This window comes from Phyllostomus hastatus, unplaced genomic scaffold (assembly GCF_019186645.2).
Source record: "Phyllostomus hastatus isolate PE091 unplaced genomic scaffold, TTU_PhHast_1.1 phas_contig_524, whole genome shotgun sequence".
Taxonomy (NCBI): domain Eukaryota; kingdom Metazoa; phylum Chordata; class Mammalia; order Chiroptera; family Phyllostomidae; genus Phyllostomus; species Phyllostomus hastatus.
The window spans coordinates 1106976-1395333 of NW_025333900.1; the positions used below are offsets into that span (position 1 = coordinate 1106976).

At 37.2% G+C, this 288358-nt stretch overlaps 1 protein-coding gene, 1 non-coding gene and 1 pseudogene across 7 annotated transcripts; 1 reads left to right on the top strand and 2 right to left on the bottom strand.

The window, feature by feature from the left end:
* Positions 1–53608: 53608 nt before the first annotated feature.
* HIVEP1 (HIVEP zinc finger 1) lies at positions 53609–199709 on the top strand. Of its 6 annotated transcripts, none has more exons than XM_045847034.1 (9): positions 53609–53738; positions 60763–60905; positions 129923–129976; positions 158902–164837; positions 170759–170892; positions 171596–171771; positions 176187–176288; positions 195772–196283; positions 197979–199709. In XM_045847034.1, the coding sequence occupies exons 2-9, from the start codon at positions 60866–60868 to the stop codon at positions 199152–199154; spliced, it is 8130 nt and encodes a 2709-aa protein (XP_045702990.1). In that variant the 5' UTR covers positions 53609–53738; positions 60763–60865; the 3' UTR covers positions 199155–199709. The 6 variants fall into 6 exon arrangements, with proteins under 6 accessions (XP_045702990.1, XP_045702991.1, XP_045702989.1 ...); XM_045847035.1 differs by lacking the exon at positions 53609–53738 and adding an exon at positions 56829–56847; XM_045847033.1 differs by lacking the exon at positions 53609–53738 and adding an exon at positions 56863–57228.
* LOC123824094 lies at positions 79912–80035 on the bottom strand. The gene has a single exon (XR_006786655.1). It is a non-coding gene; the product is annotated as a small nucleolar RNA SNORA28 (small nucleolar RNA).
* Positions 199710–202443: 2734 nt separating the features above from the next.
* On the bottom strand, positions 202444–203089 carry LOC123823957 (annotated as a pseudogene).
* Between the last annotated feature and the right edge of the window lie 85269 nt (positions 203090–288358).

A 288358-nucleotide genomic window follows, 5' to 3' on the forward strand; every position in this document is an offset into this window, starting at 1 on the left:
TTTTTAAGTCTATGGATCAGTAGTGTTAAGTTTATTCACATTTTTGTGCAAGTGATCTCCAGAGCTTTTTCATCTTACAATCTGAAACTGTTTCCATCGAAGAACACCTCATTTCCCCTTCCCCCAGTCCCCAGCAGCCTCCGTTCTACTTTATGCCTCTATGAAACTGATTGCTTTAGATATCGAATGAGAAAAATCACACAACCTTAGTCTTTTTGTGACTGGCTAGCAATATGTTTTTTAATGATAACACCAGTTCCTAGGACAAGTTTCTCAACTGTGTATTCCTTCAATTGAGAAGCAGCAGAGGACTTTATTTTATCATCATAGTGACAGATAATCTGTACTTCAGTGTTTCGGTTAGTGTACTAGGAGCTTCATAATCGGGATCTCAGTTAATTCTCACAACAGTTCCTAGAGGGAGATGCTATGACTAGCTCTGTGTTTCAGATGGGGAAACAGAATTAGAGAGATTAGGTAACTAGACCAATATTGCACATTGTCAAGGAATACACAGCCTTGACCATGGGGCATTGGACAAATATGACCCTGGGCTAATTCACCAGAGCATGGAAGTGCTGAAATTCAAAAGGAACTGACCAGCCTTGTGGAACAGTGCCTGGTAAACAAAACAGACACTGTGTCATTTTAAAAAACCAACAGCATAAATTAAATTGGAACTGAAGTTTGTGTCACAGTTGGTTCTTTACAAAATAAATGAAATACAAGCTGAGAGAATGTAAAAACCAAATAATTTCCTCTCTTTCTGAGCAGACCACCTGTGGGTCTCTGTTCATTGATACTCAGAGTTTCACAAGTGGGTAACACAATGGGTTTCCATGTGTACTGCTACTGAGCTAACCTAGGCATTCAAGGGAAAATAAAACATAAATACATGTTACAAATTCTATTAAAGAACATTTAACTTCATCAAAAGAGAAATGACCACATTGAACTCATTAGAAATGATGAAAACATAATTTTTTCATAGTCCTAAGCAGTAGGTTCTAATCTAAATGATTAGCTGGACGTTAATTCATCATGAACAAATACTCTGTTGAGTTTACCTTTTGTAAGTAGTCACATGCAGTTTCCCCTACAAGAACACAGCATCAAACCTTTATATGGAAGGAGAGGGGTGATGCTTTCATGTTTCAGGGCTCCTGCATACGAACTATGGCACGCATATGAAGTTTGGCTTAAGAAAGTTCAAGTGAATACCCAGCCACTCAAACTAAACACAATAAAGTGACTCCAGAATGAAATATAATGCTTTTGTCATCACAAAATAAGTTAGTTTCAAGGGGGAAATATGAACAATGAAACAAAGACAAGAAAATTAAAATAATTAAAAAATTAAAAAGAAAATTGTAAGTCTTTCAGTTTATATATGAAAGAAAATTATTAGAGGTTTCCTATACTTGGCAACAATACTAAAAATTTGCATGACATTATTCATATGAGTTGTGAAGATGTAAGAAATTTTTCTAATCTATCAATTTAAAGAAAGTGCTTTGATCAACCATGATAGGAAAGATTAGATTCTCTTTTTATTCTTTAGAAAATAATATTTAAAAAATCATGGGCATATGAAGCGCTAATACAACCCCCCAAAAGGCAGAAGTATTATAGTGTGTGCCAAACAGTTAATAAAAATCTTATATTTTCCTTACATTTTGTGATTTTTATGATATTTATCAGCTTTTTCTCAATCTAAACAGATATTCACTTCATTTCTTATTTTGCACTCATATTTTACACTCATATTTTACATTACTGCGTTTAATGAAAGTTCTGAGTTAATTCAAGTTGACCCCACAAAACTTGAATACAACCTCTGTATCATGCTTAGAGAATTCTTGTTGACCATAAACATGATTTCTTTTCTTCTTTTTATACACAAAGATGCTAGTAGTTTATTTTTTTACAAAGGAGATGCTAGTAACAGTGTGTCTCAATAAAAATGAGTGTATGCCACCTTTAGAGAGTTAAATACAATTTATTTTCTATATTCAAAATCTTTAATTGGTCTAGAATTTATTTTCAATTATGGTATGGATTGGAAAATTTCCCTTTTTTCCTCAAAATAGTTAGTCAATTGTTTCAACACCATTTAAAAATAACATATATATTTCCTATTGCTAACAAAGATCACTTTAGTACATATTAAATTCTTGAGTATGCTTGAAATCCTAGGATTTTTATTCTGTTCACTATTTATGTATTTCAGCTCCACTGTTTTAATTATCACTTTTTGATAATATATTTCAAAGATTATGAGAGGAAAATCTCACTTCTTTCTTAGTTTTCCAAATTTTCTTATTTATTGTAGTTTATTTTTCTACTTGAACTTTGAAATCACTCAATCATGTATTATAAAAAGAAGTCCACTAAAACTTTGATAAATTTGAAATTAATTATGCAAAAACTGATATCTTTACAATATTGAGTCTTTATCAGACAGCTTCCTTCTTATGTAGAATTTTCCTTATGGAACTTATCTGTTTGTAATTAAGTGTATGTCTACTACATATATTCTTGTTGTTGCTGCTGTGAAGGGCTCTCTGCTTGGTTACAGTCAGAATATTGTTGTGAAATTAATATGTCTGTGTGTTTTGTAAATAGCCATTTTACTGAATTTTGTTTAAGAATTTTTCAGCTGCAAACATTGATATCATTGATACTCTTTTCATCTGAATTATAATTTATTTGACGTTTCTCATTATATTTGCTAAGATTTCATCACAAAATAGTAGTTAACAGTTAATATCAGTTATCTATGACTCCTTGCCTCTAAAAGAGAGGGGAGAAGAGAAAGAGAGGACAAAAGAGCACATCTAGGTATCTATGTACCTATCTGTGTATGTATTTGCATATGTGTGAATAAATATATATGAATATATGTAATGCTGAAGAAATATTCTTTCTAATTTCCTTAAATACCTTGTCACACATGGATGCTGAGCTAAACTAGGTACATTTGGAAGAAAACTACTGATATGATCATTTTACTTTTTATCATTTGTATCTTTTAATACATTTATTACATTTCTTGCTAAATCATCTTGATTTCAAGAATAAACCCTACTATGGTTGTAATTTGTTGTTCTTTTTATACATTGGATTTGTGCTATTTCACTTATTTTTTATTGAATTTACTTGAGTGACATTGGTTAATAAAATTATATAGGTTTCAGGGATAAATTCTATAATGCATCATTTGTATATTGTATTTTATGTTCACCACCATGTATCTTTTCATCATCATTTATCCCCCTATCTCCTCTTTTACCTCTCCCAGGGCCCCTTTCCCTTTGGTAATCACCATACTATTGTCTATGTCTATGACTTTGTTCTTTTTTTTTATTTGTTTAATACTTTCACTTTTTCACAAAGCTTTGCAACCCTTCCCCCCTCCTACAGCTGTCTGCCTCTCTGTCTGTGAGTCTGTTTCTATTCTGTTTGTTAGTTTATTTTGTTCGTTAGGTTCCACATATTAATGAAATCATATGGTATTTATCTGTCTCTGACTGGCTTACTCCACTTAGCGTTGTGCTCTCCAGGTCTAGCCATGCTATCACAAATGGTTAGATTTCCTTCTTTTTACGGTTGAGTAATATTCCATTGAGTAAATGTACCACAGCTCTTTTATCCACTCATATACTGATAGACACTTAGGCTACTTCCAAATCTTAGTTATTGTAAATAATGTTTCAATTAATGTAGGCGTGCATATATTCTTTCAAATTAGCATTTTGGGTGTCTTCAGACATATTCCTAGAAATGAAAATGCTGGGTCATAAGGCAGTTCCATTCTTAATTTTTTTAAGGTAATTCCATACTGCTTTCTTCAGTGAATGCACTAATTTGCATTCCCACCAACAGTGCATTAGGATTCCCTTGTCTCCACATCCTCACCAGCATAAGTTGCTTGTTGATTTATTAATGATAGCCATTCTGGCAGGTGTGAGGCAATATCTTGTTGTGGTTTTATTTTGCATTTCTCTGATGATTGGTGACATTGCATATTTTCCTATGTCTATGGGCCATCTGTATATCTTCTTTGGAGAAGTGTCTATTCAGGTCCTTTGCCCATTTTTCAATTGGGTTGTTTGGGTATTTTTGGTGTTGAGTTTTATTTTTTATAAATTTTGGCTATTAACCCCTTATCAAATGTATCATTGGCAAACATGTTTTCCCATTCAGTGTGTTGTTTATTCATTTTGTTGATGGTTTTCTTTGTTGTGAATAACCTTTTTAGTTTGATGTAATCCCCTTTGTTTAATTTTTTCTTTAGTTTCCCTTGCCTGATAAAATATATCAGAAAAAAATATTGCCACAAGAAATGTCCAAGACTTTACTGTCTATGTTTTCTTCTAGGCTTTTTATGGTTTTGAGTCTAACATTTAAGTCTTCAATTCATTTTGAGTTTATTTTTGAGGGTGGTTTAAAGTGGTCTAGTTTCATATTTTGCATGTATCTATTCAATTTTCCCAACACCATTTATTGAAGAGACGGTTTTTACTTCATCATATGTTGTAGCTTCCTTTGTCAAATATTAAGTAATCATAAAGGTGTGGATTTATTTCTGGGCTCTCTATTCTGTTCCACTGATCTATGTGTCTGTTTTTATGCCAATACCAGGCTGCTTTGATCACTGTGGCCTTGTAATACAGTTTGATATCAGGTAGCATGATTTCTTTAACTTTATTCTTTTTCTCAAGACCATTGCGGCCATTTGGGGCCTTGCATGGTTCCATATACATTTTTGGAATATTTTTTCTAGCTCTGTGAAATACACCATTGGTGTTTTGATAGGAATTGCACTGAATCTACATAATGCTTTAGGTAGCATAAATATTTTAATGATGTTAACTCTTCCTATCCAGGAACACAGCATGTGCTTTCACTTATTTGTTTCTTCAATTTCTTTCTTCAATGTCTTATAATTTTCAAGTACATGTCTTTTACATCCTTGCTTAAATTTATCTCTAGGTATTTTTAAAGCAATTGTGAATAGGATTGTTTTCTTAGTTTCCCTTTCTGTTAGTTCATTATTGGTGTATAAAAATGCAACTTATGTCTGGTTATATATTTTGTATCCTGCTACTGTACAGAATTTATCAGTTCTAGTAGTTTTTTGGAGGAATCTCTAGGGTTCTCTATATACAGGAGTATGTCATCTGCCAATTACAGTTTTACTTCTTTGTTTCCCATTTAGTTGCTTTTTATTTCTTCTTTTTCTCTTACAGCTGAAAGTAGGACTTCTAGTACTATGTTGAATAAGAGTGGTGAAAGTAAATATCACTCACTTCTTCCTTATCTTAAGAGAAATGCTTATATTTTTTGTCCATTGAGTTTACATGATGTTGGCTGTATTTTCACATATGATCTTTATTACGTAAGGTATGGTCCCTCTCTTCCCCCTTTGTTAAAAGTTTTTATCATAAATGTGTGCTGGATTTTATCAAGTGCTTGTTCTACATCTATTGATACAATCATTTGGTTTTTATCTTTCATTTTGTTCATATGGTATATCACACCACATTTCTGACTGGTCCTTTTTCATGGTTTCTATGTCATTTTTCATGCTTTTGAGCATTCTTATAACCATTACTTTGAACTCTATATCTGATAAATTGCTTCCCTCCATTTTATTCAACTTTTTTTTCTGGGGTTTCTCCTGTTCTCTCATTTGGAGAATCTTTTTTCTCTTCCCCTTTTGGCCTTCTCTTTATGTTTATTTCTATGTATTGCATAAATCTGATATGACTCTCAGTTTTCATGGGGTGTCCTTGTGTGGTAGGTGTCCTGTGGGTCTAGTGGTGCAGTCCTTTTGATCGCCTGAGCTGGGTTCTCGAGGAATGTTCCATGTGGGTGTTATGTAGGCCCTCCTGTTGTAACCGAGCTTTGATTGCTTTTAGTCTGTTTGTGCATGAGATCAGCCCTCAGGCTGGCTAACTGTGAGGCTCAACGACAGCATGCAAGCTGCTGTGCAGGTGCTGATTCCAGGAGGCTGAATTCACCTCTGCAAAATTTGGTGCCTGCCAAGATCACTCTTTGGATATGTTACTTGTGAAGATTTTTTGGATCCTGTTCTGATGTTGTCTGGGGCTTTCCACTGAGTATGTTAGTTCTGGGTTGTTTTTGGAGAAACTCTGGTGCACACCAATGTCAGGTGCTGCCTGTAACTGGCCCTGGACAATGTGCTTAGAGCTACAAATGATCCACAATTTGTGGCTGCCTCTGCTGGATATGCTTGTACATGGGAAGGACCAAGCTGAACACCAAGGCCATCTTTTATTAGCACCAGGTCCTGGGGAAGGTCAGCAAAAGTCCCAAGGCAATCCTGAGAATCACCTCTGCCTGCCACCATGTGTCAGCTGCATGTTAAGCTCAGTCACTGAAAGAACATCTGGAGGTACTCGACTTATATGTAGTAGGTTCACAGTGAGTCACCAGGTAGGGTAGAGTGATGTTCACCAAGTTGATGCAGGTTCAGACTCAGTTCCAGTGTTAGATATGAGGCCACTCAGCAAATATGTCCCGGTATACCAACACTAGCTGCCTTCTGCTGGGTAGTCCCATACCTTTGTGTTTTGATGGGATCTCAGGGATTCATCATGATGAAGCCAGAAGGGTTTGTGAAGTGAGAGCTCTGTTCCAGTCAGGCATGTGAAGGAAAAGTAGCTCCTACCCTAGAATCACACAATGCTATCTTCCCAGATTCTGCCAAAAGGAAATGAAGCTCAGCAGGACAGGGTTACTGGGAGTCTGGAGGATGGGACTAGTGTATTTCCTGTGAAAGGGAGGTGCCAGTCAGGTTTCAAGGAAGATAGGGAGTGTGGCCCCCCACGCCAGATCCATGCAACTCAGTCTGTCACAGATTTGCCCCTATCTCTGCAAGGCAGAACCACTAGGAGTCAGGTGGGTGGGTTTTCCTGAAACTGAAGGGTGGGTCTGCTGGAAGCACAGAAGGATGTTCTAGTGGATCTCCACTGAGGGGAAAGTACCAGTCAAGTTTATAGGAAATTGGGGAGAATGACCCCTGCCCCAAAGCCACACAACTCAGTCACTAACACTCCCTGTGTCTACCCAGACCTCTACACCCAGGCCTAAGCAGCTGACTTCTCAGGAATGATGTAAGCTTCACAGGTTAGGGCAAGAGGGGGACCCAAGTTTGGGGCTATTTTATTCACCCAAGCTGATACGGGGAGTATCAGATACTGATACTGTAAGAGGGGGAGTGCTCCATCCAAGAAAGATGGCATCTGCAATATGGGAGAATGACTCAGCTCAGGAATCATGGTGGTTGTCCCTTCAGCTGTCTCCCCAGAGGCATAAACCTAATTCTCATCACATAACTTCAGTCTGCTTGCCTGCCCTCCACCAGAGCCCAGGGTGAGTGATGGGGGAAGAAATTTCGTGTGTTGGCCCTTTAAGGGGCCATCTGTGTCTCTAGCAAACTCTTGTTTCTCCCTGATAAACAGAAACTACATTGCTTTTCAAAGCCATATGTTATGTGGATGCTTCTTCACAGCTCTGATGCTCTGTGCTGTGCAGCTGGTTTGGGGTTCAGACCCCATGCTTCTTAGAGGAAATCTCCTGTAGATGAGATATCCTTCCAGAACTTCAGCCACCACTGATGGGAGCAGGGCCAGCCTTTTTTGCAACTCTGACCGCCTTATCAGTTTTGATGTGCCTTAAATACTTGGTTATATGGCTTCTCTTCAGCTGGTCTTCAGTCAATTATTCAGGCTGATTGTTCTATAATTTATTTGTAATTCTACTTTGGACCTGAGAGTTGGTGAGTGTAGCTTCCACTTACTCTGCCACCATCTTGATTTTATCCTGAGAGGTAGTATTTTATTTAAGAGATTTCTTTCTCCTCTATAATTATAAGAAAAATTTAGCTGTAGTATTCTTTCATTGTGATAATTTTATGAGGTTTTGGTATAAGATTAAAATAAACTGGGAAGATTTCCATCTTTCTTTATTCTTTGGCATGTTTTAAATTGCAAAAGAACTCTATAATTTCAGAGACTAAAATAACATCCATAAAATTATCTGAGTTTTGGCAAATGTGTGAGGATAATTATCATCTTTTTCAATTTTATTCTTGGTGGACCTTCTACATATTGAGCTAATGTTTGTTCTTTACATATTCATTCCATGCTGACCATCTATTTCATCATGATATTCTAACTCAGTTGCATAAAACTTTGTAGAGAAGTGGCTTCTATTTTTTTCTTGCATTCTATGAATTAAAAATATTTGAGTAAGCACTCCAATTTATTTATTTAATAATTGTATATATTTATTACTATATTTGTGGATTACATTTATTATAAAATAAACTTGGCAATAGAAAAATATAAAGGATAAGATAAAAATGAAATAACCTATTTTAAAATATTTTTGGTTTTGGTTTTTTAACTCCATAATGAAATAAAAAGCCATTTTGCTCTTCTAAAATTGTCTCTTTCTTATGCAGCTTTATTAATATATAATTGACATGTAATATGTGTAAGTGTGAGGCATATAATGAGGCATATAATGTGATTTGACACACATATGTGCAAAATGATTAGCTAACACCTCCATCACTATAGTCACCATTTCTTTTTTGTGGTGAGAACTTTTCTCACTGCATAGACTAACAATTTCCCCATTTCCCTATGTCCAAACTGCTAGTATAAACAGTCAATATTTTAGTGAGCACCATGTGATTAAATAGGCTTTATTCTTTTAAAAAATCTTGGTTTAATACTTTGTGATACAGTGATATAAGATGTTTTTAATTAAATTTTTTGATATTTCTTTAAAATGCAATCCTAGCTATAAGGATACCTCATAAATACACAGGGCTATATTAAAAAAAATAAATATAACATTGAAAGTTTTCCTAATTCATTATACTCATTTGTTAAGTCCCATTCATCAATTATATATGCATGGGTTGAAATATTAGAAAATGTTCACCTTTCCTGAGGCAATCAGTTGGTCTTTTAAAATAATCACAAGTTTTTTAATTTTTATATTTTAACAAATAATTTAAAAAATCACTAGGACTGTTTTTCCAGGTTTTTAGAGTATGCAGACATAAAAATTTTATAAGTGCAAATAACATTTCAGCAACAAAATCACATAATGGTGGAAACATTTCCAAATGTTGTTTCTCAAAATTCTGTCTCCATAGCAGAACTTTCTTTTAAAAAGTTACTTTCTGTTTCCTTTTAAAAACTATCTTCACTTCTGAGTGGTGGAATGTGCTAATATTTTTTTCAGTGACTTTTGAGTTGATACAATTCATAGACTTTTACCTGTGCAGAAAGGCAGAAAATTTGAAATACTTCTCGTGATAAAAGAAACTTACATAATTCACCAATAGCTTAAAATTGGTGATACTAAACTTAAATCTCAGATGCCCTTCTTCTAAGAGGAAATAAAATTCCATTTACTTCTTTATTGACTTGTAGATTGACATCTCATAATTTTATAAAAAGTTCATAAATTTGCAAAGATATAATTTAGAAATTGGCAACTATTTACATTTAAGAAATAAAACATAGAAGAATGGTCTGAGATGATGATATAAAAAGAACCTGGACTCACCTTCTCCCATGGACACATCAAATACACACCTACATATAACTCAGTTCCTTTTGAAGAATAAATGGGGGCTGGATGGACAGCTTTGGCACAACAGAAGAGTGATGAGATGCATAGAGAAGAGTAGGAGAGATAAAGGTATGGTAACCATAGGAACCCAGAACCCTACCCTAATGGGGCAACCTGCAGTAGGAAGGGAATTTATATAGTAAATATATAGTAAACAACCAATGAGTCAATAAAGAAGTCAAAGAGGAAATAAAAAATACCTTAAGACAATTGAAAATGAAAGCCCAGCTTTCAAAAATCTATGGGATGCAGCAGATCAATCCTAAGAGAGAAGTTTATAGCAACACAGTTCTACCCTCAGGAAGCAAGAAAATCCACCCCTGCCCTGGGCACAATCGAACTTTATATCTAAAGGAACTAGAAAAATCCCAAAGTTAGTAGAAAGATGGAAATAAAGATCAGAGAGGAAATAAACAAAATAGAGACTAAAAAATTACAGAAAAGATTAATAAAACTAAAAGCTGTCTCTGAGCATATAAAAAAAAGTGATAATCCTTTAACAAAACTCATCAAGAAAAAAGAGACAGGACCCAAATAAATACAATCAGAAATGAAAAAAAGAGAGATTACAACCAACACCACCAAAATACAAAGGATCACAAAAGAATTCTATGAACAAATATACACCAACAATTTAAACAACCTGAAAGAAATTGATAAACTTCTAGAAACATACAACCTTCCAAGAATTAACATGGAAAAACAGAAAATATACACAGACCAATTACAAGTAGCAAAGTTAAATTAGTATTGAAAAAGTTCCTAACAACCAAAAGCCCAAACCCAGGACCATTCGCTTCCATAGGTGAATTCTACCAAACATCTGAAGAACTGATACTCATTCTTCTTAAACTATTTCAAAAAATTGAAAATGAAGGAAAGCTTCCAAAGTCATTTTATGAGGCCAGAATTAATTACCTTGATACCAATACCATAAAAGATAATGGAAGAAAAAAAACTTGAGGTCAATGTCCCTGATGAATATAGATGCAAAAATTCTTTACAAAATATTAGCTATCTGAATTAAACAGTATACTAAAGGGCTCATACATCATGATCAAGTAGGAGTTATTCCAAGGATGCAAGGATGGTTTAATATGTAGAAATCAATCAGCATAATATACCACATTAACAAAACCAAGAATAAAAATTACACCACCATGTTAGTGCATGGAGAAAAAGCATTTGACAATATTCAATATTATTTTGCTATGAAAACTCTCAACAAAGTGAATGTAGAGGGGATATATCTCAATATAATAAAGACTGCTTATGACAAAATGACAGCTACTATTATATTCAATGGTGAAAGCAGAAACTTTTTCTTTTAAGATCAGGAACAAGACAAGGGTGTCCAAACTCCCAGGTTTTACTCAAAATAATATTGGATGTCCCAAGCACAGTAATCAGACTAGAAAAGGAAATAAAAGTCATCCAAATTGGATAGAAAGAAATAAAACTGTTACTATTTGCAGATGATATGATTATATATAGAAAATTCTAAGGATGCCACCAAAAAAATTATTACAATTAATAAATGACTTCAGTAAAGTTGCAGGATACAAAGTTAATATACAGAAACTGGTTGCATCTCTATATACTAATAACAAACTATCAGAAAGAAAAATTAAGAAAATAATTCCAGTTAAAATTGCGTGAAAAAATACCTAGGAGCCCTGGCTGGTGTGGGTCAGAAGACTGAGCAGCAGCCTGAGAACCAAAAGTTCTGGTTAATTCCCACTCAGGTCACATGCCTGGGTTGCAGGCCAGGTCCCCAGGAGTGGGTGCGTGAGAGAAACACACATTGATGTTTCTCCCTCTCTTTCTTTCTCCCCCTCTTTCTAAAAATGGAACAAATAAAGTCTTAAAAAATACCTAGGAATGAATTTAATGAAGATGATAGACCCATACCCTTAAAAACTATAAGAAATTGATGAAAGGTATTGAAGACAACACAAATAAATGGAAGGATATATGTGCTTATGTATTGGAAAGATTCATATTGTTTAAGTGTCCATACTCCCCAAAGCAATTTACAGATTAAATGTAATCTCTTTTTTAGTTTTCTAAGGAAATTCCATACTGTTTTCCACAGTGACTGCACCAGTCTGCATTCGTAACAACAGTGTACTAGGGTTCTCTTTTCTCCACATCCTCACCAGCACTTGTTTGTTGATTTGTTTATGATGGCCATTCTGACCAGTGTGAAGTAGTATCTCATTGTGGTTTTAATTTGCACCTCTCTGATGGTTAGTGATGCTGAGCATCCTTTCACATGTCTCTGGGCACTCCATTTGTCCTCCTTGGAGAAAAGGACACATGGACAAAGCGAAAGGGGGGTAAATTCAAGAGTGGGAGGCAGGGATGGGTGGGGCAGAGGAGGTGGGGTGAAAATGGAGACAACTATACTTGAGCAACAGTAAAACAATGGAAAAAAATTAATAAATGTAATTCCTACCAAAATACCAATGTCATTCTTTATAAAACTAGGGCAAATAATCTTAAAGTTTATATGAACCAACAGAAGATCCCAAATAACCAAAACAGTCTTGAGAAAGAACATAGTTGGAGGTATCATGCTCCCTGATTTCAAAGCATACTCTAATGTGATAGTAATCAAAACAGTATGATACCAGCATGAAAAAAGACAGATCAATGGAATAGAATAGAGATTCCAGAAATAAACCCATATTTATATGGTCAAGTAATCTCCAAAAAAGGAAGACTATAAAATATGGGAATACAGTCTCTTTGATAAATGGTATTGTGAAAGCAGGACAGGTAAATGCCAAAAAGTGAAACTAGACCACTCTTCTACACCATATACAAAAATAAACTCAAAATGAATTAAGGCTTAAATTGAAGACCTGAAACCACAAAACTCCTAGAAGAAAATAGGCATATATCTCAGTTAAGGGTAATAAAAACACACACATACACAAATGGAACTACAATGAACTGAAAAGGTTTTTGTACAGCAAAGGAAGCCATTAACAAAGTAATAAGACAATTTAATGAGTAGAAGATATTTGCAAACAACATATCCAATGAGGGATTAATATCCAAAATATATTGAAAAACTCATACAACTCAACATCAAAAAATCAACCACCCAATTAGAAAATGGGCAGAAGACTTGAATAGACATTTCTCCAAACAGGACAGACAGATGACCAACAGACATATTAAAAGATGTTCCACATCACTAATCATCAGGAAAATGAACATCTAAATCACAATGGGATATCATCTCACACCTGTCAGAATGACTATTATTAAAACTTCAAAATATAACAAATGTTGTTGAGGATATGGAGAAAAGGGAATGCACCGCTGGTGGGACTATAAATTATTAGTCACTATAGAAAACAGTATGGAGTTTCCTTAAAATATAAAAAAAATAGAATTATCATATGATTCAACAATTACACTTATGTTTATTTATCCAAATAAAACAAAAACTAATTCAAAAATATATATTCACCCCAAAGTTCATTGCAGCATTATTCACAATAGCCAAGATATGGAAGCAACCTTGGTGTCCATCAATAAATAAATGGATAAAGAAATTATCTGGAATTATCATCTGGAGAGTGGGCCCCTTGTAGTACAGGTTTCTTCCCCTAGGTGAGTGTCCTAGAAACCCATCTGTATCAGTGTACCAGCTGGCGTTGTTGTGTGAAACTGTGTTCAGCTTCAGTGATTGTTTTGAAAGACTCAACAAACTTGCCCATTTCATGCTGGGTGATTTATGAGCACACCGGCCTACACAGCACTGAGTGTTCAGTGGTTTTTGACCAAAAACAGCATGACTCCCACAACCCACCTTACTATTCACCCAGTCTCTCCCTAAGAGACTTTTTTTTGTTTCCTTGGATGAAAAATTGTCCTCAAATAAAAATGTTTTGCTGATATGGAAGAGGTGAAACAAAAAAACAGCAGAAGCACTAAAAGGCATCAAAATCGACAAAACTGTTTTGAGCAGTAGAAAAATGTCTCAATAGGTGTTTTGCATCAAATGGGGATTATGCTGAAGGTGACTGAAGTTTAAACATGTAAGAGTAAATACATGATTTTTTATAAATAAATTCTGGGGCTTCTTTGCTCCCCATATATATTAGAATATTACTCAACCACAAAAACAAATAAAATTTTATTATTTGTGATAACATGGTTGGACCTAAATAAAGGGTATTATGCTACATGAAATAAGTCAGACAGCAAGAGACAAATACTATATGATTTCATTTATATCTGGAATCTTTAAAAAAAAAACAAATTACCAAAACAAAACAGAAATAGACTCATAGATACAGAGAACAAATTGATGATTGACAAAGGGGAGGAGGGAGGGATGATGGATAAAAAAAGGTGAAGGAGAATAAAAGGTCCAAACTTGCAACTATGAAATAAATCACAGGGCTGTAATGTATAGCACAGGAAATATAGTCAATATCTTTGTACAATGTAATCACTTTTTATATAGCAATAACTTTGTACAATGATAGATGGTTACTAGAATTATCATGGTCATTACAATATAAGGTATATAAAGGGTAAATCACTATTCATACACCTGAAACTAATATAATATACTATGTCAACTATGCTTAAAAAATAGAGCTTTTTTCCTCTTCTCTGGGTGTGCTCTCACCTGCAGTTCATGAAAATACAGGCACCTCAGACTCATGGAGATTAACCTCAACACGCTGTTCAAAGTGTTGGCCCACCTGAGGGTTGCTGGCTGGTGGAGCTTTCCTTCCTGAAGTTGTGCGGCTGGATGAGGAGGCTCTGAGCTCAGTGCCAGCACCTGCCTGTGCTCTGTTGCTGGTGATGTTTCCATTCACTGCCTATTGAGAGAACTTCAGGAAAAACAGATTGAAGAACTGAAGGCACAAGAAGTCAGTCCTAAAGGGTACTTCATGAAGTAGACCATTGGGAACTCCTGTGGTACCATCGGACTTATACATGCAGTGGCCAGTAATCAAGACAAACTGGAATTTAAGGATGGATTTTAAGGATTCAGAAACTGAAACAGTTTCTTTCAGAAACAGGGAAATTGGCCCCTAAAATTAGACCAAGACACTTTGAAAAGAATGAGACAGAGCAGGCAGCACATGCAGCGTGGAGCACAAAGGTCAGTGTCAGGTAGATAACAAAGTGAACTTTCTTTTGTTGTTGTTGTTTTGTTTTGTTTTATTCTATTTTTTAGATTTTTTTATTGATTATGCTGTTACAGTTGTCCCAGTTTTTTTCCCCTTTGCCCTCCTCCACCCAGCACCCTCTACTCCCTCAGGCAATCCCCACACCATTGTTCATGTCCATGGGTCATGCATGTAACTTCTTTGGCTACTCCATTTCCTATACTGTTCTTTACATCCCCATGACTATTCTGTAACTACATATTTGTACTTCTTTATCCCCTCACCTCTTCACCCATTCCCTGGCACCCCCTCCCCATCTGGCAACCATCAAAATGCTCTCTGTATCCATGATTCTGTCTCTGTCCTTTTGCTCAGTTTGTTTTTCAGATTCAGTTGTTCATAGATATGTATTTATTGCCATTTTATTTTCACAGTTTTGATTTTCTTTTTTTTTGCTCAGTTTGTTTTTTCAGTTTGCTCAGTTTGTTTTTCAGATTCAGTTGTTCATAGATATGTATTTATTGCCATTTTATTTTCACAGTTTTGATTTTCTTTTTTTTAAATAAGTCCCTTTAATATTTCATATATAAATGGCTTGGTGGAGATGAGCTCCTTTAGTTTTTTATTGTCTGGCAAGCGCTTTATCTGTCCTTTGATTATAAAAGATAGCTTTGCTGGGTAGAGCAATCTTGGCCATAGGTCCTTGCTTTTCATAACTTTGAATATTTCCTACCAGTCCCTTCTAGCCTGAAAAGTTTCTTTTGAGAAATCAGCTGGAAGTGTTATGGGGATGCTTCTGTAGGTAACTAATTGCTTCTCTTTTGCTGTATTTAAGATTCTGTCTTTATCTTTAACTTTTGGCGTTTTAATTATGATGTGTCTTGGAGTGGTCCTCTTTACATCCATTTTGTTTGGGACTCTGTGTTTTCTAGACCTAATGTCTATTTCCTTCACCAGATTAGGGAAGTTTTATTTCATTATTTTTTCAAGTAGATTTCCAATTTCTTGCTTTTTCTCTTCTCCTTCTGATACCCTGATGAGGCAAAAGTTGGAATGCTTAAAGTTGTCCCAGAGGTTACTTACACTATCCTCATTTTTTGGATTCTTCTTTGCTTCTTGATATTCTGATTGGTTGTTTTTTGCTTCCTTATGTTCCAAATCATTGATTTGATTTTCAATTTCATCTACTCTACTATTGTTTCCCTCTAAATTGTTCTTTATTTCAATTAGCTTGTCCTTCATTTCTGACTGGATCTTTTTTATGCTATTGAGGTCCTCACTAAATTCCTTGAGTATCCTTATAACCAGTGTTTTGAACTCTTCGTCTGATAGATTGCTTATCTCCATTTTGTTTAGTTCTTTTTTTTTAATTTACTTTCTTTTTTTTTTAAAGATTTTTTTATTTATTTATTTCTAGCGGGGGGGGGGGAGAGAGAGAGAGAGAGAGAGAGAAACATCAATGTGCGGTTGCTGGGGGTTATGGCCTGCAACCCAGGAATGTACCCTGGCTGGGAATCGAACCTGGGACACTTTGGTTCCCAGCCCGTGCTCAATCCACTGAGCTACGCCAGCCAGGGCCTGTTTAGTTCTTTTTCTGGAGTTTTGATCTGTTCTTTCATTTGGGCCATGTTTCTTTATCTATTAATTTTGTTTGTTTCTATGTATTAGGTAGAGCTGTTATGACTCCATGTCTTGATAGCATGGCCTAATGTAGTAGGTATCCTGTAAGGTCCAGTGGCACAGCCTCCCTTATCACCAAAGCTGGGTACTTCAGGTGCACCTTCCATGTGGGCTGAGTACACTCTCCTCTTGAATTTGAGCCTTGATTGCTTTTGGCAGGTCAATGGGAGGGATTTACCCAAGCCAGTCAGCTGCAAAGACTGGCTATGACCATTGTCCACCAACCTCCACATTCCTTGCATGACCAGTTGTGTAGGGGCAGAGTGGTGGTGCTCTGACATGGTCTGTAGCTGTCCACTGAGTGTGCTAGCTCTGGGATATCCCAGCTGGTGCAGGCCAAGGTCAGCCCCCACCTGTATTCTGTCTGGGGCTATTCTGCATGAGCTACAAACACAATCTGAAATGGCTGCTACTTGTGCTGGGTTTGGAGATTCCCAGATGAAGCCAAATTGTGAATCTAGGCTGGCTGCTGCTAGTGCTGGGCAAGGGGCCTCTTAGCAAGGGGCACAGGGGCTAGGGGCTCACTGAAGCCATCTGTTGCTTGTTTGTTAGGACTTATGAAGTTGTGAAGCATGAGCCTAGACCAGCCATTCATATGGAAAAGTCACGATTAACAGTTTGGGCGGGCGCATATGTTTGGTGCGATGGAGTCTCTGGGGATCTCCAGGATGGGGCACACGGGTTGATGGAGCCTCAGATATGGCACCAGCCTAGCAACAATGTGGCTTTGTGAAGGAGGGCTCAGAAAGGGGCAATGCTCACCTTGACCTCTGCTTACTTTGATGCCAGACACGTCACATCCTCCCTCTATGCCACTGGTTCCTTTCAAGCTTCTACCCCAGTGCTGGAGCTCAGAGAGAGTGAATCTGAGTAAGTCCATGTGTGGGTTCTTGAAGAACTGCTTGGGACTCCAGGAGTTCTTTCCACTGGCTCAATCCCCATTGGTTTTTGCTGCCAGAAGTTATTGGGACTTATTTTTATGGCTGGGGGACTTCATGTGGGACTTGGGCTCCTCATTCACTGGATACCTCCCCCAAATTTTTATCCACCACACATGAATGTAGGACCAGCCCATTCCATGTATGTGCCCCTCCTACCAGTATGAATGGATATAGTTTCTTTAATTCCTAGTTGTCAGACTTCCATTCAACTCAATTCTGATGGTTCTGAGTTATGGTTGTTCTATATTTTAGTTGTAATTTTGATGTGGTTGTTCAAGGAGGCAAGCCATGTTTACCTATGCTGCCATCATAACTGGAGATCCAAAGTGAACTTTCATGTTATGCTGTTCAACAACATAAATGGCCATCTCTATAAACTGGATGGATGAATGCTTATTCCAGTGAACCATGACACCAGTTCAGAGGCTTAGCAGCAAGTGCTGCCAACGTCTGCAGAAAATTCATGGAGCATGGATGAGGGGAAGTCTGTTTTTCTGCTGTGGTGTCTGCAAGGCCACTTAATGCCCTATGGGAAGGGATTAAGCCTTTTCCCCCTCATCCCTTTACCATCAAAATGTATCTCCACCAATGTAGTCTAAAATGCTTCAGTACTTGTAGAAGACAGCTGTTCTTTTCTTCTGTAGCTCTAGCTGAGCTCAGCTGTCAATTGAGCAGTTTGGTGTAAGCTTCAGAGGGTGAAGGATTTCCCCTATTGCATGTCTTGTACCTCAGTATCTAATCCTTTAAATGGCTACTTTGGTTTCTGTATGTAAGTTAAGGGCTTAGATATGCTTTAAATTGTTTGTCCTTATAAGGAACCAAAAAAATGATAATAATAAAATAAAAATAGAATTAAAAAATAGAAATGTAAACAAATAAAAATAAAGTAAAACTTAAATTACACCTCATTCAATGGTATCCTAATCTCATAATTATTTGTTACCGACTGCTATCCATTTTTTAAAATATGTGAGTCATAGCATACTTAAAAATTGAAAATTGTACTCAATCCTTGTTTTTCTTTGGATTTACAATTCTATCCTGCTTTAATATCCCTTCTCCCAGAACATTTTTTAAATATATGTTTATTTTTGAAACTCTATGTTAATCACCATTGTTTACTGCAATAAAAATATGCATATAATTGAAGGTTTAATTTTGTAATTACCTGTGGATATAAGATTCTAAATGTTAATTGCCTCTTGGATAAAGCTATCATTACAATTGTTAGTAGTACATAATTGGTCAAACAATGTAATTGTATTACACATTTCTATAAATAATCATACATTTTTAATCACTTGGAAAAAACTTTCAATGATATTTAATGAGGTTGGGTTATTTTTGTACATCCATGGATAAATATTGCTTGTGGTTTGAATGAGACAGACATCTATCAATTGTACTTGCCTATTTCATGTTTCCAGGTGTTAAGTCCTAAGAAACCTTGTTCATATAAACAGGTAAGAATTGTTATAAGCAATGCTGTTCAGTTTGTTTAACCACATCTGTATCATATGCCAAAAAAGTCACCCACTGATGAAATTACTTTTAATAATCTATATTTTGACAATTCTAATTCATTCTTCAATTTAGTTGAGAGCAAAGAATAAATATCTCACCTAGTCACTTGAGTTTACTCACTTAGGCTTTATTGAGACCTACTTAATGATTATTATGTGATTCAGCCTTTGCTGCACAACCAAGATCTCAGTGGTATATAATAAAAAGCAGTTATTTCTCTCCTTGGCAAGTATATAGGCCAGCTGAGGCAACCCTGATTCTGGTTGCAGACCAATTCTGGTATGTTCCTTGTATTTCTTTCTGGAGCTCAGAATGAAGGCTCAGTGGGCATTTTTTCTTCAGGTCAGTGGTCAGAAGTACATGTCTCTTCCTAAAGCCTAGGCTCAGAGTTGGCACACTACCCCTGTCCACATTCCATTGGCCAAATAATATCAGATGATTCAAGCCTGACTTGGGTGAGGTGCGATAAATATTCTTATGGATATGTGGGGTGGAAGTGTAAATGTTTGCTGACCAATAATTTAATCTGCCACACCTATTAGCAGTTCTTTTATTGTTGTTTGCTTTTATTTGGGGTTTAGTTTTTACTTAGTGGTAACTTGTTCAAAACAATATATTAAAAAGTTTTGGTAGATTAAGAAAAGCATGAAGGAGGCGTCTGAGATGCTGTTACTATTCTATTTTTTACCCAGATGGTGAATACACAGGTGAGTTTGCTTGGTGATAATTCATTAAAATATATGTTCATGAGCTATGCACTTTTGTGTGTTTGTGTTATACTTCAAATAAAAGCTGTTTTTAAATAAGGAGTTAAAGATAAATTCTTTTTTATTTCAAAATCTTTTTCCAGTGCCACATTTTTGTAAGAGTCCTTTTTAAAACTTATCACAAGCTTTAAATATGTATTTATTAATGTTGTTAGAGTTATAGATTTAGAGTACCTAACTTTTGGACAGTGTCTGCTATGAAACCTTATTAGCAAAGCCATTCCTTATTTTCAAATCTATCAATTAAATCAGATTTACTTTGCATCAAAAAATTCTATTTTTCAATTCAAATAAATGTTAAAATTTATTTCAAGGAATGTAATTTTTAAAAAAGACTACAAAATAAGTTATAGGATGCAGTTTGTAAATAAGTTGACTAAAAGTGATTAGGTTAAAGTTGTGCAGACTCAATATGATGAATTTATTTGTTTTATTTTTAAAAGCAAGAATAAATCTATACACTGTTTTTATCTTAATTTCTAACAATGCAATTGAATGTATAGCTAAAATAATGTTATTATGAAGGGAGGACTATAATAAAAACAAGCTATTTATCAAATATTGTGTACATACATGTATTGGACTTTGACACTTGGCTTTGTGGAATAATTAACTGAAAGTCAAAAATAGTTTCATTAATTTCATTCATATCATGAGCCAACCTTTTGTACATTTCATGAAAGGTTTTATATACTACTAAAAATTTAATTATTTCAATAGCTACCCTAACAATGTAAAATTTGAATGAGGCAGAAAAAAGTAAGTAATTTAGAAGATGTATAACTATTTTTAATATGTGATTTGATAAAACAGGTTTTAACCAACAGTTAAACAATATACACTAAATCTAAAAAGAAAAAATTCAGTATAATTTGAAAAATTTGGACCCCAGTTACTTTTAAAGCAAACAGTACTACTATTCTGTACTTATTCTTTAAATATGCTTTTCTTTCTGCTCAATGACTTACCCTAGGGATGAGTGTTGAGAGTAGCTGAAAAAAATTGCTTACATTTAAATAAATGAAAGAAAAAAGTAACAGCCATTTTTAGCATGAATATGTCTTACCAATGTCTCTTCGCTTTGCCCACATTAAACTCTCCCTAAGGGAGCAAGGTACTTTTGACAGTCCTTTTGAGAAGTAAGAGGGAAGGTGCTAAAGACAATTGTCATCACTCCCTTCTCCCTAAAAAGTCAGATTTTAGAATAATCTACCAGAAGCAAAAGACTACTGGTTCTAATACACTGGCTGTACCTTTAAAAATAAATATGCATGAAAGAGGGAAAGACTAGAAGCACTGTGGGCTTTCGTTTGACCCAGAAGCTAATCATAAAAGGAAGCTTCCCCCAAAAAATAGTATTTCCAGAAATCCATTGGTTTAGTGACCTGGAAACTCCTTTCATTTTGGTGCCATAGAGCACTATGGTAAAATTCAGGAGGGGTGAAGTAATATCTCTCATGATAGCCTTAATGATGTTCACTGAAACTGTCAAGGCTCTCTGTTTTCTGTGATCCTAGTAAGCTCACCTGAATCAACCAATTGGTTCTGGCCACTGTGTTGTAAAGGGGAGTGATATGTGTCCTTTCCAGGCTGGAGCATTAAGCACTATTCCTTCTGCCACCTTCTAGCCAGTGACTACCTGCGTGGCAGAGTAAGGACATGATACAAAGACCCAAACCTTCTCTGGTTGAATGGACAGTATAAATGAGATAGAAACATCTGTGTTTTAAACCCCTGAAATTCTGGATGGCTTTTTTCCCTGAGTATCCTGCCCAATTCAATTTCTTTTGTAAAGTGGGACAAAGCTATTTTGAAAGGAGGAATAAAGAGAGAGAGAGAGAGAGACCACATTATGCTAGAGAAGCATAGAATATCATGCTTTTGTTCTACATATTGAGCCTTTTAAAGTAGCCACATTTTTAAAAGACTGTATTTTAGCCCAGTAGGGAAGTTTTAAAAAATAATTATTTTAAATACTTTGCCAAAAACTAACTGAGTAATCTCTGTGGGAAAAAAAAAGATATTTGTAATCATTCCTCATCTCATTGCAGAGAACTACATTCAGTTATTTTAAATAATCTAGTCTGAATATCATTTACCTAAGTATTTATTAACAGATATATTCCAATACACTGAAAGTGAAGAACCAAAGGCAACAATGTCAACATTCGCATCACGAAATTCTCAACTCTCCCCACCTGCCAAGGAGACACAGGCCTAATATACAGATTGAATAAGGGTCCACTGTAAAATATTAGCTTCAGTATCAGGAAAGTTCATTTTCCATTTTTTTACATAAAAACACAAAAATAGATTTTTCAATATATATTTTTAGACCACTGTGGAGCATTCCTCAAGATGCATCCAAATCACTTATAGAAAACTGAGATTGAGTATTCATTCCTAAGTTTTAATTAAATCTCTTTTTAATTTGTGATTAAATATTCTTTATCATTACTAATTTTAAGTATTTTAGGGTTGTTATTTTCTTAATTGACCTTGTTGATATGCATCAATTTTATTGGACTATTTAAGATATTGTCTCTTGTATTGATCAATTTTCTATTATCCTGATTTATTATTATATTTTATGCTTAATAATTATTTCCTATTTCTTTTAAAAATATATTTTATTGATTATGTTATTGCAATCATCCTAATTTTTCCACCTCTGCCCCCCTTCACCCAGTACCCGCCACTCCCTCCAGCAATCCCCCCTTAGTTCATTCCCATGGTCATGCATATAAGTTCTTTGGCTTTTCCATTTCCTATACTGTTCTTAACACCCCCCTGCCTATTTTGTACCTACCAATTTGTACTTCTTAATCCCTGCACCTTTTCCCCCATTCTCCCCTCTCCCCTCCCCGCTGATAACCCTTCAAGTGATCTCCATATCTATGATTCTGTTCCTGTTCTGGTTGTTTGCTTTGTTTGTTTTTTAGATTCAATTGTTAATAGCTGTGAGTTTGTTGTCCTTTTACTATTCATAGTTTTTGATCTTCTATTTCTAGATAAGTCCCTTTAACATTTCACATAATAATGGCTTGGTGATGGTGAACTCCTTTAGCTTTACCTTGTCTGGGGAGCACTTTATCTGCCCTTCCATTCTAAATGAGAGCTTTGCTGGATAGAGTAATCTAGGTTTAGGTCCTTGCTTTTTATCACTTTGAATACTTCTTGCCAGTCCCTTCTAGCCTTCAGAGTTTCTTTTGAGAAATTAGCTGACAGTCCTATAGAAACTCCTTTGTAGGTAACTCTCTGCTTTTCTCTTGCTGCTCTTAAGAGTCTCTCTTTATCTTTAACTTTTGGCATTTTAGTTATTATGTGCCTTGGTGTGGTCCTCTCTAGCTCCAACTTTTTGGGGACTCTCTGTGCTCCCTGGACTTGTATGACTATTTCCTTCACCAAATTAGGGAATTTTTCTTTCATTATTTTTTCAAATAAGTTTCAATTACTTGCTCTTCCTCCTCATCTTCTGTTATCCCTATGATTCAGATGCTGCTATGTTTGGAGATGTCCCAGAGGCTCCTTATACTATCCTTGTTTTTTGTTAATTCTTTTTTTCTTTCTGTTCTAGTTGAATGAATATTTCTTCCTTATGTTCAAGTTGTTGAATTGAATCTCAGCATCATCCCCTCCATTGTTGGTTCCTTGTATATTTTTCTTTATTTCCCTTAATGTAACCTTCAGTTCTGCCTGGGTTTTTTTTTTAATGCTGTTGCCATACTCAATAAGTTCTTTGAGCATCCTGATAACCAGTGTTTTGAACTCCACATCTTTTATATTGGTTATCTCCATTTAATTTCTTTTTCTGTTTTTTTTTATTTCTGATCTTTTATTTGGGCCATATTTCTTTTTTCTCCTCAATTTGGTAGCCTCCCTGTGTCTGTTTCTGTGTATTAGGTAGAGCTGCTTTGACTCTCTTTCTTAGTACCATGGCCTATTATAGAAAAGTCATAAGTAAATTGTGTGGGGCAGAGTCTTAGGTAATTGCCAGAGCAGGACAACCTACTTCATTGCTTGGTAGCTCTGTATATGTGTGGGTGAGCAGGGTGGCTCAGAGAGGGGATAATGCTGCTGCCACCTTCTTGAGTTTTGCCCAGCACTCACCCTGTTTTTAATCACTTCACTTACTCCTTGTATGTGATTGGTGCTCTTCCAGCAATTTCCCTGGTGCTGAATCCCAAAGGGGGTGGGCCTGTGTAAGTTTTATGTCTGTGCATGCCTTTTTAGTGGGGGTTCATAGAAATCCAGCAGTTTCTTCCACCACCCCAACACCCACTGGTTTTCACAGCCAGAAGTTATGAGGATTTATCTCCCTGGCGCTGGAGCCCTGGGCTGCCATGTGGTCTGGCCTGGGGCTGGAATCCTTTGCTCCTGAGGTATCTCTCCCAATATTTATCCTCCACACATGAATGTGGGACTGCCTGTTCTGCTGCCTCTCCACACCACACTGCCTCTCCTTGCTTCTCTGCCAGTCTCCTCATCTCTATCCCTCCTACCCATCTAGATGAATGTGGCTTCTTCAAATCCTTAGCTGTGTGACTTCTATACAGCTCAATTTTCTGATGTTTTGGGTATTGTTTTGAGGTTTGGCTGTAATTTTTCCTGTAGTTGTGTGAGGAGGTGAAGTGTGTTTATCAATGTCTCCATCGTGACTGGAAGTCAAATATTCCTAATAATCTTTATGTATCCATGTTATGCAAGGCTATTTAGCATATAAAAGTTTGTGACTTTAAAAAAGTTTTATCATATCAGTATAAAATAATCTGTTTGGGTCTGACCTTATGCTTATCATCTTAAATTAATATTTATAAAATAGTTTTATTGAGAAATAATTATACATCATAAAATTAATCCCTTTTAAGTGTACAAAAAATTACTTTTAGTACATTTAAAGAGTGGCATAATCATCACCAAAATCTGATTTTAAAATACTTCAATCATTCTAAAAAGAAAGTTCATGCCATCATTCTTCATCCCTATCACCAGATTTAAGCAACAATTAATGTAGTTTTGTCTCTAGTAACTTGCCTTTTTTTGGACATTTTGTATAAATGGGATCATATAATACACATACTTCTTTCACTGAATAAAATGTATTTGAAGTTTACCCATACTATAGCATTTATCAGTATTTCATGCCTTTTTAAAAATTTCCAAATAGTATTCCTTAAATTGATCTTTGCCTGGCATATATTTACCCATTTCCTTATTTTTACCCTTAATGAATCATTATGTTTTAGTGTCATATAAAGAGTAAAATATTAGATTTTGTCTTTTATCTAATTTGAGAATGAGGTTTTTTAGACTGTAGTTTAATCCATTTACCTTTTTATTTTAATGCTTATAAGTTTCCACTTGTTTCTGTCATCTTGCTTTCTTTTTTAACTTAATCTTTATTGTATTTTTTACACTACCTTTTAGTACCCTTATATTCCCCTACCTCCAGCAATCACCACATTACAGTCTATGTCCATGAGTCCTTTCTCTTTTTTGCTCAATACCTCCACCCCTTAAGCTCCCCAACTCACTAGCTGCCATCTTGTTTTCTGTTTTCTGCTTTATATCTGATATTTACTTTTTAAATTTTTCCAGAATTTTCCTGTCAAACAACCTTTTTTGATATTTTTTCTTGCTATGTATTTGTAAAGTATTTAATCTACTTCAAGTCAATCAGTAGCTTTTTAAAGATGAATTTATATATTTTTATGTGCATTAAGTAAGATTGGCCTGTAAATTAGGCTTATATTTTCCTTCTTTCTTTTTCTTTCTCTCTCTCTCTCTTTCTTTCTTTCATTATTTGAATCAAGGTTGTTTTGACCTCCTAAAATTAGGAAAATTCTTTCTTTCTTTTTCTATTCTCTTTAAGTTCGGTAAAAATTTGAGTTATTTCTTTCTTAAAAGATTGGGAATTTCCTTTATGGGAAGGTTTGTAATTATGGATTAAGTTTCTTTACTAGAAAAAGGACTTCACAGATGTTCTTTATTTTCTTGTGTCTTTCAAATTTTCTGGAGGAATTTATCTATTTCATGTGCATTTTCAAAAGTATTAGGATAATATTTTTCTTAATGTTCTCATGATTATTGTCATTTTTCAGGATTAGATTATTATTTTCTTCTCTGTAACCCTGACATTGTTTATTCTACCTTCTCACTTTTATTTTTTTAATTTTTAGTTTTATTTTTTCCATTACCATTTATCACCTTATACACCCCTTTTCCCTGCAATCACCACTGTTTTCTATGTCCATGAGTCCTTTTTCCTTTTTGCTCTGATCCTTCCACCCCCCATAGCTGTAAACCTGCTCTTCATCTATGAGTATGTCTCTATTTTACTTGTTAGTTCAGTTTGTTTAGATTCCACATATGAGTGAGATTGTATGGTATTTGTCTTTCTCTGACTGGCTTATTTCAATTAGCATAATGTTCTCTAGGCCCATCCATACTGTCACAAAGGGTAAAATTTTCTTCTTTTTTATGACCAAGTAGTGTTCTTTCTTTTATTCTTAATAAAAAAAACCCTTTTAGCTTTATTGGTTTTCTTTATAGTGTGTTTGTTCTATAATTTATATCTGTTCTTTCATTTATTTTACTTCTTTTAATTATTTGTAACAAAAGATTTGATTCAATATTAAAAGCATCTGAAAATAAGGGCCCATGGACATTAGAGAATAAACAATACATTTTTTAAAGCAATTATCCTGGAAACCCTAGGGAGAGGGTCGAGGGATGGGGTAAAAGAATCACACTGAGAAGATAAGGACAGGGAGGAACAGAAACACTTCTGTGGAAACTCCATGGGGCCTATGGAGCCCTAGGATCATGGAGCGAACTGCTTGCTGTGCACTTCCTGCTTCCACCTCCTGGCTCTCCCTAACTCGGGCCAGCTTGTGAGTTCATCTCTTGCAGTGCATCCCCATTTAGGAGGCTCAGAGGACGGCAGGCCTCTATCTAGCAATTTGAGACTCTGGGTTTCTGCAGTGACCTGTGGGATTTAGGCCATTAGTGAATAGTTATGGAATCCTGAAGGTGAGAAATGACAATTGGTCCGGTATCACATTAAACATACTGGGATGCAAAGGCTTTTATTTACCTTTAAGACAAGACTCAACCTCAATCTGTTTTTGGAAGAAAGATTCATGTTCCCTCATTATTCGTTTGCTATTAGATATCCTGGTACATCTTGACAAACTGGGAGATATCAATAATTTGGGGTAGCCTAGCCATGTGGACCTACATCAACAAGAGCAGATTCTTGTTTTTCTACCAAAGGCTAAACAACAAGAGCTTGCTTAAGGAAAGGTTCTTTAAATGATAGATTTTCTAACTCTAGAATCAGTCAACAGAGTGTTGTCTTCACTGGAGAAAGGAAAGATTAGGAATCTGGCCTGTCATTGTGTTTGCAGTTACCAAAAAATGTTCTTCATAACCACTATGACTTTATGATTGCCCTAATCCATCCCCTTTTCTTATTTTTTCAGTTCAACTGAATGTTCCTTTTTCTAACATCTTATGGTGGACATTTAGCTCACTAGTTTCAGCCTTTCCTCACTTGTAGTTAGTGTATTTAAAGCCATAAACATCTTTCTAGCATATAGCATTAACTGTGTCCCACAAGTTTAACACATTGTAATTTTTACTTATAATAATTTTTATTTTTCAATTACAGTTGACATATAATATTGTATTACTTTCAGAAATACAACCCAGTTATTAGACATTTATATAACCCATGAAGTGTTCACCCTGATAAGTCTAGTACCTGACACCACACATAGTTTTTAGAATATTATTGACTATGTTCCCTATGCTGTTCTTTCCATCCCCATGACTATTCTGTAACAACCATTTCATACTTCTTAATTCCTTCACTTTTTCACTCATTCCCCAACACCCCTTCCATCTGGCAACTGTCAAAATGATCTCTGTCTCTCTTGTTCATTTCTTTTGTTTTTCAGATTCCCCATATAAGTGAAATCATATGGTATTGTCTTTCTCTGCCTCATTTCACTCAGTACAATACTCTCTAGGTCTATCCATGATGTTGCAGATGACAATATTTCATTCTTTTCTTAATGGCTGAGTAATATTCCATGTATACACACCATTTCTTTTTTACCATTCATCCATTGATGGACACTTAGGTTGCTTCCATATCTTGGCCTTTGTAAACACTGCTGCAATGAACATATGGGTGCATATGTCTTTTCAATTTAGTGTTTTGGGTTTCTTTGAATAAATCCCAGAAGTAGAATTGCTGGGTCCTTTGTTGTCTCTTGTTATATCCTTTGTTTTAAAGTCTTTTGTCTGGTGTAAGTATGGCTACCCAGCATTTTGTTTCATTGTTTCCATTTTCATGAAATATTTTGGATTACCCCTTTACTTTCAGTCTCTGTGTGTCTTTTGATCTGAAGTGAGTCTCTTGTAGACAACATACGGAAGGTTCTTGTTTTGTTAATCATTAAGTCACTATATGTCTTTCGATGGAAGTATTTAATCCATTTGCATTTAAAGTAATTGCTGATAGATGTGCATTTATTGACATTTTATTATTCATATTCTTGATGTTTTTCCCCCTTCTTCTTAGAGAAGACTCTTTAACATTTTTTGTAATACTGGTTTGATTGAGATAAACTTTTTTTAGCTTTTTCTTGTCTGGGAAGCACTTTACATGTCCTTCAAATCCAAATGATAGCTTTGTTGGGCAGATTAATTTTGGTTGTAGGTCCTTGCTTTTCATCACTTTAAATATTTTGTTCCAACTCCTTCTGGTCTGCAAAGTTTCTGTTGAGGAAAAAGCTGACAGTCTTGTGAGAGTTCCCTTGTAGGTAACTAGCTGCTTTTCTCTTGACGCTTTTAAAATTTTTGCTTTTTCTTTAATCTTTGGCATTTTAATTATGATGTGTCTTGGTGTGGGCCTCTTTGTGTTCACCTTGTTTGGAATTCTCTGTGCTTCTTGGATTTACATGTCTATTTTGTTCACCAGGTTAGGAAATTTTCTGTCATTTTTTTCAAATAAGTTTTTAATTTCTTGCTCTTTCTTTTCTCCTTCCAGCATCCTCATGATGTGAATGCTAATATTTTTGAAGTTGTCCATGAGGTACCTTACACTATTCTCATTTTTTTTGGATTTTTTTAACCTTTTCTGATGGGATGTTTTCTGCTTTCTTATCTTCCAAAATGCTGTTTTAATTCTCTGATTCATCTACTCTGCTATTGATACCTTGTGATGTATTCTGCATTTCAGTTATTGTATTCTTCATTTCTGACTGGTCCTTTTTGTGTTTTTTATTTCCATTTTTACATTTTAATCTCTTTGTTGAAGTTCTCACTAAGTTCATCTGCTAGTCCGCTAAGTTCATCAAGCATGCTTATAACCAGTGTTTTGACTGCATCTATTAGATTGCTTGTCTCAATTTTATTTAGTTCTTTAAATGGAACTTCCTTCTGTTCCTTCCTTTGTAATATATTCCTTTGTCTTCTCATTTTTGCTGCCTCCCTATGTTTGTTTCTTTGTATTAGGTAAATCTACTATGTGTCTCAGTCGTGGTGGAGTAGCCTTATGTAGTAGGTACCCTGTAGGGGCCAGTGGTACAGCCTCCCTAGTCACTTGGGCTGGGGTCTCCAGGGGTCTTCCCACCATTTGGAGGGCTGTGTACACCCTCCTATTGTAGTTGAGACTCTATTGCTATTGGCATATCAATGGGAGTGGCTTACTCCAGGCTGATGGGCTGTCAGGACTGGCCACCACTACAGCAGAGAGCCGCTATTCGGAGGCTGGCCCCACAGAGAAGAACTCGCTTTAGAAAGGTTCTGGTGCCTGATGAGTCTGCTCCTTGAATGTGTTGCTTGTGGAGGTGGTTAGGTGGGGCTCTGTCATGTTCTGAGCCTGACCACCAGGTGCACTGGCTCTCAAGCCTTCAGAGAGGTCCAGGTCAGGATCAGCTACCACCTGTGCGTTTCCTGGTACCAATTGGCAGGAGCTGCAGAACAATCAGCAGTTGGCTGCCACTTGAGCTTGGAGGTGCTCAAGATAGGCCATGCTGTGAATCAAAACCGGCTACCTAGTACCAAGTCTGTGGCCACTGAGCAAGAGGTGCAGGACATGTGGAGGTCAAATACTGCTTGTTTGGAGTTTGTGAACCTTTGAGAGACTTTGAGAAAGACCAGAGCATGAACCAAGACAAACTGTTTGTATGGGAAAGCCAGTAGAAACAGCTTGGCTAGGTCTGCAATTTAGGTGGAGCAGGGCCTCAGGAAATAACCAGGGCTGGCTGAACAGTGTGAGCTAGGTTGATGGAGACTCAGATATGGTTCCCACCTGCTTGCTTTGTGGGGGAAGAGCTCAGCAAAGGAACAATGGCCTCTGGCAGCAGTTCTGCCTGGAAGAAAACTGCCCCTCCAACTCTCACTCCAAAGCCAGACAATTCAGTTCTTCCTGTATATCCTTAGCATGCCTTTCTAGCTAATGCCCCAGCACGGTAGCTAAGATCAAGTGAGTCTGAATGTCTGTGAAGGACCTTCAATAGGAATGCCTGGGACTCCAGAAGCCCTGTCTCACTCAGCTACAATCCCCACTGGTTTGCACAGTCAGACTTCTCCTCCTGACCCTGGAACCCTGGGCTAGTGGCCCTGTGGGAGCTTGGACTCTTTGCTCCTCAGGGGAACCTCTGCAACTGAAATATTCTCCAGATGTTTATCCAAAATATGTGGATGTGGGACCAGCCCATTTGTATTTCTGTCCCTCCTACCAGTCTCAATGTGTCTTCTTTCTTATATCCTTCATTTTAGGACCTCTGTTCAGCTATATTTCAGGCATTTCTGAATGATGCTTGTTCTGTAGTTTAGTTATAATTTTGATGTGGTTGTGAGAGGGTGTGTGTACTCAGTTTACCTATATCTCTATCTTGATCCTCCATATCTAATAGAATGTATTCTATTAACTTTCTAATCTTCATTGTGATACCTTCTTTGATCCATGTAAATTTGTATTTCTTCATTTCTTAGTTTCCAAACACAATTTTTTTCTATTTATCTTATTGGGTTGTGGTACCATTTAATTGCACTGAGTCAGAAAAAATCACTGATTTCATTATGATTTCAAAACTACTATATTTTCAAGTTTTGCTAATGTTCTACATGCATTTGAAATGAATGTGTGTCCTGCAATCCTTTGATTCAGTGTTTCATATGTGTTCACCAAAGCAAATTTTTAAATTATATAGTACAAATTTTCTATATTCATGCTTGTTCTGTCAGATATTGAGAAACATGCCAAAATTTTTCAGTATGATGGAAGATTAAAATTTGCCTTTTTTTTCTTATAGTTTTACTAATTGTGTTTTACTCATTTTGGAACAATATTGTATATATGTAACTTCAATTTTTTTGTATTTTCCTTGTTAATTAAAATTTTATCATTATAGTGTACCATTTTATCTCTGGTAAAGAGATTAGATTTTGTCTTAAAGTCTCATTTGACTGATATAAATCTAGGGACGCTAGCTTTTGAGTTTGGCAGTTTCTGTGGTATTCCTTTTTCCATTATCTTACCTTCAGCCATTATATGCCCTTATGTTTTAGAATTGTTTTATCTAAGCAGCTGAGTGTTACATTTTTATTCAGTCTAACACCTTTATCTTTTAATTGGATCACTTAGTCCTTTTACACTTGATGTAATTACTAATACATTCCTTTAAATCTACCATGCTTATTACTTGTCCCATCTACTTGATGTTTTTACCCTCTATTTTTTAACTGTATTTTGGATTGATTATTTTTATTTTTTGATTTATTCTCTATTAGTTTGGAAGCAACATACTCACTGATTAGTCTTTTAGTGGTAAGCCTAGAAATAAGAACAGGCATTCCTGACATTTCCAAGTCTAGTGCTAATTTGTGATTTTTATTTTATTACAGGAAAATATAAAAACATTAGAACACTTTAATTCTATTTTTCCTAATCTCATTCTCTTCCCTTTTTACTACTACCTGCTCTTATTTTAATAGATGTGATGAACTTTCACACCATATTAAAAATACAGATCAAAGAGGTTTAAATCACCTTTTGTTTCTTGTAGTAAATGAAGAAGTTAGTAAAGAAGAGAAATTTAATATATTGTCTCAAGGTCATCCCCATTTCTGAACCATCAAGTACTTTCATATGTTGGATGATTTGGTGATATTTCTCATTAGCTATTCCTTATGAAGGAATATTTTTATCTGTCCAATATTGGTAGTCTAGGTGGGTTTTGCTTGAAGCTTTGTAGGATGCTTTGGAAGAGTGTATTGAAAAACTGGGAGCAATTATTGCTCTCACTGAATATATATATACCTTCTTGCTCTTTGACTTTGAAACTTTTCCTGTCAAGACTTGGAGTTTATTTGTCTACTCCTAAGTCTGGACTGGACTTACGAATTGCTTTAACAAGCAAAATATGTCAGAGTCATTTTCCAGTTCTAAGCCAAGGCTTCAAGAGGTCTTGTACATTTTGGTTCTTTCTCTTGAATTCAGCAGAGCCACAAAATCAAGATCAGGCTAGCCCTCCAGAGGGTGAGAGACCATGTGAAGAAATGAGGTATTACAGATATGCTCATTCTAGATGAACAGCCCCAGCCAACCCATCAGCTGACCATACATGCAAGTGAATTCAGCTAAGACCAGAAGAAGCAACTAGATGAACTCAACCAAACTATTAACCTGTATAGCCTGTATAGTTTGTGGGCTAAATAAATGTTATTTTAAGCTACTAAATTTGGGGGTGTTTTTTAATGCAACAAAAGCTGACACAAGTCCCTGTTCTATTCAAAACTTTTAAACTCAAAGGAAAAGATAAAAAAAAGTTTGAATTTTCTCCATGCTTTACTTTGGTACTTAGAAGTCTAGCAAGCTGTGGTGTGGAGAAGCAGTCATATGAATGGGGATTTTCACCAGTCTGCTAAGGCTGCCTAGTGCTAGCTGATCAATAACTCTTAGTGGGCTTTATTTTCTTCTAGTAGTAATAGAGTGGTAATTCAGAGAAAGTCAACAGGCTAGAGAGTGGTTTTTATAGCATATGGTTCTGCTCTATCTAGGATTTGAGAAACCCCATGCCCATCCATATAACAATGTTTGTGCTATAAACATTCATAGCACAAAAGTCACTGGAAGGCATGGAGATAAAACTGAATCCAGGATAGCCCATTCCACCGAGGCTATACTTCTACAGTGATTCATAAGATCAAACGAGAGAGAGAGTGTTAAGGTATTAATTCAAGCCAGCAGCAGGAGAGATGGCTTGTGCTGAATCCTGTTTGGGCAGTAGGTGACCTTAGGGCACCTGAAGAGAAGAATGGAATAACTTACTATTGATAAAGACATTACATACAATTTTGTATAATAATTGCCATTACAAGTTTCCTAAAGAAATAATGCATCCATTTGATTTAACCTGTCATGCTAGCAAGTTTAAGAGAATGCAAATACATAAGAACACAAAACAAAAGAACAATAAAAAAAGGGGATGGGAATCTTTCATGTGGTTATCCATTGTACCATAAGCACCTTAATGCTGAGTTATTCCTACAATGCAATCCAGCAGAAAAGTTTGTGAACAGTTTGAAGGCACTTATTCAATAAGTTTTACTGAATGCTCTGATATTTGTAAGTAGTTTTAGGACATGTAAAATTAATCATAATAAATTGGATATAGAGGCTTTCTTCAAGGAAAAAGCAGACTAGTAAGAAATGAGGCAAGTATTTTAGTGATGGTAATACATCCTCAAAAGTGATGGGTACCATCTGAAAGAGTGAATTCCCAAGGAATTTAGTGGAAAGTAGGATCAGTCAATGCTTCATCAAATCTGTTTAAGAATGGACTCTGATGAGGGGTAGAAGAAGATGGAAGCTATTTCACCATTGGAACATCAGCCCAGACACTGAAAAAAGAGAACTTTTAATAAGGGTCAACAGATCTTGCATTTAGGAGGCAACATGAAGATTGATAGAACACCAAGGAGGAAGTGGATGACTAGCTGTGTGACCCAAGAAAGTCACTAAGTCTTGGTCTCCATTTCCTCACATTTGAAATCCAGCTGTTACAGTTGATGATCTTTAAGTTCCCTGCCAGTTCTAAAGTTCTGCAGGGCTTGGAACAACATACTGTATTACTTTAAAACATTAAAGTGAGTTGTAGTTATAATTTCATTTTTACAGTCTATTGGTAGTCATATCCTTGATTTATTTTAACACCAAGTCCTTGTTTGAAAAATTCAATAGCTAATTATAACACTAAAACTATGAGAAATATGATTTGCTTTACAACAATATATTTTGACAGGAACTCTAGGAAGTCCTGTGGCAAACAAACTGAAACATTGTGCATTAGTAATGTGTACAGTAGAAATTTGGAAAATATGCTAGGGGAAACTGAATTGTGTTACATATTATATATATTATGTGTCTATACATATATAAAATATACATACATATGACATAAGGAAGCTGTACTTTTAAACAGAAAAATTAAGGACTTCTTTAAAAACCAAAATACCTTAAATATAAAAGTAAAAGAGATTACAAAAAAAGGAATGAAAAAAATACAATTTTTATTGAAATTTGATCAGGCTAAAAAAGGAAGCTTCAGAGCTTGTTAATCATCTTTAGCTTACCTGAATAAGAATAAAATCAGAAAGAAGTGAAACTTTAAAGTAAGACTGAGTATGAACTAAGGCCCATTTGCATGCATAATGATTTAATAGCCTACTTTGACTGCAGTGGTCTATAAAATCATAAAAATATATTTAGTCATTATGTTTAGTAAACATAATCTTTAAAAATTATTTTCATGTAAATAACACTGCTATGTTATTCTTTCTGATTAGTGTTTTGAGTGTCTTAGGATATATCCCCAAAAGTGGGATCCCTGAGTCAAAGGCAGTTCCTTTTTTAATTTTTGAGGAAATTCCACACTGTTTTCCACAGTGGCTGTACTAGTCTGAATTCCCACCAACCGTGCACTAGGGTTCCCTTTGCTCCACATCCTTTCCAACACTTGTTTGTTGATTTATTGATGGTAGCCATTCTGACAGGCATTCTGACAGGCATCTCGTTGTGGTTTTAATTTGTACCTTTCTGATGATTAGTGACGTATCAGTGTCATTTACGATAGCCAAGGTCCAGACACATCCCAAGTGCCCATCAGTAGATGAGTGGATAAAAAAAGCTGGTACATTTACACAATGGAATACTATGTGACCATAAATAGAAGGAACTTTAACTTTTCCAACAGCATAGATAAACCTGGAGATTATTATAAATAAGCAAAGTAAAATAAACCAGCCACAGAAAGACAAATTCCATATGATCTTGCTTATATGTAGAATCCATAATAATTAACACAATAAATTGACAAACAAAATAGAAACAGAGACATGGAAACATGGAACACTCTAAGATCTCTCAGAGAGGAGAGGGGACTGAAAGAAAGAAGGTGAAGGGATTAGCATAATCCAAGTACACAGAAAACTGATGTGGAGATGGCCAGAGGGAAGGAGAGGGCTGGGAGGAGGGAGGCAAAGGGAGGGAAAATGGGGACATCTGTAGTGATGTGAATAAAAAAATAAATAAAAAATACTTTGATGATAGCTTTGATACCTCTGAAGGCACAATTTAAATCTGCATTTAAATTTAAGTGCAAAACTTTTACAGTTTATCTAAAGTAATGGTCATCACCAAGATTGTCTCTAGAGACTGTCTCTAGGTATATAAAATATTACTAAGTTCACATGTAAAGTAAAATACAGTGTAATAAATTTTACCTTTTCTCTAACTTCCTTCTGAACCCTGGCCTTTCAATAGACTGGGAACTCTGTTTTTAAAGAATCTCAAGGCAAAGTGTTGTCATTTTACATTAAAATGTTTGCTATTGATTTTTTTTTCTTACTCATAACCTGTAAGAGAACAAAAGATCTCTAACAACAGACAGAGGGTAAAGGTAATAGAAAATGTCTAATATTAAAAAATTCTGTGCTGAAAGAAATGAATTGATCAACATGTATTAGGTTAGAGAATAAATTCCTAGGCTAGATAACCTAGCATTTTATTCAGATACAAGTAAAATATTACACAAAGGAGCTGGACTCATTTTTAAAAAATTAGACATGCAGTTTTCCTATCCTAAAGCATATTTGTGTCTGCTGGCAGACAAGTACAGGTAATTGCCTCCAGGTGTTTGCCTGCAGGAAGTCATTGAAATTCAGTGCTAGTAATGGCAGTTTCCTCAATAGCAAAAACTAACCTGCAGGAACCTTGCAGGCACAGATATATATTTTAGAATAGTAATGCCAGCCAGCTGAAAAACCACAGACCCAGAAGGCCCAGCTTAACAACATTACACATTAAGTACAACAAGAATCAGGACATATTTTAAACTATTAGCAAAAATTTAAGATTATAAAAATTATTTGATTTTTTTAAAAGTTTTAAAAGTTGTTCCCTGTTCTTGAATTCTTACTTGTTTATGGTAACTACTTAGCAGATTTCTTCCCTCTTCTCTCAAGAAAAATATGAATTACAAGAATAACTATACATTTCTTTAAGTTCTGTTTTTATGGAAGCTCATGTTAAAAAATATTTATTATTAAAAAATAATCTGGATTGTTTTCTACTATGAATAGATACCCTAGGATATTTTATTAAAGATGGCAGATTACCCCATTAGCATTTAGCCAATTTTCTTCACTCAAATGATAGTAATTTTTTTATTGAAAGATACAAACCTACGAAGACAAAATAAACAAGAGTGGAGACAACAGTAACAAAAATATGGAAGCTGAGAACAGATCTGAGAAAGCTAAATTTTAAGCCAGCTGTGGGAAAAGCTGAGAAATAGCCTGATGTTTTGGGAAATTTTTCAAATAAAGATCCATGAATGGACATCATCAGATATGTCTGGAAGTTCCGCTACAAGTATAGTTGTTTAGAAGGAGCTGCACCTGCAGATTTCCTCCCCTATTGTATGTCACAGGTCAACTGTGCATCACGACAAATGACTGGAGAGAATCATTTACTGGAGACGGACACACCAAGGATACAATACTAAAAACTGGGATTGAGCTCACATACTGAGTGGTAGGATTTCCAGTATCTCTTGCTCTTTTGAGGTCTGGAAAGCCACTGGGGACACACACACATTCAGGCAGGTGATTGGGGGTCTTCTCTTACGCTAGGGAGTTTGACTAGCTAAGAAGAAAGATTTGAAAAGACTGAGACTGAGTACTCCACAAAGAAGAGCAAAGCCAGGTGTCCTCCATACAGTGATGTCCTGGGCTAATAAAAACTAGCCACACACTCATCTGATCAGTTTTCAGTGTGCATTCCTAATGCAAGTAGCCAGACAAAGGATCACCAGGAACTGATTCTAATATAAGAGAGACTGAAACAAATAATCAGGGGAAAGTCAATGAGAGTAAACAAAGACTCTGAAGGAGAATAAAACTTAAAAAATCTATTATTAATATAATATGAAATTACATATACAAAACAAGAAAAGACTACTATTTTTTAAAGGAATGTTTTGGGTAAACGAGTCCTTAGAAATTAAAAATAGAATTATGGTAATGAAAAATTCAATGGAAGAGTTGGCAGATAAATTAGAAGGAATCTTCCCAAAGTGGAGTAAAAATGGAAAATAGAGTATGAAAGATAAGAAAAATAGTGGGCACGTCCATGTGGTCCAACTTCTGTATGGTAGGAGTTCCACAAAGAGAGAGCTGAGAAAATAGAGAAGAGAAAATCACCAACAAAACAACTCAGTACTTTGCCCATAAAGGAACATGAGTTTTTAGATTAAAAAAAAATTAGCACCAGAGATAATAATAAACCTACTCTAAGATACATCATTGTAAAATGTTAGAACTCTGGAGACAAAGAGTATAGAAAGAAGAGATTTCCAAACAAGAATAAAAATTCAGAATGGTATGAAATTTCTCAGTACTAATGCTGGAAGCTAGAAGACAATGAATTAATGCCTTCAAAATTCTGAGGAAATGTTATTTTTATCCTAGAATTTTTATCCAGACAAACTATAAATTAGTGTGAAGACAAATTAAAGATATTTGTGGATGTTCCAAGTCTCAAAAATTTTTGTTTTCCCTGAACTCTTTCTTAGGTAACCCCTGGAGAATGGGCACCACCCAAGTAAGGAAGTAAACTAAGAGGAAAACAGGAGATCCAAGAAATGGTGTCCCACTTCAGGGATGGGAGAGGCAATCCCAGGGATGATGGTAAAAAGGGTCCACGAAAATAGTGATATGTCAGGCCTAGAGGGTGACTCTATAAAATACAAGTCAAAAAGCTCTAGGAGAGAGCTACTCAATAAGACCAAATTAATATTATACTGAGTGAGTTTGAATGGATTAAGATGGTGTTTACCCATCTTAGATTTCATTAGTAAGTACATGGAAAGCCAAGCAAATATACAAATTAGGCAATTATTTTCACCAGGGAAATGAAGGTAAAGAAAACACATTGTAACATGTTATATAGTTTATCTGTGAATGGTGTTTATAATAATACAGGTGGTCACATGCATGGACACCCAAGGGGGTGGGCACTGTAACTGCACTGCAGCAGACAGGGTGTGGTAAAGGAAGAAAGGGAAAGCCTCACATTTCAGAGTGAAAAGTCAAGAGACAATATCTAAATTGAAGAGTAAAAATTTAGCAACATGTTCATGTTATTTATAGTTACAACTGTAAATATTAAAAAATTGGCTAAAAGAATTAAAAATATTTGTGTCTAAGGAGTGGGAAAAGATGATAATGGTGACAATAGGAAGCAGCTTTTTTTTCATAACATGTGTAATAAGTTTCTGACTCTTAAAACTTTAATGCAAAATTGTACATTAATTTAAAAAAGAGAAAAAAGTTCAGGTTAAAAAGCATACTTCTAAAATCCTTGAGCAAATCATTTCAAAAGATGTGGCGAAGGTGAATCACTTATCTAACAAAAATCATAGATCTTTCTGTACTTCATTCATTCATATTATCATATGTTAAGTGAATATTTGTTAAATGACTATTTTTGGCAAGATGCCATGCAAGATACCATGGAAAATGTAAACAGAAAGAAATACAATATGATTTGCTTCCTCATGTTGTTTGCCAACAAGTAGGAAAGATATGTGAAACATGTTTTTACATGTTTATGTGAATCAATGATTAATGTGGAGGTGAAGGAACTACATATGACAATATGAAAGAAACAGGATCAGGATTTTGTGTGTGTGGCAATCTGAGCATCGAAGGAAGAGGTGGACCAGCTAGTACTAATATGAGAAAACCATAAAGCAAATGTTTTAGCAAGTTTGATGGTTGCAAATCCTTCAATATAATGGAGGACAAAGAACGACAATGTTAACTCGAAGAGAACAGAGATTTTTCGTGCTTTATTTATCACTGCATTCTAAACACCTAGAACACTGCCTGACACATAACAGATAATAAACACTTGTTTAATGGATGGCTTGGTAGGACTGGAAAGATAAATCAGGAGTTGGTAACAGAAGGTCTTGATATCATGTTAAGAAATTTAGAGTTTAAACTATAGTAGTAAAACATTTGAGGAGAGGATTGTCATGGTTCTAATTTTCATGGTTAGATTCAAGATAAATTGGAAATAAGAGATATTAGGTTAGGTCGGAAAAGGGAAGAATAAGGTCTGAATTATACCATTAGCCACTAAAACAGAAAGGAAGAAACAAAGAGCAGTTAGAGCAGTGTTTATAGAAGCTAGCCATGATATTATGGAAATGAACTAAGTTTGTGGTCAGAAAATCTGAGTTTAAATCCTGTTCCTTAATGAACCTTAGTTTCCTCATTAGTAAAATTTGGAATTTTAAAAAATCCATTATCTGTTGTCTAAACAGTATCAGGTAAGTTTCAGAGATATATAAATATGTTAAGGGTGTATGAGTAAATTGAGACAGTGACAAAAGAGGAAAACATGAGTGGAGACATAAAATATAGCTATGAATGAAGCTAAAAGTCCACTGTGATACACAAAATTATGTGAAAGCATGTTCTGAATTGCAAAGAGCTATATAATAGGTGTAGTTAACCTGCACTATTTCTGATTTAGTGGAAGCTTGAAAGATATTACCAGAGAATAAGAAGAAAGGGCACTATGTGGATACAGAAGCAACGGGTATAGACTAAACATTTAAGAAGTTTGGAGCTCAAGAGAAAATAAGAAACAGGATACTCATGGTGTTGAGAAAATTAGTCTAAGGAAAGATTTTTTTGAATCTAGGAGGCACCAGACCAGATTTGTAGCAGCGGAAGGGTCTGTGGAGTAGGAGAAGTACAGAACAACGAGAGGGGACACAGATGCGCTTAGACCTGGAAGAGGTCAAAGGAAGCACAGTCCTGGGAAGCAAATTTGCCTGAGGTGAATAGATCCCACTTCCTCTGGAGGAGGAGGAAAGCAGAAGAGCAGAGGAAGGTGGGGTACCAACAGAACTGTGGAATATCAGGGGTTAATGGACTTCTCATTCTCCACAAACTAGTAAAGGGCTTCTGCTGAAAGCAGGGTGAGTGGGTGGGGGGAGGAGCTAGGAGTCTCACAGAAGCAGACAATTTCCCATCATTAGAAGGCAGAAATATGGACCCAACTGCGAGAAGGACCAACAACTGTAAACATAACCAAGCTTGTTGAGACCAAAGAAACATATAGTTGTACAGTTTATATAACATGTTATGCTTTTTGGACTTAAAAAAAATTTTATCTCACTAGTCTTCATATGCTATCATTATATTACAAAATAAAAACATTGAAGCTGGGAAAGAAATAACTTGCCCAAGATGACAGGGCAAGTAAATTCTTGTCTCACATTATAAAAATTTTAATCATGTGTGGTCATTAGTGGGAAGAAATCATTCTATTTATGTTATGAAATAGGTATTCTTTTCTTGGATAGTTCCATGATCAGCAAGAAAAGTTGAAAGCTTTACAAGGCTGAGATAAAGTCAAGATTGCCCTAAATATTACTTTGGTTAGTATCATGCAAAGTGTTTGTAGTGAATGAACAGAATTGTCTAACAATAGTATAGAAAAAAATTTTTTTGTAACAGACCATACTAATACCTATCCAACCTAGGTTAGATTTCATGTTTGCACAGAAATCTTATTTTCATCTTTTCTATTTTGCAATGTTTTCATGGTTAATCATATCTTGAGGACAGAACATGTTGAAAGCAGGGGTGTTTAATGTTAACTTACTCATAATTAAAACATCACAATTTAAACTGAAGTAAAGGGAAGTTGTTTATAGTAAAATGCTTAAGTTTAGAAAGATTTGTGAATAAAATAAGGAATATTTCTCTTAGAGGACAAGAGGCCTTTCAGGGTCACAGCTGAGAGTGAAAAGCGACAGACTGGATAAAGTAACAACATAGAGAAAAGTAACATGCTCCATCTTTAAAGACATTACAGGATAAACTACACCAAGAAGGCAACAAGTTTATAAAGGATATAAAATTGAGCGAATATCAGGGGTTCATTCAATTAATGAATTAATTAGAACCTAATAATGAATTAACTAACTATAAATGAATTAATTAGAACCCATAGCTTTTTAAAAAATGAAGATTTTATTTTTTTAAAACAGTTTTAGGTTTACCAAACAGAGAATTCTTTCTCCTTCCACTGTCATTTCTATTTATTATTAGCATCTTGTATTAGTGTGATATATTTGATACGACACTATTGATAAATTATTATTAATTAAAGTCCATAGTTTACATTGGAGTTTACCCCTTGTGTTGTACAGTTCTATGGAACCCATAGCTTTTTTTTTAATCTTCACTCATGGATATGTTTTTATTAATTTTAGAGAGAGGCAGGTCAGGTGGGAGAGAGAGAGAGAGAGAGAGAGAGAGAGAGAGAGAGAGAGAGAGATCAATGTGAGAGAGAAACATTGGTCAGTTGCTTCCTGTATGGACCCTGACCATGGATCAAACTTGAAATCTAGGTATGTGCCCTGACCAGGATTGAACCTGTAACCTTTCTGGTGCACAAAACAATGTTCCAACCAAATGAGCTACGTGACCAGGACTGAAACCCATAGTTTTTTTAATCTATCATTTTCAGTTGTACCATCTAGAAAATAGTTTTGACTTATTAATATTTAAGTTGAGAAAAACTTTCAAAGGATTAAGTTAACATTTAATTTTGAATTTGTACTACTGTTTCTAGATAGGTGATTTTTAGCCAAGATTTTGAAGTGATCATAAAAAGATTATTTTTTGCATTTTATACTGCCTTTTGAAAAATTTACAACCAGTATTCTCTAATCACATCTCAATATTACCTAAGAAAAGTAACGTATTTTAAAATTTAAAATTTACCAAAATTTAGTAATTTAAACCAAATGCATTAAGATTTGGGAAAATTGTCATATAATTTTTGTAGATATAACAAAATAGTATAGTACAGAAAAAAGGGACAAAATTCATAGATTAACTTTGTTTTCAAATCAACATTTTACAGTAATGCAATTATATCTAGCATATTATCTCAGATTGAAAAGAGCCTAAAATATATAATCTAAGTACTATAACTAAAGATTGTTAAAAGTTTGTTTATGCCAAAATAATATATGATTTTTACAATGCCATCTAAAGTAGATCATTATGAAAAATGAAAGAATAAAGAAGTTCATAGTAAGAGAATGGATTAAAGAAAGTCTAAAAAGACGAGGTCTGTGATTAAAGTTTATATGGTCACAAAGCACTTGCTTAGAAATTCACCATCTTTGAAGTAGTACCAACACAATTACGGAGTCCCCTTACCCCAAAATGGACTTTAGTGAACTAGTTCAACACAGTCACATTGCAGGTAGAAATTAAAACTCAATGAAGTGTCCATATTAGTGGTAAAAGATACCACTTACAGACTTCTGGCCAAGATGGAGGTGTAGGTAGACACACTGTGCCTCCTCAAACAACCAAAATAAGGACAACAAAAATTTAGAAATAGCCCTGGCTGGCATAGCTCAGTGGATTGAGCACAGACTGCGAGCCAAAGTGTCGCAGGTTCAATTCCCAGTCAGGGTACATGCTTGGGTTGCAGGCCATGACCCCCAGCAACTGCACATTGATGTTTCTCTCTTTCTCTCTTTCTCCCTCCATTTCCTCTCTAAAAATAAATAAATAAAATCTTTTAAAAAAAGAAGTTGTTTTAAAAAAATTTAGAAATAAAAAACAACCAGTACTGACAGAAAATTGAACTGTATAGAAGTCTAACAACCAAGGAGTTAAAGTAGACATATTCATCCAGACTGGTAGGAGGGGCAGAGTTGGGCAGTAGGGTGGTCCTGCCTGGGTGGGGGTGGAGAGGGGTCTTGGCAAAGTGGTGGCTGGCAGACCACGAGCACAGAAGCGAGGTGGTGGATTATGGAGGGGCGTGATGCACAAGGCGGCTGGCAGATCCGGCAGTCCCTCATTGGCATACAGATAAACCAGGTGAAACTGGGGAGTGAGACAGACCATGCAACCCAGGATCCCAGCACGGGGAAATAAAACCTCAAAACACTGATTGAAAACACCTGTGGGAGTTGAGGTGCTGGGAGAAACTCCTAGACTCACAGGAGAGTTTGTTGGAGAGGCCCACAGGGTCCCAGAATGCACACAAACCCACCCACATGGGAATCAGCACTAGAAGGGCCCAATTTGCTTGTGGGAAGTGGGGAAATCCAGTAGAGAGCGGAGCAAGTGCCATTGTTCCCTCTTGGACCCTACCCCCACATACAGCATCAAAATCCAGTGACTGGGTTGCCCTGCCCTAGCAAACATCTAACATTCTGCCCCTCATTATGTAACAAGCGTGCTGAGACTCCCCCCAAAAAGGGGGAGCCCAAATAAAAGAACAGATCCAAGCTCCAGAGAAAATACAACTAAGCAACAAAGAGATAGTCAACCTATCGGATGCACAGTTCAAAACACTGGTATTCAGGATGCTCACAGAATTGGTTGAATTTGGTCACAAATTAGATGAAGGCTACACTAAGTGAAATAAAGGAAAATGTATAGGGAACCAATAGTGATGGGAAGGAAACTGGGACTCAGATCAATGGAGTAGACCAGAAGGAAGAAAGAAATATCCAATCAAAATGAATGAAGAAACAAGAATTCAAAAAAATGAGGAGAAGCTTAGGAACCTCCAGGACATCTTTAAACATTCCAACATCCAAATTATAGGGGTACTGGAAGGAGAAGAAAAAGAGCAACAAGTGGAAAAGTTATTTGAACAAATAATAAAGGAGAACTTCCCCAATCTGGCAAAGGAAATAGACTTCCAGAAAGTCCAGGAAGCTCAGAGAATCCCAAAGAAGTTGGGCCCAAGGAGAAACACACCAAGGCACATCATAATTTCATTACTCAAGATGAAAGATAAGGAGAGAATCTTAAAAGCAGCAAAAGAAACAGAGACAGTTACCTACAAAGGATTTCCCATCAGACTGTCAGCTGATTTCTCAAAAGAGACCTTATAGGCAATAAGGGCCTGGAAAGAAGTATTCCAAGTCATGAAAGGCAAGGACCTACACCCCAGATTGCTCTATCCAGCAAAGCTTTCATTTAGAATGGAAGGGCAGATAAAGTGCTTCTCAGATAAGGACAAGTTAAAGGAATTCATCATCACCAAGCCCTTATTATATGAAATGTTAAAGGTATTTACCTAAGAAAAAGAAGATAAAAAACATGTACTATAAAATGATAGCAAACTCACAATTATTAACAATCACAGCTAAAACAAAAACAAAAAACAAACTAAGCAAACAACTAGAACAGGAACAGAACCACAGAAATGGAGATCACACGGAGGGTTAGCGACAGGGCAATTGGAGGAGGAGAGGGGGGAAAAGGTACAGATAATAAATAGCATAGATGGTAGGGAGAAAATAGACTGGGGGAGGGTAAGAATAGTATGGGAAATGTAGAAGCTAAAGAACTTGTAAATAAGACACATGGACATGAACTAAAGGGGGGGAATGTGGGTGGGAGAGGGTGTGCAGGGTGGAGGGGAGTGAAGGGGGGAAATGGGACAACTGTAATAGCATAATCAATAAAATATATTTTTAAAAAGATACCACTTACCTATGTTTCTCACACGAACACCAACAGTATTGGATACAACCAGTCTGTGGATCTCATTTCCCTGAAAGCATGGTTCATGGCTAATATCCAGAGTTGGTCATTAATTACTTAATAACAAAGATTATGGGAGGGCTACGTAGAATAATAAGATAGAGTTATCTGTTCTATAAATCATTTAGACCAAAAGATAGGAACTTAGAAAAAGTAAAAAAACAATAGGACTTAAAAGTTGCTGGCATGATTAACTACCTAATTGAGAGTATGCCAATTTTATATGAGTCTGTTGAACCATTTCAGGAGTGGTCACAGAAAAGGGACAATTCAGTGAGATCTTAGAGAATAGGTAGGGTATGGATGAGCAGAGAGGGGAAAGGTGGGCATCCCGCACAATGACAGCAATTGGAAATATGGAGGAAGGGAAGCACCAAGCTTACTGCAGGAACAGTTAGTGGAACCACTTAGTTGAAATGAAAACTTTACTCAGGGAAGCAGTTGACGATAATGCTGGCAATGTGCACTTGGATCACACTGTGGTTGGAAAGCAGCTAGGGAATATGGACTTCATCTTGTACTTAGAGAGAAGCTACTTGGTCTCTGCAGTAAGGGAGCTACATGATCAAAGCGTTATTTTTAGGAGATAATTAGGGTGGTGTGCCTGATTAAGAGAAGCTAGGAATGTTTGGACTCTAGCCCTATTTTTTTTTAAGTTGATGCCTTGGTGGACAACTGCTTTCTTTTCCCAGACACCCTCTAATGTTAATATTGGCAACATTGGAGTACCACTGGATTAAACCGTTGAGTAGCTTTTTATTAAATGTGATATAGGGCATATTTGCTTTTCATCTGTAGCAAACTTTGAACAGAATGAAGAAAAAAATTTAAAATGCATCCTGTCAGACCTGTACATCTGAGGGTAATAACAGTGAAATCCAAAATCTTCTAAATGTGGGGGAGAAATCAGGGCATTGGTGTTGTGGAAACAGGCATGGAGGTGTTAGTTAAGAGAAAATTGAGGAATTAGAAAAATGTGCTTATTAGGAATGATGTCAAAATCCTGGGCTATGGGTGGTTGTAAAGAGCTAATTCTGATTTTAATTAGAGAATCTGTAGTCAAGAAGCCAGATGTCAGGGCAGTGGAAACTAGAGGAAAAAGAGAGATTGTATAGTATTTTCCATCCAAAGAATTCAGTGCACTTGTACATATTAACAGAAGATGTAATTTGATTGAATTTAAGAAGACAGAGGTCCAATTCATAGACATCATAGAACCTAAAAGTAATATAGTCCTGGGTTTAAGAACAACTTATTCACTTCAAATTCAGATGCAAAGAAGAGAAAGAAAATAGAGCAGAGAATGTCAAACACATTCTCTTACAAGTAGGGAAAGAAATGCTTCCTTAGAAAGGAATCCGATTACTCTATGAAGAAAGAAGGGAGGAGATAATGAAGAGACATGGAAAAATAAAATAAAGAAGACATTCCACATAGTAGAAGGATAAAGATAATGAGCTGTTTAGTTAGATACTTGTTAGAAGTAGATACATTCAAATTACTTAATAAGCATTCACTGCTCTTCCTAAGGCATCCCAGGAAGCAGATTATAATTATCACTCCATTTTACAGACCAGGATACTGTAAAGTGTCCCTTAGTACTTTAGTTTTCAGTTGCTAATCAGCAATGTATCAAAAATATAAGTTGGTCATGATAAGAAACATTACTATCTTTTTTCCAGGATCTGTAGTTTAACCTAAAAGAATGAGTCCCTTGACTTATCTGCTACACAACTGGCCAATATTCAATGATGCCATCTCAATATTATCATATATCTTAGACTAGCAGGAAAACCAAGCAAGCCTCAAGGAAATCTTAGTAGCAAGAAATCCATACCATTCAGTCAGCTGCTAATAGTTCTATAGCACCTCAGAATCACTTATATAAGTACTGGCCACATGTTCTTTTCTGGCTTTCTTTGAATTTGTGAGAAAAGACACAAATGAAATATTTTTTTTGTGACATTGCAGAATGACAACTTGGCCTTCTAAAAATATGAATCACAGACCATTATCCTAAAGTAACTCATGTTTGGAAACTTTTAAAAATAATAACTTGTCTGGGACAAGACTTTTTTCTAAGTAAGAAAAGATTTCTTAAGAAATCTCACTAGAAATTTGAGTGAAAAAAAATTGTGTGCATTTGTCTTAATGGTATCACAATGGATACAAGTTCATCCGTTGCTCAAAATATTTACCAGGAATCTTTATTGAGATGGTAAAAAATGTATATTTTCATAGAAAATCCAGAAGCTAACCACCTACTTTGCCCAAATTAGACTTTAGAATAATAGAAAAGTATGCTTTTAGAATAAGGCAAATAGCAGAAGAGCTACTATTAGAGAAATGTCTGATTTACCTTTCTGGAAATCTTTTTATTTTGTTCTAGAGGGGTGAACTATGGAACTTTCTGAGAGAACATGGTTACGAAACTGTTTTGTGATCAGAGCACAGGAGGGAGGGACTGTTTTGACTCTCTTGTTACTATGTGAGGGATGGAATTTTGCAACCAGAAGGTTCCACAACAGTTGGGGATGACAGTTGTATGAGTAGCAAGCAGAAGACAAATGTGTGTGTCCTGTTACTCCTGCTCTGAGCACTACATACCTCAACTGTGCCAAGATTCCTGCTTGCATTAAAATTTTTTGTAATTATCAAACCTCTTATGCATTATCCACTAACCACAAAAAAATTCTTACAATATTATCTACACTGTCTTTAGGTTAGACAGCCATCTGGCTAGCTGATATTCACTACATACACACAGCCTTATTTAGATGCCTTATTATAACACTTGATCCATTTCCAATCACCTACTATAGATCAAGTTCCCCATCTTCCTGCAGAAATTAAAATAGTTAAAACTTAAAAAGTTTACCATGAGCTATTATTGTCCTATTTTTTTAGTGGCTTACTCTTGTCTTTTATTCACTTGCTTATCTCCTGTGTATTAACATCACTTTCATTTTCCTTAGCCTCTATAAAATCTGTTCTATCTGTTGCTCTTTCTTCAACTTGTCCCCTTTGAACTTTGATTCCACATTCTTATCCTCCTTTTGTAATGACACCCATAGACATTTTGGCATAATAAGAACTACCATGAAAAGAAGATACTGATAAACTCAAAATCATAAATGTAACCATGAGCTTTTAGAAATAAAAAATTAAACCAAAATAGTATAGAATACTACTGCATTGAATTTAGGGAAGGAAAAAATGATGGCTTTATGAACTGTTTACCAGAAGCAATTCAGCTGCAAAATTTCATTCACTAAGCAGGCATCTAGAGAAAACTTTTTAGAGCTCAACTACATATTTAAAAAGCCAGGAGCTGGTGAGTTTGGGACCTGGTAAGGTTGGTAGTAATGGCAACATTAGCGTAGGAGGTAGGCCTTGGGAGTCAAGACGTATTTGGAGAAAGAGGGCACTTGTGAAGCTGGTGGGTGGAGTTGTGGGATTGGCAGTTTATTTACAGGAAGGAAGAGCTGTTTCTCACCAATGCTTTAGAAGGGAAATTGGAAGTGCTTTAATGTTTTGTTGACTCCCGCCTGTCTTGTAACCTGATCCACACACCTATTGTATACCTGTGGTGATGCTAAAATTTCATAATTATAGACATATCCCCATTCAAATGAAAACATGCCAGGGATTTTATACGTAATACTTTAAACCTGATATGAGGTTCTGCTGGATAGCTTGTCAGGTGGAAATTAAATCTCAAAATCTCAAAGAGGCGAAGGAAACTTGAAGAAAACCCCTGTGTGCTTCATAGCAGTATTTAAGCCCCACCTGCTCGCCCAGATCCTAGACTGCTGCCAACGAGAATATAAAGGAAAGTTTGGACTTGCTGGTAGGCAGCGTGGTCTAGAGGCCCAGGACCTGGTCTGCTCTGCAGATGTTGAGGGGCCTCGTGAGGCCTTGTATGGTTGTACCTTGGCCATGTTACTTAATCTCTCTAAGTCTCACTTGTTTTATCAGTAATGTAGATAATAACAGTACCACAGCAGCAGGTTATGGTGTTTGTTTAAAGAAACTTTATTTTAAGATATTTCATATTTACAGAAAGTTTGCAAAGATTGTACAGAGTGCTCACCCAGTTTTTCCCATCGTTAACATCTTACATTAGCATGATACATTTGTCCAAAATAAGAAGCTGCCATTGGTACATTACTATTCAGTAAACTCCAGACTTCATTTGGATGTCACCAAGTGTTTCCATTAACATCCCGCCTCTGTTCCAGGATCCCATCCAGGGCACCACGTTATATTTAGTTAACAGGTTTCCTCAGCCTCCAGAGACTTACATGTATTTCAAAATCGAAAAGATAATAAATGTTAAAGCACACTTAGTAGAGTATGGAAAGGCAATAAGGAATTGGCAAACACACATACACATATATATTTATAACTATGTGACAGGCACTGTTCTAAGTGCTTTAGAAATACCATTACATCTAATTGCCATAATAATTCTATGCAGATTGCAATTACACCCACTTTAAAGGTGGGTAAACTGAGGCACAGGAAGGTCAAGTAAATTGCCTAGTGTTATGCTTTTGACAGAGCTGGGATTCGATCTAGTTTTTCTAGCTGCTAAGTCCATATTGTTTTCTCTGCCATATTTTTTCTTAATTTTGTACACATACACACCTATCTTCCTCTCCCTTTCAACATAAAATGTGTAGGCCACAAAACCTCAATAAAAACTATAGCAGAGAAGAAATTTTTCTTTTTAAATTTAGGAATGCAGATTAAGAGCAAACAAAAAGCAATGGAGTTGCTGCCCGGTTGAGAATCAATGAAGGGTTTAGAAGGAACAGGATTTGGGAGCAGGAAGAAGGTGAAGAGGATGGTCTGGGAGTTCTCCAGTAAAGCTCTGCCAGTAGCCAGCTTGGTGACATTTGTGTATACACATGACCACTGCATATTTTAGTTTCCTAGTCCATAATATAAGCAGTTCCCTTTCAATGATATTAATAACTTTCAGTCCAGAAATTAAACATTCCAAGTTGTTTAAATGAAATTGCAAAAGTAAGAAAACACTGACATTGGCACAAAAGCACCAGTAACTAAGCTGAAGGATGAGCAGGACTCAGTCTCCAACAAAACTATTAGTTTGGGGCCATTTTGAGAGAAGGTCCTGAGCATGAAAAAGCAGAATTTGAAAGTAACTAGCAGGACTGCACTCAGTTTTAAGGAAGTTACGGAGGGTTCAACTAGGGAACACATCAAGCTCCCTTTACTCACAACCTTCATATTTTACTGGAAGACAGAGATAATAGACAAGTAAGACAGAAAGGTAATCCCAGAATGTTAGATGTTACAAAGGAAAGTGATGAGATGAAGAGATGTTATATTGGAGTGATGAGACAGAGAGCATGGGGTGATATGCACACTTTTGAAAGGACACATAGAGGACATTTAATTTACATATGTTCAGATTGTGAATCTACTGGGGAGAACAAGACCCTTAAACCCTCTGGCAATCAATAAAATGGCTTTATTTATAATGAAGTAAAGGTGCAGAAACCAAAACAGCTTTCCACAGTAGGTTTGATAACTGTTTACAAGAAATGTTAAAAAATGAATACATAATAATGTTTTAAGAGTTATTTAGGAATCATTCTTCCTGGAAGTAAGAGAGACTAGAATGGAGTCTTTTTGACCCTCTGGAGCTATGATAAAATCAAATTAAGCATGCCCCAGCAGTGTTTTGCTTGGATAAAGGAGATTGCACTCTACTGTAGAGCTTTCCAATTTTTTATTGTGTGGCAGTATTATTAAAATATTAATGATAGTTATAATAGTAGCTCACATTCGTTGAGCAATCAGTCAATTCCAGGCATTTTCATCTCGTATTTCACTGAGTCCTCTCTTCACTCTTACAAGGATTGTACTGAGGCATAAAGAGAGGTGAGCAACCTTTCCTACAGCCACCCGTGTCCTTTCTGACTGAAACCCAGGTATGCCTGAGCTCAAAGCCCATGTTAACTTATGTCACCTTCAAGCACCTGACAAGCCTGTTTCCTAGGCTGGTATTAGTTCACTCTGCATTTTCTTGTAAAAATACTCTTTTCTGCTATGGAATGAATTGTGTCCCATGCTGCCTCCCATATTCATTTGTTTAAGCCTACTCTCCATGTGACTGTATTTTGGAAATGGGGTCTTTAGGAGGTAATTAAGTTCACTGAAATCATAAAGGTGGGGACCTCTTTCCATAGGATTAGTGTCTAAAGAGAGATACCCAGAGAGCTCACTTGCAGTCTGTGTGGGCACACTGAAGGAAAGACCATGTGATGACATAGTGAGGAGGTAGTTGGCCAGCTACAAGCCAGAAAGAGTGTTCTCATCAGAAACTGAATTAGCGAACTTTGATCTTGGATTTCCAGCTTCCAGATCTGCAACTAATATTATTAGTTGGCACTGAACTAGTGCTTTTAAATAAAGTTAGAAAAAACCAGTTCCTTAGATTGTGTATGCTGTAAGGTTAGTAATATCAACATTGGCATAAATGTGAATTAAACTATCTTTTTTAAACCTCAAGCATCACACCATCCCAACTTTCCTATTTTTATCACACAATCTACCAAGTTCTGAAACTTGAAAGTATGGACCTTTTTTTCATTCCTGTTTTTCTTTGCTCCACAGATGTAGAACATTAGAGAGTTATTGCAATATTTTCATAAAATATATTCTTTAAGTTTTGAACATCTCTGTATTTTTTTGGATTCCAATTATGGATCTACTGTTTACTAGCACTGTAGCTGCAGGCAGATTATTTAGCATTTCTAAGCCTCTCTTTCATCTGTAGTATGGGTTTATAGTTGGGATTATTTGAGTTTACATAGGAAAGTTTGACGAGTCATAAAATTTCAATAGCCATCAATTACTACCACTCCCACTACTGCTATTATTACTACAGCTGGTGAAACCAGTGCTACTATTACTACAAGGATGGGTCCTAAACCCATCAGTGACAATAACTTTCCTTTAAAAGCTCATTCTAAGTCTACAAGTCTCCAAATGACTGCTAACTATAGGCATATTTTAGAGACATTGCAGGTGTGGTTCTAGACCACCTCAATAAAGTGAATATCGCAATAAAGCAAGTTACACCAATTTTTTGGCTACTAGTACATATAAAAGTTATATTTATACTATATTGTAGTCTACTAAGTGTGCAATAGCATTATGTCTAAAACAAGGTACATATCTTAATTAAAAAATACTTTACCACTAAAAAATGCTAACCATAGTCTGAGCCTTCACTGGCTCATGATCTTTTTGCTAGTGGAAGAACTTGTCTCAATGCTGATGAAAATGCAAAATCTGCAAAGTGTAATAAAGGAAAGTATGCTTATGTTTGCAGTAGCACATTTTAATTCCTTCCTCAATTCCATCTTAATTTCTTGCTTTTCTCTGGTTGCCTGTTGCCTGTCCATTCTGTCCTCCTGGCTAGAGAATCTACCCTTCCTGTTTGCCTAGGACAGTCCAGGCGTATGTCTCTCATCTGAAAATAGTTATTAATAGTTTCCCTTTTTCTCTCAAAAGTATCTAGCTTGGATGCTACATTTATATGGTCACCCTACTTTTTTCACATTTGTTTTGACTTCCCACTCTAGCCAGAAGAACCATCAAACATAATTTACTTGCTCTCACAGTCAAGCTATGTCCCTTGTCTGGAATGCTGTATTCATACTATTGCCAAAACATGAACTTTCCTTCAAAATCTTACTCAGAACTCGACCTCAGGATAGAACTTTCTTTCTTAATCCTGCTCTGCACCCAATCCAGAGAAATTTCGGCAATCGTGTAAATAACTCTGTATAACTTTAATTGGCTCTGTTTATAAGCTGCTTCTTGTGTCTTTTTTTTCCCCTCTAGGTACTTTTCCATGTGTTTATACTGTCTCTATTAACTTGTAAACTCCCAGAGGGCAAGGTCTGAGCTCAGGCTGGTGTTGGCCTGAAGTGGATGAACAGTTAGAGCTGAATGGTAGACTGTGCAATCATCTTGATTATTAATCTGTTTTTTAAAAAAAATCCTTTGTTAGTGCTTTGTTTGTAATGGTCCTGAGAGTTGCTAATCCAATGTTAAAAATACATGTAGTTTCTACTAGTGTCCAGTTAGCTAAGACAAAATAAACAGTTACAAGCTTTCCATAATGGGAGGAGGAGGGTGCTGGATAGTCTGACCTATAGGAATGCTATGTGAAAGGCATGTTATGCTGTTTATCTCCTTCAGAGGTATATTCTTGTCTCTTCAAGGCCACAGGTCTAAGGAGGAAAGTAACGTTTACTTTCAAAACTGAGATCTAAAAACCAAACAAAGCCTCAGAAAACAAGCAGTACTACCTGTTCTAAGGTAGTGCTGACAGTGGAGGGAAATGAATCTCCAGCATTACTGCTAGATAGGTGGCTTGTTCATTTCAGTTCAGGTAACAAAGGGAAGGCAAGGCCAAATACTCCTTTTTGCACAGCGGGGCTAAGAAGTGGGGATCCTTTACCGTGACCACCTGCTTCCTTCTCTTCAAACCAGCTAAAATGTGCCAAATATCTGTATATCGCACTCGGCTCAGAGCACGGTATAAACCCACGTAGGCGGTGCACTAGATAACATCAAAGCCCCAGGCAGGGGCCAGAATAGGAGGGGGGAGGGGGGCAAAAGCCGCCGAGGGAACCAAGCGCCTCCCCCTAGCATTTCCTCTCACGCCCACTTCCAATCTAGGAGGCTTTGGTTTCTGCTTTTGTTGTTTTTAAAATTAAAAGTTAAACCCAGGAAGCTTTGGATCAGAGTTTTGCGTTGCAGTTCGGGTAAGTTTTCTCTGGGTTCTTTTGTTTGGCGCCTGGCTTGGGAAGAGCCTGGGCGTCGGGGCGGAGCAGGCAGGGTGTGCAGGGACGGTTTTGTCGCTGGGTCGCCCCGAGGAGGAGGGGATTCAGCCCGTGGACAGGAAAGCCCAACGCGCGCGCGGAGGGCGGTGGGGAGGGACGGGCGGCGGCGTGACTCGGCGACCGCCGGGGAGGAACCTCCGGGATCTCCTCGTGGCGGTGGCGCTACCGGGCCGCGCGTAGGGCGGAGGGCTGAGGTCGCGGGGCCGCGCCAGGGGGGAGCCCGATCGGGCCGCGCCTGGGCGGTCGCGTGGGAACCTGTGCTAGGGACATGCGGGCAGCGCTGGTGGCGCGGAGCCCAGTGGACGCGATGGCACGCTGGAGTCCCGCGACAAAGCCTGGGGGTGCACTTCAGTCCTCTCAAAGTTGCTCAGCAAGAACAATGTGGTAGAACCCTACTGACACTGCCCTCATTTGAACCCCAATCCCGGAGGGGGCTCCAAAAGAGTTCACTTGGCCGGTAGGGATGCAGCCAGAGAGAAGTGGGCCCCTCCCCTTAATTTTGCAGAGTACGATTACCTCCCCCATTTGTTCCAGAATTTTTGACAGTTTTAACTACTGTTTACCACATATTTATCTTCTTCAAAAATTTTTTCGGCATATTCTGTTTATAAGATACAGTTTGAGAAAGTATTAAATATGCCACATAACAAGCCGAAACTACTGTATAGTTTAGCTGGCTTTCCTTACTTATTCTGAAAACTAGGAAGTTAGAATTGTAGGCTGAATTAGGAAAAGTGATTGCATTTAGAAATCAGTTCAAAAATAGAAAATAGGAAATTGTTCGGTATTGTATATATTTCAGACCATTTTAATATTGATTTATTGCCCAATAAAGTGAGTAGTCTGTTTAAGAAAAATTCTTTAACAAACTTAAATAACAAAATTGCATGTTTGTTAGAAACTTCACAGCAATGCCAAATCCTTATAAACACTGTTCACAATATGAATTTGTTATGTTCAACAATTACTGGGTTAAAATTGTATTCAGTTAGCATTTTTGACTTAACAAGTGACACAAAGTAGAATGAATAATTATGGAGCTATCTTAATCTTTATCCTCTGACAGATTAGGTACACTTTCACTTGTAAATGAGTTTATTTTTTAAATCTAAATACCTAGTTAGGAAGTTACATTATATGCTGTTTGTGACAGCATTCCATTAGATGCATTTTCATTTGATGAGATGATTATATCACATGGAAAATAAAAAAATTCATTATTGCAAGGTTGGACGCATATTATGCTAACCATCATTTAAAATTTAGGCAGTTGTTGGATGATCTTCGCTCTTATGACTAAAGTTAGTTTTTAATAGGCATAGTCCCACGTTTACGTGACATTGTTTTGTGGTACAAGCTCACCATTATTGAGTACTTCATTTTTAATCCTATTCTTGTGTTGAACTTTTCTTAGCTTAAAAAAGAGATAGGATTTCCTCAGATAATTTTTACTTTATTTACTTATTATTTTCTACAGCCTAAGAAAAGTCTTATAAAAGTTTATTCGAGCCAAACTGACAATTGCGGGGAAGCGAAATCTCAACAGATTGAGAAAATGCTCTTTAGGATGGCAGTTTTGCAGCTAATTCTATACATTACAATCAAAGGAGGAGATGTAGGGACGGCTACAAGAAATTCATTGGTGTTGGATTTAGGGAGGAGGGAGAAACCAAAATGGGGAAATCTCTAGAACTGGATAAAAAGCAAAATTGAGAGGCACACACTTCTTTTACATTGATGGGTATGGGAAAGTTAATAATTAACATTTACAGCTTATAGAGATATTCCTCAGGGGAATTTCAGGGGTGGACCCTAGCAGGAAAAACCTAGACGTCTTTATAGAAGCCCCAGGGAACAAAACGATTCAGGTTTGCACAGATGGCCAGCATAGTGGGTGTACGGTCTTTAGCATTTTTATTCCTTAAAAGGGGAAAACAGTTTGTTTTAATCTGAGAACTCTTTCTGCATCAGAATTCTTGTTTTACTTTATTACTCTTAAGTTCAGCATGGCTCCTAAACCAATTCCTTTTGCCTGCTTCTTTAGGTGCACATGTGGAATTCCTGAGCCCCAAACTTCTAACGTCCTTTAAGTCTATCTCCAAAAACCTTCGTTCGTTTCCAACGTCCAGCCCTTCCTGATTTTTTCCCCATAGGTTTCCATTCCTTGCTTCCTCTATTGCTTTCTAGCAGCCGGGGTCAAACTTTGGTTTCTGGTAGTTGCTCCGTCTTCCCTCCTTCCCTTTACCCGTGCGTCCCTGGAGCAAGTCGGCTGTCCAGCCCAGCATCCTGCTTTCTTCCCTCAGGCACCCCTCTCCTTCCTGCCCCAGGTTGTCAGGTGGACAGGCAAGGGTTAAGTGCGCTCGCCGCTCAGGCTCTGGGAACCACCAGACGGCTTTGGAGCGGCCTCTGGAATAACCTGGGCTTTCCTCAATCTTTTAATAGAACATCCGCCACCCAAAAAGTGGTTTCAGTTCAGGGTTAATAATAAGTCCCCTTCCACCCTCCAAACCAACAACCCGTCCCCCCCCCCCCACCCGTTGTTTTTTAAAGTTGTTTTTCAAAGTTAATGAGTTTCAAGTTTCACAATGACTTTCTCCTTCCCTCAACGCGTTGCTGAGGAAACCCCCTTGGGGTGCCCCCCTCCCCTATCCCCACCCCCATTCGGCCCGGACGAGGGGCGGGGCTGGGAGACCCCATGACGTCACCGGGCCGGCCCACATCCTGCTTTAGAAAGTGAAGGGAAGGTAAAGGGAAACTAGTGCCCCGCCCGTCCCCGCCCCTCCTCTAGAACCAACCGGCCCCAACTGCGCGACCCGGCTGGGCCTTCCCGGGACCGCGTGACCGGCCTGGCCCGCCCCTCCGCCCCTCCACCTCCGCCAGGCGCCAGCCCCGAAGCGAGCGCGACCCCGGACTCCCGCCCCTGGTGTCCCTAGCCCAGCCCCTCCCCCTCGGGCGCGCTGCTGCCTCCTCCCGCTCCCCCTTCTTGTCCCTGTGGCGGCCCGGTGGGGCGGAGCCGCGGGCCGGCGAAGGGGTGAGACGCGTTCTCGGGCCCTCCCCGCTGGGGAGACCCGGGGTTCCGGGCTCCACGGGAGCCCGAAGCGGGGCAGCCACCCTACCCCTATCCCACCGCTGGGCTGGCGGCCGCGCCTGTCCTGCTGGGCCTCTGCGCCCGGAGTGACCTCCGCCCTTACCCCACGGAGCTACCGACTCAGTCCCCACCAGGGGACGCCCCCTCCTCCGACAGCCTGTCGCAGCCGAAGGCCTCCCCGCTCCCGCCCCCGGGGATCCCCTGCTGCCCCGCCCACCCGCGGGAAAGCCTCGGACCTTCGCCCTCCCTCCCCCGCGCTGCCCGGCCCGCTCCTCCCGTCGCCCCTAAAGACGCTAAACGTGCCCTACTCTGTCCCGGGGAGAGGTAAAACCTGCACCCGCCTTCCTTGCCCCGGGTCCCACGGGGCCGCCCCCCCGTCTCGCCTCGTCGAGGGCGCGCTCCGGGCCTCGCCGCCTGCCCCCCCCCCCTTTCCCGGACGCTTCTCCCCGGCAGTGGTCTTGTCGCGGCCGGGGGCGTCAGCTAGCGCGCCAGTCTTCACGGCCGAGCGCCTGCGGCCCCCGCCCGCGCTCTCCGAGCTTCCCCCCTTGGACCCCCGGTCGGCTCCCCTGTTTAATATTTCAGTGCTGGGTGGTGTGAGTGCCAGTCGCCGGCCTTTAGTGTGGCTGCTGCTGGGGCGGCGGCGGCGGCGGGGAGGGAGGACGGAGTCGGGGGCCAGGAGCTGCCGCAGGAGGAGGTTATGTTTGTGTTTGGGGTTGTCAAGTGAAGGAAGGCTCCCTGGCGCCGCCGCCGCCGCGCGGGGGTCGTGGAGATTCTGAGCTGCGGCGCCGCCATCAACAGCGCAGCTTCTGGGCCGGCTGCAGACGTAGCCGCTCCGCCGGGCGTCCTGGCAGCAGGTTCGGCGCGGGCTCCGTGGCGGAGGCGCTGCAGCGGGGAGGGCGGCGGGGTGCAGTGGGGTGGGCTGGACCACATCCCCCTCCTCGGGCGGGGGGCGTGCGGGAGCGCGTGTGTGTTTGCGTGTGTGTGCAACCGCCGACCTTGCAGAGGGGATGGCTGCGTGCGGGAGACGCTTGCCACTTCTGGGCGCCCTCGCCGCGCGCGAGCGGCCCGAGCTGAGGTTCAGCAGGCTGTGCAGGTACGGAGGGACCTAGCCTTCCCAGCCCCGTTCCAGCCGCAGACGCATTTTGCAAGAGGGTGGGGGGTGAGGGAGACCAGGCCTCGGCTTCCCAACCTCACGGCTTTGTGGCTTTCTTTTCCTTTCGTTCTTTGCTCTAAGTGCCTGTTTACTCCCAACCACCTGGGTAGTTTCTTTCCGGGTTGGGACTACGCTCCTGCAGCAGTTGGGAAGAGGGCTGTGGGTTTAGGCGCCGGTCGGATTAGGCTCCCTTTGGGGTCAGACTGGGGAAGGAGTTGCTGCTGGAGGGGAGGGGGCGCTGGTGGAGCTGGCGGCGAGGAGTCGTCTCAGGGTGGCCGTACTGGCCTCCTCTCGTCGTCCTCCTGCTCTCCTCATCCACTCCAGGCGCCTTCCAGAGCTGCCACTTCCATCCCCCTACCCCTCCTCCTGGCGTTCGAAGTGCTTTGTTCAGTGCAGCGTTGCAGAGGGGTTTTCCCAGGCTCCGCCCTCCACATTCATTCATGTTTTTTCTCCTTGCAACTGCCTTTACGCTTTTTGATGGTGTCATGGTTTTGCTCCATGTGGTATTTATTTCTTTCCTATAGAGGAATGATTTATCACTCGTCCTGGTCGCTACAGTGCTGCTGAGTCTTTGAAAATATCCACTCCGCCCTTCACCAGGTTTTAAAGATAGGATGGACAGCTAGGGACAGTGGGTAGGCAGTGAATGGAGAAGCAAAAAGCGGTTACTGATTGGGAATTTGCATATTTTACATTTTATGCTCCTGATCTTATGGGAATCACGTGACTGTTACAGTCGGAGTTCACGCTTTAAAAACTTCCAAATATCGTGACCACTTAAAAGCTTTAAGTTTAACAAGGAACGTCTTTAAGCGTACAATTTATTTGCTTCTAATGTCTCTAAATTTTCTATTGAATCAGAAGCTTCATGAATTGGATGGTGGATGTCATTACTGCAGGGAGTTGTGGAACCATGTCTTTTATAGATCATTTAGCACAGTGCCAGATGAAATATATACATAGTATTGTATCATCGTATTTCATATTCTTCTCCATGCATAAAAGAACTGCAGATATTTTTTGTCAGTACCCACATTTAGCCATATCAGGGATAAGATACTGAAGTTAATTGTAGCCTTCTATTCTGTTACAGTGAAACCATAAATTTTTAAAACCATATCCTGGGATATTAGAGGTAATCTTTCTCATATAGGCTTTCTTAAGGAAAATTAATATTTGAATGTTTTTGTGTGTCAGTCAGTGGCATATTGTTTAGTCCTTATATCCTATGAGGTGGATACTATTCCCTAGTTTTACAGCTGGGAAATCTTGTCTTTGGGGAGGTCACGTACCTTGAAAAAAACGCAGTAAGGGGTAAAGCCTGGCTTTGAACCTAGTCTGGTTTGACACCAAAATACGTAGTCATGAATTGTGCTACACAGCCTCTTTAATAAAACCCCGAAAATAGATGTTATTTCCACTGAGGGGAAACAGGCACTGAGAGCAACCAAGTCACATGGTGCCACTTTACTTAGTTGCTGATCATGAACACATTAGTTAACCTCTCACTGGCTTAATTTTCTTACCTATAAAAATGGGTAAATGATAGCTACCTTACCAGTTATTAGGATTAAATAATGTGCAGAAAGCATGTAGGCACACAGTAGATGCTCAGTAAGTATTCTCGTTTCTCTTAAAGTACCAGATACAACCGAAGTTTTAAACAAAGCATTCCTACTCCATTTTTTGTGGGGTTTTTTAGAGATTAAACATTTTGTGTTTAACATCATAATACTAAGCTTTGCTTATTAGCCACATTGCAGGAAGTTAAAACTAAAATTTTTAGGACCATGCAAGAAGAGGCCAAGGTAGCTGATTTGGGGAGAGAGATGATTTGTTTTTAGATTATTACTCTCTTGTATGTTGTCATGTTTTTGCTCCACGTGGTATTTATTTCTTTCCTGTAAAGGAAAGATCATTGTTTTTAAAATGTCTAAGTCAGGATAGGCTAGCTTATGCTGTCATAACAAATAACCCCAAACTTCAGTGACTTGAAACAACAAAGGTCCCTCTCTTGTTTATGCCACCTGACCATGTTGGGTTAGTGGGAGTCAGCTCCATGATGTCAGGTGCACTGTCTAGAAGAGGTGACTGTTCCATGGCAGAGGGAAAGGAGCTCTGGAGGACCTTGCTTCTACAACTAAATGCTTCAGTCTGGAAGTGACATGTGTCTCTTCCATTCACAAGTCATTAGCCAAAACTGGTCACACATTTTAGCTAAACACAGGGGGGCAGAACGTACTGTCCTACCATGAGCCTAGAAGGGAGAACTAGAATAATGGGGAGCATCCACTATATTAACTGCATTAACTCAGTAAAATAAGATGAATGAGACATGATCCCTGTCCCCAAAGAATTTATGAATGGGCAGACATGTTCTATATACAGCATGTTCCATTTATAGCCTGATGCTGTACTTCAGTTGTACCTGGTAATTTTACTTTAAAATACAATTCAGTGATTTTATTCACTCTTGATAAAGGTAAAGTGGTTTTTTTTTCTGTTTTCTTAATGAGAAAGCCCAGATATTGGTAAAATTACATGTCCTGTGTTTAGTTAAAAGTTAGTAAATAGTCTTTTGCAGCAGTCTCCAGCTTGGTTACTTCTGTTGTTGTGTTTAGATCGGTGTTGTATTAAGCCATTACCTTTGAAGTGTCTTTTTTCTTTGATGGTAGTCAGATGCAATTTTTCTTTTTCTTTTTCAGCACATGGATTAATTGATGGACATTAAGTTTATGGAGCTACTTTTTTGTGACCTGCTCTTCCTACAGTTTCTAAGAAGAAAAAGGGGTCCCTGAATCAAAGAAGATGCCTCGAACCAAACAGATTCATCCCAGAAATCTAAGAGGTGAGACTGTGTTAAAGAAAAGTCAGGTTGATGGTAAATCTTGTAATAAGGTATCTGTTTGGTGCCAGAAATGTCAGCTTTATTAGATGCTGACTTTGTTCCAAGGTGAGCTCCATGGATGCTGGTTCCATTTTCCTTGTTCACTTCCACTTGCTCTGCATAATTCTTGTCTCTTAGGAGATGCTTAATAAATACCTGTTGAGTGAATTAATTGAATTTAACAAAATTACAATGCCTTCTGAACCAATAGATGTTGGTATTAAAGTCTTAGATTTACTCTCTCTTAACAGGAACCATATTTGGATTGAGGAATTTGAAATTAATGGTTGGATATTCTTTTTCCAGGGGATCCCTGTGGATTTTTTACCCCTCCCCCATACTTATTTTGAGATTTGTTTTTGTACTACCCTACACATTAGAGTAACAAGAAGTGAAGACAGTTGTAGTTGACACTAACTCAGACCACTATTTGCAGAACTCAGAATTAAACTGACCTATTTTTTATGAGGAAGCAATATGAGGTTAAAAATATGTATATAATATACATTTTACACAAAGACACAAAAATGAGTGCTTCTTCTTACCTGTGAAGACATATTTTAATATTAGAAAAGTAAGCATATTTTAGCTTGTTTTTTAAGATTTATATTCAAATGTGTTTTATCAGCTGGGAATAGCAATTATCTGTTATATTTCATTTTAATGGATAAGAGTGTAGCAGTGTTAAGCAATGAACTCTTGAAGTAAATAATTACAAATTGAGTGAAGTATCTTATGAAATATTTACTATTATAGAAAAAAAATTCTCAAGTACATGCAAGGTAAAAAAGTGACAAAATCAAACAGATGAATTGAAAATGTTTCTTGGTATAATAAATTAGCCCAGTCACCATAAAGTGATAGTTGAAAATGTGGTCAGTTCTGTGGTCTGCTTAAATCTGGAAATAGTACTGGGTCCTGGCTAAAAGAGTACTAGAGCTCTGTGGGCTGCCTCATCCTAAATTCACATTGATGGATTATAGTACTAGTGTTTAATGAGGTGAGGATTTATACAGAGAACATTAAGAGTTGTGTGTTGAAGTCTGATTTTTCAGAGTCATATAAAATTGACCAGGTTTTTGCCTATCTCCCTTAGTAGAATCTGAGCTCCGGAAAGTAGGGAATTTTCCTCATTCATGACTGTAGGCAGACCCTCCACACCCACAGATGCCAGCTGAAGGGTTCATTTGGAGACCTGGGGCCAACTTTTGTAATTTACCTGCCCAGAGACGGTGCCATGTTCCAATATATGCAAAAGCACCCTGGGGGCTAGTGTGTGCTCTGGCCCAACACAGTTCCTGGCAGCTAATAGGAGCCCAGATAATTGTTGAAGGAATTTGAAGGAATGAGTATATGATTGATCAGGAGTATTACTTATTAGGTTGTAAGTATTACCATATTTTTCGGACCATAAGACCCACCTAGGTTTTAGAGGAGGAAAATAGGGAAAAAAAATTTGAAACAAGAAATGTGGTAAAATATTTAATAACATAAATAACATAATATTTCACCAGTGTAAATGTAAATAGAACTCAACAACAGCATTAACAGCCATTATTCTCCCAAATTGGGTGGTGTGGGGTGGGTGCATCTTATAGTCCAAAAATATGGGTAAATGTTTTTTCTCTTTAAAATACATATAGTTGACCCTTGAACAACTTGTATTTGAATAATTCAGGTCCACTTATTTGCAGAGGATTTTTTTCAATAAATACAGTAAATTTCCTCAGGATTTTCTTAACTTTTTTTTTCTGTAGCTTGCTTTATTATAAGAATACAGTATGTAGTACATATAACATACAAAATGTGTTAATTGACTGTTCACATTATCAGTAAGGCTTCTATCAACAGTAGGCTATTAGTGGTTAAGTTTTTGAGGACTCAAAAGTTATTTGTGGAGTTTTGACTGGGGGGGTGGGGGTTGCCCCTAACCTCTGCTTTGTTCAGTGGTCAACTGTACTTTATAATTTAAATTACATGACTGTCCTGAGAAATGCATATTTTTAGATTGGAGACTCTTTTCTATATCAAATAAGTGTACAACTCAACAGATATTTGTGGAACACCTTCATGTGCCACTGTTTTAGGTGGTAGGGATAAAATGGTAATCAGACATGGACCCTGAAAGGCCTATGGAAGGATTTAAGGAGGGGAGATAGGAAACCATATAACTGTGCTACTGCAGTGAGTGAACAGAGGTATGGCACAGAGACAGGGAATCACATTTTGTCCTGATTGTGGGTGGCCGATTGTGGGTGGCCAGTTTGGAATGGGGCAGGATGGTGATTTAGTGAAGGAAAAGTATCATCTGAACTGGGTTCTTAAGGCTGAGAAATTATCCAGGAAGGTGACAAGGTAGGTTGAATGCATTTCATCCTAGGGTAGAAGCCATGACATAATTTGGGAAATCCAAGCTACTCTAAGTTACTCTTCGCTACTAGTGCATAAGAAGTTTTATTCAGGGGAGAAAGGAAGGAAGGAGAGAGGTAGGAGATTGGTGTGGAAGAATTAGGAGAAATCAGGTTGGTGAAGGTCCATCAAATTGGAGCCTAAATTTAGTATGTGCAGTTAAAAGTTTTAAGAGTAAAACTTGCTTATTTTCTGAAATTATAATGTTTTTATTAAAGTTTTCTGAGAGAACTTGAAATAAATTGGATCCCAGCCCTTTAGTGAGAGTTTAGAAAGTTACTTGACTAAAGTAGTTATGAATGATCAGCTCACTGAATGTTGGGGGAAAGGATGAAAAGGGGAGAAGAGAATAGCAGAGAGGGGAAAAACTCGAAGAAGTGAAATCTTCTTTGGCAGAAACAACTCCCACATATAGTAAGGAAATAGTGGAAATGGAAAGGGGGAAGGAGAGACTTTCCAGAATGAAGATATTCAAAGAAGAGATCGAAGTAGATTAGCACAAGACAATCTACTAAAACCATGTTGGGGGGACCTGCAGCCTCTCCAGACCCAGGGTGGGGTCACCCTGACTTGGGGGTGGGAGGACTTCATGGAAGAGGTGGTATCTGAGCCAGGTAGTTAGCTTACTCAGCAGAGAAGAATGATGGAAAGCTGTTTCAGTTAGAAAAATGGAGAAAACAAAGACAAGAAGTGCAAAGGTGTGACACTAAAAATTTCTGCTCTCTTCTAACAATGGGTTTGAGGACTCTCTCTCTAGACAGTTCAGTGGTTAAAGCAAGGGAAACATTAGCTACTAAAATGAATTTTTCAGCATTTATTTTATATCTCATTGTGACAGTTGGAATACCATGTTTGTTTTGCTTTACTTGTGACCCACTGCTGTGGCTTGCAGAAGACCTAGCTCACAAAGTTAGCTATGAAACAGGGAGAGAGGGAACCAGAACACCAGAAAGGGAGTCAGTCACAGCCCAGCTTGCTGTGCTGAGTGCATTGCTCACACTGCTTGTGCTGTTGCTCAGGGTGTTCACTTACCACGTGGCCTGTTTTTTAGGCTTCCTTGGAAAATAGTCTGTGATGTATTTGTCATGTGTTTGTTAATTAGGTCAATAATAGAAGATTTATACTTTCAAAAAATATCTCAGGTTATGTATTTATTATGCTTCAGTAGTAGTTTCAATTCTTAAAATATAATTTTTCTTTGACTTATTCTTGGTTCATCAGCTGGGTTTGATAAAATCCTGTTGATATGCAAAGGCATGGATAAACATGTAACTTTCTGGAATATGAATTATACTTCAGGAAGAATATGTATATGTGTGCGTATTCACATATGAAAGCATTATGCAAGTAAAAAGTACAGTATAGTCATCTATCACAGAGGAGCATAGAGAGTGTGCATGGATTTAAAATTCCACATGCCCAGACTATGCTCCCATAGGGAGATGGAGTTTATACTTCTGGTGGTAGAGGTTCTTTAGTGGAAAAGTATGAGAAGGACTGCTATATTAAAGGTGAGCATGAATTTGGGACATAAATGAAACAGAGTTAAACTTGATGGGTAATTTGTTCAGTTTGTAGGAGTGTGGTTTGTGAATTCTAGTGTCTTGATCCTTGGCCATATATAAACCAGACAGAACCTTTGTCTTTGGTGGTGCAGGTGGGTAGAGTTTAACACTTACATATCCTTTGTGAGGTTGAATAAGAATTTCCAAAGAGCATGAGACAAGCACTTGGTGTTCCGAAGTAAGACTTTTCACGTTGTCGTAGATCTCCCAGACACTATGTGGCAAACTCCAGGGGTGGAGAGCACCAGTGTGTGGTTGTGATGAATGTAGCAGCAGGGTCAGCCCTGCCTTCCCTAGCAGTCATTCCTTACTGATTATATCTCCACTGCCTGTGTGTACTCTTTAACAGAATGGAGGAGCTGGGGACTTACAGAGGCTCCATGTCAGCCCCCTGAAGATAAAGGGCTGTTTTTGTGCTGTGCCAGTCATCATTGTGAATGTGTTTCAAAGCTTTGGGAGGAAAGAAAGAAAATAGATGTTAACCTATATTAGTTGAATTTGGGCCTAGGGTTTGAAAGACTCATCGACTTTTTTTTTTAAGATGAAATAGAGTTTTGATTTTTTTTTAAAGATCTTATTTATTTATTTTTAGAGAGGGAAGGGAGGGAGAAAGAGAGAGAGAGAAACATCATTGTGCGGTTGCTGGGGGCTGTGGCCTGCAACCCAGGCATGTGCCCTGACTGGGAATCGAACCTGTGACACTTTGGTTTGCAGCCCATGCTCAATCCACTGAGCTGCGCCAGCCAAGGCGAGACTCATCGACTTTAAGATTGGAAATCAATGTAGAAAACACTAAGTATTAACCTTTTGAAAAACATATTTTGAGAATTTGCTATAGTTTTTCATTTTTATTGGTTGAATGCATTTAGCTCTGAACACACTGCAAAAAAAAAAAAAAAAGAGAGAGCTCATTTCCTTCCACTGAGAGACAGTTTTGTTACAATGTGAGAACTTAGAAGGCCTATCAGAGCATAGCCCAAATCCACACAAGGGGTCTGTGAGAGCCCATTGCCTTACAAGATGAAGTCGGAAGTCCTGATTTTGGCTAAGACATACTTTCCACAGTTTGGCCTTCATGTTCTGCAGTCTGTCTGATGAAAAGTCATTGCCATTTCAGGAGCTCAGCCTGCAAATCCAGCATTTCTGTGCTTTCTTGTCTTTCTGGGAAGTTTCTTCTCCGCCTTTCCATTTCCACTCCATTTTCTTACTCTGTGTAGGAGTTGTCTTTGCCAAAGAGTTCACCACTTCTCTGCGTTTTTTCCCCCTTTGCTATTCTCTTTCCCCTTTCATTCCCTCCACCAATACAGAGTGGGCCTCTATTGCTTGTGTCTGTGGGTGCCTTACTCTTCTTTCGATATTGATTATGTCATAATTATTCTCCTACAGGTCTTTCATCTTATCTGGATATAAATTATATGTCTAAAGAGCCTGTTTTAGTCATCTGCCTATGCTCAACAAAACAATATTTATGTTAGCTCTTTAGCAAATTGGAGGGTTAAAGATGCTTGGTCTTCATGAAATTTGTTTACATTTGGAACCTTGAAGAGCAAATGCTTGTTCCAATAATTGGTAGCCTCTGATTGATAAACCTGTTATAATGCAAACTTTTAATTGAACAGGTAAACTAAATACAGTAAGTCCTCACTCAACACCCTCAGAAGGTTGTGCACCTTGAAGCAAAACTGTGTGTAGTGAAACTGATTTTACAATAGGCTAATTGATATAAACAAGAGTTAGGTTTCTGCAGCATCTTATAAAAGTTGTAATGAAACAACTTTGAACCAAATGAAGCTATTTGAGGATATACTGTAGTTATTATTAACTTTGTTTTATGTGAGATTTTGCCATCAGATTCCTAGAATTTACCTTTTCAGTACGTTAGTTAATATAGTAATGGTCAAGTGTTTGGCTTCTGGCTACTAAGGGACTAGCTGTGTGGTTTTACACAAGCTGGATTGCTGATTTTCTTGTCTATAAATTAGAGATAATACTTGAAGATTAGAAAACAGGGCAAGTGTAAGCATTTGGCACAAAGCCTGACTCTCAGGTAAACACTCAATACAGAGTTGTCACTTTCTATAAAAAACTGGCTTATGTCAAACTCTGGGGTTGCACATGCTTTGCAAACAGAGGACTTGGGGAATACCTATATATTGATAAAATATTTACCTGCATTTTGATGCTGCATAAAGTGCTTAGCATTGATTACTGATATGACTCTTTCTTTTCCTGATTACTCAAGGATTGGGATTTGGAAGAGTGTTCAGTGCAGAAAATAATTTGGGAAGGAAAACTGACCCACTGTGCTGCCTTCTTGATTTGTCTACCTGAACTCATTCAAACCTTGCTTCATTTTTTTTATAACATTAAATGAAGTTAAACATAATATTCTGTCTGTATCTACTTCTGGAAAGTGATTGAGAGGTCTTTTTTATTATCATTGAACTGTTTTTAAAAATGTCAGTGTCACAGTCATATGGGGTTGAAATGAAGTGCTCTAGTCATCACTGTTCTTTTTTTCTTAAGTATATTTTACTGATTATGCTGTTACAGTTGTCCTATTTTTCTCTGCTCTCTATCCCTTCTGTCCTATACCTTCGTTGCCTCCAGCATCCCCTCTCCCCCACTTAGTTCATGTCTATGGGTGGTACATATAATTTCTTTGGCTTCTCCATTTCCTATACTATTCTTAACCTCCCCCTATTTGTACCTACCAGTTGTGTTTCTTATTCCCTGTACCTTGTTCCCCATTCTTGCCCCTGCCCCTCCCCACTGGTAGCCCTCCATATGTTGTTCTTTAGGTTCTGAGATGGTACCTTCTGTCAATCCCCTGCTCCCCTCCTCTGTGAAGACCAGAGAAACTCAACTGGGTTTTCAGAATTAATCTGATTAATAAAAACATATTTTCTTGCTATCAATAGTAGGGCCCACTCCAGTGATTATTTTGTAAAACCATCTACGATGAATGAAATCTTCTGGGTTTTTTTTGTTATGTGGGATTTTCTTATTGAGTTCATGAGTAAAGAAGGTTTAATTTTGTTGATTTTCAGATAGAATTATAGCTGTTTATGCATTATTTTTTTTACATTTAAATGTTAGGTCTGCAGTTTTAAGCTCAGAGCCTTGAGATTGGAGAAATCAGAATGTTGTAGAGAGAAGAACCCTATGGCTTATTTAAAAAATTGTACACAACTGTAGCTAGAAAGGAAATAAGCAATAACTTAAAAATGGTTTTGATGATGTAGGTGAAAAAGCAATTTGAAGTTTTTAGGAGCTATCATGTAAGTAGCTGATATTATTCAGTTTGACTAGGATAAAAATAGAAGGAAAAATTGAATATAGCAAGACTCCTGTTTTTTTTTTCCTGATAATTATTTTTCAGCTCATGTTGAAAGCTTATTTGATACTTTTTGAATGCTTATTAACGAACTGCTTTTTTCTTTCTAATAGCAAACATAAAATGTAATAATACAATTAATTAGAGCAATGATTTTATTTTAGAACATCTTTGCACAAAATATGTTCTGATGAGGTATAATTTTATCTCACCAGAGAGTAGAAAAAAGCATAATGTGTATAAAATCTCTCATCATATACATATAATTTTTATGTAATTTGAACAGTCTGGGTTAAAGTTGATTCTTGTGTTACCTGTTAAAACATTTTATGAATAAAGTAAGTGTCTTAGTTTTTCATGCACATATTTAATCTTTTAAAATATTTTAACAGTATTCTTTTGCATGTCAGTAATCTGCCAATTACAGATGATGCTCAGATGTTCTTATAAAGTACTTGATGTTTATAATACTGTTAGCCATTATTTCATATTCACTATAGCACAGAAACTTAATCAAATAGGCTCCTTTCCTTTTAACATTCAAGTCGGTCATTCAGAAGGACAGTCTTAACCATAATTAGGTTTAAGCTTATATGTGGTGCAGCATTGCATTAATGTTGACATTTTTTCCAGTTTTAAAATGAAAAGTTTTCAGAAGGTTCTTAGAAATTTTCCATGATGGATTTTATTCTAGAAAATATTCTAAAGCTATGCAGCCATGCAAATATATTTAAAAAAGATAAAATAATAACAAAGTAGTTGGCTATAAAGTAATTAGAATAGCAGTCACTAAGTGTGAAACTGCTTTCTTGATGCAAAGCTTGATTTTTATGGTACTTATGTGTCTACATACATAAAATACTCCTGGGTGCCTATATGATTCGAGTATGAATTTACTCAAATATACTTATTTTGCATTTGGAAATGTGCTTATATGTGCTTATCTTCCAACTCTTTCAGATTGGCCCTTGAAGAAAAAGATGAGATCATCATACAACTGCTTAATAGTTATAGTATTCAAATAAACATAGATTAAACATAAAATTGCAGCAGTGTTTGATAGTTTAAATAAAAATGAGCTGAACTGATACACAGGTAGTTAAACAATGCCAGTGTACCAGAGAGTTTTCTCTCATGGTGCTAGTTTCTTACATGCCTTTCCAAGAGAATCATTCAGATTTTCCAGATGGGAAGGACAGACCTTGGAGGTCATTTAGTTCATTTTACAAACGAGAAAGTTAGCCAGAGATGTTCAGGTGAATTGACTTTCAGCAACTTTATTTGTGTCTTGTTTGAGATGGTGTTTATGGAGTGGTCTATAGAATTTTATTTTTAATCATTGCTTTCCATTGTATGGATTCTTGTGGGCTGGTTGCAAGAGGAAGGTTGTGTTGCATTATTTTTATGATTTTTATGGTGATGGAAAGAGCTAAACTGTTCACAGGTGTGTGTTCTAGGCAATATTCAAAGTGTTGTTTTTTTTTTTTGCATGTTTGCTCATTTAATCCTAAAAACCATGTGATGTAGGAACTATTATTGACCTGATTTTACAGACATGGCATGAGGCACGGGAGTTTGCTATCTGTCCAGAGTCTCACAGCTAGGCATCTCTAGTGTCTTTTCTTTTAACTCTCAAGCTTATACTTGTTGATGTTGCTAGTAGAAAGAACTGCCCTAATTCCTATGTGCCTGGAAATGCTTTCCATCCCAGTTATAAAATAAAGCTTGTCAACATAGCACATATGAGCTGAGATTACTCAGGAGGTCAGAATTTGAAGCCCCCCACCTCCCCCCACCCCACTAAGTTCTTAATTGTTGGAAATCCATTTCAGATGTGTATGTATGCATTACTCTAAGTTGGATTTGTGATCGCAGACCATCGAAGGAATTTCCAAGCTCTTCAAAAGAGAAAAGTTAGTTGTTCCACCGTGTTTGCTTATGTGGTTTACTTAGTACTATGCAGTTTAAAGTAGAGATGTTTTGTTTAAAGGGGAAAATGGCAGTATTTAAATGGGAACCTCAGCATAACTGTTGAAACTTTGGACATAAAGACTTAAGAACTATTTCTAGGAAAACTGATACAAAAATATTAAAACTCTAAATAAAAGCAAGGATGGGTGGGGTAGGGGGCTGTGGTGGGGTGAAAATGGAGAATGCTGTATTTGAACAATGATAAAAAATTAAAAAATTCTAAATAAAATATAGAAGGAAACATTTTATAATTTTCCTCATACAGTAAGTACAGAAGAATATAGAAAAAGTACTATTTTAGATATATGTGGACTCTTGCAGATTTCAGATGTAGATAAAGGGCAAATGAACCACTTTTAAGGGATTGGGGTTAGGATATTTTATATCTTCCATTTAATTCTGTGAACAATGAGTGTGCTAGTGTACATGCTTAAAAATAAAACCTCATACCTGCCTTTTAAGAGTTTTTATGTCTCCAAAAACATGAAAAAGATATAAGGGCATTATTAAGCAACAAATATATACTTTCATATTAATATAGTTCATGTAGTATGGATTTCTCAGGGAAAATGAGCAAAAAAATCTGGGTGGGATAAAAGCAATCAGAAAGTACATAGAGGTATTAATGTTTTCTCAGTGAAAACCTGTATGAGGCAAAGTTTTGAGATGGGTATTTTAAAAATATATTTTATTCATTATGCTATTACAGTTGTCCCATTTCCCCCCCTTTATTACCCTCCACCCTGCACACCCTCTCCCACCCACATTCCCTTCCTTTAGTTCATGTCCATGTGTCATAAGTTCTTTAGCTTCTACATTTGCCATACTATTCTTGCCCTCCCCCTGTATATTTTCTACCTACCATCTATGCTACTTGTTCTTTGTACCTTTTCCCCCTCTCTCCTCCTCCCACTCCCCTGTTGCTAACCCTCCATGTGATCTCCATTTCTGTGGTTCTGTTCCTTTTCCAGTTGTTTGCTTAGTTTGCTTTTGCTTTGCTTTTGCTTTTGTTTTAGGTGTGGTTGTTAGTAACTGTGAGTTTGCTGTCATTTTACAGTACATGTTTTTTATTTTCTTTTTCTTAGGTAAGTCCCTTTAACATTTCATGTAATAAGGACTTGGTGATGATGAACTCCTTTAACTTGTCCTTATCTGAGAAGCACTTTGCTGGATAGAGCAATCTTGGATGTAGGTCCTTGCCTTTCATGACTTGGAATACTTCTTTCTAGCATCTTCTTGCCTGCAAGGTCTGTTCTGAGAAATCAGCTGATAGTCTGATGGGAAATCCTTTGTAGGTGACTATCTCCCAATCTCTTGCTGCTTCTAGGATTCTCTCCTTCATTTTAATCTTGGCTAATGTAATTATGATGTGCCTTGGTGTGTTCCTCCTTGGGTCGTACTTCTTTGGGATTCTCTGAGCTTCCTGGACTTCCTGGAAGTCCATTTCCTTTGCCAGATTGGGGAAGTTTTCCTTTATTATTTGTTCAAATAACTTTTCCATTTGTTGCTCTTCCTCTTCCCCTTTGGTATCCCTATAATTTGGATGTTGGAATGTTTAAAGATGTCCTGGAGGTTCCTAAGCCTCTCCTCATTTTTTGAATTCTTGTTTCTTCTTTTTTGTTTGGTTGTTTCTTTCTTCCTTCTGGTCCACTGCATTGATTTGAGTCCCAGTTTCCTTCCCATCACTATTGGTTCCCTATACATTTTCCTTCATTTCACTTAGTGTAGCCTTCAATTTTTCATCTAATTTGTGACCAAATTCAACCAATTCTGTGAGCATCCTGATCACCATTGTTTTGAACTGTGCATCTCATAGGTTGACTGTCTCTTTGTTGCATAGTTGTATTTGTTCTGGAATTTTGATCTGTTCTTTCATTTGGGCCATTATTTTTTTTTGTCTTGTTGCGCCTGTTATGTAGTGAGGGGCAGGGCGTCAGGTGTTCACCAGGTGGGGGCAACCCAGTTGCTGGGTTGTGATGCTGTAGGTGGGGATAGGGTCCAAGAGGGAACATTGGCACTTGCTCAGCGCTCTCTCAGATTTCAGCCCCTTCTGCCGCTTCCCCCAAGCAAACTGGGCCCTTCTGGTGCTGATTCCTGTGTGGGTGGACTTGTGTAAGTTCTAGGAACCTGTGGATCTCTCTAATGAACTCTCCTGTGAGGCTGGGAGTCTCTCCTGCTGCCTCACCCCCCACAGGTGTTTTCAATAGGTGGTTTGAGGCTTTATTTCCCCAAGCCGGGGCCCTGGTGGTTTGAGGCTTTATTTCCCCAAGCCGGGGCCCTGGGTTGAGTGGTCTGTCTCACTCCCCAGTTTCACCTGGTTTATCTGGGCGCGAATGTGTGACCGTTGGTTAGCCTGCTGCTTTGCACGCTTCACTGGGTGTGCTGTCTGCCACCTCGCGCCCAGGGTCTGCCAGCTGCTGCCTGCACGCTCTGGGTTCATTAGCTGCTGCCTTGTGCACCTGGGGTCCGCAAGCCATCACTTTTTATTTTTTTTATTCATTCATTCATTCATTCATTCATTCATTTTGCCTCATCCCTTCTCTGCCCAGCTGCCTGACTCCACCCCTCCTACCAGTCTCAATGAATATTTCTTCTTTAACTCCTTGGTTGTCAGACTTCTGTAAAGTTCAGTTTTCTGTCAGTTCTGGTTGTTTTTTTGTTTCTAAATTTTTGTTGTCCTTATTTTGGTTGTGTGAGGAGGCACAGTGTGTCTACCTACACCTCCATCTTCGCCAGAAGTCCCCTGAGATGGGTTTTTAAGGAAAGGATAGATTGGCAGAGAAAATAAGTTGTTCTGAGACTTTGGCAGAAGAAAGAATGGGGAATTACATAGAAGTGGTTATTGGTCTGCTTTGCTTGATTAAAGTGGATTTCTCAATGACCTTGAGACTAAGGAAGAAGAGGAAAGGAAACAATATTTGATATGTAGACGTTTTGTTTATGACAGTTGTTAAATTACCAGGTTGATTTTTTACTAAGCCGAGTATATCCAGAAGATATGTTAGAGGCTAGGGACTATTTTATAATAATTTGAAATTAAAAAACAACCTTCCTAGGGAGTGAAGGAGTGAAGAGGAGTTTAAAGGAGTGAAACTACTCTGATACTCTAGTGGGGATAGATGCCATTATGCATTTGTCCAAACCCGTAGAATGTACACCACCAGGAGTGAACCATACTGTAAACTGCAGACTTTGGATGATGATGACATTTTGATGTATGTTCATTACTTGTAACCAGTGTATCACTCTGGTGGGAGAAGTTGATAGTGGGGGAGGAAGCCATTCATGTGTAGGGGGAGGAGATATGTAAGAAATCTCTGTACATTCCTCTCAGTTGTGCTGTGAACCTGAAAGCAACCCCCAAAATTAAGTATATTTAAAAAAACAGTAACACCTCCATGTTGAGTTGGTATGTTTTGTTGACATCTAATAAATACGATGGTAGGTTGAAAGAATGAGGCAATCTCTGCTTGTTTTTAAGTTCAGAAAATCATCTGTGCATATGAATAAAGCAGCAAAAGAAGACCGTATGACCTTGAGCACATAACTGGAATTAAGTTTCTTGTTGAGACAAGGCATGGGAGTGGGCAGGGGTTGGGGGCATGGTTATATTGATCTGTGATTTCCTTTTTAACTTTAAGAGCTATTATTCTGGGCAGGGTCAGGAAACCACAGTCTACTGGTTGAATCCAGTCTTCATCGTCTTTGTAAAAACCAGTTTATTAGAATGCAGTCATGCCTATAATTTACACGTTGTCTCTGCCCACTTTTGTGCCACGTGCTATAAAGGCAGAGTTGAGTAGTTGCAAGTGGCTCACAAAACCTAGAATATTAACTTTCTAACTCTTTACTGAAAGTTTGCTGGCCTCTGTCTAGGAATAGAGGGAATGAACTGGAGTATTTATTTAGAAATGCCTTTATGTTTGGGAATAAGGAAGAGTGTTTCATCTTTTCTGTAGAGAATACTGTAGGAATGAATTATAGGGGAACCTAGAACTACTGCTTTTGTATTTGGGGGTCTCCTGCCCACCATGCATGACAAGGGAATTCACATTTGTTTGGGAAGCCAACCTTTTTCTTGTGGTTCTAAGGTGAAGAGAGAGACTTAGATGTTGAGTTGATTTCTCCAGAAAAATGTACTTGTTCTTGATGTTCTGATCCCAGGGTTGTGGGTCCTCACCCAAAGGCCTACATCATCAGGGAGCATGTTGTTTAAGATAGAGGACTGTCCTTTTTCTAATTGTATTGTCTCCTTTAGTCACCTCTACATTGAACTCCAGTAGAAAAATATTATAAGCAATGATTTACAATGCTATACACAAAACATCTTGTGAAGGATTATTCTGCAGAAAAATGGAGCCATCTTTGAGAGGAGTGCCTTCTGAAAAATGCCCCCTTGAGAGGCAGCCCTGCTACTGTGAGTGGAGTGCTGAGAATGGGGCCCCAAGAAGGGGATAGGTCCCCTAAGTGATAACTGCCGTTAACACATTAGGCATTATAGTTTGTACTTAGGTTTTTGAGAATGTGATTAAATTTCTGGTATGTCTGAATTCTCAGTATTCCCCACAATACTTTCTTTAATCTCCAAGTAATTCTTTATTCCTTGTGGTTTTGGGGTTGTGTGATGAAAGTAAGTAGAAAAAAATGGTATTTTTATGTCCTAGTTTTGTTTTACTTTGTTTTTCCTTAAGTTAAATACTCTTATGTCAAGGATAGGCTTGATTGAGTTTTTGGTAACTATTTGAGTATTTCGAGAAATACTTTTGAAAGTAATGTCAGTTCTCTACAGACACAGTGGAACATTAGCCTTCTTATTTTGATATATGCCAGGGTTCAAATGGCTCAAAAGTGGCATGAAAATCCGTAACCGTTAACATGTGTCCTTTGTCAGTGAAAGAAAGCACCTATAGTGGTCATGAAGTGAGGTGAAAATGAAGGGCCACTTTGGCTAAATCTCTTAGATGCCTCTGTTTGGATCTCTGTGTGCCCTACTCTGATGTGTTGGACACGTTGTGGAGTTAACAGCTCTGCCCCTGTCTCCTGGGAAATTTATAATTGAAGGCATAAAAATAATAATGGCTTACACATGGAAGTCCAGACAGTTTTGCTAACATTTGATGAGCAAACATAGAAGTATGGTAATAGTCAGTAGTTAACGTATTTAAAGACGTGTGTGTGTGACTGCATGGGAAAAGGGTTAAATGTATCATTTGACCTATCTGTTGATACGTTATTTTTTTTTTTTATGGAATGAATGCCATGTAAATGATGCATTCATATACTTGCAGCATTCATATGAGCATCTTAGATGAGGTAGAGTTTGCATTAAGTTTGTATTTGATGGTAAGCTCTTTCATGAAGGAGTGGAATGCCTTTTTAAGCCTTCAGACAGTAGTTTATTATCTCAAACCACTGCATAATATTTTTTCCTTACAGCTTTGTTAAGCTATAATTTACATGCAATAAAATTCACCTATCACAAGTGGACAGTTCAATGATATTTATTAAAGTTACAGTGTTGTGCATTCTTTAACACAGTCCAGTTTCAGAATATGCCCATTATCCCCAGAGGGTTCCTGAGCTTGTTAGTAGTCAATCATTAACTCTTACTGCTGGCCCTAGGCAACTGCTGGTCTGCTTTCTGGCTCTTTATATTTGCCTCTTCTGGACACTTGCTGTAATGGGATCATACAATCTGTAGTCTTTTATGTCCGCTTCTTTCATTCAATTAGCATAGTGTTTGAGAGAATGTATCAGGATTTTTGTTACCTTTTATTGCTAAGTAATATTCTATTGTATGAATGTATCACATCTGGTTTATTTATTCACCATATGGATGGTTTTTGTGTTTGGGTTATGAATAATGTTGTTGTAAGTCACCATGTCCAAGGCTGCAGTGAACTGGAGTGTTCCTAAATGTCACTAGGTCAAACTGGGTCTTCATGTTTGTTTTGCCTGATATGAGATTCCGGCTCTCTCAGGGTTGCTGTTTGCATGGCATATCTTTCCCTACTCTTTTACTTTGAAGCTACAGCATGCTACCTGGACAGCATGTTGTTGAAATAGGTCTTTATCCAGTCTGACAGTTTGTCTTTTCAGTGGGGTGTTTATTCCTTTCACATTAATGTAATTATTATTGTTGGATCTGTGTCTGCCATTTTGTTATTTCTATTTTAAATTTTTAAAAAATTTTTATTACATTTATTGGGGTGACATTGGTTAATAAGATCATGTAGGTTTCAAGTGTACATTTCTGTGATGCATGTTCTGCATATTGCTTTGTGTGCCCACCACGCATCTTTAATCCCCATGCATTTGGCCCCCTTTACCTTTTACTGTTCCCCCACCATCTTCATGTGGCTATGAGTTTCAGGGTTGTTTTTTTATTTCCACATATGAGTGAAATCATGGTTTTTAGCTTTTTTTGACTGACTTCACTTAGCATATATTCTCAAGGTCCATCCATGCTGTCACAAATGGCAATATTTCATCTCTTCTCATGTCCGAGTAGTATACCATTATATATATGCACCACATCTTCCTTATCCAGTCCTTTATTGAAGGACTCTTTGGTTGTCTCCATGTCTTGGCCACCGTGAATAACATTGCATTGAACATAGGGGTGCATTATTTTTTATGAATAAATGTTTTTAAATTTTCCAGTAGATACCTAGAAGAGGGATTGCTAGGTCATATGGTAACTTTATTCTTAATTTTTTGAGGAACCGCCATACTGTTTTTCATGGTGGATGTATCGGTTTACACTCCTGTCACCTCTCCAGCACTTACTACCTGTCTTGTTCGTAGTAGCCATTCTCACAGGTGTGAGGTGGGATGTCATGGTAGTTTTGATTTGCATTTCCCTATTAGCTAGTGAAGTCAACCATCTTTTTGATATATCTGTTGGCTATTTGTCTTTGAGTAGTTTGAATACTATGTATTTAGGGGTGGATTTTTTGGTATTACCTTTTTTGAGTTTTGTTGAGCTTCCTGGATATGGAGATTAGTCATTTTGCTTTTTATCAAATTTGGGGAATTGTAGGCCATTATTTTGGAAATGTTTTTGCCACTTCATTCTCTTCTCCCATTACAAATATGTTGCTATGCTTGAGGTTGTTTTATAGCTCTCTGAGGCTCTGTTCATTTTTCTTTGATCTTTATTTCCCCTCTGTTCCTGAGATTGCTTAAATTCCATTGAGCTATCATCAACTGTACTGATTTTTTTCTTATGCTAGCTCACATTTGCTGTTGAACCCCTCTAGTAATTTTTAAGTTTGTTTTATTGTGCTTTTCGACTCCAGAATTTCCATTTGGTTCTCTTTTTATAATTTATATCTCTTTATCGAGATGCTTTATTTGTTGAGTTATCATTGTCATACTGTATTTTAATGCTTTAAACATGGTTTCCTTCAGTCCTTTAAATTTACATATTCACATAATAGCTACTTTGAAGTCTTAACCTGTTACATCCAACATTTGCAGACACTCCAGACAGTTTCTGTTGACTGCTTTTTCCCTGAGTTTGGGTCACACTTTCTTGTTTCTGTTCATGACTCCCAAGTTTTTGTTGGTATTTTACATTAAAGATAATGGAATTTAGCAATTCTGGATTCTGATTCTTGTTGCTCCTGAGTTGTTATTTTGTTATTTTGTTTAAAAACTTGCCTGGAATAAACCTGTGAAGGCCGTCTCTCCCATATTGCGTGGCTGCTGATATCTGTAATAAAGTTTGGTTTTTGTTTGTATGTTTTCTTGCTGCTTTTAAGCTTTACTTCCTAGGGGTTGCCCTTGAGGAAGCATAGTTTTGTGTTCCAGCAAAACTGATCAGAGGTTGACCTCAAGTCACTGAATCTTTCACTTTCTGCTGATGGATCTGTGTGGGTCTGGGGGGCACCTTCACATTTCAGGCACTTTTCATGTCTGCTGTGGCTTTTACCTTCAGTTGGACACCCTTGCATCTTTGTGTGTGCATGTAGGTGTGATTTTTGTTAGCAAGGCATGTGTAGCTGGTATGAGCCCACTCTGGTGTCTATGATGCATGTGCAGAATCTCTGGCCAACCCAGCGTGTCTGTAGAGAGTTTATTAAGAGCACTATGGTTGCCTCATCTCCCACACAGAACTCTCTGTTAAAACTTGATTAGTTATCTGGTATCTTGGCTTTTCCCTAACAAGACTTCAGGTCAGGATAGCAGAGCCTCAAACCTTGGTGTTTTTTTGCTGATGGAATTGCCACTTTAAGCCACAGGGCTCCATTTCTAGTGAGCCTGGTCAGGCAGTGGCCGTGAAGCCATTGGCTTTCTTAGCTCACCTCTCTCAGTTGCACTGATGCTCTGATGGAGTTGGTGGCAAGGGGTTAGAAACAGACTCAAGCAGAAATGTCATAGGCTTGTGCTGTGCTGATCTTACTAGAAGTTCAGTACTTTTCATGGAGAAACACATCTCAGTTTGTATATGGCTTTAGTTGATTTCCAGAGTGCTGAATTGCTGGTTTTTGAGTTTTGTCTATCTTCTTAAGTTGTGTTTTAGAGATTTGTCAACCTCTTCTTTTTGTCATTGCTGCATTTTCTCTGAAGGTGTTCTGAGCATCCTTGGGTGGCAGGCACTGTCTTGAGTCCTGAGAACATCAAGTTGCACCATATATTTTGACAAGCTTCTTACTTAGAACTGCTCATAGAAACCCATGATTTTGGCTGAAAATCTAGTTAGTTACTGTTTAAAAGATACAAAGTGAGATACATGATTGTGCTTTTTTAGGATACATTGCAGCCATTATTGCTATTTTAAATCCATGGTACTCGTAAAACTGTTAGTCCACTGATAACTTTTATATGTAAGCTTCTATCACTGAGAGTATAGTTTAGTTGGGTGGTGGTGGGGGTGTGGAAGCAAGGGCTTTGGAGTTTGGTGGTGTGAAATTGCGATTGAATCTTGATTCTCCCACTGCCTAGATCTGTCATTTACAGAAGGTTATTTAATCCTTCTGAGTCTCTGTTTCCTCACCTTAACTTGTGAATGATACCTACCTAAGAACTTTCTGTGAAGAGTAAATATAACATAGTTACAATATCTGGCATGTAGCAGGCATTCAGTGAATGCTAGAGTACCCACCCAACAGGTTGTGGTCAGGAATATAATTTGGTAACTTTTTCTTTATCAGATTTTCTACTTATTTGTTTATCTAGCTCTACTTTTTAGTTTTATCTTCCTTTTATAGAATAATATTGGCAGTTTATATAGTAATTGATGCATATGCAGTATTTTTGTCAGAGTACCATTTGATTCAATGTTCTTTCCAGATAAATGATCCCAATATTTCTTAGTGATTTCTTTCCTAAAGTCTAAATTTTATGTGCTTATAAGTGACAATGAAACTTTTTATGGCCACTTTATGGTGAATGAGCTCATATTTACAGCAGGTCCTAGAATAAAGTCATTTTGTTGCAACATTGATGAGATGCTGTAGGGACTTAATTCCTATTTACATCACTTAGCCTATGGTAACATTGGCTTTGTTGTTTATTTGAACCTGTTGAAAACTTTAAGGATTTACTGTGTCTGATATTGTCTTATGGGGAGGGCTGTGAGGTGAAAGAAGGTAGTTCATTGTCTCGACAATTCAGGTCATAATTGGGAAGGGTCAAAACAAGGTCTCTAGTAGAGATAGATACTTTTTTTTTAAAAAACACTGTTTAAATCTGTATAATTGCTTGTCTCATAGAGGAGAGAGCTCCGGAGTAGGTTAGATTTTGTTACTATAGCAAGCTCAAATTGTGTCAGATAGTTTTGATCATCTGCCACAATGTTGCTTGCAATAGAGATAAAAGACTTTTATAGCAATTTTTTTTTATCTTGGTGGACCAGAGCTCACTCTTTTCAACCTCAGAAGCTCTGTCTCATGATATTTATTTATTGGCCTCATCCAAGGATATGTTTCCATTGATATTTTTTGTTTGTTTGTTTTAGAGAGAGAGAGAGCGAGAAGGGAGAGGGAAGAGGGAGGGAAACATTGATGTGAGAGATAAACATTGATTGATTTCCTCCTATATGTGCTGCAACCAGGGATTGAACCCACAACCTAGATTTATGCCCAGACTGGGAGTTGAATGCATGGAACGATGCTCCAACTGAGCCATGTGGCCAGGGCTGTCCCCTGATGTTTAAGTTGATGTGGAAGAACTGTTAACGTTGGTTCCACTTCAGGTTTTAATGTCATTTTTGGTTTTAGAGAGGATATGATTGGACTGTGGCACATCCAGATCCTCTTAATAACCATACTTTTATGTGAGTTTTAGAACTGAGAAGTTAACAGTTGCTCTTACCATTTTACTTAACTTTAGCAAGTACCTTAGGCCAGAATATTTTATAATGCTTTTTCTTTAACTTTTAAAAATTAAATTTCTAGACACTGCCTCTTCTTTTTGGAAGCCTTTAATGTATTCTCAAGAATGTTGTGGATACTGTGTCTATCAAGAGTAATTCTTGAAAATAAAGTACTTGATGGCTATAAATTTCACAATATTGAAATTGCAGAATCTAGGCATACAGGGGAAATCAGGATTCAGAGTTCCTTCATTGTGAGGTGAAATTAGGAAGTTGTGGGTTATGTGGGTGACGAGATTATGCAGACATTTTATAGTCACCTGGCACTTGGAGTTGCAGCCCTGTGCTGCCTGGAATGGTATCTGAGTATACAGGTCATACATACCCTAACAAACATGATACAACCAAAGTTCCATAGTGAAATAATGGATTTTGTAAACATTAAATGGCCTTTTAGCACCTGCATTTGTTGTAAGAATGAAGTGTGGGGTTATAGAATGTTATTTCTATGAAAACACTGATACCAGTGTGTCTCTTGAGATGGATCTATGACAGGTTTATAAAAATGATTACCTTTCCCCCCTTAGGCTTGTAAAACCATATTTTTTGTCAATGGTACCTATGATAAATTTTTAAGAAGAGTTTTATTAAATAAAGTCAGAGTTTAGACTTTTTGTTTGGGGTAGATTGGGTATTTTTTCTTGTCCGCTTAGGAAAACCATGCGAGCCCTGGTTTGACTTTTGTGGAGGATGCCAAAGGGACTCTGGCAGAAATGCCAGCCTCCAAAGCCCTGCTGTTCACTGGGAGTGGTAAGACAAGCTCCTGACCATAACAAGTGCAAAGTGAGCAGTGCCATGGGGTGACTAGAGCTGCTGGGCGAGACTGGGAAGGGAAGTAGAGCTTTCTGGTTCAGTGGGAAAGCTACTCCAACCCCCAGGCACTCTCTTTGCTTTTTCTGAGTCCCCATTTTAGTGCATAAAACCTATACAAACACACACACACATAGTATTTCTGATTTTCTTTCATTATGGGAGCCCGAAAGAGAAGAAAGAATTCAGTGGTGAGAGACTTGGCTAAGGAGGGTAGTTTGGACATTTGGTGTGATTTCTCTGCTTGAGGATTGGGCCAGGCTCCATGTGGCATCTGAACTGACCTGTCACTGGAAAAGCCCTGTAACTGTAGGATCTCAGCAAAAATATCTTGGAAAAACTCACTAATAAGCTCAGGGGCTGGACATGTTAGATTTGGGAAAAATACCATTCGTGTGAACCAAGACCTTGCTATCAAATGTATGAAGAACTACTGACACCTCATGGATGTTGGTATTATTATTTTTAGCTATGTGAAATATGTAAGCCTGTATAGCAGTTTGTCTGTGTGCGAGTACATTCAATTCTGTGGTCTTGGCACAGATTGACCTGTGTCTTAACCTATAACAGTGAAAGCTGTTCTTCATATTTCCGTGTTATTTGATGGATAAAGGTGGAGTGTATACAGTTGAACAATTAAATTTTTCCCATACTATTTATATTTGTTCTATAGAATTCTGCCAGTAGGACTCACTGAAGGTGAAGACAAGGTAGCATTTAAATAATTCATTATCCTTTTCAAATTTATATATGTACTGTTTTAGAAAAAAATATGATCATGCTCTTCTTTTTTAATGAAATAATAATAACAGTTCAGAGAGGTGAAGCGTGTGAAGCGTGTGAAGTGGGTGAAGGACCCACTGACAGGTAAATCTAAATAAATCTAACTATAGTGAAAAATTGCATATAGTTTATTTTACTTTTCATGTAGTCTTTGTTTTATGGTCTTGTTTGAATATTAGCAAAGTTGGTTTCCAGAATCTACTTCTAATGTGAATCTTATATTTTAACATTTATAATTTTGGAATTATTCTTATACACACTTAAAACATACACACATAGATAGGGAAGGAACATTTAAAAATGGTGTTGGGTCCTGGCTGATGTGGCTCAGTTGCTTGGACGTTGTCTTGTGAAATGGAAGGTTGAGAGTTTGATTCCTAGTCAGGGCACATGCCTAGGTTGCAGTTTGGTTCCTGGTCAGGGCACATACAAAAGGTAACCTATCAGTGTTCCTTTCTCACATCCATGTTTCTCTCCCTAACCCTAACCCCTCTCTCAAAAAAAAAAAAAAAGAAAGAAAAAGAATGGAAAATAATGGTGGGATTAATTGAGTAGGTGTTTGGGGGTAAAGCACTGAAATTTCACCCTACAAATCAAACTAAATTTTAATGAGTAGGTATATAGAAAAATCAAAATATAGGAAAAAAGTAGAAAATATACAAGACTGTTCAGACCCCTGGAGAGATTACACTCTCAGGTTTAGAGAATTAGAATGCAGATGTAGAAAGGTGTCTCAGAGCTGATAGACACAGTTAATATTAAAAAAATAGCTTATTCTAATACATAAGAAGAAATAATAGATAAAAAATTATAAGTGATCAAATAATAAATTGAAATACTGTCAGTAATAAAATGGGAACAGTGTGGAGATAATTTTTATTTACCAATGCATTTGAAACTTATTTTAATACCCAGTTCTCCTGAGGTTGTATGGAACAGATGTAGTCATTTGTTGTTGATGATGTGGTAGAGCTTTATACCTGAGTATTAAACCACTTTAAATAAACCTCTTTATCCAGATGCTTTATTTCTTGAAACTTATCCCAAAGAAATTATTAAAGGCAAAATAATATTTGCTCAGATATGTTTTAGTGGTATCTTTAGTAGTAAAATAGTGGAAGTGACTTGAATGCTCTTTAAATTAGAATAGTAAATTGATCCTCTATACCAACAAACTTTTAAAATAATAGTTTTTGAGATCCTGTAGAAGCATGAAAAACGATTGCTAAATGTAAAATATGGTGTATAGAATATACTCTTATATGGTCTTTGTAGAAATGTTTTTGTTAGGGTGACAGCAATATGAGAACTTTAAATTATTTCAGACATTGATTGAGCGTTGTTAAGTGACTCTTTAGTGTAATCATCAGTTGTGGGTGCTGCTCAGAGCCCGGGGTGCAGAGCTTCTTAGGTGACTCTGTGATGGTGCCGATGGACACTTAAGCGGCTAACACCATTTTAGAAGAGTGGCACTCCAGAGAAGAGGATGTATGAGCTGGATCTTGGAGAATGATTAGGAGTTGGCTGGATCATCTGGGAAGATCATCTGAGCAGAGTCAACAGTGTGAATAAAAGCCCAGTGTGTGTGTGAGTCATGGGGGATGTATGTAGTTTACAAGCACCTTCTTATTTCCAGGGTTGATTTAATAGTGAGGAGCAGTGTAGGGGCACAGAGTGGGTGGGGTGGGTGTGCTTGTCATTAGAAGGATAGAAAAAGACTGCCTCATTTTCATCTCATGCAGCTTTTCTACTTCAGAGTACGATATATATTACTTGTCTGGTTAGTTGTGCTCCGTTCTCCTAGTTGTTGAACATTTCTGGTTGTTCAACAAGTATGAAGTGTATGGAATCAAAGCATACTTGTCTGTGTAAATTTCTTTGTGTATTTGCTATTGTGGTCATTCATATATTGATTAGTGATGATATTCTTGAGACCATATGTGAATCATTGGCAAAAATGAAATTTTCTGACTCCTGATATGTGAAAGTATAGTCCCTTCTGCATTTTATTGTTGAGCTGTAGGTTGTGGCTGAATATAAACACACAGGGTGGGATGAAAGTAGGTTTACGGTAGTGAGTATATGAAACACAGAGTTTATACTTATATTATTATTTATTAGTTATTGTATTATTTTCCATACAAACAACTGTAAACCTACTTTTGCCCCACCCTGTATTTTTAGATAATACAGTTTTATGTGGTTGGGAAACAAGTTTTATTGGATATTAAAGGAAAGTATTCTGTGTATGTAATAGGTTGTATTAGTGAGTGTTATGGGTTTTTTTTAGTTCTTCAACATTATAAAATGTAAATGATAAATTCTACCATTTACTGCTTCAGTTTAAAGCAATCCTGTACAGGAACAATTAAGGAGCATGGAATATCTCTTAGGACATTAATGCATGCAAAGTTACTATGTTTTAATGTTTTTATCTATCGATGATTTAAGGCAAATAACAGTAGTTAGTAATGCCATATTAGATGCTGTTTAATGTTTTCATAAAGAAGCACAGATACCACAATTTCTCAAAAGTATTTTTTAATGTTTGAGAACTGTATATTGGTATAATTGGTTTTCTTTTTTTATCATATGTGTTTTAGACATTTAAAAGCACTCTTTGAAGAGGTCCATAGGTTGTACTAGATTGCAGAGACATATATAGCATACACAAAAAGTTAAGAACCCCATCCCCCAAACCACAAAGCTGGGAAAGGAACAGACCAGGATGAACTTGAGAAATGCACAAATAAGTTTTGAATTTTACTCTGCTTATGGATGAGGGATTTAACTTCTGAGCTTCATTGTCTGTGTTATAAAATGACTATGATACATCCATCACTGGTTTGTAATGAGGATTTAAACAGTTACACTATTTAATGTACTTAGCAGGGTAACTGGCATATAGAATAAATGTTGTTACCCCTGGGTTGTAACTCTCACCAGAAACCAACTGTGTGTCCTTGGGCAAATTATTTATCATTTCTTGCTCTTTTTCATGTGTTTATCTGAACTAAAAGGATGTAGACTTGTTTATTTCTATTTCAATTAAAAAAAATTCTGAGATTATTTTGAAAATAATCTCAGGGCTGTGCCCTGACCATGTGGCCCAGTTGGTTGAAGTGTTGCCCCGTGCACCAACAGGTTGTGGATTTGATTCCTGGTCAGGGCTTGTACCTCGTTGTCTCAGTTGTGGGTTTGATCCTAGCTTGGGGTGTGTTTGGGGGACAACCGATTGATGTTTCTCTCTACGTTGATGTGTCTGTCTCTCCCTCTTCCCCACCTTCAAATCAATGCAGATATCCTGGGGTGAGGATTAAAAAAAAAGAAAAGAGAAAACTAAGGTTTTCTTTTTCAAATTGTAATGCTCAGTCAGGTGTGCTGAGGGAACATTTAGGAGTGTCCTCATGTGGCCACTCCTAAAGGGAAGGAGGCACAGACCTCTATTTTGTTGATTAAAAACATGCATATACTGACACGCATTGTCCTTTATTTCTATGACATCTAGTTTTTCTTACCACTTTTCTTTCATTAAATGTTTGCCAGTCACCTTTGTTAGAAACTATACCTGTTGCCTCAAATACCAGCTACAGCCATAAGGGAGCTACCCCGGTAAACAAGCCTCTTTGGGTTGGCTTGTAGGAATCCTGCTTCAATTCTAATAACGATATTCTTGAATTTGTCTGCCTCTGTCTTCACTTCTCTTTAAAGTATCTCTTTAAATCTCATTTGATACATTGGCTCTAGGTTGGTAAGAAGGCCACAGGATTGGTTGATTGAGGATGGGAGGCTTATAATAAAGTGGAAATTTGTGATTGCAGAGAACAGAAGTATACTCTGACTCAGAGAAGTAATTCATTGGAAGGATACTGGATAGCTCACATAATGGCCAACACAGGTGTACATCTGTTTTTAAGACAGGTAGGGAGCTGTGTGTGCAGCCAGAACCTGCAAGGTCATGTCAAGGTACACTCCTGGATCTCGGGCAATATATGGTGGGAGCACCAACCCTTCAAGTGCCCTGCTGCAATACAGTGTGCATGAGTGTGCAGTGTTTGCCTGACCACAGCTGTGGTCAGATGACATGGAGGGCCAGCATCTGACCTTGTGGCCCTGGGGAGAGGAAGGAGGGCCTGGCTGCCCACCAGTACTCACCCAGTGGTAGGTTTTCCAACTGTGGAGTAAGGATTCAGATTCTGGGCAGCCAAGAGGAAGTACAAACAAAAAGAAAGATGACTGTTTTCTATTGCTGGTTCCAGGAGTTGCTGAAAGTACTTATTATTTGTTTGTTTGAGTGTGCACCTGCTGTTGAGTATGCATTCATGTGCCTGCTTCTGGAAAGGAGGGGATCCAGGCCTTTCATCAGCATCCTCAAAGGGTTTTTGATCCAAGAAGACCTAAGAAAATGCTCTGTAATAAAGAGATTTAACTATGTTTGAATCTTTGCTTTTCCACCAGGTGGTGCAAATCTTTTATAATGCTCACAGAAGATAATCCTCTTAAAAGATAAGAAACATTTAAAATGAAATCACTTTTTCTCTAAAGAATTTAGTTCTACCACACAGCAAAGGATCATTGATCTTATTCTTGCATTATTTGTCTTTCATAAAGAAATATTTGGATTTATATAACTTGTTAAATGTTGACTGTTGATTTAAATTATCCATGGCTTTTTGAAATTATACCACAGTATTTTGTTTTGTTCTTTCTAGAAGGAAGCTATGGCAATTGGGAAAAAAGTAGTAGTAATATGCTTAATGTACTGATTATCTCATGTTCTTTATGAAGCAAGAGGCATTGAATTTTTATAACCTTTTGCTTGGTACAGAAAACTTGTGTGAACTGAATTTTTGAAGATAAAAGTGCATCGTAGCAGATGTGTCAGACATTTTATAACTGCCTGGTAATGTGGCCCAAATGACAAGTGGGATTGTAATCAGAGAAGATTGCTGAATGGAACAGAGGCTGCCTTGACTAGATTTTCGTGGTTGTGAGGTAGTAAAATATAGCTTTGGGGCCTTGTAAGCAAAGTATAAATATTTCATTGTTAGCATAAAGGCAAAGAAGAGTGAATTTTGAGTTTGAATAAGTTTAGAATTGTCTTAAAAACTTGGAAGTTTTTAAATTTGGACATGTTTTGAATATTTTGGGGAAAAGTATTTGAATACACTTGTTAAATTTAAATACTATATATGCACACACTATTAGCAGTGTTATTCAAAATATATATTGTGAGATTCATTTTTAAAAATTTAGAGGTAGTTTAACATTTGAATTTGATTATTTAATAGTTTGAGTGTTTATACCAGTGGTTAGCTAGTAACCATTTAAATTTATACTAACAACAGTTAAACTAGTCCAAGCAAAATAGCCTCAAGGTCCATGCTGTGTGTCTAGAGTTTAGTTAAGAACTTATTAAATTAGATCTTTTTTATACTACTTGTAACTTGTTAGGTATGAACTAGATTAGTATATTGAAAACTTTTTTCATTATCACCCCATTCAGGAGAAAACTTAAATTAACCATTAATTAATTTAAAATTGAATTTCTACCTGAGAAGAATGACATACTAAGGGATAAGATTTTATTGAGAAGGGCTAAGATTTCAAAGGCCACATGGTAATTGTTATTTTTTGTTCCCTCAAAAACCAGTTTTTTCCTCCTTTGAGACAGTATTGCTGGGTAGAAAAAGCATGATCTAAGCTATATTGAACTTACCACCATTTCTTTATTTGTGGCTGCCCATAATTAAAGTCAGTGTATGTGCTTTGCTTCCAGAGGCATTGCAAGTGAGTCATCTATATTATGCATTTGTTTTAAGGATGAGAAATTAAATGTGCTTTTCAACTCACCTTATTGATTGACCTTGAACCCAGAGGATGGAATTGAGGGTACTAGATTTCCTGCCTCACAACTAATGCTGCCCCTAAGCAGTTAAATTGTTGGAGAAATTTTTTCAGTTTAGATAGAAATGAATGAATTCCTTTGTTTTATAACATTTCCCTTGTACCTTCTTTGAACTTGTTTTTAGAAAGAGAAGGAAAGCAGAATTATGTTTTTACCTATTTTGTGATAAAGTTTATGTTTTACTGGAGAATAAATCATGTAAACAATTGAAAGTTTATAATACTTGCAGTTGTACAAAAAAGAGTAGAATATTGAAATGAATTATATAGTTCAGTTTTCTTAGTTTGTATATAACAAACACAACTCTAGCCAAAGACTTAGAAAATGTACAACTGCTAAATAAAAGCAGATTAGTGTCTCAGCTGTAGATATTTGGACCTGGAAAAGAAAAGAGTATTAGAGTAGGATAACCTTCTTTAGAGGCAGAAAAAGAAATCTAATCTTACTCATTCCGAGAAAAGGTTTGATTGACTGGGCAGTGGATCTGTAGATGGATCTGCCTATCTAGTTTCCCCACTTTGAGCTGTTATAAGCTTACTGTATCTCCTGCATCTTTCTGTTTTTAGAAATAAATGCACAGAGATAGAGGTTTGCTAATTTTTACCAAAATGATGGGATAGTATATACATTACACTCTAGCTTGCTTTTTTCTATTCTATAGTTTGATGTGGATGTCCTTCAGCTCAGCACATATAGATATTAATTCAGTTATTCATATCTAAAATATGAATTTACCTGATTCTATTTTTTGATAGAATGAATACATTGATTTTGTTTTTATTTTTGCCATTACAAACTACTGCAGTAAATATCCTTGTTATATACATTTTATTTACTGAATATTTTTGCAGTTTTATTTTTCTATAGGATGGATTCCCCAAATTGTAATTCCTAAGCCAAAGCACATCCATGGCTTTAGATTTTAGTAGAAACTGCTAGATTTCTGGATGAAAAGTTTGTGGCAGCACCTTTTTTACCCTTTTCTCTTTATCCTCACTGCCACTGGATTTCATTTATAGCTAACCATAAAGTTAAAAAATTGTGACTTGTCAAATGTTTATTAGTTGTTTCCCTTTCATCTTCTGTCTTACCTCTTCACATCCTTTACTTGATTTCTCTTAGATTGGCCCTTTTTTAACTAGTAATGAAAAAACTTTCAGTGACATATCAGATAATGGTTTGTGTTATGATTGATGTCTTGAATTCAGTATACTGTGATGTTTCTTGTATTCAGACCTTTAATCTATTTATACTTCTTTTTGTACATATTGTGAGGTAAAGAATCTATTTTTTCCCTAGAAATAAAGTCAATCTGCCAGGATTGTATATTAAATGAAGAATCTTCTTCCTCACAGAATTGTCATAGAGTAACTTCCCATATATTTTGGACCTCTCACCTGGTTTACTGATTTATTTATTCCTGTGGTAATCCCATACTGTTTTTGTGACAGTAGCGTTTTCATGAGTTTTAAGTTCCAAAAGGGTAAATTAGGCTTCATTATCATTTTTGAAAACAACATTTGTTAATGTTTGCTTTAAAGATCCTAAATTTTGATTCTAAATTCTATTTTTACCTATTTTCTTTCCTTAAAAACCAGTTAATTAGCTAGGCCTTTCCTGTGCTATCTGCTCGCCTATGAGTGCTCAGATGACAGCATTTCCCATTTTACTGCATTGGAGTGTAGCTGGGAGACGTTTGTTTCAGTATCAAGTGCAGATGAGATTCCTATTGAATCAAGCACTAGTATTTTCTTGCTGGATTATTACAGCACTTTTAGAATTTTTAGTTAGAGACTGCCCTGGGCTTTGTGGGATTTCTAACAAATCTGATGTCTTTCCTGTAAATGTCAGTGGCACTTCAGTCAATATGACAAACAAAAATTCCCACAGTTTTGCTTCAGAGTTATCTGAGGGGTGGATTTGGAGGGCAGGTGGAGGAGTATGGAAAATTGCTGAAGATGGGTGAGAACAAAAATACACTTATACTTTTTTGTCAGTTTTTATATATATTTGGAATTTTGCATGATAAAAAGATTGTGTGTGTGTGTTTAATGCCCCACACATGTAAATGATGCATTCTGTGAGGTAGGCCTGTCCCCACTGAGACCACTAATTTAGCACCCTAAATGGTAGCCAGGGAAATGGGTTTCTGACTTTCTGAATAAGAATTCTAAATGAATTTGCCTTCCACAAGGAACATTGTTATAATGAATAATTGGAATCTGTATTAATATTTTGTTAGTTGGAGGACAAATTTATGGACTTTTTAAATGACTCGGTTAATACACTAACCAACATGTATAATTTTTTCTAACGGAAAATATATTCTTGTTTCTAAACCAAAAAAATTCACTTGAACTTTAAAACTGCAGCTTTTTAACTAAGGACTAAGGGCAGGCACCAGAGCATACCTCTGGAAGCTTTAGGGCCCATTCCACCCCACCCCTGCCCTGTCTCCTCACCTCATTAGCTCCCCCTAACCACATGTCTCTGATTACAGCCCTGTGCTTGCCATGCAGGTGTAGTTTATAGTTAAGTGTCTCAGCAGCCTCCCCCTTCCTTCCCAAGCAGACTGGCCCTACATACTTCCTAGACAGTCATTCTGGAGTCTTCACTGTGATGCGTACCTGTAATGGTCTGTAGAGCTAAGTTGAATTTGCTTTGTGAGAGAGTTCATGTTTACTTTCTGGCTATAAGGCTTCTGTGACTATTTAGCTAAGTTGTTGAGAACACTAGACTAATGAAATCACCAGGATCATGAAACATTGTGTGGACCTTGGCTTTCGTTCATTACATTCATCTCTCTTCCTAACCCTGGTCATCTGCTGGGCACTTTTATATGTGCTATTGCTCAGATGTCAGATTGGGTGAACATGTATGTGGATGCAAATAAATCCATCATCTGCTTCAGGCGGGCAGCTCAGCCCCTGGTCTGTGGAGGGTCCCGATAATTGTTTGGTAGATAGAGGAGCCAGGACAGCTTTGCTCTACAGTAGAACTGGCGCCTGAATGTTAGAATAATCTGAAAGAAAGGTGGGTCTGTTTGGCATGTTAAGGGAGATTTATTTGGTTTGTATACTTCCTTTAACATTTCATGAGTTAGGCACATTTTTCAAGGTGCTGTCACAGTGGAAATGTGGCCCAGGGCCTCTGTGCTACCAGCTCCAGAAGAATGTGTAAATGGGTCACTTGGGATTGTGCAGTGGGTACAGCCTTGTTATATCTATCAGTAGATAGATATAACATGGTGAGTTAATGCTTGCTAATCAAGCCTACCCATGTATGTGAAGAGACCAATGTTAGATGTGATTGACCTACCTTGTCTTGGAGTGTTAGCAGTGGTATTCATAGTGTATAAACACCTTTTTATAACAGATCTCAAACTCATTCATTAACAATTAAAAATGCATTATAATTTTAACAATGCATGCCTGTTAAATGCTCTCTATAACATCTGTAGTGGTACATAAATGCCTAATGAGAACTTGTTTATAACATGTACAAATATCAGAAAGCCATGCTTTACAGTGGTTTTTCTAAATTGTGCCAGTTTGAAACCCATCAATTAATTTTTATTTTTAATACTTAGTTTCTTTTTATAAATGAATGTGATTTTCAAAAGAATGTTAAGTGTCTTTTGTGAAACATTGACCAAAGAGATGAAACACATGTAATTTAAATTATCCAGATTTCACCAGGAGGATTTTTAATGATTTAAGTCATATAGAAACTAGAAAAATTTTACCTTGTCTGTCCTGAATCTCTGAACTACCTTTGTAGATTTTTATGGACTTTCAGAATGTGTTCAACAATTTTAATAATGTGTTTGCAAGCACTTTGATATTCTAAACTTGAATAGTAGTTTCAAGATTAGCCATATGGTAATAGTATCCTGTATATGTTATTAAGGATAATGGCCAGCGTTTATTGAGTTCTTACTACATATTTGTGGACCTGTCGTAATCTCACTACTGCATTTAATCTTCAAAAAACCAAACCAAACCAAAAAACAAAAACCTGTACCATGTTGCTACTTGCACTATTCCCATTTCAGGGAAGAGGGAAAGAAACCAAGGCGTATGTGAGCAAGGAGCCATAAGCCCCACAGGCATTGAATGGCAGAGCAGAGACTGGACATAGCATTCCGGTGCATCTTAGCCAAAGTCTTATATCTCATGTTGCTGCTGCCCTGCCTTTAAGTTCATAATATGGTATTCAAATACTTTTCACAGAAGTTTATAAATGACATAAAAATGACATAATTCATAAATAACATAATTCTGAGTGCCTATGAGATAATGTATGTTGAAATTTTTAAGTTTGGAGACATGCTTTTGTAAAGTATAACTCATGTACAGTGATGTACCAGGACACAAAGAAACTGCTGTTTTAAATGACTAGAGGCATTTTGCCAAGATCACTGTCAAAGGAATCAGGAAGTTGAACAGTTGGCCAGCTGGTGAAGTGTGTTTTTAGAGGGAATCCTTGGGAAAGTGAAGGGGGAGGATTGTATTGAGTGCTCACTTTATATCTGGTACTATGCTAGATGCTGTCCCATGTGTTGCCACATCTTAATGCTCACAGTACAGGGAGGCAGGCTTGTCCCAGCCACCTGCAGCTTTAGGTAACTTGTTCCAGATTACTCAGCCATTGGGGCGGAATTGTTACAGATGCAGGTCATCTTCCCACATTCACATCTTTTTTTGCTATCTTGTACTAGATTGCTATTGCACCATCTGGCCTTTCTCTCACTCTGCTTTTGAGGTGGCATTGTCTGAAGATGGTGTTTCCTTTTGTTTTCATCCTTAAGTTTATGAAGCTTTAGGTCATTCCATGCTGGCCACCTTACTCCAATTGATATACCAAGTAAGAAGCATTTTTAAATTCCTACTCTCTTTATTATAAGAAGTGTGACCTTCAATCGTGGAAAATCTTTAAATTTCCTCAGGAAGCCATCCAGGAGAGACTTTCAGACCCCTGTTCTGGGTGCATTGCACTCTTTTATTCAGGACAGCACTTCCTTATTTTTTAAAATCTTAGTACTTGAGCAGTTTGGCATGGTTTTGGGATGTGGCTAGGGAGCCTTTTGAGTTTTAAGTGAACTCAATGTTTGAGTCTTCATGTTCCCCTCAAGGGAACATGATATATCTGGAACCTCTTTTTCTTAACACCTTTTTTGCCCATGAATTTTAAAGGCTTTTAATGTATTTGTTCCCCTGAAAAAGGCAACAAATGCTAGGTACATTGGGGTCCACTGGTGAGAGCAGGTGGGCTGTGCAGAGCATATGCCTGGCTATGAAAAGGCACCCCCATGCTGCCTGAAAACAGCATATTACCAAGGTTTCACGAGTCTAAATTTTTCTACTCCTTTGAATAAGGGAATGAAATTTTGCTTTAATAAAGCATTATGATAATAATTTTCTGAACTCTGTCACCCAGAAGTGAAATGATCATTTAGTATTTAGAAGAGATGGCTTTATTTTTAATAGTCCCATCTCTTTACAAACATCCTTGCCCTTCCATCTGAAAATGTTTGCTATCCTTCCCCAAATTCTTACCATTTTATTGTATTTTATGTTTTTATTGAATTTATTGGGATGACTTTGGTTAATAAAACCATAGAGGTTCCAAGTGTACAACTCAATAAAGCATCTGCACACTGTATCTCCAAGCAGAGTCTCTTTCTGTCCCCACCCACACCCCTTTGCCTCCCCCCACCCCTTCTTTTCTTCCGGCTGTCACCATACTATTGTGTAGGTGTATGTGCCTGTCATATATATATATTTTGCTTAATCCCTTCCACTTTTTCACCCAGCCCCCCAAACTCCTTCCTGCCTGACTGCTGTGAGTCTGTTATGTGTATCTGTATTTCTGTTTCTATTCTGTTAAGTTATTTTGTTCATTATATCCCATATATGTGAGATCATATGGTATTTGTCTTTTTCTGACTGGCATATGTCATTTAAAATAACTTAGAGGTCCATCCATAGTGCTGTTGTAAAAGGTAAGATTTCCTTTTTTATAGCCTAGTAGTATTCCATTGTGTAAATATATCACAGCTTTTTTATCAACTCATCTACTGACAGCACTTGGGCTGTTTTCAGATATTGGCTATTGTAAATAATGCTTCAGTGAACATAGGGGTGCATATATTCTTTCCAATTAGTGTTTTAGGTTTCTTTTGATGAATTCCCAGAAGTGGGATTGCTGGGTCAAAAGGCAGTTTCATTTTTAATTTTTTGAGGAAACTCCATAGAGTTTTCCACAGTGGGTGCACTAGTGTGCATTCCTACCAACAGTGTACTTCGGTTCCCTTTTCTCCATATTGTTGCCAATGTTTGTTTGTTGATTTATTGATGAGAGCCATTCTGACTGACATGGGATGATATCTATTAAAACCTGTATGGTTTAATTTGCAATTTTTTGATGATTAGTGATGTTGAACATCTTTTTTGTTTGAACATTTTTTAAAATTTTAATTGTTGTTCAAGTACAGTTTTCTGCCTTTTACTCCCATCCCAGCTCACTGAACATCTTTTCATATGTCTGTTGGCCATCAGTATCTCCCTTCTGGAGAAGTGTCTATTCAGGGCCTTTGCCCATTTTTTAATTGGAGGATTTGTCTTCTTTCTGTTGAGTTGTATACATTCTTTATATATTTTTGAAATTAACCTCTTATCAGATGTATCATTGCTGAATATGTTCTCTCGGTGCATTGCCTTTTTCATTTTGTTGATAGTTTCCTTTGCTGCACAAAAGCTTTTTATTTGATGTAGTCTCATTTGTTTCTTCTTTCCTTTGTTTCCCTTGCCCAAGGAGATATATCGTCAAAAATATTGCTACAAGAGATATCTGAGATATTACTGCCTCTCTTTTCTTTTAGGATTTTTATGGCTTCTGATTTGCATTTAAGTCTTTTATTCATTTGGAGTTTATTCTTGTGTATGGTGTAAGTTTGTGGTCTAGTTTCTTTTAGACACACACACACACACACACACACCCTAACCCCCCCCCCCCGCCCGTTCAGTTTTTCCAATACCATTTAGTGAAGAGACTGTTTTTACTTGTACATCGTATGTTTTTCACATCCTTTGTCAAATATTGACTATAAATGTGTGGGTTTATTTATGGGGCTCGCTATTCTGTTCCATTGATTTATATGGCCATTTTTTACAGTAGTAACAGGCTGATTTTATCACAATGCCTTGTAGTACAGTTTGATATCAGGTGGTGTGATTCCTTCAAATTTGTTCTTTCTCAAGATTGCCGAGGCTATTTGAGGTCTCTTGTGGTTCCATATAAATTTGTGGAATATTTGTTCTAGGTCTGTGAAATATGCCATTGGGGTTTTAATAGGGATTGCGTTGAATTTATAGGTTGCTTTGGGTAGTGTGGGCATTTTAATGATGTTAATTCTTCCTCTCCATGAATACGATATATGTTTTCACTTACTTATATCTTCCTCAATTTCTTTCTTCAGTATCCTATAATTTTCCAAGTACAGCTCTTTTACCTCTTTAGTTGAATTTATTCCTAGGTACATTATTGTTATTTTTTCTGTAATAGTAAATGGGATTGTTTTCTTAATTTCTTTTTCTGATGGTGACATTTCCACAGATTTCTGAATATTAATATTGTACCCTGATAATTTTGGCAAATTCATTTATCAGTTCTAGTAGATTTTTTGGTGGAGTCTTCAGGGTTTTCTATATACATTATCACGTCGTCTGTGAAAAATGACTGTTTTACTTGCACTTTTCCAACTTGGTTGCCTTTTATGTCTTCTTCTTGCCTGATTGATGGGACTAGAACTTTATTTACTATGTTGAATAAGAGTATTGAAAGCAGACATCCCTATATTGTTCCTGATCTTTGCCTGTTGATTATGATGTTGGCTGTGGATTTATCATCTATGGCCTGCCTTTATTTATTTATTTAATTTAAAAAAAAATATTTTATTTATTTATTTTTAGAGAGGGAAGGGAGAGAGAAAGAGAGAGAGAGAGAAACATCAATGTGCGGTTGCTGGGGGCCATGGCCTGCAACCCAGGCATATGCCCGGACTGGGAATCAAACCTGCGACACTTTGGTTCGCAGTCCTTGCTCAATCCACTGAGCTATGCCAGCCAGGGCAATGGCCTTTATTATGTTGAGGTATGCCTGTATTCCCACTTTGCTGAGAGTTTTCATCAAAACTGGGTGTTGGATTTTATTGAATTTTTTTTGCATCTATTGATATGATCATGTGGTTTTTATCCTTCATTTTGTTTATGTGATATATTATATTTATTGATTTGCAAATATTATACCAGCCTTGCATCCCTGGAATAAATCCTACTTGATCACAGTGTATGATCTTTTTAATATATTGCTAGATTCAGTTTGCTGATATTTTGTTGAGGATTTTTAAGTCTATATTCATGAGGAATAGTGGCCTGTAACTTTTTTTCCTTGTTAGTGTCTTTATCTGATTTTGGAATTAGGATAATGCTGGCCTTATAAAATGAGTTGGGAAGTCTTCCCTCCCCTGGAATTTTGGAAAAGTTTAAGGATAGGTGTTAGTTTTTCTTGTAATGTTTGGTATTATTTGACTATGAACCCATCCAGTCTAGGACTTCTGTTTGCTGGGAGTTTTTTTGATTACTGCTTCAATTTTGTTAGTTGTAATTGATCTATTCAGATTAATTCTGAATCCTTTTTGATTCAGTTTTGGAAGAGTATATGTTTCTAGGAATTTGTCAATTTTACCCAGGTTTTCTAATTTGTTGGCATATTTGCTCATAGTATTTTATTACAATCCTCTGTATTTCTGTGGTGTCAGTTGTTAGTTCTCCTCCTTCATTTCTTTGGGTCCTCTTTTTCCTGGAAGAGTTTAGTTACAGGTTTGTCAGTCTTGTTTATATTTTTAAAGAATAAGCTCTTGGTTTCATTGATCTTTGTATTGTATTTTTAGTCTCTATGTCATTTATTTTCTCTCTAATCTTTATTATTCCTTTCCTTCTACTTACTCTGGGCTTTGTTGTTCTTTTTTAAGTTTTTTGGTACAGGGTTAGATTGTTCAACAGAAATTTTTGTTTCTCCTTGAGGTAGGCCTGTAATGCTGTGACTTTCCCTCTTAGGACCTTTTTGCTGTGTCCCATAGATTTAGGGTTGTTGTGTGTTCATTTTAATTTGTCTCCAGATAGCTTTTGATTTCTTCCTTGATCTTGTTGTTAACCCATTCATTATTTAATAACATGTTATTTAGCCTCCATGTGTTTGTGTGTTTTTTAGTTTTTTTCTTGTGATTGATTTCTACTTTTATCCATCATGGTCAAGAGAAGATGCTTGATATGATTTCAGTCTTCTTAAATTTACTGAGACTTGTTTTGGATCCTAACATGTGGTCTATCCTAGAAAATTCCATGTGCTCTTGAAAAGAATGTATATTCTGCTGCTTTGGGATGAAGTGTTCTGAATATGTCAATTAAATCCATCTGTTCTTGTGTGTCATTTAAAGCTGCTGCTCCGTTGTTGATTTTCTTCCTGGAAGATCTACCCTTTTTTGTCAGTGTAGTGTTAAAGTCCCTTACTATGAGTATATCACTGTCAATCTCTTTATGTCCATTGGGATTTGTTTTATATATTTAGGTGCTTCTATGTTGGGTGTATACATGTTTACAAGGATTATATTGTTGGATTGATTGCTCCCTTTATCATTATGTAGTATCCTTTTTCTCTTTTATAGCCTTTGTTTTAAAGTCTATTTTGTGTGATATAAGTATTGCCACCCCAGCTTTTTGTTTGTTTGTTTGTTTCCATTTGCAAGGGATATTTTTTCTATCCCTTCATTTTCAGGTATATTTTGTGCCAGGTGGGTCTCTTGTAGACAGCATAGGTATGGGTAATGTTTTCTTTTCCATTCAACTACCATATGTCTTTTGATTGGAGCATTAGTCCATTTACATTTGAGGTTAGTATGGGTAGGTACTTACTCATTGCCGTTTTTTTCTTTATACCTATGTTCCTCTCTCTCTTCCTTTTTTTCTTCTTCTTAAAGCAGACCCTTTAATATTTCATGCAATACTATTTTGGTGGTAATGAGCTCCTTTATATAGTTATTTATTTGTCTGGGAAGCTCTTTATTTCACCTTTAATTTTAAATGATAGCCTTGCTGGATAGAGTTAGAGTAGCCTTGGTTGTACGTCTTTGCTTTTCATCACTTTGAATATTTCATGACAGTCCCTTTTGGCTGAAGTGTTTCTGTAAGAAATCAGCAGATAGCCTAATGAGAGCTCCCTTGTAGGTAGCTAACTGCCTTTCTCTTGCTGCATTTAAGATTTCCTCTTTGTCTTTAGCCTCTGCCATTTTAATTATAATAAGAGGGCTTGGTGTGGCCCTTTTTGGGATTGGGACTCTGAGTTTTCTGAACTTGTGTGACTTTTTCCTTCCACAGGTTAGGGAAGAGTTCAGCCATTATTTCTCCAAACAGGTTCTCTATCCCTTGCTCCTTTCTTCTTTTTTCTGGTATTCTTATGATGCCCGTGTTGTTACTCTTGATGTCTCACAGGTCCCTTTGACTCATTTTTTTATTCTCTTTTTGTTGTTATTTTTGGGTGCTTGTAGTTATCTTGTCCTCTAAATAGCTTATCTGATCCTCTGCTTCATCTAACCTTCTGTTGATTCCTTCCAGTGTATTCTTCATTTCAGATAGTTTATTCTTCATTTCTGACTGGTTCTTTTTTATGGTTTCTATGTTATTTTAATGCTTATTATCTCATTGTTAAGTTCTTACTGAGGTCATCCATCCTTTCCCTAAGGTCCTTGAGTATCCTTATAACCGTTGTTTTAAACTGCATCTGGTATCTTGGTTGTTTTGTTCTTTCATTTGGGACATATTTCTTTGTCTCCCATTTTTTCTGCCTTTTTTGTGTTTGTCTCTGTATTAGGTAGATCTGCTCAGACTCACAAGATTGTTATAAGGCCTTTCTGATGTAGGTGCTTTGTGGGTCTTAGTGGTGCAGTCTCCTAGATCATCTGAGATAGGTGCTCCAGAAATGAGTCTTATGTAGGTTATTTGACCCCTCCTGTTGTAGTTGAGTCTTGAATGCTGTTGGTCCATTTGTGGGTAGAGTTAACCCTCAGACTGACTGGCTATAAAATAGACCTCATTGACCATGTATGAGTCACTGTGCAGGGGCTGCCCTCCAATTCGGAGTTGTTTGCAGCAGTGTGTGAATTCTGCCACAGGACCCCTTTGGCTGTGTCATATGTTTGGCTAGTTGGGTCAAGCTCTGGTGTGGTTTGAAGCCTGCTGCTAGTTATGTTGGCTCTGGGCCCACTTGGCTGGGGTTCTGGTGCAAGTTGATGTCAGACGTTTTGTGTAACCAGCCTTGGGCTGTCTGTCTGGAGCTACCACACTAGTCACTGTTTGTGGCTGCATTTCCTGGGCCTGGGTGTGTGGGGGAGGGGGCCAGGCTGTTGTCAGGAATTAGTATCTTGTAGCTCTGAGGGGGTGGGAGCAACCAATAAAAAAGGTTCAAGGCTCCCTGAGGTCAATGTCCATTTATTGGCCACTCTGTCACCTTTTGAGGTTGCCTGGACTTTTTCCAGAGTCTTATGAAGAAAAACCGTATTGTGGGCCTAAGCTGGTCATGCCCCACAGACCTTTCTTTTTTTTTTAAATTTTATTTTAATCATTGTTAAAGTACAGTTTTCTCCCTTTTACCCCCATTCCAGACCTTTCCACATGACAGAAGCTCTATACGGCAGGGCGACCAGATTGGGTGGATGGGGCTAGTGGCATTCCTACTTGGGAGCAGGGTAATCAGGCACTAGATGGGGATAATGTGGCTGCTACTCCAGAGCCATGCCTGTCAGTCTCTGCTAGAGTCTCCAACTCCAGGTTCCCCAAGGAGGAATGCACCACAGGTTCACATTCTGTGCAGCCAGCTGTCCCCATTGCAGGAGCAAGCTCAAAATGGTAGGGCTACCCAGACTTGGGCAAACAGATTGAGAAAGCCTTCTGTTGGGGGTGGCACCAGCTGGGCCATGGGAGGTGGGGAAAGCTGTATTCCTCCCCTTAGCTCTGTAGTAATGCCTGCATAAGCCCATGACTGGAGTCTCTGAGGGAGATTCACTCCCAGTGTCACAACTCTGAGCAGCATTCCCTTCCCTCTATGGAAATTAACTCAGCAGGCTGGGGCCAGTGAGACTTGGATAACAAATCAAAGCAGCCTTCTTTTGGGGGTGGCACTGGCTTACAGAAAGGGAACAGCCTTCATGCCTCCACTTAGCTCCTCAGTTGCATTGTCAGAGGACTAGCGCTTTGAAAGTCCCACATCTGAGAAGCATTGTGTCCCTTACCCCTCTCTAGAACTGAGCTCAGCAGGATGGGGCCACGAGGAGTTGGAAAAAGAGGGTCTTCCATAAGGACTGGTGCTGCTGAATCCATGGGAGGGAGGAAAGATTGGCCTCTGTTCCAAAGCCACACATTTCAATGACTATCTTGAGTGTCTGCCTATAGATTTTCCAGAAAAAGAGCACACCACAGGTCTCTGTTGGGTACAGCCACCAGTCCTTTCTGCTGGACTTGAGCTGGGCAGGGCGGTATCGCCAGTATTTGTAGGACCAGGTTAGTGCACGCCCCAAGCTGGTGCTGTAAGAATAGGAGTGCCCAGTCCTGGGAGATGGCACCTGAGGCTGGTGTGGGATATTGACTCAGGACCAGGACCTCCAGGCTCTCTCTCCAGAGCCACACCAATCAGATATTCTCTTTATGACTCCCATATACCCTGAGTTGCTTTCCCTCTCTACCAGAGCCCTGGGTGAGTGAGTGCCTGAGATCAAGTTGCTGTGCATTGGCCCTTTAGAAGAGCACCTGGGATCTTAGCAGACTCTCTCTTCTTCTTAGTGAACAGAACCCCTGCTGATTTTCATTGCGAGATGTAATGCAGGCTGCTCTTCCTGGACCTGGTGCTCTGTGTTGGGGGTCCTGTTGTGGAGTTGAGACCCCATGATCCTCAGGGGATTTGCAGCAGAGATATCCATATCCCTCCAGCTTTTTAGCCTCTGCCCGTGGGTGCCAGCGCCAGCCCCCTCTGCGTCTTCATCCTTCTTACCAGACTGTAGTTTCTTCTACAAATCTTTGGACATAATAGTCCTGTTCATGTGCCCTTCATTTACTCATCCAGGTTGATTGCTTTATAATTTAGCTGTAAATTGGTTTGGCCCCAGGAGGAGGTGTGTGTAACTTTCCCCTACTCTGCAGCAATCTTGGATTCCCAAATTTTTACCTTTTTAAAAAAGTAATCAAGATTGGCAGGATCCTTTAAAACATGCATTATGAATATTGTTAATAGTACCAGTATACCACTCTGTATTTGAAAATTCAATATAAAGGTCCAAAATAGAATGTTTATTTTTCAAAATATCTATCTAGTTGAGTTGAAGAACTCCAGAGGTCAAAAACCAGAGGTCAGATTTTTTTCTTTTTTATTATTATTTAAGTGGAAATGCTCTCAGTCTTTGTGAAAATGGCATAGAAGCTTGTTTCTCAGGTCCTGGCCTTTGAACAAAGTAGTGAAGCTGTTCTTTCTGCTTGGAAACATTTTTGTTGTTTTCTCATCCCTAGTCTGCTCAGTTCAAACCAAAATCAATCCTTGATGTTGTGTATGTGATGGATCCACTGAGCACATTGGCTATTCATTGCATTTTAGTAAGAATGTCAGTAAGAGAAAATAGTAAAATAGCTGTTCATTGAGTATCCAAAATTTTGTGTTCTAACAGACAGCCATTTCCTGGTTATCCAAAGCAGAAGTGAGCATATGAAAAAAGGTGTGTGTCGGGTGATTCTCCAAAGCCATTTATGACAACATTTGTATCATGGGGTTTAGGTAATCAAGTAATAAGAGTAACATGGTAGCTCTTTGAAACATGCTAACATGTAAGAATATTGGTATATGGAAGTTTGGGGTTGATGGTATTTATTATGGCATTATTCATCCATATTTAAGGTGAAGGTGGTTTTGGCACCTGTTCCTCATCACGAGTAGCCCCCCCACCTGAGGCATTCTCTTTATGCCTTTCTCTATTTCTCAGTCTCTAAGAGTCACCTGATAGGTGGGGCATCACTCTGGGAAAGAGGAGCCCATGGTGTTTGACCTTGGCAGTTAGCTTGTAGGGTGATGGTGCTCCATTCCTGTGTTCAGTGGAGTGTGTAAGGAGGCTTTGCACAGACCTTCATGCTGGTTGCTCTGCCTGAAACAGTTGCTTCTCTTTAAATGACTATATAATATTAAAAATCTAACAAGTGCTTTTTGACAGACAGGGTGGGGCAAAGGTACGGTTGTTTGTATGAGAGTAAACTCTGTTTCATATACTCACAACTGTAAGCCTACTTTTGCCCCACCTTTGTACAGTTGACCAAGTTCTCTGTTCACAAATTAACACAAGTGGTGAAAGAAGATTTTTTTTCCTGCTCCCTCAGATAATAAATACCACTTATGTGTATTACGATTTACAGATGATTTGAGATTATTTTTTTAATTGCACTTATGGATATCCAACTAATAGTGCATATTTTCCTGGTAAGTTTAAGTAGTTTTACTGAGTAAGGTTCCTTTGTTTTTAGCATGCCTTATTTGGGACTTCAACAAATTTTATTATGTAATGAAGGAACATTTCTGTTGTGAAATTTTGCTTTTTTTTTTTTTAGATGTAACTGTTACAATGAGAGAGAACATCTGGAATTTGATAAATTAGCCTGTAGCATTAAAATGAGGATGAACAATCAGGTATTCCTGGGAGGTGCTTCTGACTGGGGTGAGGGGGTGGGAGTCATGGGCTCTCACGAAGTGTCTAGGTCAGTACACAGTCAGTGTCTCTGCCCCTGTTGCTCCTGAGAAAATCGAAGCTTCCTATCTATCTGATCAACTTGGCCTAGGTTTCTCACTTGTAACCCGTCCTTACACTGACACTGCTGTCTGCCTTGAGCACAGGGGCTCCTACTCCACCAGCCCCAGGGGGAGCAGCCCTGTCTTTAGGGAACCACTATCAGGTTTATCGTCTTATTTTTCCCACTTACTGTGCCTGGGTAGAGCCAAGTACTTCATGTGAACAGGCCTTGTGTTTCTTGAACAGACCTGGGTTTCTTTGGTTCTTTTCTAGTCTTATGCTTTTCTGCAATAAGCTGCGCTCTTGCTCTTGGTTGCCACCAGTCAAAAAGCTCCTTTGATGGAGCCCAAATGTACTGGAGATACAGAAGTCTCTGGGAACCACAGTCATTGCTGCTGGGTTGACCATTGTGTTAAGGCCTATCAGTAAACTGTGGGCATGTACTTACATACACTAACACACGTATATTTAGGACAAAAATCAGGACTACAGGCTTTTCACTGAACCTCTTTGATCTTGTATCTTCTTTCTCTCACAATGAGAAACCTTATTCTCAGTGATTCCTGCCATAATAGAGTCACTTATTTGCTGTATCCCACGATAGACAACAGTTTCAGAATAATAATACCAGCACCACCATCAATGTGTATGTATGTTTTCTTTTGTCCTTAGAGTATTTACGATTAGGGATATGCAGTTCAGGCATTGTGTTTTAATGCCACTCATTCCTCTCTGTATGGCTATGCCACCATTCAGTACATACTGACGTTCATTTGTCACATTTTATTTTTAATTTTTAGGGATGGTTTTAGTTAAATTTTTATTTTGTAATTACAGAAAATATTTACATGGTTCCAAAGTATAATCTAGAAAACACAGTATTGTGAAAGAATTCCAGCTTCTGTGTCTGTCACCCCCCCCTTCAGTAAGTAACCTTTTAAAATTGCCATGGACTTTTTTCCAGTTTTATCTTTACTGTGGATGTACATGTGCATATGTGTGTAAACATATATGTTACATGATTTATGGGTAAAATATAAAAATAGTTATATGTAGATGTACACTGACTTATGCTGTATATTTGTAAAGAAAAAGGAACTAGCTTAATTATATTTTACACATTAACATGCAGACTGTAATTTTTTCTCCTCCCTGTTGTGGGAGAAGGAGGTTGTGGGGAGGGCTGTGTATGAGTGGGTATTCTAAATTTGCCCTATTTGAGGGATTGAAGTTTTTTTTGGTTACTGTTATTTTTCATCCTTCATGACTCTTGCTCAGTGTGCTCCTTCTTTGCTTTTGGTTAGCTTCTCTGTTCGTAATTACATTTGCTCATAATTATGCTTCAGCAGTCTTGGGAGAGAACCTTTGTGGCTTTCTGAAAAATTGTTCTTTTATATGAACTTGCCCAGATGAGTTACAGGAGGAACTGTCCTCTCTGGTTTCAAAATGAGTTTGAACTCCATGTAGGGGGACTTTCCAAATGAGTAAAGCATGCTATGGCGTGTGGTTAGCCAGTAAAAATCTGAAAGACTGCAACAGCTGTTGCTAACGTGTGAACCATGCCTTTGGTTTAGAAGCACTACAGTGTTTGGAAGCTTTAACTTCCAGTTGTACAGAGCTCTAAATGAAGACATGAATGTCTTCTGATGGTAAGAAAACCATGGTATATCCATTCAGATTATAAATATATTAATTCTTTACCTTTAGATTATGTTTTATCTAATAAGGAAGCATGTATAAATAATGAAATATAGCTTACCAGAGACACCCAAAGTAGGCAAACGCTTATTTAAAGGCTGCCTATTGATAATAACAGTTGTTTCCATGATGCAAAAAAATGGTTAGGAAAAGTTACCTTTTGAGAACTTGTAACACATGTTTAGTCAGTAATATCTTAGAGTTGAGGGGTGAGGATTTTCATCACCATCGTTTTTAAAAAGTTTGATTTTCATAACTGTAAAAGCTATATAGTTCCTGTGATTGGACTTGGTGTGTATTACACTTTGTAACTATAATTTCCCCCTGCATCAGAAGCCTTTTTGTGCAGGTGTATAGGTGCTTTAGTTCACATAATCATCTTAGAGAAAATCTAAAAGGATATGTGTCAAGACTATATGGTGTTGCAGAATACAGCTTTGCAGGAAATACAATACAAAATTATTATAAATATTTCCTACATGCTAGTTCTCTCATATGTTGAGATGCTCTTTGACATGTCCAGCAAAATTCTACTTTCTTGTCTTTAAATATTGAGATGCCCTGATGGCAATTTATGGTTTGTTTAAAGGGAGAGCGGGGTTTTCTTCTGGTCAAGTTAGAATATATAGTTTACTAAGGATAAAAAAATAAGAGAAACAGTGCAGAAATGTGCCTTAAGCTCTGAAAAAAATTATAGGAAAACATTCTTTATGCTAACTTAACTCAAATGTTTGGATATAACAGAAAACATAAATAGATACCTGCAAGTCTTAGGAGCAAGACCAACAGAAACATCCTAAGGCCCTGGGCAGAGTTCTCAGACTGAGTAGCCCAGTTGACTCCATGTCTTGACTGAAACCAAAATGGTGGTGGTAGGAGATGTTGTGTGTGGATTTATGTACTGCCTCAGCTAGGGTATATTTGGAGGGAAAAGAAAATGCTGGTTTTCCTTTCCCAACCTTATCAAATGCAAACAAAACAGGATGACATAAAAACATAAGAACCCATTAAACATTTAGAACCCAAGCAATGAATAATTTGAGTAATATTTAATCTGAATACCTCATTGTATGAGCCAAAACCATATACTTTAACCATAGGCCTCAGGGGCTTAGATGCTTTTCATGGTGCTTCAGGATCTTGCCTTTCCCTGTTTTATGAAGGGGAACCCCCAAAAGCCAGGAATTTATTTATTAAAAATTTGTGTATTTATTTAATGTTTAAACTTCAGTCACCTGCAAAGTTCTCTCCATTTGATGCAGTACACCTACTGAGACTTTTTTCCCCACTGCTCAGAACAGTTTTTGAATGTGTCAATTTTGATGTGTTTTAAGTGCTTCTGCCATTTCTTTGTTTTGCCTCTTCCACATTGGCAAAATGTTTCCCTTTGGGGACTTTTTTTTATTCGAGGATAGGAAAAAAAGTCACTGGACTGAGATCAGATGAATAGGGAGGTTAGGGCATGGGGGTCATGCCATTTTTGGTCAAAAACTGCTGAACACTCAGTGCTGTGCAGGCAAGTGCGCTTGTAAATCACCCATCATGAAACAGGCAAACCCATTGAAAGAGTCTTCAAAAAAAAAAAAAAATTCATTGAGGCCGAATGCAGCCTCTCACACAATGCCAGCTGGTGCAATGATACAGATGGGTTCTTAGAGCATCCACCTAACAGGGGAAGTACATTAACTACAAGGGCCCAATCTCCTGAAGATAATTCAGTTTTGTCTTTGGGGTGGAGTCCCCCTTCTACTCTTAGGCTTAATAAAGGTTGAATAACTTTGGCCTCCTTTGCTGAGCTGTTTGCAGCCTTTATGCATTAACTGGAATTTCTTAACTCTAGGGTACACCTGCACCTCATCCTGAGCTTTACCTCTGGGAATCTTCCCTACCCTGGGCTGGACTAGTTGAGGGACAGCTCCCATCACCCCCAATTGGTCCTCCATGAAAATGCCTCTTGTCTGTCCCTAAACCTCAGGATGCCTACCACATTTGGTAAATGTTTGCTGAATAATTAAATGAAAGTTTAACCTGCCCTTTTCATGGGACAATAAAAAAAAAATGTGTCCACATGACTGGGAGCATTTAAAATTTTTTACTGACCATTCTGTTGTATTGTTTTCCTTGTAAGCATAACTGTTTTGGATTTTAATTGATTTTTCCTTGAGAATACATCTTTTGAAGGATGTTAAAGCCAGCAAATTTATATTGGTCATCAACCAATGGTGGGAACTTGCTCCATGCTGTTTCAGTTGGGATTCTTAGTATTGATAACAGTTTACAGAATTTGATTTTTCGGTGCAGCTCATGGATTACAACATACATTTTTAAATAGAACACTTTAAAATTTATCAGTTGTTATTAGTCATTTTCCTATGGATGGGGATTACTTCTTCTTACCAATCTCTGTAGCCAAAAGAAGTATAAACTAGCAATTGTTTTTATTTAAAAAATACATTTAGGATATGAAACTGTTCAAATAATTATAATAAAAACTAAGTCTGATAACACTTGAAGATTAATCTGTTCAGTTTTTCCCTCCTGTAGGACTATTAATAGATTAATAGATAATTTACTCTTTGGTTTAAAAAGTAGAAAACAAATAAACAAAAAAAAGACACCCTTGCCTTTTCTAAGTAAATATGAACTTGCTAAGAAACAATGCATATTGAGTACTGAGTGTGTTTCATAATCATAACAGATGGCCTCTCTTTGTCTCTAAGAAAGCTGAATTACAGGACAGTTACTATCTCAAAGGGTTCTTAGCTCAAATACTAGGATACTGAGATACAAAGGGACTTCCTGAAATACTGACTTGGTAATGCAACTCAGCAAATCATTTTTGGATTCTCAGTCACATTATGTAAGTGGTCATACAGATGAATTTTTAACTCTAAATTTCCTAAGTTGCTTACCCACCCATTAAATGGTGGAAGGTGTTCTGAAATGCAAAATGAGTAGAATGCACTACTGTTACTTTAAGAAAGAAATTAAGTAGGGAGGGAAAAGGGGGATGTTGTGACTGCTGACATTTGTGGCCTCTTTTCATTTGCGTAAGAGGTGGACTGCTTTTCTGTAGCTGCGGTTGCCATGGAGAGGTAGTGGGGGAGGACTCCTAGGACCGCAGCCTGTGAGAGCAATTTTGTCTTAGAGCTGTTCCAGAATATGACGAGAAGGGGCAGGGAGCTCAGGTGTGCCACGTCGGCACAGATTATGGGGGCTGGCTGACCTGTCATGGCTGGTAACGTGACTTGTGCAGATACCCCTGGGTGTGACAGACATGTTTGTGGAAGTGCCTGTGGATTCTCTATGTGAAGTGAAAGGATTGTAATGTTGTATGTATTTCCACCCTTCATATGATTTCTTGATTAAAAGAGTCTGAACATATTAAACCAAATGTACACCCTTGTTATCATAAGAAACTAACTTCAGTCGGCATGTTTGCATATTGATAAATGACATAAATAGCAAGCCAAATAAATTATGATGGGAATAATACACTCAGAAAAGCTAATATGGTAGGTTAAACTGTAACCAAACATGAATGTGTTACTAACCTGGCATCATTAATATACGCATGTTATAGAGGGGTGTAGCTAGCTAATACAAGAAAGATGAAATAATGAAATTTGTAAGAATTTTTCTACATAATAGGTAGAGGAAAATCAGTTGTGTGTTTTGTTGATAAATATGCTTGTATCTTAGCTGAATTTTAGGAATTTTGTCATTGCTGTTAAATTTCTATAAGGAATGGTTTTATGTCAAATACAAAATTGTTAGTGAGTTTGTAGTATGATCATTTTATGGCTTTTTTTTGTTTTCTTAACGTACATGGTAAATTGAATATGATGATACTAGTCTTGTTTTCTTGTGGATATCATTATGGATAATGCCTTTGTTTAAAAACAAATGTGATTAATAATTTTAACCTAAACTCTAACCTACTGTTTAAAGTATTTCGAAGTGAATGGAAATTATATGTTTCTCTTGAGGAAATCATGTAATATGTACAGTTTACCAAATATAAAGAAACTTATTTGACCTCTCAGTTTTCTGATAATATCTGAATGAGAGCTTTTTTCTTTAGAATATTGTTTCATAGTATTTGAGTCAGAAGTGGTTTACGTAGAGAATACATTGTAAGGTTGTTACAGTCATTGATTACTTAATGCATATTACAGTCTTTTAAAGAATGATAACTAGTTGCCTGATTTAGTCCATGAAAGAAATGCCAAACCAAGTATTTTCTTGAATGAAGGTAGTGTTATGTGAAATCTAGACATGATGTCATTCATAGTGGTATATAGTACTACTAATAATGGTATATAGCATTACTGAAAAGCTTTGTAAAATGTACAAATTTATTACAAAATTTACTTGAAAGATGTTACTTCAAGTTAAAGTAATTCAGAAATTAGTATTTATTGCAGATTATATGTAAAACTATTCTTTAGATGATAACCTTAGATAGCTTACTGAAACCTTTTATTTCTTTTCTATTTGGAATATTGTATATTAAGATGAGCTTTCTTTACTTTTAAATATATTTAAAGGTATAAAGGTTTATAAATTATTAGGTGTAGATATTGATGAAGTTGATATTTTCATGTTTTTTTGTTTTTAATTAATTATATGCTACACCTGTTCAACAGGAAAACCAAAATTAGTTTTCTGCACTACTCATGCATGTCAGAGGGCATGAGGTATAAATTATTTGTGTATTTTTTAGATAATAATAGGTAATTTTTACTGAGTGTCAATTGCAAGGTAACTACTTTTCTAAACATCTACGCTTGCTACCTTTTCTGAATCTCACATAACTTTGTGAGGTGAGTGGTTTTTTTCACCTATGTTACAGATGAAGAAACTGAGTTTTAGAAGGTTACTTGTCCAATTTCATAAGAGATAAGAAGGGTTGGACCAGGACTTGAAGCTATGAAAGTTTTAACCACTACACTTCACTATTTCTTGCATGTAAAGACTGTAATCTAGCATAGTGGGAAAACCTTGTCTTTCAGGCATCCTGGGATGGAACCCCAGCTTTCCATGTCTTAGCTGAGGGACATAGCAACACTTGCACCTCTCCATGCCTTAGTTTGTTCATAGGTAATTCACAGTAGTAGTTATTGCTAACATGTGTTATTATTCATAATGTTAAAATATAAGATAGTAATCCAATTATGTATTATCGCTCTGTTTGGAAATGATTAATAGAATAAAAAAAGAAGTAAAGGATATGATTAAAGTATCAGTGAACTTCTTTTTAGATATCCACTCAAATATCTATTAATATACAGCAGGGTTTCTCAGTCTTGATAGTAATGAGATTTTTGGACTGGATAATTCCTTGTTGTGGGGGCTGCCCTGTATGTTATAGCAGCATCCCTGGCCTCTACCCACTAGATGCCAGCTGCAGCTTCTGCCCCTTGATTGTGACAATAAAACATGTCTTCAAACTTTGCCAGATGCTTTTCAAAGGGCAAAATCACCTCTGACTAAAAATCACTACCACATATATATATGGAAAGAGAGAGAGAGACAGTAATGAAGTAAGTAAGCATAATATAATTATAGAGTGTATTGAGGATGCTGTTGGAAAAGACCAAGATGCTCTAGGTGAGAATAATGCAAGGCAGCAGCAGGCTGGTTTTGGTGGCTGGTGTGGCTGTGTATGGAGTATGGGTTAGACAGAAGGGAGTAGCATGAAAATACATGGAGACCAGTGTAGAGGCTGTAGCAGAAGTCTCAGTGAGATGTGAGGGCTCAGACCAGGTGGTGGAGGTGGACAGTTTGAAGAGGTTTTTGGAGGGATAATCAGAGGACTCAGAAGTTACTAGAGTGTTACGCTCCTGACAACAAAGAATAAAGAACAATGAAGGTTTGTGAAGTGGATACTGGGTAGTCTATTGGGCTGACTCACCGAGTGAACCCTCTGTGTGCCAGCTTGGCCATGCACAGGATTTATGTGTGTTACTCTGCAGAGTTAGACATTACCAAATGTTCTAGACCTTTGTGAATATGGGAAATCACAAATCTTTAGTCTGAGACTGCCAAGTGACTGCATGCTTATTGTGAAACTTGAATGACTTGCCTCGCTTTAGAGACTAGGAATGATCCTGAGAGATGAGAGATCTCTCATTTTGGCAAGTGGCATTCCTTGGCACATACCACTGCTGCTTCCTGGGTGCCTGTCCTTACTTGTCTCTACCCACATTTCTGTCCTTGGTCGCAGAGCTTTCTCCTCCATTGCCTTCACTGGCAAAGTAAATAATTCTTTGGACATCAAATAATTATCATGCTTTTTGAGGTTTATAGATTTCTTAAAGCAGTGTCTCCTTGTGTTGGGTACAGTATAAGACATACATTTAATAAAGGGTAAGGCCCGAGCATTCCAGACTCTCGCTGGGAAACCAGATCGAGTTTTATTTTGCAGCAAAAAACCTCAACATTCTGTTTTCTGGGGCTACTTTAGTAATTTATCACAGGTATTACTTAATGATCTTTTGTTAATAATGGCAAGTAAAGTCACTGAGAGTTGTAATTGAAATTTAAATGTTATTGTAGATTGCAATGCCATTTACCTCAGCAATAATGATAAAATTATCATTATTATTTACCTCAGCAATAATAAAAACTTTTTCCCCTCAAAGTTATGTTGTTGAAATTGTGTGTATCGTAGTGTGTCAGTGATTTCTGCCATAGTAAAATGGAAATTAATTTCTGATCTGAACGGAGGCTGTGGATGCTTAGGTCCAGCCTATAGGGAGACAAAGAGAGAGGAAAAGAGAGAGAGAGAGAGAGGAGGAAGGGGAGAGAGAGACACACATACCACCTTTCTTGAAAGCTCCATGGGGTTTTCTTTCAGGGTCCTCCCTTGCCTCCACATCTTACTCCAGTTCTATTGATCAGTTATTGGTTGCTTTGTTTTCCTTTAGGAAAAGGACCCTTTCAACTTGATTTTCCATTGTAAGCCATCTTCCCCGTGGGCCTTATTGAAGCAGTGGAGATGTTTTTAGTTTCTTTATTCACTTTGACACATGTGAATTCAACCACATTTGAACATACACTGTGCTTCTAGGTTGGTACCTGTGCTTTGGGGATTGGTTTCTTACCTTCAGGTAGCCTAAACATATCAGAGATGGAAAGAGAGTTACACAGAGAATACATGAAACCACAAATAATAATGGGCATATGGGATACAGTAAAATACCATTAAATAGGTACTTAATTACATGCAATAGTATGGAATAGATAAAGTTCCATGGGATGTATAGGAAGGTGAGAAAAACTTTTGCTTTTCTGAGAGTTGGGATTTAAGCTTAGTAATGAAAAATGGTGAGATACAGATAAATACTAAGGACCAGGGTAATAGAGCGACTGATAGATATTGACCATCGAATTTATAATTATAGCAGGTGATATGAACATGAAAGGAGCAGCCTGACACACACGTACGTACATGCACACAAACTTAATGTAAGAGGAGCTCGGGTACTGTTGATGCACACAGTTGTAACCCTGTTTGGGGATCCGGAAGGGGCTTCGAGAGCATGTGATATTCAAGCTCAAACATGAAAGATGAGGAATTACTAGTTCACACAGGACCTTCTTTTGATGTATATACATAACACAGAGAAGTAATGTAGCACAGTAGTAAAAAGTTCACATTTTGGAGATCTGCCTGGGTTCAAATGTGGCACTTCTTACTAGCTACAATTTTCTCCTTTGTAAAATGGAGTTCGGGTGCAGGGGTGGTCTCCTCCTCTTATGTAGGTTGTTTTTGTGAGGATCAAATGACTTAGTATATATAAAGTCCTTAAAACAGGGCCAGGGCATAATAATTACACTTTAGCTGTTATTGATAGATTTTTTTCCATGAAAGGGTCTGAAGGACGATGCAGGCTTCCCAGGCAAGTGTAAGGGGAGTGCTGGGAGGTGGTTAAGAAGGAAGAACACTTGTTTGAAGTAGTGGTGGGAGAAAATGCAAGTTGTGTGTTGCAGCATCCCTAGAAGGCAGTGTTGTTCATTCTACTGATGGGTTGGATCGGATAATTGTGGTGTCTCCATCAATTTTAAGAAATGTATATGTCTGTGAATTCTGTTTTTCTGGTTTATTTAAAACATATATTTTAGGGAGGCTAAGAAATAGTTAACTTTACTAGCTAGTCAAACTAATTGTGTCATGGTTATCTCTCATGTGCTACAATATAACTGAAAAGAGCTTTAAGTTTTCTTAAGTTCAGTTATATTTTAGTGTGTTTTCCACCAAGATTTACTTGTCTAACTTGGTTTATATGATGCAGTTAGCCTCTAAAGCAAATGATGATAGCTGATAAATGACTAGAAAGCTGTTGTATTTTTGGCTCGAGTTGATCATATCCATACATATGAAGCTACAAGCCTAATAACTGTTATTTTTGGCCAGAGACCTTGCAAATGTGGGAGTTAGCTAAGTACTTCCTGTGTGAAAAAAGCGACACCTGTTTTTAATTGTTATGATTGCTTGAAGCATGGGATTTTTTTTAGGTGATTGGATTATAAAGATTTAATTGGGAATTTCATGCTTTGTAATATTTATCATAAATAAATATTTGTTCAGAACCATTTAAGTGTACAAAGAGCCAAATATTATCATTATCTTCTATGAGCTGTTATTACTAGATAACAGTGAAGACAAATAAATGGAGGACACATGCATATATACATATAAAAAACACTGGTGGGTATATTTCAAACATGATTATACACACACACACACACACACACACTATATTACATATGCACACACATGCATGTACCCACATATACCAAGTTGTATGGGCTGCTATTTGATTATTTAGGCGAATGGCCTCAAACAGTAATGTGAGTGGTTCCCAAATCATTTATTTTTTTATAGTATTCAATGTAATTTAATCAGCAGATTTTATTGTTTGTTTTTAGGGAATTTCTCTCTGAGTTGTTGGCCAGTAATAAATAGTGACTTTTAAGTTCATGATTGATTATTAATATTATGGATTACACAGTTGACCACCTATAAGTGTCTGCATCTCTTTAGCATTTTGTATATGTAATAAACTAAATCATTCCATAGTTAATATTTTTTCATTTAAAATGATAGCCTAGAACATTAGTACTAACTGGAAATAGTAGTTATATGCTATATATTTACATTTATTTCTATTTATCTTTGTGAAATTATACAAAATTTGGGAATTTTTCTGATATGAGTTCTTGAATGGAAAGTTACATTAATATACATATACATTGTTTAAAAGATATAGTTAATTAAACTTTGAATTTTGGATTTTAAGGTATATTTCTTGTAGTTATTAAATTTTCATTTTTCCCCAATTTTGAGTAGCTTTATTCAGTATAGAATAGTTAGGATTTATGGCATTTATCTAATGCCAATGCCAAGATTATGGAAGAGCTTACCTGCTGTGTGTCCAGATTTGTGCTTGGGACTCAGTGGTGACTAGGACCTGCCTGGTCTCTGCCCTCCTGAGCTTGCTGGGCTCCTTTAACCAAACTGTTACTCAACAAACTACAATGTGAGATGACTGCTATGGCAGGGGCAGTGTGAGGTATTCAGTTTGCAGGAGTACATGTCCAGGGTCCTTAACTTAGCCTTGGTGACAGAGTGTTAGGGGGTTTGGTTTATTTTGACTGTAATTCCCCCAGTAAAGATTGTATTGGTAGTTGATGACTAAAACTGTTAGACTTTGTCTGGTTTTACCTTATTTCTTTCCCATCCACCACCTACTTACAATTTTTATATCCTTTTGCCTTTTGTTTCTTTCTGATGAAGGAATTACCCTTTGGAAGGAGGCACATTGGACTATTATGAGGTGAAAAAACAGACTTCTTAACTGATCTCTGAATACTTTGACTAACACGTTGAATTGGATAACTTAAAGGAAAGGATGCATATAGAATGGTGTATTGAATACTTACAATGGTATTGCCAATCAGTAAATGTTAAGGTACCCTCATTTGGAAGAAGGAAATGAGTATCAAATAATTTGAAAGCATAAAATTAATATAGAGTTTAAGTGAGAATACTGAAAATAAGAATTTGAGAGTATACATATATGTTCATAAATGTATATGTATATATACATACATGTATATGTATTTTTTAAGCATGTAAGTAAGCACTTACAAACTTGGGGAATTGAGGCAGTCAACTTTGCTTTTTGATTGTCTACCCATATTTATGTATACATACGTACATATATTTTAATATGTACATATACATTTAAATGAGTAAGACATCTCTTCAATATGAGTAGTCCATACACTTAATTAAAAAAAAAAACTAGTAAAGAAGTAGTTGGAATAAAAAGAAAAATTAGCATTTCACCTTTCCTACTCCTGCTTTTTATCCTTATACTTATAGGTAACCATTCACATTACTTTCTTGTCTGTTTCTGCAGAAATGTTCATGAAGACACGACAAGATTGTTTTTAATGTGCACACATCTACAAAACATTGAATTACACAATAGATACTGATCTGAATTCTGTTTTTTAAATTAAATTTAGGATTCTCATATTCCAGAAAATCATTGCTCAAGTCCTTACAGTTACAAGCTTAAATTGAAAGCAAAAGCCATACAGTAGGAAAACATCTAGTGAACTGGGCACTGATAAAATTGGGCTCCATTCAAATCTCCTGCATGATTTTAGATGATCATTTATTCCTTCCTACCTGTCCATCAGTGTTTTTGTCGGTTTATTGATTGCTGATTTATTATTTTCTCATAAGTATTATTTAGAGAATATGCATCTGAAATGGTAAGAGAGCAAAGTACTTTCACTTTTCTTGAGTGACCAAACATGATAAAACACAAACCAGAATCTATTAAAATAAATAAGACGTTGAGAATCTTAATTCTAAATTTGTATGTTCAGCCTTGACCAGATAATAGTTTTCTGTTTCAGCTTCTGTGTAAGTGTGTGTCCTGGAATAAGCCTCCATTTCCTCAGTTTCATGTTCCAAATTCATTATCGTGTCTGCAAATGGACTTCCTATTCCTGTTAGATCATTCCTTATTAATTTGTTCATTTAGTGATTGATCAGTTGATTTTTTTTTAAAGATTTTATTTACTTTATTTTTAGACAGAGGGGAAGAGAGGGAGAGAGAAACATCAGTGTGTGGTTGCCACTCACATGCCTCTGTACTGGGGACCTAGCTCGCAACACAGGCATGTGCCCTGACTGGGAATCGAAATGGTGATCTTTTGGTTCACAGGCTGGCACTTAATCCACTGAGCCACACCAGCCAGGGTAATCAGTTGATTTCTAAATGTTAATGGAGTGTTTACTCTGTCATGTGTGTAAATTGTACAAGTGTGGATAGACAGTGGTGAAAGCAGTTCATTTGCCTCTGTAATGTATAGACTGTCACCACCATTTATCCAGCCATCAAAACTTGAAGTCTCTGTGTCATTTTAGACTCTCATTACTTTCTAGATATAGTAACTTTTTGTACCACATTCTCCTCTCACCTACATATTTGATTTTGTCATGCCACACCTCTTTCTGCTCCATATATTCTGTGCTTATTCCTACTTTTTATCTTCATACTCTCTATTCACAGGAGTGTTTTCACTTCCCTTGGAATTTATGTAAACTGTCATACTTTGCCAGTATTTAATGGGATGAACTAATTAGTAATTTACTTAAAAAGAACATTAATAAAACCAATTAATAATTATTTAAAAAGCATTTTAAAAAGAGAGGGTATTTTCAGCTTTTCAAAAGATTTTCTTAGCTGATAATGTGCTTGTTATTTGTAATGGTATACTAGAAAATATATTGGGGACAAATTAATTTAGTGTTTTTTAAAATATAACCCGTTCAGTTCATTATTTTGAAACTTATTTGAAGTAATATGAAATAAGTGAAATGTACCAAGATTCAGAGTTGTATGAATTTATTATTTAGGTATGACCTTGAGCTTGGGGCATTTTTAGATGAATAAATGTTTTGTCATATATTTTACTTATACATATGTTATAGACCCTATACTACACTGTTGTTATTTTTGCTTTAAATGGTGAATTGTGTTAAAGAAATGAAGGAAAATACAGATTTTTTTAAATTTGCTCTGCCTCTCTCCCTTTATTCCTTCTTCTGTCACTTTCTTCTTTCTCACAAATCAGGGCTTTGCAATTTTTTTGGTGGGAGAGGGAAGGGCCTGATTGTTAAATACTTTAGCCTCTGTAGCTGAAATACAATTTCTATCACATACTCTTCTTGTTGTTTTCTTTTCCTTTTTAAACATTAAAATAATGCATAGCCCTTACAAAAACTGATTTTAGGTTGGATTTGGGTCATAATATGCTGGCCCTACTGTAGATACAGACTTTCATCTGCTGTCATTTCCCATCAGTCTAACTCAGCACTTTCAGCACTGCTCACATTATTGGTAACAAATTTTCTCAACTTTTATTTATTTGAGTGTTTTTATTTGCTTTCATTTTTGAAGGATAGTTTTGCTAGATAGAGAAATGTAGTTTGGAGTTTTCTTTTTCACACTTTAAAAATCCATTGTCATCCATTCCCCACCCCAATATTGTGCAGTTGTGGCATACCTGTGTGTTGTCATTTATAGTCATCCAACATGGATTTGCTGAGGTTCTTGGATCTGTAGATTGATGGTTTTAGTCAAATTTGGGTAAAAGCCAGCCATTATTTCTTCAGCTATTCTTTCTTGGCAGTTTTCTCTCTCCTCCCCTGTTGGTACTGTAATTACATACATGTTAGATTACTTGACAATGTTGTATAGGTCATTGAAACTGTGTTCTTATTTACTCTTGTCTGTGTTTCAGTTTGTATAACTTGTATTAACTTGTGTTTAAGGTCAATAAGCTTTTCTTCCCCAGTGTTTCATCTGTTGTTAATACCATCCAGATAATTTTGCCTACATGTATTATATTTTTTGTTCTGTTAACTGATTCAAACAGAAAAGACAGGGACAACATACAATGAAATGTACCTCTTACCAGGTCCCCTTTCCCTAGGCAGGACTGTAAACACCGTAGCAGTGACTTATGTATCCTTTCATACCCACACATTCATTTTTATATTTTGATATAAATGGAAGTAAACTATATACATTGTTCTTCTCTTGGAATTTTGATTTTTTAAAAATATTTATTTATTTTTAGAGAGGGAAGGGAGGGAGAGAGAAAGAGAGAGAGAGAGACACACACACACACACATCGATGTGCGGTTGCTGGGGGTTATGGCCTGCAACCCAGGCAGGTACCCTGGCTGGGAATCGAACCTGCAACACTTTGGTTCGCAGCTCGCGCTCAACCCAATGAGCTACGCCAGCCAGGGCAGAATTTTGATTTTTTTTAAAAAACTTGTATCTTAGAAAGTTTTCCAGTCTTCACATTCTTACTCTCCCCCTGCTCAACAAAAGGAATTAAGAACACTGGCTATCAAAACAAAACAAAAGAAAACATAAAACCCACTGGCTGTCATATTTCTAGAAATAATGTTTGCTCTGGTTGTTAATCTTTTCAGCATTGATATGTACAAACCTGACTCCTAGTGGTAGTTCAAAAATTATTTAATTTCCTCTTGGCTATGATTATTTTGGTGGGCAGCAGTGACCTTCATTGAATGACCATTGTATGCTTGGCCATTAGATACTTTGCTTCATTTACTAAAGCACTATTATATATCATTTCTTGCTTAATATTATTATTTTAACTATAACACTCTAATGATACATTCATGATACTTTGGAAGACTTAGTTTTTTAAAAAAAGATTGGGCTCCTTTTGTTTTTGTTTTTTTAAACTTTTCATTGGAGACATTTCAAAATGATTACAAAATAGAATGGTGTAATAAACCTTTATTTGCCTTTCATTCATCTTAGTAATTACTCGCTAAAGCCTGGTTGTTGGTTTGTTGTTGTTGTTGTTGTTGTTGTTGTTGTTGTTGTTGTTGTTTCATTTAGCACCCTGGGCACTTCCCCCTCTCATAATATTTTAAAGGAGACTTCAGATATAGTAATTTCATTACTATATTTTCATTATATAAGCTCCAAAAGATAAGGAATATTTTTTTCACATGATCAACAGTACTTTTATGAAACAAAAAAGGCAGTTTCTTAATATGGTCCAATATCCTATCAGTGTTTAAATTTCCAGTACTCTATAGTGTCATAATATTTAAACCTTTTGTTAAAATCAGGACAAAAAGGCTTATATATTTTATAGGTTCATGTCTTTTATGTTTTGATCTGTAAGTAACCTTTCCAAGTCTTTCTTTCTTTGCAAATTATTTGTCAAAGAACTTTTTTTGTTCTGTAGTGTTTTCTACTATAGTTCTGTTTTTAAATAAACATAAAAATTAGATTTCTTTAAAGATTGTTTTAACTGATTGCTTTCAAGTTTCCAGATATTCTTTTAGATATCATCAGATTATGTTTGAACATGTATTTTTTTTTGTCTAACATAGTTCTATGATGGCTTTGTTTTATGAAAGTTACCAGTTAAATACATGTGTGTAGATTTGAAATATGGCATGCTCTTTGAAATAAAAAAGACAAAATCAGATAAAATTAATAACTAGTAGGGTGCCCATAATATGCACTAGATAATGAGTTTATTGTGTTTGCTGAATTTGTGGTAGTGACTTAAGAAAGAAAAAAATCTTGTTTCTGTTTTTGTTAGAATGTAGTGAACTGTTTAATGCCATACAGAGAGAGGCTTATTCAGAGTCCTTGAGATGTGGCATAGGTGTCTTGAAGTTTAAGTCTTTTCCTAAAAGACATAATCTTGCTGAGCCTTAATCTTGGTAAATCTTGCTGAAGGGATACTGTGTATTAACTAGGGGACTAGGGTTTGATACAAGGTAATTGCAAAGTCCAAGTTTATGAGAGGAAAGAGGGTGGAGCTTGGGTATCCATGGGCAGAATGGGCTAGCACAATGGTGATATATTTAGAGGAAGGTAGCTGGGAACATCACAAGTCACAGCTGTTTGCTGGGTCTGTGTTAGAAAACTGAAATATCAAAATATTATTTACTCCAAACTGGATATTTTAGCCTCTTAGATCTAGAAAAAAATGTAGTTGCATTCTTTCCTTCTAGTCTTCTGTGCCTCTAAATAGTCTTCTTCTTACCCAAAAGGGGTTCGAATAGTTACTTCTAACATTTCCGTTCTCTCACACTTCTAATCTTTGTCGTCTTTTTTTTCCCACTTCTTGAAGTATATATAGATTTGTATCTGCAGTGGTTTTAAGATCACAAAACAGAACCAGTGAAACAAATAGGAAATGTCAAGATATTACTTACCCCAATCCATAGTACAGTTGTCACATTTCCTGGCAAACTGAGTGCTTTGTTTCCTGATGATGAATGAATGGTGAATGAGCTTCCAGGAGATGGGGCTGTGCCAGAAGGAGCCCCTAGGCCACAGAAGGTGGCAGCATGCAGTTGGTCTGCTAGCAAAGTTCATTGTGCTTCATTTCTATATTTTTACCCTGAGTAAATTTTGTATTTAAATCTCTGTGTGTGTATTCATGTGTGTATGCACACATGAGGTGCACACATGTGTATATGTACATGTGGGAATCTGTTACTGGATTAGTGACCTAAGTAAACCTATTGTTTAGCCTTTCAGGATAAGAACACTCTGTTTTCATATTCCTTTCTTTCCCCACCATAGTTACTATGACTACCTCCTTCCATGTACTACATCAGAAATCACGAAATGGGGAGAGGAAACCAGCGTTGTCATGTCTAGTAAAAATATCTAAACCACAATGGGCGAAGTATTTTAATATGATTGTTAGAAAACTATTAATCTGTGCCAATTTTCAGTATCTTTTACAATAGTTTATTATGTTTAAATAGTTGTTTTCACTATTTTCAGACATTGAATTTTCAGGTGGAAATTTATTTTCTAGTTTAGAGCTTACATTAAAAATAAACAATAGATCTGTTTTTACTTTTGCACTTATAACAATATATGTTTTGGCTTTGTTTTTTAGAAATATAATTTAATTGGGCATCCTTAGCCACCAAGTGCACATGGAGCTCTCCTTCCTTATCCTCCTTGGTATCTAGTACTTGGCAGCTCCTTTGATAAGGCAGACAGATAATGTCCCTGCTGCTGCCTCTGTTACTTGATAAAAAGTTACTTTCAACAGATGACTGAAAAGACTTTTTCCACTTTTTGCATTTTATATAATTTTGAATCTTGATCTGATAATATCTGTAATTTGGAGAACATTGATTTTTCAAGTTTGGCTGTATATTGGAATCACCTGGGCAATGTTTTAAAATGCTGATTTAATTAGTGTGGGGTTCAGCCTCATTATCAAAATGTTTAATGACTTTAATATTATGTGACTCTTAATACGCAGCAGAATTTTTTAAAACTGTTTGGGTGATATATACAGGGTCATCAGACTAGGAGCTAGAAGAGTGGCACCGAGGGACTTGAAATTGGGCTAAATTGCTTTGGCAGCTTTCTAAGGAAGGAGCTTTTCAACTTCAAGCTTAACCACTTGGCTGAACTCCTTGTGGGCTCTCAAACAGTGTGAGGGGTTTGCTTTGCTTTTTACTTCTTAGGAAATATGTGCTCAACCATGAAAGTCAGTGGTCTTCTTAGCAAGACCTTCTAGGGATAAAAAAGTATAATTACCCCACTTTTAAAAGCACAGAATTTGAGCAGTGGTCTGGCAAGACACAGTTCTCAGCTGTACTGGTCCAGGCTAAGTGACTCTGTAAAGTGACACCAGATGACATTAAAGGGACAAAAAAATCATTTAAAAGCCTTAGATGGTTTGGTGTGACGCATTCATTTTATTTTTATGTACATTTTATTTTCATGGTCAGTTTTGCTATCAAGGTGATTTCTTAAGGCAGAAACATTGTGCTTAGTTGATTCATAATTTAAAAGCATGTCAGAGCTTAAGTCTACTTTTCTCTTTGTGCTATCTTCCCAGAAACATGCTTTCTGAAATGGATATATGAACAATTTTACAAGATGAGGCACTTTAAATTTTATTATGGCTTATTCTGTTTCTGATCTTCTTTGCTGTTTTTGACTTATTATCACATTAGGTTAGGAGATTTTTTATGTCTTTTATCTCTACCTTCTTACTTTTCCCATAGCCAGTCTGGATCTTTATACAACCCTTTAAACCTTTTATCAAAAATTGATTACAACCTCTAGACAGATTTTTTGGGGAGCCCTCAAACTCTTAGCTCCCCTCCTCTATCCTTGGTACTTTTCCTTTCTCAGTTCCTTCCTAGCTATTGCCCATCTTGTATATTTGATTGATCACATGATGGATCATTCTAGCACCTCATTTCACTGAATTCTTTGTCCTTCCTTCTGGAAATATCCAAATACAGCATCCTTCTCCATTTCTTCATTCTGGGTTGCCAAACTTTGTTAGAAAGGATAACATTGCTCTGCACATTGGAGCCACAAAAATTCATGGGTTTCCACATTCACAGATCCCTGGTTGCTGTTCATCAGTGCTTTTGTTTTTCCTTCAAATTGGTCAGCTCCTCCATTCCCATCCATTACTTTGTCTAATTTCCACCAGTCTCTAAAACCTCTTAAACAAACACTAAACTCCATTTTCTTTGTAGACAACCATGCCTCTTATCTCAATAAAATTTAGGTAATTGGCTAGAACTCCCTCAAACTCATCCTTTCTATTAGCAGACTTCGCATCTGATCTACCACCGTCTTCCTTTTCTTTCTTTAGGCCTCAGAGAATCACCCGCGGATTGCCCTATTCAAAACCGACTCTCCACCTAGACTCTTGATGTTGTCTTCTACTCTCTGCAGAACATTGCCCCTTCATATCTTACACTGTTTCTTGTATATTTTCTCTTTTTATTGATTCCTCTCTTTGAATCTATAAACATCTTTGAAAAACATACCAAACCAAACAACCTTCCCTTGGCTATGTTTCTCTTTGATTCCCCCAGTTCTATCTTGTGGCTAATTTCTTTGGGGGTGCTTATTAGAATAACACCTGATTAATATGATGAAGTATATCTCTTTATATTCATCATTGAAGGTTTTTATTTTGTTTTTTTGCACTAGAGATATGATTTAATCAAGTACATTTTGTACATTATTTAGTTTACCTTTTCTGTCTCTTGTCCTGTTTGCTGTTACAGCTCATAGTATCATGCTTCCTGATATTGAAATACATACTTATTTGACACCCTTCTTAGTCATGGCTTTCTTACCTTTGAATACAGTTCTTGATGAAGATTGTTGCATCCTATTCACATGTGAGACTTGTCTGCAGTATGGATTGTTCTGCCTCTTTGTTCGCATTTTGATATTGGATTTTACCAGCTTTATAAATGGCTCAGAACTCCTTTTGTGTTACCTTGTGCTTTGTAACAGTTTAGGAAATGCTTTGATTAAGAAGTTGGAAAGAATTTGATACTAAAATCGACTGGGCCTGCAACCTTTACAGAAGGTAATTATGTGTTTCTCTCTGGTAACTGTCTCAGCTTCATCCATGGTTGTTATTCTAGTTGAATTTTTTTCTTCCTGGACAAGCTAAATGATCTTATGTTTTTCTAGAATTTTTAGTAATCACAGTTTTTAAATTCATTAGCACAGAGTTGAGTCTCTAATATTTTTCACTTTTTCAAGCAATATTTTTCAATTTTAAATATTACTAGTCTAGACTATCAATTTTGATGTTATTGTACAGTGTCCTCTTAGCAAAGACGTGGGTCTGAAGGGATGCACAGAACGTGTAACTGTAAGGCTAAAATGTGTTACTTATAATGGTAGATTTTTTTAGCTGATTTAGTGGTGAACACTAGGGTAATATTCATTTAGAAGAGCATCTATAAAGGGTTATGGGTATTGGATGCATTTTTAACATTACATCATTGTCGTATATTTAGTCTTATTGAAATAGCTCTGGTAGTTAACAGTAAGAGTAAGGAGCTTGTACTGATGTGTAATGAGGGGACGTAGGAGTTAGGCTTATTCAGCAGTAAAAATAGTACAGTCACATATGGTGATTTTTTTTTCAATCAGATGGTCTCTCAGTAAATAGAGGAGCCTTTTACAGTTCATTAGGATATACTTCATAGAATTTTATGATTAGCATTTTCACTTTGTGCTTCCAGGCCTAAGTGCTGTGGGAAAGTGTTAGAACAGAAAGGTTGGTCTATCAGAACAGCAAGAAGGACGATAGGCTGATAGAATTAAGGTAGAAATTATTATTTATTCATTTCAAAAAAAAATATTTTTCAGTTACAGTTGAAATACAGTATCATATTTGTTTCAGGTGTAGAATATAGTGATTAGACATTTATATACCTTATGAAGTGATCACCCCAGTAAGTTAATACCCTCCTGAAATCATACATAGTAATGACAGTGTTATTGACTGTATTCCTTATGCTGTAATTTACATCCCCTGGACTATTTGATAATGGCAGTTTGTACTTAGTCACTTTCAAGATAGAAATAATTTAAATTGATAGATTGAATGGAGTAATATCTATTCCAGTGCTTTCAGGGTACTTGCACAGTTTCCCAACTGTAGTAATCATTTATAATATTAAAGAGGATTCTTAAGTGAAACCACCCAATGCCAGTTTTCTATATGGTGCACAGGTATTCCTTTTTCTCTTTTTCAGAATAGATGAGTTTTCTTTCTGTCACATGGCTGGTTATTGTCAAGGTTTATATAATCAGTAAATTACTCATGGCCATCGTATGTCATTACTACTGATGTTCATGAGATATTTAGCTACAGACAAATAGGGTTCTACATGCAAGACTTGGTGGTGACAGAGAAGGGAGGGACAGGTTCTGAATGAGGGTGTTAGAGGAGGTGTCCTGAAGGGGGCAACTTGTTGAAAGAGTGTCACATAGCGAAGGGAGGGTGTGGGAGGGGCCTTCTGGGAAGACCTTCCCCTAGACTAGTCTTGGGGATCCGACAGACCCTGCATTAGGTGTAACTAAAGCAGAAAAGAAGATGGGGAAATGGGGACGCAGACAGGTTATGGGATCACAAAGAACATAGATGCCACACAGGGGAATTCAGACTTTATATTTACCATCAAATTGATACTAAAGTGATTGTTTGAGGTATATAATAATCTGTAAGCTCATCCAGGAGAGCTATTCTGTCTTTTTTCATCTCTAGTTTTTTCTGTTGTACCTGACACAGGGTAGACATTCAATGTAATAAAAACACACAGCTTTTGTGTTTTCATCCTAATAGTTCAGTGGGTTGATCCCCAAAGCTGTGATGTCCTGGATCCCAAGTCTCTCAAGGAGTGGTGCTCAGGCATTGGAGACGGTGTAGGAGGCTGCACATTTACCATACAGTGACAATGTGCAGAAAACATTTGCCTACCGACCATTAGAAGATTGATTTATTTTATAACATTATAAAAATCGCCTAGTCTTCTCAGAACCTCAAAAGACAAATTGTTTTCTAAGGGCTCTCGGACAATTTCTTTTTTTCCCTCAGTGGTCAGATTATGTTTCCCAAGTACTTTTTTCCTTTATTTGTAATGATTTATGGATGGTGAAAAAATATTTGGCACTGTTTTGTACACACAGAAGTTTTTATGTATGTAAGGCATTATACAAGATTGTTCATAGTCTTGACCATTAACAAATAATTTGTGTGCTTTATTGGAGGAAAAAAAACTATAAAAAGGTATACATTTCTAATAGTTGCAGAATTAAAATATAACCTATAATATTAGTACCCTCTCTCCTAGCCTGCCACTCTTTCAAATACGGATCCCTCTCTCTCTTAGGCAAAATTATGGATCCATTCCTGTGTTTCTGGGGTCTTTTCTAGGTAATAGTCCCAAGTATATTTAGTAAAAATTGATTATTAGAATATTAACATCTTAATTTAAATACAGTAAGAGCTCATTACAGTAAGAATGCTTTTAGATTTGCCAACATGGTATGAGTGTCCATTTTGAACCTATATTTATTTTTATTTTTAAGCAACAGCAACAGAAGAAATATTTATTTATAAATGTGTAGTTCTCTGTGAAATTGTTGCCTGAGATAACTGACATTGGGGAGGGCATGATGGAAGATGTTTTAGAGTCTGAGACCCCATCCCAAACAACATTCCACCCCTTACCCAGCTCCCTCTCAAGGCTTATAATGAAGTCTGTTGTTGCTGGGAAGTGTTACCTGTGGTTTGGTAATGGAATAGGGTAAAACAATGTAAAAAAAAAAAAAGATTTGTTGAGAACTGTTTGTTATATCAATGAATTTCAGACTGCAGGTTTACAGATCATTAGTGGGTTGTAAAATCAATGTAGCTGGGCAAGGCAGCATTTTTCATGTTGAATAGGAAAGGATAGAAGGTTGAGTGTGGGTAAGTTCATTTCTAATTCTGTATGCACATATGTAAGCATGTGTAATTGGGTAAAGTGTAAAATATTATTTCTTGCTCTGGGTCATAATAAAAAATGGTAAACAATACTTTTGAAAATTAATAAATGCTTGTGTAAACCAGTTAGGGGCATATAGTAAGTGACTACTTAATCTATAATTTTGAAAACCTTATATTTTACCAGAAGAGTCATAAAGCAAAGGTTAAATATAAATAGGACTTTTATTAAAATTGAAGCAAAGCTTATAATAATAGTTGTTTCTAAGCTCTCTACTTGAAGACCATGTTACCTGTTGAACTGGAGCTCCAGGTTTTAAAGCATTGAAGTGGATCAGTGGAGAGACATGAATCAGCTGTCTCTCACAAGCCCCCTGCCTGGGACCTGGCCTGCAGCCCTGGCACGTGCTCTGTCAGAGAAGCTAACCAGTGACCTTTTAGCTTACAGGCCAGTGCTCAGTTCACTGAGCCACACAAGCCAGGGCAAGAAAAAGGCAACTTAATTGAAAAATTTAAAAACAAAGATTAGATTCTTATGATCAAATGAACAATAAATTGAGGTTATTTTTGTAAGAATTTGTTATATTAAAGCACACACAGAAGTGGCCAAAGCTCAATATACTAAGTAAATAACAGCTACTCTTGAATGTGTTTTTGTGAATTTTTGTTGCTTTGAGCCACAATTGATTCAATTAATAAAAACTTTATTACATAATTCCAAACTATGTATATACATAAGCCCTTAAACGCAGTTATTACTACTATGACTATATATAACATATACACATATATTATGGATCTTAAGTTTGGATGAACTGTTGACATACAAATAATAGTGATTTTGTCTTTTATGTTTCTCAAGGACTGTGTGTTTAACTTATGTGATGTGTTTATTTACATATTGAATGTCTACAATGTACTTAGTGTGTTGCATTTTGAAAAAGTAGACCTTGTCCCTTTGTTACTTATTTTAATACAGATTTCACCCATGCATTTGCTATTTTTCTCTTTGAAGTAACATTACTGTTGAACACAGGATCCACTTTCTGCATTTAATATGTATTTTTTAGTACTGTTTTCAGTTTCACTCATTTCATGAGAAAAATAATGTGAAAATAAGAAAAATTATATTATTTCCAAAGATGTTACTATTCATAACTCTTTTTAAAAAAAAAACATTACCTAAGGATATATTTATTGATATTTTTGGAAGGGGGAGAGAGAGAGAGAGATAGAGAGATATAGATAGACAGACATTGATTGCCTGCCTCCTGTCTGCTCCCTGACTGGGGACCAACTCACAATCTAGACATGTGCTGTTACCAGGAATTGAACCTGCAACTATTTATGGGATGATACTCCAACCAAGCCACCTGGCCAGGGCTCTGTTCATAAATCTTTTATTTTAATTATATTTTATTGTTTATGCTATTATAGTTGTCGCTAATGTTCCCCTTTTGTCTGCCTTTACCATTCCTTCTCACCCCCTCAGGCAGTTCCTGACCATTGTCCATGGATCATGTATATATGTTCTTTGGCTACTCTATTCCTTATACTCTACTTAACATCCCCATGACTATTCTGTAACTACCAATTTGTACTTCTGAATTCCTTCACTTTTTTCACCCAACTCCCTGACCACCCCCTCCAATTTGGCAATCATCAAAATGTTCTCTGTGTCTATGATTCTGTCCTGCTTGCTTGTTTATTTTGTGTTTTAGATTCAATTGTTAATAAGATATGTATTTATTGCCATTTTATTGTTTGTATTTTTGATCATCGTCTTCTTAAAGAAGACCCTTTAACATTTCATATAATAGTGGTTTGGTGATGATGAACTCCTTTAGATTTTCCTTTTCTGGGAAACTCTTTATCTGTCCTTTGAGTCTGACTGGTAAGTTTGCTGAATAGAGTAATCTTGGTTGTAGTTTCTTGCTTTTCATCATTTTGAATATTTCCTGCCTACCCATTCTAGCCTGAAAAGTTTCTTTTGAGAAATCAACTGACAGTCTTATGGGGGTTCCATTGTTGGTAACTAGATGCTTTTCTCTTGCTCTTTTTAAGATTCCCTCTTTGTATTTAACCTTTGGCACTTTAATTATGTGTTTGGTGTGGGCCTTTTGGGGTTCATGTTGTTTGGGACTCTTTGTGCTTCTTGGAATTGTATGTCTGTCCTTCAACACATTAGGGGAGTTTTCTTTTATCGTTTTTTCAAATAGGTTTCCAATTTCTTCTTTCTCTTCTCCTTCTAGCACCCCTATGATGTGAATATTGGAATGCTTGAAGTTATTCATAAGGCTGCGTACACTATCATCAATCCCCATTGGTTTTTGCAGACAGAAGTTATAGAGATTTATTTTCCTGGCACTAGAATCCTGGCTGGGGAGCCTGGTGTGTGGTGGGACCCGTCTGTTTTCAGGATATCCCTTTCTGTTTTTGTTTTTGTTTTTCCCATGGGACCAGTCTATTCCATCTCCACCCCTCCTACCAGTCTTGATGTGGTTACTTTAATTCTGTAGTTGCAGTACTTCCATTCAGCTCAATTTCTGATGGCTCTGAATGATGGTGGTTCTATAGTTTTGTTGTAATTTTGACATAGTTGTGTGAGGAGACAAGCCATGTTTACCTGTGCTGCCATCTTAACTGGAAGTCTCTATTTATAAACCTTATTCTGAATCTAATATTTAGCAGGAAGCAAGTAAGCCACTACTATGGGAAATGGATTTGTCAGAATGAAAATTGTAGTTATTTTTGACCATTGCTGATATGTAGTGTCTAATATTTCAAGCTTGCTTGTTTTCTTTATTTGGCTCTGCCCCTCTGACTTGATTTGGCACATGGGGCGGATCAGTATACAATTGAAAGGATTTTGATCAGTAATTCAAAGGTTCTCTGAATTTCTGGCTTTTTCAACAAGAATAATGGGGGAAGAGGCAGGTAAACCAAAGTTTAAAGGGCCTGTGTGGGATCTGTGCTTTTTATTTATTTGGGGAAGGATGTCATTTGAGGGATTAACCTCTTCCTTGGCTGGTAGTGGTATTAGGTTTATCATTAGAGATTGTTTTGGGGGCTGATTATGTATGCCAGAAGGCATACATGACTAAAGTACAAATATTTTGAAAGCGTTTAAACTATACTTCCATGGACTATCTAAAATATCATATAATTATTGATGCTGTATTTCAGTACAAAATAGTATCTTGGGTATTTTATAACTTTTATAATTAGTACATAGACCACTGTATTTAAACTTAGAATTGGTTACTGTCATAATCATCAAATATGTATATCCTCATAAAATTTAAATTAACTGTTACCAAAGTAGAACATGTGCTAATTTACAAAATCCAGTTACACCCAAAGCCTCAGATCAGAAAGCTATAGGCCCTCATTCACAATAAACTCCCTTTCCTGTCCCTTCCTTTCGCAGCCCTCCTCCAAGTCTTTGTTAGTTATTGCTTCTGGGTTACAGCTCATCTTTCAAAACTTCATGCATATATAACAGTTCTGTAGTCATTAGTTATTTTAAAAAATACCAATAAACATTTATTCTCTTAGTTTCTAAAGAACAGGACTTCTAGAGTAGCATAGATGGGAGGTTTGCTTGGAGTTTGGCTTGGAGTTTCTCATGAATATAGTCACTAGTTATATATAGTATCTCTTTAATGTAGTATAATTTTAAAAGGGAACGTGTCATTACGTTAATAGTTCATACATATTTGATAAATAATTCATTCAACAAATATTATTGCTGTGTATCAGAAACTGTTTATAGGAAATATATTTGTTTTACTATATTATTTGTAAAAATGAGCTGACTTATTAATTTTCTTTATTTTTCTTAGATAAAATTGAAGAAGCACAAAAAGAACTTAATGGGGCAGAAGTGTCAAAAAAAGGTAAATTAAAATCAACCCCAATATAAACTTTATTTTTATAGAGATTCCTATATATAATTGCAGCATTTACTAAATCAGTGGAAGCAAATGGCACATTTAAAAATCACTTTAAATTAATTGATACCTAAAAATATATGGACTTTGCTTTATGAAATGTTTTAGCTACATAGCCTACTTTATGATTGTTTCCCACATGTTACTATATTGATATATTGCTGATGGGAGTGTGGTGGTTGTAGGAGTAGAAGCGCAGGCAGGAGTGAAGGCTGTTGCAGCTCTTTTGAAAGCCTGTGTATGAGACTGTCCCACAGCAATAATAAAACCAGAAAACTGGATGCTGATGGCTGTGTGTATGTATGTTCATGTGATGCAGTATATTTTTGAAATGGCAAAAACCTAAGACAACTGAAATAACCTAAATGCTAGTCAGTGGAGGAGTAGTTGAAAAATTATAGTAAATTCATATGTTGGGATGTTACACATTTTTTAAAATGTTATTTCAATTGATAATTTGTTGCTAAATGAGAAGAATGAAATTGCATTACAGCACGTAGAATATACAATTTTTTGTTCACTTGAAAGCACACATGCACACATGCATGCACACACATCCCTTATGTAGGACTTGATAAAGTTCAAAGAGATTTATTTACAGATACCTGAACAATGTTGTGAGAAAAACCTGAGGAAAATGATAAATTTTTATTTAAATGTCTTTGTGTCCTTTTTCTAGTTACAACTGGTATAATTTTGTATGACATAGAAGTTTAAAGGCAAAAATTGGTTTTCATGATAGAAAGCATACTGATTATTCGTCCAGGTGGTAGGAAAAAATACCTTCAGTGTAGAATGGCCTGTGGGAAGGGGAAGACAGTGGGGTACATAGTTTACTCGTTATCTGTTAATGAGTAAAATTGGTTAAGACAATATAAATTTTTTTACGGCATTTATATTTCATGATTTTTTTATTTCTTTGCTTCTGTTATATCTTCTATTATAGTAGAATATTTTGACAGTAAATTAGCCATGTAGGATTTCAGCTGAAAGTCTTTTTCTTAAGTGTCTTTTAAATCTAGTTAGGCTCCTAACTATTGATTTTAGGGGGTATAATTTCTGCCTGTCCAGGTTCTCCTTGGACCAGGTTGTGAAACCTCCAAGATTGTTTGGGGTTGGTATGAATAGTAACGCTGTGATGTACAGTGTACTGTGATGAAGTGTCCTCCTTCTTTGTCCCCTCTTCCTATGCCTTTCTTCCAAAAAATCTATCAAAGGTCCATATCAAATATGACCCTTTAATGACATTGTTGCAGAAAAGCAAGTATAGAAAAAGCAGAGATATCACCAAAGCCATGCTGTGCCTTTGAGAGGTTGGCTAAACATCTATTCCCTGAATGGCTGTAAGTAGCATTTAAGGTACTCAGGCTATGACAGATCTTAAATTTCGGTTTTTCAGTCAGCCTTTTTCACATCTAGTAATGGTTTAGAGCTGCTTCAGGTAGTAAAATAAATGTGTGTTCACCTTCCTTTTCCTTCTTTCTCACCCCCGTGGCAAAGAGTTTTTGAGAACAGTAAACTAAATGCCCAACAGGAAGGAGGAAACGGAACAAAGGTTCTAGAAAAAGAAAATGGATAATGAGGTTTAGAATAATTTGGTGGGCTTCATTTGGCAGGCTACACTTACTTAAGACCTAGGATGGATTCTATTCAATTCACTGCTTAGAATTACTATTTGGCCTTCATTTTTACATACATGTTCTAGGCAAATTGAAAATAAAATAGCTTTTCTCTTCAATATAATTAAGGAGTATTATCAGTTTGTGTTTAACAACACGAGATGAAAACTTTTAGGAATACAGGTGTTGAGATTTCTAAGATTTTTGCTTGCAGAATGATTTTGTTGAAGTTTATTTCTTCCTTTGAATAATATACTTAAAAATTTAGAGTTATTTATTGTTTTTATTGAATCATTAAAATGATTCATCTAGGATTGATCACTTTTTCACTATTTTTTCCACATGCTTTTATTTCCCTCTGCAAGTCTGGCTTTTTTCCTACAGTGCCCACAGACAGCTCTAAGGCTTTGTCTCCGTTGTTACATACTGTGGTCCTTAACTTATTTAAGGCTTTTTCTCCCCTCTTCTTTTTGGTAACCATTAGGACAAATAATTTATCTTCAGAGGCACTTAACATAATGGTAGGCTCATGTGAAACCTTTTTTTTTCGTTATTGATAGATTAAAATAGATGTCTGTCCTGTTTTCTAACATTTTAAGGAAAGATTAATCTGTTTGTAATATGGTGTCAGAATAACTTCTTTTGCCCATTACACACCAACAGTGTATGGAAGTGCACTAAATTATGTTAGTGTACTTTATTTTTCTGCTTATGAATGAAAATCAGATGACGTTGATTTATTTATTTCAATTTTAATCAATTTGGGGGAAAATACAGGATGCAACATCCATATAGTTCTCCAGATTGTCATAATATTCTTCCTCACAGTGCTATTTACTTGTCCTTAACATCCAATGTGCTCAACACTATTTCTGAAATTTTTGTGCAGGCTTTAAATAAGATAGTAAATGTCACAGATATAGTAATGGGAGGATAGGTGTAAGATAAACTGGGAAGAAATAAATAGATTTACTAGAAATTTTTATCTCTTGAATAGACTTTAACACTTAAATTTTGTCATACAATATTGAAACATGAATATATGTAAGATATGAAACTATAAAGCAAAGAATAACATGGTAATAATCTTTGATTCTAGCAATTGACACGCTGCTAATACTGTTGCATAAACCTGTTGCCTGTCGTGATTGCTGGCCACTGTCTGTGCTGTAGAGGTGTTCATTGTTCTCAACTTAGTGGTCATCATTTTAGTGCTTCTTAAAATTACTTACGTATTCTTAAACAATATACTTTTTAGCTTTGGCTGAGTTTGAGCTTGAATAAAATTATGTAATTGTGACAGCTTTTTCACTCAACATTGTTGCTAAGATTCATGCATGTTGTTGGATGTATTGAATAGCCATTTCCTTTCACTGTTGAATAATACTTCACTGAGTGAAATGATTTGTTCCCCTATTCTCTTGTTAATAGATTCGAGTTATTTCTACCTTTTTGTCATCACAAACAATGCAGCTATGAATATTCTCATACCCTGGGAATGTAGATATTCAGCTTCATAAGTTTATGCTAAATTATTTTCCAAAAAGTTTCTTTTTGGAAACATTACATTCCCATCATCAGAATCTAAGAAATCATTTTGTGCTATTCAGTACTTGGTATTGTCTGTCTTTTAAACTTTTTTCTAGTTGAGTGGGTATAAAATACTATTTTGTTGAGCTCTTGATTTATTTTTGCCTGAATGGTAATAATGTGAAACATATCTTCATTTGCACTTCTTGAAATACTTACTGGTATCTTTTGTATGTTTTAAAAATCTTAATATATTTTTGATAATAACCCTTTATCCACTTTATGTTTTAGTTGGGCTTAATTTTTTTTCTTTCTTTAAAGTGCCTGTTAGTAAAGAGAAGTTCTTGGTTATAATATTGTCAATCTATTAATCTTCTTCTTTCATGATTAGTATTTTTGATGGGATTTTTTGTTTGTCTGTCTTAAGAAATTCTTGCTTACCACAAGGTCTTACATAGTTTTTCCTGTTTTCTTCTAAAAATCTTTCATATTCACATTAAAAATTAATCTGGAGTTGATTTTTAAAAATATGATGTGAGTTAAGGTTCCAGTATCTTTTTTTATCAAATGGATAATCATTTGTCCCTAAAACATTTATTGAGTAGCTTCTCCCTTATTGCTGTTTCATATTAATTTTCTCTGAATGTATGAATTTGTTTCTTGCTCTCTGTTCTGTTTGTGCATGGGTTAATATCAAAGCATGTTAATTACTATCACTTTATTGTCTAATATACAGTAAAGCAAATTCTAACCATTCTTTTCAAGAGTATTTTAACTATTTCTAGTTTTTGCTTATCCATTTAAATTTTAGAATCAGCTTTTTAAAAAACTTGTTGGAACTTTGAGATCCCATTGAATTTGAAGCAAACTAACTATAGTCACAATTTTCAGCCTTCTTATTCAGAAAGATAGTATATTTTTGATACTTGTATTTTCTTTATATCACAATTTTTTCATATGTGTCTTACTGGATTTAATTCTTGGGACTTTATTTATTTGCTGACTTTATTGATTGTATGAATGTGTGTATGTGTGTGTGTGAGAAAAAGAGCGTATTTTCTAGCTCTTGTTGAATAGAAGCAAACATATTTTTGTATATTCATCTTATGTCCAGCAACCTGGCTATACTCATCCATTCTGAAAATTTGTCTGTAGATGCTTTAGAGTTTCTTGTAAACAGTCATGTCAACTAGGAGTAATGAAAGCTTTGTTTCTTTCTTTTACAATTATCATTTCTGTTATTTTCCTTGTTTTACTCAGTTCGTTCCAATGGAATGCCAACAAAATGGTAGTGTTGGCATCCTTGACTTGTTCCTGATTTTAAAGGGAATTCTTCTGATATTTTACCATTAAAATATATATTTGATATGTTTTTATGGGAGGGTGGGTTCAAGTGTTTTGGTTTGTTTTAATGGTTTAAAAGGTTACTTTAATTATGAGATTTTAAAATACCTTAATGGTCTCTTTTTAAAATCAAACTCTTTTTCTTCATATATAAAGACAATCTTACGGTCTTTTATTCTAATGTTTAAACCTCACTTGCATTTTTTAATAAAACCAATTTAGTCTTGATGTTTAATCTTTTTAAACATGTTGTTTTATTTGATTTGTTGTTATGCGTTGAATTCTGTATTCCTGTTCAAGAGATACTGGCCTGTAATCTTACTCTCTTGTAATTTTACTTGTCTGATTTATGTTGAGGTTATCTGAGAACTGTATACTCCTGCTTTCCATGCAAGTAAGTGTTTAATATTGAAATGATATAGGCATGTCTATTTTGACTTTTGAGAGGGTTTGAAGGAGATTTTTAAGTACAAAGTCAATGTATTTAATGATATGGAACTATTCAAGCTTCTTTTTCGCTCTTCAGTCAAATAGTAAATTATATTTTTTTAATAATTTATCCATTTTATTAACTATTTGTATTTGTTGGCAAAAAGTCATTCATACTGTTCTCTTACTCTGCCTTCATTGTTGCTGGATCTATAGTTATGGCTTCATCTTTCATCATTAATGTTGTTCATTTGTGTCTTTCCTCTCTTGTGTCTTTCCTCTGTTACTTTTGCAAGAGGTTTGTTTCACTCCCTGTTTACTATACCAACTTCTTACGTTCTTGATACTCTCTTGTATGATCCATTTCAGTTTTATTAAATTTTGTTCTTTATTATCTTTTTTTGGTCTTTTTCTTTGGTTTTATTTTGTTACCAAAGTTTGTAAGTTGGAAACAGAGCTTATTCATTTTCATGCCTTTCTTCTTTCTGTTGGAATCACTTAAAGCTATTAAGTTCTTACTAAGTATTGCTTTAGTTCTGTTACACATCATTTCATACGGGGTACTCACACAATTTCTATGCTGGTTTCTTTGACCATCTTGATAAAATATTATCCCTACATGGTTGGGGCTTTTATTTTTATTTTTGTTAGTGATTATTTTTACTTAATTGCATTGTTATATTGTTTTTAAAGCCATTTTGTATTTCTAAATTAATTTTATCTGTTTCTGAATATGATGTAAAAAATATCTCAGGAAATGTTCTACAAAAAGATTCTTAGTTTTATGTTGGGAATATAGAATCCAGAGTTTTCAGGTAAATTCACTATTTTACAAAGGTTAAAAAGCTGAAGTTCAAAATGTTAAATAATGTTTCCCCAGGGTTGCAATCAGAAAGTGACACAAAGTGCTGTCACAGCCAGGTCTTGGGCTGTGCTGTTACAGTGTCATTCTGCACCGTAGCTGGATGAGAGTCATGGTCTAGTGATAGTTGAATCTGTAATGCAGTTGTGTTAGTCCTCTTCTACAATGCCATTTGAGTGATAAGATCATAACAGTCACCTCCTTTAAAAAGGTTGTGATGATTCAGGAGAAAATGGGATTCAAACAGTGGTTTGGAAAAAGGTGGAGATTTTAGGTCAGGTTGCTGAGATTTTTCACGTTATTCCCTCTCAAACAGCAAAATCCTGAAATCTCTACCATAATACCAGTACTTTCCTTTCAGTAGCTGCGATATTACTCTGACATCATATACTCCAGCTACCAGAAAGTTTTTATTTAAAAGATAATTTCCGTTAATAATTTATTTCACCATGTATTTGAGAGTAATAGATCCTAAATATAAGTAGATTGATTATATGGCTTCAGAAACACAGTAAGGAATCTCTACTGCTGAAATAACTCAGTGATATTCAGAATTGCCACAAAGAGTCAGATGACAAGTAGGATTTTTGTTAACATAAGCGTAATTGGTGCCCTGGAATTATCCTCTTTTAACTGGGGAAGCTTGAGGGAAGTTAGGTTCCTGTGTAGAACTAGACAGTAATTCAGAAGTGAGAGTGACAGACTAATGGGGAGCAGAAAACTAGATCATGAACTCCAGTTAGTGTGTAAATAAGCAAGCTAGACTTTGTTTACCTGTTTTCTTTTAAATTTCATATAGGATATTAAAAACAAATGAAGCTGATTTGGAATAATATTTTATGTTAATGAAGTTATGCTTTAATGCCAGTGACATTCTCTTCCTTAAGAATTCTGCCAAGTATACTTAAGAAAACACAAGAGCATGCTCTTATAATTAGGGGCGATGAAGTCCTTCCTAAGTGGGACCAAAAAGTTAGGTGACATGATAGGAAAGTTGGAGTGATTTTTTTATTAAATTAAAATAAATGATGTTAATATAATGTAAAATAAAATGTTTTAAAACATTCTGGTAGAAAGTATGTGCAAAAGAAAACCTGACTGGCTTATTTAAAATGTGATAAATTTAGAAGGACATTAACAATTTAAAAAATGAAGGCTCACATTGATTCAGCCAAATAAAAATGTTCATAAATTCTTAATATTAAATGTTCTAGAAAAGTCATGTTTTTTTGTAAAGTTGTCACTTCATTCCTTTACTCACTAAATTTTTATCATGCATCAGCCATTCTTTTTGGCCTTGGCAAATAAAAGCCTTAACTCAGTTTTTGTCTAAATTATCATAAAATCTGAATTGGTAGAATCAAAATTCATGAGGTTTTTTTATAGACCAGCAGTAGCCCTAACAAATTTCCCTCGGGAACAGAGCAGCAGTTTCTGTTGTTTATAAAAGAAAGTCATCTCCTTTTAATATTACTTGGAATTTCAATTTTAAATATTCACTCTTGTGAAGTGTTCCATTAGTGTAACAGACAATGCTAGTTGCTTGAATTACAGGGAATTTAGTATTGTTTTAATTATTGTGCCATGTGTATGAGTTAAAGGTATCATATGTCAACCCTGGCAATATTTTGAGATTTAAAAATACCAAATCCCAAGAGACCATTGCCTTTCAGATAGTCTATGACAGCTTTATAGAAGATGATTTACATAGTTATAAATAAACAAAGCATTTTTAGTACATTAATGTCTTTAAATATTCTGTCCTTATGGCATTTAAATGAAAAAAAAAACAGCAAAAATATTGCTTCCTACAAAATGTGAGAGGTTAAAAATCTCAATATTTTCTGACAGTGTTACTGATTACTATCCATTCATTGAGTAATCATTTATTAAATCATAGACTTAAATAACTCTCAAGATTTTATTTTTATGGGATTTGTCCTGTAAAATCTTGAAAGCTTTTTAAAGGATTGCATCCTTTGTACTTTCATAGCATATTCCATTGTCTTCAAAATGCTAGTGACTGGGAGGTGCACACTGATTTCATGCACCATTTACAAAGGGAGAATGTCACTGCCAGTTAATTCATGACACAGTGCTCTTACAATTGATTAGGAGATGCATCCTGATTTTAGGGAGATTAAAATGTTCAAAACACATTTTTTTTGAGATTCTATGAAGTATGTATTCATGTCCAGTGCTTTAATTTTTTTGACAAGGGAGATGAAGTAGTTTTCAGGTAACCATGTGTGGATTTGAGTGGCCTTGAAGACAGTGTCCCTAAGAAGTATGAAAAACGAAGCAGTGGGTCTTATTCTGTGGATTCACAGAAGAATGATCAGAAAAAAAAACAGGTTATCTTCAACTTATTCTCTTCACTTTTGAGATAACTGACCTCATGCATTTGCCTTGGTATTTTCTATATAAATAAGTGACTTAAAAGGATAAAGTGTTTTGCTGTTGATTTACTCTGGCTTTTCTCCAGCTTTGCTGCTATAATCTATGTGTATGACAAAAGGGAAAAAAAAGCAAAAGATAAAAGAAAAAGAGACAAGGTGAGATATGTACTGCCTACGTAGGGACTCTATTTTTTCAATTTTGGTCACATTGGAGATGGCAGTAGACATGTTGTATCAAATTGAGGAATGTAATTCTAGGGAAGAAAGAATAGAAAATAAAAGCCAAGGGGAGGCAGAAATAAATTGAAGACATAAACAACAAGGAGAAATTCTAGAAAATACATTTTAAAAAATATAAAAGCCAACAGTCATGGAAATAACAAAGTACCATTTCACTGAAATATAGTAGTATTTTGTTAAACCGTTTTACTATTCAGAGTGTGTTTTGTGGGGCTAAGCTTTATGTAAGAAGAATATCAAATTTTGAAAGACAATTCAGAGTTTTTCTCTGACCACCAACCCTAGGATATAAATTAACTGTTTTCATTCAAGAGAAGATTTGGAAGCAGCAAATGAGATTCTGTGATGAGTGCAGAAAGGCAGGAAGAGGACTGAAGAACATTTAAATGAGAACAAATGTATGTGATAACATTTATACATACTCTGATGTTTAGTTAGTGGGAAAATAGATTTGACCAGACTGTGTAACAGATTATATTGGGAGTACAGCACATTGCATGGAATTGTGACCAGGTATGTTGTTACTGGTGTGTTTATTTCTGGAGACCTACCACTTAGCATGCACTTAGCCACATAGAAACTGTTCAACAAAATCCTTGAATGGCTTTCTGTGGCCTTTAGCATGAAGACAAAGCTCCACAATAGAGCCTATGAGACCTCATTTCACTAAGCTCCTCTCCTCATCCTCTCACCCCTGCCACACAGGTCTCACAATTCCTCCAATTCAGTTTGTCCACTGTCCTATCCTGGACCCTCTAAGAATTCCTGGTGCAAACAGTAGGCACCTGGAAAATATTTATTGAATTAATAAAGGTGGATAGATGGATGATTATGGGGAAGGGCAAACATTATTTTACATAGCAGGCAGGACTTTTAAATAATATGTACTATTTTATTTTTCAAGTATGTTTAAATAGATATTTTTATTCCTGCTGTCACCTAGATTGCATATCTGAAATTTTTTTCATTATATTCAATTATCTGTATAATTTTTAATTGTATAGATCTGTGGTAATATTTGCAAACATTTATGTAAGTCACTCTAACAAAAGCTTCAGCCCAGGCTGGTATAGCTCAGTGGATTGAGTGCTGGCCTGCACTCAAGGGTCGCTGGTTCATTCCCAGTCAGGGCACATGCCTGGGTTATGGGCCAGGTTCCCAGTAGGGAGGCCTGTGAGAGACAACCACACATTGATGTTTCTCTCCCTCCTTTCTTCTCTCTCTAAAAATAAATAAATAAAATATTTAAAATAAATAGATAAAAGCTTCATTCTTTAACCTTTAATAGAGACTATGAACAGCTACTAAAAAATGAATTTTTCTTTTGATTTTTATCTGAACACTAAGATTAAGATTATTGGTGTAATTTAATAGAATAATATCTTAATTAATCCATTGAAAAATCAACGTTCTGAAGAACCAAGAAACTTTCTTAGAAAAACCACCAAGGTTTTTGGAATCTTTCTTATGAAAGTGAAGCAAAAGGATATAAATTTGAATGGCCATAAGGGCAGAGAAATGTGACTTGTATCCTGTAAACTTGTTGTTTGAATTCAAGTCTGAATCAGCCTTCTACCATGTGATCTTCTGAAACCTGCAAAAATATATCAGAATAATCAGTTTTATTATAAATGTCAGCTTTTGTGTTAGCAATATTCAGATGTTTATCTTTTGTTTCTCCAACAGACTATTTTTTTTTACAAATCATAAGACATTAGGGCAAATTATAAAAATTAAAAATATACTTATTTCGTAATGCCTCATCTCAGTTGTGGCTTTTTTTTTTTTTCTAACCTGGGTAGAACGTAGCCACAGGGGATCTGTCTGGATATACAAGGTTTTTCTTATCACTTATGAGATGCTTTTTAGAAGTCAGGCAAAAGTATTTGTCAGGGAGTAAATGAGAGGGTTAACATAACAAATGCAATCAAGTATATACTTGCTCTTCTTCTCTTAGAGGGCTCTTTAAAAGACGTAAGTTATGTAAAGTAACAATTATAACACTGTATTGTTGTGGTGTGATATTTGTAGATGTAGTGTATATGATACCACAAAAAAAGAAAATGGAGCAATATAGGCCTAATATTTCATGTCTCACTGTCATTAAGTTAGTATAAATCTGATGTAGATAATTTAAAATGTAAATACTAGAGTACTACAGAGGAAATAACTGAAAAATTAGTGAAAAAAATTAAAATGCTATATTAGAAAATAGTGACTTGTAAAGTAAAACAGTAAAGGAGAAGTGTGGGAACAAAAAGAAAATATAATGAAAGCAAAAAGATAAATGGCATAAATTCAGCTCTGTCAATAAGACAGCTGTATTTGAATGGATTAAAAAATTCAGTCAAAAGGCAAAGATTATCAGACTCTATTAAAAAAACAAGATCCAGCTATACACTGGCTACCCTGAGTCACACTTTGTTTATGGCATTTTTTAAAATTGTTTTTCAAGTACAGTTTTCTCCCTACCCCCCCCCACCCTTCCTCACCACCCTAACCCTCCTCGCCTCCCTCCCCCATTTCTACCCCCTTGTTGTTGTCCATGTGTCCTTTATAATTGTTCCTGTAAACCATTCACCCTTTTCCCCCATTATCCCCTCTCCTCTCCCTTCTGATCACTGTCAGCCTGATCTCAATTTCAGTGTCTTTGGCTATACTTTGCTTGCTTGTTCGTTTTGTTATTAGGTTCCTGTTAACGGTGAGATCATATGGTATTTTGATTTCAAAACACTGTCAGATTTAAAGTAAAAAGATGGAAAATGGTATATTGTGCAAACAACAAGCATAAAAGCTGATATAGCTATGCTAATACCAGACAAAAGATACTTTAAAATAAAAAAAATGTTACTAGAGATAAACAGGACATTTTCTAATTAAACAAGAGTCAATTTATGATGAAAATGTAACAATTATGAACATATATCCACCTAACAACAGAGCCCCGAAATACATGAAGCAAAACTGATACAAATGAAGGTATGAAAAGGCAATTCAGCAATACATTTGGAGACTTCAGTACCTTATTTTCAATAGTGGATGGAACAACTAGGCAGAAGATCAACAAAGAAGTAAGACTTCACAAATAAACCAATGAAACCTAACAGGTATCTATGGAACATTTTGCCAACAACAGCAGAAAACACATTCTTCTCCAGTGCACATGAAATAGTCTCCATAATAAGCCATAATGTAGTACATAGAACAATTTCTCAATACATTTAAGAAGACTTAAAAATACAAAATTTTTCTCTGGCCACAGTGTAATGAAATTAGAGATCAATAACAAACATTGTCCTTATCTGAAAAAGTTCTTCTGGTATTGTGTAATCCCACAGAGGAGGAGAAAACTTATGTATAAAACTTTCATGGACAAATGATTCAGACTTGCAAAACAAGCAGACTGTGAACATTGTTATAAAGGAATTCTACCTTAGGTCCTCTATATATGAGGAAACAATGAGAAGGCCCAATGGAAGTGCTTTCTTTGAAACAAAAATAGACCTTGCTATAATAATTTTTAAAACACTATAGTTCCTACAAAAGAACAAAAATTGTTCAAAAACATTTCCTTAAGTAATCAAGAGAGAAAGGGACCATTTGAGGACAGAGAAATATATTTGGAACTGTCTTGTTTCCTTTCTTTTAAAAAAATTACTGAACTTACTGGGCTGATTCTGGTTAATAAAATTATATAGGATTCGAGTGTACAATCTATAATACATCATCAGTATATTGCATTGTGTGTTCCCCACTCAAAGTCAAGTCTCCCTGTATCACCATTTATCCCCTCTTTATTCTCTTCAGTGCCTCTTCCCCCTTTCCCTCTGGTAATCACCATACTGCTGTCTGTGGCTATGAGGTTATTTGGGGTTGTTTTTTCTTAATCCCTCCGCCTTTTTCAACCTTTCTTTTGAATAAGGTAGAGTCAGACCATTTTATTTATTTATTCTTTTTATTTTTAAAACTGTTTTATAGATTATGCCTTTACAGTTGTCCCAGTTTTTCCCCCTTTGCCTTCCTCCTCCCAGTACCTCTATTCCTTCAGGCAGTCCCACACCATTGTTCATGTCCATGGGTCATGCATAGGTTCTTTGGCTACTCCATTTCCTACACTGTACTTTACAGTCCCGTGGCTATTTTGTAACTACCTTTTTGCACTTCTTAATCCCCTCACCTCTTCACCCATTTCTCCATGCTCCTTCCATCTGGCAACTATCTGTATCGAAGATTCTGTCTGTTCTTGTTTACTTAGTCTGTTTTTTAGATTCAATTGTTGATAGATATGTATGTATTGCCATTTTATTGTTCATAGTTCTGATCTTTTACTTAAACAAGTCCCTTTAACTTTTCATATATAAATATCTTAGTGAGGATGAACTCTTTCTGTTTTTTTGCCTGGCAAGCACTTTTTCTGCCCTTTGATTATAAATGATAGTTTTTCTGGGTAGAGCAATCTTGGATGTAGGTTCCTGCTTTTCATGACTTTGAATATTTCTTGCCAATCCCTTCTAGTCTGCAAAGTTTGTTTAGAGAAATCAGCTGATAGTCTTATGGGAATCCCACTATAGGTAACTTACTGCTTTTCTCTTGCTGCTTTTAAGATGCTCTTTTTATCTTTAATCTTTGACATTTTAATTATGTTGTGTCTTCCAGTGGGCCTGTTTGCATCCATCTTGTTTGGGACTCTCTGTGCTTCTTGGACTTACATATATATTTTATTCACCAAATTAAAGAAGGTGTTTTTGTTGTTGTTGTTTTTTTTCCACTATTTTTTCAAGTAGATTTCCAGTTTCTTGCTCTTTCTCTTCTCCTTCATGCACCCCTGTGACGTGAATGCTGGAACACTTGAAGTCATTTTGGAGGCTGCTTACGCTATTCTCATTTGCAGGGGACTCTTTTTTCTTCTGGTTGTTCTGATTGGTTGTTTTTTGCTTTATGTTCTAAATCATTGATTTGACTCTCAGCTTCATCCACTATGCTGTTGTTTCCCTGTAAATTGTTCTTTATTTCAATTAATGTATCCTTCGTTTCTGACTAGATCTTATTTATGCTATTGAGGTCCTCACTAGGTTCCATGAGCATCCTTATAACCAGTGTTTTGAACTCTGCATCTCTACTTTGTTTAGTTCTTTTTCTGGAATCCTTTTAAACAAGAAACAGCCAGGTTCAGTTTGACCCCAGTCCCTATACCTTTTGCTAAGTGGTTCCAAGCCAGGCACTAGCATCAACCAGTCAAGATCCACAGCTTGGCTTTGCCTGGAAATCTCCAAGCCCAGCACAAGAAGCAACTATCTCAGATTGCTTTATAGCTCAGGCAGAGTAGACCCAGGCAAAACATGGGTGGGGGCTGACCTTGGCCTGAGCCACCTGGTAAACCCCAGAGCCTGCACACCCAGTGAATATCTACAGACCATGATGGAGCATTGCCACCCTGTCCCTGCACAGCTGATCCTCCATGGAGGGTGGAGGTTGGTGGTTATTGATCACAGCCAGTCCTTGCAGCTCTGTCTGGCCTTGGTATATCTCTGCCATTGACCTGCCAACAGCAATCAAGGCTCAACTACAAGAGGAGGGTATACTCAGCCCACACAAAGGGCACACCTCGGGTACTCAGCTTGGGTGATAGGGGAGGCTGTGCTATTGGACCTTACAGGACACCTACTACATTAAGCCACACTACCAAGACATGGAGTCATGGCAGCTCTGCCTAATACATAGAAACAAACACAGGGAGGCTGCCAAAATGAGGCAACAAAGAAACATGGCCCAAATGAGTCAGAGCACTTTAGCAGCTTAAACTTTTAGAAGTAAAATTCACTTGTGACTCAGTGTCATTACTTGTCATTTCTTGAGGATATACTTCTGAAAGAGATTAAGTATTATTTTGTTTTTATGTTAACTTAATATTTTATATTGTAATACATAGAATATATCTGAATGATATCTCTTATAAACTTATTACAAAACATCAAATGTTTATGATTTTTTATTAGAAGAGTATTAAAAAATTTAGTTTCACTGAAGCTTAAATACAACTTATTCAGTTTTTAGTATTATAGGAATTAAATGCTGAAAAGCTGGTTTAGCTATTTTGTTCTAGTACTGTTGCAATTTTACATAATTAAAATTTTCAAAGATAAGTGGCTCTTATTTTACTTTAAATATTTTTAATTTGATTTATTTCTTCTTTTATATGTTTCCATTTCTCTCTATTCCTAAATTCTTGTTATTTCTCTGAAATCATATGTTGACTGCTTAACAAATTTTTATATATAAAATGTTCTAGATTTTTTATATATAAAGTATTCTGATTTGCCTTTGAATGATTTATTATACAAATATTTTAGTACTTTGATTATATCTGCTAGAGTTTGATCTGTTATTAAATAAGTAGTTATTTGTTGGTTTCTTAATTTGCTAATTGATTTCAATCTGCGTTTGTATGAAGTACTTCATTACACATTTATTTGTGAGAATAATACCTGTGCATGATGAATTTAGATAGGATATAGTTGGATTTTCTGGTGCTATCTCTGTACTCCAATCCCATAGTGTGTTTAAAAAAAATTTGGACCCTGGCTGGTGTAGCTCAGTGGATTGAGTGCAGGCTGCAAACCAAAGTGTCGCAGGTTTGATTCCCAGCCAGGGTACATGCCTGGGTTGCAGGCCATGGCCCCCAGCAACCGCACATTGATGTTTCTCTCTCTCTCTCTATCTCCTTCCCTTCCCTCTCTAAAAATAAATAAATAAAATCTTTAAAAAATTTTGGAAACTTTATGTATGTAAAAAAGTTTGTTAAATGTAATGTTTGTAAGGTGTAGTATGTCTTTATTCTACTGTGCTTCTTTTTCTGTTCCCTGACTTTAGCTACATGACAGCCTGTTAGTGGTGAATTCTAATTCTCTCCACAACCCCATAGTTATTTTTCTATTTCTTTTGAACAGAATTTTTAAATGTACTTTGTTACCTATTATGTCATAAAAATTTAATGTTGTACCTTGCCTTTTTAAAACTAAATGATTTTTGGTCTTTGGATGAGAGTTGACTGCAAATTCCACTTGTGTTCTGCTTTTCTCTTCAGGCTGAGGTTCTTGTTCAGGACCGCTGCTGAGTTCTGATGGCTTTTTAGTTTATTCTTCCATTAGGAATAGTGATAAAACTGTTGAACTAATTTGATCATACTGGGTCATACTTAACTTATGTTTCACTTAGTATCCCAAGAACAGCTCTGATCTTCTGCATGGTACACCTTTAATGAGACATGGTGATGTTCTCAGAGGTTGCTGTTACACTATGTTCTGGCTCCAGGATCTCAGGGCTCTTCATTATAGCATTTGTTCTTTTCTCTCTTATGGCCTACCCATTTACCCTGTTTTTGACTTTCATGTTTTCATTATCATGTATTTGAATTCTGTACACTTGGTTATTTTTCATACAGTTGCTACTCATTTTGATTTATCCACATATTAAGTACTTCTTTTGCTCATCATTTCATCTTACATCTCTAGTTCCCCATCTGGGATTATTTTATTTTACTTGAAGAATAGTCTTTAGTTTTCCATTAGAGCAGGTCTGTTGCAACAAATAATTTCAAGTGTCATTTATTAAACAGGATATTTCTTTTGCTGAGTATAGAAGTGTAGAATTCTAGTTTGGCAATTTATTTTCTTGAGCACATTGTTGCTGTTGAGATATCGATTTAAGTCTAATTGCTCATTTGAACATAATCTTTTTATTATGAAAATATTTTTCTGATACTTTTATGATTTTTGTCTTCTTTCTGACTGGCAATTTCACAGTGATGTGTGATTTCTCTGGATCTTGTTTATGGTTGACAGTACTCTTGATCTGTAGTATTATTTTGGAAATTTTTAGACTTTATGCCCCCCCCCCTTTTTTACCTCCTTATCTTCTGAGCTAATTCCAACCCTTTGCCATTTATCTTCTTTGTTTTAGAATATTGCTTCTGCAGTTTTGCATCCTGTTGCCTCCTAGTACTTTATTTTGTTTTTTTTAACTTACCACTAAGTTCATTATCATTTTCAACTGTTCTAATTTGAACTTAAATACTTGCAGTGAGTTCTAAATTTTTTGTTTTGTAATTTATTTTTATCTTTTCAAATATGCTATCTCTTTTTTATGCTTTCTAATTCTCTGGGCTTTTCAGTATGCTTGTCTTTGAACAAAATAGCACATTTATTTTAAAGTCTCTATAATAATTTTAATACATTGAACTATTCAATCTGTTTGTATTGTTGGTTCTTTCATATTGAATTTGTTTCTCAGGTGCTTGGTTATCTTTGAATATGAGGTAGATGTTCTAGTTGAAAAATTATCAAAATGGTTTGAAGCCTAAATTGATGATACCTTCCTCCAGAGAATATTTTAATTTGTTCTGCCAGCTCCCAGGAAGACCACCAATCCAGTATCAGCTTCTCCAGTTTGGGAGTTTGTGATTTTTTGGCCACTGGATGTGAGTTGCAGTTCATGAAATTCAGCTACTCCGTCCAGTTCTACATCCATTTCTCTCTCATTCCTGGAATGCAGCCCTTCAAGCACTCAACTGATAACATGTAGGTTTTCATATGGACCCTATGCATGGCATGCTCTTAATTCGATCATTTATAGCCTCAGTTCTCTTAAATTGTCAGAACCACTGCTCAACTTTTTAGCTTCTCCTTCTGGATAGGCAAACTCTCCCTGAGCCAAGGAGCCCCAGAAGCCAGTCTCACAGTTTTAGACTTCTGTCCTCTCTTGTATTTTGGCCATGTCTGTCACTGTCTTCTTAATGTTTCAGTGCTGACAAGGTGGTAATGTTTATATTTTGTTTAGTGTTATCCTCAGAGGAGGACCATTTGAAATACTTGATTCTCCTCTTCTTGAAGAAGTCCTTTATAGAAGTTCTTTAGATACTAAGAATATCAGCCCTTCATCTGCCTTATATAATACTTTAATGTTTGTCATTGCCTCTTTAAATTAAAGGGTTCTATTATATATACCCAGAAAGTTTAATTTTTATACATTCAAATGGTTTTTATTTTGCTTTTTTTTTTTCCTTAGGAAATGTTTCCACTCTCAAGATTAGTTAAATATTTATGTTTTCCTAGTTCTTTCTGTGGTTTTATTACTTACATTGAATCATCAAACTTATTTTTATACTCATGGTATTTGCTGAAGATCTATTGGATTGGCCAAAAAGTTCATTTCGTCTTTTTCCATAAGATGGCTCTAGTAGTGCTTAGTTGTCTTTAACGTCATCTGACACAATTTTGTTATATTTTATTGTGACAGCTGTCATATTGGTGTGCATTTAAAAAAAAACTTATCAAAATTGGTGAATTTTGTGTAGTCATTTAAATACTGAAGATGGAAGAAAATATGCAATATTTTCAGCCTATTTATTTCAAGAAAGGTAAAAACAACTGAAATGCAAAAAAAAATAATAAAAGATTTGTGTAGGGTATAGAGAAGGTGACTGATTGAATGTGTCAAGAGTGGTTTGTAAAGTTTCAAGCTGGAGATTTCTTGCTGGACAATGTTCCACAGTCGGGTAGACCAGCTGAAGGTGATAATGATCAAATTGAGACTTTGAAAACAATCAGTGTTCTACCACACAGGAGATAGCTGACATACTCAAAATATCCAAATCAATGAAGCTATTGGTGAAAATGAGAAATGTGTCTTTTAATTTATAGAAGAAAACCATATGGACTTTTTGGCCAACCCAAAACCTTAATTTTTTACACCACATGTGAAACCAGCATTGCATATTTTAAAACTATATCATCCTTTTACAAGATTTTAAAATATACCACCTTTTCATATACTAAGCACTTATATATAATGGGGTATTCTGTTGATTTTTAGTTTAAACATCTATCTGGTCTTGAGAAACTACTGTTTAATCATTTAATGTGTCTCCATGTCTTTATAATTTTCTTCAGAATTTTATTGTCTAATTTAGAATAGTTATTATCCCAAATGAAGATTGGAGTCATCATATTTAAAAAAAACAAATTTGTTTTGTTGTTTGAACTTATATAAAATTTAGAAATTTGAAAATGAATTGATATCTTCAAAATATTCATTGTTAGGAGCATATGTGTTTCTTCATTTTGTAAGCCTTTTTATCATATCTGAAAACTTTAATTTCCTGTATGTTTTGAGTATTTTGTGTTAAACTTATTTTTAAACATTTTCTATTGTATTTTGCTGCTATTATAAATAAAATGTGTTTCCATTATGTTTCTAACTATTTTGGGTATAAAAGTAGATTTTCAGTTATTTCTCTTGGATTCTGTATATTTATCAACAAATAAATGCTGTTGCCATTTTTTAAATTTAATCTTTATTGTATTTTTTCCATTGTCATTTAGTCCCCTTATACTCCCCTCTTCCCAGCAATCACCACACTGTTGCACATTACCATCAGTTGTATTTCATTTTAAAATTGCATTAGCTAGATCATCTAGAAAAGTGATTAAAAAATAGTGATTATTGCAAGAATCCTTTCATTTTTCCTGTCTTCAGAAGAGCTTTCTCTAATGTTTGATTTTGAGTGTTGCATATCATTGCATGGCAAATATTTTTATCCTGGTTTCCTAGTTTGTTTTGATTTTTCTAATTTCCCTGTGTCTTCCTTTTTGATCCCTATGCTGTTTAGAAATACATGGTTTAATTTCCAAACATTTGGGATTTTTCAGACCTTTTTCTACTATTTTTTTTCTTGTTTAATTTAATTGTATCATAAGTTTTATATGATATTTTAACATTTTTTAAGATTTTATTATTTATTTTTAGAGAGGGGAAGGGAGGGAGAAAGAGAGGAAGAGAAACATCAGTGTATGGTTGCCTTTCATTCGCCCCCTATTGGGGATCTGGCCCGCAACCTAGATATGTGCCCTGACTAGGAACTGAACTGGCGACCCTTTGATTTGCAGGCCAGTGCTCAATCCATTGAGCCATTCCAGCCACGGCTGATATTTTAACATTTTTGAGCAGCAGACTTTGTTTTTAAATTGAAATAGTCATATGTTCCTAGTGGCTGGCTATATTAGTTTTCTATTGCTCTGTAACACTTAGTGTAAACTTAGTTTAAAAATGTTTGTTGTGTAATAGTTCTGTGGGGTCAGAAGCCTGACATGGTCTCACTGGGCTCTCATGGTGTTAGCAGGCTGTGTTCTTTCTGGAGGCATGGGGGGAGAGTCTGTTTCCTTGTTCATGCAGGTTGTAGGCAGAGTTAAATTCCTGTGGTCGCAGGCCCAAGTTCCTGGCTTGCTGTCATTGAAGGCCATTCCAACTTTTAGAGTCTACCTGCATACCTTGGATTATGGACCCCTTTTTCTACCTTCAAAGCCAGCAGTAGCGGGTAAAGTCTCACACTTCAAAATTCTTTATTGCCTCTTTTCTTGTTGATTGGTTAAATTTAAAGGGGTCCTGCGACAATCTAGGATAGTCTCCCCATTTTAATGTCCATAACACTAACACATCTACAAAGTCCCCTTTGCCACAGAGGTGATATTTCCTGGTTCTGGAGAATAGAGTGTGGACATTTTCAAGGCCATTATTTTGCCTTTCATACTGTCATATGGAACAATACAGCCTTATAATGCATTATACTTTAAAGTGGTAAAATTCTTTAAAAATTATTTTAAATTTCCTTTTATTTTTACTGTTTTCAGAGCTCTTAATATTTCAGCACAGGTCAGCTGGAATGAGTTCTCTCAGCTTTTGTTTTTCTGAAAAGTCTTTGATTTGCCTTCATTTTTGGAAGTTATTATTTCTTGATATGAAATTCTGGGTTAGCACTTTATTTTTTCTTTCATTGTAGTATAAAAATGTTGCTCCACAGTTTCTGTTGAGAAGTCTGCTTTAATTTTTATTTTTGATTCTTTGTATGTAACATTGTTTTCGATTCATAGTTCTTTCTTTGTCTTTGGTTTTCAGAGTTTGAATATAATGTAGCTAGGTGTTTTTTTTTTCTTATTATTCTTTTTTATTTTATCCATTTGAGGTTGTCTGAGCATTTTGGATCTATGGTTTATGTGTTTATATTTGGAAAATTCTTAGCCATTATTTTCTTCATGTATTCCTAAATACTCTGTTGTTCTTCTCAATTCCAATTATACATTAAACTATTTGGTATTATCCTGTGGCTTTTGGATGCACTGTTCTTTTCTTTTTATGTTATTTTTCTTCTTTGTGTTTTTGTTTGTTTCATAATTATTGCCTTATTTGTAAGCACTGATTCCTTAATTTTGTTGAATTTACTAATAAACCTATCAAAGACTTTCGTTATCTCAGTTATTTCATCTTTTATTTCTGTAGTTTGCATTTGTCCCTCTCTCTTTTTGAATTCCCTTTTCTGAATGTATGTCAACCCTTTCCTCTGGACTTTTTAACATATTGGTAAACAGTTATTTTAAATTCTCTGGAAGTCTCAAATTCTGGATCATCTTGGAATCTAGTTCTTTTCATTGCATTGTCTCTTGACAGTGGGTTGCTTTTTAATGCATGCACGTGTGTATGTGTCTTAAATTTTTATTGAATTTTGGATGTTGCGTGTAGTATATAGCAGTCAATGCTGAGGTCAGTAGTTTTAATGGCTGCAAATAGGCACTGTTCTTTTGTCAGGCCATGAGGCTGGATGTTGAGGCAGTCTGTTGAGGAGTTGGGCTAGGCTTGAATTTTGTTACTGTTGTGTTTCTCTTCAGTTTATCACACTGGCTTCCGATTCTTAGAGCAATGGACTGCCATATCCTTGTGCTTATAATGGGGCTGGGGACTTGGAGGATTCTCTCAGTGTTAGTGCTACATGCTCAGCTTTTGGCTGCCTGTGTCACCGATGGGGGTGGGCATCTCCATCCTCCTGCCCCTCTCCTGACAACCCACTTGCTTCTTTCTCAGTGCTATGCTGGTTAGTGGGACAGGTGAGGATTGCTTTGTTGTCCTGGTCTGGACTCCATCTCAGGCAGTTCCAGTATTTCCTGCACCTCACTCTTGGTAGCACACTTCTCATTTTATCAGTAGAAATTGTGGCCCAGGACAGTTTCCTACCTCTCCTGGGATAGAGTGTTTACCCTTTCCCGAGCCATAGTGGGTTTTACCCATGCCCTGTGAGTGGCATGTCTGCAACTCTTTTTTTTCCTAGCAGCTGAAAGCTTAAGGCTTTTTGCTCCAGGTGAGAGAATAGTTCATGCAGGCCCTAGGATTTGTGCCTTTTCCACAGTGGCAGCTGACCCCTCCTCCATGCCTGTACATAGAGGGCTGTTTTCTTGGGTCTCCTGCCCTACCTCCTGCTGGAGGCCCACAGAAAAGAGCCCCAGAGTATAAACTTTCTCATGCCTGAGGTCAGGCTAATCCACCCTCCAACAGTTCCACACAATTTTAGGTAATATTTTCTCATTCATTTGCAAGGCGGCCATGCCTTCCTCCACATCTTCAGCCCTGCTGGGCCCCAGTTGAGCCCGTCCACATGTCCCTCTTTGGAGTTCAGGCTCTGTGGTTGCCCTGTGGCCTTGGCTTTCTGATAGGCTCAAGAGAAGTTTGATTTTTGTGATGTTTCTGGCCTTTCTTGTTATTAGGGTGAATCAACACTATTTTTAAGTTTCTATATCCTGAAGCAGACTGAGCTATCTTTATTTTTTAAAAATAAAGAATGGATGCTGAATTATATTAAATATTATTTACCCTTATTATAGGTGGTAGGTACACAATGCAGTATACAGATCTTGTACCATAGTAATATATACTTGAAACCTGTATGACCCTATTAACCAGTCACCACAATAAATTTAATAAATAAGTGCTCGTGTGAATTTCTAGTTAATTTTTCCTGATGTGATGAGTTATATTATTAAGTTGCCTAATATTAAATTCATCCTTTATTTTCTTTTACTTGAAGAATTCTTTCACTAGTACATATTTCTTCAATACTTTTTAAGGGCTGGATATATAGGGATGAATAATAAAGATAAGGTTTTATAGATATGATATCATAATATCAGCAGGTAGACAAGAGTATATAAACAGATAAATAGGGCATTTGAGATTGTTATCAAAATTAAGAATGAAGTGAACAGGGTGAGTGGACAATAGAGAGGCAACTATTTTAGGTAGCATAGATAGGACCAGCCCAGGAGTAACATTAGTATGTTAGATTTAAAGGTCAAAAATGATCCAGTCGTTTAAAGAGTTGAGAGTAGAAAGAGCTTTTTAAAACATGCCAAGTTCTAATTCCCAGGGGCAGGAGAGAGAGCTCTGTTGGAGGATCAGAAAGTTGACCCATGTGGCTAACACTCGGTGAGCAAGGGGGAAGTAGAATGGGGACAGTTTGGGAAGGTAGTCAGAGCCAGATGACCATGCTGCCTTTGGCCAAGTTAGATATTTGAATTACATTATATGAGGGATGGGAAGAACTTGGAGATGAATTGTTTGGTACCTCTCGATTGCTAAGTGAAATTAGTTGTTCCCAAATCTCTGTGGTAGTTTCTTGATTATACCTCTGGTATAATTCTTTATCGCACATTAATTTGTCTTTCATTTCTAATCTCTTTTTTTCTGGTGACTTTTACTTCCTTTATAAGCACACTCCCCAACCCCCACCCCCATCCTAAAGAAACCTTCCTTTAACCTCTTCCCCTGATACTGGCATGCATTTCTCTTTTCACAACCAGATTCTTAGAAAGTGGTCTGTATTGACTGGTTCTTTTGTCACCTTGTACTTCATCACTGTGTGTGTGCTTTTGTAATAAGGATTTTAGCCCCAGGACCCAGCAGGCAACTGCTCTCTGAGATGTCCTCCTAGTCCCAGTGACCATCAAACCCAGCACCCTCTTGTTTAGTCCTGTTTATATGAATGTAGTATTTAACACTATTGGCCACATCTTCCATCTTATAAGTCCATAAACCCTGACTTCCTGGGCACTTTACTATCACATGTTTTGTCTTATCTTTCTTATTACCCTTGATTTCCTTTCATTTTTGGTTTACCCTTAAATATTAAGGGTTGTAAAATAATAAGAGATTACCCAAGCTTCTGATGATGGACTTCTCTCTCTACTGTTTGACTTGTCGTTTTTGTACTTTTACCAAAACAGCTTTCACTGTGCACTCTTGGATTTTTGCCTCTAGCCCAGACTTCTCTCTAGGGAAAGAGAAGAATATGCAATTGTATGTAATATGTCATAATCTTCATATTGCTACATAATCTTTAACTTTTTAAAGGATATATAATGTTATAAATGGCTATGCCATAATTAGCCTGACCATTTCTCTGTTGAAAATTTCTAGTCCTAGATTGCAGCTACAATTTATAATTCTATACATGTATACTAAAGTAGCTGAGATGGGAGAATGGAAAGTGAATTTTTCCCCTGACTACTATTCTCTCCCAATAAAGAGTGGAAATTCTTTGGCAAACCTTTTTCAGGCTTTCTTGCTTTGAATCAACCAAGAGGTCTCCTATTACTACCTGAGTTCAAGGTAGCATTTTAACTCTTGCCTGAGCTACTGAAAGGTCTTCTAAATGACCTCCCTGCCTCTAGTCTCTTGACCCTCTGAACCAGCATACTTTCAATTGTTAGAGAACAGGTAGTCCTTATGTCCCCAACACCCAAAAGAGATTGGAGTCTTTCACATGATGAGTCTGAGTAAAGCTGAAAAAGAGATTCACCTCCAATCAAGGCAGCATTTTAAACACACTAGTAAGTTGTAGTTTACCATGCCTACTACCAACCTTGACAGTATTCTTTGTCACACTTAACTGGTAACTCAGTCTCTCCTGAGCCAGGAAAGTCACTCATTTTTTCATCTGTTATTCTCTAAAAGTAATTCTGGAAACCAGCTGAGGGTGCTATTCTAAAAATTGTTGGTCCTCTTCCCTATAAAATATAGGAGCCCTAATAATGATTAGGCTTGTACCTGGATATATGAAGTGCCAGTGCCTTAGAGAACCTGAGAACATTGTTCATATTTGCCTCACCACTAACCTCCAGTCATGTGGCCTCTCTGACCTTTCCACGCTGTAGTCAACTGCCAACCTGATGGAGAATTCTGGGTTTTTGTGTTAAGTCCAATGCATCTAAAGATTCTGACAGTTGGCAACACTGCCAGTGTTGGTTCCTCTCCTGGGTGTAATTTGTGTGTGTTAAATGAATTCCCATTTGTATTTCTGACATGTTGATGTCTCAGAGTCTCTTCCTGATTGTCAGTCATTTCCAGTCGCACATTGACCAGAATGTAATTTTCAGCAGTTGGTTAATTCCTTTTTTGAGCCTTTCCCACCTGCTTTCCAATCTGACTGTATGTTCTTTTTGCATAAGAAAAAGGGTTGTGTTTCTTCTTTTACACTGAGGTTTATGTGCACCAAGCATGTCCAGCCCTTGTTTTGTTTCGCCACTATGAAATCATAAGATGGTAAATATAAAGCAGTGTCCATTCGGTAAGGCAGAGGGTGGGCCTGTGCACTGGTTGTTGGGGACATACTAAAGAGGCCCCTTCTTGGGCTGTCTTCCACTTCCATTGCTTTTCTTTCTCTCTGCTTCCTCTAACTTATTTTTATGTTAGTCTTCCATAACAACAAAGTGCCTTGGAAATTATCAAAAAGCTCAAGTGCTGATGGTAAATAGCTACTTCCTCCAATTCTCCACCCAACTGTATTTCTGCTTTGATACATTCTGGTCTATGCAGTCTCTAAACTCTACAGCCTATGGTAACTCTGTGCTGGATGTTGTAGATATGGTCACAATGTTTGATGATTGTGCTATTTTCTTTAGATAAGGAAGGGGTAGGAGAAAATAACTCCAGTCACTCTCTAATAGATTTGAAACTAATCAAGATTAGGGTGAGTTTAAAACAGTAATCAAGGTGAATCATTCTCTGAAGACCTAAGGATTTACTACCTCATATCTAGGGCATTGGTTCCCAGGAGGATGCTTCTATCTCTTAATTTCTAGCCATATGGTTTAGCTACCCACTCTGTGTATTTCCTTACCAAATATTGAGATTTTTTTTGAGGAAGAAGACTGATGGGGTCAATAGCTAGGTATGCAAGCTGCTTCAAGTAAGCCTCTAGAATGATAGTTCCATATTCATCTATGTGCCTGGTGTTCTCTCTCTCTCTCTCTCTCTCTCTCTCTCATCTCCTCCATGATCCTTTTATGTCCTAACTACAAACCTGTAAGTCCTTAAATTTACAGGCTGATTCAACATCAACATCCCGGGTCATCCATACCCATGATGGAATGGGCTTTATCCTTTCAATGGGAGAGTGAACCCTCTTAAAAGAGACCAAACAAGATGTTAGAAGAATGAGTAAGTAAAACTTAGAAAAAGACAGTTAGGAACATACTGTCAGTCAAATGCCACCCCCTTGCCATTCCCCATGATTTTGGGCAATTGAAAGCAGAGAAGGTGAAAAGACAAACCAAAAACCCTGCTTAATGGCATAGACTTTAATAAGATCATAAATTTATTAAAACCAAAACTCAGACATAATATAAGATAATAAGATGAGATGAAATGGGAAATATGGAACTAAGGGAACAAAATGAGAACAAAACAACATCAGTCCAAAACAAACAATTTGAAACAATAAAGAACTGAATGGCCAGGAAAGTGAATTATTGACATTAAGGGAAAAGCTTTAAATGATTCTAGAGAAAGCAAAAGCAAAAAAGAAAATGATGAAAGCAATGTAAATCGTAATGGGGATACAGCATAAAAATAATTGGTGCTCATAAAGTAAGGAAGCCCACCCTGAAAAAAAATTGACCAGGAAATATATTTGAAGATATAATAGTTTTCTGAAATATACTAATGTCCTTATAGAAAAGGTTATGATGTTCTAGGGGAAAAATTAAAAGTTGTACATTGATTAACGACGAGCTGACTCCTAGTTATAAAGACTTCAAAAGTAAAAAACTGGCAGACATACAGGCAGAAAAAAGGCAAATCACCTCCAGGAGGGGAAACTATCAGTCAGGCTGGCACAAGGCTTCTCCATATGAGCACCATTGCCAGAAGCACAGGAATGTACAAAGTTTTGAAGGAAAGAATTGGTGAGTTATTACCAGGTGTTAAAATTGAAATAGAGAACTAGGAATAAACAATTATGCAAATAGAGTGTAAATGTCATAAACTTTGACAAAAAAAAAGAATCAATTTTCATCTAAAATCAAAATGTGATTCAAAAATTCAAAAAAATCTGTTTAAAATAGGGTTTTTAAATTCTTTATTTTGATTTTATTTTTTACATTGTTAATTATCACCACTATTGCAGATAGCCCCCTTACCCACCTGCACCCAGCCCCCACCCCCTTCCCTCTGGCCTTCACCACACTGTTGTATGTGTCTCTGGGTCATGCATACATGTTGTTTGGCTCATCCCTTCGCCTTTCATCCATCCCTCCCTCCCCTTAACTCCAGAGAAAATTTTAGGAAATAATATCTCTAAAGAAATATGTATCTTAAAGTTTATTTTTCCTTGAGTTTTATTTGCATTTAAGTACAAAGAAAGATACATTTTACTCTTTTCATAAGAACACAAGAGAACAATTCTTTTAAAACAATGTGTTTCTGGTGTTATGACTGTGGGTTGAAATTTTGTGGTTTTTGGGGTGAGATTTTTTCTTAATATAAAAGATTGTTTAATCTTTTGTAGATAAGTTTATCTAAAAAACCTTATTCCAAAAAATATGTAAAACATAGTAAATAAACATATTTACACCAACCAGGGCTCTGGATGGCGCCTGGCATGGGCAGATGTTTTTTTTTTTTTCTTTTTAATCTGTGGTGCTTTTACTTGGACAGTTGTCCAAGCTGGGAACTGCTGCTCCTGAACAAGTGGTTTCCCTTCTCTGTTTTTATACTTATTTTAACAGCCTAGTGGCTTTCATTTTTATTACAACCCACCTCCAAGCTTTCTGGAAGTGAGGAAAGAACTACTCACCCCAGATGATTATCATTTTTCCTTTTGCCCATTTTCCTAATCTAATTAATGGGAATAATAAAGTACATAATTACTTTGTTACATTCATCTGAAAGACGGAAAACAGAATTTCATAAATGAGTGGATTGAAAAATAAAAGATTTGCTCAACCTCATTTTGTAGAGATAGCAACAAAGCTGATGCATTTTACTGTACTCTTCAGCTTAAAACATTTTAGTTATGAGACCCTACCCCTGCCACTTTTTCCTTTCTAACCTTCTGATTGTGGTGGGTAAATGTGTTTTTTATCATATTACTATGTAGTTTTTTCATTATACAAATATATGACAGCACATCAGCTGTCACGAGATGACTGGAGTATTTTTATTTTGTGTAAATTTTGTCTTCAGTAAATTCAAAGTGGTTATTATGGTAGGGTCTAATATGAATTTCAAATATGTACATTGCAACTGCTATTTGTAAATGATGAGGCATTGGAGTATTTGGCTCTACTACAAATAAGTAATATAAACTTGAATAATTTTTATGTGCCCAAGGATTCAACAAATGAAAACAAACTAAATTATGGCAAGTAGTAATTGCTCAAAAATGTAATAGTTGATAGAGATTGTGGGTTGTTGATACTATTTAAATGATGATTTATTTCCAGTACAGCCAGAAATGGAAGTAGTTTCATCTCTTTAGCAATAAGCTCTATCTTCATCCCTACCTACCTTCCTCCTACCTACCTACCTACCTACCTGTCATTAATGACAAAGAAACATAGCCATTGAATATTTTGTTCAGTTAAATTAGTGAATTTTTTAACTGAGGAACATTACAGCAACATGACTTTTTAATTTGATTGGTGAAGAGCCACAAATAAGTGGCCTATTTTACTTTCATATTTTTCTGTGCACTAATATAATTACTAATAAAGTAACACTTCATGGTTCTCTTAGCTCATATCTTATGATTATCTTGAGATATGATCAGGTATGTTTGTTATAAAAATTATTATGTAGTAGTCCATTTTCTTATAAGAATGTCAGCATTGTTTAGTTTGAATAATGATATTATTTAGAAATTTGCTAAGAAGTTTGCTTGAAAAAATACTAAAATAACAAGACAGTTGTTAAATACCCTACATTATAAAGTTGACTTTCCTTATTTGTGAGACAGCTCTCTCAGACTGTTACAGACAGAGTACTTAGCTATGAGGATGAAAGGGGAGGATAATTTACTTTTGGAAGATCTGGTCCCAAGATCATGGTGAGTGGAGGTGTCAAGACAAGAGCACAGCATTATAGAACTATACAAGAAGGTCTTTGTGTGATTGTTTTAATAGGTTTTGATTGGCAATATTCTTAATGTTAGAATGCAGTTTTATCCAAAGTAGGCTAGCATTAACGTACCTTGTTCAATTGTCATAACACCCTCATGATAGTAATCTCAATTTTAAAAAGTTATAGTTGGTATATGTATCATTTTGCCAATTGCTTTTCTTTTTTTAACAGAAATCTTGGAGGCTGGTATTAAAGGAACTTCAGAATCACTTAAAGGTGTGAAACGAAAAAAGATTGTAGCTGAGAATCACCTGAAAAAAATACCAAAATCCCCACTGAGAAATCCTCTTCAGTCAAAACATAAACACAATGCAGAAGAGCCATCTTTTGCTGTTCTTCAGAGTACTTCAGATTCTCACAAGAAACAGAATCACAGCCCTATAAAAAATGGGAAACCATTTACCAAACAAAATGGAGAAACACTTGGGATAATTGCCGAGGCCTCTAAGTCTGAAGAATCTGTCTCCCCAAAGAAGTCCTCATTTCTGCAGCATCCATCTGAACTGCGTAGATGGAGATCGGAAGGCTCTGACCCCACCAAGTTAAATTTCATAGATGGACAATGTGAATCTAGTTCTTTGTCAAGTAAAACCAGGACTGACCACAGTGAATGTATCTCCTCTAATTGTAGTCCTACTTCCTCCTCATATACAAACACCGCATTTGATGTCTTACTGAAAGCAATGGAGCCAGAACTGAGCACTTTGTCACAAAAGGGCTCATCTTGTACAGTTAAGATAGAAAAACTAAGACCAAACAAAACTGTACGATCCCCCTCTCAATTAAAAAACAGCTCAATAGATGCCCCAAATCAGACTTCACAAGAATTTGTTTCTGAATCACAGTCTTCTTGTACCTCATACACAGTGCATGTGTCTGCTGCTCAGAATGAGCAGGCATCACTTCAGTCAGTTTCTCATTCATATAATCAACATGAACACTTTGTTTCTAAATCTAACCAACAAAATCAACAGCTTCCAGTGTGTTCAGGTTTCACAAGATCACTGACAAGCCTGCACAATCAAGAGAACCCCAAACTTGAACAAGTGTATCATATAGCAGTGACATCATCTATAGGTCTAACTTCACCTTCCAGTAGAACTCAGGTTACTCCTCAAAACCAGCAAATTGATTCTGCTTCACCTATGTCAGTAAGTCCAGCCCAGTCTACACAGTCACCTCCCACACCAGTTTATAATTCAACTGCTGTTGCCTCTGTTGTGAATCACAGCGTAGAGCAAATGTGCAATCTTCTTCTGAAAGATCAGAAGCCCAAAAAACAAGGAAAATATATTTGTGAATATTGCAATAGAGCTTGTGCAAAGCCGAGTGTGCTTTTAAAGCATATCCGCTCCCACACTGGAGAGCGACCCTATCCCTGTGTGACCTGTGGATTTTCATTTAAGACTAAAAGTAATCTATATAAGCACAAAAAATCCCACGCACATACTATCAAACTGGGACTTGTCTTGCAGCCAGAGGCTGGTGGTTTGTTCTTGTCACACGAATCACCCAAAGCACTTAGTATCCATTCAGACGTAGAAGACAGTGGGGAAAGCGATGACGAGAGCACTGCTGATGAAAGGCAGAATGATGCAGGCTCCATGGACCTGCAGCCTGTGCCGATAATGAAAACAATACCAAGTTCTGAAGCTTTACCAAAATCAAGTTCCATTCCAAACAATCCAGGTCATGTGGTAGCTGATGTTTCACTACAGGACAAGTCTTCAGAATCACAAGCTGTGACAGAGTTACCAAAAGTTGTAGTCCACCCTGTCAATGTGACATCCCCATTAAGGGTTGACAGCTCCAAGTTTACAGATTCTAAGCTTGAACTTTCTAGTGCACAGAAACAGAAGGACCTGCAGGTTACCAGTGTACTGTCACATTCAGCCTGGACATCCTCCCTGGAGACTGATGAAAAGTCCTGTCAGAAAAGGGACATGAGTCAACCAGAGGCAAAACAAGAATCTCCCATAGGCACAGTACATGCCCAGCTACAAAGGCAGCAGGCTACCGATTACTCCCAGGAGCAGCAAGGAAAACTTCTGAGTCCTCGAAGTTTAGGAAGTACAGATTCTGGTTACTTTTCACGTTCTGAAAGTGCTGATCAAACAGGGAGCCCACCAACTCCCTTTGCCAGAACATTACCCACTACAGAACAAGACTCAAATAAGAATAGTGGGCCCTCTGCACCTCGTATCAATACACCAGCACCTTCTACGTTGCCATCAGGTGAAAAAGCATTGCTTCTAGCAGGTCAGATGCGCCCACCTTTGGCAACAAAAACACTTGAAGAACGGATATCAAAGCTTATCTCAGACAATGAAGCCTTGGTGGATGACAAGCAACTGGATAGTGTAAAGCCACGGAGAACTTCTCTTTCACGGCGAGGAAGTATTGATTCCCCCAAATCATACATATTTAAGGATTCTTTCCAGTTTGATTTAAAACCAATGGGACGGAGAACAAGTTCAAGCTCTGATATACCAAAGTCCCCTTTCACCCCTACTGAGAAATCAAAACAAGTGTTTCTTCTGTCTGTCCCTTCCCTTGACTGTTTACCTATCACGAGAAGTAATTCTGTGCCTACTACAGGTTATTCAGCAGTACCTGCAAACATAATACCTCCCACTCATCCACTGAGAGGAAGTCAGTCATTTGATGACAAAATCGGCACTTTCTATGATGATGTCTTTGTATCAGGACCTAACACTTCTGTGCCCCAAAGTGGACATCCCCGTACCCTTGTCAGACAGACAGCAGTAGAAGACTCTTCAACAAGTGAAATGCATGTCCTCAGTACCGGACAGTCCTTGGATGAGAGCTATCAAGGATGCAATGCCATGAGTGAAACTGTAGCTGCAAGGAACAAGTCATTGGTGCCAGGCTCACATTTAGAAAAAAAGAAATCTCATCAAGGGCGAGGGACAATGTTTGAGTGTGAAACTTGTAGAAACAGGTATAGAAAACTGGAAAATTTTGAAAACCATAAGAAATTTTACTGTTCAGAGTTACACGGACCAAAAACAAAGGTAGCTGTGAGAGAACCTGAACATAGCCCCATGCCCAGCAGCACACAGCCTCAGATTCTGCACTACAGAGTTGCTGCTTCCTCGGGCATCTGGGAACAGACACCCCAGATACGAAAAAGGAGGAAAATGAAAAGTGTTGGAGATGACGATGAAGTTCAGCAAAATGAAGGTGAAGCTTCTCTGAAAAGCTCTGAAGGTCTTCTGTTGCAGAATACTGTGGGCTCTTCCTCCAGTTTGCCTAAACGTAATATTGTATCAAGTGACCAGCAGCATCGAAATATACAGTTGCAAAACTCCCAAATTCAGCTTGTTGCCAGAGGCCCCGACCAGATCATGGATCCAAAGCTGTCTACCATCATGGAACAACAGATAAGTTCAGCTGTCCAGGACAAGATAGAGTTGAAGAGGCATGGATCTGGAATCTCAGTCATCCAGCATACAAACTCACTGAGCAGACCCAGTTCATTTGACAAGCTTGAATCTTTTGAAAGAGGCTCTGCACTTTCTCTCCAGGAGCTAAGTAGAACAGTGAAGCTTGGGTCCCTGAAAGTGATAGGAATTTCCCAAGAGGAAGGCAGCCCTTCTCAGAACATGTCTCATCCTCAGCAGCCTGCACTATCAGATGCTCTTAGAGCAGAACTTCAGGAATGTTCAAGAAAGATTTCAAGTGAACGGCATGTGTTAGGACAGGCCTCAAGACTTGTTCGGCAGCACAACATCCAAGTTCCAGAAATTCTGGTCACAGAAGAGCCAGATCGGGACCTTGGAACCCAAGTACCTGATCAGGAAAAATCAGAGAAATTTAGTTGGCCTCAGCGTAGTGAAACATTGTCAAAATTGCCGACAGAGAAACTGCCACCCAAAAAGAAGAGGCTCCGTCTTGCCGAGATAGAGCATTCCTCAACCGAGTCAAGTTTTGATTCCACTCTCTCCAGGAGTCTAAGTAAGGATAGCAGTTTATCAAGTTTCTCAGCTTCATTAGATGTAGAGGACATTTCTAAAACTGAGGCTTCCCCCCAAATCACTTTTCTCAATAAAACAGAGGTTCTCATGATCCCAGCTGGCTCTAATACACTTAACGTGCCTGGAACTCAACGGGAAATGAGACGTGCTGCCTCAGAACAGATTAACTGCATGCAAACATCCATGGAGGTCTCTGATTTCAGAAGTAAATCATTCGACTGTGGAAGCATAACTCCACCTCAGACAATGCCACTTGTGGACTTGCCTCCGACATCTCCTTCTGGCATGGGAGTGACTGGACATGTGCCTCTTTTAGAAAGAAGGAGAGGCCCACTGATACGGCAGATTTCTTTAAACATAGCCCCAGATAGTCATCTGTCTCCTGGGAACCCATCATCTTTCCAAGCTATTACTCTTCCTAGTGTGAATGCAGTGCCATTTCAGGGGCCTCCGCTCACTAGTACATTCTTAGCTGAGTTTCCTGCAAATACTGTGCACTCCCAGACTCAAGTTAAAGATCTGCAAACAGAAACTTCTAATTCCATCTCGACTAACAATTTTCCTGTTCAACAGCTTTTTGGTATTAATTTGTTAAATCAAATCCATGCACCCCTTAGCCACCAGAGCACACAGATGTCTCTGCAGGTATCTACACAAAGTGTCAAACCAGATGTAAATCCCAGTGTATGTGTCTCTTCTAAAAGTGATGATTGCTTTGCTCCCAAGTACCAACTGCGATGTCAGGTTTTCACTTCAAGCCAGTCTTGCTCTTCTAATCCTGTACATGCTTTGCCAAAGCAAGTTCTTTCAGATCCAGTTGGGGCTGACCATCGTATGTCTTCCTTAGCGTTACCAACCAAATTAGTAGATGCCATTTCTAATTCCTGTGCTCTGCCACCACTGAAGCTTGGGCCACCTGATGGGCAAGTGCAAAAGGTGCCGACATCGTTTACACTGCCTATTCACCTGCAGAGTAACATTCCAGGGTATTGCTTTGCCACAGTCACACCTCTGCCACAAATCCTTGTGACCCAAGATCTATCCAGTCAGCCCATTTGCCAGGCTAGTAATAGTGTGGTGCCAGTCAACGAAGAACGAAAGTCCCTGCCAAAATTGCAAAAAGTTCACCAGAATGCTTTGCCAAACTCAGAGGAAAAGCTTATTTGTGAAAATGTTTTTTCAGAGATGGGCCAAAATTCTTCTCCTGGAACTCAGAAAATGTCTATTGTTAGACTTTCCCCCCAACAAGAATCTTCAGCTTCAAGTAAAAGGATGCTTTCCCCAGCAAATAGTTTAGACATTGCCATGGAAAAACACCAAAAGCGAGCTAAAGATGAAAATGGAGCTGTTTGTGCAGCAGATACTAGACCATTTGAACCACTGAGTTCAAGAGCTAATGAAGTTAGTAAGCAGAAGAAACCTATTTTGGTGAGGCAGGTTTGTACCACAGAGCCCCTTGAAGGTGTGACATTGGAACAGGATATTTTTTCTCCACCTGAAATTAGCAGTGAGACTGTTAACTTGACAAATGTTTTACCAGCTGATAATTTGTCATCAGGACAATCTAAGTCTACAGCTATAGAACCTATGAAAGAGTTGCAAGAATTTGAAAACATCAAGTCATCTCTATCACTAACTCTTACAGTTAGAAATTCACCTGTTCCTTCAGAAAATACCCACATTTCTTCTTTGGAATATGTAGACAATAACCAAGAAAGGAAGTCTCCAGAGGTTAAAAATCAAGGTGACAAAGTGAACATCCAAGAACAAACTCCAACTACAACAACTGCTCTTTCAGTGCTAGATGCCGGAGACACACAGCAGCTGTCTTTCCCCAGCCTGAAGACCACAACCAGCTTCACGTGGTGTTATCTGTTCAGACAGAAAACATTGCATTTGCCTCAGAATGACCAGAAAACTTCAGCCTATACTGACTGGACAGTAAGCGCCAGTAATCCAAATCCACTTGGTTTGCCTACAAAGGTTGCTCTTTCTCTCCTTAATTCAAAACAGAAAACTGGAAAATCACTGTATTGTCAAGCAATAACCACTCGTTCCAAATCAGATTTGTTGGTCTATTCAAGCAAGTGGAAAAGCAACTTAAGCAAGGTACTTGAAATATTTTTTATCTCCAAAAATAGTTTGTGTAAATGACTTTTAACATGTCTTGATGCCTTTAAATACTTTAATTAGGATGATAAATCGTGCTTCATGAGTTTATAGCGATTCGAAAGAAAGGATGATAAATATGCCCTGGGAGTTACACTGATAAGGGTTACCCAGATCCTTTGTATCCTGAAACATTTTGAAAATGATAACTTGCCCTGAGCACTTTTTTTCCCCCCAGCTGAATATGTAAGTCTTTACTTAATGGTACAATAATCATGGTGTTACTTTCATGTTTCTCGCATATGAATGTTTTGTTTGTATTGTTAAGTGAGAGGAGAGTATGCTTTGTCCTCACTAATGCAAGAAAACAGAGGTGAATAATCAATGATTGTTGTATATAATTTTGAAATACAAGTCATTCTGTAGTTCTGAAAATCATCTTAGTGATAGAGAGGATTCCCAAAATAACTAACTCATACACTTGATGATTATGTTGATCTGATCAAGATTTATAGAGTAAGGTAGAATCAGTCTTAAATTAGAGTTATTGGCTATAAAAATGGGAAAAAATCATTTAAGTGGTGAAGGAAGGAAGACAGGAAGGAAGGGTGGAAGGAAGAATGGAAGGAAAGAAGGAAGGGAGGAAGGAAGGGAGGAAAGATGGGTAGATAACAGTATTATATTGGACTCTGAGCATTCAGAGTACTTGCCCTCTGTAGGTTCATGAGCCCATAGCACAGGTTCATAAACACACACATACTTATCAATGGGAAAATATCATAGTTCAGTATTACAATAGAAGTATATACATTTTTCAAAAAAGAAAGTCTAACACTGCCAGTAGGTTGAAGTACAGATACAGGAAAGATATTCAAAAAGTTCTGACTTCAGCTGAGTCCTTTTTCTTTTTTTAAAATTTTCACCTGAGGACATGCTTATTGATTTTAGAGAGAGGAAGGAAGGGAGAGAGAGGGAGAGAAACATTGATGAGAGAGGGAAACATTGATCTGTTGCCTCTCGTACATGTCAGGATGGTGGATCAAATCCACAACCTAGTTATGTGTCCTGACCAGGAATCCATCCATGACCCTTTGGTTTACAGGACAGTGCTCCAACCAACTGAGCTACCACCCGACCAGAGCTTTTAGGTGAATGTTAAAAAAGAAAACGTAGGAGTTTTTTTTTTTTTTCAGGCAAACAGGAATGAGAAATTTTAATAGTCTGATAATGACATGGGAGTGAGAAAGAACTTGGTTCATTTAAAGAACCCTAAGGAGTCTGTCATGGCTAGAAGGTGTTATAAGTTCAGAGTTGAAAGTGTAGGTAAAAACTAAATATGGACTTCCGGCAAGATGGAGGAATAGGTGGACGCACCGTGCCTCCTCGCACAACCAAGATTAGAACAACAATAATTTACAGACAGAATATCACTCAGAACTGATAGGATTTATCTGAATGGAAGTCGGACAGCCAAGAAGTTGAAGTAAACCCGTACATCCAGACTGGTAGGAGACGACGAGCCGGGCGGGCGCGGGGCTGGCGCGGGTCGGCGGCGCGCGAAGGTCGGGGAAAATTTGGCACGAAATCGGGGAGACAGCCATCCCGGGCGCAAGAACGCAGCGGTGATCCCTGAGTACGCAAGCTGCGGCTGGCAGACCCTGTGGGACAGCGATTGTGGACCAGGGCAGAGCTCACAGCCCAGGATCCCAAGGAAGGGCCTGAGCCCGGGAGAACGAAACTATCGCCATTGTCCGCCCCCGCCCCCGCCCCCGCCCCCGCCCACACATATAACGTCACAATCTAGCGACCAGGGTGCCCAGCCCTGGTGAACACCTAAGGCTCCGCCCCCCACCGTAACAAGAGCGACCGGAGACAAGGAAAGACATAAGACATGTTTCCAACAGAACAGATCAGTCCCCCAGGACTCTCCTTTTGAGGGACCAAGAAATAGCCAATCTATCAGATGCACAGTTCAAAACACTGGTGATCAGAAAGCTCACGGAATTGGTTGATTTTGGGCGCAATTTAGATGAAAGGGTGCAGGTTACCATAAAAGAGATGCAGGAAGATACGCGGAGGAGAGCCAATAGTGAAGGGAAGGAATCTGAGTCTCAAAACAATACAGTGGACCAGAAGGAAGATAAAATCAACCAAGCAGGAAAGCATGATGAAATAAGAATTCAAAAAATCGAGGAAAAGCTTAAGAGCATCCAGGACATCCTTAAACGTTCCAACATCCGAATTATAGGGGTACCAGAACAGGAAGGAGAAAAGCAACAGATGGAGCACGTATTTGAACAAATAATAAAGGAGAACTTCCCCAATCTGGCAAAGGGAACAGTCTTCCAAGAAATCCAAGAAGCTCAGAGAGCCCCAAAGAAGTTGGACCCAAGAAGAAACACACCAAGGCACATCATAATTACATTAGCCAAGGTAAAAATGAAGGAGAGAATCCTAGAAGCAGCAAGAGATAAGGGGACAGTAACCTACAAAGGACTTCCCATCAGACTGTCAGCTGATTTCTCAAAAGAGACCTTACAGGCAAGAAGGGGCTGGAAAGAAATATTCCAAGTCATGAAAGACAAGGACCTATATCCCAGATTACTCTATCCAGCAAAGCTCTCATTTAGAATGGAAGGGAAGATAAAGTGCTTTTCAGATAAGGTCAAGTTAAAGGAGTTCATCATCACCAAGCCCTTATTTTATGAAATGCTAAAGGGACTTATCTAAGAAAAGAAGATAAAGAAAAAGACATGTATAGTAAAAGGACAGCAAACTCACAATTATGAACAACCACACCTAAAGTAAAACCAAAAGAAACTAAGTAAACAACTAGAACAGGAACAGAACCACAGAAATGGAGGGCACATGGAGGGCTAGCAGCAGGGGGGTGGGAGGAGGAGAGAGGGGGAAAAGGTATAGAGAATAAGTAGCATAGAATGTAAGCTGATAATAGATAGGGGGAGGGCAAGAATAGTATGGGAAATGTAGAAGCTAAAGAACTCATAAGAATGACACATGGACATGAACTAAAGGGGGGGAACGTGGGTGAGAGAGGGGGTACAGGGTGGAGGGGAGAGAAAGGGGGAAATGGGACAACTGTAATAGCATAATCAATAAAATACATTAAAAAAACTAAATATGCATGGTAGTGGAGAGCTACTTTTTCAATGAAGGAGGGTGAGTTTAATGTTTAACTGCTCAGACTCTGCTCTACATCTACTAAATCAGAATCTTAGAAGATGAGACCTGCCCACGAGAATTTAAGCAGAGCTTCATGTGTATTCCTGAAGTGCCTATGAAAAGCATAGCTTTTCTTTAATACCAAGTGACTTGGTAGAAATGTCTCTGGAAATGTACATATCTAGATTTGTAACTAGAAGACAGCTCCAGGTGGAGGGTGTGAAGATTTTTCAGTGCATAAGTGTAATTAATGAGATTGCTCAGGGAAAGTGTAAAGAAGAGACAAGGACTTAGAATGGTCCCGGGAATCACAACTATGTAAAGGGTTGAATGGATGAAGAAAATCCACATAAGAAACTGAAAGAGATTGTTAATAGAGGAAGGAGGAGAGCTATGAGAAAGTAGTATCACACAGATCAAGGAAAAGGTATTTCAAGGAAAGTCGTTCCAGTAAGTTGACCTCCAGAGGAGTCAAATAAAGATAAAGACTAGCATGGCATTTGGACTGAGCAATTTTAATACCACTGGAGACTTGAGTCAGATGGGCATGTATCTATGTTCCCTCTTCATCCAAGCACCTAAACTAGATATATGAATCGGGAGTTTTCTTATCCTTCCATAATCTGTCTCAAGTTTTCCTAGCTTATTGACATACTATTTATTAATATACTCCCTAAGATGACTGGCCAAATCTTTCTAGTCATTAAAAATTCAGCTTAAATATCAGCTCTCATTTTGGTCTTTATAATTAATATCAGTTAAGTAGTATCACCTCTGTTGAGCTGCCATACCTTGTTCATAACTCTACTCTGATACTTTACAATACTACATTTTAGTGATGAACTTTTGTATCTTTCTCTTCCACTGCACCAGCACAGTCTGTTAGAACTTTCGGATGATGGAAATATTCTGTGTGCTAGTGACTACTGTAACAGGCAGTGTAGATGAGAGTCTGAGTTCTGTGAGGGCAGAGACTGTATTTTTTTCAGTTTTATATGTCCATTACCTGAAACATAGCAGAGTCCCAGTAAATATATGGGGAGTAAACAAATAAATAAATCAATGAATAAATAAAATATTTTTAAGTGGTAGAGTAGGGGAAATTCAACTAACCACAACACCAGGCAACTGGTACATGGAGGAAACTAATTATATACTGATTTCTTAGGGTGAATGTTAATTCACAACCCAATGTTAATGTACAAGTATTTATAATTCACAATGGAAAAGAACAGAAAAATACTAAAGTAAAAGGATTTCTAAGAGAAATAAGGCATCAACAACATATAATACCATGGAGTGGTCAAGCATATAAAGACTAAGGAAATGATAAGGGTTTTAACATGTAGCTTAGTGGTAATTGATTGAATAGGAACCAGATCTGATAGTGAGAAAGCAAAAGATAAGTGAGAATTTGGAATTGAAAAGAAGGTAAGAAATAGGATTACTCTTAAAAGTATGAAGTCAAGAAAAGGTGCATGTATGTATTGCAAGTGGTAGGGAAACCTAATGTGTTTTCCAGGAAAAGAAAAGGAGTCAGTGGCATTTTTACCTGTCAGGGTCAGTGTCACTGTCTCCTCATACTGCCTTCTTGAGAAACTGAGGAATGCAGCTTTTCTTCATTTCTGCCTTTGTGAGGACAGGGGCTTCCCAGAGTCCTCTTTTTCCCACCACAGAGGCCCTCTGTCCATGATGCACATACCCTCTTATTATCACTTACTATTATTAAGTCACCTTGGTACAATATCTGTCTACATGGTGATGTAATTTTTAAAGGAGGTTTGTAACAAAGAGGCCCTTGATTAGAAAACTTGTGCCTTGTGTTGGAGTTAGCCAGGAGACTGGAGTTTCAGCCTTGGCTGTTAACACTTTACCTTGGACAAGTGACTTAATGCTGAGAGTGTCTTTCCTCACTGGGAGATAATCCACTTGCACAGCCTGCCTCACGGAGTTATGTGAGAGTCAGATGGGCTGAGGAGTGCGAAAATTTGTGGATGGTACAATTGTGTGAAAGTCATAAGGTGGTGTTACTATAATGTTTCTCTAGAAGAACACACAATGTTTCATTGTGAGTTCATTGCCTTCTTCTGGAGATTTAATCATTGCCAAGCCAAAAGCTAAATTTGACCTGACCTGTGTTTGTACCTCACAGTTCTCAGTATTCAGGACCTTTTGAGAAGATACAGAGAGGAAACAGAATTATGGTTTAAAGTGGTGGGAGAAGGGGAGAACAAAATATTGGTAAATAGGTTAATGCTTAACGTAACAGTTCATTGAACTTGAAGGGGATTTAGTCATGTTTCTTGAGAGAATGACATATTATTATTTCAAAAGGAGTAACTAGCTCTTTGCCATCTCCAAAGAATAAACTCTTAAACAAATACACTTAATTTGTAGTACGAGTAGTGGGTTAGATATAAGAAGTTGTCTGTTAAGAAGTTCCTATTAAACTCATGGAGTACCAGGATGGAAGGTTGTAAAGCCTTCATTTGGGGGTGTCAGTGGGCTATGGTGGGATTTAGCGTAAGATTTATCAGTTTGCTGTGGTTTAGACAGGTATATGAAAGATAAAGGAGGAGAAAACGCAAATGACCTTCAACCTGTTGCTTTCTGAAAATGTATTTCATGAAGTTGACTCTATGCATTGTGTCCTGCCATGTTTTATTTTCCAAGTGAAACTTTAGCATGTTTGTGTCTTCAGTTTTATTAAATTAGTTTCTCTTTTTTTTTCCTTTCAGAGAGCATTAGGTAATCAAAAGTCCACAGTAGTTGAATTCAGCAATAAAGATGCCTCTGAAATTAACAGTGAGCAAGATAAAGAGAATTCCTTAATCAAAAGTGAACCAAGAAGAATTAAAATATTTGATGGAGGGCAAGTACAAATTTTACTTCTAAATGTACATTTAAATTTTCTTTTTAAATGTACATTTGCTTTCATGTGAATGAAGACTTATCAGTGTCAGTTTTATGTAAATATTGCAAGGTATCTCAGCTTATTAACAGAATCTTCATGGCAAAATATATATTCAGTATTATGTTAAATCCATTTTGTTCAAGAAAATGATAACTGTTTAGGAAATATAGGTCTTGGGAGGCAATTAAGAACATAGTTTTCAGCATGAACCCTGGAGTTCACACTGATTTACAGTAAGGAGTGTCTTGGAAAACCTGCTCGAAGAGAGATGAACTCATTACCTATTTGATGTCTGTGTATTTTGTTATGAGAAAACCAAAATGTAAAAGCCAATCATAGTTATCATGAAACTCAGAAATAACAGTTGTTGTGATTGAATTTAGCAAGAAAGAAGACTTTTAAACCCATGACTTATAAGAGGAAATATTTTAAAATTAAACCTAGTATTGAATAAGTTTGTTTGATTAGAATTAGCTATTAGAATATCAAGTGTTGATGCGAAAAGCTGGAATATTCTGTTACTTGTACCTGCATAAAATTTATATTGATTCAGTCTAAAAATTGTGCCTTGTTTTATTTTTTAGGTTGAGTTTTAATCATCAATATTTTATCAAAGACATAGTATCCAATTTCCCTATTCATCTTTCTTTCTTTAAATTAGATATAAATCAAATGAAGAGTATGTGTATGTCCGAGGCAGGGGAAGAGGAAAGTACATTTGTGAAGAATGTGGAATACGTTGTAAGAAACCTAGTATGTTAAAGAAACACATACGAACCCACACAGATGTCCGCCCCTACCACTGCACTTACTGTAACTTCTCCTTTAAGACCAAAGGTATGAGATGACATTGCTTCATGGTCCTTTCTATATTCATTGAGTTAGTAGCTCTAAGACCCAAGTATACATATTCTGTGACCAACAATGCAGTAGCTAAAATAGACTAATACAAATTACATCTTACCTACATTGTAGACTTTTTTTCTTTATGCTTCTGGACCTCTTGGGGGGAAAACGATTGTTTATTACATGCTTTTAGAATATGAGTATATAATAAATACAACATTTTAAAAGGAGCAATTGGTCTTTTTAAATTTTATTCCCCAATTACAGTTGCATAACATGACAACTAACACATTTTCAAAAATACTTAATTTGGGGCCGAAGAAGAAAAAGAAATTTTCATGATTACTTAGGTGTTAAACAATTGAAAAAATTTAAAATAATAACTGTAGTAAACTTATGATTATATTCATGCTTTATTATCTAATTTTAGGTGTGCAGCTCTTTTTTTCTTTTCATGATTTTTTTTACCCAAATTCTGTTGAATTTCAGCTTCAAAAGTTTTCTAACTTTTACTTTTATACTGTTTAATGTTTGTAGAACTCAGATCTAGTCATTAAAATTATACTTGGTACTGTTTCTATATTCTTTATACAGGGTGGGGCAAAAGTAGGTTAACAGTTGTGAGTACATGAAACAATGAATTTATTCTTGTATTATTATTTATTAACTATTGTATTATTTTCCATATAAACAACTGCAAATCTACTTTTGCCCCATCCTGTGTGTTTCTTACGTTGTAAGCCTTTATTATAGTTATGGTGATTTTAACCTCTACAAGTTTTCTGTAGCGTATAATGAATACACTACTATAAAATATTTACTTTCTTCATTAGGTCCCTTGTTCATGAATCATTATATGAAAATTTGTGACTTGAAATTTTAATATCATATAACACCCTTTAAAAAGTAAGAATCTTTCTAAAACAATACAACATAATTATAAAATCTATCTGAAAGGATTATATCTGTAAAAAATACTTAATTGATAGTTTTTTACAGAACTACTGTGTCTTTTTTGAATAAACATTTGCTTTACTTTTTTGATTGATTTTCTTTGCAGCTTTTGTTTTAAAAGTTCATCAATTCTTCAGCAAAATTTATTACGTTTTGTGGCTAGTATTTATCAGCATTTAAAGAGAATTAAAATATGTATCATCTAAGTGGCTTCAAAGTAGTTCTCCTTAAATGCCAATAGTATCTGAAATAAAGATGATTTCTTTTAAAACTGTTCTTCAAATAGCCTGTAATATTTTCTAAAGATTTCAAGAAATAGTGAGGAGTTGAGAGAAACAGTAATTCTGTACTTTTTTTATTGTGATGTAAAACTTTCTTCTGGAAATGAAGGGTGGATTTCAGGATGATTTTCCTGGTCTTGTGTGAAGGCTTTGATAGGATAAAGTGCTTTGATCTTTTAGCCCAATTTATTGTGCTTTTTTTGCCACTGATTTTAGTTCTATAATTAAGAAAAATCTATTAATTTCTACTTTGAGACCAGAACACCAGTAATAGGCTGATATAACCAATAAAAGGTTACCAAGTACAAAATGATGTTACCAAATGAAGAGGATCAAAGTATACTAGGAAGTGGGTATTTCTCAATAGAAGGAGGGAAGGGAATCAGGATATTTTAAAAAAATATGTTCATAAAATAAGGGGCAAGAAAGGAAGAAAACTTAGATAGTGGGAAACCAAACGAGACTATAGAAATTTCTGGTCAAAGAAAAGTACTATGAGTCACCAAGTATTAGTGAAATAACTTAAAACAACTTCATGTAAATTCTTAGGTGTTTATTAAATAGTGGACAGAGTATAATGACCCCTGAAAAGTGATTGTTGTATGTTAGCAGTTTTCCCGTCTCTCATATCTCTAATCTGCCTCATATCTGAATTTACATTAAACTTTCTGTTTTATCAGATAGGAATTATGTGATAAAAATGATTTGAAAAAAGCTACCTAAGGTGACTGGTAAAGAAAATACTAGAAATTCAGTATTTCCCTATTGACATGACAGTTCTCCTCTATTATGGTCTTCCCTTGTAGCAGTCTACCTTTTATAAATATGCAAAAAAATAAATAAAGATATTCCATACTTCTTAAAGGTAGCTAAATAATATAGGCTTGTTTTATAGTTGGCTGTAGATTTTAAGCCCTACTCTCATTTACTTTGTTTTCCTAGCCAGTTCAACTCTACTTCTTATTGAATGTGTCCAGTTATATTAAGTGAAAGTAGAAGTGATATAATGGCATGATATATTTATATAATATATGTATACACACACACACACACACACACACACACACACACACAAGAATAGCAAAATACTATCAAGGGAATGAGCTATAGTGCTAGAAATTGATGCCTTTGGTGGTAATGCTTGTAAATCTGTACTTCAGCATTTGTTCTCTTAGTTTATTTTATGAGTACATTTTCAAAATAATTGATTTGTTTTCACTCTTCTGCTTTAAAGGTCAGTCAATAGGAAATACACAGTGAGCTTGCATCTCTGTAGCATTTAGTGCCATTTATATCATAGAAAGCTAGATAGAATCTATTTGTGGCTATAGGAATCCAGAAACCAAATCTCTCTTGCTTTCCAGAGGATTTAGATTAAGGTTTATTAAATCTGTTGAAAATTTTATCTATTAAATTAATGTACAAAGTTTATAGCAGTGCTGGGGATATTTGCATTTTAATGTGCATATTTAAATGTAAATTGTTTTGTATATTTTAAATTATTTAAGAAGTTGGTTAATAGCAATAGCTGGTTGTGAGAAAATTTGCTTATTGAAAACTTATATTTCCAAATATGCCTAGTTACAATTATACAGTAACTTTTTCAAAAGGAAAATAGTCTTCTGTGGCTATCTATTTTGGAAACAAAAGCATTTTAAAAGAACATTATTAATGGATCTTGTATTTGGGTAATACTGTTATTAGACTAGAAAGTGTTCTGACTTATAAATGGAAATTTCAGCCAATTAATTTGGCCAAACTATTTGTTGTTACTTTTAAATGTAAAAACTAAAGCACACAGAAAAGTAGAGATTTGTATAATAAACATTGGTATGCCCATCATTTAAAAACAATTATTATTTTGCCATATTTGCTTTGTGTTTTGTTTTTTAAAGTGTACTGTAAGTAATTGTCAGACATGGCCAAGGTATTTAAGCCAAGTGTTATCTCTAGAGTCATAGAGGTCAGGTTTGATGAATCCTAGGCATTTTCTGGCCTGGGTGCCTTCTTACACTTGAACCCCTGAAGCACTAAGCTATGGGATGGTGTGCATACTTTCTAGTGCAAGAATTGACTTGAACAAATGTGACCAGGTCCATGGACTTAGTGCATATTTAGTGGAATTGAGGTTCTATAAATACAGCAACTTTGCAGACCCTTCAGCAACCATAGGCCCATAATCTAGACCAATAATTCAGGCATTTTTGCCTCTTCTAAAGACTTACTCTCAAAGTTTTTTGCCCTGCCCACAGAACTCAGTATTTAGATTTTATTTCTTTTCTCAAAGGATACGGTTTTCCCTTGTTGGCAGTTTTTCTGTGTGTGGCATTCTGCTTGGCAGACCCAGAAGAATCCATGCTCTCACCCCGCATTCATGATCACTTAGGGTAGGCATGTCCAGTGGTTCCCACTTAATCCAATAGTACGTATAGGGATTCATCCACCAGCTGCCAGAGGAAGCATGCCATTAGAGATACTACTGTGAGACTTTTAGTCAATGTGAAGTGAAAGGAATGCAGGAAATTCGTTCTTATGTTCCAAACACACAGAATCACTATTTATAATGTAACAATAACCAAATATAGTTTTTAATAGTCAAGCTGGAAATTTAAAAGGCTAATTCCTAGGTACCAAAAATAAAAGAAGAAACTCCAAGATAGCTTGATGAACAGATACTTTTTAAAAAGTCCATAGGAACATCAAAGCCATCTAGATAATATGCAGAAATACTTGGGATGTTAATGCTAATGCTGAAATGGAATCAAGGCCTCAGAAATAAGCCTGGCTCTCCTGTCCAGAGACTTTTGGGGGAAAGCCACCTGCTAAAAATCGAAACCCTGTACCTATGCCATGTAAAAAACAAAACAAAAAACAAAACCTGGTCCAGAATCAGTGGTGTGAAACCACTAACGTCCCAGGCAGAAGCAATTAGAAAACTGACCCAAACAAAGTAGAGGAGTCAGATTTGAAAAGAGAAACTATTACTAATAAATAACAAGGTTTCTACAACATACAGATACCAGTATTTTCTTTTGTCCAAATTTTAGTCATTGGGATTGTATGACTACAACCTGTACTTTCACTTGAAATAGGATTGGAATTTGCCAGTGTTGACAAATGGAGTAGCAAAATAATACTATGTAAGCTTAGTAAACATTCTTTTCCCTTAAGGAAATCTGACAAAACACATGAAGTCCAAGACACATAGCAAGAAATGTGTGGATTTAGGCGTCTCAGTAGGTTTAATAGATGAACAAGATACAGAAGAATCAGGTAAGGCTTTATTCCATATTTTCCATAAATGCTATTTACAATGTACTATTTTTTGCATCCATATTCTTCTTTTCATTCCACTGATACTGCTTAGTTTCTGTTTTCATTACCTCTTGATTATACTATGCTGTAGACCCCTCGGTTTGCTCATCTCTAATTTGTCTTCCTTCCTATCCATTTATCCCACTGATGTCAAAATGATCTTCCCGAAGCACGTGTCTGATCATACTGCTCCTCTGCTCCAAGTCTTCGTTGGTTTCTGTTTGCCTACCAGATAAAGTATGAGCCACTCAACCTTACATCCTCAAAGTCCTTTGTAATCTGGTGCCTAACCTACTTCTTGACTTTTATTTATCGTTTTCTTTTACCTCTCGTAATGCTTGAATTTCCTGCTTACACGACATTGATTCAGCTTTCTATTTATGCAGCCCTCCCTGACACCCCCGCCCTCAATCCCCACGCAAACCTGGCTCCCAGTCTGCATTGATTGAAGTCTTACTTTCCTTCAAGATTGACTCATATCCACTGCTGTCATGAAGCCTTCTCTGATTTTCCCTTCCCACACTACTTGCAGGAAGCAGTTTTTCCTTACTCTGAACTGCTATAGTATTTTAGTTTTCCAGCTGAAAAAGTGGAATACTTTCACTTCCAGCTGAAAGTATTGAATCCCTTTCTGCCTTATTTTGGGATGATTTATATGCTTATCTTACCTCGCCACTGAAATTCTTGAGCAGATCACGAGCAGAATTGGTGACTGAGTAATGCTTGCTTCACCCACAGCCATTAGCAGAGTGCCTTGCACCTGGCAGCTACTCTGGATATATTTGTGGGATAAAACATTTGCTCGCTCCCCAAAATGTTTGTTATTTTGAAAAAGTTAACCAGCTATTTTCTTAACAATGTTAACTCAACAAATAAAAGTATTTGTCTTCAATCAGTTTAAACCTGTTAAGGAAAATAGAATTATCCTTTTTTAAGACTCTTTTTAAAACCTAAGACTTGTCAACAAAAAAGTTGTCCTACTGTTTTTTTTAAAAAGCCCTAAACTAAACATTTACCTTCTTTACCTTACCTTGCTTATTTTATTTAATATGCATTAGTTCAATGTACAGAAAATTTCCAAAGAAAAACGGAAACAACATTGAAAATATAGGTAAAAAACCAAATGCATCTAATTCTTCCTGACAACCAGTAACACACTAAATTAATCAGCCTGACTTTATTTCTAAATATGCTAGAAAAGTGACTCTCAGCTTAAGTGGTTCAGCCGAGATGATTTATTACTCTAAGCACAGGACAGGACTGCCTTCAGCCCTTTTGGGGCACTGACAGATTCTGAATAGAAGGAAAAAGTAACCACCACAAATTTAGGAAATAAGCTGCTTTTTAATGGTTTACATACATATTCATGTTTTGATACATACTGAGGATGACAGAATTAGGATTTAAAAATACCCCATTAACATGTAGCTTTTTGTCATAGGAACATATTTATTAAAAGCCAGTGCTTTTCAGTTTTATTGAAATATAACGGATATACATCACTATATAAGGTTAAGGTATACAGCACAGTGGTGTGAATTATATGTATATTGTGAAATAATCACAGTAAGTTTAATTAGCATTCATTATCTCCTATAGATACAATAAAAGAGAAGTAAAAAATGAAAAACCTATTTCCTTTATGATGAGAATGCTCTTAACTTTTGTATACAAGAGGGACTACCCCAAAAACCCAGAATTTATTTATAAAAAATTGTATATTTATTCTTACATGTGTAAACTTGGGCCACCTTCAAAATATTCTCATTTTATGCAACGCATCTATCAAGACTTTTTTCCACTGCTCAAAACAGTTTTTGAATGTGTCGATTTTGATGTGTTTTAAGTGCTTCTGCTGTTTTTTGTTTCACCTCTTCCACATTGGCAAAATGTTTTCCTTTGAAGACTTTTTTCACCCAGGGAAACAAAAAATAATGCCATTCAGGGCAAGACCAGGTGAATAGGGAGGGTGGGGCGCGGGGATCATTCTGTTTTTGGTCAAAAACTGCTGAACACTGAAGTTCTGTGCAGGCAGTTGTGCTCCTAAATCACCCATCATGAAATGGGCAAACCTGTTACAAGAGTCTCAAAAAAATAGTCACTGAAACTGAATGCAGCCTCTCACATAATGCCAGCTGGTGCACTGATACAGACTGGCTCCTAGAACACTCAGCAGAGAAAGCCTGCCCTCCAGAAGATAATTCTGGTTTGGGCCCTCCCCCCACCCCATACACCATATTAACACTGTTGTCACTATGCTATACATTACATCCCTGGTACTTACCTTTTAAATGGAACTTTGTACCTTTTGACCACCTTTCTTTACTTCCTTCTCTTCTCACCCCCTACCTTGGGTAACCACTAATCTGATCTCTCCTTCTATGGGTTTGGTGTTTTGTTTTGTTTTGTTTTGTTTTCACATTTCACATATAAAAACTAATTTTTTAATTGTTAGGAATTTAATTCTTTGTCAATGTCTTTGTTTAATTCTGTGTCAGTGTCTTTTTATGTTGAGCAACTCAGAAGTAAAAAGCTAGGAAAAATGAGTAACAGTTTTAGCAAGTATATTAATGCCCATAGACTAGAAAGGGATAAAGTAGAGGTTGCAATATAAAATACTGATGTCTGGAAAATACGGAAATATAAGGTATCATTATAATAATACATATTCTTACATGTTTTATTTCTTCAAGAAGAGGAATCCTATAAAAAATTAAAGGGTCTGTAGAATGCACTAACTTGTTAAGGAAGATAGTACTTATATCCCAAATTTGCATAGGGGAATTAAGTATGGTTTCCATTAATTATCATTTATTCTTTAGATTGGCTGGCTGGCTGATGCACTTACATATCTTTGTATTCATTTTTGTGTTTCTCATCTCATTCCAAAACCATCTGATGCAAGTCTTTAGATTATAACTCAAATTTACAGCCTAATTTTCTCTTCAGATTAGATCTTCTGATAAACCTAGATAGTTTTACATGTTTTTCTCACAGTTTAATTTTTTAATTACTGTATTTATAGGTAGTGTACTTGAAGTTGTTTCACAGTTTTTATCAAGTAGTAAATTATAGCATGTGCTGTGTAATACAGCACAAGTGCTATGTAATACTAGGGGCTTAGTAATTTATTAATATGCTAACAAAATATATTCTACTTTTGCTTTAGTATAGGCTTGGGATAAGTTATAAATGTAGTAAACATTTGCTATTTTAAACAAATTGTCTTATTTTCCTTTTATTTTCATTTGCTTTTAAAAAATGTTATGAGTTTTTTTAAACACAAAAAGTTACACAAAGTTTTATTACATGCACGCACGCCTTCACACCAGAGTTGATTATATAGTGTGGGCAAAAGTAGCTTTATGGTTGTGAGTGCGTGAAGCAGAGTTTATGCTCACATTACTGTGTATTAGTTATTGTATTATTTTCCACACAAACAACTGTGCACCTACTTTTGTCCTACCCTGTAAATATTTTCTCACGTTTGTTTCAAATCTTTTTCATAAATTCATTGTATGTTTGAAAAAAACAAGCTAAGTAATTACACATTACATGCAGTTTTCCTTGCCCATCATTCCAGTCACTCCCCCCTACAGGGGCAAACAGTGCAGTTAAGGCTTTTCCTTTCAATCCCTGTAATGTGTGTGTATATATGTATATATGAAGAGTATATGGTTTTGTTTATATTTGTTTTTAAATTTGCAGAAACTTTACCACCTTGTACGTAGACACCTAGAAAATTAATTTGCTTTATAATTTTAAATTGTTCTCCAGAAGAGATGTTCCGTTTCTGCATATCCTAAACTATATCTACTATTTCAAGAATTTAAACTTTTGGCCAATTTCGTCAATTGATAGTTTGCTGTCTTTATTTGTGTTTTCTTGATTACCATTGTAATGTTGGGTCTTATGCTTTAAAAAGGTTCATTCCAGTAAACTGGTGATAGTTAAAGATGGGGTTTCACTTAGCAATTCTTCAGATGTCCATGTGTTGGCGGGGAGAGTCCCTAAGACTGGAATATTGCACTGTGTGTCCGGAAGGTGCTTGATTTTCTAGTCCCGCGCTACCCCAGAATATGCCATCAATTCTTCATCAGTCTCCTTTGCTGACTTCACCTCCCCAGCCTGTAAATGGCTGTGGTCTTCAGTCTCCTTTCTGTCTGTACTCACTCTCTGGGTAATCTCACCCAGTCTTCTGACTTTAAATGCCGTCTATATGCTGGTAATTCCCATATTCACTCCAACTTTACATATCCATCTGCCTATACACCATCTGCACTTTGCTAATAGGCATTTGAAGTTTGATGTGACCCAACTTTTGATTTACTTCTTACCTCTAAGAAGCACACTTTTCTTATAGTCCTCCCCTATCCTTCCCGCTGCTAGACCAAAAATCTTGAAGTCATTCTTGATGCCCTCATTTTGCCTCCAATCCACCAGATTACCTTTCTGCTCTTCCTTCAAAATATATTCACAATTCAACCACTTTTAACTACCTTTGCCATGCAACCCTGGTCACAGCTACCATACCATCATCTCTGCAGAATTGTTTGTGGTGGCCTCTGACAGGTTCCTGCAGTTCAACCCCTGCCCCTTTACAGACTGTTTTCATCACAGCAGCCATAGCAGTTTTTTTTAAAAATCATGTCTTTCCTTTGTTTAAAACCCTCCAGCGGTTTCCTGTCTCCTTCAGAACAGTGATCTACTATATACCTTCTGGGCTCTCCAGCCCACTTACCCTTCCTCATTACCACCTCTCAGAAGCTCTTCTACTCCTGCTCCCCTTGCTCAGCCAGCTGCAACCACACTGATCTTGCTGTTTACTGAGCACACCCAGCAGGCCCCCCATCTGGCCTTTGCACTCACTTCCCGTCTTTGGAATGCTCTCTACCAGGTGCCGCAGGACTTACCTTGGTATCTCCTTCAGATGTCTCCACAGTGAGGACTTCCTGATCCCATTCAAAACAAAAAAGCACCTCAGTCTCTCAGTGCTGCTGCCAGCATTGCTTAGGCCTCCTATTTTGCTTTATATTTTCTTATAGCACCAAGTGCCCCCAGAGGTGAGGACAGAGGTTTCACTGTGTTTACTGCTCTATCTCCAGCTCCTTAGGATTGCACCTCACAAGTAGTAGATAGTAGTAAATCATTGTTATTTACTAATTAACATATTAGTAAATGATTAATAAATATTATATTAGTAAATGATTGAATGGATCACTGGGAACAAGTGACCTATAATCTGGCAGGAAATAATTCAAGATTCTTTTTAGAATTTGATATATTAGTTACCCATTAACTTCCTTTACTAAAATCAGTTGGTAGCTATAATATAATATTTAAGGCCTTTAATTATAGGGTTTGCATAACATAGTCAAGGCCATTGTAGGCATATTGAAGTGGCAAAGGCATTTGTTTGGTAATTTCTCGTTTTTTGATCAATGACTCAGAAAACTAGAAGATAATTTATCTAACTATTCCATTTTCGCATCTTCAGTAATGATCGCTCCAGATTGATAAAAACCTGTTTGTTTTTTCAGTAGTCCAGAGAAGAAAAATTTATTCCCTTTGAGATTCCTTCATTTATCCATTTAGCATTTCAGCACTGTTTAGTAGGCGCACAGTCACTGCCCTTAGGAGCTCCTCGCCCTGGCTGTGAGGTTGGAGTGTGCCAGACTTGGCAGGGTTCACTTCCAAAGGCTGGGTTCAGCAAAGAAGCAATGATGGCCCAGTTGGTTGCAGAAGGATCACTAAGTATATCCCAGAAGAAAGGAAAGGAAGTTACTCATTCATACATTACTTTATTTCAAAAGGTATCAATGAAAGGATAGGGTAAGGGAAGGTAGATGTTCTGGACTGAGGGAGTTGTGTGAGCAGAAGTCCAGAGAAGTCCAGAGGAATAGGGTGTTCAAGGGTAAAGGGTACCGGATGAGAACGTTGGAGAGGGCGCATCCTGGGACGGTGGTTGGTGAACAGATCATCCTCTGTGAGCACTTTAGCGTGGGAAGCAGTCATTCTACCTTTCAACTGTACTCACTTATCCTTAGATACAATGTCTCTGCTGTGGCAGTTTATACCTTTTTGATGTTTGGACACTTGAAAACCATTTTCTCTTAGATACGATTTTTCAATATTTGTAGTCTTGTAAACATTCAATAATATACAGAGTTCCTTTTACTAAGAAAGTGTTTTTTTGTATTATTTAAAACCATTGCCTTGTTTAGGCCCATATGTTTCTGATATTTAATCCAGATTATTCTCTCTAATGTCCTTGAAACAAGGAAACAAGTGATAATCTTTGACCCGGGAATTTTTATTACTGCCAGTTTTGTTTTTTGTCTTCTGTTTTATTTCGTAGTGGGACTTTAGATAGTAATAGCTAAAAGAAGCATGATTTCATTAAGTTCCATTCAGCAACAACAATAATAATACTATAGAGAAAAAATTCTTTTTCTGGAAGGGTGTTTTTACAAGCAAAGTACATCCTTCTTTCTCCACCAGATGGAGTTTACAAATTTGGGTGGAAAGTCTGGTATGACTTTTCCCTCATGACATCCAGCTTGTGTTTATATGTATAAATGTGTGATGACTAATTTAGAAATCTCACTCTTCATTTATTAAATTAGCAGCATTATTTTCCCTGGAATTAATGTCTGCCCTGGTCCAGCATCACTCTGGTATAGAATTTTCTTCATAGAATAGACTAACATAAAAGATAAAGACTTGATTTGTTTCTACTTTAATATTTCTATATTTTAAAACATTGCCTTTATCAACTACATAAAGGTGTTATGAGGATTAGCAGCATGTTATGAAGTGTTTGATTTTACTATCAATTTCATTTTCCAAGAAAACACACAAATTATTAGATATAACTAATAAAGTGGCTTGACTTCAAAAAAATTAGAAGGGAGACTAAATATTTTCAGGTGTTACAGTTTTAAGTTTCGAAGTATGTATCTACTAGTAGAACAAAGTTCTGGGGTTTAGAGGCTGGTCTGCTTCAAGTGATTTTATATGCTGGGGTCTCGTCCCTGCTCCTTCTTGCCCAGTGCAGTTTCCCTGCCCCCTGGTCACACAGGGTAAGCTCACCATCTTAACACTCAGGTTACTCTGAGACTTCAGCTGCCACATGAGATCCTTTGTCAATATTGAAATGCCTGCCTGACAGTGTAGTCCCCATTTTCTTGGCCCAATAAATGAAAATGAAAATTGTGCGATGTAGTGCCTTCTGACACATAGCTTGGCTATTATGGTTATCAAATGCTTTTGTGGAATCCTGGGGTCATCATGTCATTTCTCATTTTCTTAACCTAACAAAAATCCGATGTTAAGCCCATCTCATGTTATACTCCAAGAAACCACACTAGGATTCCATTTGTTGTATGTCTACAATAAAAGTTCGGGAAGATGCTAAGGTGCCGCCACAGCAGTGGTTGCAGTTTGCTAGCTTGCATTCCAGAGGTGGTGATTACAGGGGCTTTTCAGATGCCTTTCATCAGGCCTCCACAGCTGCATGGAGTAAGGCATATGTGGTCCAGCCATGTGAAAAGGGGGCGTCTGAAATAACTAAGAAAAAACTATCGAAGGAATATCTTTTTTCACCAAGGTTTCTGTAAACAGTTGAAATTTACCCTTTAATTATGCTGGTAGATTACAGATGCCAGATAAACCATACAGTGTTTAAAGAAAAATAAGCCAAATTTAGGAGCCACTTGTCTTTTAGGAAACCAGTACTGTAAAACATCACGTCTTAATATGAAAATTTGTGACATTGTCTTCAGTAGAGACTGAGTAAAATGCCTAAGTAGTTTTGGTAGCCACACTTCATATTTCATATTTAAAAATGTGGAATTTCAGTAGTAGAGCTCTACAATATCTTAAAAAGGACTGTTAGATTTGCCACACTTTTATGAGTCACACATATTTAACCAACTAACAGGACATACAAGAACTTGGTACATATACTCAGATCTTGGTTATCTCAGACATCTGGGAAATGGGATAAATCTTTTCAAAGAAAAAATAATCACTAAGGTGGTGTTTGGGAGACAGGATTCTTAATCTAGTCCCTGCCAGACTTTGCAGGACAGCACCCAGAAATCTAAGGACAGTGTTTCTAGGATTATAGGACAAATTTGGGGAGTCAGTCATTTAATTGATCTTTTCTGTAGCACACACATAATCATCACCAAGCAATTTTATCTCTGAGCTTAAATCTATTCAACAAAATGTATTAAATGCTTACGATAGGCCAGAGAGCAGTACTACAAAGTATCCCATCGTAATGTTTATTTTGTAAACACCATCGCCATTTGGAAAAGTTACAAATTTATGTCTGCTTTATTTAATTTTCATCAGAGGTTTTCTCCATATTTATTTCTATTTAACTTCAGTACCACTTTTCCTGGCATTATCTTCAATCTTTTCATTTTCTAAACATCCTAAATTCATTCTCCACTGTGCCGACCACAGGATATCCAGAATGTCATTCATCAGCGTAGTGTTCAGGTTCTCTGGCTGATACAAAGTGCTTATTAAAGGTCAGTGTGCAAACGGTATGACAAAGGACCAAGGACCCAGAAGACCCTTGGCCTTTTTCATTGTTCATTAACCTTAGCAACAGCAGGCTGTGCGGCTATTATTTTTTTCCTTTAGCAGATGAGTTTTTGTTCTAATTTTCAAATGGTTTAAATTTGGAAATGTTGGGAAATGTTTATTTTGAATTAAGTGGAGGGAATTATACATTTTTCTAAGCCAGCCATTAAAGTTTGTACATTTGGCATTTGAAAGAAGTTTCCATTTAGTTTAAAACTAGCAACTCAGGCTGTAATTATAGTATGTGCTTATGAAACCCTTCCAGCCCAGCTGCACATGCTCTGTGTTCTTGCCATGCACAATTATATAGTCTCGGGAATTTTTCCTGTTTTTTGGGGAATTAGCAAATACTTCTACTTTTTCACTTTTTATGTCAAAAATCATGCTTCTTGCTTTTTGCTTTTCATACCTTGATTCAAAGAATGTTTTTGTCAACAGATGCTGGACTTCAATACTAGGAATGTTAATATGGGCCCTCAGTTGCCAAACTGAGAGAACCACCTTTCAAGAAAAATTTCCATTCACATTATGAAACAATAACAGGCCTTAGGAGTTATAGTTCAAGTATTAATATCACTAATGAATTACACATATATGATAGCCTGTGGTTTACTTCCTAAAGTGAACAAACATTAAACTCTGTTCCATTATTCTTAATGATGTTTTCATCTTTAAAAACAAAAACAAGCATTACTGCAGCAGTTGCATGCTTTTAATAAATTATTTTCCTCAGGTTGCTTTTGTTTTGTCTGAATTTCAAAGGTAACATTTCCAGACATGAGAAAAACAAAAACAGACTAACGACAACAAAAGAATGTTGGGGCTGTGAGAGCAGGGGTTGCTGACCTCTCATGGAGCCTTTTCTGTGGAGCCCTCTGTGTGGAGCTGGCTTTTCCAGCAGGTGTCACTGTTTGGCAGCGGCGGGGGGCAGGGTGAGGAGCAGTTCACTCAGCTGATCTTAAAAAGATACTTTTGCAGTACTCTTTGGGAAGCTCTACATAAGTTTATCAAAACATTTACTTTTGAAAAATAGGAGTGCTGCATTGTATACCTCTTTTTTCCCCCTCACAAATTTAAATTCACAAACAGTAAAGGAATTCTTAACTTACATAAAATTTTATTGAATATTGGAAGAATTTATTTATCATGAGTGGGGACTGTGTCTAGAGAGTTGTAAATTAAATAGAACTTTTAAGGGCCATTTATTTATGAATCTCTGAAGCAAGTATATGGGTTCCTTGTGTCTGTTCTGGAGTTCCTGGGGGGTGTACAGGGTGAGTCCCAGCTTTATCCTCTTGGAGCATTACAGTCTGCGTTGTTTAAGCCAAGGAAAGAACAACTGTAACATAATGGGGGAAAGTCCGTATATCTTACTGGATTAATGACAAGACTCCTAAATGTATAAAAACCTTGGTTCTAAATTCTAGCTTTGATGCCTTCTAGTCTTATGTAAGCTTCTTAACTTCTTTGTATAAGTTTGATCTCAGCTCTGTCACAGGGTCATTATTAGGTTAAAACATGAAAAGAATGTAGATGTTGGCAAACTTTGTAGAGGACCTGATTGGAAATATTGTAGGCTTTGGGGCCATGCAGCCTCTGTTGTAGCCAGTGCACTCTGTGGTTGTGGTGTGAAAGCTGCCGTGGACAGCGTGCAGACAGATAAGCCTGGCTGCGTTCCATTCACAGTGTTCACAGGACCCGTCAGGGGCCACACGAGTCCAGCAGTTGCATTTCATATGTTCTGCTATTCATAACCAAATAATTATATGACACTTTCAATGTCTGTACCTATAAACATCATGCATATTTATAAGCTACCGTATTGACTATAATTCATTCTACAGTTGTATTTTTAAAATATGGCATTTGAATGTGGAATGTTTAGTGCAAGTTGAGGAGACAGGCAGAGCTGGTTTTGAGTCTTGATGCTGACACTTTAAAACAATTTACTGTGTTTTTAATTTTTAAACAATTATTGTCTGAGAGTAAGTCAAGTTCTTAATTATGTTTTGGTTATGATCAAATACTATGGGTCTGTATGTACTGCTAAGCCAGTTCGTATATACTCTAGCCATCAATCTAAAGTCCTCTTAGAGTGTAGGTGGCTTGTGTTGGAATAGTCATATAGTCCTCATATGTACCAGTGAATGACAAATGCAAAAATAGATGCAAGTCATGCAGTTTTAGGTGGTGAAAATGTAGATTGGTTAGGGTATACTGTGGGAAGATTTCCCAAGCTTTTAAATTTACCAGGGAAATGTTGGAATTGGTTTCAAGAATTAAGTTTCCTTTAAAACAATAGGAAAGAAGAAAATTGCTTATCAGAAGGAGACTACCTCAGTAAAAGAGCAGAGGGAGGAAGTAGGCACTGTGCAAGCTTATCTCAGTGACGCAGCCTCCTGGTGTCAGTAGAAAAAAATACAGACCTCGGAGGAGCACTCACAAATAGTTTTTTATGGTATTTTTAAAAAGGTTATTTCAGTTTTGCAGAAAACTTGCAAAACTAGTATAGAAAATTCCTGTTACATCCTTCACCCAGCTTCCTGTTGTGTTAGCATTCTTACATAACCATTGAATATTTGTCAACACTAAGAAATTAACTTCAACTGAGCTTCCTAACTAAAGTACAGAACTTACCAGGTTTCACCCATTTTTCCACTTGTATTTTTTTCTGTCCCAGGATCTCATTCCAGGTTCCCACGTTGCACTTAGTTGCCATGGTTCCCTAGGCTCCTCTAGTATGTCCCTCAGTCTTTCTTGCCCTTCATGACCTTGACACTTTCAGTAAGGTCTGTCAGTTATTTTGTGGAATGTTTTTCAGTTTGGGTTTTTTGATACGTGCTCATGATTGGATTGAGGTTGCGCTTCATTAGGAAAGAATGATAGAGCGAAGTGCTTGTTTTTAGCGCACACCAGGGATTACATTATGTCAGTGCGTATTACTGGTCATGTTAACCCTCATCGCTTCACTAAGGTGATGTCTGCCAGGACTCCACTGTAAATTTACTTGTGTGGCTTTTATAAATATTAAATACTTGTGGGAGATACTTTGAGACTAGGCAGACATCCTGTTTATTCACTGATGAATTTCATCTGTGGTGACTGTTGCTGTGGTGTTCAAAATTGTTCATTGGAATTTTCTGTGAAGTACGGTTTCTCTATTTGTGTACCATCCACTTATTCATTCATATCAGTGTGGACTCAACACGTGTATTTTATCTTTGGGTCACACTTCAATACTGTCATTATTGATTGTGTAGCTCAAGTTCTCATTGGCCATTGAGAGTTCTTCGAGGGCTGTTCCTGTTCTGTTTCAATGTGGCCCCATTTTTTTGAAGCAGCTCTAAATAAATAAGAACATGAGTCCATACTGACCATTCCAATGGTCACATTTAACACGTCACATTCCATTCAGCAACACGATGTTTATTGCAGTCTTCTCTATTTCCTCCTTTTTATTTTTACCTACAATGAGAAACCTGATTCTCACTGTAGGTGAATCTCATCTACAGTGGGCTCACATACTTGTTCAACTCTAGTATATCTATAAACTAGTTTCAGAAATCCTAACCCACCTGTGAACACACTGTAATTACAGTACAGTGTTTGTGTGTAGTTACTTTTGTCTTCAGCCTTCACAGTATCTAGTCAGAATCCTTTGCTAAGCATACCTAGGTTAGGATCTTTCTTCCCATCCCTTCATTGTGGTGTTATGGGTCATTTGTATTTCAGTTAGAGTCATCTTTCTCAGCTTATTTTTCATTTTAGGTTCCCCCCACATCCTCATTGATTATGTTTTTATTATTTACAATAACATTCTCTTCATGGTGTATAGTTCTGTAGTTTTTGACAAATGCATAGAATTACATGTTCACTCACACAATTCCATGCAGAACAGTTCCTTCGCCCCCTCAAATTCCTATGCCACTCCTGTATAGAAACGGCTCCCCCACCTAACATCCTCTAGCAATCACTAGTCTCTTTTTCTCCGCCTTATTTTTCCTTTTCCAGAGTGTCATATGAAAGGAGTTATACAATAAGTAACTTTGGGGATCTGGCCTCTTTAACTTAGCAGAGTACATGTAAGATTCATCCATGTTGTTGTGTGAATCAGTAATTCATTTCTTTCTATCGCTGAGTAGCTTTCCACTATATTGATGTACCATAATTTACTATCCCCTGACCAATTTAAAGACATCTGGGTGGTTTCCAGTTGTTGGCAATGTAAGTTTCTGTTTCCCTAGGTCTTGATACTAGGAGTGGAATCTCTGGGTTATATGGTTAGTGCACATTTAGTTTTGTAAGAAAGGTGTGAAACTGTTTTTCCACAGTGGCTACATCTTTTACATTCCCATCAGCAATGTATGAGATTCTAATTGTTATGCAACCTTACCAGTACATTTAAAAAATATATTCTAGTAGGTGTACAATGGTATTTCATTGTGGTTTTAATTTCATTTGCCTCCTGATTGATGATGCTGAGAATCTATTAATGGGCTGTTTGCCTTCCATGAAGTTTCTTCAGGATATGTCCATTCAGAAATTTTGGCCATCTTTTAAAGCAGGTTGCTTTCTTACTGTTCAATTTTGATAGTTTTTTCATATATTGTGGATATGATCCCTTTGTCAGAAAAGTGATTTGCAGGTCTTTTCTCTCAGACATTTGCATGTCTTATTGTTGTCTTTTGCAGTGTTTTCCTCAGAGGAAATTTTTTAATATTAATAAAGCTCAGTGTATCTGTTTTTTTCTTGAATTGATTGTGCTTTTGGTGTCATATGTAAAAATCTTTGTCTAATCCAAGGTCACACAGATTCCTGCAGTTTTTAACACGTCACATAGTTTTATACAATGGGTTGACCAAAAAATTCATTTGGATTTTTCTGTAAGATGGTTCTAGTAGTGCTTGGTTGTCTTTAATTTCATTTGAAGACAATTGTGTATTGTGACAGCTGTCATATCAGTGTGCATTAAAAAAAACTTACCAAAATTGGTGAATTTTTGTGTAGCCATTTTAATATTGAAGATGGAAGAAAATATGCACCATTTTTGGCATATTATGCTTTAGTACTTTAAGACAGGTTAAAACACAACTGAAATGCAGAAAAAAAAAAAGATTGTGCAGTATATGGAGAAGGTACTGTGACTGATCAAATGTATCAAAAGTGGTTTGTGAAGCTTCCTGCTGGAGATTTCTCCCTAGTGATGCTCCCTGGTTGGGTAGACCAGTTGGAAGTTCTAGATAGTACTCAAATCAAGACATTAATTGAGAATAAGCTACATTATACCACAGGAAAGATAGCTGACATATTCAAAATATCCAAATCAATAAAGTTACTGGTGAAAATGAGAAACATATCTTTTATTTTATAGAAAATAATAAATGGACTTTTTGGCCAAACAAATAGTACATTTAGGTCTATAATCTATTTTGAGTATTTGAGTATTAGATGTAAGGTATGTATCAATGTTCATTTTTTGGCATTTGGGTGTCCATTGGTTTTATCACCATTTGCTGGAAGGATTATTCTTTCTTCATGGAATTGCCTTTGTTGGAATTTTAGCTCACTGCATCAGTGTGAGTTTTCACCTCTGCCCTCTGTCCTCTGATCTGCCGCTCCCGTCTGACTGTCCTCTAGTACCATACTGTCTCTCGTGTGAGTCTTTTAACTTTGCTCCTTCTTCAGAGTTGTTCCAGCTATTTTAGTTTCTTTTCTTTTCCATAGAAATTTTAGAATTGGGGTGTGAATATGTGCAAAATTCTTGTGAGATTTTTTAATGAAATTGTATCTATAGATCAAAGTGGGGAGAAATGCTATCTTAATATTGAGACTTCCAATCTGTGAATAAGGTATGTCCCTTTGTTTATTTCCCATTTTTGATTTCTTTAACCAGTGTTTTGTAGTTCTCAGCATACAGATCCCACGCTTTTAAAAATTTATACCTAATATTTCATTCTTTTGGTTTTATTATAAATATTACATTTTAATTTTGAAATCAATTTTGTTGGTAGAACAGAGTTTTTCATAGATTTCCTTATTTTCCTTTTAATGTTTGTAGGAACTTTATTGATATGTCCTTTCTCTCTTGCCTAATGTTGGTAATTTATTTTTTCTTGGCCCATATTACCAGAGGTTTATCAATTTTATTGATTCCCCCCCAGGGTCCAGCTTTTGGTTTCATTGAATTTCTCTTCTTTTGTCAGTTTATTATTTCTGTTTTCATCTTTATTATTTCCTTCCCTCTTCTTGCTTTTGGGCTTATTTTTTTCTAATTTCTAAAGGTGATAACTTAGATTGATTATTTGAGGCTTTTCATGTTTTCTAATAGAAACATATATTACAATAAATTTAGCTTCATGCCACAAATTTTGACTGTTACATTTCATCCAGTTCAAAATATTTCTAACTTTCCTTTGAGATTTTCTCCTTGACCCACAATTATTTAGAAATGTATTACTTAATTCTGAAACCTTTGGGGATTTTTCAGATGTCTTCTAATTGTTAATTTCTAACTTAATTCTGTTCTCATTCAAAAGCATTCTCTATGTGATTTCTATCCATTTAAATATGTTGAGGTATGTGTTATAGCTCAGATTCTGATAAGGTACTGGTGAATGTTCCACATTCATGTATAAGGAGAGTGTATTCTGCTGTTGGCGGGGGAGGTATTCTTTAAATGTCAGTTAGTGTTGATCACGTTTACCAGGTTTTCTGTGTTCTCACTGATTTTCTAAATACTTCATCAATTACTGAGAGTGGGTTGTTGAAGTCTTCACCTATGATTATGTATATATTACTTTTTTTCCATTTTAGCCTTATTTACTTTGAGCTCTGGTTAGTTGTTACATGTTTGCAAGTGTTATATGTTCATAGAGTTAACCCCTTTGTCATTAATTATATAATGTCCCTATTGATCTGTGATGATATTCCTTGTTCTAAAGTCTAATTTGTCTGGTATTAGTATAGGTTTTTTCCCCCAGCTATATTTTAGTTAATGATTTAGGGACTATCTTTCTCCAAACTTTACTTTCAATCTATTTATATCTCTTTATTTAAAATGGATTTCTTATACACATTATATATCTCAGACTTGCTTTTTTATCCAGTCTGACAGCCTCTCTCTTTTAACTCATGTGTTAAACCAGCAGCTTTCAACCTTTTTAATCTCATTGCACATTAAAAATCTGCAGCACAGCAAAAAATGTATTATATTTCTTGCCAGTCTGTCAAAAAATTGGTATAATTTTGATCATTCACATCAGAATGAATGTTGGGCTGTTGTCACTTCTTTTATTTGATAATCTAAGGGAAAAGGAGGGGTCAGTGCCCTTGACTAAAGAGTCAGGTGTTACCTGTTTTAAAAATTCTTTCAGCACACCAGCTGAAAATTGCTGTGTTAGACCATTCCTTTTAATGTTCACGCAGTTGGATTAGAACTTACCATTTTATCTTGTCAGCTACTTTTTGTTTCTTTTTCTGTTTTCTTTGTATGCCTTAATTGAGCATTTCTTTATTATTCTGTTTTATCGTCTACATTGACTTGTTATTTATACCTTTTAAAAGTTTTAGTTGTCTACTTTCACATAATGTTACATTGTTTTACATGTAATATAAAGACTAAGGGTATATTCACAATTCCCTTTTATCCTGTGTGCTATAGTTGTATTATCTTTTACATTTGTGCATATGCTATAAGCACACAGTGCATTGTTACTATTTTGCCATGAAAATTCATTTAGCTTTTAGAGCAAGTGTTGTACTTTTTTAAAAAAAATCATTTTACCTTGATTTATTCTATTTCTGATGCTCTTCCTTTTTTTCTGTAGATCCAAGTTTTCATTTGCTACCATATTTTCTCTGCCTAAAGAGTTTCTTTAACATTTATTATCAAGTAGATCTGCTGGCAGTGAATCAATCCTGTTTTTGTTTTTCTAAAAGAATCTGTATTTTCTTCCATCTTGGAAAATTATTTCAGTGGGGATAGAATTCTGAGTTCAACAGTTTCCTTGTTACTGTGTTTTTCAGTTGTCAAATTTTATTTCATTCTTTTTTGTAGTTTCCATTTCTCATCTGAAATTCCCATTAATATTGTATGTTGTCCACCTTTCCCATTGGCATTTTTAACATATTAATCATAATTATTTTAAATTCTCTAACAGTTGTAACATCTGTGTCATATTGACTGGTTCTGACTGCTTTTTCTCTCCTGAGTATGTTTTTTTCTCACCTTGTGTCCCTTACAATCTTTGTTGAAAGCTTGACGTCATATGCAAGGTAGTGCAGACTAATGTAAACAGTCTTTATGCCTGGCAGTGGGCATGCCGCTCCTCCTGCTAGGCCTGTAGTATGGCAGTTTTTCTAGTTAGAGTCAGACTGGGCTTGAGAGATTTCCGGTTGCTATGGTTTCCTTAGTGCACCAGAAGCTTCCAATTCCTGTAGAGATACCTTGTGTTTGTGGCGGAGGATGAATTACAACACTAATGCCTGTTCCATTCCAGTTCTAGGTCTTCCCTTTGTATAATGCCTCACAGAGGGTTGCTCTACACATTCTTATTCTGCTGCCTCTCTCCTGGCAGTATTTTGTTACCAGTTGCTTAAACCTCTTTAGCTTGGCAGTAGAGGATAAAGCAATTGTATGCCATTGCTGTTCTGACCCAGCCTCAGTCTTCTAAGTGTGCCACATGTTGAAGTTTCTGGGCTCCGGCACTTCGTTCTCCCCTCCTCCAGCTGTTGTGGTGGACTCACCTGGTAATCTGTTTCTCCTCAAGAAGTAGAGTTGTATTTTTTTCTAATATTCGTTTCCTTTCCGCCCTCTAGGAAGTTTCCATCTATGTCCTAAGGACAACCATGTGTATTGCTTTTCCCAGTACAGGATAAGGTTTTTCTTTTATAGTGCAGAAAGAGGAGATGGACCCAGGTGGAATTCCTTGCCCCTCCTACATGACTGCTGCCCCTCTTCTCCCAGCTCTGGAACACAGTGGTCACTTAGTGGTCTCTTCTCTGAGTGCTTGGGTGGGGTTCATAGCACAAAGCCTGCAAGAGAGTTTAACCCCAGAGGATATACACAGTCTTCCCAGCCCACCCTTTGCTCTGACCAGTCCTTCAACTATTTAGCAGATTCCTGTTGCATCTACTCCAGTGATGTAAGCGGTGTCTTCACTTTTCCTACACACACTGTTTCTGCTTAGTTTGGGCTATTGGATTATCTGGGACCTTACCTTTGCAATGGGTTTGGGAAAAGTCATAAATTTAAAGTTAGGCCCTCCCTAATTAGACTTTGTAGCAGGTTGGTCCTTAATGAAGTCAGCCCTTTCTTGATTCCTTGTTCTGTCAGTCACCCACTTTCTGTTGTTAGATCCCACTTTCCCCTTTAAAAGAAAAAGTGACTCTAAAAATACATCTGATTTGGCACTAATGTGGCAAATACAATACAAATTGGGAATGGCTTTCTAATTTGAGAATTTCAAACATCAGAATACAGCATAAGGAATCAGGACTTTTAACCAGAAATCACCCATTCTGTTTTTAGTGTATGCACCTGATAGGACTCAGTTAATCAGTATTATTTATTTATTAGTTTACAACAAAACTGTAGAACCCTTAAGACAAAACGCTTATGAAATCACATATTAAAGAAACCTAAATGCGTGTATTTTATCTTGAGATATTTTAATTATAAAAGTAACACATACTTGAGATAAAAAACATAAAAGTTGTAGCATGTCCCACCCTAGAAATAACTACCTGCAATGTTGGTAGTTATTTCATCTGAAACTTTTCTGTATGAGTTTATCTTTGTCATATAGAAGAAGTGGTGAGTTAAATTAATACGTAGACCATTTGGGAAAGCCAGGAAATATACTGATTGCTTGTTTCTCTATTTACATTTTTTTCTCTTCAAAAACATGTGTGTGAATGCAGGCTGTATCACAGCCAAGCGTCTGCCTCACTGCAGCTCAGCGAGAAAGAAATGTGGTAGATGTTTTGTATTCTTTCCTAATTTAACTTTTTTAAGTTTTATTTTCTAAGAGAGAGAGCCCCTAATTTTGCGAGATGTTGAATAGATAAGGTTTATGAGCTTATGAGAATCTCGAGACTTCCCTGGACCATCTTGAATATTCCTTGTTAGACACTGTCTCATATGAGATTACGAAGCTGATAGGAATGACTTTTAATGTTCCCCTTCTTGTGAGGAGTGGGTTGAATCATCACAGCAAAAAAAATTATGGGAAAATTTAGCACCTAAGTGAAAAGTAAAAAGTAGAAGGAGGCTTAAATATATGAGAATATTACTACTCAGAGGACAATGCAAACATGTCTTAAAATAGTATTCAAGTATTAAGGAAAATTATTTGGTTTATAAATATGAAATTTTGTTAGGTGTTTTTAAATTTGTTCAATAAAAGGTAAATACAAAGAAGTGGACATAAAAAAGGAGCTCAGGAAAATAATTTCATTGAAACCTGTTAAACTTTTTAATATAGTTCAGTCTTCTTTGGGGGATTTCACAAGTATAGTATTTGAGGCCTTTATTTCTGATTTTTTTTATGTCAACCCTCTACCTCTCTACTCGCTGGCGGCTCGTTCCACGTTCTGCATCCCCAACAAAGCCGCTCCTGGCCATGCCGCTCTCTGTTAGTGGCTTGCTTCTCTGATTCCTGCTGGGCTGAGGGACTCATTCTTCTCCACATCTTTCTCCTCCACTAAATTGCAGGCTTTCTGTGGGTAGAGTCCTTGTCTTTTATACTCCTCACAATACTGCCAAACTTTAAAAAAAATGAAAGATTGTGTTTGTCCAGTTGCAAAACATTCTGTAACATCCCCCCTTGGTTGTTTTTATTAGATGATAGACAGAGATTCAGTTTTGAGCGGTCTGGGTACGATGTGGAAGAATCTGATGGCCCTGATGAGGATGATATTGAAAACGAAGATGATGATGACGATAGCCAGGCTGAGTCCGTTCTGTCAGCAGCTCCCTCCGTTACAGCCAGCCCACAGCATCTTCCTTCTAGAAGTAGCCTTCAGGACTCTGTGAGTGCTGATGAGGACATCAGGATTACCGATTGCTTTTCTGGGGTGCACACAGACCCAATGGACATTCTACCTAGAGCATTGCCCACCAAGATGACTGTACTTAGTACAGTGCAGTCAGACCACAGTAGGAAGGCAGAGTCCCCAGTGAGAACCATGCCTCATGCTGCGAAAGATGAAGATGAAATAGCTGTTCTTATAGATTCTTCTAGGTCACCTGAAACTGTTCATAGGTCTCCATGTCATCAAATGTCTGTAGACTACCCTGATTCAGAAGAAACTCGGAGAACTTCTGTTGCAGAAAAGGCTATTGCTTTAACACAGGTAAATAGTTTGTTGTTTTCCTTTGTTTATGTATGGGGAGCCTAATGGCTTAAAATAATGCACTTTATTTATTTATTTATTTATGACTAAATTAGTTTGTTTCAGGCGTTTTTTTTTGTTTTGTTTTATTTAAGGGCAAAAGATAGTTATTTTCTTCAGATTCTTATTAGCTATTTTAACCAGAGTTCACATATTGTATTATAAATCTTTGAAAGAACCAAATGGATCTATTAACATATACTCATTTATTATTATTTCCTTTTTGTTACATCTTGAATGAAAAATAAGTATGTCCTTATTGAGAACATGAATCTTGGACATATTTATCCCATTGCTACTCCAACTTGTTTTTCCACTGGCATTGATTGATACAGTGGATTTGCACTAGATTATCCAAACAGTTTGTACTTTGTCTCTGTTGGCAAAACAGCTACCAGTTTCTATGGCAAAGTTAATATGACCCAAAAAAACACATCAAGAAGTTCACTTTGCTTGAATGATCAAATTGCAGTGGCAGCTTGGGAAAACTTCCAGCCCAAAAACTACCTCAGGGCCAGACACAGGCCTTGGAAAGTCACCCTTAGGGTGTTGTGAATAATTCTCAGCCTTTATGCCTGGTGGCTGGTGAGGAATATTTAATTCCGTGAGGAGTACATTTTTCTGTCACTGACAGTTCTCTGTCCTTAGTACTCATTGACAACTGCACTCGGATTTATTTCTTAATGTGGCAGATTTTGGTTTACTAAGTAACACTGGAGAAAAGTAAAAAGACTATGAAAGCTTGGATTTCTGTAGACTACCCTAATCAATGTAACTAAATCACATTAACATTTAAATTGAACTATATTAATATTTAGATTGAATTATGACATAAATTAGTGTAGCTCTATAATATGAATATCAAGAAAAAGCTAATATTTAAATGATAACCTTGGGTAGATGAGAGGATAAGGAAGATTTATTACTAGTAATACATTTTATTACTTTATTTTTTTAAAAGTTCTTTTTGTTGTACTTTGTTTTTTTCTATTTTTTTTATTTTAATCATTGTTCAAGTACACTTTTCTCCCACATTTTATTACTTTCATCGGTTACCTGTACTCTGAGCTTCTTTGTCCCAAAATCTCTCACACACCTGCCAGTGCCTAGAAATCTGGTTTTCAGTAAACATTTCATAAACTTGTAAATGGATGAAAGACTGAACAAAGGAAGAATTACAGACCTTTTTATTAATGACAACTCTTCATTTCATACATGACTGGTTTCCCAGTTAATTTTTTTCCTGAGTTGATGCTTATTTCAACTAATATCTCAATTTCTCCATGATTCCTCATCTTTAAAATAAGATGGAGCTGGTAGTACCAGCAATAAAAACAGCAGCAAAAGCTGAATGTAAGTATGGCCACATCCCAGGATTAATTCCAGTATGAATGAGATAATATCCAGGAAATTTGAAAAATGCAAAGTACTATACAAAAATGTACTGCTGTTATTTGTACTAGAAAATAAAAGTATTTAAAGTGCAATAGAGTTTTTCTATTGGAAATTTATTTTTTAATCAAAATAGAAATTTTAGCAAACTCATACTTTTATACAAGAAAATATGCATCCTTTCACCTCCCTAGGAAGAATAGCATTTTAGCTCAGGACTAAGAAAGCTGTGCCCTGAAAGGATTCTTCTCTCTTGTCTTTTAGAACGCATCGTTCGGGAGATCCCCCACTGCAGCCAAGCACAGCCCTCAGACAGGGGCGGCAGTTCCTTCAGTGGCCTCCCTGCAGCCTGACACCCAGGAGCAGAAGCAGCAAATCACTCTCCTGCCAACTCCAGGCCTGCCTTCTCCCCAGACTCATTTGTTTAGCCACCTTCCTTTGCATTCCCAACGGCAATCAAGGACACCTTATAATATGGTTCCAGTTGGGGGAATCCACGTGGTACCTGCTGGCCTCACGTATTCTACATTTGTACCCATTCAAGCTGGGCCAATGCAACTTACAATTCCTGCCGTCAATGTAATTCAGAGAACTGTGAGCACTCCTGGAGATACGATCACAGAAGTTTCTGGCACTACAAATCCCACGGGAGTGGCTGAATTAAGCAGCGTCGTGCCATGTATTCCCATTGGCCAAATCCATGTGCCGGGCCTTCAGAACCTGAGTGCACCTGGCTTGCAGTCACTTCCGTCCCTGAGCATGGAAACTGTCAATATCTTAGGCCTTGCCAATACAAATGTTGCCCCACAGGTACACCCACCAGGGCTGGCTCTCAATGCTGTGGGAGTGCAGGTGTTGACTGCAAACCCTTCGTCACAGGGCAGTACCAACCCTCAGGCACACATACCCGGCCTCCAGATCTTGAACATCGCATTGCCTACTTTAATTCCCTCAGTTAGTCAAGTAACCATGGATGCACAGGGAGCTCCTGAAGTACCAGCTTCCCAAAACAGAGCACGTGAGGCACACCCCAAGCCGACTTCTGTAACCAGTGGGCAGCAGGGCAGCAGGACTGAGTCTCCTCAGGGGTCACTTCAAGCACAGCAGGAAAATTCAAAAAACATGCTGGATCCACCTGCCTCTACAAGAGGCCATGCGAGACTTGATGGCTGTAGTGAAATGGACACAGGGAAGGCTGCCTCAGTTAATCATGTGAAGCCCAAGCATGAACTCCCTTCAGTTCAGGGCAAACCAGCATCCAGGTCAGAATCTCTACTGAAGGCGCATCCTAAAGATTTCCCAGAGCTGTCAGGGCAGCAGACTCTCCCACCAGACAGGCAGGTGCCCAGGCCCAAGACCCTGCCTCACAGGCAGGCCGCTGCGCAGTTTAGTGACGTGAGTAGTGATGATGATGAGGACAGGCTTGTGATAGCAACCTAGTGGTTTTTCTTTTCAAAACAACCTAGGGGTTTTTGTTTTTGTTTTGTTTTTTATATAACACTTAAAGGTTTCTTTGAAAACTTTCCTTCCCTTAAAGCACATTTTTCTGACATAAACTCATGACTAATCTTTGTGCAATCATGAATTTTTGACCAATAATTGTTTTGTGTCAGCTCCAGCCATTTTTGTACATGTTGTATAGACAATTGTGCCTTTTAGGAGTTTTATGTTTAGAACTGTACAGATTGTTGAATATCTATATATATATAAAATATATATTATATATATATGAGAACCAGGTAGTTATTTGTGTTTGGTAAGAAAAACTTGTCAAATAAATCAACTGATTAAATTATATGTTGCACTGTTAAGTATAAATTTTTATGGCTGTGGGGCAGAGTATCTGTGTATAAATTAGTATGTAAACTCCATATTTATTGTATTCATATTAGTCTTTGAAAATGAGTCTGTCCTTCCATGTAAGACAGTAACTTTACACTTCAGACAGATTTTCTGTTACGAAATGTTTCAGTAAAATATTGTTTACTGACTTTACATTGCTTTGGTTATGCCTTCTTTATTATCATCTAGTGATCAGTCATCTGCATTCAGAAAATAGCCCTAGGTTACATTCTTCCCGTATGCAAACACTACCCATGTTTTTGAGAAAGTGGGGGTGGGAGGCATTACAACCATGTGAAACTCACCAAAATCCAGACAGCTGGGAGACCTATTTTTCTTACTTGTGATGAGCAATTCAAAAACAATTAACTTACTAGAAAAATAAGCCAGGTGGTGAAAGACAAATACCATATGATCTCACCTATAAGTGGAACCTAATCAACAAAACAAACATGCAAGCAAAATATAACCAGAGACATTGAAATTCAGAACAAACTGACAGTAAACGGGGGAGATGGGAGGAGGTAATGGGGGGAAATGGGGGAAAGGTCGCCAAAGTGGGTAGGATCTAGGAAGGGAAGTGTGGGGATGGCTGGGGTGAAGGGAAAATGGAGACAACTGGACTTGAACAACTAAAAAAAAATTGGTATTTTAAGAACAGTTAAAGTATTTCTAGTATGTAGTCTGAAGTGGGCAAAGTTCCTAAATGTTGGTATGATGATTTCTGGTAAATGTACAATCAGTTACAAAACTTCTAAGTTATTTATATGACTCTCTTTAGTAAAGATCCTTCCTTCCCGTCTCGGGAGGCCTAACTATCCTTACTCATTCAGAAAAATTGGATGGGGAGCCCACAATAACCACCGTAGTGATTTGCATTATTAATTAAGCATTACAAATACTAGATTTGTGAGAAAACATGTTACATATTGGAATTTAAATAGCACATTTAATCAACGTGTTCACATTTTTTAAAATATGCTTCATGAAAATTTCAGGGAAAGGAAGTTGGTGAAACAAGAGCATGGAGACCCAGTGATTCCACTTCTAAAAATATATTCAAAGGAACCCCAAACACTAAATTATAAGAATATGTGAGTTCCTATGTTCATTGCAGTGCTATTTACAGAAGCCAAGATATGGAGACAGTGCAGGTGTCCATTAATATATGAGTGGATAAAAATATTGTAATAAGCCCTGGTTGGTGTAGCTCAGTGGATTGAGCGTGGGCTGCGAACCAAAGCATCGCAGGTTTGATTCCAGTCAGGGCACATGCCTGGGTTGCAGGCCACAGCCCTCAGCAACTGCACACTGATGTTTCTCTCTCTCTTTCTCCCTCCCTTCCCTCTCTGAAAATAAATAAATAAAATCTTTAAGAAACATATTGTAATATATTTAGTGGAGTATTGTTCAATCATAAAAAATGAAATCTTACCATTTGTGACAGCATGGATTCATCTAGAGCAGTGATTTTCAACCTTTTTCATTTCATGTACACCAAACTCCTATAATTCTTCAGTACACAAAAAAATATGTTTTTTGCCATTCTGACAAAAAATTGGTATAATTTTGATTCATTCACACTGAACAACTATCGTGTCATCTGTTTTATTTGACAATCCAGAGAGGTTTCTTGCCCCTGGCTAAGTAGTCAGGTATTACATGTTTGAAAAGATTTTTCCCATGGACATGGACTTTATTTGGGGACTGTTGGGGGAAGAGAGGGAGGAGCTAGAACTAGTAGGTATATGGTGGGAGGGGCTTCTCAGCTTGATTTTTAATTGAGTGCATGTTGCCTGAAGATCAGGATGAGTGAGAACATCTGTAGGTAGAAGTGAAAGGAGAAGAAAAGGGAAGTTCATGGAATGGACACTTTTGTTAGGGAAGGCAGCCAGGACCAGGATATGAGGACTGGGCGCTGAGAGGGAAGGTGCCTTTCATGTGCTGAGACTCAGTCAAGGTCACTGGTTGATACTCTCTGCCCTGTCCCAGCTCCTGGCCCTACTAGCTCCCTCAACATCCTTTGGAGGTGTTAGGTAGCTAATAATGAGTGGCTGAGGGGAAATAAAGCAGGGCCCTCGCCATTACAATCTAAAAAAAACTTAAAACGGAGCTAAAAACAAAAGGGAGACTTGTCTCACCAATTAATTCAGCAGTCCAGAGCCCAGTTTGATAAGATTGCCAGGTGTTTGAAAGATCACAAGCAAAGATGGTGCAGGAGGAGGGGAGCCCTTGAGACTGTGCTAGGAAAGGGAGCCTGTGTAACAATTTCATTAACTGGACAGAAAGCCTTTACCAGGAAAGCAAGCCTTTGTATTAATCCTAATGTCTAGAAGCAGGAGAAGGAGGACTAACTGGAAGCTAGCTAAGGTGTATAACCCCTGAACCCCAATAGTCAGGGCACTTGGATTAGCCGAGGGCCTGTTTGTAGCTTTTTGCTTGAGTTTCATAAATAAATTTGTTATTTCTATTAAAAGTGTTTTTTTTAATTTTATTTTAATCATTGTTCAAGTACAGTTTTCTCCCACTTACTCCCATTCCAGCCTATTAAAAGCGTTTGTCTCTCACTTGAATTTCTCTCTTATGAGCAAGACAAGAACTGAGGCAGGAGAGAGCCCCCTGACTCTGGTCTTCCCTGGTAACAGACAGGAGGGGGATGAGAATGTGGAGTGGTGGCACCCTCTGCCTCTGGTGTTTGGCCTAGGAGAATTGCTCACTCAGCCTGCCCTGAAGTCTTAGCTAGAGTTGGAAGGTCAGGAAGCCAGCATGCAGACAGGGGAACAATTGTGCCCTTCACCACCCCTCCTGACACTGCCCCTCCCCATTACCTCACATGAGGTTGCAACTCTTGGCTGATAATTACATATCTCACCTTCATTTCTGTCCCTCACCATGGCCCCCCATCTGACTGTCCTGCCAGCTCAGTGGATCATTGCAGTCCCTGGTGTGAGTTGGTACGGCATAGCTGCCTATGGCCGCAGCCATGCAAGGCCACTGTGCCACAGCGAAGACATCCCTGACACTGCACTCAGAGGACTGGGAGGAGCACTTTACAAAGAACACGACCCCACATGCTTGGCAGGACAGTGCACTGCTCATGTGTAACAAGGATAAGTCGCTGCTTGGACAGCTCCTTCAGTGTGGCCAGGTTATCTGCATGTCCAGTTTATAGGCACCCAGCACAACCTTGACATTGGGACAAAACTCCTGAGTCTCTCCTTGAAACTTCTTGAAAACACTATCCAGTGTTTCTTGTCAGCTACTGTAGAAGCAGATGAACACAGTGTCTGAATCAGGATAGGCCAGGGGCCTCACCTTATCATACTAAGAGGAACCTGAAGTGTCCCACATGTTGAGCTTAAGATGCTGCTTGTGGAGTCAAGGCTCACGGTGTAGTTCTCAAACACGGTGAGCACATAACCCCCTGTGCATGTGGAGAAGGCGTCCTTGGCAAACACCTGCAGCAGCACCATCTTTCTGCATTCCAGGTCCCCTACCATCGTGATCTTGCAGCATCCGCTGTGCCCCTCCATGGTCCTGGCTAAGTGCCTCCTTCCAGTGTCCCTCCTGGGCCTCCTGCCTCCTCTCCTGCTGCTGCAGCTGGCATCTCACAGCCCCACTGAGACTGCACCTGGTGCTGGGCACCCTCTTTGTGTACCCCAGCCCCTTAAAAATTCTTAGGGCACACTGGTGTGTTGTGTCACCTGGGTTGAAAATCACTGACCTAGAGGGTAATACGCTCAGTGAAATAAGTCAGAAAGACAAATATCATATGGTTTCACTTATGTATGGAATTAAAGAGCAAAATAAACAAACAAAACAGACTCATAGATACAGGAAAGAGACTGACGGTTGCCAGAGGAGAGGGGCATTGGGGGCTGAGTAAAGGCATTAAGAAGTGCAAATCGTTAGCTCCAGAGTAGTCACGGAGATGTAGAGTACAGCACAGGGAATAGAGTCAATAATATTGTAGTAACTATGTGTGGTGCCAGGTGAGTAGTGGAAGTATCATGGGAAACACTTCGTAAAGTACACCATTGTCTAATCACTATGCTGTATGCCTGAAAGTAATTCAAAATAATATTGAGTGTGAAATAACTGAAAAATAAAATTAATTTTAAATAATAAATACTATTTTTAAAAAAAGATGAAAGCGAGAGAGCATGGGGAAAGCATTGTGAGGAGTTTGGAGACCAGCTGCTTGCCAGCCCCTCCTTCACATCTACGACTTCAGGAAAGACCCCACCGCGCCCATTGGCCTGGGTGCCCCAATCTAAATTGCGATCCCTCAGCCATGCCCGGCACCAATGGGCTCTGACAGATCTGCCATGCTTTCCATACATGCCTTCATTACACTTACACTTTCCCACAGATTCAGTAACAAGACTCTCAAAAATAATACAGCTGCATTATATATGTCAAGGTAGATTTTGAAGAGAATTCTGAGAACTTCTATTATAGACATCACATTGTTCTATCAATACAGTTGTTGAAACAGGTCTATTATCTGTCAAGTTTCTCAAAATTAGTAAGTTTCAACTTTGTGTCATGCCTTTTTATTACACTTTTATGGCCTAAATTTTTAATAGTCATATTTTAAGTATATATGACTTCTAATTCAAAAGTGATGCTCAGAGTTTTAGCACTGAGATTTTCCTAGTTTGTATGGATAAAATTTTCTTAACTGAACAATTTCTACGTTTAACCAAATACTAAATGTTGTGATATGCCTGGATGCTCCCTTAAAAATGTCATAATGCTGCAATACACCTTGAGACTTTCCTGTACCCTTGAATTTTCGAGATTCATTGCATTATACATATACCTTTAATATTACTGACTTTAATGCTTTAATGTGGTTTTCAAATATCTTACTAGCATTTGAAATATGCAGCTAAATAAGAAACATTACCAAAGTTTGTGACATTTTATTTTGAAATAGTTACATAATCAAAATATAAGGAAATAATTTTGAATTGTTTCTCCACAATTGTCTTTTCCCAAGGAGCACTATTATTTTCAACCACAAATAACTTATAAATAATGTAATCCATGGAGATGGTGAGACTACATTTGACTTTTATCTGCTGTACTGTCGTGAATGGGAAGTAGAGTGTGATGCTATAGCAGATCTCTTTGATAAGTTTTTTGCAAAACATAGAAAAAGCATATGTGAAATAATGTCAGTATCTTCTTATATGAATTCACTGCAATGTCACCATCAAAAGTGTTGGAAGTAGCTCAAGAACCAAAGGTCATTTTTCCAGTTTCCCAACATTAGTGTCTCCGTCCTGTGAACATTTGCTGTAAGTTCACATAAATGAGTGGCACTCAGCCAGTGACTCATCTCCATTCCCCAGACTTCAGGCTGCAACGACAGCTGTTTCTTTCAAAATGGCAATTAACTGATTAACGTAGGTATTCCGTTTCTCTTTCTTTCATAATGCAAACATGATTTTTCTTCTACCTAAACAGTATAACACTTTTCTTAATAGTTTATCTCTAACCTGAATTTTCCATGATGGGGCTTAATGAGGATTATGAAGTGTAATCATTATTTTTGTTAAGAGACTGTTAAGATAGTTAACACTTCTTTCTTGATGCATGCTCCAATCAAAATATAGCACCAATACTCTTAACTTTTCTTTTTTTTTAGCATTACATTTTGAGATCAAGTTTAAGTAAAACCAAAAACCGACTTTCATTAGAGTAATTTTGTTTCAAAAACAATCCATAAATTCTAAACACAGGATATTAAATCTCTTTACAATAAGAATCTCCTCCCAAACTGACTTCCCATGACTTTGGAAACTATTTAATATTCAATGAATATAGTTTAATGACCCTAACTCTCTGCTGTCATTACCAGAAAACAAAATGAAGAGAACAAATTTAAAACAAGAATAGCAAAATATCCTTTTCTACAAATAGTATAATCTACAAATCATGAGGCTCTTAATTACATATATCAGAATCATCCACAACTCTGCACATGCAAGGCTCTGTGTGAGGCACTTTAACATAAGAGTTAAAGCAGAAACATGACCTTCCCTTATGTGTTGCCTGTTCTCTGAATCAGGGGTGGACCTGAAGAAGACACTCAGCTATCCAAGATCCATTAATGGTTTAAGTACCAACCACCTCCACTATACTATGTAAGATACAAAGGAATTTAGAAGGCCCACATTTACCCTGAAGGAACATGTCTGCTTAAGGTTTCTGCCATAAAAACTAGAGAATAGTACTAAACTATATACTAGACTATAAATGTTGCAAGTGTTAAGAAAGTTATTGTCTTAGGTAATAAAGGACAATTTGTGTAAGTTGGGAATTGCTGTATTTTTTTTAAATTTTCATTTTGGAATGTAAAGCTCTTTATAATTCAAGTGTAGTTGACATATAATATTATGTTAGTTTCAGATGTACAACATAGTTATTTGACATTTATATACCTTACAAAGCAACCACAACAAGAAGTCTAGTAATCATCTGTCACCATACAAACTACTGCAATATTGACTATTTCCTGTGCTGTACATTACATCCCTGTGACTTATTTATGTTATAAATTGTACCTCTTAATCCCCTTCACCTTTTTGCCTATTCTCCCACCACCCAACCCTCTGAACACCATCAGGGTTTTTTTTTTTCTGTATCTATGTCTGTTTGTTTTTGTTTGTTCATTTGTTTAATTTTTTAGATTTTGCTGTATTTTGAAGGAGGCAAGAAATTTGGGATTTATAATAGAGACAATGCTAAGCAGTATAACAAAAATAGAGTAATGGAGATTGAGATAAATGTTATTTAGAATTATTTCAGGGAACCAATCTAGATGTAAATTTACTGCAGGTTAAATGGTGTCTATCCTCTAGGAACTTATGTTCTAGTAGAAGAATAATTACAACAAGATCCAAATGTGTTAAGAGGCATGGAATTAGTACAACCAAGAGCATTAATAGTACAAATAAGGGAGCTCTACTGGTAGAGTTGATCAGGGAGTGCTTTATGGAATATTTATGTGGCACTCGGCTTAGCCTTCAGGGGGACTTTGCTAAGGAGAGGACGTTACAAACAGAAGGGATGACTCAAGGGAGGTGGAGGGGAACCAATATTTATTCCTGTTATGCATCGTTTATAATCTCACATACTCCTCTAGGCAAGTATCATTCTCCCAGTTTATAGACAGAGATGCATCTCAAAGTTTTGAATCCTCATCATGCCAGTGAAGCTGCTGGTATCTGAACCCAGGACTGTATGGTGCAACAGCATTAAAATTAAGTAACATACAGGAAGCACAAAGAGATACTGTGACTAAGGGAATAAACAACATTTTGGGGATTTAGCAAGATTCTGACAAAGCCATGATAACCTTATGGAGAATAAGAGATAGACAAAGATGATTAGAACTGTGTAGGTTCTTCACATGAAAAGGCACGCAGGAGGTTAGGGTCAGACAGGAAAGAGAGCGTCATTTCTTCTTATTTTTTAAATCCTCACCAGAGGATATGTTCACTGATTTTACAGAGAGAAGAAGGGAGAAAAAGAGAGAGAGAGCCAAACATCAATGAGAGAGAAACATTGATCAGTTGCCTCCTGTATGTGCCCCCACTGAGGATCTAACAGAAACCTGGGTATGTATGTGCCCTGACCAGGGATCCAACTCAAGAACTTTCAGCTGGTTTACAAGACCACATTCCAACTAACCCAGCAACCCAGCTAGGGTAGAGTGTCCTTTTTTTAATGCGCTAATAATTTGGGGGAGGGATGTGGTGGTGGCAGTAAGAGGGCAACAAAAGTGAGAAGGAACGGGAAATAATGCAGGGAGCATGGAAAGCAAATACAAGTTATCCTTTGCCAAGCTGGCCACAGTATCTTTTATTTTTAATTGGTGGACTCTGTAAAACCATAGGAGACATTTATTGGTGATCCAAATAGGTGAGGATCCACATCCAAGATTTGACCAGCTGTTGAGATGAGCTGGACATAAGAGAAAATTGAACAAGGAAAGAAGATGTTTGATGCTTTGGCACCTGTATTGAAAAATTAATGATTAAAAAATGTAACAGTTTCATTTATACAGTTCCTATGTGCCATCCTCACCCTGCCCCCCAAAGTATTATCTCATCACCTTGGGGATGTTAGAAATATGTTGTTCCGATCCAGGTAAAAGATAGCTGAGCTCTATTCTTTCATGAACAAAGCATCATGAGTGTATCCTTTATAGATGGACCTTAAGCTCGAACAAAATAGAGACAAATGAGGACGTTTCGAGGCCGTGGGCCCCTGGAGAAGCGAGCCTGGAGAAGGGCCGCTGTGAGAGGACCACCTGGGAGGGCGGCTGCCACAGTTCATCAGGACTCAGAGAAGCACTTCAGGAGCGCCACCGCAGCCGAGATAGTAGAGCGTAATCATAATAAAGAATAATAATTAAGTTATCTTTCCAGGCAGGTATTGTGAAAAATTTTATGTCTCCTCCATTAATTTTTCGTGTAAAACCAGGATTAATGTCACAGCAAGCAGCTGGTGGGAATTCGAGGCTCACAAACGGAAACTCATATTTGCATGGTAGATACAAATATGGAGAAACATTTATCTTCAAGAGAGACCACAAGATTTAAAATTATAGTATTGTTCACATAGATCCTCGAAGATGTAAGAGGATTGCCCAAAGGAGGACTTGCTGAGCTGCTGCTCTCCCTTCCACTGCCTTCCAAAGAGCCACTCTTTGCTCACCCGGTGCTGGCGCAGCTGTGCTCTGGGAGAGACAGGCAGGTGCGCAGCCTCAGACGCCAACAGTGACCCACCCGCCTTCTGACGCTGGGGAGAAAGACCCGGCAGATGTTTCTTTCAAAGGCATGAATCAAGTTTTTCTTATTTTGCTGTTTGGGCTTTTATAAATTAAAAAGGGCCTATGACAAATAAAAGTTTTCTTACTACTTTGCTTCGTTCTCTGAAAACTTCCGGCTATCTCATTCCATAATGCCTGAGGGTTATACTGTAGAATTATTTTTCTGAGGCACTGGATTTTGGTAGAGGTGGGAACTACATGTTGGGGTGATATGAAAGAAGGAAAGTTAAGGATCTCGGTAAGTTTTCAATTTTATTTCCCCACCACCCAGGCCACGTAGCTAATTCTGAGAAGATGTAACTGATTTAGTAATTATAATGAACCTTCAAATTAGGTATGAAAATTTCCTGGCTTAAAAGGATATGCTGTAATATTTTTCAAAATTAGGTAAATATTCTTACTTTAACTAACAAAGTATTTATACAGATTTGAGTTTTGAGATTATAGAAAGGTCATGCCCAATTGATACAATAATAGAATCTTTTATGAACAAGTCGCATTATATATAATGTAGCATAGCTAATTTTAACAATTAAAACAAATACTGTATGATATTATCCCCATTTTATGGTTAAAAAACTGTTTCAGGATTACAAAACTAGTTAAGTAGTGAGGTTGGGACTTAAAACTAGGTCTGTTTTTTGCAATGTACCAAGCTGTTTTTCAGTGATGACTTATGGTAATTGTATTGTATTGTATTCATTTCTATGTGAAAGTCTACTTAGTGTTCATAAAATATCCCATTTAAATTCCTACTGAGTTGAGTATGTCTAGTGCCATGCATATTTTGGTAGATAATAGATTTTACAATTTTTTTTCTATGATCTGCCTCATAATTGATATAATAGCAGCCGTGAAAAGATTTAGTGAGGAAATATTTAATTTAAATAGCAGGAGATAAAATGACATTCTAAAGTGACAATTCTAATCAAGCATAAAATGTAAATTTCCAAAGTGTATTAGGTTTGTTATTAATCATCATTCAGAAAAATGTCTTTGTTCCACATCCTATTATGATGAAAGTTAGATCGAAAGAACATGGATTCACATTGCTTCGTGTGTAGAAATGGTGTGAGCACAGCACACCATAACACTATAAACTATTTGGATTTGATCCTTTCAGAAATATTTCCAAAAACAAACAGAGCAATTTTCCATTACTTTTGGTAGAAAAGGAAATTATTTAAACATATTTCTCCTACAAGAGGGGCATCAAATTATACTGCTTTTGTTTTACTGTGTGTGTTTAAATATAATGTAAAAAAGCAAAGATAGAAATTTAGGAGAAAACTAAGATATTTATAAATTATTTTTTAAAAAGCAGTAAGAGAAATATCACTGACCTATTTAGTAAATGATCTCATATATTAGAATAACCCAATAGAGGTAACTGTATAGAATTTAACTCCTTTATTCCTTCAAATTCTTACTTTTGGTTTCTGGAATAAAAAAGTAAATGATTAGATACCTCTTATGTTTGTGGGTTTTAAAAAGATATAAAGATTAATACACATGTTGTTGGTTTTGCTTGAGACATCTTGCATTGATTCGTTTTCAGTGACTTGAAAGGCAATATATTTAGTTCTTTATGATGAATGTTGCCAACTGGGATCTAAAGAAACCATGTTAGGTGAAGGACAACAGCAGGACTTTGCATTCCTGGAGGTCAGTCATGGAAAGAAAAGCCTTTGAGTTCAGTCAATTAGCCAGGCCTGCTTAGTTTTCTTTGCTAATAGCAAGGCTTATTTTTGTCCAGAAGGGTCAAATGTTAAAACTGATTTTGATTCAGCAGTTGTATCCTTTGATATTTTGTAATTTATTATTTTGTAACACCTTTGTACAATATACATTGAGATATTTTCTGTTACTTTGACATTCAGTTCATTAAAATCAATCCTTAGAAGTAGTTTACAATTTCATGTAAGTGTCTGCTTATATATGACTATGTACAGTCATAATAATTATTTATTGAGAAATCCAGTTTCATTAAAAGTATATTAACTATATTAACTATTCTGATAGTTTAACTTGTAACATTTCATGTTCTAAAAGGAGCTCCAACCTTTTGACTTTATAATGTTGATTATAAGAAACTGAATTTCAAAAACCAATCTATTAGAATAAAAAATAAATTTAAAAACTTGTTTTTCCATTAATTTTAGAACCGTATCATTAATAACTTCTTTTTGTTGATTGCTATTAAGTTAAATCCTTAATAAAAGATATTTTTCTTTGTCTCAGCCTCTTTGAAAATGGTTGCAAAATATTCAGTACATAGTATGTCGATCCTCTTTGATGCTTAAGCAACCCTGAATGCCTTTAGGTCAATGCGCTGAAGGTCCTTTAAATGGAGATAAAGATCAGAACTGACACAGGGACCCCGGGGGCCTGTCCTGGAAAATGTTTTGTTTGTTTTGTTTTTTGTAACTAACAAATTCCTGTGAATTCTTTGTTGTCATTTTTCTAAATCCTTAAAAAAACAGGATTTGGAAGACAAAACAGATTCAGGTGTCAAAACATTTGAAGTTTTTGCTATAGGTAGAGTCATATATTCTTTAGAATTTCAGCTGAAATAGATCAAATGTTTCATGACAGACTTTCACTATTGTCTCTTATAGATATGGCTTGTTACTGTTGTTTTTATTGCTGCTATTAAAATGTCTTTGCAGCATGTAGAATATGTGCTAAATTTATTTGTAAATGATTTGTACTGCAATGAAAATGACTTGTATATAAATGATTTGTAAAACCTGCACATTTCATTAATTCAATTCAGATTTAAGGGCCATTAGATCTGTTGGCTGGAGTGTGAAAAGTTTAGTCTTTGCTCAAGGCTTATTCCTACTGCTGTCAGTCCACTGACAAACCACAGGCATATGACTCAGGGGTATATAGACAAAATGGACTTGCAAAAAATATCTCAAAGTTCATAATCTACACATTGCAGCAATATTATTAGTATAGACAGTGCTGTAGTTCCATAGTTAACTATTTGTCAAATCAAAATATAACCTTAACTTTTGGCTCTTATTTTTAAGTATTACATAGGTAAACAGCATATTGAATATTGAAACAGGTATTTTAAGAACAGATTATCTAAATTCAAATCCCAGATCAACAATTTATCAGGTAATTGTCAAAGTATTTATTCTCCAAGCATCAATTTTCTCATCCTTTGTTTAGGACAAAGGTAAGTATCCAACTCAGAGGTTTTAGAGGAAGATTAAAGCAGAGAGTATGTAAAGTTAACAATTGCTAGTGCATATTAATATCTGAAATATTAGCACTGATTATCAGAGTTTTCAATGATTTTTAAATGTTTTACAATATGAAAACTTGTCATCCAGCAAATAATTATGATGTAAGACCATGGGCAGATCTTTGTTGTGACTATGTTGCAAAGCATTTACACCCTTGTTTAAATGTGGGGCTACATTTAAAAATGTTTTTTACTGTTTTGCTTCGCAGGAAAACAAGACAAAGTAAAGTAATATGAATAAACCAAGCAGGTCGTCTCCAACAGCTTCCATGAACTCTTCTGTCTAAAAGCTTGAAAAAGTAAAAATATTCCTGTCTTGTCAACTGGCAAAGAAAAAGTGTGTCTGTGTGTGTGTAGAAGCAGGACCAACAACATGGTGTTGGTCCAGTCAAGACAGCGTAAAGTATATGAACCAAAGTGTAGTCACTCATGTCAACCAAGATGACTGCCAGTCAGCCATGACACTTTGGTTCAAGAAGGGAACTACCTAAGTTAGAGCAGACACATCTGGCAAGGAGACCCCCCTAAGGTATCTGTACATGGGGCCAGAACAGCTGTATCTGCAGAGTGAGTCCTCCCATAAATAGGCCTCTGGGGAAATTCCCTGCTTGCCATCACAGGTGCCAAGACACTCATGAGAGACCCAGAAGGGTGGAGTACACCACTCTCAAGGTGTAACTGAGGCAGGCTCCAGACCACTGCTGAGGCAGCTGAGCTCCACACACCAGGGTGCTGTTCCATGCCATGCTGTCTCCCTTGACATCGGCTGCCAGAGGCTCTGTCCTGCTGCACACCTGGCTGCAGAGATTCTTGCTTGCAAAATGCTGATGGCTGCCTTGCCTGCTGTGCTGTGTCCCCGACCTGAAGACTTAGACTATGGGAACCAGTTCATTACTCCCCATTGATTGTTATGTGTATATATGTTATATTCCTCTTAAATTGTTAGAGGATTAGTGAGTAGGATATTAATGTATTTTGATGTTCTACTTTGAGTGACCCTGCATTCAATAAAAGCTGAGTGAATAGCTCATGTGATTCTTGTCTATTCCTGGCTGCCAGGTTGCTCAGTAGGCAGCTAACCAAGCAGTTGCCCAGTTGACTTATAGGAAAGACTGTATGGCAAGTATACGCAATATAGGTATTTGCACATGACAATGCACACTCCAAAGGGGAGGTACACATTTGTCCTTTGGTTGCCTTTACTGTTGGTGGAGTGTAGCAGAAATGGGCACAGGGAGTTTTGATCACAGCTAGGTGCTTTATAGATGACAGGCCTGCCCAGAGATCAGTGTGAGATAATGATTAAACCCTCTGGAGCTGCGGGGAACCCACATCAGCAGAAATCCGCTGGTGTCTGTCAGCATTTCTAGCTGTGCTAGAATTGGAGCTCCTTTTCTTCTTTTTTTAATCTTTTAAACATTTTTTTCTCTTTATTTATACCTGTTATAATGCTTGCTTTTTTTATTTAACCATCTACTATCTGGTTTGTCAATTTTAAATAGTATCCTTTGTCACCTACCTATTATCTATACAAAAATCAATAATCTCAGTCTACTTTCCTCTTTCTCTTCTCCATCATTTATTTTTAGTTTAATTTTTTATAGTCTGTCAGATTATATAACATATCTTGTTTTCTACCCTCCTATGGCCTCACTCTTGTTTTAGTCTCAGTTCTACAGTTTAATATATTAAATACTCGTCATCAGTTCTTTTGAAGTTTCTCTAGTTATCCCTTTGTTTTGATGAAATGCATCCTCTCATATTTTTCTCAGAGAATTAACCTTTGTACAGTATTCCTGAGTCTTTTCATGCTAAAAGCTATATAGACTTGGCACTTGAAAGATAATTTAGCTGCACCTAAAATTCTTGATTTATATCTTATTTTCTTGAGTTTTTTTAGAGTAAAGCTAGCATCCAGATCCTGCCAAGTATTTATAATCATTGGCTGCTGAATTATTTTAACTATATCTAGATTTGTTTTCAGTTTATAAAACATATAAAGGACAACTTTGTTTATTTTTGGACATTAGTTTTTTTAAAGATATTATTTCTTTTTAGAGAGATGGAAAGGGAGGGAGAAAGAGAGGGAGAGACACATCAATGTGTGGTTGCCTCTCGTGTGTACCCCCCACATGAGGCCTGAAACCATGCTTTCACACTTTATAAACTTTCTTTCTTTTTAATTACACATTATTGATGAAAACATTTCATTAATGAATTTCTCTTGGGGGGAGAAATAACCTGAATATTGTTAATTTTATTAAAATAATAGTTCGTGAGTACTAATGTGCTTTCTTTTGTTCACTTTTTTTATTGTTCAAGTACAGTTGTCTCCATCCCCCCCCACTCCCCCCACAAGCTATCCCCACCTCCCACCCTTGATCCTACCCCCCTTTGGTGTTGTCCATGTGTCCTTTATACGTGTTCATGAAAAACCCTCCCCCTTTCCCCTCTTTTATCCCCTCCCACTTCCCCTCTGTTTACTGTCAGTTTGTTCTTAATTTCAATGTCTCTGGTTATATTTTGCTTGCTTGTTTGTTTTGTTGATTAGGTTCCACTTATAGGTGAGATCATATGGTATTTGTCTTTTACTGCCTGGCTTATTTCACCTAGCGTAATGCTCTCCAATTCCATTCCTGCTCTTGCAAAGGTAGGAACTTCTTCTTTCTTTCTGCCGCATAAAATTCCATTGTGTAAATCTACCATAGTTTTTTGATCCATTCATTTACTGTTGGGAACTCAGGTTGCTTCCAGCACTTGGCTATTATGAAATGTGCTGCTATGAACATTGGGGTGCATAGGTTCTTTCGAATTGGTATTTCAGTGTTCTTAGGATATAATCCCAGCAGTGGAATTGTCAGTTGAAAGGCAGTTCCATTTTTAGTTTTCTGAGAAAATTCCATACTGTTTTGCATGGTAGCTGCACCAGTCTGCATTCCCACCAACAGTGCACTAGGGTTCTCTTTTCTCCACATCCTTTCCAATACTCGTTTGTTGATTTGTTGATGATGGACATTCTCACCAGTGTAAAGTGGTATCTCATTGTAGCTTTAATTTGCATCTCTCTGATGGCTAGTGATGCTGAGCATCTTTTCATATGTCTCTGTGTCCATTATATGTCCTTCTTGGAGAAGTGTCTGTTCAAGTCCTTTGCCCAATTTTTTAATTGGGTTGGAGTCGTGTGAATTCTTTCTATATTTTGGAGATTAAACCCTTGTCTGAGGTGTCATTGGCAAGTATGTTTTTCCATATGGTTTGTTCTCTTTTCATTTTAATGCTGTTTTCTCTTGCCATGCGGAAGCTTTTTATTTTGACAGGGTCCCATTTGTTTATTCTTTCCTTTATGTCCCTTGCTCTAGGGGACATATTGGTGAAAATATTGCTGCATGGAATATCTGAGATTTTCCCACCTATGTTCTCCTCTAGGACTTTTATTGAGTCATGACTTATATTTAAGTCTTTATCCACCTTGAATTTATTTTTATGTATGGTGGAAGTTGGTGATCGAGTTTCATTTTTTTTGCACATAGTTGTCCAGAACTCCCAACAGCATTTGTGGAAGAGGCTATTTTTACTCCATTTTATGCTTCTACCCCTTGTTGAATATTAATTGACCATAGATACTTGGGTTTATATCTAGGTTCTCTATTTTGTTCCATTGGTCTGTGTGCCTGTTCCTATGCTAGTACCAGGCTGTTTTGATAATGGTGGCCTTGTAATACAGTTTGGCATTGTGATCCCTCTTACTTTGCTCTTCTTTGTCAAAAGTGCTGTGGCTATTCGGGGTCGTTTATGATTCCATGTAAATTTTTGGAATGTTTGTTCTATATCTGTGAAATATGCCATTGGTAGTTTAAGAGGGATTGCATTGAATGTATAAATCGTTTTGGGTAGTATGGCCATTTTGATTATGTTAATTCTTCTAATCCATGAACGTGGTACCTGCTTCTATTTGTTTGTGTTTTCCTTAATTTCTTTCTCAGTGTTGTGTAGTTTTCTGAATACAGGTCTTTTACCTCCTTGGTTAGGTTTATCTCTAGGTACTTTATTTTCCTTGTTGCTATATCAAATGGGATTTTTTTTCTTCGTTTCTGTTTCTGATATTTCATTGTTGGGGTACACAAATGCCTTTGATTTCTGAATATTGACTTTGTATCCCGCTGTTTTGCCAAATTCACTTATTAGGTTGGGCGGTTTTTTGGTGGGGTCTATAGGGTTTTTTATGTATACTATCATGTCATCTACAAACAATGACAGTTTTGTTTTCTCCTTTCCGATTTGCATGCCTTTTGTTTCTTTTTCTTGTCTGATTGCTGTGGCTAGGCCGTTCAATACTATGTTGAATAGAAGTAGTGAAAGCAGACATCTCTGCTTTGTTCCTGATCTTAGTGGGAAAGCTTTTAGTTTATGCCCATTGAGTATGATTTTAGCTGTAGGTCTCTCGTATATGGCCTAATTATGTTGAGGAATGCTCCCTCTATTCCCATTTTGCTGAGTGTTTTTATCATGAATGGGTGCTGTACTTTATACTTTAAATGCTTTTTCCACATCTATTGATATGATCATATGATTTTTGTCTTTCCTTTTGTTTATATGATGTACTATGTTTATTGATTTTTGAATGTTATACCATCCTTGCATCTCTGGTATAAATCCCATTTAATCATGGTGTATGATCTTTTTAATGTATTGCTGGGTGCTGTTTGCCAGTATTTTCTTGAGGATTTTCATGTCTATGTTCATCAGTGGTATTGGCCTGTAGTTTGTAGCTGCTTTTAATTGCTTGGCAAATTTAAGGTTACTCTCAGTTGGGACAGATAGTTAAGCAGGGATTAGGAATATTTGATTAGTCAGAGAGAGTTTGATGGTTCAGTTCTAGGTAATTTTATTTTTAAAGTCTTGTATGTGTTTTTAAGAATTATAGAATTTTAATGTCAAAAGCAACTCAAGATAATGCATCCAATTTCTTTATTTAATGGGGAAAATGATATCTAAAAAAGTGAAATACAACCTTTAAGAAGATTACAATGTGACCACATTCATGCTGGCTACAGCACAGACTCTGGAGACAGTCAGTGCCTAAGATTATATCCTTTCTGTTTCTAAACTTGGGAAAGTCATTGAATTTTCCTATACCTCAATTTATTGATCTATAAAATAAGTATAATAACAATAACAACCTCAGAAGTCAGTGTGAGGAGTCAATGTAGTGTACTTGGTAAAGTGCTTACCTTGTCTGTAATAAGCATTCAGTCAAAGTTACCTCTTTTTCTTCTTCTTATTATTATGATTGTAGTTATTGGTGTTATTTTGAGGAAATTCAAGTTAGGAACCAGAAGACAATGGCTGACAGCCGTACATCCCTTTGTGCTCTGACACTTTCATTCTAAACCTTGAATGAGCTAGCTAAATGATAAGAATTGTTATGCTTAGGATTGTTTTTGCTTTTAATTTGCATGTCTCCAAGGTCAGTATTTGAAGTACATAAGAGAATTAAATATCTAAAAGTTATGCTTGTAATGTTAAATATTTAAAAAGAATTTCATTGTTTATAAACAATGTTTCAAAGGATATGTAGGGTTTATGTTTTTGTGACTTTAATATAAAATTGTTAATATAACATTTCAAAGTATAACTAAAAAAAGAAAGCTGTAAATTTACCAGGAAAAATATGATACTACTTTTATTACATTGAGGTAGGGAAGGGCTTTTAGGGAAGGGATTATGAAGACTCATGTATTTAAGTTCATTAAAATGCAAAACCAGTTCTACATAAAAACATTAAAATGTCAAAAAAGACAACTTAGATCGGGAAAAGGGATTTGTCTTATATAACTATCAGAGGATTTTCATCCAAACAACATATTTAAAATATTTCACTAGTCAGAAATAAAAAGTCAAAAGACCCAGTAGAAAAATGTTCTAAAGGTAAAAATAAAACTTTTATTGTTAAAAAAAACAAATGGCCAAAAACATTAAAAATGTACACCATCAGACCCTGGCTGGTGTGCTCAGTGGGTTGATCTCTAGCCTGCCAACCAAAAGGTCGCTGGTTCAATTCCTGGTCAGGGCACATGCTTGGGTTGCAGGCCACATACTAGGTAGGGGGTGTGTAAGAAGCAACCTATCAATGTTTCTCTCACACATTGATGTTTTTCTCCTTCTCCTTCTCCCTCCCTTCCTCTCTCTCTAATAAAAATAAATAAATAAAATAAATAAATAAATAAATAAATAAAATCTTAAAAAATATATACCTTCAATAGAAATTTTAAAATGCAAATTAAAATGAGATAAGAAGTATGGTAGGAGAAGATATAGGGGAGATAAGTGGTGATAGAAGGAAACTTGACTTGGGATGGTAAACATAATACAATATACAGATGGTATATTATAGAACTGAACTATATATAATTTTATTAACCAATATATAATTTTATTAACCTGAAACATATAATTTTATTAGCCAATGTCACCCCAATACATTTAATTTAAAAATGATATTTTTTTTTCTAATCAAATCCGGTATGGGTAGAGCTGTTAAAGAAGCAGAATTTTCAGACCCAGCTGACAGAATCTGAGTTGACGGAGATATTGGAAAGGACAATCTAGCAATATTCATTAGAATTAAAAATATGTGGTCTATGCCTCACTTCTCCACATCAACTGAAGAACAATACATGCCACAGTGACATGAAAAATTAATTATGTGATATTTTTCAATACTGAACAATTATAAACAGCCTAAAAGTCCTTCAGTGGGGTAATGCATATTCCTTCTCTGTAATTTAAGCATGAATAAAAAGTAAAGCATTAGATAAGTGGATATAGCCCTAAGACATATCCTGAAATAAACAGAAAAATTTATATTGTATATAATAGATATGTTTCAGAACAAACAGTCCTAAAATTGTTATGGAACCACAAAAGACCCCAAATAGCCAAAACAATCTTGAGAAAGAACAAATCCAGAGCCATCAGACTCACTGATTTCAAAATCTCTTACAAATCTGTAGTAATGGAAACAGTATGATGTTAGCATGAAAGAACATATAGATCAGTGAAACAGAGCAGAGAGTCCAGAATTAAACACATGTATATATGGTCAATTAATTTACAACAAAGAAGCCAAGAACATACAAGAGGGAATGGGTGATCTTTCCAATTAATGGTGCTGAGAAACCTGGCCAGCCATATACAAGAGAATAAAAATAGACCACTATCTTATACCATACACAAAAATTAACTCAAGATGGATTAAAGACTTGAATATAAGACCTGAAATAATAAAATGCTTAGAAGAAAACAGACACTAAACTTCTTGACATAGATCTTGGCTATGACTTTTTAAATCTGTTACCCAAAATGAAAGCAACGAAAGCAAAAATGAACAAGGCAGACTACATCAGGCTTATAAGCTTCTCCATTGCAAAATAAAGCAACAAAAATAAAAAGGCAACCTACTGAATGGGAGAAAATATTTGAAAATTCTGTATCTCATAAGGGGTTAATATTCAAAATATTTTAAGCCCCATACAACCCATGCAACTCAGTAGCAAAACTACAATTTGATTAAAGATGGGCAGAAATCTGAATAGATTTCTGAATCTATATCTGAAATGATATTTTTCCACAGAAGACATACAGATGGCCAACACATACATGAAAAGTTGCTGAACATCATTGATCATCTGGGAAATGCAAATAAAAACCATGAGATAGCACCTCGCCCCTGTTAGAACAGCTGTTATCAAAAAGAGGAGAAATAAGTGTTGGTAAGAATGTGGAAAAAAGGGAATCCTTGTGCACATTTGATGGAAATGCAAATTGGTGCAGCCACTATAGGAAACAGTATAGAAGTTCCTCAAAAAATTAAAAATAAAACTACTATATGATCTAGCAATTTTACTTCTGGGCATTTATCTGAAATAAAAAAATACAACACTAACTGGAAAAGATATATATATATATATATCTTATATATATGTACTCCAATGTTCACTGCCTCACTATTTACAATAGCCAGGACATGGAAATAACCTAAGTACCCACCGGTGGATGAATGGATAAAGAAATTGATGTATACATATGGATGGATATTATTCATCTATAAAAGAAATGAAATTTTGCTATTTACATGAGTGTACCTTGAGGGCATTATTTTAAGTAAAATAAGTCAGCTAGAAAAGCAAATACCATATGATCTCTCTCATATGTAAAATTGAAAACAAAACAAAACAAAGCAAAAAAAGGAAAAAGCTTATAGATACAGAGAACAGGTTTGTGGCTACCAGAGATAGGGTCTTATGGGTGGGAAAAAATGGGTTAAGGGGATAAAAAGGTTAAAAATAAATTACATAAAAAATATGTAAATGAAGTTTTAAAATATTTCACAAATTTAAAAACCCAGATGATTTTACCCTTGTTTTTACCCAAGTTGAGAACAAATTATTATATAGACAGGGACAAAAATGTTTGATGGTTTAGGTTCACAACCAAATGGCCTCCTGAGGTCTTGCTCCCCACCTTCTATCACTTTTACCTCTCCTGCAGGTCCCTCTCCACACCAGTGTAAGCTTTGGGTCACTTCATAAACAGGGGAGTTGGTTCTGCATGACATCATATTGGTCAGAGCTATAGAGGAGAGTGAAGGGACTGATGTCTCAATTTCATAACCTTTCAATAGATTGGCTCCACTTCACTTAGGTAGTATAGTTCTCTCTTGCATTCTTAGGAGAAGTGAGGATGGAAGGAGTGCAGTAGGAGTACGAGGCCGAGATTGCCCTTGTAATTGCTGCTCTTATTGTTACTAGTATGGGGTTCTATGAGTATGATGTGTTTCCCCTAACAATATTGCTGACAAGCAAACTTTTAATGCTTCAAAAAAAAAAAAGGAAATGTATTCTTGTATCTCAAGTGAACAAAACCAACAATTAAACAGAAATCTATACTGGATGTTAGGCTTTTCTCCAAGCAACAGTTACTTATACTGATAAGTAATGTTTTAATGCTTCCAAAATGGAAAATATATTCATATTGCATTCAGTAATAAAATTTAAGATAGAAAACAAAATGGGAGGCTAAATAGCTATACAATGAATTTTCTTTAAAAAGACTAAAAAATTATTCTTATATAATTTAACAGAATTTCAATAAGTTTTCATTAACATTAATATACATTGAAGGTATTGAAATAATACCTTCATTCGTGAAATAATAAAAATAATGATTAAAATTTTGTGAAATAATAAAAATAATAATTATTAAAATGTATAAACATTTGTGTGCCAGGTACTCCATTATGTACTTTACATGTTTTGTTTTTCAATTTAATTATTTTATTAGCACTGTGGGGTCAACACTCCTTTACCTTAACTCCAATCAGTTAAGATAACTATGGCTGACTGAGAATGGATAAAGGTCCCAGAAGATTTGAACCCATTTCAACTACATATTTATCTACTTCGTTCTGCATGCATATTCTTCCCTGGTGTCCAGGCTATCATTGAATAAGCTGAATATATGCATTTTAAATTAAAATAAATTCAGTTATTTTCTTGGCATATACATTTGCAGTGATTCACAAACTTAAATATCTACTGAGAGAAAAGAGTCCTTTATACTTATAAACCATAATTACAGCATTCGATATTTTTAGAGGAAAAATGTATCTGTTTATGGTAGGTATTTAATAGTCACCTACAGATTTGCTCTAATTGTCAGCTTCTCCAAAATTACTATTGTTTTCTAAATTTCTTAACAAGTAATTATAAATAGATGTTTTGGTATGAAAAACAAGAGAGATATTCAGTGTTTCCTGTGTTTCACAAACACTGTATAATTTCCAGTCATCGCAGTTTCCCCTTGTTGATGGGAAGTAGTGTTAGGCCGTACTCTGCTTAAGTCTGTGCTGGAAGCCTCCACACATTCTTTTGCTTCTGGATTAACTCAGATCTTTCACTGTAATGTTGGAAATCTACACAAAAGATTAACATTCAAATATATGAACATATCTTTGTTTTTATTTGCAGCAAAGGATTGTTTTATTATAAATGCCATTTAGCACTGTATAAGCTTCAGAGGACATATCAAATACTGGTATAAGTAAAACATGATTTCATGAGGGTGTATATCACTAGATCGCAATGATGGCAGCTTGGTCAGATTCATGGGCGAATGAAGATATGTCAAGGTATGAGCTGATTCTCAGAAGGTGCAGATTACTTTATACTTCTGATTGTACATGTGTTTGGTTTGGCTTGTGAATGTTACGTAATCTGTTTTTCCAGAAAAGAACTGAGGTCATTTGAAAGAAAAGTATTTGGGGACTTCCAGTAGATTCTCAAGCCAACAGAAATCTACCCAAATGCTGAAGCATTGACCCCTCCCTAATGTCAGTTTGTGAAAATGTGAATATTGTCCTCGATGTCATCGTGCTAATGCGTGTGCAAAGGTGAGAGCTTGTATTTGTCAAAATGTAGATTTGGTTCTTATGAAATATGGAAGCTACCGTCTTGATTACTCACCTTAAATTCCATTCTTCTCTTTAATTAAAATGATAATATATCCCCACCTTCTATCACTTTTACCTCTCCTGCAGGTCCCTCTCCTGCACATAAAAGAAGATACTTTTTTATCTGCCAGAAAGACTGAAGTTATGATCAGACCCAGATATAGAAACTATGAAATACTTCATGTCTCCTCTCCCTAAACTTCATTCCCCAGATATCCAGATCCAATCAGTCTGTAGTTTTTTTACAGCTCCTAAACTATGGGGATTAGATTGCCTCACTTGGGACCCAAAGCTCAAGTGCTTCCTGTATTAACACTAAGGAACAAAGTTATCACACAAAAGAAAGGCAATTTAAGATGCTGATTAAAACAGATATTTAGAAATCTATTTTAGGAGCTTGTCCTGTAGAGAAGTAAGAGAGAAAACAATTCACACATAATATCAGTACCATCTCCCCTCATTTTGCTCTTTAAAATTTTCATTTCATTTAAAGAAAACAAAAAAATTAGAACAAAAAACACAGGTATATGAAAAATCACACTCAGAAATTGCTTCCTCATGCCACAGTGGTGTGAAGCTAAAAAGTTAAGAGCAATCAGTGCACTAATCACAAAACCAGAGGATTATTGGCAACCCTTGAGAGGTTTGTTGTTCTTCTAACTAGTAGCAAAAGTTTTGATCATGTGTCAGCTAATGTAAAAACAGGTATTTTCACAGATTTGTCAAATAAATTTCTCACTTTAATTCAGGGCTGAAGAAAATGCCTGTTTCTTCCAAGGGAAAAGATGGGTAGTGGATTGAGTCCTGGACTCGGGGCCACGGAGTATGTGGGTTTTCCCTCCAATTCTACCACCTGCCTTCTTTGTGACTCACTGTCTTTGATCTTCTATTTTTTAATGCCTACCACACTTGCCTCAAAAGAGCCTTGTGGGAAAGATCCAATGAAAAGATACTAATCACCTAATAAAATAAACAGTACTATACAAGTAGGTATCATTATTGAGATCAGAATTTCCTTGTGATTACTAATGAACACAGAAGGAGATCTAGTTTTTAAAAGTTAAGATGCAAAGACAGTGCCAGAAACCAAGCTGCAATGTATTATCAGGGAAAGACTGTGTCACAGGACACTTAAAAAGAGGAAGTTTATGTATTAAAAAGAAAATGTACATTCAACTAGAATGGCTAAGAGAGATGGTTTTAAGAAAATTCCAGGAAAACAGAAGAAACATTAAAAGCATACCAACTCTAGTTTAAGTCATTTTAAAAAGCTGGATAACTTGAGAATGAATGAATTCACAAACATGGTAAAGCAAAGCTGTTGTTTTTACTCGTCTTAATTTTTTCTGTAGTATTAATCAGATGCTTTAAACACTCAGAAGGTGAGCAGAGAGAGTGGGAGAGGGAGAGAGACATTGAAAGGTTCTGTCTCTTATGTGGAGTACATTGGCTTTAGCACCTTTTTGTGTTTAGTAAATATTCCGTGCAAATATCTGGGTTGCAGGATGCATTAACGAAGTTCTTGGGAAATGTGCGCTATAGTGATTTTTCTGATACAAGCCCTTACTTTTTATATGAAAAGGATGACTGAGATAACTAAGCTTCAACATTCAATTTAATCTTGTCCTGCTTGGACTAGAATGCAGATTCCCTGATTCCTGATCTTTTTTCTGCCTTTTGTCATTTTCCATATTTATAAGATATGATCATTCAATTATTGGACAGTTTTTAAAAATAATTTTTGGATACTATCTAACCACCACCATTCAAAATTATATTATAGCACATATTTCCTCTATATGGACATGAATCAAAATTAATTATATATTATTTATTTATTTATTTATTTTAATCATTGTTCAAATACAGTTTTCTCCTTTTTACTCCCAATCCAGTCCCCCCTCCCACCCTCCCCACTTCCTTCCCATTACCACCCTCCCCTTAGTCTATGACCATGTGTCCTTTAAGTTTGTTCCTGTGAACCCTTCCCACTGTCCCCTTAAATTCCCTCTTCTCTCCCCTCCGGTTACCATCAGCCTGTCCTCTATTTCAGTGTCTTTGGTTATATTTTGCTTGTTTCTTTGTTTTGTTATTTAGGTTCCTGTTAAAGGTGAGATCATATGATATTTGTCTTTCACTGCCTGGCTTGTTTCGCTTAGCATAATGTTTTCCAGCTCCATCCACGCTATTGCAAAGGGTAGGAGCTCCTTCTTTCTTTCTGCTGCATAGAATTCCATTGTGTAAATGTACCATAGTTTTTTGATCCATTCATTACTGATGGGCATCTTGGTTGCTTCCAGCATCTAGCTATTGTAAATTGTGCTGCTATGAACATTGGGATGCATAGGTTCTTTTGAATTGGTGTTTTAGTATTCTTAGGACAGAGTCCCAGCAGTGGAATTGCAGGGTCAAAAGGCAGATCCATTTTTAGTTTTCTGAGGAAGTTCCATACTGCTTTCCATAGTGGTTGTACCAGTCTGCAGTCCCACCAGCAGTGCACTAGGGTCCCCTTTTCTCCACAACCTCTCCAACACTTGTTGTTTTGTTGCTTTGTTTATGATGGCCATTCTGTCTGGTGTGAAGTGGTATCTCATTGTGGTTTTAGTTTGCATCTCTCTGATAACTAGCGATATTGAACATCATTTCATGTGTCTTTGGATTTTCCGTATGTCCTCCTTGGAGAAGTGTCTGTTCAAGTCCTTTGCCCACTTTTTAATTGGATTCCTTGTCTTCTTAGAGTGCAGTCGTGTAAGTTCTCTATATATTTTGGAGATTAAACCCTTGTGTGAGGTGTCATTGGCAAATATGTTTTCCCATACAGTTGGTTCTCTTTTAATTTTGATACTGTTTTCTTTAGCCACGCAGAAGCTTTTAATTTTGATGAGGTCCCATTTGTTTATTCTTTCCTTTATGTCCCTTGCTCTAGGGGACACGTCAGTAAAAAAGTTTCTTTGTGAAATATCTGAGATTTTCCTACCTACGTTCTCCTCTAGGAGTTTAATGGTGTCATGTTTTATATTTAAGTCTTTTATCCACCTTGAATTTATTTTTGTATATGGTGTAAGTTGGTGCTCAAGTTTCATTTTTTTACACGTGGCTGTCCAGTTCTCCCAACACCATTTGTTGAAGAGGCTATTTTTATTCCATTTTATGTTGCTGCCTTTTTTTTCAAATATTAATTGACCATAGAGACTTGGGCTTATTTCTGGGCTCTCTGTTCTGTCCCATTGGTCTATGTGCCTGTTTTTATGCCAGTACCAGGCTGTTTTGATTACAGTAGCCTTGTAGTATAGCTTAGTGTCGGGTATTGTGATCCCTCCTACTTTACTCTTCTTTCTCAAAATTGCAGCAGCTATTCGGCGTCGTTTATAATTCCATATAAATTTTTGAAGTGTTTGTTCTATGTCTGTGAAATATGCCATTGGTACTTTAATAGGTATTGCATGGATTCTGTAAATTGCTTTGGGTAGTATGGACATTTTGATGATATTAATTCTTCCAATCCATGAACACGGTATATGTTTCCATTTGTTTGTGTCTTCCTTGATTTCTTTCTTCAGTGTTGTGTAGTTTTCTGAATACAGGTCTTTTACCTCTTTGGTTAGGTTTATTCCTAGATATATTTTTTTTTTTGCTATTTCAAATGGGATTTTTTTCCTTGATCTCTGCTTCTGCTGTTTCATTGTTGGTGTACACAAATGCGTTTGATTTCTGGATATTGACTTTGTATCCCGCTGTTTTGCCAAATTCATTTATTAGGTCAAGCAGTTTTTTGGTAGAGTCTATAGGATTTTCTATGTATACTATCATGTCATCTGCAAACATTGACAGTTTTGTTTCCTCCTTTCTCATTTGAATGCCTTTTATTTCTTTTTCTTGTCTGATTGCTGTGGCTAGAACTTCCAGTACTATATTGACTAGAAGTGGTGAAAGTGGACAGCCTTGTCTTGTTCCTGATCTTAATGGAAAAGGTTTTAATTTTTGCCCATTGAGAATGATGTTAGCTGAAGGTCTCTCATATATGGCCTTTATTATGTTGAGGAATGGTCCCTCTATTCCCACTTTGCCGAGTGTTTTTATCATGAATGGGTGCTATACCTTGTCAAATGCTTTTTCTGCGTCTATTGATATGATCATGTGGTTTTTGTCTTTGCTTTTGTTTATGTGAGGTATTACATTTACTGACTTGCGAATATTGAACCATCCTTGCATCCCTGGAATGAATCCCACTTGGTCATGGTGTATAATCTTTTTCATGTATTGTTGGATGCAGTTTGCCAGTATTTTGTCGAGGATTTTAGCGTCAATGTTCATCAGTGATATTGGCCTGAAGTTTTCTTTCTTTGTTGTGTCTTTATCTGGTTTTGGGATTAGGATGATCTTGGCCTCATAAAAAGAGTTTGGGAGACTCCCATCTTTTTGGATTTTTTGGAATAGTCTGTGAAGGATAGGGGTTAGCTCTTCCTTAAATGCTTTGTGGAATTCTCCTGTGAAACCATCTGGTCTAGGGCTTTTGTGTGTTGGGAGTTTTTTGATCACTTCTTCAATTTCTTTTGTTGTTATTGGTCTGTTCAGACTTTCTGCTTCTTTTTCATTGAGTTTTGGAAGATTACATTTTTCTAGAAAGTTGTCCATTTCATCTAGGTTTTCAAATTTCTTGGCATACAGCTCTTTGTAGTAATTTCTTACAATCCTTTGTATTTCTGTGGTATCTGTTGTAATCTCTCCTCTTTCATTTCTGATTGTGTTTATTTGGGTCTTCTCTTTTTTTTCTTGATGAGTCTGCTTAAAGGCTTGTTGATTTTGTTTATCTTTTCAAAGAACCAGCTCTTGGATTCATTGATCCTTAGAATTGTGCTTTTAGTCTCTATGTCATTTAACTCTGCTCTGATCTTGGTTATTTCCTTCCTTCTGCTTGCTCTGGGCTGCCTTTGTTGTTGTTCCTCAAGTTCTTGTAGACGTAGGGTTAGGTTGTTTGTTTGGAATGTTTCTAACCTTTTTAGGTGGGCCTGTATCGCTATGAACTTCCCTCTCAGGACTGCCTTGGCTGTGTCCCATAAGTTTTGGGTTGTTGTGAGTTCATTTTCATTTGTTTCCAGAAACCTTTTTATTTCTTCCCTAATATCATTCTTGACCCATTCATTTTTTAATAGCATGCTATTTAATCTCCATGATTTTGAGTGTTTTTGGTTTTTTTTCCTTCGGGTTGATTTCTAGCTTCTGTCTGTTGTGGTCTGATTGGTATGATTTCCATTTTCTTGAATTTGTTGAGGCTTGTTTTGTGTCCTATCATGTTGTCTATCTTTGAGAATGTTCCGTGTACATTTGAAAAGAATGTATATTTAGCTTCTTTTGGATGGAGGGCTCTGTATATATCACTAAAGTCCATTTCCTCAAGGGTATTGTTCAATGCCACAATATCTTTGTTGATATTTTGTTTAGAAGATTTGTCCATTTTTGATAGTGGGGTGTTAAAATCTCCCACTATAATTGTGTTGCTGTCCATATCTTTCTTGAAGTCCTCTAAGATTTTCTTTATGTATTTCGGTGCTCCTATGTTGGGTGAATATATATTTACAATATTTATGTCCTCTTGATGGATTCTTCCCTTGAGTATTATGAAGTGACCTTCTGGGTCTCTCTTTATGGACCTTTTTTGGAAGTCTATTTTGTCTGTTATGAGTATTGCTACCCCGACTTTTTTTTCTTGTCCATTTGCTTGGAAGATTTGTTTCCAGCCCTTCACTTTCAGCCTGTGTAGGTCTTTTATCCTGAGGTGGGTCTCTTGTAGACAGCAGATATGTGGGTCATTTTTTCTTATCCAATCAGCTATTCTATGTCTTTTGATTGGAGCATTTAATCCATTTACGTTTAAGGTTATTATTGATAGGTACTTATTCATTGTCTCTTATGTATGTGTGTTCCTCTCTCTCTCTCTTTATTCTCTCCTCCTTAAAGCAGTCCTTTTAGAATCTCTTGCAGAGCTGGTTTGGTCGAGGTGTATTCTTTTAGACTTCTTTTGTCTGGGAAGCTTCTTATTTGGCCTTCTACTTGATTGAGAGCCTTGCTGGATAAAGTAGCCTTGGTTGCAGACCTCTGGTTCTCATTACCTGGAGTATTTCTTGCCATTCTCTTCTGGCTTGAAGAGTTTCCATTGAGAAGTCAGCTGTTAGCCTTATTGGGGCTCCCTTGTATGTTACTTCCTTTTTCTCCCTTGCTGCCTTTAAGATCCTCTCTTTGTCTTGAAATTTTGTCATTTTAATTATGATGTGCCTTGGGGTGGGTCTCTTTGGGTTCCTCTTGATTGGGACTCTCTGTGTTTCTTGGATTCGTGTGACTTTTTCTCTTGTCAAATTAGGGAAGTTCTCCTTCATTACTTGTTCAACTAGGTTTTCGATCCCTTGCTTTTCTTCTTCTCCTTCTGGTATCCCTATTATACGGATATTATTACATTTCATATTGTCTTGCATTTCTCTTAATCCCTCTTCATTCTTTCTGAGCCTCTTTTCCTTTTCTTGCTCTTTCTGGATGCTGTTTTCTACTTTGTCCTCCAGCTCGCTAATCCGATCTTCTGCTTCATCGATCCTGCTTTTCATTCCTTCTACTGTGTTCTTCAGTTCAGAAATTGTATTCTTCATTTCCTCTTGACCTTTGTTGAGAGTTTCTATTTCCTTTTTCATGTTTATATAGTTTGCAGTGAGATTGATATAGTTTCCCTCTAATTTCTGAAAGCTCATTGTGAGTTCATTGAACTTCCTGGTAATCATTGTTTTGAACTCACTATCTGATATTTGAGTTGCTTCTATTTCATTTAGCATTTTTCCTGAGGCTTCCTCATTTCCCTTCAGTTGGGGGTTGTTTCTTTGTTTTCTCATTGTTCATGGGTTTCCTCTTTTTTCTTCTTGTTTGTTAATTTGAACTGTTCTGATTCCCTGTAATTATGGTGTGAACTTCTGTGGTAGAATATTTGTGTGTTTCAGTGGTGCAATCTCCTTCAGGTATCTGGGTGTTCACAGCTTCCCCCTACTCTTTTTTGGGATCAGTTGGAGGAATAAGGCAAAATGGTTTAAAACAGCAAGACAGTATACTATGATATTTACTTTAGCAGCCAGTAGAGAAGAGATGGGTTATCTTTTGGCTCCTTATAGTGTTAACCGTGATCCTCCACCCCACTATCCATGTTTTAGAAAGGATGGAAAGAAGGTAAGACTCTTATTGGGGCCGAGAGGATTGTTAGTTGGATCTAGAAAGCTATGAGGCTGTGGGAGGTCAGCTTCTAAGGTAGGGTTGAACTTAAGATTAGTATACAGGAGTAGTGAGTAAAAGAATAGAGCCAACCCCCACAATAGTATAGTTCAGAAAATTGCAAAGTGGCCTGAGATCAGGTAGGGGTATTGAGAAGCATTTACAATTGTATCGACTAGGTCTTACTAGCAGTAATAGTAAAGTGACAGTCTTGTGGAAGAATCGATGAGGTCTAGATAACAAGAATAAAGAGTATAGAACCTTGAGAGGTGTATTAATGGAACACAGATAAAGGATAGTAAATTATCAACACACTGTGACTGAGATACCAGGGGGGACCTATCAAATGACAGTATAACCAGTCAAGCAAAGAAGATTATACAGAAAGAAAAAGAATACCAAAATATTATTAAAATAAAAAATGTTGGAAAAGTGAGAAAAGGATAATACAAGTTTACAGTAACTTGCAAGATTTAAAAAAAAGGAAAGAAAAGAAGAAGATGTAGTGCAGGAGAGATAAACTTGGAGTGGAAAGAATAATATTAGGTTGGATGGAAGAGAAATATAAGGGATTGCGAGATAAAAATAATAAGAATTGAAAAAAAGTCACATAAAACACAAGATAAAATCAATCAACCAACAATAGCCAGAGAAACCAAACAAAACCAAGCCAAACAAAAAAAAAACACCCCAAACAAAAACAAAACAAAACAAAACAAAAAAAAAAACAACCAAACAAACAACCAAAAAAACCTCTTGTTGGTTTCTAACTGGCCAGACCAGTTTTTCTGATCTTGCTGGCTTCAGCTGGCTGAGGGGCCTTTGAAATGCTTCTCTCTCTCCCAGCCAGATCTCAGCAAGTGTGTCAGGTACCCTAGGTGCTCCAGAACACACTGGCGCGGGAGAGTCAGTCTTCCCAATGAAGGTGCGCGAGCCCAGCCGTTTCCAGCTCCGTGTTCCCGCCGAACTGCCCTCCGACTGGTTGTGGGCGCCTTTCTTGGCTTCCCCGGTCGGGCTGGCTGGAAATCTCTGAGCCACCTCTGCAGGAATGCACCCACCACCACGTCCCTCCCGGGATCGCAGCGCGAGATTCCGGCCTCCCTATGGGGTGCGAGCCGAGCACAGCCGGCTTGTACTCTCCACCGATCTGCACTTCCACGGGGATAAAGATGCCCCTGGTCCTGTTGGCTAGAGGCTCTCACTTCTCCCCGTCTCTGGGCAAGTGTTCATATTCCCTGGGCAATTTTTTCTCAGTCCAACTGGCCAATCTATTCCTTCTAGCAACCTGTTCTCCCCTGGAGTTGCTCACTCCCGTATTCGGGGGAGGGAGGGAGCAGCTGCTTCCCTCTCCCGGGAGCCCTAGGGCAGAGCCTGGAGCACCAGGTGGGCCTGGGGTCTGCGCACCCCCAGACCCCGCGCTGATCCCTAGACTCCTTTTGTCCTGTATCAGGCTCCTTACCGTCTGGTTTTCCAGTCAGTGCAATAATTTCTGATGTCCTGCTTTCAAAAGTGATTCGGCAACCCAGCCCACTTGCTCTGCCTCTCCACCAATCCACGAGTTTCCCCCCTCTTCACAGAAGCCGAGAAAAATGCTGCCTAGAGTAAAGCCGCCATCTTCCCGACCTCCAAAATTAATTATATCTTGATAATTTTGTAATATTCCTTGAGATTAGAGATACAAAAGTGGGTAGAATTTATTCTTATATTTTTTCATGTGAAGTAAAAAATGTTTAAAATATAAATTGCTAACAAAATACAATTTAAAAAATTTACATTATTAAACTCAATATTACTTTAACAAAGTATAGCAGCAGGGATTCTAGACTAAATCACATTATTAATATTAATAGAGATAAACAGATACATAATCTCCTGAAGAAGTATGAGCTGTTGTTAGAACTTAAAAGGGGACTGTTAGAATCCTTCTGCTAGGTAACTTTCACTTGGGGAATGCTTATCAATGGTATCGGACTGCCTTTCTTTTGGACTTCAGGAGACCGTAGGCTAACTGTTTTCACAAAAGATCTAAATTTTGCATCCCTGAAAGCCTTTATTAAGGCTTTATTGAGAATGTAGATAATATATTGCTCACTACTTCATGGGCTGCTCTAGAATTTTCTAGAATGTTAGCTACAAGATTTAGATACTAATCCTTGTAATAACATTTAGCATAAATATAAAATTTTTTTATCACGACTTACATTTATAGTATCATCACATTAAATGTAGCCTCAAACAAACTTCTCTTCATTCCACTATTCCAGAGCTGTGCACAAAGCATGTCGTGATCTGTATTCATTGTCATCTATAATTGTGGCATTCACAAACAATCCCACTATAGCAGACTATATTTACATTTTAATTTCATTATGATCAGAATAATGAAGCTATTAATGGCTTTTTCTATTTTCCCTTTTAATAGCTTCTTAAACTTGAATAGCAGCCCTTTTGTGCATCCATCTGTTCTCAGAGATGGAATTTTTATTAGCATGAGTTTTCAATTTCTATGAAGCAGTTAAAATAGAAAAAGGTCACTTCATATTTGTAAGTGTAAATTCCATTAATTATAAATGTGGAACCAAGATCCAAGATGGCAGAGGACTAAGTGGAAGCTACACTAATATCCTCCCAGGACCAATCTGGAATTACAACTAAATTGTAAAGAAATCATCCAGAATAACCAACTGAACACTAGCTGGAGACAAACCTTATAACCACGGACAGACAGAAGGAACCACTTCACCACAATGTGACTGGTAGGAAATATGGAGGAGATGTGAGAGGCTGACTGGGCTCCCATGGACAGCAGATAAAGTGCCAGAGGAATATTTCAGGGGTTTGAGGGTTCCCCCTGGGACGTGTGGGGTCGAAGGCCCAAGCAGGGCTCCTTAGCCTACAGCACCGGAGCCAGAAGGCAACCCAGATAACATCCAGCTCTGAAAAACAGCAGGTTTTCCATCTGCTGGGGAGAGATGGCTAATAATAAAGAGAGTATCTTAAATGGCCAATGTACAAAATTTCATTTGCAGCCACATACCCTGGGTGCTAGCAAAGGGAGAGCAGAATAGACTAGAGATGCTTAAAGAGAGTCTGAGATTGGTAGCTCTGGGGAGAAAACTGAAGGAACAGTTTCCAGTATCCCTGTGCTGAGTCATTCCCCATACTGCAGAAGACATACTCTCAGAACACTCCCCTCTGAATGGCATCAGCCTGAGAGGAAGTAATACCCCCAAATACAGGAATTACTCTGTTCCACACTGTGGTACTTAAGCCAGACTGCTGATTATAGCTTGATGAGATTAACAACTAATCTGTTGACAACTGATTCATTTAACAGCTAAGGTGGAAAATACAAAGCAGCCAAAATGGGAAGACAAAGAAATAGACCTCAAATGAAAGAACAAGTGAATTTTCCAGAAGAACTAGATTAAATGGAGGCAAGTAATTTATCCGATAGAAAGGTTAGAGTAATGATTATAAGGACACTCAAGAGCATAAAAAAACCCCATAGAAACCATGAAAAAGGACCAGTCAGAAATAAAGAATGCAATATCTGAAATAAATAATACACTGGAAGGGATAAACAGTAGGTTAGATGAAGCAGATGACAGAATCAGTGTTTTGGAAGACAAGGTAGAAGAAAACACCTAAGCAGAGCAGCAAAAGGAAAAAAGAATTAAAAAAAAATGAGGAGAGCTTAAGAAACATCTTGGATACCATGAAGCATAAAAACATCTGCATCATGGTAATACCAGAAAGAGAAGAGAGCAAGCAAGGGATCAAGAACCTATTTGAAGAAATAATGACCCCAAATTTTCCTAATCTGGTGAAGGAAAAAGTCACACACCCAGCAAGTTCAGAGAGTCCCAAAGAAGTGGGACCCAAAGAGGACTGCACTGAGACACATCATAATTAAAATGACAAGGCTTAAAGACAAGGAAAGAATCCTAAAAGCTGGAAGAAAAAAGCAGGGAGTGACCTACGAGGGAGCACCAATTAAACTGGAATCTGATTACTCAACAGAAACATTTCAGGCCAGAAGGGGGCGATGTGAAGTATTAAAGGTGGGAAAAGCAATGACCTGCCACCAGGGCTACTTTACTCAGCAAGGCTATCATTTAAAATCGAAGGAGAAATAAGGAGCTTCCCATACAAGAAAGAGCTAAAGGAGTTTGTTAACACCAAACCAGTACTACAACAAATGTTAAGGGGCTTGCTTTAAGAAGAAGAAAAAGAGAAAGAAAAAAAGCAGAGGAAAATAGTCTAACAATAAAATGGCACTACAGACATATCTATCAATAATCACCTTAAATGTAAGTGGCTTAAATGCTCTGACCAAAAGATAGAAGGTAGCTGAATGGATTAGAAAACAAGACCCATATACATGCTGCCTCCAAGAGACTATTTTCAGATCAAAAAGTACACACAGACTAAAAGTAAAGGGATGGAAAAAGATATTTCACAAAAATGGAAAAGAAAAAAACTGGGTAGCATTACTTATATTTGACAAAACAGACTTTAAAGCCAAGGCTATAGTAAGAGACAAAGCAGGACACTATATAATGATAAAGGGAACAATTCAACAAGAGAATATAACCCTAGTAAACATTTACACGCCCAATGTAGAATCACCTAAATATGTGAAACAGATCTTGATGGACATAAAGGGAGAAATCAACAGAAATATAGTCATAGTCAAAGATTTTAACACCCCGTTGACTTCAACAGATGGATCTACCAGGCAGACAAAATCAGCAAGGAGCTAGCAGCTTTAAATGACACACTAGAGCAAATGAATTTAATTGATATCTTCAGAACATTACACCCAAAAGAGTAGAATATATACTTTTCAAGTGTACATGGAACGTTTTCTAGGGTAGACCACATATTACGATGCACAAAATGTCTCAATACATTTAAGAAGATTGAAATCATATCAAGCATCTTCTCTGACCACAATGCTATGAAACTAGAAATGAATCACAAGAATAACACTGAAAAACACACAAAGACATGGAAATTAAATAACATGTTACTAAACTATGAATGAGTTAACAACGAGATCAAGGAAGAAATCAAAAGACGCCTGGAAACAAATGAAGAAGAGGACACAACAATCCAAAATCTGTGGGACACTGGGAAAGCAGTCCTAAGAGGGAAATTCATAGCATTACAGGCCTATCTCAAAAAAAAAACAAGAAAAAGCTCAAATATATGATCTAACTTAAAAATTAAAGGAACTTGAAAAAGAACAACAAACAAAGCCCAAAGTGAGTAGAAGGAAGGAAATATAAAGATTAGAGCAGAAATAGATGAAACAGAGTCTAAAAAAAGATACAAAAGATCAATAAATCCAAGAGCTGGTTCTTTGAAAAGATAAACAAAACTGACAAACCTTTAACCAGATTCATCAAGAATAAAGAAAGAGGGCCCAAATAAATAAAATCAGAAAGGAAAGACAAGAAATAACAACTGACACCAAAGAAATGCAAAGGATTTTAAGAAAATATTATGAACAACTTTATATGTCAATGAACTGGACAACCTGGATGAAATGGATACATTCTTAGAGACATACAATCTTCCAAAAATAAGTCAGGAAGAATCAGAGAACCTGGATAGACAGATTACACATCATAAAATTAAAGTAGTAATAAAAAAATCCAAACAAATAAAAGCCCTGGACGAGATGACTTCACAGGTGAATTTTACCAAACATTCCAAAAAGAACTAACACCTCTCCTTCTCAAACTATTTCATAAAATCCAAGAAGAGGGAAGTCTCCCAAACTCATTTTATGAGGCTGTCATTACCCCAATGCCAAAACCAGATAAAGACACTACAAAGAAAGAAAATTATAGGACACTATCCCTGATGAGCATAGATGCTAAAATCTCACCAAAATATTAACAAACCGAATACAGCAATGCATCAAAAAGATCATATACCATGATCAAGTGGGATTTATTCTAGGAGTGCAAGGTTGGTACAACATTTGCAAACCAACAAATATGACTCACCACATAAACATAATGAAAGATAAAAACCACATGAGCATATCAATAGATACAGAGAAAGCTTTTGATAAAATCCAGTAGCCACTTATGATGAAAACTCTGAGCAGAGTGGGAATAGAGGGGACATACCTAAATATAATAAAATCCATATATGACAAACTCACTGCTAGCATCATACTCAATGGGCAAAAACTACAAGCATTCCCCTTAAAATCAAGAATAAGATGGGGATGTCTGCTTTCACCTCTCTTATTCAAAATAGTACTGGAAGTCCTAGCCACAGCAATCAGACAATTAGAAGAAATAAAAGGTATCAAAATTGTAAAGGAAGAAGTAAAACTGTCATTATTTTCAGATGGCATGATACTGTACATAGATAAACCCAGAGATTCAACCAAGAAACTACTAATAACCTGATAAAAGAATTCAGCAAAGTAGCAGAATACAAAATTAATATTCAGAAATCAGTTGCATTTTTATATGCCAATAACAAACTAACAGAAAGGGAAATTAAGAAAACAATCCCATTCCCAATTGCTTCAAAAATAATAAAATACCTAAGAATAAACATAACCAAGGAGGTAAAAGACTTGTGCTCAGTAAATTATAAGATGTGGAAGAAAGAAACAGAAGATACAAATGAGTGGAAGCACATATAGTGTTCATGGATAGGAAGATTAACATTACTGAAATGTCCATACTACCCAAAGCAATCTATAGATTCAATGCAATTCCTATCAAGATTCCCATGATGCATTTCACAGAACTAGAACAAATATTTCAAAAATTTATATGGAGCCCCAGAAGGCCCCACACAGCAACAGCAATCCTGAGAAAGGAGAATAGAGTTGGAAAAATCACACTACCCAATATCAAAGTACACTATAAAGCCACTGTAATCAAAACAGTCTGGAACTGGCACAAAAACATGGATCAGTGCAACAGAATAGAGTGCCCAGAAATAAACTCACACCTTTATAGTCAATTAACACAATGGGCTAAAGATAGCTTATTCAATAAATAATGTGGGAAAATTGGACAGACATGTACTAAAAAATGAAACTAAATCACCTTATACCACACAGAAGTATAAATTCAAAGGGGATCAGACACTTAAATGTTAGAGCTAAAACCATAAAAATCCTAGAAGAAAACAGGCAGCAAAACCTCAGACATTGTTTATAGCAATATTTTATCAGATATATCTCCCCAGGCAAGGGAAACAAAAGAAAAAATAAACAAGTGGGACTACATCAAATGAAAAAGTTTTTGCACAGCAAAGGAAACCATCAACAAAGTAAAAAGAGAACCCACAGAATGGGAGAACATATTCACAGATACATCTGATAAGGGGTTAATATCCAAATTTTATAAAGAACTTTCAAAACTCAACACTAAAAAAACCCCAACCCAATTAAAAAATGGGCAAAGGACTTGAATAGATACTTCTCCAAAGAGGACATACAGATGGCCAACAGAGATATGAAAAGATCCTCACTGTCATCAGAGAAATGCAAATTAAAACCACAGTGAGATATCATCTCACTCCTGTCAGAATGGCCATCATCAATAAATCAACAACCAACAAGTGCTGGCAACAATGTGGAGAAAGAGAAACCTTTTGCACTGTTGATGGCAAAGCAGACTGATAAGGCCACTGTGGAAAGCAGTATGGTGACACCTTAAAAAATTAAAAATGGATCGACCTTTTGAACCAGTAATTCCATTTCTGGGAATGTATCTGAAGGAACCCAAAACACTAATTCAAATGAACATAAGAACCCCTATGTTCACTGCAACGTTATTTACAATCAACAAGATATGGAAGCAGCCCAAGTGTTCACCAGTAGATGAGTGGATAAAACAACTATGGGACATTTACACAATGGAATACTACTTGGTCATAAAAAAGAAGAAAATTTTACCCCTTAAAACATTATGGACAGACCTGGAGAACATTATGCTAAGTGAAATAAGCCAGTCAGAAAAAGATAAATACCATATGATTTCTCTCATATGTGGAATCTAATGAACAAAATGAACTAACAAGGAAAATGGGGACAGACTCACAGATAGAGAACAGGATGACAACTAGTTGCAGGGGAGGTTAGGGGGTGGAGAAATTGACCAAAAAAGGAAAAAAGACTCGTGGACATGGACAACAGTGTGGAGATTGCTGAGGGGAGAGGTATATAAGGGGACTAAATGGTAATGGAAAAATACAATAAATATTAAATCAGAAAAATTAAATACTTAGAAAATTTGGAACAAAAAATCAGAAATGAAAATTTTACTGAATGGGATGAACACCAGATTGGAAAATACAGAGAGATATAACAGTAAATTTAATTCAGAAAATCTATATTAAACACAGAGAAACAAGATTTCTTAATAAGTAAGTGACCTGTGAGCCCCATCGAATGGTAGATATATGTGTAACCAGAGTCACAGAAAAGAGCATAGCGTTTCATTTCAGTAGCTTTCCATTGCACACAGAGTGAAAGTCAAACTTCTCTCCAGACATCCAAGCCCTCCTTGAACTGGCTTTTCCCCCATTTCTTCAATCACATCTTGTTTCTTTGTCCTCCTCACACTGAGGTTTTCAGCCATACCGAGCCACTTTCAGTTCCTGAACAAAGGCAGAGTGTCTGTTTGCTTTCTGCCTGCAACTCCTTCCTGTGGCTTCCTGCCTTTCTTCTCTCATTTTCTCAGCTCTGGTGGTCACTTATTCAAAAAGATCCCATCCTTAACCATCCACTTGGAAGTAGGGTCTGTGTTTTAGCAGTCATTTTTTATGGCAACTATTTTTTTCTATTTACACTTAGCACATAGTAGGTTGGTTTTGGGGGGGTTCTTTTTTAATCTCTGTGTTGGCTTATTCAGTGCCTTCCTATACCCCTTCTCAGGATTGTAAACTCCTTGAAGAAGCATTTCAATTTTATTTTTTGGTCAAATCCTGTGATAGTGCCTGACACATCCAACTTGGTTGGAATGCATACATCTCTTGAGTAAATTAATTTATGCATGAAAATTAAAAGTTTTATAACAAGTTCGAATAAATGTCTTACTGATTGCTATGTTAGTGTACAAATGTGGTACCCTACAGAAGTAAATTAAGGAAGAGGCCAGCTGATATATGCAAGATGTGGATTACCCACACTTACTTAGGAGGTGATTATTTCATCTCTGTCAATTTGTTGAAACACCTTGCATTGTTGTCCAATCAAAAAAGGGAAAAATAAAATATGTACATAAACTGACACTCAAACTTTGATTATTTTGCAAAGTCCAACACATAGTGTAGTTACAGAGCTAAATTTTCTTGGTAGTGCATACCAATGTAAAATGGTATACTGCTTTTTATAGTTTAAATTGCTTTAATAAACATTATCTCACCCGGCTGGTGTAGCTCAGTGGATTGAGCATGGACTGGGAACCAAAGTGTCCCAGGTTCGATTCCCAGTCAGGGTACATGCCTGGGTTGCAGGCCATAACCCCCAGCAACCGCACATTGATGTTTCTCTCTCTCTCCCTATCTCCCTCCCTTCCCTCTCTAAAAATAAATAAATAAAATCTTAAAAAAAACCCCAAAACATTATCTCATTTCACCCTCATTATAAACACACAGTAGAGATCATTTTGGTCCATACTTTTGTAAAATCATAGAATTTTATCCGGGAAAACTTGCGATGTCATTTAAATGTACTTCCACTGCTCATTTTTATAGATAAGAAAGCTGAGGCCAAGAAGCATTGTAAAGTTGTGCTTAGGGCTCAGAGCTCATTAGGATCAGGATACAGGCCCTTTTTTGGGCAACTGGAAATGCCTGAATATGCTTCTGCAACAACTTAACACCCTACTAATGACTTTTTAAATGTATTACTTTATTTATTTCAATAAATCGTAAAAGATTTTTCTGAAAACATGAATCATGCAGCAATGAAAAGATCATTTTCATCCCACTACTGAAATAGAACCACTGTTTTATTTTTGTATGCTATTTTTTAGTATCTTTCTTTGACTTGCATGTTTCATAGAATTATATATGTATATGATTTCATTCTATGCTTTTCACTTAATTGTTATTCTTGTATATTTATTCTTGAAAGCTTTACATAATCACAACTTTAATACAAAGTTAATATGTTGACTAATAAACATAGTGTACATTAGTTAACCCATTTCCCATTTTGGATATTGAGGTCGTTTTAACTTTTTTGATTTTATGAATAATTCTGAAGTAAACATTGCATGTGAATATTATGATCAATATCTCTGATGATTTCTATAGACAGATTCCCTGCAGGATGATTATAGGATCAAATGGAATGAATAATTTCAACACAATTGACCTACATAGTCAAAGGATTTTCCTCAAAGGATGTGATAATATCACTAATAGTATGTGAGAAACAGTTTACAAGGTTCATTCTCACTAGTTGTTATTATTTAAAAGCAAATCATTAATGTAATAGGCAAAATAGCTCCCAATTGTTCTTTCATTTTACATTTATTTGCTTATTAATAAGATCAAACATTTTCCAATTTCTTTGTTACCTGATATCTTTTATAGCTAGATTAATCCACTATTTTTTGTTTTCATGACAAGCTAAGACACTAAAGATGAAAAACAATGGAGAGTGGAAGTGAGGAAAACAGAGGCAGAAACAATTAGTGACCCCTTACCAGGGTGATGATTATTTCAAATGATATTACCAGGTACATTAATGAGAAAGAAGAAGCAAAAGTTGTAAGACTTGAGCTCATAATATAGTAAAAATTACTTCCAAGTGACTCAGTTTTAGAACTTAAGGCACTTTTATCCTTTGTTGAAGCTTTTACAAACTAAATGCATTATGTGAAGGAATTGTTTAATACTAGAAGAAAATAATGAATAGCATGAATAGCTCCTGCACAATAGGTCTACAGCTGTGCTGGGCAACATGGTGGTCAGTAGGGGCAGGGGAACTATCAAATGGTTGAAATGGGGCCATTCTGAATTAAGATGTGCTGTAAATATAAAATACACACCCAATTGTGAGGACTTAACACACGAAAAAGAAATGTAAAACATTTTGTTAAGTTTTTATAGATTACATCTTCAAATGCTAATGTTTGGATATATTAGGTTAAATAAAACACACTATTAAAATTAATTTTACCTGTTTTATTTTATTTTACTTTTTAAAATGTGACCTCTAGAAAATTTATAATTGCATATATGGCTAGTTGGCCAGTACAGGTATAAAGAATCATTATGATCTCAGATTTTAGGAAGGCTATTACAAATTCTAGTGCTTCAGCCAGAGATATAAAAAGAGTATATGATTCAAGAGAGAAAGGGAGACAGAATGCACCATGTAATTACATTTAGTAAAGAGAATGACAGTGCAGCAACTGATGTGACCAGTCAGAAAGGCCCTGATGAGCTTCGAAATTTATTCATTCGCTCAGATTTTAAAGGACTTACTGAAAAAAAAAAAAGGCAAAGCACATAACCAGCTACTCTCAGGGCTTTTATATAGAATGAGCTAGAACAAGCCAAAGGGGCTTTGAAAACTATGTTTGGAATGCAAATAAGAGCAAAGGAGGACAATACTACATAGAAAGGCTGGTAAACTATGACTATATGAGATAGAGGATAGAATTCTGCAACTCCTATTTTGCTTCCCCCTATAAAAAAATAGAATGATCTTCAGTCTGGAAATTAGAGACAAAATCTCAAGCAAAAAATGGACTCAAGATTAAAAAGGAAACACTTGAGAGTATCCAGGTGTTAAAAATAAGTGTTTGTCTTTAACTGCAGACAGATTTTATTTCTGGATAATGAAATCATCAGTAGTTTTTGGCAATTGACTTGTTCCAAATTGGAACTCATTTAGTTACTAGATTATCAGTTCCATGAGAGCATGGACTTGATCTCCATTATTCACTGCTGTACCCTCAGTGACTAAAGTATTGCCTGGCATATAGTAAATGCTCAATAAATATATGCAGAATAAATGAACAGGGAACATAGAATTGCCAGATAATAATGGAAAAAATATCCAGATCTTCAAAATAAGAAAAAATGAGAATTCTGAATTGGATAGATACCTAGGCATTGTGCAAACAAGATATCAATAGTTGAGCCCTGACTGTTGTGGATTAGTTGGTTGGGTGTCCTCCTGCAAAGCGAAAGTTCACCAGTTTGATTCCCAGTCAGGGCACATGCTTGGGTTGTAAGTTCAGTCCCAGGTCAGACATGTATAAGAGGCAACTGATTGAAGTTTCTCTCTCACATCGATGTTCCTCTCCCTCTCTTTCTCCCTCCCTTCCCCTCTTTTTAAAAATAATTTTTTAAAATGTAAAAGAAGATGTTAATAGCTGAAAAAATTTAGAGTGAGTTAATTAAAAAAATTCATGATGTTCTGGGATTCTTCTAAAATATTACATCTATTTTAATCTATAACACCATTAATTGATGTTACACACATTTGGCAGAAAGGAAAACTGAGACTCAAAGAAGTTAAATAATTTTGCTAGGGTTGATTTAGCTGGTAAGCAGAATAGTTGGCAAACAAAACACATCTATTGACTCCCAAGTCATTATTTTCACTCTACTAGTTGTCCTTGGAAAGGGAAACAATTACTCTGAACTGGCATATTTATGATAAGAATGATAGTGCTAAACTCTCCTAATTTCCTTTTTAACCAAAGTGCTAAATTTGTTGATGCCATAGATAACTAGTTTATACACTTTTTTAAAAAGCAGTGAAATCTGCTTTTTTAAAATCTGAATATATAAAGAATTTCCTAGTAGAATTTTCTAGCTATTCTGGGTGAAACAAAGGTTCAGAGACCAATCCAAATGGCTATCCATTCACCTTTGCAGAACATTATAATCCGATGCCATAAAGAAAGTATAATCAGATTTCAGCTGATCATCTGATAAGGTTGCTTTTAATAAATAGTCTTGCAACTTTATACAATCTGACCAATTAGTAGTATGTGGAACCACTGGCCCCAAGTAGTGTGAATTAATGAATTCTTGAAGGAAATGTGGTATAAAGCTTATATTTTATGTTTAAAAATGTGGCCAGTGAGCCCTGCCTGGTGTGGCTCAGTGGATTGAGTGCTGGTCTGCAAACAAAAGGATCACTGGTTCGATTCCCAATTACTGCACATGGTTGGGTTGCAGGCTAGCTCCCTGGTAGGGGGCAGAAGCAATCATACATTGATGTTTCTCTTTTTCTTTAACCCTCCTTTCCTTTCTCCCTAAAAATACATAAATAAAATCTTTTTTAAAAATGTGGCCAATGACATTCCCATTTTTAACCAATTACACAATTTTATACCAATTCCTACACTTGGACAATCAGCATATACTCTCCCATATACACATATCCTCTTTTTTACTTCTTCCTCTAGTAGAACAAGAATGATCCCAATGGGATTCTTAAGACAGGTGTATTGTATTTAGACATTTAATCCATTCACCTTTATGTGCACATTATCATTTAGTCCTTAAGAAAGGATCAAGAGAATCTTACTCTCCTCAGTCCTGTTGTTACTCCAGAAAGGATTTTTGGTTGTGGGCAAGCATTCTCCTCGGTAAGCACTCAAGTTCTCCTCTCTAGCTGCAGAGTCCTGTTCTCTCTATGCAACGACTTTAGAATGTCTCCCCTGCCCTGTTTTTCTTCCTGTTAATGGGAACTGACATTAGAGTGACTTTAGGGTCAGTTGCTGTCACATGGACACAGCTCCTTGCTCCAAATCATTCCTTTCTCTCCCTCCAACCCCATCATCACTTGCCACCTCAATAGCCCTTTCCATTTTTGACACATTGCACTAGTGGAACTACACAAGGAATCTTCATTCCATCAATGATACAATCCTTTTCCTAGGCTCCTGGTGAAAGTAGTTTTACTCTTTTAGTTAATCTTAAGCTGTCCAAGTGTCACTGTCCATTGATTTCATTTAATTAGATTTATTTAGCTAGGAACTGACAAGAAAATCAGTTGTATTTTTAAATAAGGTTTATTGAACAGTTATTCCATGCCAGTAACTGAGCTAAGAATGATATATATATATCATATATACATCTCATTTATATATAGATAGATAGATAGATAGACAAATTCCTCAAAGACTGTTAAGTTTAGAAAGATGGAAGTAAAGTAAATCAACCTTAATTCAGAGTAATACATGCAAAATGCTGGTAGAAGTATACATGTGATGCTGTGAGCACTCAAACAATATCTAAATTATCCTGCTGAAGGTGTTACACAAGGTGAAACTTTAAGAATAAGTACAAGTTAACTACAAATAAAAAAGAGGGTTTCAGGCCCTGCATCAGCATGGATAAAGGCAAGATGACCTGATGAGAGGACACTTTAGGAACTGTTTGCCATGGGGAAAGTATAGATCAGCAGGGCTGTGGGGAAAACCAGGTGAGAAAGGTAAGCAGGCTGTGGATCATAAAAGATTTTAGACTTTTCTTCTTAAAAATTTTTCTTTAAATCATCACCCAATGATACATTTATTGACTTCAGAGAGAGAAAGAGAGAGAGAGCATTGATGTGAGAGAGAAACATTGACCAGTTGCCTCCCATAGTGCCCCCATCAGGCATCGAACCCACAATGTAGGTATGTCCCTGACTGGGGATAGAACCTGCGAACTTTTGGTGCACAGGACGATGTTCCAAACAACTGAGCCACCCAGCCAGGGCTAGACTTTTCTTGTTAACGCTGTGGGGATCCAAGAAAGTGTTTTAGGATGGGGTATGAAAGAGTCGAATCTGCATTTTGGAGAGATTAATTCTGGCAGCCATGGAGGATTAAGGTAGCAGGAAAAAAGACAAGAGGAAGGAAGAGCCATTGAGGGGTTAGATAGTAACATGAACAAAAAGTGGTGGTCTGAATTAGGATCTTGAAAAGAAGATGCATTTGGGAGTAATTTAGCAGATAAAATTGGAAGAACTCCATGAAAATGTGTACATGGGGTTGAGGAAGGAGGAGGAGGTACAATGGAATGTGAGCTTCAGTCTTGGGCAAGTTGGGTAGACAAGGATATCAAATACAGCAGATATGTGAAGGGTAGTCTTGGGGAAGGATAGTGGCTTCCATGTAGGAAATGTTGAGTTTGAGATGTTTGTCCTACAGGAGTTGCAGCTCCAGAAGAGTGGGCTGGGATAGAGGTCAGGATGCAAATGGATGTAGTCAATTTGTATATCACAACTGAAATCGGGGTTTTGGTGAAGTGACTCGGGGACGCGTAGAGCAACACTAGCAGAGAACTGAGAATGGGCCAGAGGAAAAGTTTCATAGTTGATCTTTGTTGTTTTGTTTTGATAATATGGGGACTCTTGAAGAGATTTTGTTTTTCTAGTGTTGAGGGGAAATGGCCAAAGGAGAAAATTCAAAGATACAAAAGAGAGCAGAAGGTATTCATTTATTTCAACAAATATTTATAAAGGCACTTTAGGAATCTTGGGATAAAAGATTCCTGCCCTTGTGCAGTTTACGTTCTAGTGGTAACAAGAGAGAGGCAGCAAGAAGTAAGTATGTTAGAAGGTGACAAGTACCACAGAGAAAAATAAGGCTGCTTAAAGAGGTCAGGGCGCTAGTGGAAAGTTTAAGTGTGTGATTTAAGTAGTGATTAAGGAGAAATCTTGAGGGGGTAACAAAACTTGAGGGAGATAAAAGAAAGAGTCATGCAGGCATCTGGGAGGAAAATGTTGTAGACAGACAAATCATGATAGCAAATAACCTGAGCCTCGGGGAATATTAAAGAGTATTGGTACAGCTGATGTGGTCAGGTTGAGGGGTGGTGGATTAGGCCGGAGAGGTACAGATCCTGTAGAGATTTGTAGGCCCCTGTAAAGAGCATAGCTTTTTCTCTGGCTGAGAGGGGAATCCATTGGAGGCTTGTGGGCCCAGAAGGAGCAAATCTGACAGATGTTAAAGCATCACTATAATGACTGAGTTGAGGGCAGACTGTTGGAGGCTATATTAGCCAATATGCTCCAGAGAACTGGAACTGATTGGATGTGTGTGTGCACATGTGCTCATGCAATTGTGTATTTGTGGAGATTGGTGAGTCCAAAATAGCGTTGGTCAGCAGACTGTGGAAGAGCTGAAATTTCACAGTCTGAGTGTGAAGGTTGTCTGCTGCTCTTCAGAGGAGGCCAGTCTTTTTTGTAAGGCCTTCAACTGATTGGGGAGGCTGACCTGCATTATGGTAACTTCAGGAAACTTTAGTCTGTGGAGGTAAAAAACAACTAAACAACTCTTACGTATATCTAATAAGAGAAGTTACTTTTTAAAAATGTATTTTCTCATTGCTCTTTTCTAAGATGTTTTTGATTAACTTTTTATAGGTTGTTTCATGGCCATGTACAGGGGTACATGAGAATTCTCTCTTCATGAGAATAATACTAACACAAGCTTTTGCCGACGTGGAGGATAAAAGTGAATGGGAAAAAATGCAAATGTGTTCTACCAGAAATGGTTCTCTTTACACTTAAGAAATTATTTTTTTATGATTCAGTGATTTGGAAAAACACTGATCTAAATCAGTATTTTTTAGTATTGCCTAGGAGTAAAAATAGATTCAAACAACTTTAAATACTACAGGGGACAATTTTTATTTTCTACTTTTTTATCATAAAGAGCCTTTTTTATTGCTTTGAAAGATTTATTTCATTTAATAATTTGAAGTACATTTTTTATTTTGATTCTCTGTTTTTGGTAACACAAAATTATTGACATTTTTAGGTATTAATTATCCCCCATAATTTAATTAAGACGTTTCTGGATCACACTTTCCTTCCTACATCTTCCCTTTCTCTTCAAATCTTTTGTGTCAGCAGACAGAGTGTGTTGCAGGTAAATGTTGGTTGAAGAAACAAAAGAGTTTGTGCATAGCCAGAAAATGCAAATACACTGTAATGTTAAATTTAAAAATATGTCCCAAGGGAAGTAAATGCATTCCACTCTACAACCTTCATCAAATAAAATGGATGCTGAATCTTTGTCCTGCCTTCATCCATCCTCTACAGTGTGGACTTTGCGTTAAATATCAGAAAATTTAATTACCAGAAAATTACCCGGAAATCAGAATTCTCTCCTCCTTCCATTTTTTGAAAATGAAATAATTGTGGGGCACTCTTTCAAATCTACACAGTGAATATAGCTGCAGAATGTACATTTGTGAACTGTGACCCCAAAGAGTTGTCTTTCTAAATTTCTAATAAAGGCATACACTTTCTTTGTCTTGTCTTTTTTTTTTATCCTCACCTGAAGTCATTTTTTTCATTGATTTTTTTAGAGATAAATGAAGAGAGTGAGAGAAAGAGAGAGAAAGAAACATCGATGTGAGAGAGAGACATCAATTGGTTGCCTCTCATAAGCTCTCCTACTGGGATGGAACCCGAAACCTAGGTATATGCCCTGACTGGGAACTGAAACTGCAACCCCTTGGTTTAGGGGACAACGCTCCAACCAACTGAGCCACCTGGCCAAGGCAAAGGGAATACATTTTGGAATGTCAAATGCACAGTGATATCAGACATTGTTAACGGGAGCATATTTCTGCATTTTGTGGTCACACACCCAAAGGATCTCTTCCAAGAGATCTCTCCATCTTGCCTTTGGTTTGGGTGGAGAACGGTCTGACACATGAAGCTTTGTCTGTGAAAGCACCACTGGCAGCTGGAAATAACCTTATATAGTAGCAGTGCTTCACACCCCCCTGCTAGAAAAATTGGTATGGAATGTGGCAACTATTAAGGCTGACAAGGACATTCCACAGGAAGATGCTGGGGTCAGCCTGAGGAAAGATCATTGTAGCACACTTACCCATAAACACTGGCTGTTGTTTCAGACCAGTGAAGAATGGCAGCCAGTAGAATTTTGATTAGTCATAGGCACTATGACCTGGGTTAGGCCTATTTTTTTAAATATTTGGAATTATAAGCCAAAATGCACTTCCCCTCTAATGAGTTTGCCTCTGCTAGCCTTTCAGCATAGCAGTTTATTTCTATAGGACCTAGGCATACAGAGTCATAGCAAACTATTGTTTCCTTTGCTGAGAACAGTGGGAGACAGGAAAGCCCTTCAGAAAATGATATATCTAGACTTTTGCAAACCAATAAGAAAATGCATTGACAAGAGGCTGAGCAACTTTTCTTGCCACTGAGGACAGAAAATGCTTCTGGAGGTGACTGCATATCTAAGAAGTTTCAGTGCTGATCTTGGCACGACTGTGTGGCCTCAGAAGTGGTGTTCAGGGCTTCAGAGGAAATCTTTTCTTTTCATAAAAAGGAAACTGAGAACGGAGGCACTCAGAGCACTCTTCCCTGCAGACAACCAGACCAACACATGCGCCATCTACCACGGGGCAGCTTTTCATGGGCCCACCCTCACTTTTCATCTGTCACCAACACTGTAGCAAGTGTACTGCTCAGCACAGGTAGTTGTTCAAATGTCCTCCCTTCCCTTTCTTTCTTCTTTGTTGTCCTTCACCAGCTCTCACTCTCTGTGTTCTTTCCTTTCTCTTTTCTTCTTCTCATGCTTCTTCTTCCTCAAACCCTCAAGGACTGAGTGCTCTCACATCCCAGGCACTGTGCCCAAGAACAATGTGGAAAGCATGATACATGGTAAATTTCAGCAGCAATGCATCCTCCCAAATACTAAGAAAAAGTCCACTGACCAAAATCTCTGATTCTTAACCCAATTCTCTACCACTTTTAAAAAATTTTGGTTTCTGCATTAAAAAATTGTGATTATTATTTATTAAACATGATCAGGCCTTATAGTGCCACCTAATTCATTGATTCATTTCTCCGTTCACAAATATTATTGAGCATGTGTCTTCCAGTAAACACTGGGATTACAGCAGTGAACAAACAAGCACAGGCCCTACCCTCATGAAGGTCAGGGAGAGAAGCAGTAAGCAAACAAATAAAAAACATATATTATATTAGGTGATAACGAGTGACATGAAGAAAGACAAAACAGCATAAGGTACATAGGAGGTGGCCAAGTAGAGAGATGGGAGCCTTTTGCGCAAAGGACTGCAGCAAATCCTTTGGAAACTGTAATGGGAAAAGTGTTACAGCCGGAGGGAACAGCAAAGGCAAAAACTAAGTCAGAATGCCTGAGTGTTCAAGACCTGCAGTTCAGCTGGAGCAGAAGGAATAAGGGGGAGAATAGGAGATGAAGCAGGTCATAAAGCAGGCAGGGTTGAGATCTCAGACAGCCTATACAGTGTAGTAAGGACCTTAGCTTTCCTCTGAGTCAGATGGGAAGCCAGTAAAATATTTTGATATGAGGTAAATAGGACATGATCTATTGCATGGAATGTGAAGGCCTAGTGGACCATTTTTGGTAAGCAGAGCTGGTGTTGCTGGTGAAACCCTTCAGTTTTGGGCCCAGCTGCTTCTTCCTGGTTGTATGACTGAGGACAAGTTGCTTAATTTCTGCATGCCTTCTATGTGACCACTGTATCTACCTCCTAGAGTTGTTACAGGGATTAATGTAAGTTAATGTTTGTAAACTACACATTTATTAAATGTATAAAGTAAGTATATTTTTAAAGGATCATTGTTAAAAAATAATTTCAAAGTAGATATTACCTATCTTTCAGCAATTAATACAAGTAACTTCCCAAGACTGTAACTTGTAGATGACAAGGTCAGTAGTTATACCCAGGTCTGAATAACCCTGAGGGACACCTGTTACCATACAACATGGTACCTGCCTTTTTCCCTCAGCAACCTCAGCTGCCAGAGACACCATTAATGAGATACTAACACTAAGTGTTATGGGTTGAATCGCCCATGCCCAGTTCCTGTGTTGAAGCCCTAGCCCCCCAGTACCTTAGAATATACTTGTATTTGGAGATACAGTCTTTACAAATATAATCAAGTTAAAATAAGGTCATTATTTTATGGTCATAAGGGTATTCTCAGAAAGGGAGAAATTTGGACACAGAGACACATGAAAAGGGAGAATGCCATGTAGACATTGGAGTTACACATCCACAAGCCACAGGTCTACCAGAGCTGGGAGAGAGGCCTGGCACAGATTCTGCCCTTGTGTCTGTAGGACAGCAAGGCCCCATTGACACCTCGATCTTGGCCTTCTAGCGTTCAGAAATGTGAGACAATACATTTCTGTGGTTTAAAACACTCAGCTTGTGGTACTTTGTTATGGAAGCCCCAGAAAACTAATATGCTGTGTTTAGGTTATCTTTAACATTTTATACAAATGAGTCCTTGCTAAGTTTCTAGTAAAGGCACAATTGCAGCCAAGAGTCCACAGTTCCCTGAAACTTCATTGTTGTCCAAACACTGCCCAAGAAAAGCTGTAGCAAATCAGTTAAAATGGAAGGTAATTGCAAGTAGGAGTGATCACCTAGGTCTCTGATGTGAGTTAATTTCAGCCTGTAATTAACCTACCAACTCCTCCTGTTAAAAAACCTAGTGAGTTGCCAACATTGATCAAGAAAAGTGAGGCAATTGGATCCCATGGAAAAATGTCACATCAAAGTACCAGAAGCATTTTTAAAAATCTGTTCTGATTCTGCTGACTTGTTAAGTAAGACAAATCATTCCTGATGAGTTGAGATTGCTGGCACCTGGATAGTCTGGTGCAGCACCTCATTTTAATTGCTCATTGTGTGGTTTCCTTTCAGCCTGAGATCTTAATTCCAGCAAATGATTTCTGTAACATGTACAGTGAAAGTAAGGTGCCTGCTGAGGATGGATTATACCACACTGACCTCTCTTTAAAAAGACACTGCAGGGACCAAGTCTTTAATTTTTAAACGTTTCTGCCGAGCAGTGGTCTATGATTTATCAAGTGTAATTTTTATTATTATACAATATTTTCACTCAAACTTGATCTCTTCACATAGATTACTTAAATTTTTATGTTAATAATAAACTAAGAATTTCCACTAAATTACTACAGTTTGAACACTGTTCTAGAAATGGTTGGTATACTGCCCTGTAACTATCATAAAACAGCCTCTGAGGCAACTGGGACTACCAACCGAACATCTGATCCATTGTCTAGTAATTTCAAAACTTCGTAATCAAGAATCTAAATTTAAGGACCAGAGTGTGGAAGGTTACAGACCTTGAATTGAAATCAGCTCTGTCACCCACTAGCTATTGCTCCAGTTATTGAACAGAAACCTCTCTGGATTTCCGTTTCTTCAAATGTAAAATAAATATGATGATAGCTCTGTAAGGATTTTTTTAAATTTTACTTTAATCATTGTTCAAGTACATTTTTCTGTCCTTTACTCTCATTCCAGCCCACCCACCCATCCCTCCCCACCTCCCTCCCATTTACACCCCCCCCCCCCCAGTTTTTGTCCATGTGTCCTTTATATTTGTTCCTGTAAACCCTTCCCATTCTCCCCTGAAATTCCCTCCCCTCTCCCCTCTGGTCATTGTCAGCCTGTTCTCTATTTCAGTGTCTTTGACTGTATTTTGCTTGTTTCTTTGTTTTGTTATTTAGGATCCTGTTAAAGGTGAGATCATATGGTATTTGTCTTTCACTGCCTGGCTTATTTTGCTTAGCATAATACTTTGCAGCTCCATCCATGCTGTTGCAAAGGGTAGGAGCTCCTTCTTTCTTTCTGCTGTATAAAATTCCACTGTGTAAATGTACCATAGTTTTTTGATCCATTCATTACTGATGGGCACCTAGGTTGCTTCCACCACTTAGCTATTGTAAATTGTGCTGCTATGAACATTGGGGTGCACAGGTTCTTTTGAATTGGTGTTTCAGGGTTCTTAGGATATAGTCCCAGCAGTGGAATTGCTGGGTCAAAAGGCAGATCCATTTTTAGTTTTCTGAGGAAGTTCCATACTGTTTTCCATAGTGGTTGTACCAGTCTGCAGTCCCACCAACAGTGCACTAGGGTCCCCTTTTCTCCACAACCTCTCCAACACTTGTTGGTTGCTTTGTTTATGATAGCCATTCTGACTGCTGTGAAGAGGTATCTCATTGTGGTTTTAATTTGCATCTCTCTGATAACTAGCGATATTGAACATCATTTCATGTGTCTTTGGATCCTCTGTATGTCCTCCTTGGAGAAGTGTCTGTTCAAGTCCTTTGCCCATTTTTTAATTGGGTTGCTTGTCTTCTTAGAGTGGAGTCGTGAAAGTTCTTTCTATATTTTGGAGATTAACCCTTGTCTGAGGTATCATTGGCAAATATGTTTTCCCATACAGTTGGTTCCCTTTTTATTTTAATACTGTTTTCTTTAGCCATGCAGAAGCTTTTAATTTTGGTGAGGTCCCATTTGTTTATTCTTTCCTTTATGTCCCTTGCTCTAGGGAACATATCGGTAAAAATGTTTCTGCTTGAAATATCTGAGATTTTCCCACCTATGTTCTCCTATAGGACTTTAATGGTGTCACGGTTTATATTTAAGTCTTTTATCCACCTTGAATTTATTTTTGTGTAAGGTGTAAGTTGGTGCTCTAATTTCATTTTTTTTTCATGTAGCTGTCCAGTTCTCCCAACACCATTTGTTGAAGAGGCTATTTTTACTCCATTTTATGTTGCTGCCCTCTTTGTGGAATATTAATTGACCATAGAGACTTGTGTTTATTTCTGGGCTCTCTGTTCTGTTCCATTGGTCCATGTGTCTGTTTTTATGCCATTACCAGGCTGTTTTGATTACAGTGGCCTTGTAATACAGTTTGGTATCATGTATTGTGATCTCTCCTACTTTGCTTTTCTTTCTCAAAATTGCAGCAGCTATTTGGGGTCATTTATGGCTCCATATAAATTTTTGAAGTGTTTGTTCTACGTCTGTGAAATATGTCATTGGTACTTTAATAGGTATTGCATTGAATGTGTACATTGTTTTGGGTAGTATGGACATTTTAATGCTGTTAATTCTTCCAATCCATGAACACGGTATATGTTTCCATTTGTTTGTGTCTTCCTTGATTTCTTTCTTCAGTATTATGTAGTTTTCTGAATACAGGTTTTTTACCTCTTTGGTTGGGTTTATTCCTAGGTATTTTTTTTCTTTTTGCTATATCAAATGGGATTTTTTTTCTTGATTTCTGCTTCTGCTGTTTCATTGTTGGTGTACACAAATGCGTTTGATTTCTGGATATTGACTTTGTATCCCCCTGTTTTGCCAAATTCATTTATTTGGTGGAGTCTATAGGATTTTCTATGTACACTATCATGTCATCTGCAAACAGTGACAGTTTTGTTTCCTCCTTTCTGATTTGGATGCCTTTATTTCCTTTTCTTGTCTGATCACTGTGGCTAAAACTTCCAATACTATATTGACTAGAAGTGGTGAAAGTGGACAGCCTTGTCTTGTTCCTGATCTTAGTGGAAAAGATTTTAGTTTTTGCCCACTGAGTATAATGTTGACTGTAGGTCTCTCATATATGGCCTTTATTATGTTCAGGAGTGCTCCCTCTATTCGCACTTTGTTGAGTGTTTTTATCATAAATGGGTGCTGTACCTAATCAAATGCTTTTTCTGCATCTATTGATATGATTATGTGATTTTTGCCTTTGCTTTTGTTTATATGATGTATTATATTTACTGATTTGCAAATATTGAACCATCCTTGCATCCCTGGGATGAATCCCACTTAGTCATGGTGTATGATCTCTTTAATGTATTGTTGGAGGTGGTTTGCCAATATCTGGTTGAGGATTTTAGCATCTATGTTCATCAGCGATGTTGGCCTGAAGTTTTCTTTCTTTGTTGTGTCTTTATCTGGTTTTGGGATTAGGATGATTTTGGCCTCATGAAAAGAGTTTGAGAGTCTTCCATCTTTTTGGATTGTTTGGAATAATCTGTGAAGAATAGAGGTTAGCTCTTGCTAAACGATTTATAGAATTCTCCTGTGAAACCATCTGTTCCGGGCTTTTGTATGCTGGGAGTTTTTTTATTACTGTTTCATTTTCATCTGCTGTTATTGGTCTGTTCAGGATTTCTGCTTCTTTTTCATTGAGTTTTGGAAGATTATATTTTTCTAGAAATTTGTCCATTTCACCTAGGTTTTCAAATTTCTTGGCATACAGTTCTTCATAGTAATTTCTTACAATCCTTTGTATTTTTGTGATATCACTTGTCATCTCTCCTCTTTCATTTCTGATTGTGTCTATTTGGGTCTTCTCTCTTTTTTCTTGATGAATCTGCTTAAAGGCTTGTCAGTTTTGTTTATCTTTTCAGAGAACCAGCTCTTGGATTCATTGATCCTTAGAATTGTGCTTTTAGTCTCTATGTCATTTAATTCTTCTCTGATCTTGGTTATTTCCTTCCTTCTGCTTGCTCTGGGCTGTCTTTGTTGTTGTTCCTCGAGTTCTTGAAGACATAGGGTTAGGTCATTTGTTTGAAATGTTTCTATCTTTTTTAGGTGGGCCTGTATCACTATGAACTTCCCTCTCAGGACTGCCTTGGCTGTGTCCCATAAGTTTTGGGTTGTTGTGAGTTCATTTTTGTTTGTTTCCAGAAACTTTTTGATTTCTTCCTTTATTTCATTCTTGACCCATTCATTATTTAATAGCATGCTATTCAATCTCCATGGTTTTGAGTGTTTCGGGTTTCTTCCCTTGGGGTTGGTTTCTAGTTTCAGTCCTTTGTGGTCAGAGAAAATGCTTGGTATAATTTCCATTTTCTTGAATTTGTTGAGGCTTGTTTTGTGTCCTATCATGTGGTATATCTTTGAAAATGTTCCATGTGCATTTAAACAGAATGTGTATTTAGCTCCTTTGGGATAGAGGGCTTTCTATATATATCAGTTAAGTCCATTTTCTCTAGGGCATTGTTCAATGCCATAATATCTTTGTTGGCATTTTTTTGGAAGATCTGTCCATTTTTGATAGTGGGGTGTTAAAGTCCCCCACTATAATTGTGTTGCTGTCAATATCTTTCTTTAAGTCCTGTAAGATTTTCTTTATGTATTTCGGTGCTCCTATTTTGGGTACATATATGTTTACAATGTTTATGTCTTCTTGGTGCATTCTTTCCTTGAGTATTATGAAGTGGCCTTCTGGGTCTCTCTTTATGGCCCTTTTTTTGAAGTCTATTTTGTCTGATATGAGTATTGCTACCCTGGCTTTTTTTCCTGTCTGTTTGCTTGGAAAATTTGTTTCCAGCCCTTCACTTTCAGTCTGTGCAGGTTTTTTTCCTGAGGTGGGTCTCTTGTAGGCAGCATATGTGTTCTTTCTTATCCATTCAGCTATTCTATGTTTCTTGATTGGAGTATTTAATCCACTTACATTTAAGGTTATTACTGATAGGTATTTATTCATTGCCATTTTCATACCTGTGTTCCTCTCTGTCTCTGTCTTTTCCTTCCTTTCTTTAAAGCAGCCCCTTTAGCATCTCTTGCAGACCTGGTTTGGTGGAGGTGTATTCTTTAAGACTTCTTTTGTCTGGGAAGCTCCTTATTTGGCCTTCTATCTTAATTGAGAGCCTTGCTGGGTAAAGAAGCCTTGGTTTTAGGCCTCTGGTTCTCATTACTTGGAATATTTCTTGCCATTCTGTTCTGGCTTGGAGTGTTTTCATTGAGAAGTCAGCTGATAACCTTATTGGGGCTCCCCTGTATGTTACTTCCTGTTTCTCCCTTGCTGCCTTTAAGATTCTCTCTTTATCTTGGTGTTTTGCCATTTTAATTATGATATGTCTTTAAGTGGGCCTCTTTGGGTTCCTCTTGATTGGGACTCACTGTGTTTCCTGGATTTGTGTGACTTTTTCTCTCATCAAATTAGGGAAATTTTCCATCATTACTTTTTCAAATAGATTTTCTATACCTTGCTCTTTCTCATTCTAGTATCCCTATTATATGGATATTATTATGTTTCATAGTGTCTTGCATTTCTCTTAATCCCTCTTCATTCTTTCTGAGCCTTTTTTCCTTTTTTTTCTCTTTCTGGGTTGTTTTTTTCTACTTTATCCTCCAGCTCACTGATCCCATCTTCTGCTTCATTGATCCTGCTTTTGATTCCTTCTACTGTTTTCTTCAGTTCAGAAATTATATCCTTCATTTCCTCTTGGCCCTTATTGATAGTTTCTATTTTTTTTTTCACGTTGATATAGTTTGCAGTGAGTGCATTGTAGTTTCCCTGTAATTTCTCGTAGCTCATTGTGAGCTTGTTGAACTTCCTGATAATCATTTCTTTGAACTCAATATCTGATAGTTGAGTTGCCTCTATTTAATTTAGCATTCTTTGTGAGGCTTCTCCTTTCTTTTCATTTGGGGGTTGTTTCTTTGTCTTCTCATTGTTCATGAGACTCTTCTTGTTAGCCTGTTTCTTAAATTGATCTGTTCTAGTTCCCTGGGTTTATGGTGTGAATTTCTGTGGTAGAATACCCGTGAGATTCAGTGGTGTAGTCTCTTTTGGGTATCCTGGTGTTCACAGCTTCTCCCTACTCTTTTTTGTGATCTGTTGGAGGGGTAAGGCAAAATGGTTTAGGACAGCAAGAGAGTATTCTATGATATTTACAGTAGCTGTTAGTAGAGAACAGATAGGAGATTCTTTGGATATGCATTGTGTTAATGGTGATCTTCCACCCCACTGGCCACTTTTTAAAATGAATGGAAAGAAGATAAGACTCTTGTTGGGGAGGAAAGGATTGTTAGTTGAATCTAGAAAGCTGTGAGGCTGTGGTAGATCAGATTCTGAGGTAGGGTGAGAGTAAAGAATAGTAGATAGGTGTAGTGTGTGAGAAAATAGTGTTAACCACTACAGTAATAGAGTTCGGGAAACCACGAAGTGGGCTGAGATCTGGAAGGGGTGTGTGTGTAGTATTTACAATTATGTGGAATAGGTCTTATTTACAGTAATATTAGAGCAACAGTCATATGACAGAATCTATGAGATCTAGATAACAAGAATAGGGAGTATAGAACCTTGAGTAGTGTACTAATGGAGCACAAATGAAGGACAGTAAATTAGCAATACACTATGAATGAGATCACAGGGGAAAGCTATCAAACAATATGGTATAATCAGCCAAGCAAAGAAGACTATACAGAAAGAAGAGGAATACCAAAATACTATTAAAATAAAAAATGTAAGAATAATGAAAAAAGGGTAATACAAATATGCAATAACTTGCAGGTTCAAAAAAAAAGGCAAAAAGCAGAAGATGGAATGAAGAAGAGATAAATTTGGAAAGGAAGGAATAACACTAGAGTGAAAAAAGGGATGCATAAGGAATTGAGAGATATAAAAATAATAAGAATTAAAAAATAAAAAGTTACTTAAAAAAAGATAAAATCAAACAAACCAAAAAAACCCCAAAAACACCTCTTGTTGGTTTCTAACTGGCCACACCAGTTTTTCTAGTCTTGCTGGGTCAGCAGGCTGAGGGGCCATTGGAGTGGCTTTTCTCCCTTCCTTCCCGGTTAGAACTAGGTGTACTGTCCCCAGGGCTAGCTTCGAGATCTCCCCATAGCCGGTCTGGTGACTCTCTGCAAGACCCTGTGTGTGGGTCTGGGCGCTCCTAGGCACACTTTCCGGAGCTCACCCCAGCGGGCTCCAGGATCCCGAAGAGTGCCCGCACCTTTTCCAGATTCACTGTGTGAGCTCTGGGGATCCCGAGGGGCGCACATTCTCCGAGTTCATGGCCTGAGCACCGGGGATCCCATGGAGTGCCTCTGCCTTTTCTGTGTTCAGGGTTGTTGGGTCTGGGTCTTCCACAAAACCACACTGTCTCTGGGTTGGGGGCGTGGGCGCATGGCCAGGCTGCCCTTGGTCCACGGCTCCAGCTCACACTCTTCCCAGGGCTATGCATGGGTGCTTGCAGGCCCTGTATGATTATCTCTCAATCCTCACTCCCCTCCCTGTGCCTTCAAGCAATGAGGTCTCCCCCGGGTGCTGCTCAATCCTTGTTTGTCCAGGAAGGGAGCAGTTGATTCAGCTCTCTCACAAGTGCCCTGAGGCACACCCGGGCCTGGGGGCTGCAACCTCCCTGGTCCCCCGAGCTGATCTACGGGCCCTTATTATCTTGAAGTAGTCTCCTTACCATCTGGTTTTTCAATGTCTGCTATAATTTTTGATCTCCAATTTTCATAAATGATATTGTTGGCCTTTTGCTCTGTTTCTCTGCAGATCGGTCAGTTTTTCTCCCATGTGTAGGGGGAAGTAAAATTTACTCCCTCCTACTGTTACAGAAAAGACGACTCAAGTGGTTTTGGGGTTTTCAAAGTGGAGTTTTATTCACGCATGCAGACCCAGAGGAGACAGATTCCAAATTCTGGGCTCCGAGCTCAGACTGGGGCTGCTTATATTCTTGTTACAAAGGCAGAAGGAGGAGGGGGAAGGACTGCAGCTGCTGAAAGTGGGCATACAGAAGCAGAAAGCGGGGGTTAGCGTAGGACCTTGAGATAACTGCTTATCTGGGAATGGCTGCTGTTCAGCTATGTCCTGTCACATTACCACACTGCCAAGTCCAGGGTTCTTTTTGTAAGAATTTTTCTGAAAATTAAATAAGATAGTATATGTAGAGTGCCTGACACTGAACAAGCACTTTTCAAATGGTAGCTAGAGTAGTTATTACCTACTACAAACTTTTATTAATTGATTAACATTTTTGGACATATCTTATTATTTGGGGAGCCATTTTCCCCAAATAATAATAATAATAATAATAATAATAATAATAATACTACATTTTCTCTTTTTGAGAAGCAATTGTTGATTATAAAAAGGGAAGTCCATAATAATTATTTAAATAAATTCTTCATTAATATTCATATTTCTCTAGGAGAACACGTAGTAGTAATTAATTTTGCTAATTCTTTGATTTATACATTTCATTAGCCCAGATTTGTGCTTTGTAGCACCAAATATCCCTCTGTCTTTTGAGCAATTTCACAGAAAAAGAGAATAAGGAAGGTATTGACAACAACAAATATTTCTATAGTGACAGTCACTAATTTAGATTATATATATTTACTCTTTAAATCCTTCTAAGTCACCCTAAGAATTAGGCACATCTATCTTCATTTTCCAGATGAGGTAACCAAGGCACCAAGAGCTTAGGTAACCTGCTCAAGGTCATGCACAGCTGGTAAGTGGCAAAACACCAGATCCCAGAGGAGCTTTGTAGGCTATAAAAATATGTGCATCTTTTATCACATGGTTAGAATATAATGAAATATGGGCAAAAATTTCAAAAAATGATTTACATACTTAGTGCTTTTTCCTTTTAGATTATTTAGACTTGCCTTGAGATACTGACTATGTGGGATGAAGGTAGGGGTGAGGATTTTTCTAATTAAGGAAACAGTACAGACAGAAAAAAAAAGACAATTAAAAAAGAGTTCTGTAAACCCAGGTGCCATGGTCAACAGCAGAACTTTTAGGTAGATGTAAGGTCTGCCTATGGCACTCAATTGGGCCAACGGCTCATCCCAAACTGAAGGAAAGGAAGGCTTCCCAAGAATGAAGTGACTCAGTTAAGCTTGTTCTGGAGCATAAGCTCTGGGCTCCATTAACAGGGTGAAAACAACCCTTCAGATTGAACTGTTAACCAGTGAGTGCTCCTGGGCTCCGCCGAGCTTGAGAAAGTGTGGAAGCATGGGATTTGCGATGGCTGACTTTTGTTTTCGGTTCAGAAGAGAAATGCTTACCAAGTACTTTGCCCATCTGCTGAATTTATGGCTATTAATTTAGAACTTTTTTTCCTGAGAACTAGCCTTAAAAATAGAGAAAGTAGGAAACTTTCAAGCAGCTGTTTTCCCTTATGACTACATTCTTTCACTTCTCTCAGCAGTTGTCTCTGCACTTTCCTACCTTTCAATGGAGGCTATAAATGGCTTCATTTTATATAGCCAACTCATAATCCCAAACCGTTCCTATGGTGAACCTTCAGGACATTCCTTAACCTGGTAAGCAATTCCACAAATGCAAAGGGAGGCAATGGGATCATCTGACACTAGAATCCCATGACCAGTCTTTGAAGTAGAAAGGAAACCTTGTCCTTGTGAGGGGCCTCCCACAGTATGTGTGACAACAAAGGAAATTACTGTGGGTGTTATGGACTATTCAGTGAATTGTGTTCCCCTCTCCAGATTCGTAAGTTGAAGTCCAAATCCCCAGCACTTCAGAATGTGACTACATGTGAAGATAAGTCCTTTGAAGAGGTGATTAAAGTTAAATGACATTATTAAGTGGGCCCTAATCCAATAGGAAGGGGCTAGGACACAGACACACACACAGGGAAGACCGTGTGAGGAGACTAAGAGGACATGGCCATCTGCAAGCCAAGATGAAACCAACTCTGCTGATGAGTCTTCAGGAGAAACCAACCTTGCTGACACCTTGGTGTCAGGCTTCTACTCTCCGGGACTGTGAGGAAATACATTTCTGTTGTATAAGCCACCCAATCTGTGGTTCCTTGTTATGCAGCCCCAGCAATCTAGTACTGTGGGTGTTGGGTTTCTATAACCACTCCAGTCACAGAAGGAGACCCTTCTACTTGCTCCCATGTTCCCTGTGCTTAGCTACCTTGGCCTCCTCATTGTTCCTTGCATATGCTCTCCACACTGCATGGAACACACTTTCCTAAACAGATTTCTTGATCCTTCCCTTACTTCCTTCAAGCCTTGTTCCAGTCTTACCTTCTCAGCAAGGCCTTCTCTGGCCACGTTACTCAAATTACAACTCAACTACCTCCTACCCTCCCTCAATACTCTATTCGTCTTTATTGCTTGATTTTTCTCTATAGTGTTTATCATCTCCAAACATTCTATATAATATACTTATTTAATTGGTTGACTTCTCCTTTAGAATGTAAGCTCCATGAAGGAAGAGAGTTTGTTTATTTTATTCACTGACATATGCCCAGCACTGGAGCAGTGCTCAGCATGAATTGAGTAGGAGACACTCAAGAAATATTTGTTGAATGAATGTATAAATAGTGCTAACCATCATCATGCATTGAGCAATGTGTGCCAAATACATGTAGTGATTCATTAAACATGTATATATATATTTATATATATATATACATATATATAAATATATATATATTTAATACATTGAATCTGATATAAACTGCCTCTTGCATACAATCAAAATATTCCTGTGTGGTAAAAAAGATTATTTTTCTCTTTATTGCATATTGTGGGAGTGTGAGAAATAGGCTAAGGAATTCATTCAAAGTTGAAGAGTTGGTGATAAAGGGAAACCTTGATTCTAGACAAAGAAAGATTTGCCTTTTCAAAGGCGATGATGATAAATGGGACCTGGTATTTGCCAGATCCCAATGACTGAGCACGCATTCCGTGTGGAGCAGGGTCTGGCTTAGGGGGCCAGAGGGCAAAGGGACAATATAGTCTACAAGTAAAAAATGCAGAGACAAAATAAAAAGACTGAATTAAAAAGTATAAAATTGTACCATAGTCTAAAAATTGTTACCTTTATTACTATAGCTCTCAAAATAGCGAACATCCTTTGATTAACTTGTATAATTGTAAAGCAAATATCTTTAAAACACAAAATTCCAATCTCTGTTGCTTTTATGCTTTGTGATTCTTATTACAGCATATTTAGAGTAGTTTATTGGTACTAAGGTCAGCTATAGTTGTAGAAAACATCAATACCACTGTTAGATTTTTTAAAAAGAAACAAATGTAAATTGAAAGTGTAACAAGTGTGACAAGTGCTGCCTCTACTCCTCATAGGCATTGTCATCTTTTGGAGAACAGTGTGGTGGTTACAACCCCTGGGGACAAAACCGAATAACTTAAAGGGGAAATAATATGACTTTGTTAGTTAAACACAACCATCAGGAAAATTAATCAAACACAACTTAGCTAAAACCTCACTGTATATTCAGACTAAGATCCTTGTCAGTCCTTCCTGAGAAATAAAAGAAATATCTCCCTGATTTGAACATGGTTTCCCTGGAATTGACCTTTTAAAAAATCTTTTCCTTTTGTGGTGTTAAAAATATTATTTTTCTTCTGCTGTTTAGAAGTCCTGAGGAGTCTTAATACCTGATAAATAAATGCTTCATATGCAAATTCCATTTGCCTTTATATATAGGAGAGAGGATTCCCTGAAGTGTCTGAAGATTATAATAATAAATCCATCTGATTCAACCAGGGGAAAGTACTTAGACTGTTTCCAAGGGTCACTTTCCTTCATTAAAAGAATATGTTGTATCATTTTGCTTCACCATATTGCAGCAGTTATATGTATATTAACATGTAATTATGTATGAATATATGTATATTTATATAAACATATTCATGTATGTATATTATATTCAAGTATAATGCCTGTTTTCTTAAAAATGATGCATTTTCATAATAAAGTCAAAGAATGAAGAAAAATACAAAAAAAAGTAATAACTCACATATAATCGCCGCCCCCAAGGGAAAAAATGAGCAGTGACACTTAGTGAACCTCATTCTGCCTCTCTTTCTCTATCCTCTACAGCAGGCTGACATGCCTTCTGGAGTCCAGTGGAACCTCGCTGATTGAGATGGGCTGGGTTTAAGAAAACTCACTCAACCCTTGTTGTCCTTAGGATTTTCCACATGCATGTTAAAAAATATTTCTCTGCTTTAAGAAAAGTCAAAGTGCTAGTGAAATGATGAATAGGAGCCAAAGCTCTCCCCATTCCCAGGAACGCAAGAAGAGTGGTGGGAACTGGGGCAAACTGGAGAGGAACGCCCTGGGCCAAGGGTACAGGTGTCTCTAAGGTGGAGCAGATTGTCCTCAAGCAGAAATGTGGCCCCAATGTTGTCAGACCTTCTGATTTATTACAAGATGTGAGACTTGTATTTGTACTTGAAACCTTCTAATTTTAAAGTATTTTCTCACAATGGCTTGCAAACATTGTGCAGACTAAATGAAATATGCAATATAATCTGCTAGCTGATATTTGCTATACAAATAGTTGGATGCATAGGTAGATCTGTGGAAAAGTAACCAGCATATAAATAATTACTTCAAAATAAAATAATCCGATAGATACTATTTCATTTGTTTAAATCACAGTTTTATTTAAACTTGGCAGAAGAAAAATAACTGATATTAAAATGAAAAAAATTGTTGACCTTCATCAAACATTTCTTTACCAACAAAAATTTCTCTAAACTTAAGAAAAAAATTATAAAAATCATTAAGAGATTGGAGACTTTATAACTGCAATTTAACCATGTGCTTTAGTTTTAGACTCTATGGACTCTATTAGCTTTAGTTTTAGACTCTATGGACTCTATTATTTAGACTCTATTAGCTTCCTACTTTTGGAAAATTTGAGCTCCTTAGGTATTTTTTCTTGCTTTGCCTCAAGACTACCTTATCATCCTTAGTTCACTTTTCTCAAAATTGTAGAGTATTATGATTATCTTCTTTTCATAGTGCTTCCTCTGGGCATGGAGGTGTACTTTACTTAAGAACCTGACACTTCAGAACCTTCTGTTTCTGTCTCTGGCCACAGCTTCTTAATGTGCATGGCCTAATGCTATGTTCTTTCCTTACTGGTTTTCTGCTGAAGATTTTTTGCCTTTTTAAAAACTAGTTTTTATGTAAGAGGTATCAGAAAAAGTGATTTATGTAACCTATGTAATTTTACCATATTTATGTGAAAATCTCAAATGAATTTCTAAGTGAAAATATAGTTAACAGCTCTGACTAGGTAGCTCCATTGGTTAGATTGTCATCCTGATAAACCAAGGTTTTGGGTTTGATCTCCAGTCAGGGAACATACAAGAATCAATCAATAAATGAATAAATAAGTAAACAACAAATCAATGTCTACCTGTCTCTCTCCCTGCCTCCCTCCCTCTTGTTAGAGAAAGACAAATACCATATAATTTCCCTCATATGTGGAATTCAATGAACAAACAGAACTAACAGCAACATAGAGATATGTTTTTGTTTTTATTTTAGGTGTGGTTCTTAATAATTGTGAGTCTGATGTCATTTTACTGTATATGTTTTTTATCTTCTTTTTCTTAGATAAGTCCCTTTAACATTTCATATAACAAGGGCTTGGTGATGATGAACTCCTTTAACTTGTCCTTATCTGGGAAGCACTTTATCTGCCCTTCCATTCTAAATGAAAGCTTTGCTGGATAGAGCAATCTGGGATGTAGGTCCTTGCCTTTCATGACTTGGAATACTTCTTTCCAGCCCCTTCTTGCCTGTAAGGTCTCTTCTGAGAAATCAGCTGACAGTCTGATGGGAACTCTTTGGTAGGTGACTATCTCCCTATCTCTTGCTGCTTCTAATATTCTTTCCTTCATTTTAATCATAATGTAATTATGATGTGCCTTGGTGTGTTCCTCCTTGGGTCCAACTTCCTTGGGACTCTCTGAGCTTCCTGGACTTCCTGGAAGTCTATTTCCTTTGCCAGATTGGGGAAGTTCTCCTTTATTATTTGTTCAAATAACTTTTCCACTTGTTGCTCTTCCTCTTCCTCTTCTGGTATCCCTATAATTCTTGATGTTGGAATGTTTAAAGATGTCCTGGGGGTTCCTAAGCCTCTCCTCACTTTTTTGAATTCTTATTTCTTCATTCTTTTCAGTTTGGTTGTTTCTTTCTTCCTTCTGATCCATGCCATTGATTTGAGCCTCAGTTTTCTTCCCACCACTATGGGTTCCCTGTACACTTTCCTTTATTTCACTTAGTGTAGCCTTCACTTTTTCATCTAATTTGCAACCCAATTCAACCAATTCTATGAGCATCTTGATCACCAGTGCTTTGAACTGTGCATCTGATAGGTTGGCTGTCTCTTCATTGCTTAGTTGTATTTGTTCTAGAGTTTTGATCTGTTCTTCCATTTGAGCCATTTTATTTTTTTGTGTCTTTTTGCGCCTGTTATGTAGTAAGGGGTGGAGCCTTAGGTGTTCACCTGGGTGGATCAACCCAGTTGCTGGGTTGTGATGCTATATGTGGGGGAGAGGTCTGAGAGGAAACTATGGCACTTGCTCTGCTCTCTTCCAGATTTCAGTCACTTCCCTCACTTCCCAAAAGCATATTGGGCCCTTCTGGTGCTGATTCCTGTACAGGTGGGCTTGTGAATGTTCTAAAACCCTGTGGGTCTCTCCAATGAACTCTCCTGTGAGGCTGGAAGTTTCTCCTGGCACCTCAACCCCCATACGTATTTCCAATCAGTGTTTTGAGGCTTTATTTCCCCATGCTGGAGCCCTGGGTTGTACGATCTGTCACACTCCCTAGTTTTGCCTGGTTTATCTGCATGTGAATGTGTGACCACCCAGTCAGCCAGCCACCTTGTGCACCTCGCTCATTCTGCCCACTGCCGTCTTGCACACCCGGGGTTGCAAGCCACTGCTTTTTTTGCCATGACCCCTCTCTGCCCGGCCGCCCAACTCTGCCTTTCCTACTGGTCTGGATGAATATGTCTATTTTAACTCCTTGGTTGTCAGATTTCCATACAGTTCAATTTTCTGTCAGTTCTGGTTGTTTTTTTGTTTTTAAATTTTTATTGTCCTTCTTTTGGTTGTGTGAGGAGGCACAGTGTGTCTACCTCTGCCTCCATCTTGGCTGCAAGTTGCAAAAGCTTTGTTATTTTGATGTAATGACATTTGTTGATTTTTGTTTTGTTGCCTTTGCCCCAGGAAGATATATCAAAAAAAATACTTCTAGTACTATGTGAGTTTACTGCCTATTCTCTTTTAGGAGTTTTAGGGTGTCTGGTCTTATATTTAACTCCTGGATTCATTTGAGTTTATTTTTGTATATGGTGTAAGAAAGTGGTATAGTTTCATATTTTTCATGTATTTGTTCAATTTTTCCAACACTATTTTGCAATACTATTTTCCAGCACTATTTTCTTAGTATTGAAGAGACTGTCTTTTCCACATTGTATATTCTTACCTCCTTTACCATAGTTTAATTGCTCATATATGCATGGGTTAATTTTGGGCTCTTTATTCTGTACTATTGCTTGATGTCAACATTTTTCTAACTGCGTGTTGAAGAATTTTTAAAATGTGCAATATGTTTTATTCAGGGGCACTGACTTCTTTTCCCTTAGATTGTTGAATAAAAAAAATTGGCAATAGCCAACACAGCAATAGCCTACTTATACCTATTTTTTGCCATATCAGCAAAAAATATATTTTTTGGTGTGCCACACACTATTAGTAATTAGTTTATTTGTGCCATGATATCAAAAAGGTAAAAAATTGCTGGTCTATGTATCTGTTTCCTTGCCAGTATTATACTGTTTTGATAATTATAATTTTAAAACAGTATAAATTTTACCAAAAAAATTATATAAAATTGAGAGCTATATCAAATAGCATGATTCATAAATTCTGAGGTACTTACACAGGTATATCATTAATTTAGCAGTCATACACTACCCTATATCATGAGACTATACTTATATATTTGAGGTAGCCACATATATTATATATTAATTTCTTGCATTATTCAATGATAGCATCTCCAGTTTGATTTTTTGGAATTTAGTTTTTTAAATCTAAAAGATCTTATAGATCAGTGGATTCTTTCATCTTACAGATAATGCAGCTGAAGACTACAGAGATCAATCTGGGGAGCTTTTAAGTTTTTTCATCTCTGGTGTTTAGAATAGTGCCTTCTGTGATCACAGATAGATCAAACTCAACAAGTAGTATGCTGCCTGAAGCAATAGTATTGAGAAGCTGCTGGTGGTCACCAAAGAAGATTTTCACATGTACAAAGCAATCCCTTCCTACTACTTCAAAAGCACACTGACCTGTGCTTGCCTGTGTGTTAGGTGCTGGGTTTCATATTAGATAAAAATGTATGCTTCCAGATTTGGCAGAGAGACATGTACTAGTGGAATAGGCTTCAGAAAAAGATGCTTCTTTAGGCTTAAAACTACCTGATGAATAGAATTTTCAGGTAAAATTTAATTGCCACTTATTCACAACTTTGAATAAAAATTATATTTATCTCCCTTTGAATGTTTTCTTTTGGTATAAAGTGGCTTTTAAAATGTAATTTTACAAGTGTTCTCCCTTCCCCCACTCCACAATGCTCTTGTGGGTTCTTTTCCTGTAAGTGTGGAGGCTGTGGTCAGCACAAATAATGCAGCAGAGTCATGTGTCACAATATCCCTCCCTCTGGATTCAAGACCCTTTCATTTGGCAATTAAAATTGTAGACATGAACATGCAGGTGACGGTCAGCCATAAAATCATGTACATATGTAACTGTTTCCTTTGCAGAAGTAAAGTTACTTAGGAGTTTTTTTTTTTAATTAAGGATGTAATGGTCTATATAAGATAGATGTGTGTGTGTGTGTTTTCAACAGAACAATGCCCAACATACCATTGATACTTTACATGGGAAAAAACTAATTCTAGGCATGGAATAAAGTGGATTATCAACAATTTATTTATTTTTGGAAGTTCAGTTCCTTGCAGGAAACATTTGTAAACTTATTATATTCAAGAAATAATGCTATACCTCTAGCTTGATTACTCATACCCTTTAACATCCACATCAATTGTCCATAAAAAAATGCTGGCTTCTCAGTTCCTTGACCCCTTCACCTCCAATAATCAGTTGCTCTACCACACCTTTGCTATCTATTCTCAATGTCATACTTCAGGCCTCACAGCATCAGTCATTGCATTACCTCAAATACCCAATTGTGTGGCCCCTTCTCTGCTTATCACCTCCAGATTTTCTAACCTACACTTCCTAATACGCTCACTCCAACAAATTTTTGAATCCCTAAAAACTGCTGATCTAGCCGTGGATGGTGTGGCTCAGTTGGTTGGGTGTCATCTTGAAAACTGAAAAGTTGCCAGTTGGATTCCTGGTCGGGCACATGCCTGATAAGGGTTTGGTCCCCAGCTGGGGCACATACAGAGGGCAGTAGATCGATGTTCCTCTCTCACGTCAATGTTTCTCTCCCTCTCTTTCTCCCTCTCTCATCTGTACAATAAAAAATTTTAAAAAAATTTAAAAGACTGCTAATCTATTTGCCTTCTGTTATTTGTTTTAATTTAGGTAAAAAGATGTATTTCAAAGTGGGAACAGTTGTACTATTTTATTTTTTACTCTTATTTCATTATTATTATTTTAAAATATATCATAAAATGTTTCATACCAAAAAGTATAAAGACAATACAACATTCATATTCATTCCTACCACCCACCTAAAGATATAAAACATTACCAATAGCATTGAACCCCACTATGCTATCTTCCCAAGTGCAACCCCCTGGTTAAACACTGAATTTTGTACCTATCATTTCCCTTCATGTCTTTATTCTTTCATTGGTATATCCCCGTATACACTATTGTTTAGTTTTGCATGCTTTTAAATTTCAGGTTACTATTACCATAATGATTGTATTACTTAACAACTTTTGTTTTTTCCCTTGACATTAAGTGAGAGCCATCCTTGTTGGCCCATAGCTCTAGTGTATCATTTCACTGTCATGTTATTCTATGATATAAATTTGCTGTGGTTACTTACAACATGTTCTTGTTGCTAGACATTCAGTTTTCCAGTTTGTTTGTTTTTCTATTTTACGTGCTGCTACTGTGAACATTTTTGTACATGTTTCCTCATGCACAGGCCTATGCATTTCCTCTGGGAGAAATGGTCATGCCAGAGGCCGTACCCATCTTCATATTTTCCAGTGACGTCCAATTCCTTCCAATGCACTTTTCACTTCCCATTAAACAGCTCATGTCCTTGTTTCTTTTCTTACCCAGTTCAGATTTCCTGATCCATTACTCAAATTAGTCCCTTCCATATGTTGTGGCCAGCCTGCCTTTTCTTCCTTTTGTTACTCTCCCTAGCAAAACCCCACCCTTGGCTTAATTCAGTTATTATTCTTTTTCTTCCCTCTGAGCTGAACCTAGAGCTTAACACGACTCTGAGGGACTCACTTCGCCTGTGTGACTACGCAACCCCTGAGCACCCTCAATGCTACAGGCTATCCAACTTCATTTCCCCAGTCAGTTCCCCTCACAGACAACTCTTTCACTTCTAACTTCCCTCTTCACTCTCAAACAACGAACTTTCTGTTTTTCCTTTCATAATATAAAACAACCAGAAAAGAACTTTAGCATTTTCCTACAGCCCAGTTAATCAGCCTACTTGCCCACAGCCAAAACAGATGACCTGTCCTTGGTCCTGTCTAAAGCCAACCTCTCTTCTGAGGCACCTCATTCCTTCTCTCTGCCCTAACTAATGGCTTTTCTACTGTAATTTTCTCCATTCCTCCCACAACATTGTTCTCCCTCCTCCCCTCTCTGCTGGACCTTTCTCATTAGCATACAGACCAGCTGTAATATTTTCTGTCTTAAAATAAAAGAGAAATTTCTCATGTTCCTGACTCCCATCTCCTCAATTATCTGCTTTGCTTTATAGTGAACTCCTCAGGAGTTATCTAAACTGATTCTTCATTTTTTCACTCCTATCTCTTTGACCCACTCAATGAAACCACAATTGCCAAGCCACCGATAATCTCTGTGCTACTAAATCTAATAATGGTCAGCTCTAGTTCTTATCAGGCTTCTGACAATAATTAAACCATCAGTCTCTTAAAGTTGGCAGAGGCAGGATCTCTGTTGTTGATCCAAGTCTAAAATGTGGATTTTGGAGTCAGTCCTGCTAGTTCAGTCTAGAATATGTAGCTCTACTTGACTTCACTTGGCTTTCAAGACATTCTCCTGGTTGGTCAGCTCCTCACCATGGCTTCTTCTAAGTCTCTGGATCCTCTTTTTCTTCTGCCCTCTAAGTATTTATGCACCACTGGGTTCAGACCTCTCTTCTTCCATATGTATGATAAACATCCTACAAGATCTCATTAAGCCATTGCTTTGAACACAATTGAGATGCTGGTAACTCCCAAGAGTATATCTACAATCCCCTTTAACTGACACAGATTCTGGATTGTGCTTGTCCTAAGCCCACTTCTTTAGTCTCACCTTTGTCCACAAATAGTACTACTTTTCACTCAGTTTCCCAGACCACATATTAGGAGTCATCCTTGCGTCCTCATTTTCCCTCATATCCCATTAACAAATTTGTTAGCATGTCTTGTCATCCAAAATTTTAAAATTCCTCCTAAATCTGACCCATTTTCAGGACCTTTCCCACTACCATCCTAGTTCAAGCCATTATCTCTCACCCAAGCTACTGAAGTAACCTCTTCAATGTCTTTCTGCCTCCACCCTTGACTCTATATATGTTTAAAGAATGTCAGAATTATGTTTTATTTTTTCTTTTCCTCTTTAAAAATACTTATTGAGGTATAACTTACCTTTACTAAGGTGTTCAAATCTTAAGCATTCAATTCAATTTTGACATGTGTATATTTTAACCCATGAAAGTCCCTCCTGTTTTAGGATATGAGCCACCTCACTCCAGTCAATACCCCCCAAATATAACAACTTGTGTGATGTCTATCATGATAGATTAGTTTTGCTCTTTGAGCTTCATATGAATGGAGAAATACTGAGTGTACCTTTTCCTGCTTGGCCTGTTCCATCCTTACATCAGGTCAGTTGCACTTAGTTGTGCCTTGTTATTTTTCCTTGCTGTGTTATTGCATTGTAAGAATATGTCACCATTCATTTATTACTTCCACAGTTGATGAACATTTGGGTTGTTACCAATTTGGGGCTATTATTAATCAATATTCTATGAATACCCTTGTGCCTATTTTTTGGTGGACATAGGCTGTTTTGTATTTTTAGATATATGCACAGGAGTGGAACTACTTGATCAAAAGTATGTGCGGCCAGCTTTAGTAGATGCTGTAAGATGGTTTTCCAAAATGGCTTTACCAACATGTACTCCCATGTAAGGTGTGAAAGTTCTAGTTCCTTCACAACCTCAGTAACACTGCAGTTTCCATCATTCTTTAGAATCACAGTAATCTTTTTCAAACAAAAATACAAGCACATCTCTTTTTCTCCTGGTGAAAATTCCCAGTGGCTCCTTATCATACCCAGAACAGGGCTTGTCGCTCAGGCCTTACTCTGTCTCCTCCTCTCTCCCCTGCCTGCCTGCCGGCTTCAGCGCCCCATTTGCTGAACCTGTTTCTGCCTCAGGGCATTCTTTCTCCATTCTCTTTTTCCCTGCTATGCCTTCCCCCCGATATTTCAGTCCCTTGCTCCCTCGTTTTCTCTTTATTTTTGAGTATCTCCTTCTTTGAGAGATCTCTGTCTCCTTCTACCTTCTCATCATTCTCCATCTGTTTACTCTGCCTTATTTTTCTTCACAATACTTATTAGCTCCTGACATTACATCATGTACTTGTTTATTTGCTCATTTTTGGTCTCCCTCACAAGAACGTACTCTCCGTGAGAACAGCGACATTGTCTTTCTTGATCTTCACTATATATTTAGTGTTCAGTGCCTAGCAGGGTATCTGGTACTTAGCAGGCACTCAGCTGCATGGTGAGGGGGATTTTCCTACCCGAAAGTATCCTTTTTACCAACAATTTCATCCCATCAGTTACACTTATAGTCACGAACCTGTTATTTTTCTCTTTTTTTCTTCCATCCATATCTATCTTCCTTTCTACTCATTTCTCTTATAGCTTCTCTTTCCTTCCTCCCCCACCCCACATTTCGTTTTTCGTACCAGCCTTTAGAATCACAGAGGGGTGGAGCACCTATTTCAATGCTGAAGCTCTAAATTGCATAGCAGCAGCAGGGGAGAGAGCAGGGGAATTAACATTTATTTTTTAACATTAAAGACATATGATGATGCTCTACAATTTATCTTTAGTTTACCTGAAGAGCTTTATAGAAATTCTCCTTTCTGTTCATCTATCTCTCTATCTCCCCCTTTATCTCTACACCTTCCACTAGAAATTTCACAACAAGTCTCTGGAGTGGAGTCTAGCATTCCACTTAACAATAAGCCCCTCTTGCAGTTGGCACCACAGAACTACACTGTCATTCACAGCAACAGCTGTAAACCTTGATCTCCCAGAGGGAGAACAGCCGGAGTGGGGATTTGGTACTGGGAGTTGGGAATACATTAGGCAAAGTCTGTGATGAGAACAAAAGAGGCAGATGACTATTCACTTCTCCATCATAGTGGGCAAGAATGCAGCATCCCAGCTTTGTCACTGCCTTGGAGCCGGAAAAGGGGGTGTGGTGGGGGAGGGGGATCATTAGCATATTTCCAAAGAGCACAAGAAACAAAAAATAACATATATGTGGGGGTGAGCCTGTCTGTCCCTTGTCTTATGGAAACACCTGGAAAATATGACTTAGCACCCCCACCCATGAGGAAGAGAGAAATCTGGAACTGTTCTGAGATGATAAAAGGATAGAGCTCGATGAGGAGGTCAAAATGCTGCTCCTAGCCTGAAAAAGAGAGAAAAGATTCATCTTTAATAACACCTCACTGCAAAGAGTACAATCATCCAGGTAGAATCTTCTCACACTCTCACCATGTTAGACGAGAGGGAAAAGGACATGTGGCACACATGAATATGTGCAAATAGTCAAACAGCATTCCAGGAAAACTAAGGGAAGTCATGTGTAAGGCTCCAGGTAGACACAGGGTTGCATTGAAGTGTAGCCCTTCCCAGTCCCATGTCTATTGCCCAGGCACAGTGTATTACAAGCTGTATCACTGGTGTGCATTGCACTATGAATATGCTCATGGGAAAGTTTATGAACAAAGTTTATAAATAGCACAATTACACAGGAAAATGATTGATTTATACAAGGGTGGATTTATTTTAACCATCCCATTCTATGTCTTAGGAAGTTTCTGGTGTTCTCCAGCCAGGAAGTCTAGGCTAACATCACTCTTGCTCATAGTCAGCTTTAACCCTGAAGTGCTCATTCTCTGAGAATGACATGACTATGTGTGGAGTATTACTCCCATAATAAAATATGACAGCTCCCTATCAAGAACTACTCCTCTCTTCCTCTTGCTTGGCAGAGGTTGCTTCCCACTGTAGAATCTGAAATTGTCAGATAATCATTTTCCTTGTATATTTTGAAGCTCAGCAGAGTCATGATACTCAATCCCAGCCAAAGAAACTGTAATGTTTCAGAAAAATATCTTCCTTTTCCTAATTTCTAAGGAGATGTTTCTCCTCGTTCTTTCCTTCCATGGAAGAAGCATGTGATGCCTGGAACTGCAGCCGCCGTCTTGTGACCATGTGGGAACAGCCTCAAAGATCATAAAGATGCTGACCCAGATCCTGGCCATCACCAAGCAATGAACTGATCTGGGAATTGCCTCTTTCTAGGCTTCTTGTTAGTTGAAAATGTGAACTTACCTAAGCCCCCATTTGTCAGATATTTTGTTCTTTGCAGCTGAGAGTATTCATGAAATGCATAATCACAATTCCCCTTTATAGATCCCTCAGGGATTCCCATTATGTGTAGAATAAAGTGCAAAGTCCTCACCTCGGCCCACAGCCCCTGCACAATCAACCCCTTAACCCCTCCAAGTACTCTCAGGCTTTACTTTATGTTTCCTATCCAAGGTTTCTTTCGTTACTTTCTTGTTTGCTGTTGCGGTCAAATTCCTACCTCAGGGCCTTTGCACACACTGCTTAAATCCTATTCCTTCCTCAACATTCAACCTTAAAGGCAGCTCTCTCAAACAGCCTTCTCTATTACACAATCTAAAGCAGATCTCTCAAGCTACTCCCTGTGATAACTCTCTGCTCTTTTCTTTGGTGACTACAGCTGACTGGGTGGGCTTCCTCAACATTTATTCTGGTCTCCTTCCAGAAGTCAGGGACTAAGATGAAAAGTGCATTTCCCAGGCTCCCTTGAAGCTGGGTTCTTGAAGTGATAGATTTTCTGCTTATCAGACATATATGTGGGAGGTGGTTTTAACATATTGCATGAACAGAAACAGGCGGACAGAAGTTTATTTGTCTGACTGTGGTCCAGGCAGAGGACATGTAATTCTCAGCCTTGACAAAGACAGTGGCTCCCTTGGTGGCCCAGTTCTGCAATATGGTTTGGGACATTGAGCCTGGAATGTTTGCTTAGAGTCTGCTTCTTTAGGCCTCTTTAAAACGTAGAGCTAGCTGTATCTCTTAATACATCCTTCTCTGCTTAAATTGTTTACAGTGGGCCCTGTTGTTTGTAATTAAGAACACTGACCCATAAAAAAATACTTACTACAATTTGTAATTATATATTTAGTATTACATTTCCTTATTACCTGGTATCTCCAACTAACCTCTATGCTCTGAACACTTATACAGGGTCTGGTATAAGTCTAGAGCTGAAATTAGTTACTGAGTGAATAAATAAGTAAATGATTAAAAAACAGACATTGCATATGAAGGGATTAGAAAAAGTAAAATGCTGAAGTCATATCTTTATCTACACATCATATCTAGTGATGTGTAAGAAGCCAGAAGCCAACATTTACAATGAATTTCCAACTTGCCTGTTGGAAGCACTGAGGAATGTGAACTCATTTATGATACAGGATAGTCATCCTGACCACAACAATTTTGTTTCTTAAGAAATATAATTTTCCCCAGGGAGATTTTCCTGATCCTTTTCTGTCCCTCCCAAGATAGCAAGTCACGTTCTGAGACACCCAGTGCCATGGAATTCTCTGTTAAGTATGTAGCCTCAAGCTCTCTCCTGGCAGTTCCCTGATTAGACACTGGCAGGGCCCCTGAGCTGTTAGAGCTGTGAGGGTGTGAACCCACGTCTGGCTGGGCTAATCACTGTTTCCAAGTGCCTAACACAATGCCTCACACACAATCAGCATTCTGTAAATAAATGGAGTGTGCTGCATGCTATTTAAGCATGCATTTTTGAGGAATTTCATAAAGGACTTCAAATAGTGTTATATTTGCACTAATTGGATATCTCTATGTCTTATTTGCATATGTGCATAGTTATAAATTGTTCATGAAATGCATAATTATAAGTGCATAATCCCTGTCTGATACACGTAAAAATGTATTTTCTATGGGCTGCAGCCTCTTTTCATTGCAGTGGGCTCTTTTCTACTGTGATTTTCCCCCTAAACTAGTAACAATAGCACATCAGTGTATCTCTTGCTCTCATTGCCCTCCCTCTCTGTAGCTGGGCTTACTCCCTGAGCCCTCTCTCTATCTGATATTTCCCACTAAAGGCTCATACCTCTGAAGTTACCATTGTTTGAAGTTGTTCCTGGCTCACTGACTCTCAGCAAATATTAGAGAGGAGGGAGTGGGAACTGAGAGGATGGGGGGAAAGGAGAAGAAACTGCATACCTCAGAAAACCCCTCCAGAAAGACCACCTCCCAGGAAGCAAGACAAAATAGAGGCTTGTGTTTCTCCACTGTAATGAAATGTTCCCACTCACAGGCTGGTATTGGCTGAAATAAACATGCTTCTGCCATGTTTGCTAGTGCTTAATTCTGTTTATTGTCCTATAAGTTACATAGCTAGGTATAGATTTTACTGTTTTAATACAATGTAATTTACAGTATATGTCATGTGACACAGTTGACATATTCAGTGAGTAGATCGTTTATACAAATAAATAATGTATTCTCTCTTTTCTTTCTGTCACTTCTCTGATGTTTTTAATTGGCACCAATGTCCAAAGTCATTACTGACTCCAACAGAGCCCAGGAGTAGAGACAGTATTACATCCTCATTCTATGCCACTAGTAGTTGAGGTTGCCTAGTCCTGAAATGCTCTTCTTTGTGACCCAGAGCTGAGGACCCTGCATCTGCTCATGTCTTCCCACCACACCTATTTTCTTGTGTATGACTCTCAACGCGCACTCGCGCGAGCACGCGCATGCACACACACACATACACACACACGCACACACACACTCCACCTGTCCCTAAGAGTTCATGCTCCCTACGAGTCTAGGAATCTAGAGGGTACTGTCAGTAGCCTGATGGCACAACACAGGGCTGCAAGGCTACAGGAGTGAAGGTCAAATTCAGACACAAAGAAAGGGGCACAGAACAGGATGGATGGCACAGAGACCCTGAGCCCCAGAGCCCTGAGTGTCTGAGACCTAGGGAAGAAGGAAGGTGAAGGATGGTGGTGAGGAACTAACCCTGTTGCTCTGTCGTGAGTTCATCTCAGGAATCCCAAAGAAACAAATCAGCTTTACCTTGAAATAGCTAAGCCAAATTTGCCTTCAGGACTCCAGGAGTCCTAATTTTTATAGCTTTATTATTGGCAGTATTTAAGTCATGCAAACCACTCTATATAACCTGTGTAAATTTTGTTACATAGTGATAACATACATACTTGCGGGCATAATATTCACTCAGTGGTGGGCCTTGTATCTCAGTTCCCTTTAACTTTCCACAATCACTTGACATTCCTGTTACAGAATACCCAAGCTTTCATGCTAGACATTGGAAGGAAGGCTGGAATGCAGCTACCAGGGAGAGCTGAGGCATTGGTATGATGAGCTTCAGGCAAAGCATAAATGGTGACAGCACAATGTTTCTGTAGCAGGGTGAGAAAGGGAAAGACCCTCAGGAGAAAGGAGTGCAGGAGGTTCATGCCTGCTGAGAGGGAGGAAGTAAGGGGGACTCAGATATTCTGAAAACAAGTGCTAGAGCATTACAGGACTTTCTCCACACCTGTGCCACTTATTTCTCAGAGACAAATGAAAACTGGACAGAGGTACTCCAGATCCTGTATTGTCATCACAAGTGAGCAAATAATACAGAGCCTGAGAAAACTGTTACCAAAATGATAATATTTATATTGATATTTACTGAGTGCATATTAAGTGTCTTGTACTTAATTCTGGGGCTACCACTCTGAGAAAAGCTGAGAATTAGAGCTCAAGCACCCTCTAGTCCAGTAGGAAGACGGACAAGAAATCAGGCAATTTACCTTCTGAGACAGCACAGACGGATCTGGAGATTATTATGCTAAGTGAAATAAGCCAGTTGGTAAAAGACAAATACCGTATGACCTCACTTGTATGTGGAATCTAATGAACAAAATAAACTGATGAACAAAATAGAAGCAGAGACATGGATACAGGGAACAGACTGACAACTGTCAGAAGGGAGAGGGGCAGGGGTTGGGGGACTCAATGAAAGAAGACGAAGGGATTAACTAAAGAACATATATGCATGACACACAGACACAGACAACAGCGTGGTGGTGGCCATTGGGAAGGGGGAGGGGCAAAAGTGGGGAGAAGGAAACGGAGGGAAAATGGGACATCTGTAATAGTATAAACAATAAAGTAAAAAAAGAAAAAGGAAATCAGTCAATTACCATACAGCCTGGAAACTCTGATTCTTATTCCAGTTTGATACACACCTTCATCACATCCTATAGTCTCTTCAAAATTAAAATCAAACACTTATCTTGTTTGGTGATTTGTTTAACAGATACTTCTCCAGCTACTACTCCAAAAGCCAGGACTGTGTGTCATCTTGCTGACTGCTCTACACCGGTGCATCACCCTGGCAAGCATTTAATAAATAATTGCTAAATATGCGAGTGAGTAAATGAGTGAAAACTGCAAGAAGAGCAAGTGTGGAGGGCTGAGAGACTGCTAACTCTATCCTGGGGGTCAGAGATGCTTTGGGGAAGAAGTGATATGTAAGCTGAAACCTACAGGGAAAATGGTGTTTTTCCAGGTAAAGACAGGGCAACCCCTTTACAGGTCTGGAGGCAAGACCATGTGGCACATCCCCAGGGAACTGGGTACTGCATGCCCCAAGCTCAGAGATGCTGCTGTCCACAGGCCTTTGTGCAAGTTACAAAACAGGACTGGATGCCCTTGCTAAGCCAACCAATTAGAAAAGATACACTCGTTCCAGGATGATTGAGTTTCTCCAGTGCCCACAGTGTTTCTCTCCTGCCCAGGAGTCACCTGCACAGCCAAGCCCAGCAGACTTGGGGTCGGGGAGGGAGATGCCAAGGGATGAGCTAGATCTGTAAGCAGGGACAGATGCACAAACAGCTTTTTGGATCTCTGAGAAGTTTGAACTTCATTCTATGGGCAATGATGAACTGAAGAATTTTAACCTGAAAATTTAACCTCTGACAGAAGTTTATGCAACACACATTGCTTCTGCTTGGGTGAGAGGGCAGCTGCAATAGGGTATGTGCCCTGGTGGATCCCACGGTGGGGTGGCGAGAGAATGGGCGGGGAGCAACCAAGAGGCAGGGGGAGCAGAACACCACTTGAACTAGGTAGAGAAGAATCTCCTAAAGAGCCCTGTGAGGCAGACATGGTCATCTCAGTTCTACAGATGAGAAAACTGATGTTAAGGGAGGTTAAGTAACTCACCCAAGACCACACAGTTTCAAACCCATACCTGGGTGATTCTAAATCCCACACACTTGCACCACAAAGAAAAGAGAAAAATGCTGAATAATGTGTCCTTACATAAAACGAGAACATGAACATAAAAAAGATAAATCACTGATTCATACACACATACCTCTACTTCCTCATCTCTATCTGCCCACCTGCCACCCCCAAATGCACATACTAGTAAAATCAAACCTCGATTTCCAGGAAATGCCATCTGGAAAATACTGGTCAGAATATGGCCAATGGCCTAACTCTAACCCATACGTGGGCTTACATAGATGGGTCAGTTCCGTCCTGGGGAAAATGTTCTGCAATCACAGAACTTGCCTCTCAGCTTAGCAAAGCCTCCTGCAAGTGGATGCCAATCTGAGCACCTGATTGGAAATCTCAGATTCAACTTAGCAATTTTATAAATTAATGTTGGTTCTCTCTTCTTTTCTTAAAGGTCTCTAGGGGTGGAACTCCATGCTCCAGAGTTGTCTGATGTAAACCCAACCTCTCCTGCTTTAGCGTGGGATCATCTCTCCCTTCTTTGGTCCTCTACTGGAATGGGGGTTTAAAAGGCTCAAAACATGTCTTTTCTGCAAACTCAGCAAACCCCAGTTCCGTTTACTTTTTATTCTTTATTTTCTCTCTTTATGAAAATTTTTTCTCTGAACTTTCTCATTTTCAGTTTCCTTTCTTTAAAAATAATTGGAATATGCATTTGCAAAGCAGAAAAGCTACCCATGGTAGTTACAGTCTCATTATTATTGGTAGTTTTTTCTCACTATTATTGGCAGTTTTTTCTCATTATTCATTCTCATTATTATTGGTAGTTTTTTAAAGTATATTTACTGATTACATTATTACAGTTGGCCCATTTTTTTCTCCCCTTTATTTCCCTCTGCCCTGCAGCCTCTCCCATCAGCATTCCCCCACCCCTTAGTTCATGTCCATGGGTTGTACATGTAAGTTCTTTGGCTTTTCCATTTCCTGTACTATTCTTAACCTTCCCCTGTCTATTTTGTACCTACCCTTTATACTTCTTATTCCCTGTACCTTTTCCCCCATTGTCCTCCCTCCCACTCCCTGCTGATAATCCTCCATATGATCTCCATTTCTGTGATTCTGTTCCTGTTATAGTTGTTCACTTAGTTTGATTTTGGTTTTGTTTTTTTAGGTTCACTTGTTGATAGTTGTAAGTTTATTATCATTTTGCTGTTCAGTTTTGATCTTCTTTTTCTTAGATAAGTCCCTTTAACATTTCATATAATAAGGACTTGATGATGATGAACTCTTTTAACTTGATCTTATCTGGGAAGCACTTTATCTGCTCTTCCATTCTAAATGATAGCTTTGATGGACAGACTAATCTTGGAGGTAGGTCCTTGCCTTTCATGACTTTGAATACTTCTTTCCAGTCCTTTCTTGCCTATAAGGTTTCTTTTGAGAAATCATCTGAGAATCTTATGAGAACTCCTGTTTAGGTAACTGCCTCCTTTTCTCTTGCTGCTTTTAAGATTATTTCCTTATCTTTCATCTTGGGTAATGTGATTATGATGTGTCTTGGTGTGTGCTTCCTCTGGTCCAATTTGTTTGGGACTCTGAGCTTCCTGGACTTCCTGGGAGACTATTTCATTTTCCAGATTGGGGAAGTTCTCCTTCATTATATTTTCAAATAAGTTTTCAATGTTCTGTTCTTCTTTTTCTTCTGTCACCCCTATGATTCAGATGTTGGAACATTTAAAGTTGTCCTAGAGGTTCCTCAGCCTCTCCTCACTTTTTTGAATTTGTATTTCTTCATTCTGTTCTGGTTGAATGTTTATTTCTTTCTTCTGCTCCAAATCGTTGATTTCAGTCCCAGTTTCCTTCCCATCACTGTTGGTTCCCTGTATATTCTTCTTTATTTCACTTTGCATAGCCTTCACCTTTTCCTCTATTTTGCAACTGTACTCAAGCATTTCTGTGAGCATCCTGATTACCAATGTTTTGAACTCTGCATTAGACAGGTTGGCTATCTCTTCATCACTTAGTTTTATTTTGTCTGGAGTTTTGATCTGTTTTTTCATTTGGGCCACATTTCTTTGTCTTAGTATTCCTGATACGTAGTAAGGGGCTGTGGGACGCCGCTCTGCATGGTGTGGACCCAGCTTCCACTGGGAGATGCACAGGACCCACGACCATGGATAGGTTCTCCCATGGGGAATCAGGCCTGCAATGTACCTAGGCCGCTATGAGTCTTGCTTTTTGCTAAAACTCCCTCACCCTGAATTGAGGACATTTACTGCAAAGCAACTTCCTAAAAACCATGCTAAACCTTCCAAGGATTAGTGTAACAGATCCAACTACTTTTGCCTTTTCATTTGCAAATATCCCTCTTCTGTGATGTGATTATCAGCATCCTCTCCTTTGTTTTCTATATAAGGTAACCACCTAAATTGAGCCTGTGCATAGTTAATGAGGACCTTCTTGTAATGTGCCCAGTAAGACAATAAAAGCTCATTGGAGTGAGTGCCAAGGCTTTTGCTGCCCTTGAGAGAAAAGCCATGCCGTCCCTTTTCCTCCACCGGATTTGGTAATCTGTGTGAATGTTTCATTTCATCCATAATGACGTGGACCCCGAGAGCTGGGGTCCACATCAAGAGGCAGAGTTTTAGGTATTTGCCAGGGCAGGGCAACCCACTTGGCTGTATTGTGGTGCTATATTTTGGGGGAAGCATCTGAGAGAGAACAATGCTGCTTGCTCAGCTCTTGGCAGCTTTCAGTCACTTCCCCCTCTACCCACAAGCAAATTGGGCCCTTCTGGTGGTGATTCCTGGGTGGGTAGTTTTGTGCAAATTCTAGGACCCTGTGGATCTCTCCAACTAACTCTCCTGTGAGGCTGGGAGTCTCTTCCACCATCGCAACCCCACAGGTTTTTACAGCCAGAGGTTTTGTGGCTTTCTTTTCCCTACACTGGAACCCTGGGTTGTGTGGTCTGTCTCGCTCCCCTGTTGTTCCTCCCTCTTTATCTGCATGCAGATGTGGGAATGCCTGGTCCACTAGCCATCTGCTTGCCATGCATGCATCCTCTCTACCTCAGCTGCCCATCTCTGCCCCTCCTAACAGTCTGGATGAGTGTCTCTTCTTTAACACCTTGGTTGTGCGACTTCCATAAAGTTTGATTTTCTGGCAGTTCTGTTTATTTTTTGTTTTTAAATTTGTTGTTCTCCTTCTTTTGGTTGTGTGATGAGGCAAAGTATATGTAGCTATGACTCCATCTTGGCCAGAAGTTGTTATTGATGGTTATATTCTATAGTTGCTGTGAATATTGAATTAGAGGACACTGAAGCATTGCTCCTAGAGGGAAAAAGGGTGAGGTTCCTAGGAGCCTCTGTTCATGTTTTCATCAATCAATCAATACCTAACCTTGTTTTATGTGTGTTTCTATTGAAGGACTCTTTATGTGATACATAATGTTGTTTCATTAACATCAAACTCATTGCCAGTAGCACTGTACATCATGTCTGAACAGAATGAATGAAACACACACATTTTCTGCATAAGGCACATCACAGTCTTCTTGCACTTCATCACTAAGCTTGGGGGCCATTTGAAATGGTGAAAATACCCCCGAAAGCATAGAGATGTGAAGAATGTAGCATTAAATAGCAAAAAGGACACTGCATTTAAGTTTGAGAGCTGAAACAAGAAAGCAGAGCATCACCTTGTTCAGATGGGAACATGAGGTTTGGTAACTCATATTTTTCCCTGCTATCTACATGCTTATGCAACTGCTGGGAGTATTGATTTTGAGGTTACAAATAAAGCAAATTTGCCTGTATTTGTTCCTCTACAGGAAGCGAAGGGGGTCTGTTGCAGATAGTAGGAAAAAAGGGTGAGAGGAAAGAACTGGGCATCTTGTGGACACCGATGGGAAAATGCTCTGTGAGAGGTGCCATACAGAACAGTAGCCAACTGATTTAAGGTAGAGAAATATAAGCCCTTGCCTCTCTAGCAAACTGTCTGCAGCTCTCCTAATGTAAAAATAGTTTGCCAGAAATATGCAAGCTTTGCCAACATCTATGTGTAATTATATCTTAATAAAAAATAGATTTATAGCTAGACAACAAGCCATGGTGAAATTAAATAGCCCAGAGGCTGCTGTGAACTTCTAGGCATCACACCCTGACCTTCCTGCCTCCACAACAGTACAGACTTCCCCCAGGGTGGGTGATTGAACACCAGCATGGCTAACCCCTGCAGGGGTGCAAGGGCTTCTGTGAGCTATGTTCTTTGCTTGGCATCTTAATTTTAAAGACCAATCATCCATCAAAACTCCAATTTAATGAATCAAAAGTCAAATCCAGAGTTAATAGGAACAGATGACATCATTCATTTAAAGGAATGAAACGAACTGGGAAAACTGACGGAAAAATCATGTAGTGGATTCCATTCAATCATCTGCTTCTGTCCATGTGTTCCCCTCCACATTTGCTGCTCACACTTGATTAGGAAAAAATGACTAGAACTAAACTATAATTTGACATCTAGATTCTTTCAGGGTCATTCTCTGAGCAGAAGCAAAATGAAAATACTTCAGTGGCTTATTAGACAAGCATTGCAAAAGAAAACACAGTTATCCATGGAGTTGTAGGCTAACGCTATAAATTTAATTCATTAAATAGAAGGGAAATGGGTGAAATTTAAAGGCACTGAAACCCTGATCATGTTTTCTTGGAATAATAATCTTATCTGATTTATTCCTTTAGTTTTTACTCAGAGATATCACTCAAAATGCATATCAATAATAATTCCTTTTTGGTGGGCTTTATCACTTGTATAAATCTGATATGTTCAATGATGAGTTCAAAAGATCCATATACTTAAAACCATTAAACACTCATTCGCATTTGGATTAAATAAAAGACAGGGTAAAATGTTGACACTTTTTTCCCAAGGGATAAGTTCTCCAAATTTTTATCTAATATTTTGAAATGTAACATCTCATATATAGTTATGCACATTATGATTATAAATATATCTGAACTTCTAGTAATAGGATTAGAGTCTCCAACAATAGCATACACATCAGGATTACCAAGTGGGAAGTCAGTTCATATATTTAGTAATTTATGTTTTTCAGCAGGCAAATAAATAAGGCTCATATGATTCCCAAACAACACGGCCAGAGTGCTCATTAAACTCGAAGAAGCTGAGTCAGATCATTGGGAAAAGGACAAGTGCAGCGCTCCCCAGGCGCGCTCGTTTGTGGAATGTGGCGATTTTGTCTCGCAAGTTCCATGAGCGGCATGCTGCTGTCAAGCTTGTCTTTCATCGCCTCTGCCTTTTGCCAAATGTTCTTGTTTTTGTTATTAGAAGAAAAAATTATGGATTTCTTAATTAAAATAAAATTCAGTGTATTAAAATGAAGTTGATCCTAACTGATGCTAATTGATTCTTTCACTCAAAATATTAACAGACTAAAGAAAAATGTTGTAAGATATGAACTAGTGGTAGATGATTGACTGTAGCTGATGTGACTCGTTTATCAGCCTTTTGGTTATTTTGTAATGAAAGGTTGTTGGGTGCAGGCTTAAGAACAATAAGAAAATCAACAGAATGTTCTTAGAGTGACCACTGGCAAACTTTCTTCTATTTTTCTCTGTTCTCATTAGTAGAAAAGGGGGCAGGTCACTTTCAGAAGGATTAAAAGGTCAAAGAACTTGGTGAAGGGAAGTCAATACAAGCCTTTAAAAAGCTGTTATGGAAGGATCAGCTAGAAAAGAATCTTAGAGCTAATCCTTTGTCTGGATCCAAAGAAAACCCTTTACCTATTTTTGTCTTTTTTTCCTTTGCTGAAGCCATTTACCACAAAAATCTCTCACATTGCTTTCATGCCCTAGCCCAAGTTTACAGGACCGAGTTCTTGCCTCTCCAGCTCTCTCCTTTTTTCTCAGAATCTACTCAGTCTCTAGCCCTTCCTCTCCCTGTCCTCTTCCTGCCTTCTCTGTCCTCCTCCTGCCTTTCTCTGGCCTCTTACTGTCTTTGCTCAGTTTTATCTGGTTCCCCTAAAGCCCTCCTAGCCTTCATGATGACCCAGATCTTAGCTGACACAGATCTCTTCTGAGGGAACAACGAGACCAGTTGATAGAAAACTAGCATCAGACGAGACCTTAAAAATCATCTGTTCTACTTGTCTTCTTTTCCCACCTTCTTCTAGGGGAACAAAATTCATGGGATTGCTGAAAGTCACACAGCCAGGTAGTGACTGAGCCAGGACTAGGAGTCAGGACTGCAAATTCTACATTACTCATCAATAATGGTTGCAAGGTCCTTTAGACCAGCTGTCTCCAACTTTTTTGGCACCAGGGACCAGTTTCATGACAATAATTTTTCCACGAAAGAGGGGATGGCAACTCGAGCAATGGGGAGCGAGATGAAGCTTCACTCACTTACCTCCTACTGTGGGGCCCTGTTTCTAACAGGCCAAGGACCAGTATTGGTTGGTTGCCCAGGGGTGGGGGACCCCCGCATAGTCTGAAATGTTCTACTAATCTGGGTAGTTAACCCAATAGGCAAGATTGCTGCTGTTGATGTGATGCTGCCTCAATGAGGCCCAATGGCATGCATATGGGCAACCTGAACTTTAAGCGGGATGGGCATTGGCTTTACACTCAGAGCCCCATGATCTGTACTCAAGGCCCAGGCTTCAGTCACTGTACTACCAGGGGGAAGTGGATTTGTCACCACCTGAGGGCAGTTGTCACAAGAACATCCTCCTTCTCTTCCCCATCACTGCCCTCTGTGAATCATTGCTCACCAGGAGACTGAATAACAGAAACAGGGAGAAATCACACAGTGAGTGTTTAAGTTTCATCGGAGTTTACATAATGCTATAAAGAAAAAGGAACCAAATTGAGGTTTCAGTTTTGCTGTGGCTCTCTCCACCTCCTTCCCGGTTGGACAGCGGAAGAACCAAGTGGACCGGATGCTCCATATGTGGCCTGTGCTCCTTGGTTACTAGCTACAGAGGTCAGGAACCCACCTGGATATTTCCATTACGGTTCAGAAGTTGGCACTTGATAATGATGTTGAATGCCCTTTGCTATTCACTTTTTGTGGTTGGAAAAGCCTTCTAAAATCAAATTTAAGAATAAAGCACCACCTTGTGGTGTGATGCTTTTACTAAAGTGGCAAAATGTGAGAGCTCAGGCTGGAAATGCTCCCTCAGCTGGTGGCAGAGAAGCCATGATCTGAAACCTGACTCCCGAGTGGCTGACTGGAGTCAAGAAACCCCAAAGTGTCTCTGCTGCTTCTTGGGGTTCTCAGGTCAGTTAACAGCAGTGTCACCGTTCATGGAGTGAATCTCATGTTTTTGACACAATCCTACTCACATGTAGAGACCAAATGAATCCTTTCAAAACTACAAGGCCTTACTATTTCAACTTTGTAAGCTAGGAAACTGAGGCTGAGGTCACCTGGTAGTCTGACCACATGTAAGTGGAGAGTTTGGGTTAGAAGCCATGCCCTTATGAAGCAAAGCCTCTGCTCTTAACTACTGTTCTGCTGATTCCTGAGACCGAGACCAAGACCAAGGCCAGGGTCCATGTCAAGTTCTAAGTGATGGTGGCTCTGGGCTCAAAAACCAAATCAAAAGCAGCTAGAATCTTACCTGAAGTTCACTCAGGGTGCTGGAAGTAACTCATTCTTCAAAGTTGACCTGGTCAGGAAGGTCTGTATCCAGAGGTGGGCCCTTCACTGGCACCCATCCACCTTCTGACGTGGCCAGAGGTGAGGAAGTCATTGTGACTTTTGAGAGTGGGTCAGAAGGCAACTGAGCATGTGATCAGAACCTAAATCGTTTTATGAAGAAACAAAGCCAAGAAGAGGTATCTGAGAAATATTTACTTGTACAATACTAGTGCATTCCTCAGTGATAATATTTTATCTTTTTAAAAACCTAATTATTTTATTATGTAGTTTGCTTTAAAGGGAGGGTTGGAGAACCTGTCTGGCTCATACATAAGGTAGGTAGTAGTAATGTGAGTGAAATACTCTTAGAAAGGAGGCCTTTCCAGGTTTATCCCAGAGACACTGTGAGTCTGCTTTGACTAGTCACTTTTTTGGTTTCCGGGTCTGAGTTTTCTCATTTGTAGAATAAAGGGTTGAACTTCACTAGAAGGTTCTATGATAGTGTACAATGCAACTACATGGAATATATGAGTCAGAAACCTCAGTTTTCTCCATTTCCTTAGAAAGTCTGTCCTACCCTGCTTCCTTCCTATTCTCCACTGAATCTTCTGCTAATTTTGGTAACACAATGACTTTATAATGACAATGATAGGGGAATATATTCTTCTCTGTGTTTCCAAAGGGGATAAATTCAAATAGTCCATGACTTCCTAGTCCTTTTCCATCCACTAAAAAGAAATATAAAAGTGTTTCAGAGTAAGATAAAAAGAGGAGGCAGTGCTGTGGATTTTCTGGTCTTGGATGGCTGGTATTATACAAGACACCAAGACTGTTCGTTTCAAATTCTCTCCCATTCCACTTCCTTCCTGTGCTCTCACTCACAAAGTCTTACTCCGGATCGCTACTTGTTGAGCCTTCTTTTAACAGATGATCTATGCCAGCGTAGACTCTAGATCAGTACTGCCCAATACAGCTTTTTAAAATGATGAAAATGTTTTCTGTGCTCTGAAATGTGATTGTCACAAGTGACTACTGAGCATTTGAAATGTGACTAGTAAGGCTGATTGACTAAATTTTTAATTTTACTTAATTTTCATTGACTTAAATTTTGAATTAAGTCACCACATGTGGCACAGAATCATAGTGGACAGTACAGTTCTATAACATTGTTATAACACAGATTTCTGTTGCAGATGTTGCGGTTTCTCTAAGATATCAAGCATATTTCATAACAGAGGTATCCCTAATACTGGCTTTATCAGGAGACTTGTAACAGGAACCTAATCAACAAAACAAACAAATAAGCAAAATATAACCAAAGACACTGAAATTGAGAACAGGCTGACAGTGACGAGAGGGGAGAGGGGAGGGAATTTCAGGGGAAAAGTGGAAGGGTTTGCAGGAACAAGTATAAAGGACACATGGACAATAACAAGAGGGGGTGGAAATGGGAGGGAGGTGAGGAGGGCTGGACGATGGGCTGGGATGGGGGTAAAAGGCAGAAAACTGTATTGGCAGAAAACAATTAAAATTTTAAAAAATCATTAAAAAAGGAGACTTGTAAAAAAGGTGTTTCTCTATGTTGTTTTTCTAAAAAACAAGATTTCACAAAAATAATGGTCTACCAATCTTTGTGAATGTACTCTATCTTTAAAATAACTGATTTTTTCTTACTTTCACACTAAGTGAGAAATAAAGATCCTTGTTTAATTGCATGGGAATAAAACTCATTCCTTGGTAGCAAGTAGAAAGAAAATATTTTCTCACTCTGTAGATTTTTCCAGCCAATAACAGAATAAATTTGAATGCAATCTTAGAATGTCTTCAGTTAATGAGTCTTTTTGATATTAAACATTTAATAATTTAAGTAAATTCTGTACTTAAAAGTAGGACATTTTATCTGTGTATTTTTCCTATTTAACTTGGAGAATTAGATTTTTCTAAAAGCAACTAGTAAAATTCTAAATGCTTATATGACACCTATCTTGAATGAGCTCAAGTCACTTTCCAAGTATGTTCCTAATTAATGAGACCAGCATTTCTTGACTAGAGCAAAGATTAAACAATATTATCCTGATTTATCTCAAAACAAATCCTTTTATCATCACAAACTATAAATAGATTTCCAGGTAGGTGTTAGTACTCAGAAAGTGGTAACCTAGTCTAGAGGAGAAAATGAAAATGTCCTGTAAACAATTTTGACAAATGCACCAACGCTTGCATAAAAAGCACATTGATGTGTTTCAAAATTTGTGGAAGACATCAGCCAGCTGGAGATTCAGACTTTCATCTGGAGTGAAGGAGTGACACCCTTAGTGTCTTTTCTCATCTGCTACATTGATGCAGGCATTCAGGGCATCCAGGGACCCAGGGAGTTCTGGGGATCCAAGGGGTTCAGGGATCCAAGGCGTCTTGGTATCCCAAGGTCTGTGACCCACTGTGGGTTCTTGGCTTCACTCAGGAAAGAATTCAAACACAAACTAGCACAGAATTTAAAGTGAAAGTGACCCTAGCTGGTGTGCCTCAGTGGATTGAGCACCAACCTGCGAAACAAAGGGTTGCCCATTCCATTTCCAGTCAGGGCACATGCCTAGGTTGCAGGCCAGGTCCCCAGTAGGGGGCGTGTGAGAGACAACTGCACATTGACATTTCTCTCCCTCTCTTTCTCCTTCCCTTTCCTTTTCTCTCTAAAAATAAATTTTAAAAAATCTTTAAAAAATAAAGTGAAAGTGAGTTTATTAGTGAAGCACTGAGACAGAGAATGGGTTACTCCATAGACATAGCAGCTCCCATTTAGCAGAATTTGCTTCCTTTATTGAGGTTCATTTAATTGAGAATTGGGTATTCAATGAGGAGGAGGAATGAAGATTCAGGGTCCTTCCTGGAAAAGTGGAGGATATTTCCCAGAGGAGAACCTTGGCCATTTTGTGTCCTTATGTGAGCCTTCCGTTTCTGATCATGGCAGCAGGGGTATGTCATGTACAATTAGCATATAATGAAGCAGGGGGTTACCATTAGGT

Bases quoted from the DNA above. Each gene is read 5' to 3' on its own strand.
- HIVEP1 (XM_045847034.1), top strand. From the start codon at position 60,866: ATGCCTCGAACCAAACAGATTCATCCCAGAAATCTAAGAG. The intron at 129,977-158,901 runs GTAAATTAAAAT...TTTTTTTAACAG, and splicing joins GGCAGAAGTGTCAAAAAAAG to AAATCTTGGAGGCTGGTATT. The intron at 176,289-195,771 runs GTAAGGCTTTAT...TGTTTTTATTAG, and splicing joins ACAAGATACAGAAGAATCAG to ATGATAGACAGAGATTCAGT.